The following is a 245,569-nucleotide window of genomic DNA, read 5'->3' as shown; positions in this document are numbered from 1 at the left end:
TTTAAAAAGTAGGAGATTCAGGAGTTATCGTTATGGGTAAGATAAAAACTATAAAGTTCATAAGGAACGTATTGATGTGTCAAATGAGGACAAATGAAAGGTGTGTTTGCAGAGTTTTCTTGTATATTTGTATCCATTTGGTGACAAACTTTCTCTGAGGAAATCTATCATTTGGAATTCTGAAGTGAAAGTGTTTTATTTTACATACGTTGTAATATAAAAGTCAAGTGTCACATTTATTCTTCACTGGTGCTGAAACATTTAATTAATTTAGTCAATCAAACTAAATAATTTCTTTCAAAATATTGGAAAATTGTGGAGAATACCTATTACACATCCTTGTATATTCTTATTATCAATATTATTTCATCTAACTAACAACCCAAAACTTTCCTACAATTGTTTATCATGTAAAAATGAAACAACCAAAGGATATTTAGAGAAACTAAAACCTGTCTTAGGCATTTTTTCTCAAAAATATTAAAAACATTAAATAATTGTCAAAGCAGCAGCTGACTACTTTCCAGTTTACCCACTAAACAACAAACTAACTTATTGCCAATTATCTATAAAGCTGGGATTCATTTCGACTGTTGTGCACTAACATGTACTGCCAGTAGGGGGCGCTCTTTGGCTCTGATTGGTTGGACGAGGACCACGATGTGCTGATCTGGAGCAGGAGGGAAACTCTAGAACAGTTTTGTTCAGGTGGCAAAAATCAGACGAGACAAACCAAATCATTTTTCCCGACCTGGTCAGGTGGTCACCAGAGAGGGTCTGGATCCACACGACAAAAGGTCAGAGGTCATCTGCTCGGCAAATTTCTGTTTCTTCAAAAAACGTGCCAATCCTATTTTCTATTAAATTTTGTTTGATTTCAAGTTCATTTACAAAAAAGACATGTTAGTGAATGATTTACTCTTGAGAGGTTGAGAATATTCATGTTTAGTTTTTTAGGGTTTAAATGTTAAACTTTCTCTTTTCTCTGAGCTCTCTACACTTTCTCCATCATCAGATCTAATATCACTCATAAGCAGCCCGGCGGAGGAAGCGTGTTTCCAAGCGTACGTTGGCTCTTGCACGGCTGCGACGCACAACGCAGTCCTGCTGCAGGATATTTAAAAAACAAAGCTCATTTTGTTATGCATGGCTTTCAGGCCACTTATTGTGGTTTCACCCCACTTGCTACTGCACACAACAATACAGATGGTGCACTTACAGAGCACTTTCACCGGGCTAATTCTGCAGCACAGATATCAATATGGACCTTCAGCAGGAGAAACTCATTATACAGTGAGTCCTCTCTGTGTGTGTGTGTGTGTGTGTGTGCACGATACCTCTTTTCTTTGAAATCTCTCTGCGCTAACATGAAATCCATTACTAAACATTGTGCTGTGTGCAGCGGTCAGGTATTCTGATGGAGGGTCTGCACTCTTATGATCCATCGCTGAGAGTTGCAGCAGGAGGAGGCCGTCGGATAATACATCAAGAAAGACAAAAAAACACACACACACACACACACACACACACACACACACACACACACACACACACACACACACACACACACACACACACACACACATTTTTAAATCCTGTACTACAGACTCACAAGGGAGTCTAAGATGTGGTCTGTTGCTTTTATTTTCTTAACTCATTGTAGACTCTGATTCTTCTTTGATTACACAGGTGGTTTAGAAATGTACAAATACTAAAACCTGATTAATAAGAATATAATCTGTCTCGTATGAGGCATAATCCATGAACCCTTTATTTTTAATTTGAACTCTGTATCAACAACTTGAAGCCATTTTACTTTTCATCCAGTTCATATCAACTTGTCAACCATGTTTCAGACAGTGTATTTATATTCACATTCACGTGTTGTTGAAAGCATTGGGCGTGTATCCTGCTCTTAGACCTTAGAATTTGTAAATTTTACATTAAAAAAAACCTTTGCACACAAATGAATATCTCTAACAAAACATATTTATGTAGATTGATTGAGGCTGGTGAGGTGGAGGTCACAGCTCTCTGCACCAAACTCAGGAAACTTCATCAATTTGTTGCCACAAAGCTGGAAACAAACTTTTGTTGACAACATCATTATATATCGTGGTATTAAAGTATTAGAGTTGATAATTCAGGTCATTTTTCAAAAGGCTGATAAACATTTGATGGTTCCAGGTTCTCAAACGTGAGAATTTGCAGCTTTTCCTTGTCTTTATGGTAAATTGAATTGATAAAATATTTAAATGAGAAGTAGAATTTAATTTAATTTAACATAGTCTGTATCATTATGGGGCTAATGTTTATTCTTCTTTTTCTTTTTTATGGTTTTGCCTTCATCATTATCCTGTAACTGTCTCTTGTGGCCATATTTGCAATTGCAGCTGTTCTGCAAAAGTTTGTTTCATAGGTCCAGATGTTAAGATTTCCCTTGACTGGGAGAAGTGACCACAGATTAGCCAGATTGACCTGCTTGGGGTTCTTGTTTTCTGTTGAGATAACAAGTAAAACAACAGTAAAACAAGTTGAATCTGTTACAATAAAGGTGCAGACATGTGTGGTTTTACTCCCAGTGAGACAAGGACATTCAACACAGCAGATTAAAACCATCAAAACCAGCAATCTGCATCAGCACCAACATTTCATGTGTTCTTTCAAGCAACAAACAAATAAACCAACAACCAGACACTGCAGGTGAAAGCGTAGCCTCCGTTGGTGGAGGTAATAAAATGTGTTTAAACTATGTCTAATTAAAATACATACTAGTTGTGTAAATATAAAACTTAAAGAGGGAAAATCTGAAGTAACATAGGGTCTCTTCATAATTTGCTAAATGGTTCAATTCAGGAGTCGAATCACCTTAATATTTAAATATACAAGTAAAAATACAAAGGTGAACACAAGCTAAAAATCTGTCTGTGAGGAGAGTTTTCCTCACTCAGATTTTGAGAGGGAGCTGTGCTTCAGAGATAAATACAAAATGTGACAGGACATGAGGATTTAATAAAAATCCGGTGGCTTGAAGTTCCCAGACTGGATTCAAACTGGGGACGTTGAGCCTCTCGAACCCTTTGACGACCTCACTGGTCCCGTGCAGATGTTTAGCTCAGGTCTCCTCTCAGGGCCTCACTGCTGTAGACGAGGCTGAGGGCTACGTTTATTGTAAACCAGCAGGAAGTGGATGTAATCCAGTGCAGTGTTCTCTCATGGCAAAATCCAATGTGTGTGTGTGTGTGTGTGTGTGTGTGTGTGTGTGTGTGTGTGTGTGTGTGTGTGTGTGTGTGTGTGTGTGTTTGTGTGATCTTGTTTGTGTGCTGCGCAGGGCGGGCTTCAGGCCGGACTGTAGAGGGGTGAAGTGCCTCCGATCCTTGGGAGTGGAACGCATTTCCTTTTGTTGCCCTCCAATTTTTGACTGGCCTGCCCCAGCACATGAGCATGATGGGGCTGTTTCTATTATCCAGCTTCCCAGACCCCACCTCGGCCCCCTCCTCCCATTCCTACAGTGTTCTGCCTGTTCCCAAAGCGATTGGCATTCCTGGGGGCCACCAGTGAAGCAGCTTTAGAGGGGAGGCCTGCTGGCTCCTGGGTGGCCTCTTGTGCAGGGGCTCCGAGGGGAGGAGACAATGTCTTATTAATTGACTGGGCGTCTTGGGCAGAGTGCAGGAATTTGCGGCCGGGGGGGGGGAGCCGGAGAAGTGGGGATGAGGGATGAGCTGAGAGGGATGAAGGGGCGGAACGAGAGGGGCAGATTCACCGTCCACCGATGGAGATTCATGGACCTCTGTCTCAGATTTATTCCTGTTTGATTTACAGGAGGGTGAGAAGCTCCTGTTCAGATCCGACCGACAGCCGGTGTCTCTCAGGAGTTATTTACTCATTCCACAGTGTTGAAGAATCCAGCTCATCAATGCATTAAGAAGGTGTTTCTAAAAGTCTTCTACTGCACATCATCAAGTTTGAGTGTTTATGGGTCAGAAGATTGTTGATTTACATTGAGAGATTTAAGTACAATTTTAAAAAGGGAAAAATGCAAAAACTGGTGACATCAGAAACTTAGTTAAAAGTAAGACATCTAGAAAACTGCATTTGAACATCGCAGCCGTAAAAACATGAAGACCTGGTTGAATATTCAGTTATTGTGAATAGAGCCGCACCAATGTGGATTTTCGTGATATGATAGCGATATTTAGGAGTTAAAATATGTCTGATACGATATATGGGCCGATACATGAATAAAGAAAAATTGGCAGTGATTCTCTAAGATGTTTTTATCAAAGCACTATGATATAGGAATGTTATTGAGGCTTGATATTTAACAATTCAACCACAAACCTAAATAACTGAACGAAAAGAAAACACAAATACAACTAAATATAGAGAACTTGAATCAAGAGAACAAAACTTATTATTTTACGTAAAATATAAACATAAATGCATAGTTGTTTATGTGAAATAAAAGTTTTCATATCCGTGCATATCAGTAAACGTCTGTACCAATATGTCTGTGAAGAGTTGATAAATCGGTCGAGCTCCAGTTGTGAACATATTGGAAACATCGTTTAATGACGGGTTGGAAAAAGTTGATAGAGAATAAGTTTATGAAACTGCCGGACATGGAAGAGGTCAGAGGATTTTAGAAACCAGGATTTCGCAATGGAAAAACAAAAAGGAGAAACTGGTTGATTTTCCAAAGTTCAACCCCATTACACTTCTTTTGACAGTGTCTCTTAAATCCACCTGCAGCATCTTGCTTCAAAATAAAACAGAGAAACTAGATCTGATCTTGTTGCTTCAGTTTTCTGTGGAAGAGCTCGTATGAAAGTCGACAGGTTGGAAGATGTCCCACATCCCGGTGGGCAGGCAGCCGTCCCTCCACTGCAGTCTCCTGGTTTTGTACGAGTTTGATGGAGTGGGACAGGAAAGACAGGGGAGGGTGGGACGGGTGTACCATCTCCCCATGTGGTCCCCCCCCCCCCAGGTGTCCTCACCCTAATCCTGTTACATGTGTCCCCCATTAGCACTAATGGGGCGGCCATTGTCCCCCTGTTGTGTGCTGCTGTGCCCTCGGCCCAGTCACCTTGAGTCAGTAAACTCAGCCCTGTCATGTTTGGACTGCTTCCCACACACAGGGGTCTCCATGACGATGGTGGACACCCACCCCCCTGACTCCCACCTCCTCCCACACACTGACACGGAGCTGGGGCGGATGGGACGCCTCCGCAGGACGCTCCCATAATTCATAATTTACATCAGTGTGTCTGTAGTGATCGATTTCTGTTTGTTGCTTCTCTACTCTGGAGCCAGGTCTGGCAAAGAGAAGCCGAACCAGTGAACATTTAAACAAACTTATGATTTATTTATTTGTCTTCTATGACTTTCTTTTCTTTTTTAGACTTTTATTTTGTGCGTTTTATAATTAATTATGTTTGTTTCATACATATTGTCGATTCTTTTCCGACAGTAAAACACTTTTTTACTCCTTCTTTTAAAAAAACATGCTTTATAATCAATGTTTTGTTGCTATAATGAGTTTTAAACTTGTTTTGTATTTATTACAGACTTACAGTGGAAACAAGTTATCTGTCCATTCACGACTGTATCACTGATTTAAAGGATGATTTACTAAAATCACAAAAACAACTCAAATTTTCTAACCCAGAATAAATCAGGCAGGTTTTTTTTTTTATATCCAATCCAAAACTGTATGCTGCTTGTGTTTTTTTGACATAATAAAATCTTGGAAAACTTGAGAATTGCAGTTTTTATGTATATTTTCCATGTTTTTTATTTTTTTTAATATATTTTGATTAAAAAAATAGTTGCATGGCTTTATTAACACAAACACAAGGTAAATGGGTAAATGTGGTGAAAACAGATTCTTTATGTTTTGCCGTTTAATTCATGTTAAGGTCAAACCACTTTATTAATTCACACCACTAATGGAAATCACTCTTCACATTATCATTCCTGTGAAAACCACATATCTCCAACACATCAAATTACATGATAGAAACCGTTCAAATCAAGTTTTCATCTTTATGAATATACATGTTCCAATAATTCAAATTGGGCTTTGAATGTTCTATAGTATGTAATGAGGAGGGAGGTGTTCTCCTCTTATACTTCATCCTAAAAGTTGATCTATTTCAGGAGCATCAAATCTGCAGATGCACGGATGCTGAACTGTGCAGGTTTTTATTTGTGGAGCTGGGAGTTGACTTCTGAGATCACAGCTTTGTTTTCTCTGTAAAGTTCAGTTGTATAACAAATCAGTTAAAAATAAATCTGAACCATCTGCATCTCACTTCTCATCTACTTCCAAATCTTCTGCTCCTGTTTTCTGGATCCTCTGAATATAAATGACATGCACCTGCAAAAAAACCTCCTCGCACAGTATCTTTTAAAAGCTAAATGTATCCCTGCAGACCGAGTGGGAGAGCGAGTGAGAGCTGAGAAAAGAACAGGGAGCATGCATTAGGCAATCTTGTTTGGAGCATGTTCAGGTGACCCGGCCCCTGCGCTGCATCCATCATACAGAGACTGATTGAGCTGACCCTCAGGCCGGCCCCACCGACCCCGGGGCTTCCTGTTCTTTGTCAGCCCCTCACAATACCGCCGGTATCACACAGACGGGGAGAGTCTGAGAACCGACCAGGGGAGTCCACCCAGGCCGGTGGGGTGATGCTGAGGTGGAGGGGGTTGCATAAGGGGGTAGAGAGGGTCCACGGGGGGAGAGAGCTGAGGACCCCCTTTTCAATTTCACCCAGTCTTTCCAAATGAAGAAAAGGCAGAGAGTGGTGTCCTCTGTCACCCTGCCACACAGGGACCTTTAAAAAGCAGCCTCAGTGGTTTCTCAAGTGAGGTGTCTTCTCGAGAGACAAAAAAGGAGGAGAAGAATGAGTGGGAGAAGAATTTAATTGTGGTTCTGTGTGAGGAGCAGCCAGTGGGAGGACGGCCACTCTAACGTTTGTAAAGGACAGAGCCCGTTTGCTTGTTCCTCCTCTGTGTGGCTCTTTGGCCCCGTGAAATCTGAGGTGGGCTCACGCAGAGAAGGAACATCACGGAGCGTTCTCAGGTAACTGATGAACACACGGGGAACACAGATGCTTTAAATCAATAAAAGTACTTGCATAGTAAAGTAAAAATACTCTGTGACAGGTAAAAGTCCTGCGTTTAAAATCAAAATCCAATTAAAGTGTGAGTTATCAGGAGAGTGTACCGAAATATCAAGAGGTAAAGTTTGCTGAAAAAGTTGTTCTTGTCCAATCAAGGTGTCCGGCTTCCTCTAAACAACTCCAAGTTAAATCAGAGGGTAGAGAAAAAAAATACAAAATATATGTACACGAACAAGTTTTAGACATCTGAAATGCTTTTTGTATTTGTGCTCTAATGCTGTGTGAACTTCAAAATACTTCTTATTGTTTGCTTTAAATATTTATTTTTTAACTTCTAAAGCACATTGTAACTGTATTTTGAAAGGTGCTATACAAATAAAGTTTATTGTATTTAATTATATATATATATGCCTCTGCGTATTTTTTTGTAGGAGCCAAAAAGGTTGATTATTAAGGACGTGTTTGAAGATGTATAAAAAACACCACACTACACAAATAATAGAGGTTTTGTTTATTCAAGTGGTCGTTTTTTCAGTAAGTTTGGTTTTAATAAGATATTTGATGCTATGAAAACGGACTGAAACTTCATGATTGACAGCTGAGACGGACTGACAGTTGGTCGAGTGCATGTCCGGGCAGGATATTCGGGCTTCATTTTCTGGATAGTGGGAGGAAGGGGAGACGTGTCGGCCATCTTTATATACAGTCTGTAGTTGAATTCAGATTTTAGTTTGAGTGCGGAGGCCCGAGAAAGGGAACTTTAACAAAGCATTCGGTTTTATATTCTCATAATAAGGTTTTTATGTGTTAAAAACTTAATTTCAAAAGCACATTTCCCTTATGAAATGTATAGCGGAGTAAAAAGTATAAAGTAAAGTAGAAGTAAAGCGTCTGTTAATGTATGCACAGAGTAAATGTACCTGGTGACTTACTACAAAATACAGCCACGTTGAATTATCTCTCACGTAAACCTTCAATCTCCCTCACAACACCTTTGTCTCTTTCCCTCTGATTTATATGCTCCCGCTTAGGCATTCATATGCATGTGTGTGTGTGTGTGTCTGTGTGTGTGTGTGTGTGTGTGTGTGTGTGTGTGTGTGTGTGTGTGTCTGTGTGTGTGTGTGTGTGTGTGTGTGTCTGAGGTCTCGCTCCATGAGGATACACACAGCTTTGTCTGAAGTGCTCGCTGGTTACCATGACAATACTTCTTTTGCGGGGTTCGGAACAATCACCTACCTGTATTGCCTCTCTGTGGAAGTGATATTAATAAGATTTGTCCTTGGGCACTAACATACACGACTGTGTGAAGGACTTAATCCATTGTGTTAATTGGTCCTGGTTTTCTACAGCTGCATTCAGCACACGGACTAAGTAAATGCGTTTTCCCTCCGCACACGTCGCGCTCCTCCAGCACAATGTGCGCGGAGTCCTTGCGACATTGTGTTTTTTGTGAATAAAAATCAATAATTCTGCTGTGACCGACCCTCTCATGAGCCCAACAAAGTGCTGAATAAACCAAGTCCTGTTTTATTCATTTCCATTGAGAAACAGGGAGGTGATAAAAATGTCTTAATGGTCACCACCTCAATATAGAAACAAACTGCCACAATGAGAGAGGTGCGGTGCTGAAAGAATCGTTTAAAATGCAAACGCCTTTTCATCAAATGTCTCAAAAACGTTCTAATGCCGACGACTCGACCTCTGTACACGAGGTCCTGAGAAGTTTTACCTCAGCCTATAATAGATTGGCATGGCTAGCGGCATCGCTAGCGCCACCATATGGTCGGTCGTGGAGATTTTGCGATTTTGGCTAATAACTCACATCATCAAATTAGTTTTATTTTAATTGCATTCGTCACCAAACTTGATACAATGTTTGTTTATATAGTTCCAGTTATATTATATTATACCTACATAGCTACAAACAAGAGGGCCGCTAGGAGAAGGCACACCATCGCCACAGCGAACATCCTTTCGGCCATCTTATAAAAAGTGAAAAAGAAAATCATGGATCTGCCTATTTATCTGGATATGCTCCAAATTGCATAAAAAAACAGACAGACACTGATATAAACTGATATAAAATATAAACTCCTTGTTGGAGGTACTGAACTGTTTTAACTTTTCACTGCAAAGTTTTATTACGACCAAACTACAAACTTTACATCTGCCCAGAGAGCCAATGAACATCTCTTTAAAATGTCATGGGACTTCACCTCTAGGGGCAAAAATAAATATTGTATTGACTGTTTTCATGTTAAAGTATAAGACGTAATATTCAGTGCACAGGTGCTTTATCTGCTCCACATAATAAGAATATGCTGATGATGGCGGCTCTGCCTCCACGTTCCTCCGTCAGCTGGGTCCTCGTCCCACAGCAGCTCTCGCTCAGGACGCTGATCCTCTCTCCCTGCTCGCTCTGCAGGCCCGTGGCTCAACACACTGAGGCTCCACTTCTCCTCACTCATTTGCAATGCTAATGCAGGGGAGACAGCTGTCCTGTTGCAGTGACCATGATCAATCCAAAGCCGAGGGGGGGGGACGGGGGGCTGGGGGGTGGAGGAGTAAAGGAGGGAAGTCGAGGAGGAGGAAAAAAAGAGAGAGAGAGAGAGAGAAGGAGAAATAAAACTGCAGGGTAAATAGGTCAGCCTATTATCTCCTGGCCTTGCATGGGTGCCAGCGCTCGAGACCATGAATTTCAATGAAAGTCCCTTTCACCCGGGGGGAGAGAGAGGGGAGAGGACGAGATATGGAAAGATGCCTGCAGAAACAAACAAGAGCAGAAAATTAAAAGTGGAATGAGGGGGAAAGCAAACAAGGTTTGTTTTCAGCTGCCTTATTGAAAGTACTCTTTACAAAGGAGTGGAGGGCCTCATGAAAAGTGGGGTGCGTCATCCTCAGCGTGTACAGTGTGTGTGCGAGGGCTCTTCATTTAGGATGTAGATGTCTCTCTCCGCTTGAGATCTCATATATCTGATTACTCAGGCTGGTTTCCTGTGTCCTGGAGAGCAAACATTGCTTATAACAAATCAATACGACAACAATACACATCACATATATGAATTCAATAGTGCACAGAAGTATTCTCCCCCTGGAAGTACTTCATGTGCTCTGGTTTCCAAAAGCCATTGATGTAAATATAGGATTTCCTGCTTGTGATCTCATTGATGCTCCTGTTAAAGCTCAGAGGACAGATCTTTATTCTATAGTTGTATTGTTTTCATCATCTACACATTCTGTACTTTTATAATTTTTGCTTTGTTTAGGTGTAGTTTTATTTATTGTCACTTTTCTGCCATCACGCACATTTCAAAGGCAAATGTCTTTCTTTTTACTTGACCACATTTAATCAGCAGTTATAGTAACAGTTAGAGATGTAATGATAAAAACTGGTTGACTGTGTCTCAGGAGAGAGAGCGAGTTGTCCACTGTTCAGAAGGTCGGAGGTTTGATCCCCGAATCCTCCGACTCATGTGCCAAAGTACCCATTGGCAAAACCTTACCTTCCCCCTGATGACTGTTCAGTAATAGTGTGGCACATAGAAGTGCTGTGTGAATGTGCCTTGTTGTGTAAAGCACTATAATTGGTCATTCAAACTGGAAAAGTGCAACATGAATATTATATTTGATCCTATTTTCCTGCCCAGGGACCACAAATGCCAAATATACTCTGTCTCAATAGTCCAGTAAATCCATACCAGAGCCTCAAAAATTCAGTATTGGGTAGTTTCAGTGTTGATGCCGAACGATCAAATAAAGTTACTTTGCAAAAAACATATCTTTAAATATACCATGAGCATATTAAAATTTGTAAGATTACACATGAAACTATAACAGTGTACGAGCTTTTGTTATTAATTGTACTTGTTCGTAATACAATAAAAAACTCTCACTAACAATAATGTCATTCAATTCAAACAGTTTATTCTGTTTAACTAAATGAATAAATGGATTAATGTTGAATAATTTCTAAACAAAAAAAGAAACAATAAAAAATAAATAAGATTAAACATCAAACACATCAAAATGTTTCTCTCAAGGTATTGAATCATTGTCACTTTATCAATCAGATGATTTATTGACAGGGTTATTCTGCAAAATAAGCTCATTTGCTTCTGATAAGTAGATTTGAAGTTTTGAATGTATGACCTTTACTTTTAATTGAGTATTTGTTATTATTCCCAATCTAAAAGACCGGAGTGCTTCCTCTACAGTTACAGAAAAGAAACAGGTCATAACATTTAAATGACAGATTCATTAGCGGGACAGATGCTGCTACACTGGAGGTGTGAGGCAAAATAATCAGACGGCTCTCTGTAATTTGTAAACCGCACGGTGACAATGGAGGTCAGTGAAGACACAAGAAGCCATTACTCTCCCTCCACTGGCTTCACTTTCTCCGCTAATAATGTTTGCCCAAGATGGATTGAGGGAAATGAGCTGGAAAACCCAAAGCGTGTGTGTGTGTGTGTGTGTGTGTGTGTGTGTGTGTGTGTGTGTGTGTGTGTGTGTGTGGGGGGGGGGGGGGGGAGAGGGGAATCAATTGATTCCTGTTGTTAAGGAGCACCGACATTGTTTCATCTTAAGATGTCATCTCTATCTCTATCTCCTTCTCCCTTTCTCACCCTCCCACCCACCCACCCACACACACACACACACACACACACACACACACACACACACACACACACACACACACACACACACACACACACACACACACACACACACACACAAGCCTGTTGATGTCAGAGGCAGCAGCAGCAGCAGTAATCCCCGTGCTAGGCCGCCCAGATCATTATAGACTCTGATCTGCAGTCCCTGAAAGAGGGAATTAGCTGGGAACACAATCCCAGCGACCTCTGCGACACGGGGACAAAGCCTCAGCTGCCGGGGGTCCACATCCCTAAACCAGCCCATATGGCTCAGACAAAACTGTTACAATGGCCGCCACAATGGAAACACGGTGGGAGGGTCCGCGGGCCGGCCTGTGTGTGTGTGTGTGAGTGTCCCCCCGCAAGATCTGACAGTTTGACTGTGTTTGTACACTAATGTGTTGGTGTGTGGGGCAGCATGGGGCGAAGGGCTGCTCCTCAGACGGGTTCGGAAAACAACAGAATAAATCATCACATCACTTCAATTATAAGAAGCTTTCTTCTTCTTTTACGCTTTTTCAAACTAACTCACAAACATTTTCTTCATTATCAACATGAAAGTTGCTGAGATGAGGTGGATTTGTCCACGTTAGGTTTCTCACACGACTTCTACAGTATCGCTTCTACCGGATCTGTGTGTGTGTGTGTGTGTGTGTGTGTGTGTGTGTGTGTGTGTGTGTGTGTGTGTGTGCATGTGGGCTCCTCCTATACACCCCATTTCCTATATGTGAGTCTTACCTTTGGCCTTTCCCTGTGAGCTGATGGGTTTCCTAAGAGCCCCCCTGGTGTGTTCATGCTGAGCAGCTCTTTGTGTTTTCTGGCAACTGGAAGAAACCCTCTGCTTTTAGGATACACACCTGCGCCGCCCCCCCCCCCCCCCCCCCCTGCGTCTGTCTCTCGCTCACTCACACACAGACACACACACACTTTCTCAGGCGCTCCATACATCCATGTACGTCTCATTTGATGTGTAAATCTCAATGAAAGGTGCATCCAAACATGCAAATCTATGCTCAAGATGATTGTAAATGGCAAGTTGTGTTAGAACCAGCACCTCCGCTCAGTGCGAGTCCTTCACTTAACTGTGTGTCTTTGTCCAGATCCCCGAAACTTACATTTAATACATCCTGCATAAATGATGTGTGTGTGTCCTCCTCAGGACAATAACACACATTAATTGCTTCGTAAAAAATGACAAAGCTGTCGAGCAGCGTCAGGAAAAAATGATTTTGTCCACGAGGAACAAAGAGAGAAGGTGGATGGTGGCGCCAAAGAAAAGAAGATTGACATTTGTTTCATGTTTAAATGTTTTTGTCATCATATTCCCTAAGCCTTACCACTTCAGTTCCATTGTTACCATGACAACAAAGGCCCAATATGTGAGAATCCCATCTGTCAAACATTTGGAAAAACTTTCTCTTCACGAGGGCCGATGTTTGGCTTATTTGACATCGGATTTCAATTCAGAAATATTGTTATGTTATAATCACGTGGTATGATGGAAAACATAACTCCATCCATCCATCCATCCACACTAGGGTCTCCAATCAACTCCCCCGGCTGAACAAGGGTTTGAACCAGCAACCTTCTTGCTGTGAGGTGGGATGTTGCATCAGGTGGTTTGACCCTGGTGTGTCTGCCTGCAGGTCTTTGCAGCTCTCTTTCTTCCCAGTAAACGTCTGTGAAACACTAATCTATTTTTATACTGTGCAGATTGTTGCGTCGACACAAACAGAAAAATGTGTTGCAGGGTTTTCTGTGTGAGAACTTGTGTTTCCAGTGCTGCACTTTCGGGACTAAGCGGATTTCTCGTGGTTTTTAGGTAGTAAAGTGTTTTGCCACAATATTTTTCTTTCAGTTTGTTTTTGCCCAGTTGGGAAATCTGTTGAATATTCAGATTGGTTTTTTTTCTCTTTTACCTTTTTCTATTTCCTGGCGTATCAGTGAAGCATGAAGGATAATGGGCTCTTTCAGCGCCTCGTTGATAGACAGTAGTTGTATTAGCCGTCAAAATGATGAGCCTTGCTTTCTTTTTGGACGCTTTGTGCGCTCCCACAAAGAGAACAGCAATGACATCTGTCGTCATTATTTCCCACTTCGGTTAAACTATTGCAGAATTTTGAGGGTGAACTCATCTCACACTCACCTGAACTCGATTGTCTCGTCCCGGCTCTCTCACAACCAGGTCCAGGGACGAGGAAGGTCACGAATCATGGTGCGTGATGCCGTATCCTGATTTCTGCTGACAATGAATGCGATTCACCGACAGAAAGGGGCCAAGTGCTCGGTGCTGCTGCTACGTTTATGAGGCTTCTGTTTTCAGCCGTCAGCCCCGAGTCACTGTGCTTCTCTAGTGCTCCTCGCTGAAGTGAAGTGGGTTAGAGAGCAGACCACTTTTTGCTCGCATGACACCCTTCATCAGATATTTAAAACACTGGGGACGATCACACTAAGATTCACTGAGCTGCCTTTCAAGGTGACAACATGAAACGTCCAGCCTCCACAGGACTTTGTGTCCTTTTTTTTGTTTTATTAATGTTTGGCATGATCCTCGTCCAGTCGATACCGTGGAGGCCCACAGCAGAGGAGCATTTTCTCTCCGGGGGCCATATTCTCTCTTTCTCTTTTCCTCTGCACTCTCTCCTCTCCACTCTTCACCCTCTTCAATTAGGGGAGCTCCAGCTGTGCACCAGTCAGGATCAGAGGCTCCCTCTATTAGCCAAATCCATTTGTGTGGCGATTGAATCACTCCCCAATCTTCTGTTTCGATCCCCCCCCCACCCCCTGGCCCCCACGACCGAATACACAAATGCATCCATCCATGCAACCACGCTCTCAGGAGTGCCCATACACTCTCTCTCACACACACACACACACGCACACACGCACACACGCACACACACACACACACACACAAGACTTCCTGACAGCTCCACACTCTGCACATGGTGAAATAGTAAAGAAAAACTGTATATCTACACAAACAGTAGGCAACTCACTGATTGAAACTACATATATTTATTTAATTTATAAAATTAAAAAAATTACGCTTTATTTTACGGGTCCATACTTACTACAATATAAAAACCTAAAGTATTCACTGTGGTTCTAATTAGAGGGGAAAAGAGACTAACTTGAAACAACTGCTCCATATAACAAAATATTCATTTATTTCTTAAAAACTTTATTATCACTAGGTTTCATTTGTGTGTTTACCTACAGGTGCATCTTAAATCCAAGATAAACTGGACTAAAATAATATCTAAATGAATCACTTGGAATTAAAGGAAGAGAGTAAATAGGGCACCAGTTCCCTCCAGATTGATTCTTCCAATCAAGGTAACTATAACTTGTAAAATTACACATTACCATTTCTATACGGCAATAAGGAGAATAAACCAGTATTTCACGTAATAGTTCACAGGATGTAGTTTATATTGAAGTTGTAATAAAAACCTCACCAGCAGAGAATTTAGCCCTTTAGGTCTTTTTCTCCTTTGTATCTCTCTAAACTGTAATAAAAACAAAGTTATTCTTCGCCTGAATATTCTTCGTTGAATTTTCCCATTTATTCCAGAAGGTGGCACAATTGTGTAAGAACTGGTCAGAGGGCAGCCATTCATCCTGGTGCCATTGATGCAACACAAGAGCCTGTCACTGAGGTCCAGTTACGTGGAGAGTCATAGAAAAAACCCTATCTCCATCTGCTTTGTTCCCCCGCACGCTAAGAGACGTCTTGACCCTTCGCCCTGCAGACAGTGTTAACAAGTTGCCGAAATGTCACGGCCCTTTTAAAAAAAAAAGAAAATGTTTTATCTTTTTTTTGTGCGAAAATAAAAAGGCCATGAAAAAAAAAATATATATTGTTGGGTGAAAAGAAAGCCTCAGATGAAGAGTAGGTGACCTTTTCCACATAGTCATATAATTCAAACTCACCAAGGGCGAGTCTTTTGTAAGTCCTCTCCTTAATCAAGTGTACTCTCCTGTCTTCTGCCTGCTCTTGCCCTCTTTTTCCTCTATTTTCATCCCCACATTCTGCCTCCATCACACACACACACACACACACACACACACACACACACACACACACACACACACACACACACACACACACTGGTTTTTCTCTTTCTCTTCGTCCTTGGCACTCTTGAGTGACAGCCGTCTGGTCCTGGTCACATCAGTCCCCTCGGGAAAAAAAAAGAAAAGGGAGTAAAAAAAGAAAACCCTCCGAGTGGCAGTTTGCTGAATGTCGGAGATGATGCCATCATTTTTTTTAGCAGCAGGGTTGAAGGACCAGGGGCGATGACAGCAAACAAACCCAGTGTCACGTTCCATTGTGGATCTTTAGTTTCAATGCTCAGTTTAACGTCGGCTCTGAACTCCAGGGATTTTAAATTAATTTTAATTTCCGTCACACTTTGAGTGAAATGGCTTCAGCTGGTTCTGTGTTATAATATCCACGACCTCCACAGAGGAGGTTACAATTTGGGTCCATCTTTTGTCCGTCAGTGTTATTTTTCATGAACCTTTCAAATGAACCGTTTTACTGCAACTTGGTGGAAAGTTAGGATAAAGGAAAAGCAATTAGATATTGGTGCGGACCCGAATTGATGCGCATATCTGAGGGGTTTTAAAAGTAATTTCTTTTATTTGTTTTAATTCTCCATTAAGTCCTACACGCACAAGGTCTAAAACTCGATAGCACCAGAATCGTGAATGGACGGATCGTGATAGTTAAATACACAAAAGTCCGTATTCTCTTGTGTGGCCGTCAGCTAATGATTTCAGACCAGTTCTCATAGAAATACGAAGCTGTTTTAATTAAACTGCAGAGCGATGGGAGCATGTCTACGCGCTGCTGCATGACACTACATTAACAGCCACTTTTTCCATCTCACTTCATTAAAGTGTGAGTGTACACTCAGTGTCCACTTTGTCAGCTAACTCCAGTGCAGTCTAAATTAGATGATATAATGCCATGCCTGTGATGTTCAGTTTCCCTGCTGTGGAAGTGTTGGTTTAATCACTGTATATGTTTTAGCAGCGAGGTTATAGTGAGTGATACTGTTGTCAGGACCACAGTATATATATATATGTCGACTGATTTTCACCTTAGATGTAATTAATCTAATGGTTTTCGACTTAAAACCTGAACAAGATTGCAGATATTCCACGATTGAACACTAACCTTAACAAAGAGCAACGACCTTTGACCTTTAGATTTTTCTATTTTCAGTGTCTCCTCCCTCTCAACATGACAGTGCTGCTTGTGTTTTAAAAGCTGGAGCAGGGAACAGGGTGTGTTTCAGTGTTTGCAGCAGAAAACGGCAAAACAATTATTAAATTAGATAATATAATATAATGAGGTGTTAATTAAATCAATGTATATCCTTCAGCACAGGGGTGATAGTGAGGGATGGTGTTGGACTGGAGGATATTCAGATGTGTTAACAATGTTTTGCCTCCTCTTATGAATATGGAGGACAAAGAGTTTCCTTGAACTTTGACCTTCATTATAAACATATAACAGAATTTTCACTTTTGTTGCAATGTCACAGAAAAATTAACATTTAGAGTTTGATGATCAACTGTGAACAAGATCAAGGACAAGAATAAGTTGATCAAAAATAGATTTATATTTCTTTTACTTATATTTCACACATGCACAATTCCTTCCCTGGTGCTTATAGTATTTTTATATTTAATTTTGTTTCCTACTTTATATATTTATATATATATATTTTATATTAATATAAAACCACAGAAAAGTCCTTGTATGTGTAAACCTATTTGGCAATAAACCCTGATTCTGAAGATGTGCTGCTACACTTTGGTTTACATTTCATTTGGTGGCATGTAAATTCCCGTGGGCCATTGAGAGCTATTGATAATAACTATAAACTGTATAATCCCTAATCACATCTTGATGGTGAGCAAAAGGAATCCACAATACATCCTGAATCAACTGATGCATTCGATTTTACATTTAAATTCAAAAATATAAATTTTACTTGGAAAACTTTCTAAATCTTCCTATTTTTAAACCTTCAAAAACTACTCTGGAGGTTTTGTGTGCAGCGTTGGCAGATGTACGCACATGAATTCTTGTTGCACGTCCAACACAGAGGTTTCAGGTGCACCTCTGCAGGTCGGTGTTTTCCCTGCAGGATGTTTTCCCTCTTCTCAGAAGACACTGGAAAGAAGCATGCGAAGGTTGAGGCATTAAACATATTCATAGCGGAGCCCCCTTCCTGATCCTCCTCTCGGCTCATGTATTTTTCCTGCCCGATTGTCGCACCACTTCTCCTTCTTAAGTTCAAGCCTGAGAGATGCCTCTGGTGCTCTTGATGACACGAGTTTAAGAAATATAGCTGTGGCTAAAAGGCTTGGCAAGGTGCTCTGCATGGGCATCCGAGTGTGTTTGTTTGAGGGGGTGCACTTGACCTCCTCCCTCTCAAGGAGTGATGGAGGAGACAGTGGAGAGCTTCTCAAGGCTGTCAGTCAAACTTTTTCTCCTCTCGCGGTGCTGCTGCTCCTGCACAGCTCGACCCTGCTGCTCCTGCACACCTCGGCCCGCTGCTCCTGCACACCTCGACCCCGCTGCTCCTGCACACCTCGACCCCGCTGCTCCTGCACAGCTCGACCCCGCTGCTCCTGCACAGCTCGAACCCGCTGCTCCTGCACAGCTCGACCCCGCTGCTCCTGCACAGCTCGGCCCCTCTGCTCCTGCACAGCTCGACCCCGCTGCTCCTGCACAGCTCGACCCCGCTGCTCCTGCACACCTCGACCCCGCTGCTCCTGCACAGCTCGACCCCGCTGCTCCTGCACAGCTCGACCCCTCTGCTCCTGCACAGCTCGGCCCCGCTGCTCCTGCACAGCTCGGCCCCTCTGCTCCTGCACAGCTCGACCCCGCTGCTCCTGCACAGCTCGGCCCCTCTGCTCCTGCACAGCTCGGCCCCGCTGCTCCTGCACAGCTCGACCCCGCTGCTGCTGCACAGCTCGACCCCGCTGCTCCTGCACAGCTCGACCCCTCTGCTCCTGCACAGCTCGACCCCTCTGCTCCTGCACAGCTCGACCCCTCTGCTCCTGCACAGCTCGGCCCCGCTGCTCCTGCACAGCTCGGCCCCTCTGCTCCTGCACAGCTCGACCCCGCTGCTCCTGCACAGCTCGACCCCGCTGCTCCTGCACAGCTTAGACCGCTGCTCCACACCTCCACAACAGTATGGACGAGGTTTGATTTTGCACCTTTGTTTCGGTGCAGAGCTGCGTTTCTGGATTTCGGTGCTTAAACATGATCATTCTCTGAGGTTTTACCTCTTTACTTTTGCCTCACAACAGTTTATTGTTGCTGCAAAGAGTACATCACAAAAACAAGTCTATACATAATCACTGATAATTTATATCATAGGGAACAGGACACAACATATTTTGATTCATGCATATTTTCTGTTATATAAGTTATCTCATCATTTGAACTATTCATAATTCTTTGCAATAATCTTTTAGATATACAGTTTATGTTTGGTTCATGCTGATGAATGATGCAAAGTAAACGAAAATAAATAAATTGTTACGATTATGAAAAATAATATTCATCATCGTGAACATAGAAGGAAAAATAAGCTGCCTTTGATTGGTCCAGTTTGCATTTGCATTTTTTTGAAAGAGACCTTCTATAACCATTTATCATGGATATTCTTGTTTTGTGAGGAATTATGGGAAATCACTACAGCCACAAAGACAGTTGTCAGGGGAAGGCTGTGTGATATCCTTGACCTTTGACCTTTCTGCAAATTCATTCAAAGATGATTTCTAGGTTTTTAAAAGATTCTTTGTATGTAAACAGACGTAGATGCAACACATGTAACCCAAGAAAAGAAAAATAAGATTTTTCTTATGAAGAGAATGAACAAATGCTTATTTCCTTCTTTACATTGGAAATATCTCATTATAGCTCTTATTTATTTATCCACTAAAAACCTGGACAAAATTCCAAATAAATCCATGGTCCCATTGTCCAACTCTAACAAAGACCAACTATCTCCAAACCATCTCAGAACTTTGAATTGCACTTTTAACTCGGTTTTATTTCCACCGTCTCTCGTCTCTCTCTCTCTCCCTCAAGACGATGCCGCTGATTGTGATTTGTATTTTCAAAGCTAGGGCTGGAAAAGCGTGTGGGTGTTCAGAAGGTTTAGGTGTTGGCAGCAGAAAAAAGACAATACAATTAAATGATTAATGCGCAGCGGGGCCCCTGACAATTAAAACCATTATAGAAATTAGAATGGCATTATGTCACAGTGGAAAGCTGATGACACCCGTGCCGTCTTTTCTTAAAAAGCAATTTTCATAATTCCAATAATTGAAATTACAGCATATTCATTCATTTACTGGGTGAGGAGGGCCAAGAGCGGCGACTAATGAAACGCAATCATTAGCATCCAAACAAAGTAATTGGGGAGTCTTTTATCCTTGGAGATAGGTGATAAGGCACAATCACCCCCGTCACCCCCCTCCATCAAAATGCAAAAGCAAGTAATTAAAGCACAGACAAAGATGAGACCAGCGCCGCTGCTGTGCTGTACACCTCTGAAAACAGCACTGATTGCCTTGATTGGAGACCTTACTGTACCCTCTGATTCTGTCTATGGATACTCCGACATTCTCGGGGAATAGACGGGGTTGGGGAGCAGATGGATGAGTTTGTTTTGGAGGTGGCTTAGAAAGATCTGGAAATGTGCGGAATTCTCCAAGGTTTCCGTAAAGCCCGGAACATGACAACCAGATCCACATTTAGCTCAGGTAGATATTAGCCCCTTGAGCGTAATTAAGTTAATGGAAAATGGCGCGGACGTGTGTGACAATTAAGAACCTGCTGTGGAGGACGGAGCGGCAAGAAAAGGGAGGACGTGCGGAGGTGGAGAGGTGAGCCGGAGACGGAGAGAGAGGTTGAAGTGAGAGGAAGATGGGCCCATGAAGAGTCTTGAGAGCAACAAAAAAAAAAAGAGCTCCTTCTCACTCATCTCTCTAGTGGGGACACCATTCTCTCTTCCTTTTCTTAGGCTGCCTCCTCTGTGGCGTTCGGGGTGCATCTTCCCAGTGTGTCAGCCCCTCCGCCCCCCCCCTGCCCTCCATCCTCCTCAAGATCGCCATCTTTGGAGAGCGTCATTAAGCCCTCCTGGAGGGGAGTCAAGAATATAATGCAAGAGGGGCCACCTTCTAAAAAAGGGCCCCGTGGAACCTTTTCTCCTCGTGCTGTCCCCTCATTAACACCCTCCTCTGCTCTGCACCCGCTCCAGACTTCACTCTCACCCCTTCCTCTGCCTCATGCGCAGCGTTCGGCAGCTTGTGCGTCTGCGCTCTCCGAGGGGCCTGGAGCCCATTTCTCGCTGGTGGTGCAGCGAGTTGACATGGCCACCCCCCCCCCCCCCCCCCCCCCCCCCCCTACTTCCCCCTTCGCCTCATACCTCCACCTCCTCAGAGATGGACTGATGAGAGGATAACAAAAGGACTTGGAGGGGAAGAAACTTCTCTTCTTATAGCCTTAGCCCTGAAGCCCACCATTCCATTTTGCCGCCTGTGAGAGCTGTTCATCTCAAAAGATCAACACATTTCTCTCCTGCAGGCACCCACACCATTTCTCTCTCCCATTTTCTCCCCCTGCCCTCTTTCTATACGCCTCTCTCTTTCTTACTCCTTGGCAAATGGGAAAACTGTCCTTGGTTGGATTCTGTTTTTCAAAGGAATCAATTCTCCTTTGTACACACTTGATCTGACCCTGTGACAGGCATTAAGTGTGTCTTCTGTCTGATACAGAGGGCTCGTGTTCTGTGTGCTGATGGACACAACCCATTATCACACACAAGTGCAAACGCACACGCTCACACACACTCGTTCACATCTGCTCCATGCATGCAGACACGCAGCATGCACATGCACACATCGCGTGGACTCACGGGCATACTGCAAATTTGTGTACATAAATACACACAATCTCACGCACACACACACACACACGCCCAGGTGATATGGCGTGCGAGCAGATGATGCGGAGAATAATGGCGAGGGCTGTGATTGAGGTTTAGGACCATCAGATATGTGCTGCTGAGAACAAACTAATGGCTTTGACAAGAGCAGTGAGAGGGTTGAAGAGGTCATCGGAGAGAGAAGTGGTCGAAAGTGAAGATACCTGAATCAAGACGAGAGAGAGAGAGAGAGAGAGAGACTGGTGATTAGACATTAAACACCAGACACACACCAGCTCAAAGATAAAAATGTGTGGGTCTCTCGAGGGCAGAAACCACAGCTACACGCACACGCCTTGTGTCGGACTGGAGTCAGACTGGAGTTGTTAAACTGATGGTATCAAGAAAGGTCTCATAACATGAAAATGACGTTGAATCTGTTATCTTCTCCATGTTCAGTGCGGTGCAGGTGAAGTACTGCACCGGTGGAAACAGTCAACATATTCATTTTGATTCTTTTATGGGTTTTAACAAACAAAAAAACCCACTTTAACAGCATCACAGGCTGTGCTGTAAACAGAGAAAGTGAAAAATCCAAAAGTTTAATGGAACATGAAAAACACGAGTCCAAAATCACAGTGTTGTTGTGATTAAATAGAAAAATGTTCTCTCCCTTTATGAGCAATTCCACCACAGTTCCTGTTCTGTTCAGTTTTTTTTTTTTGCAATGTGTTGAAGTGGCTGTTGAAGTGAAATGTGTGGAATACATTTGGACAAACCCATCCAAAGAAATTACAGTATAAGAAGAAATCAATTTAAAATAACTGACTTGGGTTTAAATGTTAAAATGGTGAATGGTATTACACAGTTTTCCTGTTCTAACTTCTTTGTCTTTGCAGTTTAACACGACTTAATCACAGCGTTGAGATGCACCAATAAAAACTTGCAATAAACTTTTTGGGCTATTTGGGGGAAAACGGTAAATCAGCTTTTAAGCTCGTGAGGCGAAACCGTAGACTGTAAAAAAAGATGGACGACATGACGGCTCCTTGAAAGCGAAGCCAAAGTGTCTAGATTGCCACCTGGTGGCTGGCTGCAGAACAGGTCATAAATTCTGCCTCCTGCATATATAGACCGAAGTAAAAGTACATGTTAAATACATTTTTCTCAGTTTAAGTAGTTCTTATCACACTGATGTTTGTTCACGTGATAACTTCTCTGCTAATGTTGGTTTTAATATATTATTTTATTGTTGAATAGGGTGAAGCTTCATGATTGGCAACTGAGACTGACTCATGATTGGTCGAGCCCGTGTATTGACGGGAACTGCTCTCTCGGCTCAGTCCCTCGATCTCAACGACGCAGACTCTGGCTCTAAATGTGCAAAACACATTTGTATTCGGGATATTTTGGCTTCATTTCTGGATAATGGGAGGAATTGGAGACGTGTTGTCCATTTTCATTAACCGTCTAAGTTGCTCATTCAGTCATCCAAGCTTTTGATAACAAAATGTATGTTTTGTACTCCAGTCTGAATATTCACTCGTCCCCTTTGTTCCATTTGCTTTTCTGTTTTAAAGGACGTAGAAAAAACAAACCTTCGGCCTGTTTTCTCATATTTATCTTTTGGTTTTAGTCCTTTAGCTGTGAGCAGAGATCAATGAACTGGGTCTGTCTGGAGTTTTGTTCTGAGAAGGTGGTGTACAGTTTATTTTTTTTAGCTTAATCGCTACAAACGGCTGCTTTCTGTCATAGAAAGAAACTTTATAAAAGTGCCGAGAGTGAAGTAAAAGTAAAGTTACAAGTGGACGGATGAACAAAGAGCTGAAACTCACTATAAATCTGAGGGAAGCTGCAGATTCAGGTTGTTATTCTCTGGAGGTTCATCCCTGCGACTGACCCCTTTCACATTGTAGATCACTTTGCAATAGAAATCCTGTGAATATTTAAGCATTATCGCTGCTGCTAGACTTGAGTAGATGCAACAAAAGAAGCTTTAATGCGGTGTGGTTCAGTGGAGTGTAATTTAAAATCTTCCTACCACTCAAGCACGGGTCATATTAGCATGATAAAGTTGGCTTTGTCAGTCGGGTCAATTGGAGAACGCCACGCCACAGTTACATCTGGTGTTTACACAAAGTACCACAACATCTGGATGTGTATCAACACCCAGTGACACAAGTGGGGGGATGACCAACGTCGTTATTAATTTTAATAATTTGTATTTATCAAAGCAGCTGAAGGAGAGAAATACAGGAAGTGGTTCATTAACTCAGATAAACAGGCTATAATTCTGTGAAAAGTTAAATTACACCAAATAATCTGCCAAACCAGGAGCATTTATCTTTGCTATTCCCCATTAATGACTAAATCACATGTATATTTAAATGCACGTTTAGTGGCACTGCATTTGTTCATGTGTCCAGGATGTGATCTAACAAGCAGGGGGCGGATCCAGGGTCATGGCCTGGGGGGGCACTGGCCCCGACTGAATTCTGATTGGCTGAAAAAGTGCCCCTGTCCTGTCAGTAGCCTTTTTTTTCATAGAAACTAGCCAAGTATTAACAATAATAACAATAATTATTCCAATTTTCATATTCTACGTTATTTTTTAAGTACACAATGTGCTAGTACAAAGACATTTCTTAAAATATATTCACTGACATGTGGTTTTTGCTCATATCTATAGAGCTGAGAGGAAACAAGGAATGATTTGAATGTGCATGTGCTGAATCAGGAACTGAGCATTGATGTTGGACGTATAATTGGCCCCTTTGTGTAAATTGTGGCCCCTTAATGGCCCCGATGAAGAAAATCCTAATTGTTAAATTATTATGGAATGTATCCGTAACATATTCACTAACATATGCAATTAGTTTTCTGCCACAATCTCTTCTTTTGCAACATGATGTCCACTTGTAAACGGCTGCAGCAGAATCAAGCTTCTCGTGGTTGTGTTTCCACCGGCAGCTTCAATTTAGGGACAAGGTCGTGTTCTGGTTACATACAGAAACTGACTGAGACATAATATGTGTATTAACATAACAGTGAAACCACAGTCTTTCCCCTGACCTTAACCAAAGTGCTGTGTCTGAATGCATTGACCAGACTCTGGAGTCCTGCACTTTATATGACTGTGTTTCTGTTGAAAAAGCCTCTGAATATAATCCAGCCAGTGATTATGTTTGCCACTTGAACATAAGTAGGAAAACAGTTTAATATTCTTTTTAGTATAACAACTTCCAATTTGTCGACTACTTGCAATTCCGCTGTAGAAACACACTGATAGACATATACATATGCACAATGTGTTTGGTTTTGTTTACATTTCTCTTCATTTAAGTTTATCTATCTATCTATCTATCTATCTATCTATCTGTCTATCCATCTATCTATCTATCTATCTATCTATCTATCTATCCATCTATCTATCTATCTATCTATTTATCCATCTATCTATCTATCTATCTATCTATCTATCTATCTATCTATCTATCTATCTATCTATCTATCTATCTATCTATCTATCTATCTATCTATCTTGTCTATGTTTAAGCATGAAGGATTTTGTATCTTCATCTTTTGCTCTGTTGTTCAAAGTCAAATCTGCAGAGAGTATTTCATCACATATCAAAAGTACATTTGTCTAAATGTCAGAAGTTTTATTTGGAGGATTAAAATTAACCACGAGACGAATGAGACTGAACTCCTGTCTGCTCTGATTTCGTTCCTCGGAGAAGAATACAGATCTCCATCCCTTGTTCCCGTCCTCATTCTCCGCTCTACCTGTCTCCCTCAATGTGCTCTAATTGTCTGTGATTTCTCCTCTTGTTGGAGCGTCTCACAGCTGATACAAAAACCCACTGAGCCTTGAAAAGGCAAAAAATGAGGAAAGAGGCCTAAGGAAAAAAAGAAAAAAAAAACACAGAGCGGGAAGACGGGAGAATGCGTTTGATTAGCGCACAAGTTTGCTGTTCGTGGCGACCTTGTCTGAGAGCCACGGAGCCATTGTGTTCCTGGTGCATGTGTGAATGTTAGAGCGAACAGAGGGGCTAAAAAAAGACCCACATGGGAAACATGCACACTGACATTTCTTAATCAAATATGGCAATCAGGGGGCCAACCAACAGCATACCATTTGCAATCCCTTTTAATTCATAATCAAAAGCCGAGCAAATGAGGGAGAAATTGAGAAAGACTTGGGGGGGTTGGGGGGTGGGGGGAGAGGGAGAGGGAGAGGGAGAGGGAGAGGGAAAGAGAGGGAGAGCGAGGGAGAGCGAGGGAGAGAGAAATGCAGGTCATTACATCTCTTTTTACCGGCCCCGACGAGAGCAATGTAGAATTAATCAGAGGCCATTACGCTGTATTTACTTACCGCTGCGGGGGCTCGGATCTCTCGCTTCCGCTTCCTCTGGATACAAACCCTGATATGATCCCGCTCTGCCCCGACCATGGACCAGAAGATGGAGCGGGGGGGCATAATGAGAGTGATCCTGTGTGTGTGTGTGTGTGTGTGTGCACGTGAGCCTGTGTCTGTACTCCTGGATATTATGTTGCATCAGGTGGGTGTTGTTATATGCACCGAGGGCCCGGGTGCTGCAGAGAGGAGAGGAGCTGGAGAGATGCTCTTAAATCAGAGTGTTTAATCCCCCGTGGGGTCAGTCTGCGGCCTCTGATGTTGACTCACAACTCAGACTATCACACATCCCCTCCCCCCCCCCCCCCCCCCCCCCCCCCCCCTCTCTCCCCCTTTCCCTCTCTCTCTCTCCTAATGCACTGCTACCATTACTCAACCGCGTCCTGCCGCTGCCAAAATCTACACCATAATGGGGCCTGGGTCTCCAAAGGTATCGTGGCACAGAGTTAGTGCCATTAAAAACTTTCTAAAGAGCTGTTTTTAAAAAAGTTGTAACTAATGTGATTTTTATTGTTATTAATGGTTTATAGTTCAGTAATGAGCCAAGGATAAGTTTTCAGTCACAGGTTTTTGAATTATCCCTCCTGGTGAACATTACACAGATGTTTTTTTATAATCTACTTATGCAACTTAGATAAAAAGACATAAATAGGAGCATCAAAATAAAAATTAAGGCATTTAGTTAAAACACTGATTATGCAGAATTGCATTAAATTGTTTTAAATTGCCACCTATTATTATAATGCTGTGTGTGGTCCGGGTATTACTCATGTTGTGAGGACAAAAAGAAGGTCGACATAACGTAAATCACTTTTCAAGTTCAAGGTCAACAGAAATATGGTTTTAAAAAACCACATTTCCTACCTTTTTTAATAATTCCACAAATAACTGAGACTGATAATGAGTGAGTTCATAATCCATTGATAAAGGATCATTCCACTGCAATAATCTATGAAATATGTCATTAGAAATATTTGAAATTTACTTGCGAAAGGCTCTGGATTTGCAATAAATGATAGTAAGTCTCATAACATGATTTATTTTAACCCTTTAATAAAGTTTACTAATATTTATAACTGCAAACTTAAAACCTTAACCATGTACCCAAGTCTGTGGCTGTAATTATAAACGTGATTATGAGACTTAGCTTCCAATGTCTTTGAAAGATAGCTACCAACAAGGTTCAGTGGTTTTGTGAATTTATAATAAACCATCGGGTCTGAAATTATTCAAACGTAAACAAATGATAAACATGTAACCCTTTAATCTTTGGACTAAAACCCACCAAGTCTGCAGTCTTAAATTCTAATCACATGATTCTTCCTCTACAATGAGCTGTCACATCTGCAGTTACAGATGTTCATATTTCATTCATACACGGCTCTTTAAATAATATTAATAAACAGTTTGTGGTGCGGATGCTCCGCTGCAGGTTTGAGGAGAGTAAGAGATCAAACAGGTTATAGGAGGAGGGTCTTTTTCAATGAAGTAGCTAAAATAGAAAAAAACAAGTTAGAGGAAGATGTGTCCCAACCTGGCAACCACAAAGTTTTAATGTCCTTAAATGCGTCATTCATGACCTATAAAGAATGAATGAATGACTTATAAACCATTAATAAAGCCATCAGCTATAACTGATAAAGCTTTTATGATTGTGTGTTTTTATTGGAAAGCGATATAGATTTGTTTTCCCCATGGTATTTAACAAACCACACCTTGAAAAAATATGCGCACGCAGGGATTTCTAGGTATTTTTGCCACGTGACCTCCTGAAACTGCAACTTCAGGGTCAGCGTTGAGTGACCACTGAGGTCAATTCTGCGAGCGGGACGGAGAACTTCAAAGCCCCCGACGCTGGCTGACCACGCCATTACAGCACAAACCTCTTTAAACAACTGATAGTGAGACAAAGGAGGCTGCGGCATACTTTCTGTGGCCGATATGAGCAAACAGTTAATGACGTTTACTCAAGATTGCCGGGGCTCACCACTAAAGGAGTCTGTCGTGGAAAGAGAAAGAGCCGGCGGAGAAAAGAGAAACAAGGGACCGAACAAAAGGAAGGCAATTCAACACTTTAGTCATTTAGTCTACATTGTTGTTTGCCTGTTTGTTGGGTGTGTCAGAGGAGTGGAGGAATGCTGTGTTTAGAAGTGAATAATTGGCCCAGGCCTTGAATGACACATACAGGCACAAATGTAGCTGCACACAAAGACGCGTTTCATGAATAAAAGATAATTCACGCAGAATGAAAAACCCTCACAGAGTATATCACTCATCAGGGTATTCAATAAGTTGAAAACGAACATCACGCAGTGGATGATGTTCATTGTATTTGGTGAATTTTTGTTGTAGGATATGGACAAAAACAGGAAAAAAGACTCACAAGGCCACGTGAAAGAAACAAGTTCGTTTTATTTCTATTTTGTTTAGTGTTGCACTTTAAGTTCCTGAACATAATCAAATCCTTTCAGCTTCCTGGCAGATTTCACCGAAATCAGACAAAAGAGAAAAAAACATCAACTAAAACATATTTATCTGCTCCTATGTCTCTGGTTGTGATGGAAGAAGCATCCAACTTTATATCTAAGTAAAAATACCAACACCACAATGTTAAAGTTACTCATTAAAACCCATTTGAAAAACCATACTATATATCTGTGTATCTGTGTATATCTCAAACTCAAGTTGAATTGAAAGCCAGTGAAAAGAAGTGCATCTTAAGCAATATTTAAAGGTTTTTAGGGTCTGAGTGGTTCTGATATGAAAATACATTATGTACAAGTATAAAGTGGAAGTATTAAGTATAAAGTTGATTCAAACTAAAAATCACAAATGGACTGAAACCTCCAAAAATCTTTTTTTGGCCACTTGGAGGCAGTGGAAACAGGCAGAAAACACATTAGTGCTCGTGTTGTGCATTTTCACATCCAGCAGATACGGAGCAACGTTGGCTTTCACTTGAGTTTTGTTTTCCTGGTGTTCAAATCCAATATTCAGCTTCCTCTAGCCTCTTCTGCAGAGGTGGATGTAGGATTTTTTCTACCTCAGGGGCCATAAAGGGGGCAAAACTTACACAGAGGGGCCCCTTGTGTGTCCAACATCCATGGACAATTCTTAATTCAGTAAAGTGCACATTTTAAGTCATTCCTTGTTTATAGTTTACTCTGTAGCTTTGAGGAAAGTCACACATTATTGAATATATTGAAATATGTGAAAATTGTTCCTTGTTTAAGCACATTTTGTTCTTAAAAAAACCCAAATATATTTATATTTATCGTTAGGCTAGGACAAGTGACAGGGGCACTTCAGGGACCAATCAGATTTTAGCTTGGGCGAGTGCCCCCGATGGACCCACCCCTGGATACAGCCCTGCCTAACTGGAGGCAAATATCTGACTCCTCAAGATATCTGTCATCGGGTGGTTGAGTTTATCGGAGTCTTTCTGACCCACAGAGTCAGACGAGGATTCTCTGTGGGTTTCTCAAGAGAAACTCCTTCCACAAACACTTTGTAGATTAGAGGCATTTAGAGACATTGTTAATATAAAGTTTTTTTTTACTGCAAATCTAAAATTTAAACTTTTCTGATAACACACACGTCTCCTTAGTCTTAGGATGGTCTCAAGTGACGCTCACAAAGTTTCAGAGAAAAAAATATATTTTCTCTGCTTTCACCGTTACACAACTAAATTTGATTCTGTAATAAACCACTTCCACATTTCGGTGTCATATTGGAAAAGGTAGAAAATGCCATTCTGTCAAATGTACTTACAAACACACAGTAAATGTATCATGAAAAACCTCCTCACACAGTGCGTGCACGTGTATATCTTATGGGTGTGTCTCTGTAAGTGAACCGAAGCTCCCACACCTTCAAACACTAAAGTTTCCTCTGACTCCCTTTCGCCTGACAAACACAGAGCCAGACAGACGTCTCCGGTTCACAGATAGCGCCGCAGCCGCTCTGCAGCAGCCACCCCGACAACTGCAGCTGATTCCTCCCCACAGCGTGTAATTTTCTCATTTAGCTCACAAGCGTTCGGCCTGACACCAATTAGCATGGGGCCCTGACCTCACACGTCTGTACCGGGAGGCATGGCGGGCGAACGACTCACCACGTGGCGCACCTCAATCAGCCGCTTGCACCCTCGCTTCTATTTTGCAGCCATCAAATCATCACCGTATACATAATTCATACCGCTGAGATTTGGAGGTTTATTATAACCCCTCTCTAACTCTGAGAGTATGATTATATGTCAGCTTCAACTTTATAAAAATAGGAGGATGGGCTCTTTCTGCATATCATCTCTGTCGAGAGCCCTTGTTTTACTTAGTCTCGGTGACTGCTCCATGTTGTGGTGTTGAGAGAAAGTCCGACTTCATGCATGTAACATATACATCAACGATCAATAGTTACGATCGAGTTAAAGCAAATGTTAAGACTCTTTCTCTATCTGCTGTGCAAATGTGCAGAATTCCATTTTGCTTGTTCATGTTATGCAATACCAAATCTCACCATAGGAGGGTGGGGTCATACCAAAGTGCTGGCGCTGTCACCCATGGCCTCTGGATATGTCTGAGGCATGAATGTCAATGAGGAGGGAGTGATGGGCTGTGGGGGGGTCATCTCATCTAAATGTAATGGTGAGATTAGATGAAACTTTGATGACTGCTGGGAAACTGGAGGCAGATTCAGTGTCTTCTTACTCAGGTGCATGATGCAGGTGCGTGAATCAGGGAGGAATGACAACAGGATGGAAAATGAACTATAAAAACCCTTAAAGATGATTGTTTTCTTATCGTGAAACTGTCTGTGACCCACTGTAGTGACAGATATTAGCATCAATCATAAGCTCGACACTCTGATGAACTTTGGTTGTTTCTTCATTAACCCTCTCGAGCTCGTCTCCTTGTGGAAATTCACATTTAGTGGACTCACATTATATCTGATTAGTTTCCTGAAGCATTTATTTTGATCTAATTTGATGATGTTTGCACTCGTGTCTACAGGCTCGTGATGCATACGCGCTTACATATGGATATGTATGCATGCGCATGCACGTGCGTGTCTGTATCAGAGTCCATTTGCATGCGTGCGTCTGTGTGTATGTGTGTGCAAGTGTAAGTGTGCAGCATGCACATGTCTCTCCTCCTTGATGTCGTCTGTGCTCCCCACCAGGCAGCTCTTGGCCCCCTCCTTTCATTGCTAAGAAACCATCCATTCTGTGTGAGTAATCAGAGCTGTGCCTCCAGGAGCCCAGCCAAGCCTCTCATCCTTGGGCTGCTCAAGAGCTGCTTTAATTAACCATCATACCACAGATGGGATCGATTTTTACCCCCCACCCCCACCCCCTCTTTCTCGTGCTTTCTCTATGCCTCCCTCTCTCCCTGCCTCTCCCTTCTATCTCTGCTGCTTCTTTCCTGCACCCTTCTCTCCCATACACAAGCCCCATAATTGCACTGGAACAGTGCCAGCCGCCAGTCGGGCCCCAGACTGCAGGCCTCTCCTCTCCCTCTGTTCTCCTCCTCAGCCCCTGGCCTCACCTGCTCAATACCTTATTAGTGTCAGGATCTGGAGAGAGCCATTGCGGATTAACTAAAGAGATGTGAGATTGATTTCTGCCCCTGCAGATAAAATTGAAGTTTCCTTTTTGTGTGCGCGCACAAGTGTGTGTGTATGTGTGTGTGTGTGTGTGTGTGGACAGAGGCTGAGAAAGACCAAGAAAAGGAGGAAATATGTTGCAAAAAAACCCAGAGTATGATTTTTCCTCTTCGCCCTGACAGGAACATACTGTATGCATGAGCACATGCATGATGTTTGTGTTTGCACATTTCTCTTCTCTAGTATGTATGAGGGTTTTTGAAACGAGGGTTTGCTAATTTGCTATTGGAAGACCCACTTGAGCCTCTGCCTCTCTCACAACAAATTAATCCCCCCTCTTGCTTCACCTTCATTGGTTTTCATGTGGCGCTATGGCGGCACTAGACAGACTCATGTCCCTCTGTGCTGCACTGTATTCTAGAGAGAGCTCCCCCATCCATCCACGCACGCACACACACACACACCCTCCTCCACCTCTGAAAGTCTGATCTCAGATTCTAATCTGCCACAGTAATAGCCAGCAGAAATGACCTGTTGTGGGAAATTTGTTCACGAAAATAGCGCCCTATTGATTATTCATGGCACAGCGGCGGCTATATGTGTGTCAACGAGGGTCTCCGAGGCGGCCAGTTGGCCGAGAGATTAACATCCATTTCAGAGATAGGTGAATTTGTGGTGGAGGAGAAGTGGAGGGGGTGGGAGTGGGTGGATTGTGTGTTTGGGGAGTTGCAGGAGGCAGCGGCTGGAGCAGGGTGGAGGGTTGTCTCCTCAGGATTGTGCTGTAATCACAGGCCTCCGTCTGCATGGCACATCTCAAGAGTGGTGTCAGCTGGGCTCTCTTCTGTTTGCTGATAGCAGGGGGTCAGGCCTCTCTCACAAAGAGGTGCGTTTGATCCTCAGGTATGGGACACAGGGGGAGAGAGGTGACACTACTGAATACTAACAGGGCGAGCTGCACGGCTGCTTATCTTTCATCTGCCGTGTGTGTGTGTGTGTGTGTGTGTGTGTGTGTGTGTGTGTGTGTGTGTGTGTGAGGTGCACATGTTTGACATCCTAATGGTTTTCGTGTTTTGTAGGCAAACAGTTAACTTAATGGTTTTAAAGCTTGAAAATGTTGAGTGCATTTATGTGATTCAAGGCCTGAAAAAGTGGAGGAACTGAAAGAAGTTCTACTTTTCTAAAACCAATAATAATTGATACTGATAATATTTTTAATACTAAGTCTAATAATCATGCAGCAAATGAAACAGAGTCCGTTTCTAAACTTTTCAAACAAACCCGTCCTGTTCTCGTTGTTGTGAGGGCAGGTGCATTGCCTTTGTGCGTTACAGCTGCTTGTATTGTGGTGTTTGTGCGTCTGTATAGCAGCCGTCGTGGCGGCGGTTGTGTAGCAGTTCATGGGTCCCAGGGCCCAGCTGCCAGAGTGAGGCAGAAGAGTCAGACATCATTGTGGTGTGATTTCCTCCTCTCCTTGCAGATGGAGTGTTTTTGTCAGAGCGAGGGCCACTGTGATTGCCTCTTCGCCACCGGTGTCAGCCCAGGATAATACTGCAGCCGTCCCCCCAGGAACAAAACAGGATCAGCGCAATCCATTTTCTTTTTCTCTGCCAAAATGGAATAATTTCAAAGAGACAATCCCTGGTAGCCTCCAAAGCCCAGGGAAAAAATCAAAAGGCAACCATTATGGCAAGAATTGGGAGAGAGGTGTTCCACCTTTCCCCCCTGGCTCTGCCAAATACTATGGCCAGCTCTAACTAACAAGCACGGCCACAGATAGACAATGAAAGTGGATTGAGCGAGCAAAGCTAGCAATCTCACAAAACAGAACACTAAAGCGACACATGAAAGATGCATGCACACAGACTGCAGATGAAGGAGGGAGAGGGGGCGTAGTCCCCGTGTATGGCCCCTCGCATTAGCCGCTGCGCTCAGATCTTTACATTCAAAATATGAGTCCATACATCGGCAGCGATCCGAGCTCTATGGCAACCTGCCCTTTACAATCCTGATGGCACTTCAGCAAAGTGTGGTGGCTGAGAGAGGGCGGGAGCTGGGAGGCTTTCCCTCAGAAAGAGCTGAGAGCACCTTATTGGGAAAAGGGGCTAAGAGTGCTGTTGTGATGCCTGACTCCATATTCTTGGGTCATAGATATTCACAAACTTCACCTCCCTTTTTCCATTCTCTCGCACATCGGTTGGGGAGAACGGCGCGTTCCGCAGCCCGCCACGTGCAAACCAACACGGCGAGCGGCGGCGACGACGATGTGATGGCGCTCGAGCTCGGATTGATCTGTGATAAAGACTCTTCTTCAGGTGCTTTCCCCTGCACGTTTAAGGTGCGACGGAAAAGTGGCTCATCCACACTCACCTGCAGGTTTTTTCTTCCCCTCCCTTTGTACCTTCGAGTGAAATAACTCTTCACATCGTTCTCAAGAACTTGGCAGGAGACATCCCATGACGTTTGAAACTCTGCTATGCACGGGTGCTTGAAGGACAGTGTCGGAGTAGTTCTCTATTATTGTACAGTGTGAATGAATGAAGAGTGATTGAGTGCAGTACTCCACGCCACCTATATAAAGCAGAAGTATTGCAATGTGAGGGCCAGGGAAAGAGGGAGAGGGTGAGAGAGAGGGTGAGAGAGCTCTAGAGGCCTAAATGAGGTGAAGGGAAGTGGAAGTGTCCAGTAGGGGGTCTGCTGCTGTGGGAAGAGAGAGACGGGAGTGGGGGGGGGGGGGGGGGGGGGGGCTCGCTCTGAGCAGCGCCTGGGCCAATGCACGAGGGTTTGGGGCTAAGTGTCTCATCAGCATCCAGCTCAGGTGCTGCCGGGGCCCACGCACTAACTATGCCCTGACTTGATTGTAATTGCCTGAATTCAACTCCCGCTGCTGCCTCCTGGCAATATCACAGGCACATTTAACTCCGGAGAGCCTGGGGGCCGTGCAGCAGGGCCACAGAGAGCAGCTGACTGCCTCTTACTGAAGCCTGTGGGCTGCAGGGGGATCCTCTCTTGTGCTTTGTGGGGGAGGGTCACAGGTGCATGCGACCCCCCCCCGACCCCCCCACCCCCCCAACCCCTTCTTCTTCTTCTCCTCCTCTGCGGTGCTTGTGAACATGAAACAAGTGCGACTGCATGGATGTGCCCCGACAGTGATGGCATGAGCACGACAGAGGTATTCGCTGTTTCGATGTCACCTTTTGGGGGGGAAATTTGCCCTCTTAGTTCCGTCGGAGGGAAAATTTGACCTCGTACAAACTCATCCACGGTTTGAAAATTGAACTTCTCTTAAAAACGTAAAACCATAAATGATTCAACATAATCTTTAAAATCTCCAAACAATCAGAGTAAAATAAAAAACCAGACCACCACAACCTCTCCTGTGTTTATCATGTCCAATTCAAAGCCGGAGGAGTACGTGCACTTGATTGCTTCATATTGCCACCTACAGTACTTTTATTTTACACACAGTCGTGAAAACCATTATCATGCCGCGGTTATGCTAATGTTTCGGGTGCGGAAAATTGCTCGTATCTGCTTTTTCATAAAAAGAAAAGCAAAAAAAAATCCTCCTTATGCCAGAAATAATTGAATGAAAAACACGAGACCACCGTGGACAACTTCGCTGTGAGTGCATTTGCAAATCTGTGGTTATAGCTGCCCACGTCTGAGTCCCTCTATTTGTGACATGTGTGCCTGACAAGGGCATGAATGAAGCACGTCCCTTTCACGCCAACAAAAGCCCTGATTCAAAAAAACAATACGTAAAAAATTACAAGCAGGAATAAGAGGTAACTACGTAATCTGGTGTTTCCCGTTCGACCGGCGTGGCAAACTGCAGCAGGGTTAACTTAAGAAAGTTAGCCTGTGGTGCTCCTCATCCTGTGATAATAGGACTGTCTGTAATGAAGAACAGGCTTGTTGCCAACAGGTGGTCTCTTTAAAAGACCAGAGCCACAGCACTCAGGATGAGGGGGGTGGGGGGGGGACTGCCATGGCAAAATGTGTCAGAATCTAATGTTCTGCAGAGTGAAAAGCCTGTTTTCTGTCTTTTGTTCCCGGCTAGAGATTCAGCCTTGTTCCTCATTGTTCGGGGCACAAACGAGCAACAGTCTTTTTTGACACGGAGCCACAGATGAATAAAGACTGGAGCTGACTAGTCACAGGAAAGAGCTTTCTTTTTGGAGGGCCTGGAGCCCATTAAGAGTTTGAGATATGAATGGATATGAATCCTCTCCTTCGACCCCAGCGAAACGGGAAAAAATACAACCGGACCCATAGAAGACAAGGAACACCTCTGTGTCTTTTTACCGAGGTTCCCAAGGATATTACAAGAAATCAGGCTGAGGGAGGAGTGATTGACAGGCAGGAATTACATAGAGTCAATGAGGAAGTGGCTCTTTGTTAATTTGAAAGGCTTCACTCTGCCCACCCAACCTTGGAGCGACTCACCACTGACACTGATGTTGACATGTTGACTTTCTATTCTTGACATGAGGCTCTGGGAAAAGAAATCGGGTCGTTGCGGCGATTTACAAACCGCGTCACCTCGACGCAAACTTTACATTATGGTTAAATTCAGCGTAAGCGGCTGCACACATCGTGTAACAAAGCCGACAGGAAGAAGACGATGAGACGTTTAGCGAGCCACTTCACGCAGACGCTGCGGTTTCGGCGCGCTCGGCTCGTTGGACAGATGATGGGTGGATCCCGGCAAACGCAGGCCGCGAAATACGACCTTTTGTTCGGCGCCGTAATCCATTTGTTACACTCAGAGCAATTTGTCCTCATTAACCCTCATAAGGGGACTGTGTCTGAGACAAAAGCTCCCGGGGAACAATGAGAGCACCCCACCACCCACCCCACCCACCCACATCCACATGGCCGCAGCTCAAGTGCTCCCCTTCCCAGCGCATTGTGGCCCCTCGTCGCCCAGAAGGTTCCAGTCTGTGAGCAAGAGACGGACAGAGCCGGACAAGTGGGGTACACCTGAAAGAGGGAGTGAAAAAAAAAAATCCCCATTTCTGCGTTAAGAAAGAAATATCTTCCCAAAAAAAAAAACCGAAAAACACAATGCAGCGTCTTCTATTGTGTCCAGGTCACTCCATCAATCAACTCTGAAATAAATCCTGACATGACGTACAAAGAGCAACTGCAGAGAAAAGGGAAGGGGAGTTACAGTAATTTCGGGACGTGAGAAAGTTTCCATTCGCCGCACCTGTTGCAAAATTTACTTTAAAATGTCTGATTGTATTTTATTCTGTGAGATGGAGCACAAAATTAGTTAAGTGGTAAAAAGTACCTTCAACTTTCCATGGTACTGTGGAGTCAGTGCTTTTATTTTCCTGAGACGGGTCAAGGTACCTGCATCAAAAAATACTTTTTTAATTGTGGCCAATCCTTTAAAAAGAACTTCATGCTTTTTTTTATATATAACAATGAGGAAAATATAAACTTTGTTAAACTTTCTTCAAGTACTACATTTAATGACCTGTTTGAAGTGCTTGTACTTCAGTATTCCCTTTCGATGCTCCAACTTCTACTTGTCTAGATTTGCACTTCATGTATTCTGACAGCTGCAGTTACTTTTAATTTAAGTTTATTTCCATAGGTACGAGTACATAACATGAGAAACTGTACCACAGCCTAAGGATTTGCGATAAAGGTTCATGGAAGGTCTCAAGGACGTCACAGAACACAAAGTCAACACAATAGAACTATACCATCTGTTAATGGTATCAAACCAGGACGCCACTCAACAACTTTCACAACCTGTGATCGCTCTACACAACTGTACACTTTTTTCTATGTATCTCGCAGTGTTGTAACTGAAATGCGGTGAGAAGTAGACCAAAAAATAGAAAAGTACTTTGAACTGCCTTTGTGTTACTTCTTACAAAAGCAGCCACACCGACTCACAAGATGAAAATAACAACAGCAATTGTCATTATGAAGTAAATGTTGATTAATGGCTGCACAAAAATACAGACTCGGATTTATAAAACAGGGAAGTGCATCTTCCACCAAAACAGAGAGAGTAGAGAACTTTAGTTTTACTATTATAGAAACATGGCCGTGCAACATGGTGCATGATGTGGAAATAAAGGGCTCGTTCTACAGTGAGGTTCACATCATGCTGTGTTTCAGCTTTAACTTAAATATCAGTTTTAATAATCTTATATCATTATAACCCTCAGGGGGCATTCGTTTGCAGGTCAGGTAGTTTTGCTTTTTGCTGATAGTTTTATTTGAGTACATTTCTAAAAGCAGCATTTCTCGTAATGAAGTATTTTTAAATTCTTGTATTGGTCATTTAACTTTAAGTGAAGGATCTTTTACTCTCACCATTACAGAAATAAAAAGAAAAACTCTTTTAAATAACCCTTCACTGCAGAATGTGGCAAACGCTTCAGCCACTTGCTCAGTGAAACCTCTATATACACCGAGGTCTTCAATAAACATGTCAGTGTCAGACGCCGCAGCAGCGCATCATTTAACGCTGGTTTGTTGGGTCTCCAATGTGTTTTCCAAACAGCGTCTCAGTAATCAGGTCATTTGTTTTAATGACAGCCATTAGAGGTGATCATCACCACACAGCGGTCAGGCAGATAAATCAGACCCTCTCGCTCAGATTCATCTAAGTGACACACGCACACAGACAGACGCACACGTGCACGCGTTCCCACGATTAGACATTAAAGAAGTAAACAAAAATACTTCATTTTCTGTATCAATTGAATCTTTGTCCTGTTCCCATGGAGATAACTTCACCCCCTTTTATTTTTGAAATGCCAGAATATTTTAGGTCTAGAGGAGTTTTCTCCTCTTTGGCTCAGAGAGACGGATATAAACATCTGGGCACTGGAACACAAGTGTATATATAAACATAATGTTGTCTTGAACAGGTGTCTACAGCTATAAACAAGTTTCCCATGTTGATAATCTAACTAGCAGGCTGGCAGTAGTTTTACAACTCAGCAGATACCAGAACTAATCAGTTTTCAGTCTGACAGAGTAGAACAATATTCACTGTGACCTGCTTAAAAACCAAAACCCATTAAATCTGAATTTAAGAGAATTTTATGCTTTTTGAGGACTTGCAGGCACAATGTTTAACCCTGACTTTCTGCCAAACTTTAATATTTAGACTCTTTAAAAATCATTCGCTTTGGATTCCACATTCCTAAATTCTTTATGCACCAGCGGGCTCGTCATATTATCACTTCTTTGTCCAGACAGTTTGACAAACCTGCCAAACTGCAGCAGCTCTTTCCCTCCGACTCTTCAGTCAAGGGCACATTTTCACATTTGTACAAAATTCTGTTGGACAAGTAAAGTTAAAAATACACTGGTTACAGTTCCTCACATCCAAAAGTTATGACCTGATATTAAACTGAATATATTAGTGGATTGAACTGTAGGTCAAATATTTGAACTTTGGGAACTTTCTACTCTCCTGTGATCGTATCGGCCACATGATCAATAATCAATGATGAAAATCATAAGTTTCTAACAATAAAAGAATCACCGGTTGCAAGCACATGAAACATTTAACAGTTAAGTCATGAGTCCAAGTTTTCGTAAAAAGAAAAACACATTTATTTACAAAGAAATTACTTAACTTGACTAAATATTATTTCAAGGATTTAGTAAAAGAAGCATCACGGTAAGAGCGACAGCGCTGACGAGTCGATGAGGGACAGAAAATAAAATACAGGAAATATGTATAAATGCATTAACAAATTAATTGTGTTCGGAGCATCGATCTGTGTTCACTACAGCGGACACTCTGTTCCATATCCAGGGCCAAACTCATTCACCCTTTTCAGCAGCGCTGCTTTCACTGCATTGATCTTCTCATCCAGCTCCGACAGACTGCAGGCCTAAAGGACAAGGTGAGGAGCAAAATGATCAAACCACCCAAACAGTTTAACCTTCACTCACAATGTGAAATGAAAGGAAACAAAGCCGCTGCTAACCTGAGCAGGCGACGTCTTTGGTCGCTTGTGCAGGTGACTCTACAAAATAAAAGCACACAAGGTCACATTAGATATTTTAAATTAGTACAATTTCTAAGCCACCCAGAGCTTTGATAAACATACCAAGGTACCTGCTTGGTTCCTTTTTACTTCAACTCAAGGACAGAAAGAGAATGTACAGAAGAGACACAATGTTAAGATGTTTATAAATACCAAACAATCTCACATATGGAGAACGCGGCAGGAGATTGAACCGGTCGTATTCATAACAGGAAAATGTTGAGAACATTCAGGTGAGCGGTGGTGGCGAAGGAGAGGTAAAAAATCAGCAGTGACACTTTTGACCCTTATTACCAAAAGCTCTAGCAGCTCGTTGTCTTTCCGAGTTGACGTCTCTACGTGTTTGGCTCCTTTTTTTTTTATAGAGAGAGATATTTGTCTTATTTTTGTTTTTACAGTTTTGCATCTGTTGCAGGTTAGAAACGGCGTCAACACGCCCACTTGCACGGGGAGAATTCTCCAGACATTCAGTATATGTCTAAAAGCAGCTATTATAAAATACAAATAAGTGAAGAGCAACAGACACTGACTAAAGATTATGAGACAAATATAATTTATAGTCATGACGGTTATTTCTAAATTGTATTATACGTTTATTATATATTTTTGATAATAACTAGAGACAGGAAAGACAGGAAGAGAGAAAAGAGGGGAAACATCTGACAATGTCTTTGATCAGAGTTCAAAAGAAGACCTCATGTTTACGAGTGTAAGACCCTCGCGGAACTGTTTATCTTTAAGTTGCTGCGTAATCTGTTAACTCACCTGCTTCGCTGTTCAGTGTTAAAATTATGTTTGTGAAATCCTCGGCCAACTGCGTACAGCAAACACCAAACTACAGTATTTTCAGATATTGCAGAAGAAAAAAAAAAAAGGAAGACGAAAAAGTGGTGCTCCGAATATAAAAGACCCCATCAGTTTATTCAAAGACACTCGACATCTTTTGCTCGGCTCACACAAACATGCAGTGAGTCAAGAGCAGACGGAAAGCAGCATACTCACAGAAGCAGCATGCTGTGCTGAGAAATACCAGTGTGAAGAGACATGCAGTATCTCAAGCACACTTACTCAGATAACTAAACACACACTGGACAGACTCCTTCAAGATGGGAAATTAGAGTCTGTGTGACTCCAGCTCCAGTCTGTCGGGTTGAATATGAAGTCCAATAAATTACTGCCGCGTTTTTTCGAGTCTGTGCGTCTCTCAAAAAGCACGGCGGAGTGAAAAGTCCTCATTTCTGGAGTCAGCTGTCTGCGCTGACCTAAATGTTAAAAGTAAATGTAACCAAACGCGTTGCATGTTTGATTCACATCAACTGAAGTGTCGCTGAAGGGGGGAGACGTGTTGAAGTATCAGGACACATCAGGAGGGAAACTCTATTGGCATCACGCACAAACTCCTCTCACTCAGTATATTTCATTTTCATCAGTTCTCCTACAGCACACCGGTGTTCTACACACTGATTTAGGCAACATAGCCATTAAATAAAGTAACTGCTGTGAAATGGACCAACTTAAAATACTCTTTGAGAACTTCTAACCACGAAAGTGACTCTTTCTCTAAGAGACTGTGTTTAGCTGAGCAACAATTATTCTTTTTAACTTTTTCTTGATTGAAGCAAATCCAAATGTCCAGAATACATGATGCTGTACCTCTACAAACCTGTGATTGCTGCTTCGGAACCTGGTGAATTCAAACTCTTGCATGTTTCCCCTTTTCAAATTTAATATCTTTCCTTTATCCGTCCTGCTTAATTTCTCATTGTCTGGCCTAATATTATGAGTGAAGGAATAGTTACTATATATAATACTTGATTTCAGCCTTTTTCGTGTGTCTGTTTCAAAGCCAGAGGACTCACTGTGGACTGAAAGTACTCGGGTGAGAGTCCTTCCAACTCCAGGATCCGATCCTCCAGCTTCTTCAGTCTGTGGTAGACACTCAGTGGAACCGGCCCCGCTGGGGAATGAAACACTTGTTCAACAGCCGGACTACTGATTGTTTTACAAGACAAAGTCAACAGATGTAGGGACGAGGGGGCTGTGAGTAAAGAGTTTCATTGAGTGTAAGATTTAAATCGGTCTGGATCATGGACTAGTTCATATTTGACCGTGTCACACTTTTTACATCAGGTCAAAAATAATGAATAGCATATTTCTAAATACTGACTGATTATCTTCATTATCTCAGATGAGTTATACTTAGAAATGTCTTCATAGTTACAGTTCCTCTGCCTTGTAATGTTAAAGTAATACGATGTACAATTTAGGACGTGTTCTAATCAACATTAGAGACAGAGTGAGACGCACTGACTGAAGTATTTGTAAAACTCTTGTGTCTTTGTCCTTCTCTGACCTGTCGGCAGTTTGAGGTGATTCTCGATGTTGTGAAGTCGTTCCTCTATTGCTGCATTTCCACAGTTTCTCACCATCGGCCCCCTCTGCTGCTCCCCCACCTCGCCTTGGCCTCCCCCACCACGAGTCTGGGGCCCATACGTGTTTACCACCCGTATAACTACCAGTCGAGGGATACAACACATAAACACAAACTGTAGCTCAATATTAACCACAGACTAGATGATAAAAACAGTCTTTGGTCATGTACAGTGCATGTAGAAACACCAAGAGTCAAACTAAACCCTTGACAATTATTACTTTGATTATATTATTTAATAATAATAATTAGCAGTTGTTTTTTAGGATTTCTGGCAGCATGGTCACAGTGAGAGAGTACAGTGGCATTTTAATTATCTGCAGTAATTAGACAAAAAGATAAACATCACATCAGTAATTATAAAAATGTATTGGTAAGGAACCTTTAAAGATGTTTGGACCTGTGACTTTTTCTAAATAACTGTGTAATTGTTTTAAATGATGGCTGCAGTTCAGAGATGTCACACTGACATTAGCAGCAAACAGGGTTTTTTTTCTTACCTTTCACATGACTTTTGAAACCTGGATAAGGAGTGAACACTGCATCTGTTCTGGCACAACTGTTTTCTGCCGGGAGAAAATGAAAAAGAATATCATGTAAAAATGTTAATAAAATAAAGAAAATAGATATTTAAAAACGATATATACCCACTCGGATTTGATCAAAATTAGTGTGTCCTGGTTTCTAGAGCTGGTGTCTTACACAGGCTTTGAATTAAAAAAGATAAAGCCCTTCTGTCTGATGTTTTTCTCGTCGAAGCTGGTTGTGTTTTGAGGCCGAGTGTGTTACCTACTTCAGCCCCACTCTTCGAGCAGTTCAGCCTGACCTCTCGCCTGTGGAAATCAGCTCTCTCCCAAACATTGGCAATCTGTGTGCAGGCTCCCTCTCCACCCTGCCCCCAACCTCTCTCCCATTCTCACCCTGATTGCAGTCGATCACGTTGCAAAACTCGCGCACATTGTTTTCATTGATCTCCATCTGCTTGCGTTCCATAAATGCAGATATTCTTCGCTGAATCTGCGGTGACAAAGGAGAGACAACACAGATAAGACGATACGATGGATTGATGAGGCTATTGATGGGTGTCAAGAAGGCGATGGGTTGTTTTTTTTCCTCCTTAATGATAACCTTCTGCAACACACACTCATTTAAATTACATGGAATGAGAAATGTAGTAGGAAATGATTCCAGGTAGCCCCAAAAAAAAGTTGAATTGCTTGCCATCATCACATGATGGAATATGAATACTGTTTGCTTGGCTACCAAAATAAATGCACAACAGAATGGGGCCTCTTGTCCTTCATCCACATGCAATCTCAGAGTAATGAGCATCCACTTCATAATTCATCAAGGACCTGGCCCTCTCTCAAAGCCCTCCAGCAATGTGGTCTGTTCTAACCGACCACAGCACTAAAGAACCCCTTATTTTCTGCCCAACTCATCTTATCAGGTCTCCATCAAGCATTTGCTTCACCGCGGCGCAGCGCGTGCACATCCGCGGCAGCAATTACTTAAGATTATTCATTTGCTTGAAATGGAGTAAAGAGGGCTCTAAAATTGTCACAGCTGAGAGATCTGCTGACTGATCTGAGACCAACCTCTGACTTCCCGGCTCTGATCTGCACCATGACGTCATCGGCCTCCGTATCGCTTTCCTCCGCGGCCTCCGAGCTGAGAGGATGGCGCTCCGACGGCGCAGTCGTCCACTCTTTGTGTGAAAATGATGTGACTGTATCATCTGGAGTGTTGTCTCTTGTAGATGATCGATCACTTTCAGCATCCACAAGTGTCTTTAAGCTTTCTGAAACGGCCTAAATACACACAACACTTGTTGTTGCATCTTGGCAAATAATATGTTTTATATAAACATCTGATTCTCAGTAACAACAATAAAAAGATAGGAAAATATTAAGCTTGTGTCAACTCAATTTACTTATTTTTACCCTCATTACAATACAATCGTGCCATGTAACCAATATTAAACTGTATATTTAAGTTGCTGTGTGGCCACATTACCTGTAGTTTATTGATATGCTCCTGCAAACAGCTGTAAACCTCAGCAGCTGAAGATGGAGGATTCACTGTATTGGTGTTGACTTCTATTCTCAAAGCTCCATCACCTAAGTTGAGCTTGAGGGCAAAAACACAAATGAAAGTTAAAGTGTCACTGCCCTGCACAGTGTACAGCACATATAGTTTCTGACATGAAATAGCATGGTCTCAGCCTATTGCAAAAATTTGTCAAGTAAATGTAATTTACTCATGGGAAGACCTGGAAGTTAATTAGCAACTATTTCTATATTCAGCTAATCTTTTACTCAGTTTACAAGAAATAAAGCAGGAATCATTATCAGCCTCTGTAAAGTGTAGTAGCAGTTTTTTCTGCTTATCTTTGTTTTATATAAATTGAATATGTTTTAATTGTGGGCCGTTGGTCGGATAATATAAACGATATGAAGTAATTTGACATCTTAATAGGGCCGTGTGAACAGTTTTAAAATATTTTTAAAACAAAACAATTCATCAAGAAATACTATTTTCTTCAGGCACTAAAACAGTGGAAACATTCCACTAAAATGAGACAAATTCTAATGTATTTTTGTAAGTGCACCCAAATTCAAACACTGTATAAATGCAGTGTTAATAGTGCTTATGCTTGAGAAGTGATTTATTCCTGCAAGACAAACGACAGGAATAAAACGATCACATATGAGTGAACAACAAGACTAAAGGGTCCTACAATGTGAAAGTGAATAGTAATGTGTAAATGTTTAACTACTGGTAATAAAATAAACAATAACTCAAATTAAATGAGGCTCTGTGAACTGGTGATGAACATCTGACATTTTACAAACAAAATAATCTTTAATATGAAGCCTCATGTGTGAAAAAAAAGTTGTGCAATGCAACTATAATATTGATCCTAATACTATAAAATGTAATTGTATTTGTATTAAATGCAGTTCATATACACGACAAAGGTACAAATACATTAAAACAACGTAGAGCTGCAGTGTAAACAGTGTAAATACTGCTGAAGTGATGTATTATTGCTTTAAGATAAAAAAGCAGGAATGAGGAGACTTTGAATGTGAGATGATTTAAACTCAGGGTGTGAACATGTGTAAATAAACAGTGCAGAGTAAACAGCAGCTCCACGAAGCAGCAGCTGCTGTGGAGCAGTCACATGAAGATAGTTTGTGTTTAAACTAGTAGAAGCTCAAGTTGTTTATCTGCATTTTAACAGCTGAAGCTCCGCAGGTGAGTTTGAGCATCGACGAGTCAACGGAGGAGCTAACGTGCCCGGTGCTAAAAACATTAGCATGTCGCTAGCTAACGGACCGAGGGGAGAACCGCCGCTCGGGGCTTCGCGGTTTCAAACGGCGTCAACCACCTCGTTCCCGAAGTGTGCGAGCAGCTTGAGCAGGACCCGGAGACAGTCCGAGCAGCTGGACGCGTCTCTGGACTCGTGAAAGAGCAGCAGGAGCAGGAGGAGCAGGAGGAGGACGGAGGTTTCTGCTCCGCTTCATTGTTTCCGCCATTACTGCGCACAGTACACAATACTGTCCGCTCATTGGTCAGGGCCAGGCAGCTGTGTGCGCGCAGTACATGAAGAGGCCGGGTGCGCGCACGCAGGAACACAGCGTGTAAGTGTAGCAGCGTCGAATAGAATAAAATATAATAGAATAAAATAGAGAAGAGAAGAGAAGAGTAGAGTAGAGTAGAGTAGAGAAGAATAGAATAAAATAGAGAAGAGAAGAGAAGAGAAGAGTAGAGTAGAGTAGAGTAGAGTAGAGTAGAGTAGAGTAGAGAAGAATGGAATGGAATGGAATGGAATGGAATGGAATGGAATAGAATGAAATGAAATAGAATAGAACAGAATAGAATAGAATAACATAGAATCGAATAGAGTAGAGTAGAGTAGAGTAGAGTAGAGTAGAGCAGAGTATAGTATAGTATAGTATAGTATAGTATAATAGAGAAGAATAGAATAGAATAGAGAAGAATAGAGTAGAGTAAAATAGAAAAGAATAAAATAAAGTAGAGTAGAGAAGACTGGAATGGAATATAATGTAATGAAATAGAATAGAACAGAATAGAATAGAATAGAATAACATCGAGTAGAGTAGAGTAGAGTAGAGTAGAGTAGAGTAGAGTAGAAAAGAATAAAATAAAGTAGAGTAGAGAAGACTGAAATGAAATGAAATGAAATGAAATGAAATAGAATAGAATAGAGTAGAGTAGAGTAGAGTAGAGTAGAGTAGAGTAGAATAATAAATAATAGATTAGAATAGAAAATGGAATAGAGTAGAGTAGAATAGAATAGAATAGAATAAAATACGGAATAGAATAGAATAGAATAGAGCTCTGGTGGAAAATGACACAAATGCCACACTGTTAAAATACTTGTGTCTGTTACAAGAACTGAATTTAAAATGTCAGCAGCCTCTCCTACGTATGTAATAACAAAATGCTAATTACTCGTAAGCAGAAAAAGAAACCTTGTAATTGTATAATTTGCACATAATCTTTTGCATTTTCATTATTGATTAATACATCAGAATTAAAATCAATTACAAAGTGTAAATAAACAATGGAAAACAGTGTCTCTCACAACTTTGAAAGACAAAAGTGAGCAGAAGAAGCAGCAAACTCTCATTTCAGAAGAAGGATAAGATGATGTTTTTCAGTTTTTCACAAAGTTAGCTTAAAATGAATTTATTAATCGCTGACTGATAAAAAAATGTGATATTTTTCTGCAGAATGACTCAACATTTCAGCTTAAACAGCAACACCTTATTGTTGCAGATGGTTGAAACACAGACACTATTTTATATAAGACTGTAACCTTTGATTATTCTTATGATTAAAATAACTGATTGTTTGGTTTGTAAAAAAAAATGAATATCAAATGCCACAATTACCCAGGGTTACAAATTTGACCTTCATAATTATCCAACCAGAAGTATAAACTTCAAAAATATATAATTTGAATTGTACATGGAAAAAAAAAACTCCAATTATTACCAAAATAGCGTGTTACCAAAATAATGTGATCTAATAATTTCATTTCTACTACTATATATTCTGTTTCCTCTATGATAAAGCATCATGTTTTAGCTGAGTAATAAAGGTTCAGTGTTTTACTTTGAAATGGGCTGGAGTAGAAAGAAGCAGGATATTTATTTAACTTGCTCTGTTTCTGTTTCAATATCTTCATTATATTTATTCATTACAAATAGGTAGTATTTATGCATCTAGTAAGTCCCCACTATTAAGCACTGACATATAAAATGTAACAAATGGTTGATAACACAGTATAATATACATAACAATAAGTTGCCTGTTTATTAAGTACATCCTCAGACTAATAGTCCTCCAATGGCACCACCTTAAAGGTTGGAAATTTCAGTTTTACATTTATTAATAACAAATTCATAATAAATTCTCAGAACTGATGTTTAACCAATAATTTACCTTAATTTACTGAAGACAACTTCTCTGACCACCTTTGGTCATCAAACGTCAGATATATAAACTTCTTATCTTACTTTTATTTCACATTTTCTTTTTTATGTATTGTTTATTTAATTTTAATTTTAAAATCTGGATTGCATCAGATTTTGTTTATATGTTTTGTCCATATTTTCACATTTCATTCCCTTGATTCAAGTTTGTGTAATGGTAATGTTGATAAAGAAGAAGCTCAAGACTAAAACACATCTTCAGACCTGGCTACCTGGACACTGGACTGACTCCAGTGTGAGATTTGCGTCTGTATTTAACTGTACATTCTATCTCTTACTTGTCCGACAGGAGAAAGAACGGTCACTCAATTATAAGAACGCTGTCCCTCAGACCACGGCGCACTGTGCAGCCGGGCATCGGGATGGGAACCATGGCCACAATGGCGTATTTTTCTGTGTTGAGTGACTGTGGGAAAATCTCCCTCCTCTATTCAGACATTTTCCCCTTCTTTTCATATAATGAGGCGAGAGACTGATGAAGGCAACAACAGAAAAGAACAATTACAGGCAATGAGAAAGCTCAACCACTCAGAACTCAATAATACTCCGTAGAAGGGTTAATCATTTTAGGAAGGGGTCTGAAGACAAGCCTTTTTACTTCAATTCAACTCTGGGGTGATATTTTTCCCCCTGAAACAGGAAGGGAACTGTAACACTTGACATGGTTTGACATTGCTGAGCCATTACTGAATGTTCCCACACAGCAAGGAGCTCAGAAATTAAAAGAAATATTTAATTTACTGCAGAGCCAAGAACAGAGATTATAATTTTTTCCTTTATAACGTCCAAGACTTAAGATTTAAGGAGCTTAGATGATGATGTTTTACATTTACTTGTCCTAGAAGAAGCAAATACATCATTTACTTAAGCAGTACTCTATAAATATGCAACTACAATCAGTCAAGTGCCACATTCATTTTATTTTTGTTAAATAAAAGTCAATTGGCAACTAAATGTTCTCCAAATAACAAAAGCAGAAATATTAATATATACAGAATGGGAACCATCAGTATTGTATCATCATAGCATCATTATATATATCTCTGTATAGCAGCACATCATATTTTACAATATACTGATTTGTTTTGTATGTAAAGTACCTCGTAAGACAATGATAGTATTGAAGGGAGTATTTGTATCTCAAAATGATACTGAACTAAAGTATTTGAGAGGATGACAAGTTAACAACAATTGTAAAAGCAAGGTCTTCAGCATTTCATGTATTTATTTGCCAACAACTGTAATATCTCATGTAAACGGTGTTGACAGTTGAATTGTATTATTAATAACACTGAAACTTTGCTGTGATCATATCATATTGAATATAATTAAACATATGAACAAACCATTACAATGTATATAGACATTCACTGTTCATGAACTCATGAACAGGTGTTGAGATCTGTGTTCATTATGGACCTTAGAAATAGTTATTTTCATAGTTTATTCAATGAATATGATTATTTAATTATCTTTCCTTTAATGACAAACTGTTTCATGTTGCTTTGTAAATAATTGAATATGTGTTTATGTAAACTATTATTACTTCACAGAAGGAATTGGAGTTGATAACAAATACATTAATAAACATTCAAAATGTCTTTATATCTACATACAATTACATTTATATTGCGTTATACATCATTTATTTAGTGTTTATACACTTCTGATGAAGGGGTGTTTGAGTAAAGTGTCACCAGTATCTCACCTTTTAAACATTTTGTTTGTATAGAAAATATATTCAAAATACAAACAAAAGACAAAAACACTGAAAGAGAATAAAGAGAAATTGAGAAACGCTACAGAACTCGTGTATGATCTCTCAGAATGACGTGGTTTATTAACTGTTAATACACAGGACCCTTTGTCCTCTCCAAGTAACTTTATGGAAAATTGTCTACTTTGGTGCACAAGAGTGTGTTCTTGGCAGAGAGAAGCAGTTTGTGTTGTACAGGAACCACAGTGGTGGAGGAGGAGGAGGAGGAGGAGGGGGAGGAGGGTAGTGAGTGAAGAGGGATTTGCCCTTGCCTCAGTCACATCAGCCACCTGCAGGAAAAGTAAAAGGTCTGCTTTTGAGCCCCGTCTGCTCCGCTGCAGATGATGTTGACAGAGCATGAGACAGAGTGAAGCCAGACGGGAGGGTCAGGAGAAAGAGCGAGCACAATGTGGAGAGGCAAGTGGATTGCAGTGGGAAGGTTTTGTCTCGTTTTACTGAGAGGGGAATAATTAAATGTACTCCTTTCCAGTGGGCTTAGGACTGAGCTCCTCACAGCAGCTGAACATGTCGGACATGTTGCCTGGAACCAACTGATGTTTTTAACGGCCAGTTTGTATTTAAAAAAAAAAAAAAGGATTACTTGAAGCAGGAAAACATCGCAGTGGAAAGAAATGTTAAATTTAGGATAATGAAATAACCAGGCATCTAATGACCAAAGGCCCAAATATATTATAATCTTTGAGATTCATGTCTGTGCCAAATTTCAGTTAATCAATATCATGAATTGTGGTCATAAAAACATGGTTTTAGATGAATTGCCTGCATGGGAACTACATGGACGTCTGTTCAACATGTCCCGGTCCAAAGATAGTTCACTGGATAATCACCAAAGTCATAAGGATTCATCCTCTGGGCACCATGAACATTTTTATACCACATTTAATACAAATCCATCCAATAGTAACAGAGATATTTCACTGAACTCCCTGGTTAGTAACAGTAGTGAATTAGAATGGCCCCTCAGTGGAGCACGTACCTCTGCCAAAGCCCAATGGCTCCTTCAATTCAAACAAGATGCACCAAATTACACACACTCATAGATATCAGTTCCCAGTTATTATTGTTCCCTCGGAAATCTATGAAAATGTCCACACACAAAAAAAATAAACCTGAATCGCAACATGAAAGTAATTGATGAAAAGATTCCTGGATCCAACCCTTTGTCCGGATTCATTCAAAAAGGACAGGATAGTTGTAGAAATATTTCAGTTTGATTAAAAGGGGTAAAAGTGGTTTTGAAAGCCACAACTGACCAAAACCAGACACACAACTGTCCTCAGGGTTTTTCACAGCTGAGTTAATGTGATGGGGAAAACACCACATCGGTGCAGCCTCCACTGAAAGTTAGCCACGAGGGTAGAAAGGCAGGTTATTGCTTTAAACCACTTCTGACGCTGAAGAGCATTAATGATATGGACAAAGCGCTAAGGATCCTCGTAAAGTTATTAGCTGGCTTTTATCACTGCACACTGCTGTTCCTGCCACATTTCCAATCAGCGAGAGGAAGATGCACGGCCACCGGCACTCGAGCTTCTGCATGTGCTGTCGCTTAATCAGCTTTACACAGGTTTCCTTGCATGTACGAGGCGATTCAAGAGGTCTCTTACCTGACCTGTGCTCTGATAGTTTTCCATTAAATGTATTTTCCTCACTGTAAAGCCTTTATTTTTCTACAGTTAACTCATATCTGACAAGGCCGGGTAATACAACTGGAAAATAATTATCAAAACGCTGGTTATATAGCACCAGTTGTGTAAGAAGGACTCAGACGTCATATTAACAAGATCCATAATGCAAATGAATAACAGGGTTCTTGATCTTAATGATGGTGATGGTCACATTTTTCCTCTGAATGCATCAGGGTCCATTTCTTCTTTAAACTGCGGTCGAAGGATCGTCCTTGATGTTGGAAACGGCAGTTGAGAAAACTAGAAATACCGAATTTTAAAAATACTCCATCATAGGTTCAACTAATGCAGATTTCCTCTTTTAAATGTTATCAATAGGTTATTATTGTACAGGAATTTGGTGCAAACTTTTCTAATTTATGTCCTGTAAATACATCTTTTGTTAATTTTAACCTAATTCAAATGTCCGTACTCTTTATTTTCACACCTATAATCATTCAAATGAACGGACTCTTTGAGAAAAAGTCAAAGAAAACTCAATCAACTTATTAAAATAGTTTTACCTTTTCGATTTCTCATAATGACCTTAAGTTGAATATGCTTTTTAACTTAAAAAGTAAAAAAATTAGCATTTAATTGGTCAAACGTTCCCCAGCCAGTCTCTTAGTACCTAGTAGGTTCATGTTATTTTCACGTGTATGTGGCTGGAGTTGCTGCTATGAACCTCTAAAGGCTTTTCTAGTGTCTTTCAGTTCAGTGTTTGGGTTTTACTGCGCGAAGCTTCACTCCCACGGCTCTCATCAGCTTCGTTTCAAGAGGGAGCAGGAACCTGTCTTCAGAAATGAACCCACTTCTCAGCACTGTGTGACAGGCGAAGTTAGCTGTTTAACACAGGGGAGCTCTCTGCAGCTAAAGAGCCAGTTATTTCCCTCAGGAGATAATGGAAACCAAAAGAAGAGCAAACAGAAGGTTGATTACTGAAATGTGTCCCTAAATAGCTGTAATGCTTCGTAGCTGCTTACAAGCAACTGTTAGCTAACGAGTTCACCAACGTAAAAGATGATATTATCTAAGTGTTTAGTTTAGCACTTTTTTCACCGCCCCCCAAAAGGCCCAAAAAAACACTAGCATAGTTTGAATAAATCGCAATCTTCCAAAAAACTTCATGAAAATTTGAACTCTTCCTCGTGTCATTAACCCACGACAAGTACTGGGAACTTAATGCTAGCTACAACTCTGAGTAAAAAAGTACAATGTTCTCCTCAGTAATGTAGTGGAGTAGACAGCAGAAATACAATTAAAACGTGTAATCAAACATTACTATATTAAGAGTACTTTGTCCCACCAGTGGATAGCACTGAGTCCTTCAGCAAAGACAGACCAGGTCATTGGAGTCTCGTTCATGCTCCTGCGTCGTCCTCGCTGCGTCTCAGAGAGAAACCGGTGGAGCCCAAATGGCCGAAGTGAAGTGCAGTGAGAGAGAGTCCTCCAATCAGCGAGCAGTCTTTCCCCGAGAGGCTGAATGTTGATGGTTCCCTTGTTATCACATCCTCAGTCAGAACTATGGAGACGCGTCTGAAACGTGGGCCGTCTGCCAGCATCAGCTGAGACGTGAAGCATGTGACGAGCAAATGATGGATAATGGTATGGAGAAGGATAACCCCCCCGTTACACTGTTATGTAATTTTTTTTCTGACAAAATACAGAGTCAACAGCATTTCCACACAAAAAAGACATACACATAAATATATACTATCTTATATACATTTCATTATTTTGTATTCAACAGATTGCTTTTAAAAAGAAATTAGTCAGATTTAGCTTAACCCCCCAATTTACCATCTGTAAGCAGCTTTTAAACAGACAAAATTTAAACAATTGTAATTTCTCCCTTTAAAGCATATTCATATAAATACAAACTGTGTTATATCATAATGCCTTTCTACATCTCGGCACACAGTTAGCAGCTTGCAGGAGTTTTAGCTGTTAACAACTATTAACACTCAAAGAAACCATATATCAGCTTACAACGTTAATATAATGTGTTTTAAACTATTAATCAGACTTCTAATCGCCCCCCCCCCCCCCCCCCCCCCCCCCCCCCCCCCCCCCCCCCCCCCCCCCCCCCCCCCCCCCCCCCCCCTGTTCAAGTATAGTGTGGGATAAAAGTCCAACATCTGTTTCTGAAGGAAGTAAAATAGAACAGTTCAAACATGAGAAACAATCTACTTCCTCCCCTCAGGTAGTTTGAGATAAATCTTAATGTCTGAATAATATTGTTTGATTTCTATTTTAAGGATGTTTTTGTTAGGAATTTTAGTATATTTAGCTTTTCCCCTCAGCCTACAGCTATTTTTTCTTATACGTCAGTTTCTTAATGTGTCTCTCGGTGGCCGTATATGAATCATCTTGATATGTTGTTACCCCCCCTTCTCCCACCTCCTCATGACACCATCCCTGCCCCCACCTTCATCTGACTGCACCTGTCACCGGGGGGCCTCTGCCTACATTCAGCATCAATTTACATAACCTCATTTAGCAGTTCACAAATCAGAGCCAATTAAGAGCTGCTAAACAGGAGCCAAGGGTTCTAATTTAGCTTCCCTTTCACGGTGGGAAAATGGTTCGTTCAGGCCTACAAATAAAGATTCAGGTCTTGGCTTTGATTGTTGATTGTGATGGAAAATGTACAGATGATTAGAACAGACCCCCCCCCCCCCCTCACACACACACACACTACACACACCACACACACCACACACACACACACACACACACAACCCGACCCCCACCCCTACCCCTGTATTGATTTCCTGCCAAAACACAGCAGGCACGGTCCTGCACTGGAAATCCACTGGAGGAGGTGACGCAAAGAGTTTGTAATAGTGATATATATGTGCAGTTTATTAAAGTATATAAGTATTAAGTGTTTATTAAAATCATAAGTGGTTTCTACAGGGATGATGAAGTATGAAGTACATGTTTAATTTTTTTTTATTTACTTCTGTGCTATTTATTGTTTATTATCTACAAAAAGGACATATTATCCTTCAACAACATTGATTTTTAAAACTGAGAGTGATTAAGTCAATATAACAAATTATTTAGAATAAAAACACTGCAAGTTTTTCGGTCCTCTGTTGACACGACACAATATCCTTCAAGTCAATAGCCACACAGTCGTTTGAAGGATTTGCCGCAGACTTAAATGCTTTTATTTACATTCGCGTGGCAGCGTGACAGTAGGAAAACCAATTCAGAGAGCCGTGAATAGCCGAGTCAAGAGCTGAAAATTATTTTCAATCTGCATTCAATTTGGCAAAGATGGGGCTCGTAGAATAAAGAGGCTGATTCAAATTTCCACTTGTTCCCCCACTAAACTTGGTGGTGCGGCGCTGTGAACGCGTGCTTTTAGTGGGCATTTTTGGGCTGGGAGCGTGTTTAATTAATCAACAAATCAGCGCTCTTCTCGACGCCGCTCCAGACGCATATGTTTGCACTTCAGGCCGCAGGACCAGGAGGAGGCTCTGCATGAGATGCATCCAGCCGCCTACAAGATTTTGTCTGCCGCTGCTGCAAAATGTGATTGCATAACATCAGTCATTAGCGGGCAGATAAGAGCGGCAGTGGCAAGTAGAGGCGTGGAGTTGGCAAGGTTTCGAGGATACACACTGAAAGACCCAGACACATGCGTTCACTGTATAAAAGCTCGGGGGGTCAAGTCACACCAGGAAAATGAAAATGTTTATGAGGTATGATTCAGTGAAGTGGCCCTGTCCAGCTCTGGTCCAGCTCGTTTTTAGTCGTTTCACTTGAGGATAATTTTATTACGAGTGTGCAGAGCAGGTCTGTGTGGGGGTTGGGATTCAGCAGAATGATGCTTGAGAATGCTATAGCAACCAACAAGAGGTTGTGGGCCTTTGGTAAAAGCGACTCTGAGTAAAAGGAGATAGGATCGCATACTGATCATGATGGTAAAACATGACATTTTAACACAACACTTGGTTAAACAACAGCCGCCGGGCTTTTTTCTAACCAAGTAGGCAGCAACACAAATGAGTTGTTATTGTAAATGTTTCACAGTTTCTAGCTGGTGAAATCCTGCACGCTGTTAATAATCATGATAATAGTATAAATATAGAAATATACAGCATACAATGTACATATCCATCCCCATCTGCATATTTGTACAGTACCTATTCATTTCATTGCTCTACTTTATTACTTCGTTACACAACTTGCAAGCGTTTACAACAGAGATAACCAGTTTATTTTGTGTTCATACTCTCATGGTGCATTTATACTTCTATTGTGTTGTTTATCCGTGTTTCCAATCTCCTACTTTCCTTTCACATGCGACTGGGCTGTACAGCCAGAGAGAGAGACCAGGAGCAGTTGTGTAACCGTCACATTGAAGCTCTGTCAGACAATAAGATATAGATAAGATAGATAAGATAGTAATATAGATGTAGTGATGTTATTAATAATACAGCACCAGCTAATAATATTCAGTAAGAGAATCAATACCACGTAAATGAATGTACACATTTTCAATATGCAGGAATTATCACTATAATGTGATAATGGTGATTTATATAATAGGCTCTAGCATTTAACTGTCATGTCAGTTGTATGTATAACTTTGAGCTCATTTTAACTACATGTAGTGTTGGGTAAAGCTAAAAATACTTTTATCTACAACAATAATCCAATATGCTGTAATTTGATATATTTGTGTCTCTTAATCTGTAAAGTAACTAGTTTCTATATCTGTCAAATAAATGTGGTGGAATAAAAATATATAGGTTTATCTTCCCAACTAATTACTTTCCAGTAATGATCCTAATATTTCCGGACATGCTTTTAATAATAAAACCTATTCGTAAATGAAAAGATGTACATTAGAATAATAAAAAATAAAAAACATAAATATCATAATTTGTATATCCTAGTTTAAAAGTGACCAGGTGTTGATGGTATTCACTTCAGCAGATAAACAGTCCCAGACCAGTTTACCTCAAACTTCTTCTCTAAAGTCTAAAGCCTGAGATTCAATTCTAAAAAAGGGAGCTGGAGTTCAGCCAGTATCTTGTCCATATTCCTTAAAAAGGGCAAAAGGGGGGGAGACAAATGTTGTCGCTGTGTAGCCTGGACGAATTACTTTTAATGAACATGTAATTAATGGAAATAGACTGAACGGTCTCAGAGCAAACAATGATTCTAATTGATTAGCATTTCCCTTTTTTAGGGAGGAAGGAGGGGGACGAGCCCTGATTCTCTTTGTCCGGCGTCTCTATTGATTACCTGCTATATGTGTATCGCTCCGCATGTGTTTTCCTTCATTAAGAGATAACGGGTTCCTGATTACGCCCGTCCCTGGGTTTAATGTTGCTTAATGTCTACTTTGTCCCTGTGTCATGTCCCGGGGCAGCGGGGACAATGAGAGAGTGGGTGGGCTGTGGTGGGCCTGCAGCAGGGAGATGCTGCTCGGGCTCTTGCTGCTGCAGGGGGGATCAGTGCAGAGGTTAGAAAAGCAGGAGCTTGTGGAGCTGACTGAGGCGCAGCGTGTGGCCCCCGAGTCCGATTCACTCTCACTTCACACGCCACTGTCTTTCTGCTAAACTGCCATTTTACTATCAATAAACGATTCACCCGACGGAGAGGTGTCACAGGTCGATCCCTCCTGCAGCAGAAAGGCTGTGCAACCGACTCAGTGGACCACACACACCAAGTCTGCTCTTTGAATTCACTCAGCTTCGTTTAACTGGGCAATAGTCCGTCCTGTGTGTGCAACTCAATGGCCAATGTGCAATTCATTTCACAGGATATATATATTCTGTTTATACTGTATATACTATTTCTATTCCATTTATGTTTTAGATTTTCCTTATGTTTATATTTCATTTTTACTTATTATACTTTACTGATGTCTATTATTTCACTTTCCTCTTCCCGGCTGTAACAGCTGATTTCCCTGTTGTGGGACTAATAAAGGATTATCTTACTTTATTATACTGTATCGTATTGTATCTTATTTTATCTGATGGTACCATATCGCATCTAATGTATCTTAAATTATATTATCTTAGCGTATCTTCTTGTATCTTATTGTATCTTCTTGTATCTTATCTTATCATATGAATATTGTATTGTATTGTATCTTATCCGTTGGTATTGTATCTTTTCATATTCCAACGCATCGCACTGCATCTATTGTATCGTATCTAAAATGATCTTATCGTATCTTATGGTATTGCATCATATCCTATCTGATGGTAACGTGTCATATTGCAACGTATCGTGGTGCATATATATCGTATCGTATGTAATTGTATCTTATTTTATCATCTGCATATCACATCGTCTCATATCTACACCTGACACCCGTCCATTGAGCTGCCTGTCAACCTGACATCCTGAGAGGCTGCAGTGTGCCAGCTGCTGAACATAAATAAATGTGCCTCCATGGCATATACACACATACACACACATACACACATACACACCCACACACACACACACACACACACACACACACACACACACACACACACACACACATACACACACACATATACACATACACACATATAGCAGCTCTTGGGGGGATTATAAGGACACAAGCCCATTATTCTGTCGATTTCCGTTTATTTAGCCTGTAAATTGACCAAGTAAGAAATCACATAGGCTTCTGTCCTACTGAGCAATTCAGCGGACCCGGAATAACATACAGTGACAATTGGCCTAAGAAGAGAACTGCAGCGTTGTGAGGAGAATTGCATGTTAGCTAATTGTTAATTTAAGCGGCTGCGCAGTGGCTAATTATGTCGGCACAGCCAAAACCATTTGCATGATGGACCAGCCACCTGCCTGCAGGCGCTGCCAGGGCAAACTATAAATTACTGAACAGCAGTGGGGCAATTTTTGACTGTCGCCCCCTTTGTGTCACATGAATTCCTCGTAATGACATATTTCATTAGGGGGGCAAATATCACCCCTCCTCCTGTTTTGCCGAACAAACATGTAGGTCTCAACAGGTCCTAAATACACAAGACCTATTTACATCCACCTCCAGCCTGTATTTGTATTAACCTGTAGTTATGTGCATCTTTGGTGTGAGTTAAATGGACGAGCTGCGCCTTTTCTCAGCTCACATGCACGGGCTCTGCTCGGGTTAAAATAGACCAGGCCCTTTCTTTAAAGTGATTGCAGCCTGAACTCATTAAGCTGTCAAATGTCTGGGCTTGGGATCTTGATTGCTTATTGTGTAGCAACATTCAAGGAATTTTTTTTTTTTTACGCCTGCAAAGAGACGTACCCGCACTATTCAGTCACACAGAAGAATGGACTGACTGGAGGCCTGGTTTGAATATAGGATGGTTTCCTCAAGTTGTCCCACTTTACTACAAGATGTGAAAAGTTTTATTATTTCAGCATCGACATAAAAAGACAAGTTACATATATATTATATTATATATATATATATATATATGTTTATAGGACAACAAAATATTGTAAGGCTTTGAAAGGGTCTTACCCCACAAGATCTCTGTAGTGTCCTTATATTCTCTTAATCGTGTGTGATGTAGGTTTTCAAGTCATTTACTGAAGTTAAAATATCAATACCTTGTCCTGCATTAAAAATGTTGCTAAGACAAAACATATAAAAGCGTCAGCTACAAAATTCAGAAAGAATTGAAGTAAAAGTGTTAAAAATGCCTAATTAACCCATAAGGTATATAATAGGATGTGATGTATTATAACTTTGAGATCATTTTAACTTATTCATATAGTGTTGGGTAGCCTATACTTTTATCTGTAAAAAATACAATGTGTTTTAAGATGATATATTTGACGGTAATATCTTAATTTGTAAAGTATCAAGTGACTTTCTGTCAAATAAATGAGTAAATATGTAAATGTAATAGAGTAACTATAGACTTCCCATCACTGTTACTAATATTTTACAACATACTTTTAATGATTAACATAACTTATAGAATAAAATAAAAACCCAATTTAATATAAATATATATTATAAATACCCTGGTGATTATGTCATGCAGATCTATTTAACTTCACTCCAGGTCTCGTCATTTGAAAGAGAGACAGCCCCGGACATTAAAAGGAGCAGTTGTTGGTGCAGGTCTGTGGAGGCAGCAGCAGGACCCGGGTCAGTGTGGAGGGTTCAGTGTTAACGGGGTTAGTGATGGCTCGTTGCTTCCTAAAGGACTCCTGCTGCCACTGTACACACACATGACAAGTCCGCTTTACACCGGCCTCCCTTAATTGGCATGTTTAACTGGAGCTCTCTCTCTCTCTCTCTCCCTCTCTCTCTCCCCCTCACACACACACACACACACATGCACACACAAATCCCTATCCCTCCTAGGACTTTATAGGTTAAACCATGCAGCCCAACAAGCTCAACCTAATTCTGATCCACATTTTAAACTTAAACCTGTAACTCTCATCCTAATTCCAATCATAAGCTTAATCTTTTTAAATAAATCCAAATACTTTCATCAAATTATCTTCAATTCCCCCTTTCTCCTGCAAACACACGAGGACCTGAATGAAAACAGTGTGAGCTTGAGTTGAGTTGAGCACAGTCAGGAAAGGTACTTCATTATTTGACAGGACGAGAGCCCATTAGCAGCTGACTGAGATGGTTTGAGTACGACTGCCAACACCACAGAGCTCACAGAGCAGAGCACAGTACTTAACCACAAATCTTTGTCCGGCCATCTTCAAATCAAAAGATTTCTGTTTGAGTGTCACTATTTATTGATGCTAGTTAGCAGAAATAAAGTTGAGATTACAACTGAGTAGTAGATAAGTGGTGGTGTTTTTTTTATATCGGTTCCCAGAAAGCGTTTATTGGTTGTATCCTCGAAATAGCTTCAAACAAAACAGTGTCTGTTCCACCTGTTAAAAAAAACTCACTATTCATAAATAGCTATAATATGATAAACTAACCACAGATACTAAACTAACCACAGCTACTAAACTAACCACTGATACTAAACTAAACACAGCTACTAACGCAACAACAGCTACTTAACTAACCACAGCTACTAAACTAACCACAGCAACTAAACTAACCACAGCAACTAAACTAACCACTGATACTAAACTAACCACAGCAACTAACTAACCACAGATACTAAACTAACCACAGCAACTAACTAACCACTGATACTAAACTAACCACAGCAACTAACTAACCACAGATACTAAACTAACCACATCAACTAGACTGACCACAGCTACTAAACTAACCACAGCTACTGAACTAAACCCAGCTAGTAAAGCCTTCCCCGCTCTTGAGCAGTCAGATCTCATGTTAATGACCTGGTCACATATTCTGTTCCACTCAGGTTTAGGTCCCAGCTGAAGCTATAGATGATGTAACCTCTCTGTCAGTTTGACTTTAAGCTCTATGCAGATGATGCACTTCTTTAAAACACATGATCTTCAACCACCGAACTCATGACAACAAATCACTTTCACAATTCAGATGGAAGAGAAATTATTAGAAAACAAACCTGTGCTACTCTCAAATGAAAAATATTTCATTTTGTTCAGGTTTGGGGTTTACTTTAAAAAACTTAGGAGGAGATACATTTGTTAAAAATCTAAGTTTACGTTCTCCAGAAACTTTCAAACTACCTTTAACAAGAGATTTTAACTGTTAATAGCAAATGTTCTCCTGACCATTAGTTTTTGGTTGTGTTGTATATTTCCCATAATTTGTCCTCTTTTCAAATTTTGTTCCACATGCAGAAGATGAATAGTGAAAAGATATTTGACAAAGATCTGAATCTTTTACATTTTTGTAAAAGACCAAATCTTTACAGACTTATTGTATATATAATAATTTTCCTGCACATTGTTAAACAATACTCATTTAATTCACATTTCACGACTTTATCAGGTGAAAGAAATGCTATTTGCTTATTCATCTTCTATGACTTAATTCTTTTTAAATATAGTTTTTTCTATTTCTGTTTGGTTTTGAAGTTCCTGCAGTTTTTCCTGCAACCACTGATTCATGTTGAGTCTCCACAGTCTCTCTCCTACCATGTGTCCTTGAGCAAGATTTTTAAAATCCTGCTGCCCAGTGTTAATCAACCAATGACTTGTCAAAATGTCAAATATCCATTTCTTCTTTTCTGGCTTTAAGTCGTTGAGTCTTGAATTGAGAAATCTTGTGATTCATGCTTTCTTTCCCCCTCTTCAGCAGCTTCATTAAAATGAAAATGAATGGCATCCAGCCCCAGAGAAGTTTTCTTCCCAAGAAACAAAGCCAAAGACGGGAGATGTATAAAATGTGATTTGTTCATCAGAGGGGGGAGAGAGAAAGACTCCACTCAGCCAGCTCTGAATGCTGCATTTCATGCCTGCAACAATTATGCTGAAAGGTCAAGTATTACAGCATCTTGTGCCTCGCTTTGCATGCAAAATATTTCAGTGCACAAATGACCCTCGTTTGTGCTCTTTGCACAATGGATTGAAGAAGCAGATAAACGTCGGACAATTAAAGATTTTTTTGCTGCTAGCTGACAATAACATTTACCAAAGGGGGGTGATTGCAGTTGCTGTGTAATTGTGCTGTTTGTAATGCACGTGAATGCTGAGGCCTGCTGCGATGCAATGTTGAGTGAGAGGGGCTGTGTTTTAAAAGAAGACACGTTTTCATTCCAGCTCTAAATGTGGTTATTAGGGTTTCATATGTGAAAAGTAGCTCTGTCAAGTCTCTGGTTATAATGTGATGGAAATTGTTGGATTTGTCTTGTTTAAATATGTGATGTGTAGACAACACATGTTGTTGTTAATAATGAAAAAATAATTTGTTGATCTATTTCAGCACCGTGGACAGCACCAGGTTCTTCCTTTTACATCTCTAACAGGAAAAAAGCTTAAAAGCTCATTCTTAAAATGATAAGAAACCAATTCTGTAATTCACTACTATCAAATTATTTTTTCATTTGTTTTTTTCCTTAGATTTATAACTTCAAATTATAGCAAGCAAATCATATTAAAACATGACATACACATCCTCATATATTCATGATTAGGAATATGCCAGGAATCAAATTTCTACATTGATTAATAAGTACAACAGGGACGCTTTTTTAAATTGTGCCATTGTTACCACCCTAACCTGTATGGTGTACTTTGGTTTAATCATTTGAAGTATTATTTAATATGTTAATGATTATATTCCCTTTCTCACATCTCTCGTCTGTGTCTTAAAAGCACAAGAAAGGCTGCAAACATTTCAAACGATTGAAGTTTTTCCATCCTGAGGAGCCGTGATTTACCTCCTGCTCTCTACATATTTATTCTCAATTTTAGAAATGTTCAGTGGAATAAAAAGGGACAATTATTTTTAATTTTCAATGAGGAAAACTACTTTAAAAGTGAAACGTAAATAAAAATTAAATATTTAGAGATTGTTATTGTTAAATTGTCGAAGTCACCATGAGGATTTAAATCAGCTCTTGTTCTCCCTCCAGAATTTATTGCAGCCTGAACTTTTCCAGACGCAGCCATATTTAATTCCCTCTTTAGACACTGACCTCATTCCACGGACACTAACAACAAACACAGATATGGATGCTGCATATTATCCACGAAAGTGAAACTGGGGCTAAAGCGACGAGTAAAATTCACATGCAGCTCGTCGCTAACTCAAATATGATTACCTGGAGATTAGGGACTAATTGCTTGGGCTTCGGGGAGAGCAGCCCAGCATAAAGCCAGGAGGACTTGTGGAGCTGCACTGTGGCTTCCTACAAAAGGGAGCGATGAGAGCACACACGCTTCCAACAAGTCATTCTCAACAGCTACAAGCTGCACACAAAGACCACACACGGCGCCAAAGACATGGTAATGTAATCCCAAACTTCTCACTTCTGTGCGCAACAAAACAGGCGCAGCGAAACACCTAATAGAAGATGGTGTGTGATGCTGGGGAGATTCCTCCTGAAAAGAGCCCGGAGGAGTTTGTGGGATTTGCTCGGTGGCAAAGACACGTGAGTCCAGGAGAAACTCACAGGTCCTTCAAATTATTTTTTTTTTAAAGCTGCGTGTTTTAAAATATAAATGAACGTTTCACCAGTCAAGAAAAAACCCATCCTCTCAGTGGAGCACACACTGAGTTGGTGGCTGAGTCCGAGCCACCAAACCAATCCTCTGAGGGGCTTTGAGAGGTTTCTTCGATGGAGGAGCACACGTTTGAAGTTTGAATCAACCCCCCCCCCCATAAAATAAAAGGGATAAATAACCATTTTAACGCAGTAGTAGGTCAAATATAATTTCCCCAACCTAACATGCCAGGAAACAGAGAGAGGAGGAGCAATAAACCCCCTCGAGATCAGAACCAGGGAGCACATAGAAGACAGGATGTATAAAACACGAGTCAGGTGCAAACTGCTCCTGGAGCATTAATGCAGCTTATTATTGTTTATTGATAAAAAAAAGAAACACCAACATCTATTTTTTCATATTCTAACACAAAACTAATTCTTTTTTATTTGTAACATAAACCTGAATTGTTTTTTTATTTGTAACATACACCTGGTTATTATTATCATTTGTATTAGGCCTATTTGTAGCAAACACAAATTGGACCATTGTTAAGTTTATTATTATTATTATTATTATTATTATTATTATTATTATTATTATTATGCTATTTAACACGTCACTAGGAGATATAGGTCAACCGATACGTTTGCTTTCTCGCTTTGGGTCTAAATCAAAGCTCGTCGTGTTTCTCTGTAACTCTGTTAGGCCTCGACTTCACAGTACAAAGAAGTTGCCTATACGAGGTCAGGTGCCTGAGATAATAAGGTAAGTTATGTATTTAAATATATTTATATTATGCATGTGATTTGGTGCTATACAAATAAAAATTGAAAATTGAAGAATAAAATCAAACGATGTCCCCAAACAAGTTAAGTTGGTGAGGTTTGTTAGAAAGTGAGTTTAGTGGCCAATGAATGAAATGTAAATGTTTTAAACTGCAAGAAAAAAACGTTTCAATAAAATAAAAAAATCCTCTAATGTACATTTTTTTTAATTCAGACAATTTGGACTGTGTCTTATTTGACACCCGTCGCTAAGCAACCACATAATTTACCATTTAAGACACATATATCTTTATTAGTTGGCTGGAGAATAATCCACAAATAATAATCGTAGTATTAGGCCTATTTTATTTTGAAGAGCAAATGCTGACAGAATGAATAACTTGGATAAAAAATAAATATGCCTTCATTCTTGCAGACGACAGTTTATAGGTTAACTTTACAAAAGGTGTTTGTCATGGACGCAAACAGGCTCCGCCGCCTCCTTACAATCCCCTGATAGATTATTGATAAAGCGGCTGATAGCAGAGCGGTTATTTGAGCAGAATACTTCAGGGGTTTCCATCGATAAGCTGCAGCGCTTTGAGCTGCGAGTGTGTTTGATGTGGGAGCTGAGCGACCTCACCTTTTTCTGACTCACACACACCGAACACACAAACACCAGGGACTCGAACACACACAGAGAAGAGAAAAGAGAAAAAGGCTGAGTTTACTCTGCAGGGCTCATGTGTGAGCTGCACGATAACACCGAGGTGTGTGCGAGGAGAAACCTGGAAAATAGGCCCTCCACTCTTTAACCGTCGAGGTAGAATTAGAGTCGAATTAGTGTCGATGTAATATTTTTGTTTTGTCACTTTGCAAAACCTGGACTGGTTTAGCAAAAAACCGAAAACCTGCATCTGCATTTTAAAAGTTATTTATCGCAATGAACCCAATAATTAGTAGAGAAAACTACCTTCATAAAAAAAAGAGGAGAAATATGAATCGATTAAACGAAATAATACAAAATAAAAGGATGTTTGTATTCATAAATAATTTTCTGATGTCTCCAAAGACCCATTTCTAGGTCTGTGCGTACAAATAGGTTCCACAAGAAAAAGCTTATAGCTGTCGTGTTTCCATAATTTATTAATAGGACTGTTCTGTAGTAAGTCAAATATCTATATAAGTTACAAAGAAATAAAACGTACAAATACCAATGAAACGACAACAAACCGTCAATAGCGTCAAAAACTTTGTACAACAGAGAGCTAAAATCCAAACCTCTTACAGAAATATACAAGCTAGATCTACGGCTTACATTAAATTCTATCTTAAATCATCAAGTGTTTGTTTGTTTGTTTGTTTGTGAGGGGGGGGGAATCGAACAGCACCCAGTTTTCTGCAGTTTCCCCTCCGCCTCCCTGTCCAGCTTCACTTCTCCTCTTTCTGCGGCTTTTACGCGATTCTTCTCTTGTTCTCAATATAATTTACATAAATAAATCCCAAGACTTTCAACATCCCGCAGTTTCAGGACGAGTGTTTTTCTTCCATGTGAGTCTCGCGTCTTTTTTCTTTTTTTCTGTTTTTCCAAAAGGTGGAAATGCAAGAGGAGCTTCTTTTTCAAATACGCGCACATTTACACGGTGCAACTCGAAGTCCTGGCCAGGTGTGAGCTCTGAGCGGCCGCCTCTTGTCACCACGTCCTGCCGTACAACAGGGCGGAACACTGCAGGGCCGAGCCGTACTCTGAGCCCGGGGAGTTGAGGTGCGACAGGCCGGGCACTTGGCCCTGCAGCGACGGGGGACTGGAGGAGTGCGGGGCCAGGTCCGGAGAGTGGCCCGTGCTTCCCACCTGCCCGCCCTGGTGCTGCCCGAGGCCGGACGTGTTGTTGGACATGATCATGACGTTGCCCCCTTGCTGGTGGTGAGTCTGTGCGGAGGACGTGGGCGTGTGGCCGGTGCCTTGGCACGGCTTCCCGTCCTTCACCAGCACCGGCACGGCCACCCTCCGCGGGGACTGCTGCTGCTGCTGCTGCTGCTGGCAGGAGCCCCCGTCCTGCTGCATCTGCTGCTGGGACACCTTGTCTTTGGCCTGCCTCTTCATCTTGTAGCGGTGGTTCTGGAACCAGATTTTCACCTGGGTCGGGGTGAGGTGGATCATGCTCGCCAGGTGCTCCCTCTCCGGCGCCGACAGGTATTTCTGCTGCTTGAAGCGCCGCTCCAGCTCGTACACCTGCGCCTGGGAGAACAGCACTCGCCTCTTTCTCCGCGGGGTGCTGGACAGAGAGCCCATGCCTTTGCCCACGTCCGCCAGGGAGCTGAGGCTGCCCATGCTGCCCATGTTCATGCCCGACGACGAACCCATGAAGCGAGAAACTATAAGAAAAGAACATAAATACAATGAATTCTACAAGCCGGTTTTTATAAGGAACACACCAGAGAAATTTGGTTTTGAAGGACACAATTATAGGGTTTTAATTTCCTAAAGCTCAGTCAGAAATGAATAATTATAAAGTGCAACACAAAAACATTGTGCATTTTGACAAACAAGCTGAGCAGAAGAAAGACAGATGATCAGAGGCAGGTGCCCTCATCCATTAATGTCAAACACACAATGCGCGTCAAAGTCCAGATTCATAAATACACAACTGACAAATTCTATTAAATAACAAGTGCGGCTAAAGTTCACCACTGACGGCACAGTGTTGTTGGTTTAATGCGATGAAAGAGTCGGCACAGGTTAATAAATTATCTTAAATAAACGCCCAACGCTTAAAGGGACATTTTATCAGCCACGCTCTTGTAGTGAGACTTTTTTTCATTAACAGATGTTGCCCTCCATGAATTAAATAAACTATTATTAAGCTTTATTTTGGGATAAATTTAATAACAACAAAATAAGGAAATCTAGACTAGAGCGACATGGAGAGTCTTTTCCTTTGCGCGTAAATACGCACGGTTGACAGAAACGATGCACCGTGCGCCAAATTCACCCAAGCGTGCACCCGAGACCACTCAAAGCCGGAGTCAAAGCACAGGTGCGGGATACTCACTGGTGGAGAAGCGCGGGTCCGGGTTGGCTCCGTACCAGCCGGTGGCCGTGGCGCTGCCCCTCATGCCGTCCTGGTACGACGGCAGGTCGCCCATGTTGCCCAGGTTGCCGTTACAGTAGCCCCCCATGGCCGAGTGTGACAGCTGAGAGACACCTGCCGCAGTCATGTGGTAAGCCGCAGACACAGTCCCATTGTGGCCCATGTGGTGCTGCTGCATCGCCGCCTGGGAAACCTGCGGCTGCCGGTAAGAAGTGAGAGGTGCCCCCAAGTTGTTATTCTCCATGCTTAATTTCTTATAGCTCTCCTCGAGGGGACTCAAGATATCGGAAACAGAAAAAGGAGTCGTATGCTTAGGGCTCATCGACATTGTTCTGGGGCTGGAGAGGGAGAAATTAGAAGGCAAGGCAATCGCTCCTTCTCTTTTTTTTCCTCTCTTCTTTTAGCCAAAGCCCCTCTGGTTCCTGTTGTCTCAGCGTCGATCCTGGTAGATGAACACGTAGGAGAGCGCCTCAAGTCCGCCTTAATTGGATTGAGTGGGAGCTCGGTGCTGGCTTTGGTTTGTTTTAGCTGGGTGCCAGGTTTAAGGCTACCATCAGAGGCGGGGCATCGGCAACAATACCAAACAGCCCTAGCCTCCTTCCTCCGTGCGTAATTTCACTTCCAAGACATGTGCTCCCCTTCGCACTGTAACCACGACATGAGCGCCGCGGTGCGCGCTCAGAGATGCTCGGCTGCAGGCGGGCGGTGGTGGTGCGCGCGCTCCGGCTCCCGCTCCCGCTCCAGCTGCCACATCTGGAGTTGGCGACTTGTTGCTGGTCGCTGATGAACGCGCGGCCGCACCTCGAGCTTCGCAGTGACCACAATGCACTTTATTAACTGTAGTGATGTTTACGAGGGCCTCTTGATGAAAGGAGGCCTGTATGGACTTGAGAGTTGGAGAACCACTCCTCGGGTGAACTACTGACTTTTAATGGCCATGAGAGGCCTCCAGTGATTGCAGGATTGTTTGTGTTATGCCTTATCGTACTCAGACATGCAAAAGTGCACTTGCGGGGCGGGAAATTGACTGATACTGATAAGTAATAAATACACATCCGCGTGTTAAGTAGCTGCGTAAATGATTAACAACCCCCCCCCTCCCCCCATCGTTTTTTCTTCTTTTGATATCATTACCTTAATTCACACACACACACACACACCCACACACACGTACACACACACAACAAGTCAACAAAACAACGGAGTCTTGAGGAGGAGAGGCTCTCGTGCGAAGGTTAAAGGTGTTGAAGCACGAGCAGCATCTTACCTTGATGCCATAATAGTTCCACTGCATCACGTGTCAGCTCTAGAAATGTACTTAGAGGCATGAGAAAAGAAATAGTGTAAATATTGCGTAGCTGGACAGGAAAATGTCACTTTTACGCACAGCTTTTAGGAGGCTATTTCTACGTATTTTTTAATTAACAGACAATAAATTAAATCTATTATTTTAGGGCAAACAAAAGTGTTTAAATTAATTTATATTATTATTATTATTATTATTATTATTATTATTATTATAGTTTTTGCTGTAGGATATTTTAAATGCAGTCTATATTTTATTATTATAAGTGCAAACAGCTTGTTTTAATGATCAGTATTTACATATTAGTCCATATTTCTAATATTTCAAGATAAAGCAAAACATTTTGTTCATCCAGTTTGTTGCTCTCCAGTTACAAAATGATTGAGAGTAAGCAGCACAGAATTAAAATTGATGTAACGTCTAACTTACACAATCTGCGGCTGTCAGGATCAAACCGGAGCTGAAAACCTGATGTAAAGCTGCAGTAAACATGTGAAATAAAGCAGGTGTCTGTTGGTAAAGGGTCAGTGCTGCAGCAGCAGCAGCAGCTCCTGCAGCAGGAGTCTGTGGCTGCAGGTTGTGTCGTTAAAGAAACACAGCGTCTTCTGGTGGCAGATCCGGTTTGTTGTAACACTGTGATCCGTGTTATTCTCTGTTGAGTATTAAACTGGGCTCAGAGTTTTATTTCTAACATAAATAATGTTTAGAAGCAGTTTTAATGTTTGTTTTTATTCAGATTGGCTGCGACCTCAGCAACAAGCTGTCAAAGTGAGGGTGTGTGTGTGTGTGTGTGTGTGTGTGTGTGTGTGTGTGTGTGTGTGTGTGTGTGTGTGTGTGTGTATTGGGGGGTTAGGTTAAGCTTAGGGATAAGTTTGGATAGCCTATTCTTTCCTAAATGAATTGAAGTTAATGCAAAGTCCTGCAGAAACCTGGGTGTGTGTATTCCAGGAAGAAATCTCTTTACACAATATGGGGACTTGTCTTCCTTATGGGGACAAAGAGCATGTTCTTATAATGTAAATAATTACATTTTAAGGCAAATACGTATTTTAAGTTTAGTTTTAGGTTTAGTTTAGCTTTAGGTTAAGGTTAGCTTTAGGACTAGGTTAGGTTAAAGTTAGGGCATAGTTAGGGTTAGGCATGTAGCTAGGTTTGAGGTCAGAGTAAGTATCCAGGAAATCAATGTAAGTCAATGTAATGTCCTCTGAAGTCATGGAGACACGGCTGTGTGTGTGTGTGTGTGTGTGTGTGTGTGTGTGTGTGTGTGTGTGTGTGTGTGTGTGTGTGTGTGTGTGTGTGTGTGTGTGTGTGTGTGTGTGTGTTCCAGGTCTTACTCATGCTGTGGGGACTTAAACCAGTTTACACAATATGGGGACTTGTCTTCCTTATGGGGACAATAAGCAAGTCCCATAATGTAAAATAATACAATTTTAAGGTTAAGACATGTCTTAAGTTTAGGTTTAGGTTAAGGTTAGCTTTAGGTCAGGTTAAGGTATAGGTTAAAGTCTGGGCAGGGTTAGGGTTAGGCAAGTAGTAACTATGGTTGAAGTGAAAATAAGTCTCCAGGTAATCTATGTAAAACAATGTAATGTCCTCTGGAGTCATGGAGATGAGTGTGTGTGTGCGTGTGCGTGTGCGTGTGAGTGTGAGTGTTTTACAGGCTGTCAGCAGGATAACCTGATGCGCGCTGCATGTTTCCAGACGCACGGTTCCAATTTAAAGATGCGCGCACACATCACAACAATCCATTTGCTCCAATTGCCTCACAATTATCTCTAATGAAGCCACGTTATCACATAGCCCGAAGGTTTTATGTTACAGCTAAAGTGAACTGTCTTGGATCGCAGCCGAGGCGCGCGCGCGTCACTCGCAGCCAATTAACATTACAGCATGTTTTCCGCGAGGTAGACCTTGCTCCTGCCTCCGTTAATTACGGAATTTCGCAAGACATTCTTAATCATCTCAATCAGAACCTTTCCCCTGTTCTGGCACACGGCAATTATGGCCAATTAGTGGTAATTAGTCCAAATGTTCGGGCTAATTCATCCGAATAATGAGGACGCGGTGAAGTGGAGGGTATGGGGCTATCGAGCCTTTTGTTATCCAGGCTGCAGGTTGTTGTTTATGAACTGATTGGTGCATGATATACTCCAGAGAATAAAAGGAAGCAGTGCAACGAGGGGAAGTGATTCTTTCCTATTAAAAAAACAACACTTTCTTTACATCAATATAAACATTTCACATCTGCATGAATTGAGATCAGTTGTTAATTGTCTCATTTCGCTCTGACAGAGTCTGAGTCTCCTGAGGATTTTTATAACTCTTTCTGACTTCTCCTCCTTTTTCCTTCCAGCTCCTCAGGAAATGAGCTGCAGGAGGAACAACAGCAGCTGAGGAGGAGGTGTGAAAAAGAAAGAGGAGAACATTGGTTTGATTCACCATCACACGCACGAAGTCAGGTGTAGATAATGTTTTTTCTTTCCCACTGGACTTCGAGCAAAGTGACTCTGAAACGTAACTTTTGAGCAAAACACTGGTGTATGACGTCACTCTAAACGTCACTGCCTCCCTAAGCCCAATCAGCAGCTGCAAAGCGACACACTTGCAAGGACTTAGAGAATAAAAGCAAAGCCCGCCCCCTGGTGGATGTACTGCACGTCACCATCCGCAGAAAACACTCAGGGTTTGGTCATTTGCAAAGTTATACTGGGTCTTATTCCGCCATCTAGTGGACACGTGGATCACAACCGGCTTAAAATGAAGGAGTTGTTGGTATTTGCTGAAGATGGAAAAGTTGTCGCTCCAACTCAGTGGAATAAAGGTTCATGTTGGTCTGTAAATGAGAGAAAATGTAGATGTCAGGGAGCAAAAATCCAAGAAAAACAACTCATGCATCAGTTTAAAATGTGCAATTCTGTCAGATAAGTATTCAAAACATTATTATACAACAGCTGAAGGTTGTAAGAAAACATGTTTTACAGTTTATAGATGGAGGAACGTATATAAAAGAACTAACTATGTTCTTCTGTTTCCATATAAAGAGATTTTATTGTGCGTTTTTCATCAAAAGTCTAAATGCATAGATCAAAAGTATAGAGTAACATTTAAAATATGATGAAGGATTCTCTGTTCCCAAGTTAAATCTAGTCTCAAAACTATGAGCATGATTTTGTGACATCACAGTGGAACCTCCACTGCACATATTACAGCTGATACTGTACAGTTGTAATCTTTCTGAATGACTTTAGTTAAGAATCGTACATGTCTACATTATTAATAATGTGTAAGGCATAAAGGACATCTCTATAAGCTGTTTTTTGAGATATTACCTGTTGAGGAGTTTTGGACCATCCTCACACATTACTGTATGTGTCACTATATATTATGTATATTGTATTTTACACTATATCTGTTCAAGAGAATAGTGTCTGTCTAATTCCACAGATACTCCCTTCTATCTCTAAGCAGTACCCAAGGTCAGGTTATAGATGAAGGACCAAACTACAGTGTCTACGTTGACGGACGTTCATATCTAACTCAGATGCTCCAGACAGAGAGGCACCAAACTTCAACTCTCACAAACTCCAACTCTTTTGTGTATTTCACCAGGGTCAAGACGTAAGGACACAATGTGATTTAGGAATTCATACTTAAGGCTTAACTGTCCAATAGGATGCAAACACCTACATGTAACATAGAGAGTGACAGCAGTTCTAGCCTTTCATGGATGTGCTGTTGGAATGGGTGACACAGGGTGAGGGAGATATACTGGGAGGCTGTGGGAGACATCTTCAGACTTGGGGGAGACAGTTGCTCATGTTACTGTGTTAGCGTTTGTATATTTATCCACCTTCTGGTCTCCTTGATGCATCAAGTCTACATTAAACTCTGCTGCTGCCTGAGTTCTCCTTTCACCAGCTTCCAGAAAACTTCCATAACATTACATCTGTTACATTTTTAAATACTTAAACATCACCAGAAATGAAAAAAGCCCTAATGTGGATTGTAGGACTATGTTTCCTTTTAAAGAAATCACAACCAGACAAGTTGAAAGAGAAATGAACACATTCAGCTGCATTATTTTTGTGTCATCTATTCCAAGAGTTTCACACAGACTCATGCAAATCACTCGGCTACACTACTTATTTAATGATCAGTGTTGGTTTAATATAATGTTTTGTCTCTTTACACTTCGCATTTTATTCATCCACAACAATACATGTTTCTTTATCGTAAAACAAAGTCTTAGTTACCCTAGTTCATACACAAGCAATGAAAAGACAAGTCACATATGTCCAAACATGCACGAACACAGTCTTACCTGAGTATTTATCTAAATCTTGTCTAACATATAAATATTAGTTTTATTCACTATATGTAGAAGGTCTATTTTTGATTTCCCGCTATGTTTTGCTTTTGAAAGATGGCAAATATATTTAAATTAAAACTTTTGTCATTCTTCTTTTAACATATTTACTTTACACACAGAACAATAACTTATATTTTCTATGTGGGGTAGAGATGTAGAAATGAACCCAGAGGTAAAGAGTAGATAAACAGTTGGATGTTTGTAGACTAAACAAAGTTTCAGACGATCACTGGACCAAAACGACCCACAACAAAATCTGTCCAATGAAAAGTTTTCAATATGGGGAGACTAAAGTGTTTGAAATGTTTTTTTACAAAAATATGAATTTGAAAAGTATAGAATCAGTGTTTTTAAGTCCGGAGGCCATTAAAACCAAATACACATTAAATGTTCTTTGCATCATCTCGACAATACTTCTCCTGTGGCCTTATTTACGTCGACCTTATAACTTTGCTGAGAGAGGCCCTGTGGGGCAGAGCAGTGAGTAAAACTATAGGATGGGCAGGCTAATACAAACCCATCCTTTTCAGTCAATTCTTCGGACCAACTTAAAAAACCAATGGCAACCTCTAAAAGCCTGTCTTTGTCACCCTTAAACCCCAAGATGCTCTAAAACACCATTGTGCAGTTAAACCTCATAAATTTGTCGCAGGGACTGATTAAACATCACGGGAATTGAAACACTAAAGATTTTGTCTAGGTCCCTTTTGGATGGGGGACAATGGTCCATTCACACGGAGACACACAGACAAAAAGAGTGTTTAAGGGAAGATGCAGCGAGCTGAGGGGTTCGGCCAGTCCCCTCCATATGTGATACAAGGTGGCCCCAGCGAGGGGGACAAAGGGCCAGGTGACAGGGACGATGGGCTGCAGGGTCACAGGACGAGCAAACAACATTATAGGGGGCGTGAAAGCAGAAGACCCCCCTCGTCACCGATGAAATACTGACATGATTTTAAACACTGAAGCATATTCTTCATTATAAAACATTCAAACCAGACTGGGGAGGCTTGGACGAGGCGACGCTGCCACATGGAAATGGATCGAGTGTATGTGAGGATATCTAACAATGTGAAAATCTGCACTATTGGAGTTTTCCCACACACTTTGTGTCGATGTAAGTTACTGTTAAGGGTTGTTTTGAACAGGCCTGGGTGCACTGTAAATAAAAACATGAGAAAAAACATTATATAAGCTCCTCTGTGATCGTCCTGTTCTGCTTATCATAGCATCTTCCTCCTCTACTCCCCCTGTTCTTGTATCTAATAAAATATTAAAGATCAGTCAGTCACCTGCCTTTAATTCAGCCTGTTGCACCTTTAAAACTCCTTATTTCTCCTTCCTCTCAGAACATGAACGAAGCTCCAGTCGCTGCATTTGTCCCACTTGCCTCAGAATAACAAAAGTTCACAGTATAAAAGGGGAAAGCAGCCCATGGGCCCAGACGACTACATGGAGCTATAGTGAGGGATGTTTACTGGCCACCTATTCTTATGCTTAAGCAAATCCAGTCTCTTTAGGAGAAATGTTTGCTCAGCTTTTGGCTGAATAATTAGTTTCCTTTACCATTAGAAAGGCCCCTGAGCCCCTGTCATGACCTGCTACATCTTTTAGATTTGACAAATTCTATATATTTTAGACTAAAATGTATGATTTTAAAACAACTGAACAGATTTTAAGCCCAAATGGAGCACGTTCAAGAGCTTCAACACTATTTCTAAAAGGAAAAACAACTAAAAACAGCTGAATTAATCAAATAAAATGAGTATTTCTGCATTAATTTGCTTTGATTCAGGAAATATATGAAGATTTGGGGGATAAACTTGAAAGAAGAAAACACATTACACTAAAATACAAAATATGTGAGAGTTTTATTAATAATTTTTGTTCACAAATAGAAACAGTTCAAACAAGTGAAAGAAACTTTCAAACAACAAATAACATAAAATTTCCTTCAAACATTCAGGCTATAATAATAATAATACCTCTTCTATCAGCGCCTAATGAACACTACTGTACATTATCTGCCATCAAGTTATTCATACAAATATTGTGTTTAAACGGCTTCAAAAAACATACAAGTACATTATCCCGGCGGATAATTCAAAATCCAGGCCACACCGATGAGGCCCCACGTAGAGAAAATAGATATGCAAAAATAAAATGTGCAAAAATACGTTTGGTTCTAAAAATCTAAATGTTTAAGTTGCTCGAAAATCTGCTGAACATTCAGAAAACATTTGATGCGATTCTAAATGAGTTTGTGCATGAATAATTAAAAAAACAAAAAGATGAGGCCTTCATTTGAAAGAGTTAAAGTGAACAGAGTCGCTCCAAAAGTCTCTCCAGGCGAATCTGGAGGCCGCCGCGGTGGGAAAGTGCTGGTACCTGGGAGGAAGAGCGAGCGGGGAGGGGTGCTGCAGAGCCGGGTAGGCCAAGGGGAAGGAATGGGGCAAACACCCGGGTTTCTCCGTGTCCAGTAAGCAGGTGTGGAAAGGTTTCCCGTCCCGCACCAGGATCGGGACGACGAGCCTGCGCAGCACCGGGGGATGCTGCGCCATCTCCGCGTCGTGGAGGAGCTCCGCGCGGCCTCTCTTCATCTTGTAGCGGTGGTTCTGGAACCAGATCTTCACCTGGGTCGGGGTCAGGCTGAGGAGCCGGGCCAGCTGCTCCCTCTCCGGGCCGGACAGGTAGCGCTGCTGGCGGAAGCGCCTCTCCAGCTCCAGGGTCTGGCCCTTGGAGAACAGGACCCGCCGCTTCTTGCTCTTCTTGCTCTTGTCGGGCTCCGAGTCCAGGGACGAGTCGTCCGGCTTGGTGGAGTCCGGGGAGGCCTCGAGGCTGCCTTCATCCGAGGCTGCAGGAATAAACACCGGTTAGTCCACATATAGGAATAACGTGATAATAAACATAGAGCATTACACATTACATTTTCCATCTGTCTACATCCATTCATGTATTTGTCCATCTAAATATATACAGGTTAGTCCACACTTCTATACATAGAAATAATATCATAATACATAGAGCTTATAGTCATTGAATTTTCTATATCGACAACCATACATCCATTTATCCACCTCTATCTATCCATCCATCTACACATCTATCTATATCTCTTTGTCCTATCTATCCATCTTTCTACCCATCCATCTATCTATTGATCTCTTTCCATCCATCCATCTTTATCCATCCATCCATCCATCCATCCATCCATCCATCCATTCTTCTATGTATCCAAAGTATTTTCTGAGGAAGGCCCACAATTTTCTAACATCCATTCTCCTAATAAACGTTATTAGAAAGGTCAAAATAAAGCGTATTAATACTTAACATTAAACACTGGACATGGTGGATTAGTAAAACCCAGCATCATCACCAAAATGGCTTGAAACGTGCACTTACATATGCAGGGGCTCCGGTCGCAGTCCATCCAGGAGGAGTAGGGCGAGCTGGAGGAGCAGGAGGAGTAGCCGGGCACCGTCTCCAGCTCGGGCAGATCCAGGATGCTCCTGACGGAGAAGCTGAACTTGGTCGGTGCAGCCATGTCGCGTCCTCGTGCCAGTGCAGACTCAGTCCAGGGGTTGTGAGTTTGTTTTTTTAGGAAATAAACAAGCACTCAGAGTAAGCCTGTCCAGGGAGGATGCTCTCTCTCTCTCTCTCTCTCTCTCTCTCTCTCTCTCTCTCCTCTCCACTTTACGCACTGTCCAAACACCAGTGTGTGTTTGTGTGTGTGTGTGTGCGCACTGGGCTCAGTGTTTACACAAACAGTTCTCCATAAGCTGCAAACACAAGCCTGCGCGCTTATAAAGCCTCCTCCTCCGCTGGGTACCTGAAAGGCTGGAGTGCTGTCACCCAATGACGGTAGGTGTGGAGGCTGCGAGCGGAACAGAAAAGAAAAAAAACTCCTCTCAACAATGAGCGAAGGAAACACTCGTCATCATTACAGATTCGCCCCGTATCGTCAAACTGGGGAAACAGATAATGGTGATTGTTGGAGCTGAATCACGTCTTGGGTGGCAACTGACAACAGAGGCCGTCCCATCATCAGCCCCCCCCCCCCCCCCCCCAACCCCATCCTCCTCTCCTCCCTCACTGCCTCCCTCCTCTCATCCAGAACAACGTGTCCAGCATTTGCATACAAAGTGAGCAATTAGCCTGAGAGTTGGTTTAACTAATACGTCCATTAGAGGCGTATTAATTACAGGCGTGAGAAATGTGCACTTTTATGGAAGGTGATGGATTCTCGAGCATGTGGCTTCTTGTTTTCAGAAAAAATCGTCCTTTTTCTACACTTTTTTCTGGATGATTTAAGATGATAATACTCTCAGGATTTTTGTAAATGCTAAACTTGATATTTAGTTTGAATATTTTTGTTTGTTTGACCCAGTATAACTACTCCTGGCACAGAAAAACACAGTTGGATTAATGTAAAGTATGTCCTCATAAGAGAATTTACAATTATTGAAAGTGCAATAATGAACAATAACGAAAAAACACTTAAAATGTCCTTACACCTGCAACTATACTTTATAGCTTTGTTTTATAAAATAGTATTTACTGATTAACACCAGTTAACATATGTGTCATGAAGGTGTATTTCTTGCCAGTGAATGACACTGAATTATTGTCCTGTTACAGGATTTGTTGTCATTATATCTGATAAGAATCGAATTAAAATCAGTTTCCACTTTCCAGTGTCTTTTTGTTATAGCTTAAAGTTTCAATGTCCTCAATAATGTTTTGCACGTGCAGAATTTGACCCTGAAGCTTTTTGCTGATGACAGGAAACATTTTTGTTTACAACTACACTTTATGGTGTTTTATCAAATATTTATAAATGGTCTAAAATGGAACTAAATACCTGGTTTAAAGTATAATATTGCTAAAGTAAATTAATTGTACAATAAAGACTTTTTATGTCCAACTTGAAGTTCCAAACAAGTTTCTGACAAATTGAAGCGATGACTGATCTTTGCTGACTGGATTTTATTCAGTGATAATCAAGATGAATTATCGATAATTAATCTTACTTTACGCACAGAACTTAAAGGAAGCGCTGTGGCTCAGAAATGCGCAACTTACTGCGCATTTTAACGCCATTTAATAGTGAAACAAATGGATTCCTTCGTGGAGAACACAGCGGATCTTCCTCCACTCATTCTGACGCCTACAGGCTGATTTCTTGGCTCCATCCAGACACATAAAACGCATTAAATGCAAAGCGTGAATCCAGCCTTATGTGGGGGGCTGCTGCTGTTTTTAACTCGTATTTGATATTGATATTAGGCCCTTATCCACTTCAAGCGCGGTGCATGAGGCCGGGGACGGAGAGTGGTGGTGGAACATGCCTCCCCAGTCGTCCTGGGTGGTCGGACGAGAGGGAACACAAATACATGCCAACCAGAGGAGGGGAACAAAAGGGGAAAATGTAGCCCCGCGTCCGAGACCCGTTGGAAGCATTTGTTCCAGTCAAGATTTTGCATTTGTTCAGTCCCGCAATAATGCCTGATTGACGCCCAGGCACAATGTCCTTTAACTTTGCAGGATAAATCCGAGCTTGTTCCGTGTTGTCATGGTTTTGAATGGAGCTGAATGGGATCTGGGACACTATCTACTGCTCTGCGTCTCCGGCCGCCAAGTCCATAGTCCGGGGCAATATTACACGTGTGATTCAGGACGTATTAAATTCCTTTTAAATTCCTCTTTAGATTTTCGGAGCTCAGCAAAAGTCAGTGACCCAGATTTATCCTAAACGAGCCTTTAACGCTTGTTTTTTCCCCCCATTTAAAAACCTTTACGCAAATTACGCACACGTTTCCTCTGAAAACAAACAATACCCAGCAACTTTTATGATGATAATGTGTTATCACCAAACCCTGTGAGAACCATGCCCTCCTTCAGGCTCCTTTTCTGTGTACACATCGGCCTCCAGTGGTTGACAAACACCAGCGGATTACAGTAGCGCAGGTTTGCTGAGTGGATAGTTTACAGAGGGCACTCGATTGGAGAGCAAAAACACGCACAGGCAAAGAGAAGTCATGTCCAAAGAGCGGGAATTTTCTCTGTCCACAATGACCCAGCAGCCCCTTAATCTATTTAACACCCACAGGCTTCAGCCGGAGAGGGTCCTCTGCAGCCCCAAGAGCTCTCCACTGCCAAATATTTACTCTGTTGTTCAGCTCTCCATCTCCAATCCCTCCTCAGACAGACCCGGACTCCTCTCGCTCGCTTCTGGAATCAGCTGCTTAAACAGACAGTTTGAACATTTTTCACCCGAGCAACGAGAGGAAGTCCAAATAAAGCTTTGCAGACATGAGTTAAAAAACGAGTTTCCTTCTTAACTAAAAAATGTGTTTTGGTTATTGTCCCCCTGCAGAATGATGTGCAGTTTGACACCAGGGGACCGTTTTCACATTCATCTGCTGAAGAGACAGTTTTCTTTGTTCTCACCTTAAATCAGTGCTTTGTTCATATCAGTAAACATGTTTGACATTTGGAAGCCGAACAGGAAATGCTACAACAAACCTAAAATGGAAAAACCTAAACCTCCATTGCACCTCCACTGAAAAATCTACTTTTTTTAGGAGACAACTTTTGAGATGAAAATATTTTTGCTCATTCAAATGTTGTTATTTCTTCACTGAGCATTAATGGAGTATAAATGATTTTGAGACTTTTTTTAACAAGTACAACAGAGTATTTGTTTATGTCTTTATATGTCTGACATCTCTAATAGAGACAATGAATGCACCACGAGGCCCCTTCGTACATTTCTGTATTGTTGTGTCCATATAGTAAATTCAAGTCTCAGGTCAGTATCTGGATGTTTCCTGGGCCCATCGGTTCAAATGAAAGGTGACTGCAAATAAAAGAACAATGTCCTCTGATTCGATCTTCCCTCAAAAGAGTTGGATTTAAAAATTGAACAGCACTTGGCTATTTCTTTCAAGTCTCAGGCCAAAGTTGAGATAACAAAGAAGTCGGCTGATTAACAGGCAACTTTTGATGATGAATGCAAGAAGCTGTATATGTTAAATTGGTGGAGTGTCCCTTTAACTGCTCATATCAAAGTAAATATTCATTTAACACAACATCCAGCATGTTACCACTGTGCCATCTGCTGACATCCTCACGTGCCCTCCAGCCCTGAACTGGTACTTTACATTAAGACCAGTGCAGAGATTAAACCCCTGAGATGTTTATCTGATTCCAGTCTGATTGTCCGTCACCTTTACAGCCACAATGAGGCCTCTGTTACTCCACAGCACAGCGTGATGGCTTTAGTGTAGCATCACGCTCCAGCAGCTGCACCTGCCGCCGCCGCCGCCGTCCTCGCTCCTCTCCCCCTGTCCTGTAAATACCATTAGCATTTTGGAGAGGGGCAGCAGGGGATAATTACTTGGCCGCCACATCACTCTCTGTAGTAAACTGGGGTCTTGTGAGGCGGCTTGACCAAGCAGCAGCTGTGTGTTTGCTGCTCAGTGTGTGTGTGTGTGTGTGTGTGTGTGTGTGTGTGTGTGTGTGTGTGTGTGTGTGTGTGTGTGTGCGTGTCCACAAGTCAGGTTTGTTTGTCTGATGCTTTAAGACACAAAGCCAGTGTGTACCAATGGGATTTTCACAAGTGAAGATACAAAACACAGGAAAGAGAGAACGATCCTGGAACATCAACATGAGCATTACGACAATCAAGTGTGTTTATTGAAATAGAAATCAAGAGAAACCACGTGTAGAACGACTTGTCACACACAAGGAGACGCCACTTAACACCATTGGTTTTAAAGAGAAGCTTAACACATTAAATCCTTTTAGTTTTTAAAGAAGCCAAAAGCACAATTGTACTTCTTGATTGGCATTTTCCATTGAGCTTTCAATTCATGTCACACTTTGATTTTATATTTTAAAATGTCATGATTTCAGAAAACACAAAATTATAAATGTTTTTGCCTTGAAAAATCAAGTATTATCAAATGTATGTAAAAGTAATAAATGTACTTAGAACTTGCAATATTACTTTTAATCTCTGTGCTTGTGGTGTGATTGATTATTTATCTAGATTACCAGCAGTGGTCAGTCATTGATTCATTCATATTAATGGTTGTAAAAATTAAAACTTGATTTCTATTCCCTCTAGGGGACACAGATTATAAAACACGCAAACGTAAACAGGAGTCTCTCAGAAAAAAATCAAACATCAAATATCACTTACTTTTCAGCTGAGTTGTTTCCACAGCTGCCATCAGCCCAGTCTATCTCTGTATGTGAGAGCAGCTCTGTGTGGAAGCAACAAAACTATATTTAACATTTTAACATGATCAGAACTGCTAATCTTTAATTATATTTATTATTCATACACTTGTATATTGTTCAAAATAGACGAGTAGCTCCTTTATTAATTATATCAAGACCAATTCAAGAAAAAAGTACAATAGTGGTCTTTTTCAAACAAGATTTAATTTACAAGTATTTAACTTGTGATAACAATATAGTCACTGAACTCATTGTTGTCTCGTGTCGGTTCCAGTTAAAGCTTTGAACTAAGAAACTGTGAGTCCACTGACATGCATGAGAACATAGACACTAAGGATCAGAATATAAGTGAGATGGAAATATGAAATAAATAAATAAAACAGAATCAGGCTGAATTAAACTCACATTCTAAACAGTTTGTGTTTCCATCTTTTTCAGTCATGTTCCAGATTTTGTTTTCATGAAAAAACCTGTGGAAACAAAGGGAAAGTGATTTTCAGTCACAGTGTAAAGAAACTAACTGTTTGATAAAAGAAGTAAAGGACGTTACTCTAATCTGTTACAAAGTTCTTTCTGAAAATAAAAACTTTTTACTTCTGTGCACTATCAACATTTGAAGCCTCTGAACCTGTTGCTGCTGCTGGAGACATGTTTGATACGTGGTCGCCCTCTAGAGGACACACATTGAAACTGACAGACACAGTCCTGCTTCAACCTTTAAATTCAAACCACACACTGTGGATGAAGTTCACCTCAGTCTTTATCTGCCAGGTGGAAAACACCAGAGGCTTGTTCCTCAGACGTGGTTCTTCTGTTGCTCTTCACTCTCAGCTGCCTGATGTGAAACTAAGGGATGATCAGTAGTGGGAGGATGAAACCAGCTGCTGCTCCTTCATGATGTGGGGATGTAGTTAGAGCTCCCTGTCTAACTGAGGGGTGCTGAGTCCCCTGCACACCTTTACCTCCAGCCACATTCAGACCTGCACATGAACAGACAAAGGATCAGTCACTGAGGTTGCAAACAACTGGAGCCTACACGTATTTTCAAATATTGGATCAATCAATTATTAAAAGCCAGACCTTTCATTTGGATTGATGCATTTAAAAGTGCCTTACAAGTAAAAGCCAATATAATTGACAAGCAAAGCTCCATACGCTGATTTTTCAAACACTAGAAGAAGGATGAATAAAAGCATGAGGAACACACACATAAAAATAAACTAAAATATAATCAAAAAAGCATTCACATAACTACAAACATAACTTTTAGATGTTCTCTCCTACAATCAGAGAGACGTGTCATCAGTCCTGAGCACAGACACACAACCAGAGGCTTTAACAACCATCAGCCTGTTGACAGGTGACCTGGTCCCTCACAGAGTCCTGGTCCCTGCATCATGGAGTCAGGCTGAGACACAATGAATCCACAGAACGACTCTGGCAGGTTCAGGATGCTTGGAAACAACTTTCATGTCAAGGACCAAGGGCAAAGGACGGTGACACCAAATGTTGATTAGTACCTGAAACTTTAACACAGTATTGTATGAACTAAAAACACAAGGAGGCGCTTAAAATGAAAAACGTGTAACATTCAAAACAGAAAAAAACTAGAACCTCACCAGGCATTTATATCTATTCATAACATGGAGCAGTTAATGAAAGACAGAACATATAAATACATGATATATAGTACTAGATAAAACCTATTTACCACATGAATGCTAGGTGCTGTGGGGAGCTATCACAATATGAAATACCAATTTATCTGTTTGCTAAATGTCCATTAGATGGCGCCACTGTACTTGGAATAAGCAGGTTGTGTGGTTGTGTGTTGGCAGAGGCAGTGACCCTCTGGAGACACTGAGACCAACATGGACACACAGAGAGGGACACTCCAGTGTTGTTGTCACACCAGGGAACAACTTGAGAAGGTTCTTCCTCAGTGTCCAGTTCTCTGGTGCTCAACAGCGCCCCCTGCAGTGTCACTAACTCATGCAACTTGTCATTGAATTGTGTAAAAAGCAGCAGAATCAGCTTCCACGTCAGGAGGCGTCACCAAGCTGCACGTGGACTGGATTCAGGAGGCCTCGGTGAACATTCATTGTCATCATATGAAATATTCCTTATCAATTAAGCAGATACAATATATTTAAACATAATTCAACAGCAGGATATAAAGAAAGTTATTCTAGTTTCTAACATTCCCACGTTGTATTCGTTTCCTCATCAGACATCAGGCTCATAATCAAACAACATCAGTTGTGTGTCGCTGCTCCACACGGACACACGCACGTGACTCCGCTCGGCCTGTTTGTTTATGAGGACACTGAACACTGGGTTCACTCGGTAATCTAATAACACTGTGTAAAACACTGGTGAAGCCGGGCCTGACTAATTACAGGAATGTCTCTGGATCTTAATGCATGAGGAAATTTAATATAAGTCCAGCTCAGGTATGACTCAACCGTTCCTCGGCTCTATATGGCGCATGTAACGCGGCGGTGTGGTCTGCATCAACACCCCATTTGCACGTTTCTGCACAAAGGAGACGCTGCGTAAAAGCGCAGAAAGGTTGAACTCTGCGGGTTTTTCTCCTCCGCTGTCCTCGGTGCGGGACAAAGAAAGGTCCAAATTAGGGCGGAATGAAATATTTAATACTAATGGGTGCCAGGTGCCAGACGCACAGATGTCAAAGTGATGTATGCGTAAAAGTGTCGTAAATATTGTTCATTTTTGTCGCACTCGGCTGAACTCCAGGCCAGGCCTCTGAAACACGACTACACACGTCTTTAACCCGCGCTCGTCCTCATTAAGGCCGCGCTAAAGTTACCTCGCCTCTCAACCCGGGCGAAGTGCTAACCTGCGCACAGACTTTAATGGTGTCGCTCAGGACGCAGAGGTTGGAGTCGCCAGGTTAAAGAGATGTCACCCTCCAGCTCCGTGCAGTCTTATCTGAATATCACACACACACTCCCTTTCTTTCTTTCTTTCTTTCTTTCTTTCTTTCACACACACACACAGACACACACACACACACACACACACTCCCTTTCACACAGACACAGACACACAGACACACAGACACAGACACACACACACACACACACACACTCCCTTTCACACACACACACACACACACACACACACACACACACACACACACACACACACACACACACACACACACACACACACACACACACACACACACACACACACACACACACACACACACACACACACACACACACAGGGGACAGTTAGTGGTGGCTTGGATTTCACCGCTCTGCTGCTTCCTCTTTTTACAGTAACCGGATCAGTCAGTGCGTCTCTGGCTGAGCTCAGTGTCCCGACTGGAGATGTGTCTGAAGTTTAGCAATGACTTTTGGAAATGATAGTTAACTAAAACAACCAATACAATACAATAAATAAATAATAATAATAAAAATAACAACAACAACAGTAATAATTATGTTTTTGTCTCGAAAACATTTCAGTTTATCATATTATTTGTCTATAAACTATTGGTGAATCAATATCCCATGAATTCCGCTACTGATAATGAACTTTATGCAGAAGTACTTCGATCTTGTAGTAATACTTCTGCAGTGTAGAAATACGCTGTTAGCAGTATGAGTAGTAAAAGACCTACATTAAATATTAGAAAGTAAAAATAAGAAAGTATAAGTATAAATAAAACACAAAAGGTTGTTCGTTGTGTTGAGTGGCCCATTTCAGAATAAAGTACATTCTAAAGTAAAGTAGTAATGTTAAAGTACAGGCCTCTAACTATTAATGCATTTATCATATAATAATGACTCAGTATATTGATGTTGTTTCGGGAACTGCTCTGTAGTTTCTAAATCCCTGGGATCAATAAAGTCTTATTTTGATCTATAATAAAACATTGTCATTTATTTGTCATTATTTATATCAATAACCAGAGTTATCAGATAAATGTAGTTGAGGAAAAAGTCAAATATTTTTTATGACTAACAAGCAAAAAAAGGAAAAACCCAAGAAAGTCTAAATACTCAAAATGTACTCTACTTGAGTAAATGTACTTAGTTACTTTCCAACACTGCTTTTAAGTTTTAAGATGATGGATTTGAAATGTTATCGACTTGATGTTGTAAGTGATTCTATGTTGAGTGATTTAGTTTATTTCTTTGTGCCTCAGCTTTTCAACCGAACGTCCTGCGGCCCTGTGAAGATTTATCTCTTAGATCAGATTAGAATCTCTAGAATAAACATCTGTGACGCCACAATTAATTAAATTATAAGTCTTATTGGATTGTTGTTCTATTGGAAAAGGTGGAATTCACTCCCATTACCAGCATCAACGTTATTATATATAGTTTTACTATAAATACTAAATATTTAATCAATTTCAGGTTTAAGGTTTCATGTTCGTACGATATTTTACAAGTGGAATTATTCTGATTTCCAAACAGAAATGTGAAAACGATGTAGAATCAATATTCACTATATTGACGACCTCTCACATTTCGAGGCCATTTTAATATGTAGTAAATAGAAAGACAATCCAGATGTTTACAGACATACAGATGTTCCCTGGTATTATTAACTGTAGAAATAAGAAGATAAACTCTTAATAACTAAATATGTAATTGATTTACATATGATTTTGGTTCGTTTCACAGGAGGTGGTGCAGCCAAACGTCGTGTTTAAATCCCACTGCGGATGAAACTGATCTCCATCATGATCTGAGGGACCTGGGTGACGTCTGACAGGAAAAATATTGAACAAAAATAAAATTCAGACTCTTCTTTCGATCAGAATTAATCGAAATCCTGCTGCACTCGTCGTTCTGTTTGTTTACCACGACGTGTGGCCTTTTCTTTTTTTTCCCCATTGTGACAAACTGTAGAGTTAAAAAAAGATCCTCGTGTCTCCACTTGTTGAACAAGTGCTTATTAAAATCTAAAGGTGGTTAAGTGACTTTGCTGGAGCAGATAGTTGAGGTGGGAGTGTCTGGGTCATCGCAGTTTACTGACGTCTCTGAGCCGACAGGTAAACAAACTCAGGTGGATCACGCGCGCTTTTCCTGGCACAGCCTCGTCCCCTGCGCAAATCTCTGCGGTGCGTCGGAGAAATGCAGGACTGGAGCCGCTGCGTGATTTATTGTGGAGGGGGTTTGTCACTCTGACAAGACCAGACAGTTTTCTGCACAACGCCTGAACACCATGTCTTCATTTTCCAAAAGTGAAATCCTTCACAGTGGAGGAGGACGGTGCTGATGTGTGGGTGAACTCTGTGACCTGGGAAAACAGGGCTGTGCTGCAGGGACACAAATTAAATCAAGATTAAAACGTTCATTTCACTCGATACAGATAATTATCAACATCAATGTTATTTATTTTAAGTTTAAAGACAGATTTTTTTGCTCCATGGTTGTGATTTTAAACAAAACATTTCACAAATCTGAGGTTGACTGATTATGTGTTTTACCTCCTCACTGTGCTGCTGAATGCATTAACAATACATATCATATTATTTTACATTTATACAACCTTCGTTATATTGCTAATGATGAAAATTACATCGTGAAAGTCACAGTCTTCTGTCAAACACTAACATCTAAAGGCCTGCTGCACATTTTGTACATTGTATATCACAAGAATTTGACAACTGTAAAAGTACACCACCTTGATCCCAATCTTTACATTGCATATTTGATATTCATATTATCTATTTCTACTTTTAGTGGATACAATATTTATGTTATTATTCACATGTTTATTTACAGTTTCCCCTTTCGCTGCTACTGTACCTTGGTGTATGGATTCTGAATTTCCTCCACGGAGGATCAATAAAAGCACAACTTATCTCATCAAAGCAGAATAAAACATGTTCTTCTCTCATTTTACTTTTCTTTTAGATTTGAATGAAGCACGATTTGCATAGTTTGATTTTTTTGGTGACTTTTTTAAAGGTCTCTCGGTTTGACCATGACCTTAATGGAACAAAGACAGAAAACATTACCACAGTAAAATACATTTGGCTCACACGCTCTCCTCCCTCCATGTTGAGTCATTATTAAATCTCTAACCGTGAAAACAAATATACAAAAGCTGTGATTTAGGTACACGTGCAAACTAACTTCCAGAGCGCAGAGATTCATGATGATTCATGATATTCAGCTTCACCCTTCAGGTTGTGTTTGCTGCTCTGAAGATTAGAGGAACAGATCTGCAAACAACAGCAAACAAACAAGAATTAATGGGAAATATGAAACGAAATATTACGATTCCATTGTACCAGATCAGTGGATTAATCGCACAAACATTTAATCCCATAATATCATGTTACATTACCTTCCAACCAAACAATAGTAACTTCTTGACTTGAATTATCTGAACACGTTTATAAAATATAATGGAGTTTTATGAAGAGGAAGAATATGACACTGTGGCTCTGCAAAAACTGCCGGACACGAGTGAGTAAATATGATTTTTTGCTAAACGTCTCTCATGCATTAAATCATCGAGGCACATATTTCGTGTCACGGAACCGCAGCTTTGCATTTTCTTCTGCACGAAATCCGTAAAAGCGTCAGACGCACAGAAGAGCAGAGTGTGTTGGAAACGGTCGAATCCAGTCATGCATGTGGCAAGAAAGTATTTCCTGCAGGATGTGACTGGATAACCTACATTACAGACAACAATGTAACGTTCACTGACTTTTTTGTTCATGCACCTGCAGCTATGAATAATGCAGAGCGATATTGGGGAAGTGTGGAGGCCCTCCGCCGCAGACCGTGTGCACGAGCCTGTGCTCCGCCACCCGCCGCTGTGCGGGACGAGGACACGTGTGAGTCAACCTGCTGCTGTCGGAGCTCTCGAGTCCATCGTTACACAATTTGTCAGACAAGTGATGCGTTTCCTTCACAGACGGTCTGAGCTGTTCAATTCGACATGGACGGGCTCGGGCTCGGGCTGGTGCGCGGTGCTGGCGTGTGACAGCCGTGGCTCCAGTCATGCGTGGTGGAGGCCTGTTAGCACCGGCGTGGCGTGCACGGACAGACGGAGGGAAAATAAATACATTGGAGGGGGAAAAAAATTATATTTCTGGTGGTTATTTGTTAAAGTTTGCTCACAGCACATGAAACAATCCACTGGTCCAGAGCTACATGACGAGATAATGACAAACACATGAGGATTATCTACTTCTCCCCTCAACAGGCCCATTTGATTAAAAAAATATTAATATTATTGCAATTATTAATATCTATCACTATGATACCTTTGACACACAGCCTGATATAATTACAATTATTATAGTACTTTTATTAAGATAATCACCGAGGGGGATCTAATCTAATAACTTTGTGATGTGACAATGCATCCGCCATGGGTTCAATTATTTTGCATCAATTTATTGTTCAATTTAATGCCGATGAATTCCAGTTGTGTGATATCATTTATCAAATAAACACATGGAATACAATTATTATTTTTCATTGTGCCCCCCCACCCCCACCCACACACACACACACACATGTGGCTGCAGTGTCCGGCTGGACATCTACTAATGGGGATGAGTGTGTGCTCAGTGAGAGATGGAGCAGTGGGATGGGACCTCTGCTCCCTCGCTGCTGACCTTCTGTTGTTTCAGCCACCAGAGGCTCCTCAGTGGAAACCAGTTCAGCACGTTTCCCCCACGGTAAACATCATCCCTGAACGCATTAGTGGCCGGGGAGTTGGGGCAGGGTGGGCAGGTGGGGGGGGCCCGAGCAGCCATACGGTGGTTTTTTAAAAACGAGTCCACTAATGTCCCCGAGTCCTGAGGAAAAATAACGCGTCATGCAACCAAACATATCTGTAGGAAAGCGTTAATTCACGCCTCTTTAAAAACAGAGTTGTATTTTTACGCACGGGGAGATCTGTGCAGTTGCAGAGATTTAAGGCCTGAAAATGTGGGAAACGATTAAAGCATAGTAACAGTGAGTTTACTCTAAAGCCCACAGAGCTGAGCTGAGCTGAGCGCGCTGGAACAAACAGCGAGACACACCGTGTGTACACTTTGGCCCCTCACGGCAGCCTCGGTGTTTAATGTCAGCCGTGGTTTCCAACCATATTCCAAACTGCACGGCTGCGTGGCTGCGCTGTTTGATGTTTACATGCACGTTGATCCCTCCAGGTCGTTGGGAGATGCAGGTCAGTCACGCGCTGTGGCCTTTTTTTTTTGTTGAAAAAAAGAACAGAAAATATGACACGAGAAAACCCAAAGCATGTGTCAAACCAGGGGAGAGAGAGAGAGTGAAGGCGCAAAGTTATGGTGTGTGTTTGTTTCTCGTGTCGGGAAGCAACAAATCTTTCTTATTGGCCTGCAAATGGGGGGTTTCTGCGCAGCCGGTCCATGTGTGCAGGGGCAGTAAAGTGAGAAATAATCCCCCTTTTTTAAGATATTCCTCTGCAAGCTATGAGCCTCGTGTGTAATTATGTAAAGGTTGGAACCTAAAGGGCAATTAATTTATCATACGTGAGCTCCAGAAACGTTCATATCATAAACGCTTGCTGTGCGTAATTTGGCACAGAAGGAGTAAACGTTTGGCCTGATGTCCGGCGCAATGGCTTAATGCAAATCAAATTATTTTGCTGTCTGAAAAGGAAAAAGATAAAACAGAAGTATTAAAAACACTTGAGAGAGTAATGTTCGTTTCACCCTGGTCAAAAATAAATTTAATATTTAAATTGAGACACGAGTTAAATCTGGCGGTTTAACTCTGTCATTTATTTTTAAACCAGGCAGAATCTTTTTTAAAAGTTAAACATGTTTGTGTTGTCTTCGCCTCATTTTCAGCCAAACATCACCCGGCGCTGGATGGATTTGTTTTTGGCGTGTTTGGCTGGTGATGGAAAAGTAAAAAATAAAAATACACGGGCGACAGACACTTAAGAGCGTCAAAATAATCCAATGCACGGAGGCACACTTTCTCAACATCACCCAGCCGGTTACATTATTTAACACCAATCAGTCACTCTCCTTCCATTTCCTTAATGGTGCCATTTAAAAGAAGTTGGGATGAAGGGCAGTGGAGCGTAAAGCCACCCGAAGTTAGCTTTTCCACCTTTTTGCTTTCATAGCAGAGGTTGGCTCTTCTATTGTTTTGAAAGGATTCGTCTTTGTAACTTACACACGAATGTTAATATAATTAATGGCAGCTAAACGTGTGGTTAAAATGTGCATAACTGTGCGATTTTATGGAAATATTACTATTTTCCAGTTGGCGTTTTCTCTGCGATGGTCCCTGGAGGTTTTTTTTTTTGCGCATTTCTTTATTTAGACTCACATCCAAGTTGAAAAGATCCAGATCTAATCCAAAATCTTGATATTGCTTTTTTATACTCACCGCGTGTCTCAATAACAAACGCATTCATGGTGGTATATCCCCAGCTTTGCTCTGTGATGGGACAGAGCAGGGCGAGGAGGAGGACTTGGGGAGGTGGGGTTGGGGGGGGGGAGGACGGCGGGGGTGTCTCCGTGAACTTGTCATGTCAAACTTCTGGACCAATGGCGACTCAGCTCCGAGCAATCCCGAGCGTCCATCGGCGAGCGGAGCCAATCGGCGGGGAGAGAAGAGTTGGAAGTCCAGCCTCCCGATTTCCACAGATTGAAATGTAAGCCTGTCTCCAGCGCCGTCAGGAAACAGACCGAGAATTTTGTCCCTCTTGTTCCTTATCGCACGAGAACATTTTCTTGGACGCGGCTCTGGACGGTGGACACGCTGGACGCGGAGCAGGATCCACGCAGGAGGCACAATCCGGACACCGTGTTCTTCATTTGCGGTTTTAACACTATGGGTGAGTTCAGTGTTGGATCGGGGTTCTTTTTTCTTTTTCTTTTTTCCTGCTCAGGGATGCAGCGAATTGTCCAACGTCCTGTAGGCAAGGTGGGGGAACATGGCGAGGTGTTGTCTGTCTGAGGTGCTTTGAAGGGACAGTTTAGGTGTTGATCCACAGGGGAGGAACCAGCAGACCGAAACGGTACATGTGCCAGTTACGCACAGGCTTTAGCATCGACTACAGGACGTCCGCGTGAAATTCAGCGTGTGTATCTTTCAGCGATTAGTTGACAAACCAACATTAAGCTGCACTCAACTCACAGAGATAGAGGTTTGTTTAGCTGTGAAGAGATTTCTGGTGAATTCACTTAAAATCCAAACATATGCACCTTTGCGCAATGATGGGTTCAACTGGATTTGGGATCTATTTTTGGTTAGACATTAGTCTTATGAATGGCAAAAAAAAAAAAAACATTGCATGAGCGTTTCACACCTTATTTATTTGACTCTATATAATTACATTAATTGGAAAAAGACCCAATGAATGAGTGGTTATTGAATCTGTGCTGGGCCTTGGGTCAGTGACTCACTCTCTCATTCTCATGCTCTTGTGTGTGTTTGATTTTGACACCAGAGCCAGCCTTCGGCGAGGTGAACCAACTCGGCGGTGTTTTCGTCAACGGCAGGCCGCTCCCCAACGCCATACGGCTCCGGATAGTGGAGCTGGCCCAGCTCGGGATTCGACCCTGTGACATTAGCCGGCAGCTGCGCGTCTCCCACGGCTGTGTCAGCAAGATCCTGGCCCGCTACAACGAGACGGGCTCCATCCTCCCGGGGGCCATCGGAGGCAGCAAGCCGCGGGTCACCACACCCACCGTGGTCAAGCACATACGGACATACAAGCAGAGGGACCCGGGGATTTTTGCCTGGGAGATCCGGGACAGGCTACTCGCCGACGGGGTTTGCGACAAGTTCAACCTCCCCTCCGTCAGCTCCATCAGTCGGATCCTGCGGAACAAGATCGGGAATCTGTCCCAGCAGAGTCAGTACGAGTCCGGCAAGCAGGGGCCTCATCCCCCGCCACAACCAACGTTACCCTACAACCACTTATACTCATACCCGACTTCCAAAGTGCCCACTCCCCCTGGCATGCCCACCCTCCCCGGACACATGGCCATGCACAGGATATGGCCCTCGTCGCACTCTGTGACAGATATTCTGGGGATACGGTCTATTACAGAGCAACAAAGTAAGCATGGCTGCATGGAGGGCGGTTACTTCTGATTGTTGCACTGCATTTTATCCAACTTTGGGTTTTTACGCACGACAGTGTCCACGCGTGTGTGAGAGGGGGTTTTCATTTCTACTCTAATTGTTTAATAGCACCAAACAAAAAAAAAAAGCTCGAGCTCTCAGGCCTCTGTGGAGATCTGACCTGCAGCTACACGTCACTTTCTCGTGCCCCTTCCGTGTGCTATCACTGCGCATTGTTTTTTTCTGCCTTGCGCCACGTCGTGTCTGTACAAACTAACCCTCCAACCCAAACTAAAACCACCTGAAAAGACGCGTAAATTGTCCCCACAAGTGACGTGCTGCTCGTACGTCCTCCCATATCACACAGGCCTGCTGATAGTGGTTTGAGGGGGGAGGCAGGTCAGTGCAGAAACAGATGGTCCAGCTTGCAGTAATGATTAAAAGGCGGATGTGGAATATTGGAGGGAGATGGAGTTGGATGAAGTGTGCGGAGTGTTCGCCATGACTCGGGTCTGTGCGCGCGCCTTAAGATACATATTGCGGCTGCAGCCTGCGTGTTTGTGTTTGTCGTGTATGTGTCACATGCAGGTAGAGGCCCTGATAACTTTGGCTCGCGTCTCCACAAAGACCACGACTGTTTTGGAAACAGTGAAACAGGACCCGGCATAAATCAGTGTTAATGGCCGGCTCGGTGTTGTGAAAGGCATTTGTTTCTCTGGGAGCTCGTTTTGCAGAGGCACGAGGGGAAGTGCTGTCAGTCCCCGCTGTCAGGGTCCAGCAGGGCGGCCGCGCACAAACACGCCCCGGCTCCTCTGCGCTCCAAGCCCGCTGCGAATAGCTCGCTGCTCGGCGAACTGCACGAGACTACACGTGAGGGAGATATGGAGGAGAGTCGACGAGGGGAGGACTGTGTTTTTTAGAAAGTGTAGCTTTATAAACAATTCATGCATTTCCAAATTATTAGCAGATGTTTGTGGCAGGTTTTTGAATGCAGGGTTAAGGGCTTTTGGAGTCGACTTAAAACGCCAAAGATTATTTGCACCAGAGTGAAGATTATTGCTATATATATGGAAATTCTTAGAGAAAATTAAGACAATATTTTCATGGTTAATGTTATAAATTATTAGTGATTTTACGCATCTTAATTGTCGTGCATGGGCCACACACACCATCTAGGCTACATAGAGTAAACTGTTTTGGATTAATTCAACACAATGCATCAGAGATACACTTGACAATAACTGCAGTATTACATACAAATATTTAACATTTTAAATAAATGCTCATTATTTGTAGCCTTGTTGGACTTGGTTTCCCAGTGCAGACGCTGAGGATCACGTGAGGTATTAAATCTATTACGCACAAAAAAAGACGGTGAAAGAAAATATGATTCGTCCCGGATGAGGAAACGTTTTGTTGTCCCACTTCCACCAGTGACGTTTTTACTTTTATCAATCTACAACTGGGCCTTGATCTGATGCACAGGACGAACCAAAACAAATAGCTTCATTCAGTCTCAATACATTTTCTTTAAGGAAACAAATGGCACCTTGTTACACCTTCTTTACAATAGTTCTCAGTCCTAATCCAACAAAAAGGTGATCAATTTAATTGATTATTTGTTTTAGAAATTAGTGAAAATATCTTAATTTTATATGAAAAAGATATTATCCAACTTTCAGGCGATTACACAAAAAAACAATCCAAACCTAATCTCAAAACCAGATTATTTAAAGTCTGTATTTTCCATTTTTGTTCCAACTAATCTGGAACAGGACAAGGTTATAAAAATAGGAGCTTTGACGCATTTGAAATCCCACTGACACATGAGCTCTGACTCGGTGAACTGACAACTGACTGCCTCAGTGCTGAATGTCTCCGGGTTTATTGTGTCTCATGCAGCTTAATCTGGGCCTGATGTTTGTGTGCGAGGCAGAGACTCTTGGTTTTTTTTTTTTTACTTTCCCCTTCCACCCTTCATCTGTACAGAAAACCCTCCTCTTCTCTTCTCTTCTGCCCCTGCCCCCCCCCCCCCCAGTTAGTGACAGTCCATCCTTTCCCTAAGCCAAACTAGAAGAATGGGCCGCAATAAACAGGACTCATTTCCCAGCAGCCACCTCTCCACTAGTCAATGGCGTGGATAAACCCGCATTTACACGCAAAACACACGCAGGTAAACACGGAGAAACGAACTCCTCTCCTCTTTTGTACAACAAAGTAAAAAACCCTCCTGGTGGTGAGGCCATTCATCTAATCCCAATCTTTTTAAATAATATTATTCAGATTATTATGTGGCCCTGAAGTTCCCCCCCTCTCACAGTATTAACGCGCTGCTTCTGGTTTCTTTTATACCTTATTATTTTATTTTTATTCTGGCTTCATAAGGTGCAGCCACTTCCTGTCGGTCCTGCTGCATGGTCACTGCTTTTTATGAATCCTCACAGTGTAAATTATAAAATGATAATTAGTGGCTGAAAGAGGTTTGGATTGCCTACACTTATTCTATTGGTTTCTTTCTGCAGCTCGTTGGGCTCTTGGAAATTAACTGTGACTGTAACTACACCAAGAAACTGAAAACTTACACTTAGTCTGCTTTCATTTTCCTGTTAAATTATTCTAATAAGCAATTTTAAATATTTAGGGTTCAAAGTTTGAGCCAAGATACTGAACTTTTTTATTTTTATAAAATAAAATAAAAAACGCAGTGGCCTGTGTAGTAATATTTTTTGTTTAAAACAAGTGTGGTGCAGGCATTCAAACTTTGGACATAATAAAAAAAATTGTTCAAAATAAATCTGAAATCTAGAATAATAAAAGCATCAATGACAAATTCTCACATTTGCGTTAATTTGAAACAACGTACATTTCACAATATTTAAAGTTGAGGACTCTCCCTATATTTCTTATAAAAATAATATATTTAATAATAATTTATAACTTTTGGGTCTGTGGTCTAAACGTCCCCTCAGAGGCTTTTATTTTTTATTGCGCAGATTTTTTCCCTCTTACTTTTAAAGGACGTGCGATTCTCGCCAGATAAAAAAAACGAGAGATTGATATTTGGCCTCTTCGTCTCGGGCTCAGTTTTCACGCTGGGACCAGGAACCTTTTCAAAGTGACACCGGACACAGCGACTTCCCTCAAGGTCTCGAACCAACAGCTCAAGTGAACCATTAAAGTCTTTAAATGACAGAGAATGGTGAAGACGGAGGATCAGCTTCTCCTGTTAAATGGATCTGATCCCTTTGTGACACAGTGAGAGACGAGACACGCGTTAAAACGTCAGACTGAAAGTTTCCAAATCTTTCATTTGCTTCCTCGTTTTAAAGCAAACTTAAGTACATCAGATTTTAAAATGTCAAAGTTTAAAACACTTTTCTCAAGTTTAATTTTTGAATCATTTTCTCTCAAGGTGACTGTGAACGTTGAGTTCATTCGAAGCATTAAACGCTTTAGTGACGAGGCCTCAGTCTCTTCTTCAGAGACTGCGGTCACAGCAGGAGGCCTATGGGCGCCCTGCAGAGGGGGTGGGGGGGGGGCACCCGTGGGACCCTCGGGTTGGTTTTTAATTCTGGAAGATGAAGAGGAAGATGAAGAGGAAGAGTATTATAAAAACTACATGTAGGTTTAGATCATGTCCACGCGGCAGCTCGGAGGTGGATCCGTTCATGTTCGTCAGGAAAACTGACTTTTAAAAAATTGAAACAATTATATAATCAATATTTCATGTCTTTTAAGATTCGCTCTCGCCATTATTGAGATGATATTTAGGTTTTTCAGTTATTTATTTGGAATATATGAAGTTTCGATAATATTTGGATGAAGGTGCTTTTTTAAAAATTATTATTCAAGTCTGATATTAAAGATATTAAAATATCACCATTAACATCTTGTGACCAAATAGACCTAAATCATAAAAATATATAAATTATAAAATGTGTGAGGTTATTTTAAATAAAATACACACATACATGTTGGCTTTTTGTGAGATTACATATTTTTTAGATGGATTTTCTATACACATCTTTGCAGATATTCCGTCAGATGATGAGTGGTGGACAGAATAATAGGGACACCTGAACAAACTGCGATAAACACACAACCATCTGTAAACCTTCTCCATGTTGTTGACTTTGTGTCAGACAGGTGTTGATTCATCTCTGGTCCCTTGTGAGGCCGTGATGTTCATGTAGCAGCAGATCGTTTCCTTAGTGTGTATATGTAGAACTTTTGTGTGTATGCAGTGGGTGTGTGTATTTATGCTGTGTGTGTCTTTGTGTGTGTGTGTGTGTGTGTGTACTGCTGAATGTGTTACACGCTGTGATGAACCGAAATGATTTGAACTGAAAAAAAAACCCTGAAACGCAGCTAAAAGCCTGTAGAGCGTTTTATCAAACACGCCGTAGACGTGAAGACACACAAACACCCCCCCCCCCCAGACACCCACAGTCACCCGACACACACCCACAGACATGTGCACACACACACAGAGAACCAGTCTCCTCTCCACAGTCGTGCATCACAATCACCACAAATGTCAGCTTAGAGGATAATTTTTCACGTCTCCTTTTTTCTGTGCGTCCGTCCATGAGAACGAGTCGGAGGAACAGAAAAGATCAGAATAGTCGAAAAATAATTCCCAGTAGTCGCAGACCACCCAGGAACAGAACATTTCGGCCTCCCTGTTGAAATGCTTTGGTGAATTCCCCAAGTTAAGTCCTGTCGCTGTGCCAGAGAAGCAAAGCCCATTCATGCTTCGAACTCCACGCTCGCCTCGTTCTCTATCATATTTCCCCTCTTCCTGCCCTTTCACTCTCAATCTCTCATGACATCTGTTTTGTGGCGCACCCCCCCCCCCCCCCAAACCGCCCTGTCTCCCATCGTCTGGCGTGGTATATCAACGTCCAGCTTTAGGTAGAAAACAACGTCCCGCTTCCAGACGGGGGGAAATCGTGCATGTATGGTTTTTTTATGCATGTTTAATGTGTTCCAGGGGCATGAGGGCGAATAATTGATCATCCATACTTTCATCAAAATTGGTAAAAGTGGTTTTTTTATGTGGTGGCTGTGAAGCTAGAATTTAAGCCTGTGCTGTTTATCATTCAGCCGTCACTTGTCCTTTCACTTTCTTTGCAGCTCGCCTCAGCTTTTTTCCATTACATCTCAGCTGCTAGTGTTTGTGCGCGCGTGTGTGTGTGTGTGTGCGCGTCTACCTGGGCTGGAGTCACTAAATAACTCAAACCTGGAGTCTCAGTAGAAACTGGCTGTTGAGTGGCAAATTATTTCCTGTTTTGACGTTTTCTGAGGGAAACCAAGTGATGAAAATGACTAACTGCGATTTCTACCTCAAACCAGGAGGCCAGAGAACAAGTGAACAGTTGACCTTTCACACCTTTAACACAGATCCACACCTTCTTATCGTCTCTCCTTTCTCACCCTCTTTTCTACCCAGACGCCGAGTGGATCGCCCACAGCGAACAGCTATGTCACAGCGCCCAGCATCCCTCCCTACCACCCTCCCACCCGAGTGTCACCCTGCACGGGGTGCAGCGCCACCACGTCGGCCTGTGTGACCGGAGCCACATGGCAGCCGGCCAGTGGCAGTGCGCTATCTCCCCACAGCTGTGACATCGCCACACCTCTGGCCTTCAAGAGCACGACAGCCAGCCGTGACGCCATCCCACCCGGTCACCACCTCGGCGCTGTGAAGTCGGCTGACTGATGGGGGGGGGGAGAGGGAGAAAGGGGGGAGGGGGTGGTGTGTGAGATATGGCGAGGACAGTGAAGACATCAAGTCTGTCTAGTGTGGCTACATTTCAATCTCACTGCCTCCCTTTGTACGAGGGCCTCGGGGGCCCAGGACCCATATTTGCGCCGCCCTCCTCCTCCTCCTCCTCCTCCTCCACCTCCTGATCCTCGTCCCTGCTTCACACAGTCAGACCAAAGACAGAGGGAATACACATTCTGTCCATTTTACAGTGTGTGAAAGAACTTGCAGGGCAGGTGTAGTGAAGGACTGATGTATGACTGCTTCTCCTCCATCCATCAACACAACTCCTCTCAGATTCTTTACTGCGTTCTTCTGCTGCGAATGTCTTTGGGCCAAAGGGGGTAATGTATAACTTCAAGAAAAAGCAAATCAAAGAAGAGGGGGGGGGGGGGGAAACTTTGCATTAGCGTTTTCAGGGTGCTTATTATTTGCTTGTTTTGTTTTTGTATGCTTTTTGTTGTTGTTGTTCATGTTTTTGATAAAAAAATAACTGTCCTATGGTGCATTGTTTTCCCACTTCTCAAAAAAAAAAAAAAACGTGGCCTAAGTTCCAGAGAGAAGTTTATTTATTAGAAAAAAGGTACGTTGAATGAAGAATGGGAATCTCCACGCATGTTTAGACAAATTGGCCTCGGTCTGATGTTGGAGTCGAGAGAGTTAACGATTGAAAAATGTTGCACAATGAAATTGAATGTATCTTATTAAATTGTTTGGCTGTTATTGGTGACATTTTTGCCAGTTGATGTTTTGGGGGAGAAATCCTGAGCATGTTTCATTCCAAGTATATTATTCATCTTCACTCTTCACTCTTCCTCAGCAGCGTAGTGAGGCCAGATTAAGGATATGGCAGCCGACCGGCCTGTTTTACACGAGCAGGAAACTGCTTTTCATGAAGAAAAAAAAAAAGGCATGCTCATACTAGGCCTGTATTTTCTATTACCAGGTTTCACGGCTCACTAGGAAAGCTCATCAGAAATGCTTGACACACGCACACGCACACACACACACACAGTGTCTCCACATACTGCAATTCTGTCAAAATCCTTTGGACACTGAAACAACACGGACCAGGTACATGTCCTCTCAAGCCCTTTCTGTATGCCTACTCTTAGACAATAATATTCTATTAGACAAGTGAGAAGTAATGAATAGTTTCAGTTAATATAATTAAATTCCATTTAATTATTTGGCAGACGGTTACTGGAGGACAAAACTAAAGCTTCAGCAGAAGAGTTTGAATGAAGAACTAAATGTATTCAATAAGTCTGTGAGATCTGGTAAAGAATTGCAGCAAAAATAGGGGCTTAAATTAAATGAAAATATATAATATATAAAAAAAATTCTGATGAGGGTTAAGTGTTTGAAATAAATCTAAAATGCTGTAGTATTAACAAAAGAGAGATGTTTCCTAATCTCACTTTTCATTGTTTTAAATGTGAATGTGCCTTCACTAAACATCTCATGAGGAAGTGATAACTTTTTTAAATCCCGGATGTCCTTTTTAAATAATTGCAAATGTCTTCTGCCATGCGCTATAATTTTAATAATTTCAACCAGTTTTTTTTTTTTTTTTTTAAATGGGAGCAAATTTTGCGTTTTGATTGAAGGTGTGTGCGAGACGCTGTAATTCAGAACAGGACGGTTCGCTGTGCGGAGGACTCCCAGACTCCCGGGGCGAGGTGGAGCCCGTGTGCACTCAGAGGCCCGACACTCATTGTCCTGTAAGTCTCCAAGGTCATCAGACATGTGACCCCGACGCGAACCTTCAGCAGCCACGAGAAAAAAAAAAGTAGCCAAACAGGCGTCGTCAGGGTTCAACTCAACGTGTTCATTACAAGAGAAGAAAAAAAAAAAGTAAAGCGCGCACAAATGACACGTTTGTGAAATGATGCAAAAATACTTTCAGGGAAGTTTAGCGTAATAGATTAGGAGTTGCCTGCAGTGATCGGAGGTTTAAACACACCGTGGTCCAGCGGGGACGTAAAGCTGCTCACCTGCTCTTTAACACAGCCTTTACCTGCTCGCTGAGAGCCGAGGTTTCCATTCCTCCTGTTGTTACAACATAAACAGTCCCTCCGTGTGACAGTGTCAACAGTCCTCCCCATGCGAGGGCTGATTTGACTTGGAAAGCAATGTTCCCCGCATCCAGTGGTCACGGACCGTTGCTCAGGGATCGTAGTGTTTCTTTGACCGTACGTGAACCACATCACAGGGACGTGATGATTGTACATTTGCTGTACCAGCACGGCCCCCCCTCAACCATCCTCAATCCATCACACACTGCAAATGATAGTTAACTCTCCGAGTGGCATGGAGAAGTCGTAACTTGCTCCGGTTTTTTGTTTTGTTACCTCAGCCTACAAACAACAACTTTTCCTTTCAACTACGCTACATGAACCGAGCGCAGCCTTGTTAGCCTCCTCTGACTCACAACTAAATTAAAATGTGGTCGTCTTAATTGACGCCAGTATTGAAAAAATAGGAACAGTGTGTTTTTTCGAGACAGGAGGAACAGTTTCTCAAAAGTCTAATAACCCTTGTTGTTGTAGTAGTCTAATGTTGGTCAGCTTTGTGGGAGCGAGGTCTAAAAAGGCTGCGCTTTAAAAATAGGGGCAGACACGTGTTTATAATTAATGATGTTGAGTCTGACTTCAGTGTCATATGGTTATCTTTACTTTCCCACATGCAATCAGAAACAAGACAGCCATTTGCAGAGTAACACAGTGCAGAGTAGGTAACGCCGGCTGAACACAGCACTTCGTGTGTGTTTCTGCTCAGCGCACGTTTTTTAAAAGAAGCTGACAACAGCCAGAATGTTTTCTTAATGCCTTAAAACAGCAGCGTCGTGCAGACAGGTGAGTAAAACCTCTCGGAGAGGGAGAGAAAGAAAAAAAAAAAAAAAAAACCAGCTGTGGTTGGAAAATCAGAACATGTCTGGTTCTGTGTCTTTGGTGTGTACACATGTGGCTCAATCACACCAACCTGAATTACTGGAAACCTGGATATTTTAATACAAATATTAATCACGACCCATGTGTGCACTGGGAAAGACAGGTACAGCCTTGTAGTCCTGTCAAAGTGGAACCACTGGATTGAAACGTCAAGGGGGGGGAGATGATGAGGAACATACATGGGAAGGGTGTCGGGGAAAATGAGGAGAAGGGGACTTTGCTGCTGAAGATTTATGATCCGGGCGCCGTGCGCAGGGAATCCAGGTGAAGGGTGGCTCTGCTGTTTCGCTACCAGCAACACGCGAGACACGTTACAAGCTGTCAGATGTGAAACAAACATACATGTTCACGTCTCCATTACAGAAAGGACAGGTTCAACGCTTACAATTCCATCAGTCTGCGGGCCCGCAGTTGTTAAGTCTATCACCTCAGGCTCCAAGGGCCAAAAAAACAAAAACCAGGAGCCGTTCCATCCTGGCAGAGGAACTCCCACAATAATGACTACTGTCAAATGCCAACGTGGCTCAGGATATGCTGCTACAAGATGAGGTTAAGATGAGTCTCTTCGGGAGCAGCCACCAGCCCTGAGGCTGTGCAACAGGTGTGTGTTTGCATGTGTGTGTATGTTTGTGCATATTTGTGTAAGAGATAGACTGGCAGTGGGAGAGAATGTGTGCGGTAACCTCCACTCCGCCCCCCAGCCCCCAAACCCAGGTCCTGCAGCCACATTTGAATTTCTTAAGCTTGTTGTTTTAACTTGCACTTAAGCTATGCTCCGGCACCGACTCCGCACCACCGCCAGAGAAAAGACTGACACTTGGTTGGCTGAGACGACGTCTACGGGCTGACAGGCCCTCAAACAACAAAGGGCTCTGATGGAGGGGAAGACGAGGAGGAGGAGGAGGAGGAGGAGGAGGAAGAGGATACACTTATATCGATGGAAAGGCTTCCACAGAAGACAAAACATGCAACAACACAAGGTGACTGTTACAGGACAGAGAATTACCCAACACACAACGAGGAACCAAAGTGAGGAGTCTGATTTCAATTTTTTTTTTATTATTATTTGTTACCAATACATGCAAATAACTGAACAAATTCTATTCTAAATTGAGATAGTAAAAAAAAAAGAAAAAGATATTTGTCCAATTTATAGATGATACATTAAAATATCAGTCATGCAATAAAAGTAGCTCAGCAACAGGCCTGAACATACACACATACAGTTTTCTATACCCATAAATCCTTATTAACGGCACTACTGTGGATATTTGGTTTGTTTGAAATACGCAGTGAGGCTCAGTACAATGGCTGTGATCACAGTACACGTGTTCGATCTTGTATGTTTGATGTACATGACGAAGTGTATATACAGAACGTGTATATGTATGTGTGCATAATGAACTGTTGCTGAACTGTTGCTCCTTCATGAGCAGATGACTCGGGTATACGAGGCTCAGCGGAAGTTCCAGTTTGGTCAAATAACTTGTGCAGCTATATAATGATGATATATAATCAAGTCCTCTATAGTGGGACCAGTTGTTTTTTTGGACGCTAGATTAAAAAATAAACTTTTATTTTTCTATTTTCACAGATTTCCCTAAAAATAATCAGTGAATTCTCATGAAATAAATCAGACAAACTTCGTGGACTAATATCTATGAGTGTTTTGCAATCTGGTGCAGCTTGATAGAATTTAATGGGACTGTTGGGTGCTGGCGGAATGTTTTTAACAGCTAAACCCTGGAAAGCCTGATTTGAAATATCGAGCATTTCTTGTCGTATTCGTGACTAAATAAGCAACAATGAACATTTATTATTATGCTTTTAAACTCACAAAGACACAGGCTGCTTCATCAGGACGATGAGGATGTGGTTTGAGCTGATTCGAGGAAGAGAACTGGCAACATCAGCATACAACTCCTCAACTGTCATCAGATTTTGAATCAAATATTGCTTCACTGTGATTGGCTCAGAGAGGCATGTGACATACACTCAAAACCAGTGAGAGGAAATAGAGGAAAAACTAAATATATCAAAAATATTGTGCTCATTGTTGAACATCTTTAGAAGCGAAGTGAAAAAAATGGTTTTCAGGGCCTTAAACCCCCGATTGACTCAGTGTTGAAAAACACTGGAACTGGTTTTACATTGAAATGTGTTTTTCAGGCAGTTTTGAAATATTGCAGCTGTTTTGAATTAATGTCTGATAAAAACGACTTGGATAGAGATGTGGGGTTCTCCTTCGAAAGCTGCTTTCTAGCACTAACTGGAATGTAGATTTTGGTCTTTTTAATAACAGTGTATCGTTGAACAAAGATGAACTCATTTGGTCTCATGTTACTGGAGTCAGGTAACCGTATTGGGATTGAGGCACAACCCATAAAGGCACTCCGGTGGTTTGTTCTTCCCTTTTTGTTTTTGTTACCAGTTCTTGTGAAGCCAACCGGACACGTATTCATAGACCAGCAGCATCACTGCTCCACCTGTGAAACAACACAAGACAGTGACTAAAAACACATGTCGAGGTGAATAAACCACACAATGTTTCCAGTTAAACAACCGACTACTTTGTTACTGAGAAATGAAAATAGGAAATACATCTGAGAGGGAAGTAGGAGGAAGAATAATTTAGCTTTGTTTCCAATCTCAAAACAACTAATAAGGTCAAGTTCAAACTTTTTTTTTATCTTCAATATAATGAGCTGTTTCGTTACCTGGTCCAAGCCTCATTATCTTGGGCACCAGCCCCTTGTACAGAGCCAAGTATCTATAAAACAAAAATAGAACAGTTATATTCCAGATCATGAACATGTAAAGATTCCAGGATGAATATAGGATATGCTGATCCATGTATTATGGAGCAGTGGAACATTACAAAGTACATCTGCTCCAGTACTGTACTTATATAGAGCTCTGGGGTACTTGTTATTGACTTTGAGTATTTTTGCCTGGAGGCAGCTATGTCGTAGGATTAATAATCCCACCTTCACCAACTGAAACATTAAATCAATACATTAAAGCATCAATCGTTATATTCCAACACATTAATGTACAATATTCTGAATAATGAGCACTTTTATTTTTAGAACTGTCGGTTGTTTATTAGGCTTTTACTCTTCTCCTTTTACCTTCAAATTCCAAATGCATGACTTGTACTTCTACTCTGTCGTATTGCTACAGAAGTGAAAAAAAGAATGACTGCATCTTCCACACATTCCTTTCATATAAAGTGTGCTCGTGTCCTTGCATGTGAATGTGTGTTTACGCTGTGTAAGAGTGTGGAGGGGACTTCTTGCCTGGCTGCTCGTCTGTCTGCTGGCCGGCCTCTCTGTCACCCAGTCAGGTACGTAGCTTAAGTCTAAGGGCCAGCACTGGCGAGTACCTGCCCCTTAATGCATTCAAGGTGATCAGTGGCTGCCTGCCTCCGCCTCGTGCTCCCTGTCCTGCTCCCTGCCCCCGCCACTGATGGCGTTAATAAGGCTCGACCCACTTCCTCCCTGGCCCTCTGTCTGATTAGATTGACCTGTGGAGCGCCGCGCGGCTCGTTAGGGTCTGCTTAACGACGTCTCCCATAGGGACCACTAATTAGCAGGGACTGTGTTGTGTTAGAGCAGGGGACTGGATGTGGCGGCGGGGGCACCCTCCACGCACCCCTGCGACGACAGCGTTTCAGTGCTGTTGCTGCAGCAGCCCCCAAGGCTCCTGCGTCCACTAACTACAAACATCTCGCTGGCCCTTGTCTCGTGGTGCTGCATGGGGGGAAAGTGGAAAAGCCTAGGGCAATTGCTAACATAACATAGATCTTTCCTTGAAGCTTCCATTTAGAGCTGTCATTCTCCGAGGCTTGAAAATATGTTAACATTTACTGTACAACTGACAGACTGCAGAAATGTATGATCACACGTGGGGAACAAAGCCCGGAATCTAACGTCACTTTTTGCTTTTCCATTCATCGGATCACAGCTGTGCATCGAGTTATTCATTCAGTTCCTCTGTAGGAAACTCAAACCCTACGATGAAGCCCTGTTAACCCGCTGGTGCATTTGTCTTCTCTGACAGCCAGCTTGAAAGATAACCAACTATCAATTGCTAACAAAACAGACAAAGTGGCTCATTAATTCTTGGATGCAGCAGTGACAGCATTTTAAATTTCATCTTGAGGATTGTCCACTTATCAGCCCCCCCCCTGATTGTTCGTACCCCTCCTCCCGGGACACAAGGGCCATGGTCTGGAAGCAGGTGCGATACTTGATCTCCCCTGGCACAGGCTGCGGGCCTTGGATGCGGCTCTTGGCTACGTCGAAGGGGATGTTCACACAGGAGGAGATGGTCCCAGACACGAGGCCGATGGCGAACTTCCTCATGAACTCAAGGGTCGGGTCCTGGAGAAGAGGAGGTGATACAGGATTAAAACAAAGTGGTATATGTGCATTCAAGTTACTGTAAACGTTCCCAGAGTGGGCGCCAGGTGTTGCACTTGGTGGCACAAAACATAAATGGAGAGAAAGTAAAGCAGCCTCGTGGAGCTGACAAAATTAATGCTGATACATTATATGCATATGTATGTGAGCGAAAGTGAGGAGAGCATGGGCTTGTGCATATGATTGCAAAGCTGGCATGAAAGCCCTGATCATTTTATGGTAGCGGGGGGCAGATTAGTGTTTCCTGAGTGTGGCGCAGGGCTCTGATTGGCTGAGCAGAAGCACATGTTCTCCGGGGAGCCAAGACAGAGGATTTATAAACAGGGTTCATGCAGGCAGACTGGGGAGGCATATGGGGACAATTTGGGTAATTGGGCTGTGACTCGGCACAGGGGTATTACTGTACCAAAGAAGCCCAGACTCAGAGAGCTCTGACAGCTAATTGGCCAGGATATTTTTACAAATGACAGCAGCCTCTCTAGTCCAGGCCTTTCTCAAGCGGCTGGACACCCTGAGAGCCGAGGTAAATCAACAGCTAATCCCACTTCTTCTGTTTTTCTCGAGTGGGGAAGGGGGCAACGTACCCGCAGCTTAAGTACACCCATCAACCCACTTCCTAAGAGCCTTGAGCAAACATCTCCTCACGCATTCACTTGTGAATGATGGCAGTGTGCTATCTGCCTCCTTTGTACTATTCAAATGGCGATACGAGAGGAGCCCGAGCTCGGCCGGATAAATTTGACTACCGACGTGTTTGATTTACAAACTCATTGCTTATGTTGCTCCCAAAAAGGGCTTTGGAGAAATGCCACTATCAGCTCCGCCTGCGAGCTGCCCGGGGCCCACAATATTTATCCTCTGCTGCCTCAACAATGGCCGCTCACAAACAGGATCATTCCATCGATGTACATACCGATGGCTCATTCCCAAAAGCGACAGCCACAATCTGAGACGAGAGCTATTTGAGTCATCTAGCCACGTAATTATCTTTCACAGAGGATGACCACTTGGTCCGCTGTACATCATGCGTCACTGGAAAAATGTTGAAAATATAGCAGAGCCTGGGCTCCCGCTGTAACCCTCTCTTGAAAATAGTGCCGTTGTCTGCTTCCCATTAGTTCATTGGAGTTAATCTAATGCTCCAGTTTGTACATGTGGAACTGGCGTATGGTAACGTTTCCATTAAACAAAATTAACTTTTGTTTGGGCCATCAGGCCCTGCCGGATGTGTAACCCGAGACTTTGAGGATGTTATGAGGAGCAAATAGACGAGGTATTAGCGAGCTGATCTTAGAAGCTCCGCTCTGATTTTTGCTTCCTCCTTGCCCTGGCAGTCAGGCGAACTAATCACACTGTCAAACACTTGTTATTCCCCACTGGCAAGGTGGCTGGGACACGTGTGTATCATGTAGCCTGAGGTTAGCTAACTAGGTGTAGTCAGGGTTATAAATTACAAAGCAAAGCTAGAGCGTGCGTCTGTCACTTGGCTCGCAGTTTGCATTTGTGGGCAATAAGCAAAACAGAGCTGTGGGTCAGAGTGTGATCATAGATTTTGATTGGCGTGTTACCGGGCTGGTTGGAATAGCATCCTTGACATTGAAGTAGAAGCCAAAGTAGATCATGTTGAAAACTCCATGGCGTCCGAGTGTTGATGTTAATCCTTTATTCAGACCCTTCAGTCCAAAGCCGTCCGACTTAATGATGCGTCTGGCTTGAGCAAATGAGGAGGGTTGCTATATTTGAGAGAGAGAATTCAGAAGGAATACATGTCAAAAAGGCTGACGCAGAAACCACTGGGCCTCTGGAGAAATGTGCACATGACCAACACTTTAAAAAGTCAAAGCAGTATTTTATTTCTATCAACCTCTTTGAACGAATCTCGGTTGGCCTGGAGACTGACTTTCACCACTTCGAACGGATTGACGACAACAGCCTCAGTCAAGCCTGCGCCAAGCCCGGCTACAGACAGCGCCTGTGGAGAAGATGGACATGATTTAGGACTGAGAATGTGGAGATAATATTTGGGCAGAGAGAAAAGCACAATAGATGATGAGGACGGCTGCCAATACGTCCAGGCTGCGAGAGCTCAGCTGAGTTGTAGTTTTGTTTTTGGAAACTTGTTCCTCAAGTCTCTTTGTTGCGTCTGAACTGGACATTTCTGTCAGGGCTGTCATTGTTGTCATTTGACATTTGTCTGAAGACGCAGATGGCAGCTGTGTTTGTTATCATTTGCAAAAAATGTCCGATGACAGACAAGAGATTGAACAAAAGAAAGAAAGAAAGACGGAAGAATGTGAGAAAACAAGTGAGGCATTTAAGAGTCATCATTACAAAGGAGGACAATTAACATATCTTAATTATAAAACATTAACTTTCTAATAATCAAAGCACTTTAATTAATCCAATGTTTAAAAAAAATAGGACAAGATGGATAACATGTAATAAAAACACCAGCAATAAATAAATCTGTATCCCTGACAAGTAATTAACAGTGGATGTTGCAACACTACATGTATTTCCATTGGGCTGCGCACGTGTGTGTGTGTGTGTGTGTGTGTGTGTGTGTGTGTGCGCGCGCTCAGAGAGAAGCGTAATGGGAACATGTCAAGAACGTGTCTATAGCTCATTACTCTTCCTGCCTCTTTATCCTGCTGTCAGAGCCCCGGGACCCATCCTCTCAGACAGGCCTGGCGATGTTTACACAGCCAGCGAGCCACGTTTTAATTCCTTATTTGTGTTATTACTGTGTGTGTCCTCATTAATCAGAGTGAAGGCATTCAGCTGCACCATGCGAATAGGAGAGAGAGCGAGAGGGAGGGAGAGAGAGAGAGGGAGAGGGAGAGGGAGAGAGACAGACATTCAGAACCGATCCTAATCCACTTGCACTAATGACCAGATGAGAGGGAAATGGAGCTACTTGAAGATAGTGAGAAGGAGGCGGAAGAGGAGGAAGAAGAGGAAGAAGGGAAAATGATGGATGGGACAGGTAAACATTTCTCCACCAATGCTGTGAAAACAAGCCGCAGATATGCGCCGTGCTGGGACAGCCCCAACGCTTAGTTACAGGTATGTCATCCATCACGGCTGACACTTGGCTGCCAACTGAAAAGGTGGTGTGTGATGACCGCACCTCAGCAACGCAAATCTGTCCACCTTAAAACTCTGAGTCAGTGTAACAGAAAGCAGGTTAGTCAATAAGGATGGAAGCACTTGTATGTTCACGGCCTGTGGTGTAACCAGTCTCCAGAACTAACAACCGCCAATCAAACATAGAGTAGAGAGCGTTTGTTAGGACTGAGCATGATTTTGCTGACTGGATCTGGAACTAAACAATGTACTGTGTAGGTTTAACACAAGAATACAATCCTTATTGTTAGGACTCACAAATACATCTTTATTACCTCGGCCAAGGAGGTTAAGTTTTCATCTAGGTTTGATATTTTGTAGAATTACGCAAAAACTACAGGTCCAAGAATTATTTTTTCCACTTTCTTTAACATTGTGTGATAAGCTGTTCAGGGGGACAGATTTTTATGAGTGTGTGAAATGATTGGTGCAGCTTGATAGAATTCAAGGGGACTCTTGGGCCTTGGCGGAGGTCAGCGCTCTACAGTGTTTCATTATATAGTTTATGAATCGGCCACATTTCTGATCGAGGGGTGTCATAATGTCTGATCAATGTCCTGAACGATAAACAATATTGTCAGGAGAATAATGCAAAAACTACTGAGAGGATTTCTATGAAACTTGGTGGAAGGATAGAAAAGAGCCTTTAACCTTTGGTGTGGATCCGGACAACCGATAGTTTTTTTCCTCTTTCTTAAACATTGACATTTTTTACCAATTTCCCAAAGAATAATGAATTGATCTTGATGAAACAAGCAGCTGATATCTATGAGTGAGTGTAATTTGGTGCAGCTTGATTGAATTTAGGAGACCGTTGGGTAGAGGTATGCGTTCTGCACAAGTGCCATTCTATTTTAAAACCTGCAAATTCCCCTCAACTGTTATTAATTTAAGTTGGACTTTTATTAAACCATCTGTGATTCACGTCAGCAGTGATGCTGTCACATGCGCTTAACACTTAACAAAATAGTTATTCTTATCCGAGCCTCCTTTACTTAATCCCCATTTGAGAAATACTCATTTGAACATTTCTAAAGTGAGATGGCCGCTGGCTCAGGTAGTTCAGTTGTCAATTTTCTATTTATTACAATATTACAGTCCCAAAAAAAAGCCTCACTGAGTGTAACAAAAATGTAAGATGAATAATAAATTCTCCAAATGTACTGTTGCATTAACTGTTTTTGTACATGAAGCAGCAGTGAAAACTACATTGACAGGAACGTTTACATTTACATTAATTCATTTGGCTGGTTAAATTATTCTTGGCATTTGTCTTTGTCTCGTCTGCACATGGCAGGAGAGCTGAAATGTTGATTTTTTAAAAACATTTTTCCGGGCTCAGAAAGAGTATGTGTGTGTGTGTGTGTGTGTGTGTGTGTGTGTGTGTGTGTGTGTGTGTGTGTGTGTGTGTGTGTGTGTGTGTGTGTGTGTGTAGGAGTGCATGTTTGTTTTACAGGTGAAAATGTATTCAAATGTTTCTGTGTCTACAACTTACCACACCAGGAGACAGAGGGGTCAAGTTCAGCAACTTCTTGTATTGTTCAAAAGTGAAAAACTGCGGAGGAAATGAATAATGAATGAATAATCCCAGCACACATACACACCGACATATACACAAGAACACAAACTATTAAAAGCAGCCACGTCCGACACACATGAACTTCGCTGAGCATCTTATCAATTCGACAAACACCTGAAAAGTGAAGCAGAAAGAAACACATCTGCTGATTTCTCTATCTGAGCAAAGACCAAAACACCAACAGAGGTGTTTTAATCGAGGCTTTAATTTGCTTTAATTCTTTGCTCCAGACATTTCTCACCATCAGCCAGCTTTGTTCACCGTGCGAGTGATTACCCCGTCTTCTCAGTGTGAGCGCCTATTAGTTCACACACCCTCGTTTCCAGCATCTCATTACCGAGAAGCTCCATATACCAGGCATCAGGCCTCCTCTGTGCCCAACCTCCCCACATCGCACCATTGCATGTACTGGTGATGTGAATGGAGATATGCACACAAAAGATTTGAGCTCGGGCTTGCTGCAAACAGTTGTATGTCAATATTTGGGACAGCCGACAGAGCAAATACGAGCGAGTGGGTTTAATCTGCATCTATGTACCTTAGAGTCTGAGCGTCACAGCCCAAGAAGTTTTGCAGCTCTGTATAAAAACAACAAGCATGTGCTTTATCTCACCTTGACTGCTCTCTTTGGTGTCTCGGCCACAATTGGAGGCAGGATTCCCTTGTAGAAGCCAAATATCCTGCAGAGAGAAAAGGAAAGTTGCTTATCTGTTTGTTGACTGCATCTGATATGTTAACCAAACGGGATGTTATCAAGAACTAAAACAATTTGTCAGTTAATTTGGTTTAAAAAAGTACTTATTGACTTGATTAACAGAAAATGTATCAGGAAAAATGGTGGAAAAAAAACTTGACTGCGTTGAGCAGATAACAAACTGGAACATCTGTATAGTGTTGGCATATAAATAAAGTAATGCTTAACTTATTTCACACAATTTATTACACAACAGAAGCAAGTTAAAAATTCGGAATGCCGAAAGCCGCCTGGAACATCCTGGAAAAACAATCTAACTATCTCTCGTAAGTCATACAATGGAAAATGTTCACCACAAATGATAAGTAACTACAATCATTTCTAGTTAAGAGTATTCTGGGAATTGAGAAGTGCACTTTCATAACGCTGGAGCATTTACACGAAGATTACAGTCGATGCAGTAGCCAAGATATTCCTGATTGTAATTCCTAGAATATGTCAAGTTCCAAAAAGATGGAGCCAGGATGCACCAACTCAACCACTTCTGTCCTGATGCTGACGTGGGTTTTGGGTATTTGGCTGAAAAAGTGATCTGATACCAGTGTTGAATAGTAATAATAAGCTGGACAGTATGTCTCACTGTGAGATCATTCTTTTACATCAGGACAACATCAGGCTGGATTTAAACATTGCTTTCCTAACTCTGTAATACAAAAAGTATTGCTCATAACTTAAATGGAAATGAAGATTCTTCAAAAATTAGAATTCAAGCAAATATGAAGTAAGTCCAAACAGCTGACCCTCTGTTTCAGCTCCATCCAAAATGTATGGGTCTACTGGTAATGTGATGCACGTAGAGATGTAAACATAGAATCTCACAGGATTTAACTACATAGATCAGACCCATTCTCACTGATACCCTATAGAGTGATTTGAGTCAGTATCAGCATCCAATTTGTCCGTCTCTCACATTTCCCACAATGCAACTAACATCATCTCCTCTGGAGGCACGTCATCAGTTTGTCTTTTAAAAAGACACAACAGGTGAAGTTGCCCTTCTAGGAGCACACATTTTCATACTGGTATAACGTGGGATTCTTAAAGATGTAAGGTCACAGCCTCACTTCAGTCTTTACTGTATAAAACAATCTAAACCGAGTACACATGGAAACCAGAACGATACCAAGCTCATAAAATGGAAACAGAAAGTATATTAATGCTGTTTGGCAGCGCAATGACCAAGAAACATTTTCAAACCACAAACCTTGGTAAACATCCTCATCAGGAAGCGACTTAAAAGTTCATTTCATCATTTGATGAGTTGGACGGTAGCTGTGTAATTTCAGTCAATTTGTTAGTTTGCCTTTGCTTCATGATACGTCCATCAGTGATTTACATCCTACTTGATGCAGGAAAAATGAAATCAAGCATTGAGTTAGGTATGTGAAAATGTATTCATATATTAACACAATGTTTATTTAGTTAGATATCGCTTTTATGGAGTATATTTACAAAATAAGTGGACAGTTTGGGTAGATTTATAAAAAAAAACACTTATTTAATCGAACACACATGTCTTAAAGATATTCCTTTTGTGTTTAGAATCTTTCACAGTCAGACCTTATACATTACCTATCACATAAACTGTATAATTGATCTAAAAACATCACATATTAACCTACAACATGAAAGATTTTAGAGTTTTTACTCATAAGGGCAAAGCATGTATGATGTAAGAGCCGTTGAGAGCAGTCAGACCTGGTAGTAGTATGTTTTCTGTTTTGCAAAGGCGGCATTAAGCGTGTTTCGTATACATTCAGAAGTGCATACATGTGCATTTCCCTCATTCTTCAATTTAGTGAAAACATGGGTTGAACAGTTCATGGCTTGAACTTGTGTAGTTGACACTAACAAAGAAAATTATACAAGTACTATGCTGTCACTAAATACGAACCTACATTACTTTGCTGACACACTATACGGAGTAGTTATACCACATTGTGCAACAGGGATATAAATCATAATATGTGAAGCGACTGTTTGAGACAAGTTCAGACCGAACAACATGACCAGAAGTGACGGACCCGGAATCCCAAACAACCACATCCTTGTTTATTTACTGGCGGGACATTTTTCCATGAGAAAATATTGAGTTCATGGAAAATGCAAATTATCCAAGTTCCAGAGAAAAAGAGGTGTTTTATTATGTTTTTCTTTATTTTGAAGCCAAAGGAACAAATATCTCAGAAACAGAGCTTACAGTTAAATAACTTTTAGTTATGGATTTGAGTTAGTCACTTTATCTTTTTCTGATTATACCTGAATAACTAATTCATTTAAGAGAACTCCAGAAATACCTGTCAAAACCTACCTACAGACGGCAGACTCATGTGCTTTATGCTGGTAGCTGCTACCAACAGATTTGGCTGCAACATAGTCCTCCAGAAGAATGATGGATACAGACTAACACACTGCTGGGTTCAGATGATGCATTTTATTGCTGTTGAATGTGCAACTATTTCCTTAAATGTAAATGAGAACAAAATCTGAACATCCCTGCACACATGACAACCAGACTCTATACGGGCTCTCGTCTGTTCTCTGATGGTAGAACAAGATACCAGATGCTATCAGAGCAGGGGTGTTCATCTTGATCTTCAAGACTCATCTCCTCTGAGAACACCTCGTCTCCTAACACCCCCAACATGCCTCAATGGCTAATCTTTGAACAGATTTAGCTGTTAGTACTGCACCGTCTCCTACAGTAGTGGCAAGCATCTGTCAAATTAGTCAATGCAATGCAGAATGTGAAGTCATCAAACCAAAAAGTCCAAAGCAAAGAGGAAGACAAGCATAACGTATCTGCAAACACACACAGAACCAAAACAGACACTTCTTCACTGCCAACAATCAGCCAAAATAAGGCAACTCTTCAACTAAGTTGCTTGCAGGTGACAGAGAGAAAGAGCATTTCAGTGAGAGCATATTGATATTATACACAGTTCGGTGTGGAGAGGACAATGTGGCGCGACCGACTGCATCCTGTGAACAGTGGCTGTAGCTCTGTTGTGGCAACATCGTCTACAAGTCAACAGAGATGATGTTAGTTGATTGTGTCCAAGTGTAAATATTTTCACTGCTGGCTTCTTACTTTTCTACTGAATACAACCTGAGAAGGACAGGCCATTACATGCAGAAGACCACAGCAGCTAGGTCGCCGTCCAAAAACTGCAGTGAACCACAACTAATTATCAAAACACTTGTCAAGTGACAGAGCTTTCCAACAGCAATGACTGTCTGCTAATCAACCGACTACTTATACTACTTCTTATTATATTAATATTTGATTTTACAAGATCGTATCATCGTATACTATTAAAAATAATTGTCTGTACCAGAATAAATGAACTCGTTCAGACATTACTGAGACACACAGCAAACACACAAAAAACAGGTAATGTTGTCACATCAACAGGCCACTGACATATCAGGAAGATACAACTACGCTTCAGCCTGTGTTTGGACAGAATATTGCTGCCTGAAAATGGAGAAGAAAGATTTCAAAGAGGAAGCTTGAGCTCAGAGGAAATCTAATCTGGTTCTGATCATTTTCTTCTGTATGGAGCTTTTCAAAATCAGTTAAAACAACACATTAATAACCATCATTGGGCCATTTCCCGTAAAAAGTGAAAGTGTTAATCAATAAAAACAAATGAGATCAAACAATTCTTAACTACATGAATTCTGATCAGTTAGGAATGGGTTATAAACAACAAGAACTATTTATAGACTGTGTGGAATACAATGTAGAAGAAGCTACTTCCCCTTAATTCTACTTCATGTTTGCAAACAGGAAGGTGTGAACAGGGCCAAAACAGTGAGGCCATCATTTCATTGCAAACAATCAGCCAAAGAAGAGCAACTCTTTGACTATGTTGCCTGCAGGTGACAGAAAGAAAGAAAGTATAAAGTGTGTTTTGATATTATACAAAGGTCGAATGAGGCGTGACCGACTGTATCCTGTGAACAGCGGCACCAGCTCTGTTGTGGCAACATCAACCACAAGTCAACAGAGATGATCTTGGATGATTGAGTCCGAGGGTAAATATTTCCGTTGCTGGCTTTCTCAGTATAACCTGAGAAGGACGAGCCCTTACAGCCGAACAGAAGCCAGAGAGGCTGAGATCCCCCCCCCAAAAAACTGCAGTGAACCACAACTTATTACCAAAGTACTTGTTGCCAACTCGTACAAGTACAGAGTCCAAACATTTTGTCAACACCTCAAGTTACATGAGTGGTAAAAAGAGAGCGAGGGAAAAATCGATTCCTCCGCTCGTTTGTGTAAACAAGTCATTTTAGTCCGACGGAAGGCCCATCCCTCTGCTCTCTGTGTCCATGCAAATAGTGGCCGTGGATTTCCCGGGTGTGGTCAAGCTGGGGGGGCCACCAGGTGATAAAGGAGGGGGGAGAAATTTGTTACAGAACAAATATGGCTTCTAGTGAGTGGCAATCATTTGAATTCTAATTTGATTCCCAATGTAAAATACACACTAAGTCCCTTTATGGCTTTACTAAGCAAATGTCCTCCTGACCAGGGGGAGGAGCGTTTGTGTGTTTGTATGCACTTGTGTATGAGATTTGTCTTTCATTTTCATAAACCTTTCCTTTTTTAACAGCCTCCCATCCATTGTGGAGAGGAGGAGTAGCACTGACACAACCACACAAACATTTGATTAAATAAACTGGCCAATAATATCACACCGACAAGCTCTGACTTCTTAACTGGAGAAATGTGTAAAAGCTTAAAGTAACTTTTGCATTTAAATGAAAGTAGTAAAATGATAAGAGATCAGTGTTAATTTTCACAGCTCTGTCATGAGAAATATGAGCCGCCCCCAGGAACTTTTCAACATGTAAACAACCGGCATGCTTCACCTACAAATATTTCCACTTTCCCAGAGTCGACTGTAACCTTCGCACTGAGAGGGACAACGAGGCAGAATCACCAGTCGCCAGGATCCACTGGATAAAATACAGGACAATACTGGACAAATAACAAGTGTCTCTACTTTACAGGGCTGGGTTTAAAAAAAAAGGAATTTCCTGATTCAAATCTTCTTCAATTGAGTGGTCCAATATCAATTCATAAAATCCTGAGATGGATCGTTTAATATATTCCTTTTCCAGTGTAAAGCAGTCTCCTGTGGACGTGTGAAGCTCGAACCCGGTTAGCCTCGCGTTGTCAGATCTCGTTGAGCGGGGAAGCTTGGCCACGCGAGAGACATAAAACATGGTGGGCGCTGCTCCACTGAAGGCGCCGCCAGGCCTCGGGGGCAGATGTCTGGTTGTATTTCAGATTTAAAAACTATGACGACAATGAGGAGCTGGACAAAAGCAAAGCCATGTGTAACAAAAACAATTGACTAAAACTATTACAGACCAACTAAACCATTATAGAATCCTCTTATTCATCCCCTGCACTATATTCTCTTGTAATGCTTTTACTGTACTTTATATACAGTACACATACACATATTTTTATCACAGTAATCATAGGGGGATAACTACACTGCTGACCACGTTTTGTTCTAACCGCTGTTTTTAATCTGCTTAGTATTTATTATTTATTCTGCCAAACATGTGGACTTTTTAATATGTTTCCCATGTTTAACATACATGCACACAGCACCTTCACCACCAGTAGACATATGCAACACCCATCTTGTTCTGTTTATCTGTCGTATGCCATGTTTATAGGTTGCATGTTTTGTTGCTCTAATTTTTGCACCTGTGAGAATCCCACATTTCATTCAGGCGTATACTCTGTATGAGGATGTATGACTATAAAAGTAAACTTAAACTATTGTATTGTGGGTAACAGCATACATATATATACAGTACATATATGTGTGTGTGTAACATGTAAATATAGTATTTGTATCACTGAGCCTCAGTCCTGCTATATTATATACCTACAGCTGATCAGATCACCTATATTTATTAATTAGTGTATTTTGTTAAATTTGGTTTAATCTATAAGATGAAACATGAGAATTGAAATATTTCAAAAATGTCTCCGTTGACCCTAAAAGTGTAAAGTGTAACTGTGCAGCCTCAGGTTCACACCTGGAGGATGTAAGAATTGAACTCAAACAAACATGCTTAACTTTTTTAGATTTTCTTTTCACGTTAAGAATGACTCGGGACGTGACATTTTGGGATACATTATATTGTTTGGTGTGCGTTGTACAAGAGGATTGATACCACTCTCATGTCTGTGCAGTGGATATAAAGCATCCAACACCTGAATGAACACACTGGAAATTAGTGGGAAAAAACCCTGGCTCAGTCCAAAAAATAACAAAAATCCCCCTCCCATCACCCCTGGAGCTCACTAATTAACACGCTGGGGCTTGGACCAAAAACTGATACGTACAACGACATATAACTCTGGGCATAAAAGTAAATAAACAACCTTCCAAAAATATCAAACTACCCCTTTAAGCTGCCAGCTGCTTCACACAAACCATGCCTCTTTCTCCACAGAAAAACATATGTAATCTGGTGGACACGCTTATCTGTACTTCTTCACACTTCTGTGGATGTATATATTTTTTGCATGGGTGGTCCCAGCTGGAGTCAGCCCCCCCCCCCCCCAACACCCCACCAACCCTGCACTGTTAGTTCCAGGGCGTTACTCATTGATCTACCGTACGGAGTCTCCGCTGCAACGCATGGACCCTTCTAATAATTCTGTGACCATGCTTTGGGTCCCGACCCAGTCTCTGGATACCACACTGGTAAAGAATGCTTGAGAATAGAGTCTTTTTGTTTGCCTCCAGACGGAAACACTTAACACATGCTCATTCTGCTGCACCCACATGCAAGGGGGAAAAAAAAGGAGTGTGGCCTGTGAGGCAACACGCAACCTCATGTTGGTGAATGTAGTTCACACTGTCACACACTTATGAGCACAGCTACAGGATTTCATGCCAGATTTTCCAGATTTATTAACCACCTAATGTTAAAATTTTTGAAAGAAATTTCTGGGCTAAAACTGTATAAAATGTATCTTGCTTCGATATTAAAAGTAAAGTCTAAAGGTCATTGTGTCCCGGTTATAAAGTGACAAATGGATGGAGTCATACACATGCACATTTCCATGTCTTTCTTCAGTTTAATCACTGGGCTCGAACAGAGGGCTCAGGTTTCCTCCCTCATCGCCTCAGACGGAGTGAGGCCTGGTGTTAGCTCAGTCCTACCACGAGCTGAAGGGAAATGTTTATTTTTAATAATAATTCTACAACAGCGGGGCCTAACACTATTTGTATAAATTATAACTAAGTGGTTTGGCCTGGGGGTAAAACTCAATGTGCTACTGGGGAGTGATTACAGCCTCAAAAAAATATACTGTTAGTGATAATTGGTTGACGCAAAGTGAATCTTCCGTCTGTCCGCCGACACACACACACACACACACACACACACACACACACACACACACACACACACACACACACACACACACACACACACACACACACACACACACACACACACACACACACACACACACACACACACACACACACACACACACACACACACACACAGAGAGAGAGAGATAGATCTGTTGCATGAACTTACAGTCAAATAGCCCCAATAGCTGATGGTGTTGATGCTGTGTAGTTTGGCCACCATTTCCTTTAGTCAGAGACTTCTCTGGAAATTCATGCAAACCTACTCCCTAAGGACACACCCAAAAAGCATGCAGGCATTCAATTTCCCACCGAGGGTGTGGGGTGAAAAGGGCACAGCTACTGTAGCAGGATGTCTGTTGAACTACAGCCAACAGAGGATTTCCAACTGTCACGGGCTGGCCTCTCACCGTGCGCTTGCTCACACCTCGCAGCAGATCAACTTTATATCCGCTGTAAAGCTGTCGACTCGCCGTAAACAGAGCGAGTGGCAACCACTTTCTCCTACGCCTGCACTGTCTCACAGACCTGTCACAAGGCAGGCAGAGGTGGAGGGAGCGTGGCTGGATCACTGTCTTTAGTTGGTTGTGATGTTTAACATAAGGCAATAACTGCTCTGCTCTCATCCAATGTGAGGTACAATGAGTTATAAGGTACTTTCAGTAGCTTGTTGCAGGATATTTCTGTAGATAGACACACCGGCCGTCTTAAAACAACCGAACACCTTCAGATTTCCCCTCACAATACCACCATATCATTGAGTTATCGAATAGAGCGGCATGTTTAGTGTAAATGTCATGTTGACTACACACCATTACCCCTCATGTACTGTCATTCTAACTGCGACAATACCATTTTTCAGAAGCTAATCTTTGAAAGAAAGCATAAAATACCTTTCTCTGCAATGTAAAGACATTTTAACATCATGTGCCCTCATTGTGTTGGAAACAGTTGACCAACTATGGACTGGCCCCTCCAATTACCTTGTGTATTTAAACCTTTTCTTTATATGGCTTAAATGTTTTTAATAGAACTAATTGCTTTTATGTTTGTAAGCAGAATTTTCCCATTGAGGTACAACTAAGGTTTTTTTAATGGAAATAGAATAAGTGGAAATTAGTTGAAGTTACAGATAAATAAGCCTTTGGCCATCTGAGTAAGGAAAGAGACACAAGAAACATGACAGATGTCACTGGTGATGTGAAGAAACTGTATGTTGTGGATGACCTACCTTTCATTACGGAAGATTGTGCGGAAGCAATCGCTCAGGTTCTTGTAGCTGTTGGGGTCACTGGTTCCCGTCTGGATCTGGAATCTGCAATCACAAAATGATCATCAAACATTCATTACGATAAATATTTGTGTAAATTACATCCTGACATCAGCGAGTCATACCAAGATGGTATATACAGTGCCGACACAATAATTCTTTAATTAAAATGTAAACATAAAGTTTTCATATTCGTGCATAAATGGCAAACAAACACTGATAAACACTGCGTATTTTCTTTGAAATGCTCATATTGGCTGATTTTAAATAGGCCAAGTAATAAATCGGTCGGACTCGGATAAATCTGATCTTTATCATAAATGAGCTCACGAGTCTCGTTATTTCTCTCCTTTTCGCTTTCATCTCCATTTTCGCCTCCTTTGCTAAGATGAGAGGCTCCTACTCCCAGGTCCCCCCCCCAAGCACAGGGGAGAACTCAAACATTTATTTAACCCAACCGATCCAATTAGCCACTCAACTCCCCAGGACCAGGCCTTTTGTGGCGAGCTCTTCAGCTACTAACATGCTAGTAAGCCAATTGTAACAGCTCTTCGGTTACGTGTAAATTTTTAATATGAAGGAGCCAGTCGAAGGACTTTCTGGTGCAGCAAACTTGCTGGTACCTCCCTAATAACAGTGGCTAGGCTGTGTGTAAATCTTTCACACGAGAGTGAATATAAATGGTGCCTATTAGAGATAAAGAGCTTCGGGTGTTGGTACACAAAGGGTATCAGAAGAGATTTAATAGACATGGATCCAAAACTCTATAAACAACACATAATACTAAATGGTCTGGTACGATTATTGATTGACTACAGACTTGATATTTGTTTGAGTGACCAAGGAAACAACAAAAACAATGATTTAATTGTAAGAAATGCTAACTTGAAGAATTTATAAATATTGTACAAAGAGGACATATGGGTAGAAATAGAGAACAGAATGAGGAGAGTAGGAGGTAATGGGACAAGAGAAAGATTCCCTCCTCATATGGCTTCAACTGCCAGGTCACAAGGTCAGCAGTAAGTCGTCCACACGGGTGCCTGATGGGGCCATAAAGAGCCCCCGGGCTCCAGTGCAGGGGGAGTTTAGTGGGGTGAGCGGCCTTTCATAACAGATTAACATCTTAGAGGGGTGTCCCTCAAATCCTATTTGGTGGATTCCCAAATAGCTTGTAACCCATTCCTGAAAACCAGTTAAAACAGCATAATAAATAGATGTCTGACACCATATTAAAGAGAAGAAGAAAAGAAGGACTCCAGGTATGAGGGGATGGTGGATAAAGGGTACAGAGGGGACCTGGAAGATTTAAGACTGCAGGGACTTGTAAACAAATTCAAATCTCGCTTAATTAAAGGCATATGATGCTGGGGTCAAGGATGGTAGAGACCCTGTCCCCAGTCTCCTTGCTCTGCTTGCCCCGACCCGAACCAGTCCTGAGAGAGTTGGGTTGCCAGGACTGTGGTCCGGTTCCAGCCCCCTGACTCCACTTGTGACCCCAAGGTCACCTCATTTCCTCATGGCCCTCTCCTACCCTGCCATAAAAGCCAGGGACCAAACAGCAAGGCCCAGGGAGTGGGAGATAATAGGGAAGACGAGAAGAACTTGTGGCAGCAGGGGAACCGTCAAGCCCCTGGCTAGGAAGTAGCTAATGTTGCTTTTCACAGCAACTAAGAGTGGAAAATGAGACTCAAAGCAGTGCTGCTTAAATGTCTGTTTAGTAGCAACAGACAAAAAGTTCTATAAGGCCTCGGTAAAAAAACATATATAAAAAAAAATGAAAATGCCTGCATGGCTCCAGCAGATTCACTCGGCCTTGGAGTCAGTCATGCGGATCATAAACTCTGCAGACCGTAGACTCAAGGACAACCCTGGGGATTCTTTAAAACACACCGTTTGGACCATCTCATTCAATCATCAGCCAAAGACAGTATACTCAGAGGTGATGATACCTGAGAGTTCATCAAGAGTCCCCCTTCTTTCCCCTTCCCTACATCCTAACCCCGGGTTTATGCTTTACAGGCCCCTGAGCTGCCAAGGTGAGGGTGAAGGCGAGGGCAGGTTGGCGCTTCTGTGAGCAAGACAAGCACTCTGGGGTAAATAATGCTGAAGACCTCGTCCACCTGACCCCCACTGCCCATAAAAGTACAAACTCTAGGCATCCACAGAGTAGTCAAAAAGGTAAATGAGGGCGGTGGAGCTGGCTCGAGCACCTTTTTTTTGTATTTTTATAGACAGGAGCACAGTGGTCGAGGGCCTTGCAAGGCCGTGTCCGCTGCCAGACCCCGGTGATAATGGGCTCGAACTGGGGACCAACAGGACAGGCTGTCACCTCAGAGAAGACGAGATGTTGAAGTAAGGCTCATTAATGTTGGTGTTAAAAAATGCCTTTGGGAAGGGGTACAGGAGTTATGAGGTTGATCAAAAGGCAGAGGTTTGATGGGCTTACTTTTAAAGGGGTAGGGCAAGCTTTTTAGGGGATCTCTTAAAATATGCCCGATTAAATGAGGGGTATTCCCTCAGTGGCACTCAAAGTGTGGCTAGTTTGATGACTTGCTCAGTGTAAATTTAGGGCGTAGTATGGGCTGACATGAAATCATGTTTATAGCTGTTCACACAGATTGACATATAAATAAACACCCTACGTGTACATAACAGATATCTACAACCGATAGTTATCTTTTGCTGTATTTTACATTGTAGTATTTCAATCTGGGCAATTATCTCCAAGTACGGAGAGAATGATTTATGTGTGTTTCTGCCTATTTGGATTGGTTGCTACGAGGGCCCTGATCTACACAGGCCTTCCCTCATGGAAAGTGTTTTGACGAAAGACGGAGAGGCACAAAATAAGATAGAAGGAGTGGAACTGAATCAACAGGGGGGTGGGATGAATTTCTCATGTTAGATCTGGAGTGCATAAGACAATCCAGAAGGCAACATAAAGGGAAAATCTATTTTTTACAGCTAGACAGTTAATTTTAATGAGCAGGATCATAAAGATGGTAAAAGTCCATTGCATTGGTACACAAGGTTAAGAGCACTTTCCCGAACTAAATGGTCCAACATGGCAAATGCGGCCAATTGTGACTTTAGTCGTCCAACTGTGCTTCAGGGTCAAAGCATCAAAAGTAAAAGGGGCTGATGACTGCTTGTTTTGATCACTCATTGTTTGTCGACAACAGTGCTGACTGACTCTAACTGAGGAAAAATGAGCTTGATGAATAAAAAGAGCACAAGACAATAAAAGTGTGACAGTTTGATGTCAAACCACTTGTAGTGTAGCACTGAAACATGACTATTTATTTGGGATACAATCCAATCTTTGATAACTAGCTCTCGTTATTTCATGGTGGGTACTTATTGTAAGTTGTTTTGGACAAACGTGTCTGCCAAGGCCAATAAAAGACAGAGCTTTGGAGAGCAGAGTAGAAAAATAAAGTCAAGTAGAAGAAGATTCAAGATGCGAGTTAAAGGGGGGTAGGTGATAAACCTTTGACGCTTTTGACACGGCAGCCAGCCAAAACTTGATCTAGCCCAGGCCTGGTTGGGTTTCACCGGCACCGCAAGCTGACTGGACCTGCAAAAGCCAAGGTTAGAGAGCATGGCTTTGGTGCAAATAGGGGAGGAAAAGCTACTCTGACTGTTTAAAGACCTACGCCATCCTCCTGTCACTAAGCCAGACTTCTTTCTCACACTGATAAAACTGACTCCCCTGATTCCCTACAGTGATGTTGGAACCAGTTTTCTGGTCCAGATGTCTGCTCATATACTCTGACCTCTGTGACCCGAGATCAGGCTGCATTACCGTGGAAGAGCAGGAAAAGAGCTGCATAAAACAGCACGAGGACAGGCTGGGCAGGTCCAGGCCCAGAGCGAGACTCAGATGTTTTGAGCATTACATACTTCTGGTTGACTGATAGATCACTCTATATGTTAAAGTGGACTGTGGCAAATTTAGAAAGCCACTAAGCTTAAGTGGAGCAGATAGGTGGAAAAAATGAGCAGTCTTACGGACATTTCCAGAAAGTGGTTGCAAAGCAGAAAGGATTTCTTGGGTGTTTAAACTGGGGTCTCTTAACCCCTGCCAAGTGCTGTTAACTGAAATTATGGTACTAATGTTAGAGCTGTAGTTTTAATTATAGTATGATAAAACAGTAAAAAAAAAAGATGTTTTACAGCAGATACACCAAATACTCCAAAAGTTGTTTCTGCAGACCTAAGAGTATTCCTCAAGAACAAATTAAAACAGGAGCTAAACTTGACTGATTCACAATTTCAAAATAGGAGAAATATGCAAATCCATGGCTGGATAAAGTAGAGAAAAACAGAGGACATAACAGATGATGGCATTGCATATAAACTTGGTCGGGCTTAACCGGTTATAGACTGGTTCAGGGCAACGACAGTAACAGCCACTTTGATGTGAGGAAATGCAGCAGGATTTTGGAGACTCCCCTGACAGCAGGTAACCACTGGTTATAACACAGTGCGCCCCAGACGGAAGACAACTGCCCTGAATGCTTCCAGAAAGAAAGCTGAGAGTCACTATTTCTACTTTGCACTGTCTGGTCTCGGCTACACACAGAACTCTATTGTAGAAAAATAAATAACATTTTACACAGGTCGTTTTGTATTACTTTTTCATTTAAACTCCTTTTTGTTTTCTTAATTCTATCCAAACATTTGCAATTTGATAAGTTATTGGTTGTGGGGACACCTCTTTAGACTGAAACCAAATGAGTAAAGTTTCATTAAGGCAGGCGGATGGGTTGGATGTGAAGATGAAAAGCACATGTGGATAGAGGTATCTAAGGGCAAATAGCTACCACTACTGTTATCTGTTACAGTTGTCTTCTTTTTCTATTTAGCTTTCCTTTCATCATTTACCCGACAGATGCATCTTCTTCAGATACATGCTACACGGTTCTCAACTGGGATTATTGAGGAAGAACTAAGGATGAGGACTTAAGGCCAGTCCAGACTATAACCTCTTTAACTGGATGCAAACCAGATCCTGTAGTTATCTTTAAGTGCAGTACTCTCACATGAGGGACTTTAATTATTATAGATACAGTCAGTGATGCAGTCCTTTGAAAGTAGTGACCATGCAGAGGAGACAAGATTGAGGGACTAGGGAGGAAGTTTAAGGCCTGCTGCAGGATTCTTGCACTGTATTTTTTTGCAGCAAACCATTGCAATTACATACATAATCTAGCACACAGCTCTCAAAGTTCGAATTATTATGGTTTGCGGTTGAGAGGACTGCCACGAAGGATCTTGTTGACGGGTGGCTTGTTGATCTGTGGCACCCCAGAGCCAATTGCTTTATCTTTCACCTTCTTCAACATATTTTTTCAAGACAAGAACAATGAAACAAACATGCTGCGTAATGGCAACATGCAGCTATTGTGGACATTTTAACAATGAGACATCAGATGTGGCTTCTCCTCTATTTATCAACTTCAAGATCTTATAGTTTTGTTCTCAGCACACAAAGACGAGACAGCTTCACTTGTGAGTACACTGTGTCCAACTTAATTGTTGTGGGGACTTTGTACCCAACACACAAACAGTTTGGTGCAGGGACCATGCTGAGACCTTAAGTGTCTGTTCAACATTTTAAGTACAAATGACCAAAACTACATCAACAAAGCACAAGGTGAAAAATCACATGGTTAAGGACTTTTTAATGAGCATAGAGTTGCCGTGCCACTTCTGCATCTAATGCTGCATGGCCATCTGCTACTCCACTGCTGGTGCCACAGTGACATTTTCAAAATACTCAAAGGGACTTTGCAAGTAAGTGCAATGTTTGAAAGAGGTTGGAAATTAGGTGATGGAAGTGGGATAAAGGATGTCCTGCATGTGTGGGTTTTGAGGGTAAGAGAGAAAAAAGATGGGGCAGCAGGGGGGGAACACTGTGGTTTCAGCACAGTCAGGGTCTAGTGAAATCAAAGCACACAATGCCTCAACTCTGTAATTAGTGTACTGGAATGTGAACCCCTTCACTGATAATGATTACAGGTGCTCGAGTACGACACAAACATACACACTGAAATGCACATCTGCTCTTTATGTGTATCTATAACTGAATTCAATTTACTTGTGACTGCAAAGTTACATCCTCAACATCTGTGAGTAACTGCAGCAACATCTGTCACAACATTAAAAGTAAATGGTCAGTGTTTTGAACTTTATCTTATTTGCATTTTGTTTTTGTTAGTTGTCAATTAATTAAATTGTATATTATATATACTACTATACAACTGAGACCACCAGGATTCCCTGTTTTTGGGTCACAAATTTTACATCATGCCATAAAATAGTGTGTGAGTGTATTCCATTTTTTATTGTGATAATTAAGAATACAGAGCAGGAACATTTATTATGTGATTTATTATGTTTTATTGGATATAAAATGGGCAGATGAAAGGGGCAGTTCGGGAAGATGTCCAAGCTGTGATTTATTTTTACTTCTAACAATTTTAAAATGTTTATTTCTTTCTCTGTTATTTTATGCTTTGCTTTCTCCTTTGATTGAAGTTTATTTTATGTTGAGTATATAAATTAATATCTAAACAGCAAAAAGTACAAATCTGAACGATACACAAGGATTTGAAGGATCCCACATGTCATTCATGGACAGCATCAAATCTGCAATATCTATACCTGGCAAATGCAGTACGATTAGGTTTAGGGAAGGATTGTATAACATGATTGGTAAAGTTATGTATGTTTAACGTGTTGGTTAGACAACTAAAACGCATGTTCAAGTTTAGGAAAAGATCCAGTTAGAGGTAATAAAAGTGCGAAAGTTAATTTCAGGTTCACAAAGTGATGTGGACTCTCACCAACATGAACGCTTAAAGTACCGACCAGCCTGAACCACCACAATGGGTCACACAACTTACGCTTGTGCACTGAAGCGATGCACAGAATAAGCCTGGGTTGTCGTCTTTGCAATGCGGCATGTGTTTGAGTTTACACTGCGAGTAAAGTCCTGCCCTCCAGTCTCTCAGCGCCGGGGGGACTAAGGGCCGGCTTGACGACCGCTGACCTGCCTGCTCCTTTACAAGAAAAGATCAGCTATCAGGCTGCTGCTGCTTTGAGCCCTGCTGTTTGAGGGTTGTGTCAGGGATTCCTCCATAAGTGCAATGGGGTTCACCAAGCAGTTGGGGGCAAACAGAGTTGGAGGCGGGAGGGAGGAGGGGTGAAGCCTTTGGGCCATCCTCTCCGCTGTCGCACGTTCCCAAAAAGACTGGACGTCATCTGTCAAAGCTCTCATCAAAGATCACTTTCGAGCCCCCCAAGAGGGGTACACTTTCATGCGTGCTGTGACCAAATGGAGGTAGTGTTGCCATAGATATTGCCGTGAGCAAGGGCCAGCACCAGGTTTTTCCAATCAGGCTTGAAAAGGCTCCTGGCAGGCTCTGTGGTTTGCAATGGCTCTGACAGGCATGTCATACAACACAATTTACCGAATTGCATAATTCAATACAAATCTACGAAAACACATGTTCAACAGGGATTTAGAAGAAAACATTAAATAATCGCCGACAAACTACAAATTCAGAAGTAATGATAGAAGTTTAAACAATGCATTCCTCATGAATGTTGATGACGTAGTTATATAATAAGGTTTGTATTAACACAAGTTGTGGCTGATGCAACAACGGGCTAACTAAAATGGTTGCTGAAAAACTCAAACCACATTTGACAGAATGTGAAACAAGTTAATGGTCAGTGGGAGGAGTAAGAAATCTGCATGACATGTGGTTATCTGAGCGAGAGCTTGAAAGACAGAAACGGCGAGGAAGAAAGTGTGGGTGGAGGAGAGAGGTGGAGGAGGAGTGGCTCATTTCAAGTGTTGTTGTAGAAAATACATCTTTGGGCTCATTATAGCAAACACTCCGGATCATGCGCGCGCTGCGGAAACTGCAGGAAGCTCACGATGACAGCAGAGGTTGCTAAGGCAGACGCAGACACGAGAAAGGCGTGGTTTCGCTCCATGGGCGGAAAGGGAAGGGGGTGATGGGAAATTTCTTTCTGATGAGCACGAGTATGTTTGCGCATGCATGGGTGTAGGGCGGAGCTTCGTGTAACAGGATCTCGACATGAAGGGAAACGCGGGCTCAGTGCAAGTCTCTAATGAGAGGGAGAACCTGATCAGAGTCAGATGGGGTGCCCCGAGCGCACAGCCCCCTGCAGAAAGTGCCGCCCGACACCCTTTGTTACCTCCAAGTGAGCTGAGACCAGCCCATGAACCATGTAACTAGGTGGTTTCCAGGTTAATGAAAAGCTGTAACTCCGGTCCCACTGTCTCTCTCTGCTAAACTGACGACTGCCCCCCCATCCCCACACCACACCCTCCATCTTCAACCCGACATTCCTGCCACTAACCATGAAGAGGGGGCGGGGGGGGACGTCATGGTCAGCGGCAATTAACTGTTTACTTTGTGCGAAGTATGCTACATTTACATTTTGGGCTGATTATTATCCAGAGTGACTCACAATGAGATAAATGTTGCAGTTTCTGGATCGACGTATTAAAAGCATGAAAAAACATAAAACTGAACGGTCACAGTTGCACAATTGAAGTTGTATGTGTGATAAATAGTTCATGAAAATAAATAAATGTCAATAATCTTCTCTCAGCATACCTCACTTTATTCCCTTAATCTCAGTTATGACCTGTAATGGGTCTCACACTGGTCTGCACCCCACTGTGTGTGCATCATCAAGGAAACCTAACTTTAAATAGGACAAACAGTTTGTAATAATGTCTCCATCGTCCAGGTGGTAGAAAAGCTTTTGGGGCAAACACTACAATTATTCAGTTTAGGTTTATTTCAAACATTTCTAAAAGCTATAATAAAATTTGAGGATAAATAAAGCGCCAAATAGATAATCAGCAACAGAAGTAGAGCTAAGTAATTCAGTAATCAACATAGATTAACAATTCATTTTCCAATTATTGATAAATCCATTTGTCAAAGACACTAAACTAAACCTCTAACCGCTTGGCACGAAACTACATGCAATGCACCCATGTGCTTATCTCAAAATTACCGATATAAACGTAGGTCTACAGACATTCACTCCTTCACAACGATGAAAGAGGCTGTAAGTCAGTCTGATGGAAGGTGGGCTCTGCAGGAGTCCCTCACATGAAAGATAGATGTAGTTGTTAGAAATGGTGAGTAACGGGGGTCATGGCTCGACTGGTCAGCGAGCACGCCACGGGGAGTAGAAATGAAACAACAAAGGCAAGAATATACGCCGTGAATTATCTGACACAACTTTCACCTTTAGGTCCTACATGTAGTGTCCAGTGTGGTCGAGTCACAAAAGTGTTTTTTTACCAATGTTCTGAGCTAATAATGGCTACAACAGACCTTCCTTTCACCCAAATTTTGTGCTGCTGATCATGTTTATGTCCTCATCAGAATCTGAATATTTAGATTCCTGGAGGAAATTGTTTTTTTTTTTTACACTTGCTCCAAACAAGAATAGGAGAGACCATTGAATTTTATAAATAGAAATACGAAACATATAAAGTATTTAAAAAATAGGTATAAATATGGGCACTTTGTGTGTTATACAACAATATATAAAATACAACAGCTAAGCGGTTATTGCATATAAGTTGTAATGCATATTGTATTACATTATATAGTATTATATATACATTTTGAGGGAGCAGTTGTGAAGAGTGGTGACGCTCTTTTCAAATCGCAGTCCTAACGTATTACATTCACAGGGACTGGAGGTCACTGTGACCTTGACATTTGACCTCCAGACACCAAAATCTAATTAGTTAATTCACTAAGTGAACGATTGTGCCAAATTTAAGACATTCCCTCAATCTGATCTTAAGATATCATGTTCAAGAAGAACAGACCTTTACTCTGTGAGGCCACCATGACCTTTGACCTCTGGCTACTGACTCCAAGTGAATGTTTGTGCCAAATGTGAAAGGATTCCTTGATGCTGTTCCAAAGATATACAAGGCGAAAAAAATTGCTTTGTGAGGTCACTGTGACCTTTGACCATCAAAATCTCACCAGATCATTATTGAGTCTATCTGAATACAAATTTGAGGAAATTCCCTCAAGGCATTCTTGAGATATCACGTGGACAGACGGACAGACAACCCAAAAACATCATACCTCCGGCCACTGGCTGTCGCCGGAGAGGAGGCATAAAAAGCTGGCATTTTTTTAATTGATAGTTGTAGTATATTCATAGTATTTATCTTCTGGTGGAGTATTGAGGCGTGTGGCTAATCCTTAAACTGCAGTTCCCACCCCCCATTCTCCACAGAGACAGACAAAACCTAATTTGGAAAATAGGTAACATCAGCTCCCAGGCAGGTAGACATTTTGTCAAGTTTACTTTCCAATTAAATAAAAAAGAAAGACAGAAAAGGGAGAGAGAGAGAGAAAGAGAGAGAAAGAAAGAAAAAAATCCCTTTGATTCTAACTTGGTGGAAAAAAGTAAATTTACTCCAGTTGCTGTGCAATTTGGACCAGTGGACATTAAAGCAGGAGCCGGTGCCTAATAAGAGCCATGCCATTGAGAGGGAGAGAGAGAGGGAGAGAGAGGGAGAGAGAGAGAGAGAGGGAGAAAGAGAGAGAGGGAGCGAGACGCAGTGGAAGTGTGGCTGTGTCTGACTCTTGGCTCCAAGGTTTCTGCTAATAGATTTCAGCTCCCTCAGTGTCCCAATTAGCTGGTATGTTTGCTTGGTTTATGAATTCGTGTGGATATTAAGTGTGTGAACAAGTGTGTGAACATACATGTACAGTGTGTATGCATATCTGTGCATATCCTGCACGTCTTTTATTCAGTGTACATAAAAACCTCCGATAGTTTCTCTCAACATTATCTAAATTTCAATTATAATCAGCAGAGACGCTATTCTCTTTTTGCATTTGGTTAAAAAAAAAAGTTTTTTCTAAGTCAAGACCAAACAAGATCCCTTCACGCTGACCCGTCCTCGGCAACAGACCGTCCATCAACACAAACACATGGCAACGCGAGCAGAAAACAAACAGATAAAGCTGTCCAGTTTTAGAGCAGCTTTTATCACTTTTTAAGGAAGAGCATTACAAAGAAAATAGTGGGTGCACTTTTAACCCTGACCCTGTGTGAGGACGGACAGGCAGAGCTCAAGACTTACCTGTAATAAACCCCCATAGCTGCTACACGTGACCATAAATCACGCTGTGTGCCTTCAAAGTATCAGATATCGACTAATACAACACTGCTCACCCCTTGGCTTTTATCCCCGCCTTTCCTTCTGTGTTCTGGTGGTGGTAATGCCTTCAAAGTGCAACCATCTCACTTTTTTTAAAAGGCACACTGGGCAATTTATTTACCAAGAAACTGCTGCCATAAATGACAGAGAAAGCAGTACAATTTACTGACAAGTAGTGAATGGGGCAGGGGGGCTCAGAACGAAGCCAGAGGTCTTGGCTGGGCCTGTGAAAGACTATAAAGCTTTAGTAGAAGCCCACGACCTGTTTATGGCTGGCTGAGACACTGTGGTGTGAGGCTCTTGATCACTCTGCAGCTCGGGACTGCTGCCGCCGCTCTTGCATAACAGGAGATGCTAACGGAAAACAAGGCATTAAACACAGCGAGTGCATTAAGTGGCATCTGATATGGTCCGCTGCGAGTCCACGTCCCGCTCGGAAACAGCCGACTGCTCGTCAAAAAAAAAAAAAAGGGAAAATTGTCTGATCCTTTTTTCTTAAATTAAGTAATAAGGTAAAAAATGTTCAGTCACTTGAAAACATAAAACATCTAAGGTTAACATTTTGTGGGGGATGAATGGGTAAATGATGCATTTCATTTTCCAGAAAATGGCTAAGGCCCCTTGGCACCGGTGCACGTTTGAGTGGAGAATGAGTGCAGTGCTTGCCAGGCTTGCTTGAGATGGGAAAAATAGACCTGGTATGTGCGGAACTTCACTGCACAGACCCACATGCCCACCGCGAGGATTCATAGCAGATGTGAACCAAAATGGCTCTCGTAAGTAGCTTAAACCTTAGGTACACGAGTTTCACAATAGATGACGAAACGTGTGTGTTTTCTGGTAGAATGTGCGGCTTACCTCGTCTTCACCACATCGAGGGGATGCATCAGGCAGATCTCTACCAAACCTAAGAATAAAAAGAGACAGGATTAGTTTCTTCAACAGCCACAGATATAAAAGGTGTATGTTGGTTGTGTTCAATCACGTCTATCAATTTGTAATCCCGCATGTTAACACTTTTCTAGTCTTAATAGAAAAGCTTTATTTACACAGAATACTTGCATTGAGGGGTAATGACATAGATATGCACCCTCCTCAATAAGCGGCTACAGGGGCTACGGCAACTGGGACTGGCTGCTTGAGTTTTGTCAAGCAGTCCTGGTGTTAACTACCTTTCAGGGCAATCCGATCACAACTGGTCAGCACTATGTACCCTAATACGTCCTCAGATCCAATCACTTAGACATTAGAAAGTAGGCTGGGACGCATGTGGCCATATTCTTTTTCGCTTTGTGAACACAAGTGCATCCTGGGCCCCATTGAAGGGCCTCCTACTCAGCTGACATCCTCTGACCCGCTGCAGCTTCACAATGAATCAAACTGATTTTTACGCTTTTCAGTGTCCGTAAGTGGATTTGTCTGTGGACACTGCCACAATATCAACATTGACCACCAAATAATGTTAGTTTTTTTAATTCGAATGGGTAAAGTCTTTCCTCCTATGAGAGCTGCATGGAGCTCATTGATTCATTCAGCGCCTCCTGACTCTGATCACTCTCATTCTCTCCCTCTTGTCGACAAAGACACACACAAGCATCGGACACATCTGTACACTCAGCCTGGGTAAAAACAACAATTTACTCTTTGCGAACAAAAATGAATTACATGTTTATTTGCATACAGAGCAAGGAAATGATGTTCGATCACAAGTGGTCACAGGAGACATACTCAGGATGGATTTTAATGCCAGGTGTGAAAAGACGAACGTTGTCCACTTGTGATCAGATTTCTCAGGAACTACGTTTATGCCAGGTTAAAACAGGGCCTTTAACTCCTTGTCACTGTTGCACACTACTTGCATCTAAATCTGTGTATGTTTGTCCATGCATTCATTTTAAAGCAGCTTTTAAAAGCTAAATGTCTGTTTAAATACACTTGCTGTTCTTCTTGAAAACCTTATCTTCAGCCTGATTATCCCTCAGCTTAAAATAAATGTCAGTGATTCTTGGTGTTTTGAGTCTTGTGTCGTTCCAATGAGAAAATGGTCTGAATGAGTGATCCAATGAGACTTGTTTCAAAAGCTTCTTGTGAGGGACTATAACTGCCGACATGTCAGCAGGAGCCACCGACCTTATCATACATGTAAACCCAGTACATGAGCAACGTGCCAGCGGCTGAAGAATCAATGCAGCCGGGTGATCAGTGAGGGACTCGGAGGTTTTCAAACACACGCTAACTATGTGCATCTGTGTTGAAAAGCCACTGCTCTGGCACGGAGGCCTTCTCACTCAATCAGGATCTTTACTTGAATACACAATTCTCACTGCATCCCTTTACTGGTGCTCCGAGGGCTTCCCTTGCAGATTCCACCGTGTGTGTACACAGCTGCTGTGCTATATGGGCTCTTTCTAATTTGCTCAATTAAACATATTGTCTATAAAAGAGTGTGTCTTCTGGGGTTTTTCCAGGGAAGTAATTATCAAGTGAAATACCGCAGAAAAATTACTTTGTCTACAGTTGTATCTTGATGTATGAATGGGAGAAACCAAAAAAACAAGTGAACCAAGCTACCAGCAGGCAAGAGTCTAAGTAGATTCCATCTGTTCCGGCTCAGTTGACCTGACTGTGGTTGTTAATGATACTGCGCTGAAAAGGTAAATACAAGCCTTGAAATGGACATATCATTTTCAGGCCGTTGCTATTAGTAGGAGAGCAGTCGAGATGAGTAGCATCAAACCTTTCAGCAGGTAATCAGATTACGTGATGAAACCAAACCCGCCTTTCTGCTTGATCAACCTGTGTAAACACAGAAGATGCTGGGAAGGGACCGAACATGCTGCGACAGGTGATCGAGGGGAAAGAGAGGTTTGGAGAATGCCATTTAAACGGCATACTTCAACACTTAATGAGAAAGGCAAACGCATTGAAAAAAGACGAGACAAAAAAAATAAAAGAAATCTTCCAAAATTCTCCTGCAAACTTGTGTGCGATACAAATTTAAGCTGGGTTCACATTATCGCAGAGAAACATGTCCTGCAGGATTCCTCTATGAGGACTTACTGGCAAACTCATTGGCCCATAAGTTTGATTTTATAATCTCTGCTGATCTGTTTTGCTTCGACTTCAAGGCAGAATCATTTTTTTCATAGACCCACAGGCTTCAATATGGATGATGTTAGATCACTGTACAGACTCAAACAGCATCTTCATAAGTGAATCTGAAGGCTGATATTTCACCCTGTGAGCATTTTTCAGTCACGTATTTGTATGGTTATGTTTAGCAACAGATTCACATGCACAGTAATGGAGCGGGTTTTGTCTTTACTTTTTACTCATGGAACTATACTTTCTTTGTTTGGGTAAAGCATGTGTCCCTCATAGTTGTAGACTGGAAAGGAACAAAACAGGCTAGAGTCTGGACAACAATCTAGAATATATTATTACAGATACACAGAGAGGTGGGACAGGAAACAGCAGCACAGAACACACAGGGTTTCTGCAGGATTCAAGACTTTAAGATCAAACTGACACATGTATGTCAAGTATGACAGATATAGAGAAATATCAAATTATTTACACCTGAATACAAGGTGAAATAGCCTAGTAGAGAATAACCCTTGAAATACTGTGTTATCTTGCAGGGAGAGACAGTTGGTATTCATCGTCTTTCCCACAGCCAGCGTGTTAATATCTGTATCTTTGCAAATTAACTACAACACACAGACATTACAAGCTATGCACAACTCTAAAACTTTGATGAATCTGGATGAAAGTAGCATTTAATGAACGTTAACATAATAAAGACATGTCTTGTATCCAAGGTAACATATTTTACATACTTGAAACTATTTAAGGCCTAAAATTCTAATTATCCATTCATTTAAACAACACAGATTTTGATTATCCTGGTAAAAATCATGCACTTGGAGAGGTTATTGTTAATAACCAAGAAGAAAGCACTTGAGCGGGTTACCAAGTGACCAGAGCATGTTTGCACATCTGGACTTAAAATGATTCACTAGAGATTTTGGGCCTCATCGTAAACCTCAGATTACAGGAACTCCTAAAGGAGATACGTCTCCAGACGCCTAGAAAGGTAACATTAGTTAACACACATCACTAATTAGGAGACTTGCCCCCACTTTGAAATTCTGATACAGTGATTAGTTCGGCATGTTTAAGTGTGTTCAGTTCTCAGGCTGTCAGTGTTTCAGTAGTGAAGTGCCTGTGGACCAGTCTGTTTAGATATGAGGATAACGTCAGTTATCAATGCGTGTTGTGTTGTACAGCTGGCAGTTGTAGAAGGATTAAGTGATGACAAGTACAAATGCAAAACTCGGTTGTGTTTGTTTGAGCATCTGTCAAACGCCCTTGCAGATGACACACCTTAAGAACAGCTGATGGCAGATGAGATGACAGGCTAGAGGAGTTAGAAGGAAAAAACTCAACAGGAGGAAGTCTATGACCATAGTACTGAACTGGCCTTTGTACGACGTGCTGTCTGGTAGGGCGAGTTATGCATGTAAAACATTGCTCATACTAGGTAAGGTTTGTCTTTGTCTAATGACAATCAGTTGGTTGTATATAGTTAGTGTGTCACAAAAAAAACAAAGTTAAGTCACTTGCTACTGGTTGTTGATTATGATATCCTTGAATGCCCTTTGGCAGCTCTCAGTCAAAAGCATTCTCTGTGCTGAATATGCAAAACAGCAACAAGGATTTATTTTTCCAAGTGAAAGTGAGAGTCAAGAGAGAACAATGTGGTTCTGTGCCTCGTCACTCAAATTACACAAAAACAGCCTCTGCAGATGAGGGCGTTGTATTCATCCAACAGATGACAGATCCACAAAAGACCAACCTGTCAATGTAATGCATTTTGATCTAATGAGGCAATGCTTGGTGGAGCAACTAATTAGTGATATTTTAGGAAGGGGATTGTTTTCACCTGCAGGTGCACAGGAACAATTTGCTGTTACATAGAGTATCATTGTTCCTTATTTAGATTCAGCTTTGATTGGTGACGCATCATGGAACAGTCATACGTCAAAGCCTTAAGACACCAAAAATAGGTAATTTCCACAACCTGGCAGAGGCAGCCTCCCTCTGCACTGTGCCTCAGCGCTTCATGCTCTTCTACTCCAGCTGTCAGCACGTACTACTGTTTAATCGTAGAGCACAGCAGTAGTGAACCCACACGCTCTCAGCACTTCACACCCCTCCATAGCCTCCGATGCACTGAGCATGGAGAGGGTAGACTGGGAAATAGGCCGATCTGAGAGCTCATGTTTATCCACCTTCAACACAGGAACACTCAATGGGAGAACTGCCGAAGCAATTTTGGTAACAACCAAGATGGCTGCTGCTGATGTGGAGAATTCTGATGAAGTTGGAATTTAGACGGTAATAAATGCACGGAATGTCTTTTTTTTTTACTCCCTAACGTTATCAGCCCCCAAAATCCATATCGGTCAGGCTCTAAATAAACACACATTGGAAAATCTAAAATATACACAGGAATTTCTGAGCCAGTCACACCCATGTGTATTGGTCTGGCATTACCAGACTACAGTGAGGGCAAAGTGAGGGGATGGTGCTACAGAGTTACGTAGTTCTGACTCCAACTTCTCCTGGTAACTGGCTATTTTCCACAAATATATTCTGGGCAAGAATCAGTGTATGGACCAACTGTGCAGTGGAAACAAATGAGCTGCAAGGTTACGGTGAGACATTGTTCTGATTTTCTACTTCCATCATGCACTGAGCACCTTTTCCCTTCTTTCTGTCTCTCTGCCCCCGCATTGACTTCTGTCTGTCTCTCAACAACATTTATTATCATTAAATGAACTGTTGGTGAGCCATTAATAACATCTTTATATCCATAATTATCACCCTTATTGTTTTCATTCAAACAACTGTTGCTCCTCTCTCTAAATAACTCGGGGCCACGAGATATGAATCTGTTCTTTACTAACAAGACCTGGCGAAGTGAAGAAGCCTCTTGGATGAGAGATGAAACGTTTCACTTAATCACATGATGTAGCCTCTTTAATGAGCTTCAGTTTGACACACACTGTCTGCACTGACTCCAAGGATACACTGTTGTGGAAACGTTTGCAATTACTAATCAATAAAAACATATGGACTTATTTTTGTGCGCCATGATCCACAGAACAGGACTATGTGGATTTGGCACACTGGTGACAGGTTGCGCCTGGCGCATCTGGAAACAGGGAGAGATTGAGATGTACTGGTTAGCAGCAGTGATTGACTTAACTGACCAGAAATTGTTTTATTCTTTCCATATCCTTCCCTTTAAGGAGAGTGCGGATCGCTCAACAGTGTTGTGTCACTTTGGTGAGAGCTGACTGCACGAGAGAGAGAGAGAGAGAGAGAGAGAGAGAGAGAGAGAGAGAGAGAGAGAGACCCTCAAGTAAACACACACAGAGCGATGCAGACAGTCTGTGGTACTGTGAGCAAATTGCTCCTACGTGTCAGGTTGGTTATGTTCGGCTCCAGCAGCTGACAAAGGTTTATCATTCCCTCTGATGAGGATCTATATCTTTCATAAAGATACTCATCAGAGTAGGCACAAGGATTTTGTCGGTCTCTGACCCTTGTCCTCCTCAGAGACCCTCGAACGGAGCTCCACGGGATCCTCCAAGATCCATGTTTCAAAGGAATTCGTTTGTCAGTGGGGAGAGATTTTATACTGGTTGATCTCTTATCTCCACCTTAACCTGCTCCGGAGCAGGTTTGCCTGAACTAAACCTAAAGTGACTCCGATAACCGCAAACCATTCTTCGTAGTCCAGGCGTCTGGGGTGATTATGTGTCAACAGTGCAGAGGTGTCTCTGGGCCGAACCAGACAAGTAGCCTCACTGGTAGCTCCACTAATGCCACCACCATATTGGCAAGACATTCCATGTCGTTTGACGACTTGCCCTCCAAAGAAAGAAGACCATACATCATGCAGATGAGATGATTATCTGAGTTGGTTTTGGCTCGGGAATGCACACAGTTTGCTCCCACGCAAAAAAGTGAGAAAGAAAAACAATAGTGCGCCAGGGAGCGATTGCTCAACGGGTGCAGGTGTCATCCATCATACTGAGACACACTGAATGACTGTAATTCCAAGCAGCCACAGGGAGAAGGTCACTGCCACAGGAAGTGAGACTCCCCAAGTTAAATGGACGAATATATGAGAGACATACCGGCCGCTAATTTCACACGCTTACTTGACCCTGTAAATGCTACAGTCTCTGATGGTAGCGTACTAGCTAGTTTATTAAATATGTTAATAATGGTTTCTTAATTATTCTCATTAAATTATGAAGAATTTTGATTTATGATATTTAATTGTAATTAATTTGAATTTGTTTCATATTTTTAAACAATGCGATTCAGAAATGAATTAACATATCGCTAAATGTTTTGGGAAAATTACCAAAGAACATTTCTCGGTTCACTGAGAGCCAAAGTAGAAAATTATAGTTTGTCCTGAGGTTTCGAGGCGTGATGTGAGGAATACGAGTGTCATGATGACAGAGCTTCACCTCACAGGCCCACTCTGGTCTTAACAAGAGCTCTTGACTGAACCTGCAGGTGATATTGCATACCTTCGTGTCCTCCATTAATACTTTTCAAAACACATCGGATCTGGAATGCTAAACAAACCCTGCGAGCTGCTGCTCCCCTGCAATTTGTCATCTGCAGTAACAAAGCCAAAGTGATATCCATCAGCAACCGGGCCAGACGCTCCGATTCAGAAACGCTGATTAATTTCGAGGTTGTTTTAATGCTCCAGCAGAGATAGAGGTGAAAGAATGAATAAAGTCGATTGTGATAAATTGAGCAATAAATAAAAGATGTGCACGTAGAGATTGCGAACTCCAGGGAGATATAAACAATAAACAAGAGATAGAACTAAACTGGCCCTGAGTTGAACTCCACCAAGCGCAAACAAAACTACACCTGAAGAAAACTGGTCTTATAATCAATATTATTTGTCATAAAGTATATTAAATAAAGTGAAAATAAATGCTGGATCCAGCCCTTAATCCCAATCTGCACCAAAACTCAATTTGCTCTTCCCAGGCCCCATCCCTCCACCAAGTTGGGTAGAAATCTTTTTAGTAGTTTCTGCATAATCCTGCTAACAAATAAACTAAACAAACAAACTGACTAGATTGGCTTAGTAGAGCAAATACCTCTGTGCACTGGAACCAACTGAGATGCAAGGTCCAACAGCTCCCTTGTCAAAACACATTAAAATCTGCTCGATCCAAATTTGTATTTGGATATGCACACAATTGCCCACAGTCCTCCTTAATGTGCCGGAATTCTTTCATCAAGATCCACCAATTATTCCTTTGGGAATTCAGGAAAATGCGAAAAAAACATCCTATGACACAATTTTAAACAAAGTGAGAGAATCATCTCGGCCCAAGTCGCTTCCTTCCACCCAGTCCTGCTGAAATCTGTTTAAGGGTTTGTGTGTAATCTTACCAACAAATACACTAAGAGACAAACATACACGGAGGAAAACATAACCTACTTGATATAATTCCTTTTAACTGGAGCGTATTTTTACCTCCAGACTTGTTAAACCCGTTTCTCCTCAGACATTATATCAGAACGTGTTGATGTTAGCCGTGTTTGTCTTTCAGAACCTACAATTAACATTTGTCTGACTACATTTTTCTGGCACATTAATGTGTTACTTTATTAAAATAGAAACCTACTGCGACAGGTGATCATAAATTCACACCGAATTCGTTAGAAAACACTTGCGGTTGGCATAAACAAGGAAAATCTAGGAAGTGGATGATATAAATGTAACAGAAAGGTAGCGGAATAACATGAGGTCAGCTGGTTTGGGTCAGACCAATAAACCATAGTTACAACCAAGTGAGGCACACTATGGTATTGAAATACTGCCTTGGAGCCAAACCTGTTTTTAAAGCAAACAGCCGGTGAAACAATTCCAAACTGATCACATTAAAATTGAAACGGAGTATAAACCATTTTGATACAGTAATGGCACAAGCAATCTATCATAAGCACATGTGTAATCACCTCGTAGGGAGAAGGGGTTTGTGGTGAAAGAATTACCTGTAATTCTTCTAATAAAAAAAGTAATGTCATTAATGTGGAAGGAGACAACCATTACTAAAAGTGATTTATGCTCTTAATCCAGCTCTGTTCTTCTGTCAGCAGTGGTTAAAACTATTCTCAGCAAATTAGTAGTGGAAAAAAATAAATAACCAAAACCAGCAGGAAAAGCAGAAAAAAAAAAGAAGGTATTACCTCCATCTCCTAAACCAAACACAAGTACAGAGGAACTGATTATGTAGGAATCTACATATTTATAAGACCTTATGGCTCAAAACATCTGGAAGCAGACACAGAGAGAGAGAGAGGGAGTGAGTGAGAGAGCGCCATTAATCACATATATCACCAATCAGGCTTCCTGTCCTGGGACGCGCAGAAGCATCCCAGCTAACTCCCCAAACAGTCCCTAATTCTGCACTTGAGAAAGCTCAAAGGGTGCCTAGAAAAACAAGCGGGGTCATCTCCAATGACAGCAGGGGATTTCTTAACTGAGGGCCCCACGATGATAGGTGCAAGTATCATGGCACTCTGTGGTTTCCTGTGTCAGCAACAAGGTGCTGCTGCTTTGCCGGCTACCATCTCTTCTAAGGGTGGATCTCAGCAGTAAAGTTGAAGTTGTTTAATTTCATATAAAGCTGTCTAAAATGTTTCATTTTCAATATTGCACAGTCATATAGGTGGGTGTTACAATTCTGAGACTGAACCAGTGATACGACCTAAACAACCACAATCTTCTATCTAACTACAGGACTAGAGAACCGAGACACAGCAATCTGTTGCCCCCGCTGCAGGTACGGCTTCTTTGGACTCTCATCACTTCACTAACGTAACAGAGCACATTTTCATTTCACATTCAAATAAACAATAACATGTAAATCATGAATTTTATATCTATAAGTTAGCGTTGTAATGATTTTTTTAGTTGGCCGATAAAAAGGGTTAGGGGCCAACGCAAGCCTTTCACAGACATATAGGAATCAGCGTTAATGTTTGCCAATATTTAAAACTTATTTTAAAAAATGAACAATGTAGAAAAGATGTGCATTCATGTTTACATTTAGTTTTTTATAATTAAGTGTAGGAATCTGCTGGATATTGGATATGTTTTACTCCCCAATATCGGGATCATCCATAACTAATCCAGTTGGGCTGTACTTGACATATTTCAAACTTTACATTTTGTACATATTACACATTGCACCAACTTGCACTTGTCATGTGACTATTTTGGTCTCATCATGCCTGTGGTCAAAGTTCGGCTAGTTTAAGTAGCTCAACATGTAAACAACCCTTAGATGGATTTTGGAGAATCGTCACACCCCTGGTCATAAGTCTAAATCTCTTTCCAGGAAATTCCACTACAGTGTAGACAGTTTGCAACAGGGACAATTTTCCATTTTTGCCTCATAAAACCCTCCAGTCAGGATTATTTTAACCGTTCTCCAAGGTAAACTGAAGGAGTTTCTAATAATTGGGACATGTATCCTGCAGAGCCTCAGCACATCCTGTTAACAGATCCGGGGGGTGTCAATGCATGACTTGCAATGAAAAGATGTAGAGAAGAAACAGGCTACCCACACAATTACTTTACCTGACACTTTCGCAATCTCTCATAACAGTCGGCCAACACCCAGAATCAAACATGTCAATGGTTTCTTCATTGTTTTCTTTTTACAATTTAACAAAATCTAAATTAATCACGCCACATACTGTGCCAAAATATCTTGTTTATGATTGATGTATTGATTTTTCAGTTGAGCTGCTGTCGCCAGTTGAGATTTATCGTTGGAAGTCATGCGTCATGGCGCAATTTTCGCCACTGGCAATACACGGAGACAGCTCGGGTATGTCCCTGTCTGTCAAACTTCAGATGAACTCTGATATTGATGGAAGTTAAATGTGTGTGTGTGTGTGTGTGTACTGTTGACTGGGTCAGGGTCTGTGCGGCCTGTGCTGGATAATGATAAGTTAGTGACAGACTGACAGGCAGACCGTGCCGATAGTGCAGCGCTGTCAGTGTCGGAGCGTCCCTCGTCCATTACTGTCACTGTTTTCTTGACACCTGTGGTCACATTTTTTTCACCCTTTACATGCCATTAGATGCAAATAGCTGCAACAGCAGCGCGGAAGCGAGTGACAGGAGGGGAAGAAAAGGGGACAAAATGAATGCAAAACCGGGTCTAACTGATGTTTGAGAGGAAGTGCTCCGTGTCATCGCAGCACAACTTCTCTAACGAGGTTTTTTTCTTTAAACAAATCGTCTCCAACTCCTGCAGGACACCTGTCACCGGACTAAATAAACCTTGTAACCCCACAACAATGGTCGGAGAGGCTGAAATGTAGTCCGACAAAAAACAGCACAATATGCAGAGGTTGCAATATCAGTGGTTCCCAGACTTCGGGTCACAAGATACTTTACATAATTGCAACAGAATAATCTGCTCAAAAATCAAAGACGTGCTCAACATGATGAGAGGTCTACCACGTAACACGATAATGTTTTTTCATAAGTTCAAACATTTTCTGGAAGGCAGTCACAGACTTTCATTTTTAGAAATAAAAGGTAAGAAGTTTCCCAAAGAAAAAATTGGTCAGAAACCAAAATTTTTCTTTTGTCACATTATTATTTATCTTTATACATTCAAATATTTACTCACGTGACTAAAATCTATGAATTCTTTAAGGATACGAGTAGCTATTGTCCAGCCCAGAGGCCCAGACACATCTGTAAATCTACGAACAGACCGATAACCAATGCAGAAAAGACGTGCATTTATGTTTTATAGATTCTTAATTCAATTTCGATATTTATTGTTAAACTGCACAATACCAAACCTCAATTACATTTCTATGTCTTTAGGGTTTGAAAACATCCTATTAGGAATCCCTTCCATTTATAAGTACCTCAGCCAATATTGTGATATGGGAAATGTTTTACACCCTAATACCAGTATCTGCACCAGCCCCCCCGCACATCCACATCAATCAGGTTCTAGTAATAACATTTAAAATGTACGAAAGTGTACAAGGGCTCCAAGACAGACATAAGTTACTCTTTGTTAAATTAAGCACCTGGACAAGACAGATGTTTTGCACACAGACATGACAGTGAAGAACTACTGTAATTTTATCACATCCCAGATCCACACTCGAAGAATGTTAGCAATTTTTGCTCTGCAGCCACATACTCAAGTTATTTTCCAACTGCCTCTACAAGCCCGTCGGGACATTTGCTAAATTAGCAGCTGAAAAACATTTAATTCTTAAATTCAAATAAAAATATGGAAAAAACCCAAGACTGGCATATTATGGTTTTAACCTGACACCACTGCAGTGCCTAATTATTTCACCTGCCGCAGTCTCTTTGTGTACTTTCCCCAGAACTCACCTGTCTGCGCCATTTCATAAATCATCTCATCACTCATGTCATCACCTCCACCCTTGCCTACAGGTCAAATGCAGCCTGAAAGTCACAAAGTGCTGCTGACATCACCTACACTCAATTTAAAAGAGATGACGGGCGAAAAATACTGTACCGAAAAAAACATAAAGAGCTCGTCCACACAACAAACTCTTATCTGCTCTCATCGATTTTGCAATAAGTGACTAAACAGCTCCCAGTTCTAGAGAAACAAAATGTTTGTTTAACTTCGTGTTACAATGAATGCAAACTGAAAATATGCAGTTGGGAAATGTTATCCATGTCCTCAGAAGAGTCAGAACTTGTGTGAGCGGTGTGAACAAATCATTTTGTAATTTTAAGCCCAGGCTGTTCATTTCAACATTCTGGTTCAACTAATTCTGGCTGGTTTTCAACACATGTGTTGTCACTATAGTCAAGAGAGTTAGTTGTGTGTAAAAGTGGTTCCAGAGATAAAATTCATTAATTTATCCTTATAGACTATGTCATGTGACCTGAATAGAATAAATTAGAGTGAAAATTTGACCCTGGCCCATCGAAACATAAGAGCCCCTCAAGAATGGGCAACATGTAGAACACATGTGGCACATCTGCACGAAGAGCTACACACAAAGATGAACAAAACCTTATTTCTAAGAAACAGAGCTTTAATAATTTAAACTGGTGATAATAACCTTGACTTGTATAAGAAAAGCTGGGGCAGTTCTATGTTTACAGAGCACCCCGTCCATATTCACAACCTTGTGAGGGGTCAAAACGTTTTATATTGATATTAATAGTGTGAATATGGTGAAATAACCACTTAAATCTGTTAAAACATACACATCTGGCTGGAACAGGGTGGTAAAATACTTGCTGCTCATCCCTGTGAGATTATGTCTGATAGAAAAGTGGAAACCTCTTGATGTATGGCTCCCATTTGAGCTGCTGAAAGGGTAAATGTAACATAGCTAAATGAATTACCACTGCGAAAAGTTCAGCGCTTTGAAACAATCAAAACTAACAAGCCTCTATGTTGTATGGTACTTTTTTGAGCTTATGCAGAGCACAAGGAACGGCTCATTTTGGTGAAGTCTTTATACGATGCTGCTGAGTGACGTTAAGCAGAATAGTGAATGGGTAGTAAGTGGACTTTCCACAGTAGACACCACAATCATTAAAGTCACCACCACGCCACCACATCACTATAACATAATCACAACGATTGTCACACCCACCGAGCCTATAACATCCAGTCCTACAGACAATTCACCTTGTGTGAACAGAGATTAGCCTCATCCCATCCCCAGCCCCCAGAGGGGAGAGCTGTGTCAGTACTGTCACCTAGTGGACGGTGCGGAGAGGGGAGATTGATTAACACACAGGGAGGTGAGACGCTGAGAAAGATGGATAAGACGTGAGGGAACAAAACATGGCTCAGTGTCTGAGAAAGGAAAGCAGCTGCAGGAGAATATTTCATTTAATGTAACAAGAAAAATACACATAGGAAATTAACCTCTTCATGGATGCCATTAACAATGCTGTCATCTACTAATTCCTCCATCTGTCTGCATATGGAACAAATATCTCAAGAACCGTTTGTGTGCATAAAGTGACAATGTCAATCACGACTAGAGCCCATTCATGAAAACGGAAACAACTGATTCTCCAGCTTGGGATTCTGCGTATTGATTCCGTGTTCCATTAAACCTCGGAGCTCGGAATTACCGACTCCCGAGTCAGAAGTTACAGCTGGAATGCCCCCTCAAGTTTGAATTTCGACTCGGAAGGTCGGAGGAACCTCACCAACCCGGACTTTGAAATCCTTGATGGCTGCTCCGTGTATCAACAGTAGTGAAAGCTGTAGTTTTGACACATAAAATGTGTCGTACACATAGTACTTTCCAATTACTGTCTGTGGATGGATGCTAGTATGCGTAAAATCCTGCATAATACCTTATTATGAACTGGTTTTGCTAACAATGGCTAGCTGGCTAACGTAAACATTGTTCCTGAGCAACTGGAACACCATCAACATGAGTTATTCAGGTGTGATGTCATTTCGAGGGGCCGAGCTCTGAGGTGTAATGGAATGAAGGCATGAGTCAAGCTTCACCAAACTTTGAATAAACAGATGAGCAGTTCTTTGTGCAGCAGCGGTGGGGCAGCATCAGGGTCCTGCAGGTCACTTTTACAGTTTCACAAAGAAAGCTGCAACCAGCATCACCACAGGCCAAGAAAACAGCCCTTTCCAAACAAGCATGTTTAAAACAGGCACTCTACTAGTTTTATTAAAAAGGGACGGCGCTGACCACTCAACCAAAACAAGCATAACTTTCTCCGGAAGCTCACCTGAGTCCATAAAAGCTGATAATAGAGCCAATAATTGGGAAGGAACAGCAATAATGGAGTTTTAGTGTGGCAGTAAATTCTTTAATTAGTTGTTAACACCCTCTCTGTCTATGTGGACAGGCTGAAGCTCCCCCCCGTTGCTCGCTGCTGTCTGGAACAGGCTGGATGGACTAGAGGCAGACGGCCACTGACTAGACCATCACCTTTGCTTTTAAGAGACTGTTGAGCACCTGTATCATCAAGCTGCTGAAAGGCATCTAAAATTAAAAAATGCCGCCTTGAGCTCGAGATCTAGCTTGATGTTAAAAATACAGTCCAGGTAGAGATCTACACTGGGCCCAGGCATCGTGCCACCTGGAAGAAAAAACTCTTGTTGGCTGACATTTCGGGATGCCTCATGGTAGGGACGTTCTCCAAACACACAATCTTTGCGGGTTGAGAAAAAGGCTGCAAGGTAGATAAATGCAAATGATGCAGGGACTGAAAAACCAGCGGACATTCCTGAGGAGTGATATGATCTTTCGGTCCACAAACTATCCATGGTAGGAGTGATACAGTAGAGGAGAGAGTGAATAAGCCGACAGGGTGGTCTGTCCCTTTCTGTACTAGGCTTGCTGATGGACGTGAAGTGGGGAGAAAGGAGAAGAGCAGCAAGGCAGCAGCAGTAGCAGCAGGGGCAGGACCTGCGACGGCTGCAGCAAAAGGGAAGTACCCGCATGGTTCACTCTCGTCTTAAGCCGGGACAGTTTAAAAGCAGGAAGCCATTACCAAAGTGTAAATGCAGTCAGCCATCACTGCTCAAACACAGACCAAATATGCCCCAGCACATGAAAAAGTAGGGTGTGGGAGGAAGTTTGTCCTATTCAAACACAAAAAGCCTTTTTGTCCCCTTCAAAGAAAGACTCCGGGACAAGTGAAGCGCCGACACAAGACTAGCAGCTTCACACATATTGTTTGCAAGCTCGCCGTGTCTTTTTCCAAACATTGTATAACACAGCTCCAGATGCACGCCGGTGGTTTGGGTCTGATGAGAGACAGTGATTATGTTACATACGGCAGTGGTCTGATGCAATAATGATGCAATCAGCAGCACAGCTTTGTGTTATGTCTATGATTTATCAACATTATTTGAAATGGAGTAATTAATTGTCGCAGGCGGGCGGGCAGGCAGGCTTAATGGCTTACTGTGTGACGGGGCATATCTGACGGCTTTTGTTTTGGCAGATGGCCCTGTGCCATGTCGCGCACCGAGCACAGGGAAAACCATACTCTGCCTTAATCACAATACGGGCTCTACCCACGGCCTATCGGTGCTTTCTAAAGTCATACACAAACAGACGATAGATCTGCAGATAGGAGGAACAGATTCAGAGAGGCCTGGAGAGAGAGAAACTGGTTCTTCATGTGCGGCTCCGTGGAATAAACTGCAGGAAAAAAAATAGCCAAACTAGAGAAATCCAAAATAAAGAGCAAACATGGCATTACTGCTGAAATCTGAGACGGTTAAGTCAAGATGTGTACACATGATCACACGTCGCTCAATCTGGAAATGAGAGGCAATGCTCTCTGGTTGTTGTCTTTCAAGAGACAATCCCGGGAGCTGCTCCACTGGCACTGAAAGACAGAGCGACTTTCTGAACTGACTCAGTGTCCGAGGTGATGCTGAGAAAAGGTCAAGCAAACATTCTTTGAGTCCATAAGTCTCCGATTCAGAGTCAACGGAGCAAATCTGTGTTTTGTCTTGTGATGGCACGAGATTATAGGCCTGGTTCTTTGGTTTCTGGCTTCGTGAGAGATTTGTTGCAGGTAGCCGATGGAAGCAGAGATCAGAGAGATACAGATGTTCTCAGCTGCACTTGGAAAGAATTTGCAGCAACCTTACATTTATTCTAAAAGGAGCACTGGATACTGCTCAGAAATAAAACAAGACACTGTGGGCAACAAATATGAAGGCGGAAAAAAAAAATTCTGTGTTTGATTCTGAGCTTCACAGAGTTTCTTTCACATGTGTGGAAGCGAAATTGTTAATGAAATTCAGCAACACGCAAGAGAAATAACTCCATCATCCTGTAATTGAAGGGGTCAAGATCTCCTCATTGGACAAACTCCAACTGAACCGTGCATGGATGTGCTGGTTGCTTTTATCCTGCGATTTGTCAGAAAAGCTGAAATAACCCCAAACTGTCAGCGGAGAATAATAAATGAGAGCCAGTTTTGAGAAAAGGGGGAGGAAAGACTATTAAAAATCAAAAGGAGGTGTTTGTTTGAGGAGTTTCAAGAGGTCATATACATCATTTGATTAGTAAAATGGAATAAATGATTAAACTTAAACTGTAACCGTTTATGGAGGAATTCTGGGGTTTTAGGCCATTTAATTTTATTTCAAAATAGTACATTATTCAAAGAATGACCTTTAACATGTTGGTGAAATCTTGATTTATAAATTTCAGGGATCACATGGAAACAGAGTATTTTCTTGAGGGTTTGGATATGTAAAGGTTCATAAAAGTAGCAGATGACACCTTGGCTCAGACTCCCTTCGATGTGTGGGGGCTCCAGTGTAGGACAGAATCGGGTCCTGGGACAGATCCTAACATGTCCTAAAAGAATCTGTCAGTTTGCTTATGTTTAGCCATCACTGAGGCCAGTTTGGCGACAGTAGTTGCGTGGCCTGTGTACATTTGAAGCAAGAGCGAGGCGCTGCGGTGCGAGAGCAGCAAATGCGTTTTTGGGCAGCGGCTTTGCTATGACAGATGCAGACGATGAACTCTTGACACCAGTTCGACCGGTTTATGTTCAACATGTGTGTGTCCGTTACCGTCTCTGGTTTCCAGAGGGCTGCCCTGGCTGGTTTACTGTGAGTGTAGGTATGTGTGGGTCTGTGTGTGTGTGTGTGTGTGTCTGTGTTTGTCTGTGCGGAGGCCAGGCAGAGATGAGAGGAGCAGCAGGATCTGCAGCTATCTGGGAGGTTGAGCGTAATGACACACCGGGGACAGATTAGGTTCCTGTCCATCAGGGTTCCATCAGGAAGACTCTGATTTACAGCCACGCTGACCAGCCAGCCTGCCCTCCACCCAAAGCAAACACACACAGAAAACACCACGGCCTCTGTGCGGTGGCAGCTGGTGGGCTCGCACATATGTTGCATTTGGCTGCCTCGTTCACCGGGCCAGGTTTGGATTTTTACATCACTGCAGAGGTGATCACTGGAGTGATTTGAAGCAAAACGACAAACTTGGAAGTACAATTTAGTCAGTTTTAATGTTTAAATCTTTATGCACGCATGTGTGTAAATGTCTGTCTAGAATATATAAACGCTAGGCATGCTACTCACATTCGTCCCCAGAACAGTGAAAGCAGGGAGATGGACAGATCCTTTAAACAAGATGTCACCCCCGAACACAACAATGATTAATCACACGCTGCAAATTATAAGCACCTGTATGAATGAACAGCAAAGCTAAAGCCCTCTCCCACTGTCTGACTACATGCTTTCACTCTCAGACAGCCACCTCCACGGCCCCCACCGGCCGTGTCTCTTTTCACTGACCCTCTGCCCCCCCCGTCACTCCTCACTCTGCCCCCCCAAGTACCAAGAGGAAGTCTTCCTGAAAAGAAATAACTCACTGCGTACACAAAAGACCACTTTGACCTAAACTCTCCATGAAATTATAGATTTGATTTTTCATCCAGAGCTGACCTACAGGAGCTGTTACATACAAACCAAATATGTGATTCTTGAATGTGGTATGATTTTATATAAAAAATTTGGAAATTAACAACATCAGGTAAATATATATTTTTTGTTGATAAATCTACAATATGTTCATTAAGAAAAAGGCCAAATCTGAAAAAAAATAACTTGATAAAATAATTGGACATTAGGTTTTCATCCTATACATGTCAGGGACTAAATTAAGTTCTTGTTTTATTCATCTTCCTGCAAACTGCATCTACTTCAAGCAGACGGTGGCCCTGAATTCATTATGCTAACAAGCCAGCCCCGCTGATAGGCACACAGGCTGATGTGAGGAAATGTGAGTTTGATTAATGTGGGCAAAATTGAGCTGTGCAGACTGCTCCCCAGCCCCAGTTAAAGGAGTCGCCTGCCATCAGGCTCAAAAGGCTGCAAGCTGCAGAGCAGGCTCTCAGCCCCGCACCGCTCCCCAACACTTCACAGCAAATCTGCTGCAGACCTTCCTTCTCCTGCCACACTAAACAAATGTGGCCCCTCTGCCTGGACCTGAATAACTCTAGCTGGCACACAGGGCTCTAAATGAAAACCATATTACAGATAGCTTACACAATGAGGGAGATGTGCTTTGTGTTGTGTGTTTACGTATATCAAATAGACCTGGGCTGGCTTGTCTCTGTTTTCGATCTTCCAGTGTTCTTAAAGTAGCCAGAACACAGGAGGCAGGCAACAACAACAAGGAAAACGAAGCAGACTGTATAGAGAGCTCGTCCCAGGAGACGCACCATCTCACGGAGCCCAGCAAGGCTGGATCCAAAAAGGAGCAACCCAGGAAATCTCTCACCCTGAGAGAAATTAGGGGAACATGCCCCACCGCGCATCTACGGTGGAGACGTAGAGGGGGAGAAAGGAGGGGAAGAGAAGGAGGAAGAGGAAAAGCAAAGCTGAGCCCCCAGGTACCTGCCTGTACAGTCGCCTCTCTCCAAATGTTTACTTTGGACCAGACTGGCGGCCAACTGGTTGCAATTGACCCTCTACCAGGACGAGTTAGAGGGTGAACATGAGACTTTTCCTTCTGGGAAAAAGATGGAGGGAAGCCACACACATACACAGACCTTAAAGCACACACGCACACAGATGAAAAGCCAACACAAAAAATCCACAATCTAACAACACACAAGGAAAGCCTCCATACTTAAAGAAGAACCTGCTTTTCTCAGCTGAAAGCATCAGAGTAATAAAAAAAAAAAGGGATGACAAAAGATTCAAAAGGAAAGTGGAAAAAGTCAACAACAGATGCGGCAAACTACACAACTCCACCTGCCACAGGTGTTAGAGCTCAGTCCTGCTGACTTTCTCTCTGGTGGAAAACAGGGTGGCTGGCACACAGGACTGAGAAAAGTCAGACACTGTCAGCACCAAAAAAAAAAGGCCCTTTCCTACAGACTTAGAGCCGTCATCTGCCATCCCACATGTTAACGGCTGGTCATCCACTCCACAGCAGGGAGAGGCTATAGGCTGTGATGGAGGAGGGCTGCAGAGAGGAGGCCCTGTGGCCACATAGACTAAATAAAACCTCTTAATCCTCATAAACTGCTCCATATGAGTATTACATCCTCCTGTTGCTTCTATAATAGGATCCGTGTTCTGCTGAGTCCCGCTCCAATGCAAACCCTCAATTTCCCCCGCAAATATCGATGACAGAACGCGCTTATGATGAAAAATGTCCCGGGAAATGTAAATGAGGGGGGGCTGGCTATGAAATGATTGCTGTGTGTCCTTCCTGGCAAAGCATGTTGCCAGACAAGGATCCAAACTATGTGAAACAAACCCTTCAGGGATTCGTTGCGCCACAAGAAGAAGAAGAAGAAAAAAAAAAAGTTGACATGCCACCCACTTGCTAAACGTGATCACACAGGCCTGCGGAGTTGATATGATTCATCAATTAAAATCACATTTAAAACAAACATGTCCATGTCAACATTTCCCTTGTCAGCCGGCCTATTCATACTTAGCACGCAAGCCCTCTCAGCGCACACCTGAGCAGTGTAAGCATGCATCGGCCCAGGCAGGAAACAAGGGGGGGAGGGGGGGAGGGGGCAGGTTGGCATTTCACTCCCGGCCAGTCATTTGTCACAATTGTCACAGAATGCACAAACACAAATTACTGAATTATAACTGCGGATGTGTGTGTCCTGCCTTGGCTAAATCAAGGCAGCGCTGGGAGCTGTCATAACAGAGGGGCTGGTGTCTGGGCCACCATGAGGGCGGAGGAGGGCGGCCCCGGTTTTGCTGTTAAAGTCGTTAGGTGTTTATCAGGGTAAACACAACATGAATGCATGAGGGGCTGATATGGAAGAGGGAGGAAAAATAAAAACAAAGTGAATAAGACAAATAGTGAATCTGGGAGTAAAACATATGACAAGGTGCTACCGTTAGTGTTTGTAATAACACCAATACATCATTGTCACTTTCACTGTGATATATTGCAGGGATTGCTGTAAACATTATGGAGGTAAACACAAGCGTCTGACTCACACTAACCTTCCAGTTTCCTCTCATTCATGCTGGTTTGCAGTTCAACGTTTTATTGAAAAGGATAAAAAAAAATATTACCAGGAGAACCAAACTGAATACGACTGAAAGAAGTAATTGAATTATTATTTATGAAATAAAAATCGTATGAATTGACTTTTGAAAACTGAAAAATCGCTCAAGCAAAATTTTCAAAATACGCATTAGCTTCTGCAAAGAGGATTTGCTAATTTTGCATTGTGAATATTTTTTTAGTTTTAGATAGTTGGTCAGACAAAAAACGTTTGAGTTTTGCTGATATCAATAATTGCTTAAATAATTTGAGTATGACATGTAGCACTAATATCTCAACATAATGATAACATCTTTGTGAACACGATATTTTACACTGAGAATTTGTTTTCCTTTTTTTAAGTCAATGAGAAGAAAATCTAACTGTACGGATAAATTAATATTTTGGGGTTAAGAACTGTTGGTTGAACAAAACTGAGCTGTGGGAACTTTTAAAAGCCATTTACAGCACTTGACATTTCACAGACAAATTATATTAGTTCGTAATGGGACAAAATGTTTCAGCCATCTGTATCTATCACGCTCAAAGTAAATCTCCAGTGTTAGTGAAAGCAGTGGTGGTATGTGTTGTACAGGGGAGTGTATGTGTCGAGGTGAACCACACAGGTAAGGTGGGCCAGACACAGGAAACGTATTAACATGGACCAGTGTTTACTCTCCTAACCACAGCGCTGCCCGCAGGGACGCGGAGAAAAAGCTCCAGCCAAAGCCTCCACCCACCCACCCACACACACACCCACACCCACACACACACACACACCCACGTTACTTCTGGGGACATTACTTAGACGTGCATTCATTTCCCTGCAACTTGCCTGAACCCTAACCTCAACCACTGACCCAAAAATATGCCCTTTCCTAGTTGTGGACACGACTTCTGTCCCCTGTTGGACAAGCCGTCCCCAATTAACCAGTATTTAGTCTAAAATGTATCCCCAAAGGTAGCCTGACAGAAACACACACACATAAACAAACACATAAATTCAGATAACCTATACAGGACAGTTAGAGAAACACATATAGTTTATATACATATTTAGTGAAAACAGACACACACAGTACCTGCACACATTGCAGCAGATTAATACAGACATATTAAGTCAAACACAGACAAATTCAGACATAAATCAAAATATACACAAACATACAAACAGTAAATTAATGCATGCTTACACACATTCGCATGCAGACACAAACACTCACACACACACACACAGTGACAAAGGCATTGGTGTCTCCACCTGTCCACATAGACATTCACACACTATCCATTAACACCTACATAAAACACCTACAGGCACCGCTATTCTCTTAGAGGTCAGCGCCCAGCTCCTCAATTTCATGGCCCATGTATGACGGCAGTAAAGGTGAATGTGATGACAGAAGGGCAGCTGGCTGACTATCACTCACTAATACACACATGCACAAAGGAAGATGGGGGGTGGAGGGGTAGAGGCAAGACACCCCTGTGCATCTCAGTTAAATCTGTGAGCATCTGTGTTTACTGAAAACACAAGTACCTTTACAGTCTGGAGGTCACCTAAGCTGCTTTCAGACATGCACTGAACTCCGCAGATCCTCCGTATTATCTCCGGAGGACGTGCATATGTGAATGCAAATGTCTGAGAGAGAGAGACTCAGACTTTCTCCGCCTGGCCTCCAAGTATAAAGTCCATAGAAAGTCAGGAGAATGTGAGAACACACCCTTAGAAGACGCAGATGAAGATGGCTAGAGAGTTTGTGGTGATAAGAGCTGACGACGGTGTCAGGTGCTGTAAACATGATCACGTGATCTCCGCAGCAGAGTTACTACGTCACTTCCTGCCTCTGTCTGCTGCACACGGCTGCTCCACCTCTCGCCTGAATAATGCAGAGGACTTATTGCTGTTGCGAACGTGTCTGTGCAGAGAACCTCCCGCTGCGTTGTGCTTGTGTGAAAGGTGAACTCTGAGTAAACTCCAAACCCAATTCTCTGTACTTTACCCGCAGGTCATGTCTGAAAACGACTCGAGACTCTGCAGAGAAAAAACAAAACCTCAACCTCAACATGCAGGATTCGAATTTAAAGCGGAGAATTAACACCTTTCCATGCACATCCATTAATATCTCATTCCCTAAGTGGCAATCTCCTTCTGCTTTTCACTTTTACTCCCATTTTACCCAGCCCAGTCTCTCAAAGGTATTAGAGTTGTTCTCTTCGGCCGTCTGACTTTTCTCTGAGCTCTCTTTCCCCCCCCTCTCACTCAGGAACTATGTCTCTTCCATGGCTGGGAGGTTGTAATTTGTTACAGGCGGCTGGGCAGGCAGAGAGGTCTCCCTCTTATCTGGACGGGGGATCACCAGGAAAATCATATCAGAGGGAAGGAGTGTTTAAATATAGCCGTAATTGCCGCAATCATTTCTTGCTGTCTCTTTGACCCCCCCCCACCTCCTGCTTTTGGGGGCTCCACCTTCCATTCCCTTGGCTGTTCCTCCACCGCTCCAATAGCCCGGCCCCCCCACCCGCCTCCAATTCCCTGACGTTTTTCTCCCTGGCTGTTCAGAACGACCTCCCTCTTTCTCCAGCGTTTCCTCCTCTAGTATCCAGTTAATCCTGGCTCATGGTGTGGGCTCAGGGGCTGACAGTTGCATGACAAGGAATGTTTCCCTTTGTAAGAGCCTACTTCCTCCTTGCGCAGTTTTAGCCTAATTGAAATGTTTCCTATTGAGCTCAATCAAGGGGGCAATTACCTAATTATTCGCTTATGCCTAACTCGACCCGGTACGAGTAAGGCGGAGAGCTGCAGAGAGAGATGGAAAGAGGAGAGAGAGGAGGAGGAATGGAGCAGGAATATTGAAATAAAGGCAGTAAAAAAAGATGGAGAAAAAGTGACGAGAAATAAAGGAATTAATTATTAGCAGCGTTCGTCTGTCACTTAAAGGAACAGTTTTTTTTTACTGTATAACGTGCAGAGAATAGTTTGATCTGAAGTGGTGTTGAAAAAGGTTGAAATATATACACTGGACGAAATGCCTTAAGTTGCCAAGAGGTAAAATCTGAAAATGTTCAATTTGTTTTAAGTGACATTTAGTTATCTCTGCCATGGAGGTTTCATTTCCCCCCCGTCCTAGAGGAGCCAGGGATCTAACTACGGACCTTGTGGTTAGTGGACGACCAGATCTACGTCCTAACCCATGCACAGCCACCCAAAAACAGCTTTTCACGAAAGACGGGACATAGGCCAATAAGAACTTTTTCACTTTCTTTAACATTACATTAGGATGTGTTTTTTGGACATTTTCAATTTCCTAAGGAAATAAGGATTTTGATGAAGAAAATCAGGCGTATTAAGGGTGCTGATATGAAGTGTGTGTAATTATTTGGTATGAAATCCACATTTAGTGGTTTTAAATATTTCCGAGGGGGCTTTTACAGCTTAAAACTCGTAACTACCACCAATCTTTTGCTAAGAAAATGTGGATTAAGTCAGGAATTAACAATGTATATGTATCTTCAATATGTATCTTGGCAGAAGTATATGTGCTAAAAGGAATCACCTCCCTCACTTAAAGATATGGCCACTTCTTTCACACAAATTCTGGGAAATTGCTTTGCAACCAAGTTAAACTAGTATTTGTGATAAGTGAAAAATGACATTCCAAGATTCAAAACAAAACAAGGTCAAGATGCCCTTTTTTGCAGCACACAGAGGAAAAGAGGTGGTTCTCTGAGAAAGCGTTTGGTTTTATGGGCTCATAAGGAAAAGTATTATCAAAGAGAGAAACGAGGGGGACAGGGGGGAGACGAGAGGGAGACATTAAAGGAGCTGGAATGTTTTGTCCCCGCTCAGCTGGCCTCCAACACATTTAATAATGAGACAGGTAATAAAACACACTGGCACACGCAGCTCCATACACATACACAGGACGTGTTTTCGCACTCGTACGTTCTCTTAAAGGCCTTCATGGCATTAAAACAGATTGCCTATGTCATGTTCTGAACCATAATAAACAAAATTTTATAGCTCATTTGAAAAAGGAGTATGTTAAAAAGCAATCAGTACATCGTTAGACATATCCATCTTGTGCAAAGTAAAGCTTTACTTCTGAATAATTTATCTCAGCGCGGTGAATAATGTCCCTCAGCCCCACGATGGATGGTGTAAATAACACTACCTGTGTGAGGGAGGCTGTGTACGCTCTGATTTGAATTCTGTCCTTCTTCTCTCTCATCTCTGTGAGACCGCCCCTTTCCGCTGCTTCAACAAGTGTTGGCTGGACGACTCTTAAATCAATCATTTAAATATATGGATAAATCAGCGAGCCGTCTGGGTTTAAGCACACATGCCGTAGCTTAATTCACCCGAGCAAACGAGCACAGCAGCCATATTTCAGCCAACATGTGCACCACTGTTGTCTAAACAAGCGCTGCGAGGCAGGCCGCAGAGGAGGGTCCTGGCTGGAGGTCATGGAAAGCAGTTATAATGCACGCACACAAACACACACACACACACACACACACACACACACACACACACAAATACACACACCCAGGCCACGAGGGGAGTGAAGGGCCTGGCTTGAGGTCATGGAAATCAGTTATAATACAGCCTTTCACCAGGGAAAATGAGAGGAGCAGGGGATCACAGAGAGGAGTTGCTTTCCTGTGACACATGTGAGCATGTGTACACACTCAGACACACATGTACACACACGCTCTGTGGCCTCAGAAACACACGAAAATGGGCAGTCAAATATATGATGGCCATATATGCTCAGACACACACACACCCCGTCACAGTGACCTCTACGGTCCACAGGGAGGACAAAAAATGAAAGCCCACTCTCTCACAGGCTGGGTGGGCTGGTCAGCTGGACTTCGAGGGGCAGTGCACCTGGAAATTCTGCTAAAACGCTTTACATACACACGCAGACACAAAGACTTTTAAATCACTTATTTAAAAAACAACAACTATTTCACAAATTTTCAATCAATAGTCCAACTTCCTCTGAGTATTGGAAGATAAACCAAAACCTGAAAAACTAGGATGACAATAAAGTGAAACTATTAGGCAGCGTGAGTTGAGTAAAGGCAGAAGAGGAGGAAAAAGAAAGCAAGAAAAAGAGAGCGCGGCTCGTCCAGGTGGTCTTTACCCCCGAAGCCTGCACGGGCACTACACTGACGTGAGGGGCAAAACCTGAAACCCATGCAAATGTGATCACCAGAGCCGGCCTTGATTGGAACGGCCGCATATGATTAAGTGTAATTGCAAGAGAACTATTTCCAAATGCCTCAGTGGTTTTGAAAAAGTAGGAAGGAAGGATTTAAAACCAATTCTGAGCCTTTTTTCGGAGAAATTAAAGATTAAAAAGGAGGTGTGTGTGTGTGTGTGCGCGCGCGCGCGCTTGTGAGAAAAACTGAGTTTTGAAAGGCAGTGAAACAGTCAGCAAGAAATAAAAATGCGATTTACTCATTTGAAATCGGGCTGGTTTTTACACGCACACATTGAGCGGGGAGGCTTTGCTGGCAGATAAAGTAGGCTGAGGTTCAGGGGCAGAGCCGTCACACTCGGATGATTGATGGCTCAGTCTGAACGCTTAAGTCAACAGAGCATGAGCACGTCTCAGCAGCCCAGGCTGGGCCCTCCACTCAGCACCTATTTAAGGGGTCAGGTGCCTAAGAACACGCTCACTGTGCAACTGCTCCCATTATCTTATCAAAGCCTACACGCCGAGAAGTAAATAAAACGGGGGAAACAACACTCAGCTTTCAAAACAATAACATAAATTCTGCATTTGAGCTCTTGAACAGACATTAAGTAATTACATGCATCTACACATCTTATAATTTATCTTGAAGATAAAGTTAAGGATTAAAGATTAGGTTCACATTTCCTCAAATCTGTCTCGAAACTCACATGGCCAGATATGATACTGTGCCTTTAAAACACAGCTGCTCTGATTGTCCCTCTTGTTCACACTGGGTGCAAATAAATTCCTTCTTAAAGCAATTTCGACGTTAATGAGGTGAGACAAAATTCTTCAATCTATTTCGGTGCAAAAATGAATTCCATATTTCTGCCAAAGCCAATATGGGCCTCTAGCGGTCGGAGTGTTGACAAATCAAGTGGGTATTTTTCCAAAGTTACAGAGTGAAAGTGTGAAACTGCAGCACAACTCAGCAAGGGAATTATTTCAATGTTCACGTGGGCAAGAGTATTGTTGTTAGAAAGACTGGAAATTTAAAATTAAAAAAAGATAAACCATAACTTCCTTTAACTAGCCTGATGATAAAATTCTCTTACATCTTACGCTAAATATATATATTTTTTAAAACATGTCAAAAATAAAAAATTGGTCTTAGAGAATAAATTCATCTCTTGAATTGTCAAGCTATTCTTTTCACTCGTAAATAAAATGTAAGACACATAGATCTCACACAGTTGTAATGTGCCAATCATGTCCAAGTAGAGCTGTCTTAGAAATGAAGCTGTTTCCCAGAGAACAAGTCTTCAAACTTTTTTAATATTTACATAATGCATTGACATTGAGCTCACAGTAATTAAAAGCAGAAGAAAACAGCACACCCTAAAACACTTGATTAAGGACGATTAAGTTGCTATTAATATCACTGAATTTAAAAAGGCCCTGAAATTTTTTTTTGTCAATCAGCTTTTTACAATGATGAACGATAAGGTCCTGCATGAGGTCGGTTTTGAGAGATTTTAAGCATTTGTTTTTTTTTCTCTTTTCACTGGTTTTAGGTCAGTGGGGCTTGGAAAAAAAACCCAGAGTATATTGGATAAGTGTGTTAAAAAAACTTTGAGTGTGTGTTAGAATGTGATGCATGTTCCTGTGTGTGTATAACCCTTCATTGTGTGAGGAAGGATTTGGAGGGTTCTGGGTCACTTGCTCCAGGGGGGCAGGTGTCCACCCTGCTGATCTGTGGGCTGTTCCACTTCAACACCTTGTCACCTAACCCCCCCAGCCCCTTCCTAAAACTACCCCCCCCCCCACTACCTTCTACTTCATCATGTCAAAAAAGAATCCAGGTAAGGCGAGAAATCTCTTCCTCTTTGGTTTTGATTTTTAAAGTGCTTCAACTCCCATGTGACACTGGATGTAATTAGAAAGGTGGATTTTCTCATCTACATCTGGGAGAGATGAATGTGTTTACAGTTCAACAGGAAGACTTCCCTTGTTTGAACGAAACCCTAGGTCTTGTTTTCATAGTTTTGCATATCTTTTCTATATTTCATGATAAAACTTAATTCACAGAGCGCATCAGGGTACGTAGCAGGATTATAATTCAGTTTGGACAATATAGTTAAATAGGAATTTGTTTACAACCTGTCTGGATGTCTTGTGTACGTACTAATGGACTCCTTTGTAAAGTCTGTTAGATGATGCTGTGACCCTACACATAAAGTTATAGAGTAAAACTTTGTACAACAACTAATAGGAATGTTACCAGGATTGAAGCAGTGCTTCTGTTGCAAAATAAACCACCAGGCTGAACTTTAATACACCAAATACCTCAACAGCAAAAGTTATTGATTCATTGTGGAGATGATGGACAACAAATAGCTCTGGAAAGTCACCGATAAATGGCCTTTGAGTTGTATTCTGATCTTTGCCCCTTGAGTTTCCACATCAGACCTCCAGAAATCAAACACAGATGCACTACAAACACACTCCCATACATGCGACTCCTCGGTGGGGTTCGCTGCAGATTGGCGACATCGCTGGGGCGGCACTGAGAGTGTGTTTAAACAAAGTAAAATTCAATTGTGGAGATGAAGCTTGAGTTTGAAATTTGGTCCATGTGCTGCACAAACACATGTTTAAAATGGAGTAGATATGTACATATACAACGGAGTGGAAATGGCTGTTTAGTACTGTTGTAACCCCCCAGAAAGGAAGAAAAGAGCGGCGAGAGCGAAAAGAAGCAGAAATAGAGTCGGGAAGTGAAGAGAAAGAGACAAATCCAGACAGAAATAGTCCTGTGGTCTGACTCATTTTCATCAGTGTGTTTGTCTTCCACTCCAAATGAATGGCAGATGCTACAAGGTGGGCTACTAACAACATCAAGGCTGCTACAACAAACAGACACACACACACACACACAGTCCAGATTTATCCCTGTGATACGGCACTGCTGTAATCTCCATTTGATTAGGAGCAGGCTGAGTCACAGTGAAGCGAGTGGCGAGGAGATAAGCTCTGAGGGGCGGAAGGACAGAGGAACTGAGACAGCTCTGACAGGCTGTTGCTCTTGGCTGGAGCGGAGCCCAATAAATCACCTGGATTTCAGGCTCTGTCATGGTTCCACCCAGCCCTGTATGTATGCACGAGTGTGTGTGTGTGTGTGTGTGTGTGTGTGTGTGTGTGTACATGCATGTCCAGGCCTATTTGCAGATGTCTCCCAAATAGGCGTACAGCTGTGACAGGACCTACACACCCATGTACATACGACCATACTGTATGTGTGCGTATGTGTGTTCATGTTGGAAAGTGTCTAAGTGGTGTGTCGTTGTGTGCCTTTCTTCCTGTGGGGCCTGCAGCTGTGACAGGACCTACATCACAACACAAACATAAGGAAAACAGCTCAGGACACAATCACTGGATCACACAAGATCAGATTCAGTGACTCAGCAGGGGCCTGGGGAGCACTAACGAAACAATCACGCGTAGACAAAACACACGGTTAGAGTGCGTGTGCACGCACACACACACACACACACACACACACACACACACTCAAAACAAACAGGAACAGCATTTAACCTTCACTCTGTAGGGGGATTCTCATCTCTGATTTCCCCAATTTCCCCCCGTTGATTTGCTCCCGGTTGGAGCCAGATGAGGACGAGGATGGCACAACAAAGGGCAGCGCTCTTGATCTTCCTGGTCATCAGTGTCCACCTCGTCATCCCGGGCGACCCAACCCCCATCAACCTCACTCACTGCCACCCCTCACCCCCACGGGCCGGGTGCCTCCCAGCTGCAGCCCTGCTCATCCTGATTGCGCCTGATTTGGGTTAAGTGATTATTACCCTGCTGCGGTTTGGGTAGAGACTCTCCCACAGGCTGGAAACAGGGAAGGAGGGAGCCCTCTCCGTCTCACTCACACTCACACACACACACACACACACACACACAGTTTAGGTGTGCATTCATGAGACGAGCTGAAAGAGAGACTGCCTAAAGGGAAAAGATGACTGACTACATCCAATTGAAGAGCAAATATAGTGGAAACCATGATGAAGATATGGCATTTATATGACACTGTTCTTCGTTTTATGTATTAAGTAACTTTACTCGTCTTCTCCCGATCAGGCCAAACATTTAATGTTCTCGCCTGACAGGATTTTTCATCTCTCTAGTGAAATGTGAGCCAGTTACGTTTGCGTACACCATGATTTATTCACTATTCCAGACTATTTTCATCGAATTTTATTGAATTTAGTTTTGTCACATCAGCCAAGTATGAAAACTATTTTGCGATATTTCAACTTTCTGGTGTTTCCACCCGTTATTTTTTTTTTTTTGAATTAGCAAATAAAAAAATGAAAGCAGGTGGAAGAAAACAAAATTGAAAGGAATTAAGATACGTCAGAAAAACCGAAGAGTAGTAAATATATAATAAATATATCACAGAAACGTTTGTCTCATCAAACTATAGGAAAGCAAATACACGTGCACAACAAAGCCTCCATATAGCATCGTAACGGGGACGTCAAAGGAGAAGCGTGCAGGGAAGGAAAAAGCGAAAATGTTCCAAACTTATTTACGAGCAGGAGTTAAACTGTCTCTCACTCTGTAATTCTCAGAGCTTTTTACTGCAGGCTGGGGGTGAACAAAGTGCACGTTCTGTTATTCTACCGTCCGTCTCCTCTTACATCCACCCATCAGATTTAGGGCTGAGGTTTCAGGGCCTCCGCTGCAAAGACTCGGGCCTTCGCTGCATTAGGAACACCCTGAAAATCGGGCAGCTTTCAGGATGGGTTATGGGTTGCTATTCATATTCTAGTCCTTTCTGATTTGCTATTTCTGGATGGACGGTGCAGTTTCCATGGCCAATTTATGTCTGCACTTAAGCTAGAATGCACATTTTCTGACAGATCTTTGGTTCAAAAGTCTCAAACTTCGGTTTGTGACGTGTGCAATAATGAAAAAAGAAATGCAACTTTTGGTTTATTGTGCACTCAGAAGGTGACCTGGCTTTTCGTAGACAGAAACTCATGTTAAAGTACTCAACTGGTTTACAGGGAATATATGAACACCATGAAAACTTGATCTGAAATGTTTTTGATATTTCCCTTTTCCATTAGTTTTCTAGGCCTGAAACAAAGCCAACCATACAACTCATACTCCAACGTTAATATCTCATCAGACTGAGCCAATGGGACAGTAGGTTTTATTAAACATTTGACGACAGCAATAAGAAGCGTATCCGTTCATCTGTGGTTATTTGAGGATATTATGCCACGCCACTTGCAGAATCCCAAATCATTTCCCTATCTCTTCCTTTAAATCGAAAGCAGCATATTCTTGTTAATTTAACGGCCCTATCAGATGTTCCCATCATTATGAATTCAAGGTGTCTTTGGTTCACTTTGACGATAATGAGAAAACAGCTGTCGTCCAGCTTTGCCTCCTCGAACGGAGTCTATTTTAGGCCGCACAGCTCCCAGCTAAGACACTCAGCCCAGCAGCACATGAAAAGAGAAACAGCAATTCAAAATGAATACACACAGAACCTCCACACGGCCGAGAGCCAAAAAACACACCATAATCTAAAACATACCAATTTAATCACGGTGGGAAAGATTCAGCAAGGCATGCACACCTGCTGGACGGAGCATTTCCACACGGGAGGGATATTTCACAAGTCCGACAAAATGAATTCTAATCATGCGGCCGGGGTGGACAGAATGCAAAGCAACTGTCAAAGCCCAAAATAGTTTAATCTATGGAAATTTATATGAATTACCAGGATGATCTTAAACACAGATGAGTGGCATAACAGATGGTGTTATTTCAGCACAGATCTCCAGAAGTAGTAACTAAATACAGAATGTAAGGCTTCATGCTACCATGTTACACTCTCCATGCGACCACATCACACTGGAACATGCAACAGAACACTTTCGTTCGGGATTTTCTGGATGTTACATTTTGGTACTATAATCAAAGATTCCACATAAACTAATATATATTTTTACACTACAATGTCTGACTGTGATGACGTCAAAAAGCAAGAAGAAAAAACAGTGCCATAATTAAAATTTGGGACATTTATAGTCTTGCAGTTGTGGGATATGAAAGGATTATTTTAGTAAAAATGATCATTACTATTACCAATAATATTGTAACGATTAGAAACAAACCTAGAAATGCAGTTGCATCTTTCATTTGCAAAACAACCAAAATAAATATTTTCATCCATTTAAGACAAAGAAAATCTTCATATTTAAAAAGGAAGCTGCAACCAGGGACATTTTTTGGTTTAAAAATACACAATTAACCAATTTAAAAAATAGTTACCAAATAAATTTGTGCAATTAATTGATGAATCAACAACTGCAATTTTCAGTATCAACTGGCTGTGAAACTAAAATAAATACATTTTCATTAAATTATTAAGAAATGTAGAATTTTAATTCAGATTCTCCGTCTTTTTAAAACTTTTTCAATTTATTTTTTTGTTATTTCAAAATTATGCACAAAGCACCAAGACATTTTCCATGTTTGCCACAGTCCAGTGTTTTCTTTCCACTCTTTAAATGTGCAGAGGCCAAACGCAAAGTTCTGCTATGTTTCAATACGTTGCCGTTAAGCCTTCAGCAAATCAACAGTGATCACCTAAATATTAGTAATGCAGCTACGCCAAAAGACCCAGGATGCGTAAGACATCTGTGTTTGCTCCATCTTCAGGAGCTGAAATACACGCATGCACATTAAAAACTATGAGATCACCACATTATTTAATAACTCATCCAAAGTCACTTTCCAGATGAACGATTCTAAGGCACTTGTGCTGACAAAGCAGCAAACCCTGACATTAGTAGGACGAACTGATAAGAGATGCCCATGAGTGTAAGGGAGCAACACATCTGACGACAGCACTAATGAGTGAGATGGAGATGATGATTCTCAGCCTTGTGGAGCATTGAGCACATATCCTGAGGCTTATTTACACACACCGAAAAACATGGTGTGAAGTTTTTTGGAGGAGCAAATTGGCCTGCTTTTAATTATGTAGAAAAAAAGCAGTTGGGCATCGAGGCTGGAATGCAGGGTGTGAATAGATTCTTCGGCAGCAACTAATTTCAGATGTTCACCACGCATGAGCTATTTTAAAAGTTGAAAATGGTGCACCAAAGTGGAAAACATAACACTGAACATGACGGGTTTTTAGAGCTGAACAAAGACAAAAGCAGTTTGACGCTGGTCGCGTGGCACACTGCTATAAATACACAAACCGTACAGCTACTGTGCTCAGTCAAACACATTTTGAGAGAATGGTGTGTGTGTGTGTGTGTGTGTGTGTGTGTGTGTGTGTGTGTGTGTGTGTGACTATTACATGACTTGTATTTAATTTTCATGAGTTAGCATCCCCCCGACATCATGACAGGTTAATAAATACACCACAAAAGTTATGTTTATCACGATGTTTAGGTTGGGAACGAGAAGTGGACATTGCTAATTTGTGTTTCTCCAGACACAGCCCACGTCTCTGAGCGTAGACCTGTGACAGCATGGAATTACGCTGAATTCATACCAGTGCATCGTGACTATACAGTAGTGTATTCTCGAGCAGAGCAAACTACGAGACTGGGCAACATCGGACAACATTGCACACTGTTGTCCAAACAAGGCCATAGGAGAGAGAAAACATCAACTGAGACGGGGGGGGCGGGGGGGGGGCTCAGACCACCAGGGTTACCACCCCTCCTCAATATTTACTTAAACTTTCATGGTTTGGCTCGGGTCCTACAGGGCCATCTTTCACCCCACGATTTCCCCCTCCTTCACACCCAAAAACAGCATGCAGCGAAAAAAGGGTTTCCTGTAGCGGCCGTCTGACGAGTGTGTACATCCTGAACACGCTCGCACATGCAAGCACTAACAAGACGTTTGGTAAAAGCCCCATAGGTCAGTCTGACCTCTGGGCAAGGTCAGTCAAAGGGGAATGTTTACATGAAGATGTGTGAACTGCTTTTCCGTCCCATTTTAATGGTTTGACTAATATGGCCTCCGAGACTGTAGATGTTCCGGATATATATTTTTATACAAGATCCAAATAATGTAACTTCCACAAATTTAAAAAGCTTGTTACTGTGGAGAGTGTGTGTCTGCATTTCAGTCAAATTATACCATCTAAAAAACACATTTCAATCAGGTTTTTAAAAAAGACAAAACCTCATAGGTCATCTGTATGTATACAAAATAAAGTTGGACACAGGGCTTCAGGACGGGCAGGGAGATGGACAGCCCCCCCCCCCACCCGTCTGGCTGGGTGAGGAATGCTGTGGGTTTCCCTCTCCCAGGGGAGCTGAGACCAGGACGGCGGGTTGTTGCTCTACAATCTCATGGGAGTCCTCTCACTGTCTATCAAAGCATTGAGACAACTGGACTCACTGACAAATATTCAGTTAATGACATCACACATGTTTTCTTGTGGTGTGTGTGTGTGTTTCTGCTTGTGCACATCTTTGCCCTCCCACCCACCCACACCCACACACACACACACACACACAGACACCTCCAACACTGACTTCCCACAGAGGTCTTGTGCTTTGACAGGGAAGGTGAAGGGGGTGGGGAGGGGGGGCATTTTCTTTCTGGCTGTGGAAAAATGGAGGCAGGTTTTATGACCCATGTTCCCTGTCCTCCTGTAAAAATCACACCAGCCATTTTCCAGCTTTGCAGCATCATCGGCAGCGCAGCCAATGAAAACAATGGAGCGTGTGGAGAAGAAACAAGGCAAACAAAGAGAGAAAGGCCTCTCGGACGGAAATACCTGCAGGTTTACTTTATACACATACATCATCCTTTCCCTTCCCATCAGACACCGAGGTACGTGCAGCCCTCACCTATTCACACACACACGTAGACAACTTTAAGACTCGCCGCCTCAGAGAGGTTCTCATGGGTTTTCAGTGGCAATCCAACCTGGCAATCTTCCAAAGTGCTGTGCAGGCACTTTGTTTTGCTGAGGGGGGTCTTTTGGGTCTGGCCCAACAAAGATGCATCACTGCATGGACCCACCACGTGTGGGTGGGTAACTGGGCACAGTTCTGTAATTCCATATTACCAAAGGAAAGCTGCCAGGCTACTCTTGCCTTCGCAGTAATTGTGATTGTCATACTCTCTATTGAATTATGCGATGAGAGGGGGAATGCAATTCTCCACTAAGCCTTGAAGATGAGAGAGCAGGAAACGGCAAAGTGGCTGTCCTGTGAGGTCCTGTCTGTAGAGGTCGGATGAAGACATGCATTGTGTGTATGATTCATATGCCACATTGTATTAGTGTACAACAAGGGCTGAGAGGAGGCAGATTGGCTTGGAACACTAGAGGAGAGGGACAAGGCATTTGTATCCTCCTCTGCTTGTAATACATGGTAACAAGGGTGATTTGCACAGCTAAATCAAAACCAAGTGATGGTGACATTGAAGTCTAATGCATCTCAAGATGATGAAGATCTTCTGTGTGTTTCGCATCGAACCCCACTGCAATCCATTTGCTTCTCAGGAGACTCAGTCACTCGAGGTAACATGAAGAGCTGGTTAACCTGTGAGAGCGTGCTTGAACCCTAATGCGCTGCAGATGTAGCCATCTTAGAAGTCACACGTTTTATTGAAAGCTTGCTGCACGGCTGCTTCGCTGACTATTCCTTAAAGGAAAAGTTTGGAGAAGGAGAATTGTATCCATATCTGGAGGACGTAAGGAATGATGTTGCAGCCACTTTGATCAAGACACACGTTTTGCGTTACTACAACATGTTCGGTTATTTGAGAACATTTAAGAAAGAACAGGCTGCAACCGGCGCTCGGGCGATACTCATGCAGGATAGGTGCAAGATGGATGCATGATAGGGGACTTGTGTGAAGGCTTCCAATGAACATGGCTGCCAGACAGCCGCATTACTCATGCAGTTAGAGGGTCTATTATAAAATTGGCTGTGTATTACAGAGAGCTAATGTGGGCTCCTGGCAGTCCAGTGCAGTGCCTGCGGTGAGGCTATCTAACACAGTCAGTGGGATTTATCTGCTGTTGTGATCAGACCCACAGCAGACCTGCCTAAACACAGCTTATCTCCCCACTGCTTCCCAGGTCACATCCAGCCCAGAGAAGAGAAAGAGAAAGCTCAAGATGTGCGAACAAGTTCCAATCAGATGCTACAACCTGAAATCACACGAGAAAGCAGGATCCAGACCTGACAGGCACCTCTGATTCTTCATCAAACCTTCCCCCCATTTGGAGGCTCCTCCTCATCCCCTTCCCTCGCTCCGAACACACCCCCCCTCCTCCACCTCCTCCTCGGCTCCATTGCTTCAGGAGATCCTATCATTTCTCCCGCAGACTAGATTTCTTGGGTGACTTCAAAGCTTGTTCACTAAGTGTTTAGAAGAATGCAATGGAAACAGGAAAATAATGTTCTGATTTCTGTAAACTTTATAACATCTGCTTTTGCTTAGCCCTGGTGCAGTGTGAAGCAGGGGCTCCATACTGTGTACAGTTTGGGACATTTTTTTCCCACAGTATAAACGGTGTCTTGCACACTGTGCAAGATCGGAAGGGTAAGAAAGAAAAAGTGTCTCCAGCCTAAAGAGTATAATTTGTAATGGTAACAGAAAAATTACATTAATGACACTTTAGTGCCAGAAATAGTCTTGTTTCTTTAAATGGAGGCAATTTTCAGCCACGTCACAGACCATTTGAAGAGCAGGTGAGGATGAATCCCACAAGAAAGGTAATAGTTTAACCCTCTAAGACCTAATTTCCATCTCTGTTTGTGTAACCTTCATCTTCTGAGAATTCAGAGGATGCAGTGAGTACATTTCCACTGAGAGGGAAAGGAACCAGGCGAGGCTTTGCTGGTGTCCCAAAAGGCCTGTGAGTAATGTTGCTGGCACCGTACAAGCATACACACAGACTAACGCTACCTCCTTGTGTATACACAAGATGACAAGCCGTTTTTAGGGCCAGGCCAGATAACTCCATCACAATCTCCTCATGCTAACAGGGCAGCATGACAAGAGCGCCGTGTATACACACACATACACACACACATATAGCATCCGACTGGCAGCCTCGGGGCTCCTGTCTCCTTTCCCCTAACTCAATCATGCTCAGGTTTCACTCTCGCCCATCCGAGGCTAACTCGCTTCCTCTCTCTATCCCCTAACACAACCCCCCCCCATCCTTAAAATCCTCTACCCACATCCCACCCATACAGTATCGCTTCATGGTCCCATATAAATGCATGTAGAGACAAAGACAAGGCAAATATACGAACGACAAGTAAAATATTTAATTTCCCAAAACTGAAATTATTAGAGATGCAAACACCTCAAATGATGGAAATATTTAGATTTCATTTGTATTCTAAATATTCTAGGGCAAGAGTGTAGCTTGTGTTGCTTTTAATGATTCTTATTGTTTGTCCAGACAGAAAAGAACGAGACATTAGAGTCATTGTTGGCAAGTTTCGGTCCTCGACCAGCGAGGTCACACATGTAGCTTCAGAGCGAAACACGGTTACAGGAATATTTATCCCTAAATCATCCCGACACTGCTGAAGAAAAATAACCACTGGCAATGCACCTTGCACTTCTCCATTTCATTGTTTGCTTGTATGGTTTCCATATTCCAGTGAAAGGGCCAAAATATCAAAAACATTAAGTCACAATGAACTACAGTATTTCCAGTGAAACGCTCAAGCCAAGTTTGCAGGAAAATGTTTCAGCCATAAGAAATGTCACATTGTGGTGTCAGTCTCTCAAAAGTAAAGAGCAAGAACATCTTTCCCTCGATGCCTAAAATTATCGCTAACATTTAACAATATAAAAAGCCAAAACCTAACATAGGAAGAGGAGATGACATGTTCTCCCCTGACAGCAGCCTCAATAAACCACAACGATTTGCAGGCAGAAGAGATGTCTTGTTTCTCAAACAAGCCAAAAAAGCAGATTCATGATTTGACATGTTTTGGCATCCTTGCACACAGAAGCCTCCCTCACAATGAAGAGCACGTAAAAAAAATGTGTTTATCCAAATGAAATGATCTCCAATTTTTTACAAATTATGCCGATCAAACACGATAAAGAAACATTTTCTAAAAATAAATGATAAGATCTAAATAAGATCAGTTATTTTGTAAAATGCCATGAAACATTTTTCAAATAAGATTTAAATAGTGAACTTGCGGCTACCTGGAAAACACAAAATGTACCATTAAAATCTGAAGAATTACTATGGTTTGGAATAACGTTAACACACTTATATCTGTATAATTTGTGGTACACAAGGAGCCCAGTAATTAGCACCAAAGTCTGACCTGCCAGGGACCTTTCTGTGGGAAATTTACACATTGTCCCCATGTTCACATTGGTTTTCTCTGGGTTCTAATGTTTTCTCCCCTGGATGTTGTCTTCTGGGTTTACCAGGTGAACCAATGCGAGAGAGGTTGTCAGGCTCTGACTCAACAGACACTGACCTGTAAATCTGATAGATGGATGTGCTTGAATATGCACAAACACGGATATACTGTTTTCAAAAGGACATCATGCAATGATTGAGGGAAAAGTGGTGCATGAGAAATTTTCAGTAATTCTTTGCTTACTCATTGGAGGTACAAGTTGGGGGAGCAAATCCTTGTCAAGCCTGTGTGAGGTTGAACATGTGCTGGGTCCACCCTGTTCGACCCCGCTCTGTTCACTGTTATCTTGGACTTCACACATTCAGTTGGAGAAACTGTGACAATGCTATTTTGTTTACGGCATTGTTGTACTACACATGTTTAAGGGTTAATTGCTTGCAGACCCAGTGTTGGGTTTGTTTCCAGGATGAAGGACTTGACGACTGTGACGAGGTGAGGGTGTTCGACACCTGACAAGTTCAGAGGGTCGAGTATGTTGTGTTGTCGGACTGTAACAAGCCAGGCATTGAGCAAGTCTGAACTAAATAATCATGTTGATATTAGATGACGTCCAATATGGGATATGTAATTGAGATTTGGCTGTAAAGGCAGAATTATCATCTCATATCTCTAATATCATCTTCCCTCATCCTCTCTCGTCATTTCACACATACATTGTCCTCCCAATAAAGGGAAACAGGCCCAAAACCTTTTTTTTATTATTATTACCTGTGATTTATTAAATCTGACCTTGAAATTGGTTCTCATCATTTAGCATGATTCTGAGGTAAAAACCATAGATCCTAACCGTCCTGAAGAATTCTATATCTTACTGCTTCCCTCGAGTGAGAGTTATATTACCTGAAGCCCTTCATCTGAATGTAGCTATTCAAAATTAAAGACACAAGAGAAGAGTGAACATGTCATGGTCACATGCAATGACACTTTAATGGCCATCTTGACCCTGGTCCCGATTTGCTGGGTAAACATTAATTTCATGGCCAGTTGGGACCAGTAGGTTGTGTCTGCTCTAATTTGCCTGGAGGGAAAAAGGTGACATCTTCCCTCACCAGTGACCAGCTCTGCATCTGTCAGCCACAGTCCCTCTCCTCAAACCTCTTCATCCAGGTACACTCATTTGTTTCCTTCCCTCGACGCCCACTGCCGTGATGAATGGGCCCAAGCTCCATTCAATTATGCCCAAAGTGCGAAGACGCAGCAACAATGGAAACTGGCCTCAGCGGCACGGTGCAGACCCTCGGCATTCTTCGCAACAATTTAGTCTAATTAGCATCAACTCCTGCCCCATCCATCATACTCCTCAAGAAACATAAACAAACTGTCAGCTCTAGCGTAACAAACAGATCGCCCAGCTACTTAGCACAAATTATTCTTACATGAAACACAGCTTCTCAGGCAACCTCCCCCCCCTTCAGGCCATCTGGGGGAATGGAGAGCTATTAAAATTGAAGACATATGTTTCAGTCAAGTTCAACTCTCCAGAGTGCCACGGTGGACACAGTGACAGTTTCCTCTGCCTGCTCGGCACGACGGACGGGGGTGTGGTGAACAGGATCGCTGTGTGCGAGGGTGTGTATATTATCTGTATTTTCAAGCTTTTCATAAATATGCATGTCTGCATAAGCAGTTCATGTGTCTGTATATAGACATACAATATTTAAATTAAAGAACAATATCATGTTTTTGCAATGCAACAGTCAGACCCAGGAAGATGGACGTCATTACACAAGTTAATCACCATATTACAGATTATCAAATTAAAAGTAATCTGTTAAAACAATAAGCAAATACTTCTAAATTGACTAAATTGTCAATATAAAGACACTAAATGAAGATCTGCAACAATCAGTCAATTAATCAGTGACTCGATCAAAACAAAACCCATAAGAAACCTTTCTGATAACCAAAACTTTCGACCATTTTTAAAGAAATAATCCAAATATCTGATTGTTCCAATCCCAATATTTCTGCTGTTTATTCTCATTTTTCTATCGGAGTAAATAGAAATATCTTCTGAGCTGTTGGTTGAGGACATCACTGTGAGCAACTGTAATGATTCTATTTAAAATAGAATAGAAATCCTAACCGTGTCATTGCATGGAGTAAAACAAAATCAAGGAGATATTATAAACTAAATAAAAAGAATACCAAAATTCAACAAATAAAAACAAATATAGAATATTTAGAAAATATTGAAAACAGTGAGGCAGCTAATTGTTATAAATGCATGTTATTAGTCTAAGAATAAAAAGTGCCAGGTGCATACATATTATATATATACACACTTAAGTTGCTGTCTGATGTTAACATGTAAATATATTCATGTAAACCAGTTGGAAAAAGAGCCAAGTGCTTCTTCTGTGTATCTGACTGTATTAAATACAACTGTAGTTCATCCCTAATACACTTGAGTAATTACTTTCATGCCTGAACTAATAAATCAAGTCACAGTCACGTGAAGAATAATGTTCATATTTCCAGCTTTGACATAGTGAAGGATGCTTTAAAAATGAATGTCAATGAGTTGTTTTTTCAGTTTCCCTTTAAAACACCAGTTCCTGAATCAGCCAGACCGATCATTACCGAGGAGCAACAGTAATAATGAGCATGTAAGCTGCTTGGCGTTCTTTGTCGGCCCAGACTACACAAAGAGAAGTTAAAACTATCAACACTTAAACACTTTTTGATCACATATCGGGCTTTTTTTTTTGTCTGATTATGTTTTGAGAGCGTGTCCGACCCACCCAGGAAATGCGGTGAGCAAATTTAAAAACTTTGTCTCCGTCTAAAAAAAAAGTCCCATTCAAGATCTGCTGTGGTTGCATTAAAGTACAATAAACACATTCCTCTCTCTCTCACTTATCTTAGTGCTTATAATCAGTTATGAGGCCTCTGTGATAAACAAGTGTAAATAAATTAGCGCTAATGAATTCAGAATAAAAAAAATTGAAAACAGGGCATTAAAAAAAGCCACAGAACTGCTGATTGGTGTGAATTGGACTTAGTTGTATTAGTGACCATGTGCTGAATTGGAGCTCCACCAACTCCCCCCCCCCACGCCAGAAAAAAAAACCTCCCACTCTACATGGACCATGCTTCATTTGTCAATTTTCCATTTCCTTCTTGATGTTCTGCAGAGTGTGAAATGCTTCACTAATTATCTAGGAAGTTTGGCAGGAGAGGCTTGTTGTTTTTAGAGAGCTGATGGCAAGCCTCACTCATCCCAGCAGAGGAGGAACTGTGCAAACTCACAATGACAAATAAAGCAGACCCTCCCCTCCCCACCACACACACACACACACACACACACACACGCTCGCTCTCACACACACTCACTCACCTCCCGTCTCAGCTACGAAACGCTCAACAAAATAACAAAAAAATCCAGCTCAACGAAACGTCAGCGCTGGCACTGGTTTTTCCTCCCTCCTTATATGTACTTATTCCTCATTAAAGCGCACCACAGTGTGGGGGGAAAGTCTCAAACCAAAACCATGGGAGTGGAGCGAGGCTTTGACAGGCAGATTGCAGAGGAGCTGGATCCCTGAGCCAAGGTGAGAGTGGAGGGTTATTCTAATCAAGCTAATTCCCTGCAAACCACAAAATGATGTCATCCAGTGTTTGCTCATTAGAGATTCTTGTCAGGAGGCCAATACTAATTCGTGTTCAGTGGTGAATGCAAATATGAACCCTCTCTCTCTCTCTCTCTCCCTCTCTCTTTTCTCTCGCTCTCCCTGCATCCCTTTTTCACAGGACACATTCACAAAGATTTACACGATAAAAAAAGTATGGAGGAGGAAAGGGGTTTGAGCTCAACTAGAATGACTAATAAATGGATCACATTTGTCGTTTAGGCAGCTCACGGTGCCTCGGATGAAATGTTGTTTGATTCACCTAGAAGCAGAAACACCCATTTCTCCCCTCGCTTTTCCCACAAAGCTCAATTTTTCATGTGGGGTTTTTATGCGGCGCTTTACGCCCCGTTTCTCCCCTGATGGGTATCACTCACAAGCCGTTAAGCTTCTGAACTGCTCTCTGGCCCGGACTGTCAGTGTGACTCAGCCCCGCAGACAGACTCTCAGATCGAATGCACAACTGGAGGAGGAGGAGGAGGAGGAGGAGAGGCGGACAAAGCCAGAGCTGTCTTCTGTCGCCGCTCCCAAATCTTTCCTCTGCTCGTCTTCTGTACAAACTCCTCTTCACGAGTGTGGCAGACAGTGCAGCGATGGGCATATACACTACATCATGCACTTACACCCTTTATGTCCAGCTCCCATGCTTCTTTATGCTCCAACAACCTAACAATTCCAACCATGACTTTTCACTGCGCATGGATATTTCATATAATTTGTAAAAAATTAAGGTTTTGAGCAATTTAACAATTTAAACAACTTGTTTTGACTCAATTGACAAACAAACAAATAAAATTCAACAACACATTAAAAAAAAAAAGTTTAAAAATAAATTGTAATTCACATTTTGAGACTAAGTAGCTGGAACAAGTGTGTTTATCAAAAATATCTGTTGATAAATTGTATGCCGATCAACTAATTAATATATTAACAAATGATTTTAGCTCTAAAAATCACATGTCTCCTCCAAATTTTAAGATATTTGTTATGTCCTTTGTTATCACAACTACAGTCTACCATCAGCTACACTAAACAATTAAAATGAAAAATATATTTTCTTACTGTATGAAATTTCCATGAGATAAATACTTAAACTACCATAATTTAAAACAGCTCTATTAAAAATGATTATTATAATACTGATTTTAAAAATGATTATTATAAAAATATTTTTAAAATAATCATTTAAAAATGATTATTATAAAATTCAGTCAAAGTTAGTTATCTCCCAAAATAAAATCATGCCAAAGAGAAAAGTGGAAAGTCAGATACACTTTAGAATCCACCTTTTCTTTTCATACATACCTCAGTATGCATCAGTTAAACATATTTAGCTGAATCAGCAGTATTGTGTGGGTTGTGCATGTTTACGGGTTTAGACAAACATTTGCAAATTACCTAAAAATTTCTGCAGGAAAATAACAGTTGGAGGCTCAACCACCGACAAACTCCCTCCGCTGTGATCTCCTGCAGCACAGCTTACAGTGTGATGCAGCTGACTGAAGGATTTCATGCACACGAGCACGCCTGGCTTAGTACAGTAAATCACTCCCTCTACTGACCATGGCGAGAAAGCTGCTGCGTTTTCAGGTGCTGTTCATCTGGCAGAAGTTTCAGAGGCCTGCCTCCAGAGAAAGAAAACAAACCCTGATCCGCTTCCCCACGAACGGCTCCCTGCGAGCCAGCCAGCGGCCTCCAGGAGGCTGTCCAGCCGCTCCGGCCCCTTGGCCCAGGATGTTTGGGTTAGAAAATGACTTTGCTACTCCCTCAGCCCCTTTCTCTAATTGCCCCAGAGGTAATTACCTTGTCTCCTTTTCACTTAAGAAAAACCAAGAGCCATAGTGTTATTGTATCAAATAGAAAGTAAAGTTTGCTAAAATTAGCCGTGTAATATTTTTTTAATAATTATTACAGTTAGAATAATAAATGTATTAAAGCAGAAGCTGTAATTGATGTATATATCAATGAACTATTAAAATAAAGTATGCAATAACTGATCAGCTTACATTCTGTTTGCTCAGCAGCATACAGAATGACTGAAGAACTAATCCTACAGAAAATATTTTACTAACAAAACATTTCCTCAAGTAATCACAATAAAAACATCTGCGAAACCGCAGCGGCCTGTGTATGATCACTCAAGACGTTTCCTTTATGGAAAAAAAAAAAGCCATACCATCAAGTAAATTCTGAATATGATGGGGGGCCATAATCGCAGAGGCCTGAGCGTGTCTTTCTGCCTTCCTCCGGCCGGGGACTGATAGATTGGTGCAGAGTGCAGATTCTCCCCTGGGTGCGATATATCAGGCTGCAACGGTCCAAGTACCATTATGAAACACACTCCAGGGTACAGCAATTCAGAGAAGACCAGAACACCAATGGAGCTCTCAAAAGATTTCTTCTTGTGCGGTATAGGCAAGGATGGAGGAAAAATATTTGACTGATAATTCTCCTCTACCCATGCGCAAACACGGAAAACACAGATACAGGTCGGGAAACGAAACCACCAAGTTAGAATACAAATAAGAAAAAAAATTATGTTTCACCTGCTGTAATACTCAAGAGACTTGTGCCACGTCTTGAAACGAGACACACGCTTGCTAACGTTATTGTTGGATTCGTGTCCTCCTTTTGAAGACGTCAGCGTCTCGCTATAGAAACAGCTGTGGGTTCGTCCGAAAAACGGTCCCCAGGGGATTCTTATCGAGAAAGCATCTGTCAGAGCCTCTGATTACAGAGCTGCCCAGCTGAGCGCTCACACTGTCAGACCGCTGATAACTTAACCTTCCTCCGTAGCATTTCTCGGCCACCGCTCTCCCCCTGGACCTGCTTCAAACGCTGCAGAGCTGCCGGGCCAGCGCCTTGTGTGGTCTCCTAAACGCATCTCAGTGTGACCTCTTGTTTTAAAACTCGCTCCGGCCATAGAAAATAGGACCCAGGTCGTATCTGAGTCATGATTTGGATCTCGGTGTGGGGTGAAACAATGTGGATCTCGCTGTGCTGAATGAAAACTTGGAGGCCTTTCAGAACAAATGTAGACAACGACGTCTGTGCCGCTAATGTTAACAGTTCCACTGATACCTGTGGCAAACTAAACACAGATGTGAAGGGATTATCTCATATTTTGAGGGCTGAATGTCGCGCTTAAGTGAAATCGTTTGTGCGTACATGTGAAGGGATCAGCGGAGTTATCCATCTTCGGATTCCCTTAAAATCCATTAACTTCATCATACTGTACTGCTTAAAGTGCCGCTGGGAGCAGAACAAACTCTTAACTCAATACATTACTGAGGAGGATTAACACAATGCAATACGGCTCTCTTCTGCCCTCTAGCCCCTCTGTCTGATTCATAATATTCATGAAATATTTTAATCAAATTCCGCTCTCAAGGCAGAACATTTTTATCCTCATTAAATAGCTGTGCAGCAAATTAATGTCAAAATTCAAAAAGGCTGGATTTTATTCTCCTCGTATATTTTCCTTTCTCTGTCTTCATCAGAAATCAAAACCAGATAGATTCAAAATAAACAGCAGAGGCAGCAGATTCATCCTTAAGGCTAGAGCGTTAGCAATAGATGAACATTACAACACACTGCTCTTTGTTGCTCTGATTTAAAACAAGCAACACACAGAGAACTGGTGCAATTCCTCAAAATCCCATGTTTCTGCTTTGATTTCACTGCAGGACTTTGATTTCAAAATGATAGTGAAATGGTAAACAAATTCCTGACGTGACCTTTCCTTCAGTTTTGTTTCTCATTATCAAAGTTTTTCCCTCCGTCCTCCGCCAGCGTCCCTCTCTTCGGCATGTCATCCTCCAACCGCTCAGGATCAGAAATAATACAAAGTGTCTATAAATTCAAGCTTCCCTAATTAAAGCCTTACCCCAGGACACGCTCGAAGATGGCCACCAGGCACAGGAATATATCCTCCGAAACTACACAAATTGGCCCATGCGCACAACAAATTGCATTATGATTACTGCACTGGCCCAAATGCTGTTCATCTTGATAAAGTTAACCCAAAGCGGGTTAGGCCCGTCTTCCCGAGTGCGGAGCTAAAAAAGGGGAGAAAGAATTACAGTTTCTGGCTGGGGCTCACTGTAAAAACCTGTGTTGTAAATTTCCAGCTCATCCAGAGAATCACAGGGCAGACGCAGACAATGCACACATCCATACACACACAAGTACATATACACGGAAACAGCCATGTAATTCAGGGCTTTTAGTTTGTCCGGTTTTGTTTTTGTTTTTTTGACAGTACTTATTATGTTTATTTATATTTCAGCGCTTACAGCAGGAGCGCGGAGGGGTTTGTAATTACTGTATCTGGACTCGCGAATCGTGTATCGAGTTCAGTTGAAATAACATGAGGTTTGCTTTGGCCCCGACTTCCTCTGCGAAGATTTCCTCAAACAAAACAAAAGCTATTAAACAAGAGATCAAAAAGCGGTGAGCCTGAAAAATCTGCATTAGGAGCCCAAGCAGCGGTTTCTCTGCACCACAGTGCAACAGACCCATGTGTCTGACCTGATACCGACAGCGGCTATGAGCTGCAGGGCAGGATGTTAAATGCCCAATTCAAGGCCTTTCAACACACGTCAGTGCTCATGAGGAACAAGGTGGTAGAGGATAAACAGAGTGCACGTGGAACAGACGCAGACATTTTTGAAAGCGTTAATTTTGAGTGTTTTTAGCAAGTCAAATTCACTATTATTTCGACAACACTGAATGCAGCTACGTCCAATCAAACAGCAACACACTGAGACAGGAAGTCAACAGGAATAACAAACAGCAGCTCTCCATAGGAAGAGTTTGTTCCTACTTTGAGTTAATTAGTAGGTTTGAGACAGAGAGCCGCACGAAGAAAAAAGCAAAAATCTGAAAACACAATCCAAACAAATTAGAACACACATAGATGCATGTTTAAATATGAGTCTTGCACAAACACACTCAATTAAATCCAAAACAAACAAACAAACACGCACTTGACCATTTGTGGCAAAGCTCAGCCCACACAGCTATTTCCCTCGCATGAATACGTAAACCAGATGCATAAACAAATACACACAATTCTCACAACTGTAAACTTTCCTTTTCTTACTGGGTCACTCTTTCTCTGCCCCTTGACTACTTAAGTCTAAATGGTCAATTAAGCAGAGCTTGTTTAGCTGATCTCCGTCCCAGTTTTATTATTGTTGCCATGTGCTGTAGTTATTATGTATGCCTCCACTTTTTACTTTATACCCGAGTGATCCCAACGTGCACTTCACATTCCCATGTTAAGCATGTGCACTGTGCTAAATATAGCCCTTCGCCCACATAATAATGACCTGTACTACGGAAATGCTGTGACGAAAGGTGTAGAAGGCCTTTGTTTGCTTTATGAAATCATGCAACGATGCGATGAAATACTTTACACCACAAATCGAGAATCAGCTGCAGCGAGCTGTCCTGGTTTTAATAACTCGTACCTCTGAATAGGAGGCAATGGTCCAGGGAAAGCCTCCCATGTCGAGCAATGATAATTACAGTTCTGAATCCACTCTTACCATGAACACTGAAATAATAATTATTATTTTGTATAATGCTATAATAATAGTTCCCCTGCGTGAACATGAGAGCAACACAAGGCTGCTACGAAAAAAAACGTGAGCTCTTGACTAAGACAGTTGTAAATTAATGATATACCCACTAAAGATGAATATGCTAATGGCTCATTATATCACTGCTCATACTGAAAATGTCTGGTTATATTCATCAAGTTGGAATTCACACATGATTTTCTATTAAGTGATCATTGGGAATTTGAACGGCTAAAAGTTTGTAACCTCATCATCAGGCTATATGTTTAAAGCTACCGTTTGCTGTGTGGAAAAACTAATATTTAACTATTACACTAAACTGTCTGAAAACAGCTGAATCAGAAGTCCCTGCAGTGCAGCCTCTCTTGGCCGACTGCTCAGACTGGGCCGTGCGCGTCCATGCGAGCTCCAGCGAGCACAATCCGGTAATTGCGCTCTACGTCTCAGCTGGACTCGCTTCAGTCTCCCTCCCCAAAACGCTTGGCCTGCTCCAGTCTCCCAAACCTCTGCCAGTGAACCGTTTTCATAAATCATGTCATTAAGATAACGTCGGGAGCGCGGCTGTGGCTCATGCATCACGCCACTTCACAGGATCCTCAGTAAACTGGGACAGTTTTCAGCTGTGTCCAGACCATAGACCGTCACTGGTCCAGACTGTCAGTGAAGCAGATGTGTGATTCAACTCAAAGATGAACGTCTGAAATGTATCACGAGCCTGCGAGAGGCCGAACCTGTACAACCCACTGGAACTCAAACTTGTCTTCAGGGATTACATAAACTAAAATCTGAATTTAATGGATAAATCTAAATAGTAGGGCAGTGCGGTTTTCTGAAATAGTTCAGTATTTTTCAATAAACAAAAATACATTTAGATTTTTCATGTAGATCTCAGAGAAATGTGGATTTTAAAGGTGATTTAAGAGGCAGTCATTAGAGTCACTGCTTGTTTGACTTTGGATGAGTGAGTGTCTTCGTCGTCAAACGCTGACTGAAGCACAGGAAGTCGACCACACAGCATCACCAGCCCCCGAAGTCTTTTAAAGCAGGTAAAAAAGAGGTTATTCATGTCTGCTCCAGTAACAAAGATTCCTCTGTGGTTGTAATAATGTCTCTATGCTGAACATTAGAACAACAACTCGTGGTATTATTTGCCGCGGGAGATATGTAGTCCATGGTTTTGCTTGGATATTTTTACAACATTCAAAAACAGCATAATTGTTTATTACAGTGACTCCAAGCCAACAGTCCTACTGCAATAAAATATAATTTAATTTTCGGCTATATGAGAGAAATAATTCAGGCCTCCTTTAAAATATATTGGCCACAGAAATTGTGCAAAAGCATTCATTATTTTATCATCACCATTTTATCTATTCTGGGATGCCAGACATTTGTAACTCATTAATTAAACTTCTATTAGACTTAATGCCTGTTCGCATTCAACTAATTTCTTATGACACTGCGATCATTCACATTAATTGTGGTTGAAGGAGATGATAAATCTTTTCTGTTTATTTAAGGAATGCATGGTGTGTTGTACTTTTCCATCTTAATGAGGGCTTACTTTAATTATACACCCTGCAGCGTACTATTTATTCATAAAATTTACTCCGATTATTGTGTGACATCACTCCAATCATGACACTGATAATCGATAATTCAGGAGGTGTTACTTCTTACATAACTCTCTAACCTTTACACGTTTGTCAAAAGTGGTCGATCCTGTCCTCGTTCAGAGACGCACACGTGTAAAGAGAAGCTCTGAGAACAAAAAAAAGACAGATGTGTCCTGTTAAGTAGCCGTCCGTCAGCACTATCATGGCTCATTTTAACCAAGCCATCCAAGACCCTGTGTGCACGGACGTGTGTCTGTCAAGGATGGAACAGAAAACGTAAATGGGCGCTATTTAATGCGAGCCAAAGAACATATTAAATATGAGGGACGTGAGCCTCTGCACGCCCTCCTACACTGAGACAGAAAAAAAAAAAAAAAAAAGAAAAGAAGAGGCAGAGCTGATTTAGAGGAACAGGCCAAGAAGCAACTCCATCCAGAATCAACATTACTTCAAACATGAGGTCATCTAAACATCTGTCTACAACATGTCCGCCGGGAGTTCAATCAAAGCTCCGCTCAAACGTGTACAATTGTTTCTGGAAATAAATATTAGGCCTAATTCGGCTGTGATTGGTGCAGCCACTCGGGAATCGCAGAAGGAAAAAATAAAACCAATGGGACACACACACACACACACACACACACACACACACACACACACACACACACACACACACACACACACACACACACACACACACACACACACACACACACACACACACACACACACACACACACACACTTTGTGTGACTTTATTTATTTGATTCTTTTCTTCCTCTCCTTCATTTAGACTAAGTGGCTTTATTTGTTCTTTCCCGACTGATTTCGGCCTCACTGTTTAAAACCAATTACACGTGAGCGGGGCTCTGACAGTCTAGAGGCAGAGCTGCAGTAATCATACGTGGGGGGGGTCTGTCTCATGTCGTTACAGTCCATTTGCTGGAGACGGATCGATTTACTCATGGAGGTTGTTTTTTTACAAATGCATCTACCAAGAAAATAACAAAAGACTTAGAGAAAACATTACAGCGGCGGACCTGCAACTTGATAGATTTTCTTTTGCCGTTTCTAAATTTGCTTCACTGTGTACTCGATCATGATGACATTATTATTTTAATGTCTATTTTACTCCTACTTCCCTTTTCCCCGATGAGAGAACACAGCTTGTATTACAGCACACAGGCTTCTCTGCACAGCACCAATGCATCACTATTGTCTCCATGTTTACAAAAGTTACTGCTGAAATATAACCACTAAAAAGTTGTAACGTCCCTTTACCATGAGAGGTAATATAGTGTGCAGCTACTCCCCTCTTGTGGACAAAATGGGAACGGTGGTTAAAATGAAGATAATTTCTCATGCTACATAAATCTCTCCAGAAAAATTAAATAAGTAGAATATTGATGTTCACAAATGTGTGGAATCAAAACTCATTTTAAATTAAATTACCAGAAATTATTGACAAAATACAGAAGCAGAACCAAAATATTGTATATTATCTATCAGATAAAAGTGTTTCCTAAACTATAGGGCTGCAAGTATGATTAATTACATTAGCGAATTGCTAATATCTGCAGATTAAACATTAATCTGCTATATTAATCATTTACTTGCTAAAAATTACCCATCACAACTTCATGGAGCCAGAATATTATGTCTTCAAATTACTTGTTTTGTTTGACCAAAATATTTAGTTTACAGTGAAATATGACAAAGAAAATTAATCTTCAAATTTTTGGCATGGTTTTACCATTTTGCTCTGACATAATTACACAATTAATCAATAATCAAAATAGATTATTTACTGATTGAGAAAACAATCATTTCAGCTTTCCTAAAATTAAGCAGGGTGTAATGGCGACCTCTCATTGCAGGTGAAACAAATCTAGAAGTTACAAATCTCAGCTTCCAAACTTTCATATCCTTTTAATACATTCATAAGATCCAAAGGGGTAAACTATCAAATATCTGACAAAAAGGCAATATCAATTTTCTCTCTCATCCCATTCTACATGAAGCAAACACCCCAGATCCAACCTGCCGCCTCAAAACTTCTTTCAGAATTAAAATAACGAAAGACCAAGCCGACCGGCTGACTTTGCATTTCAGCTCTTAGGAAACGTGTCGTCTAATATCACTAAATCAACATACAGGCACTCGACACACTTCACAGGTTTATCGCAGGGAGATAAAATGAAAAACACTTTACAGGGAATTGGAGCTCAGTTACAGCACTGACCTCTCAGAAAGGTGCCAACTTGCACCTCTGAATGTCAAACGGAGCTCAAATGACTTTACAGAGCAGAAAACGCAGCTTTAATGCATGACCGGGGCACACATAAATCCAAACCTGTCTCTCTCCGTCCTCAAGAAAAGTGCATTGAGAAGAAGAAAGAAAGCTCAGGAGGGACGTTAGAGGTGAAGAGAAACACTGGGTTCATTCTGCTTTGCTATAAAACCTGTGTCCCCTGATCGCCCCCTGGTGAGGACAGATGAGAACCTCTGGACGGAGACTCGGGACAGCAGGTTGTCAGACCCACAGGGCCTGTGATGTGTCAACAAACAGGAACAACCAGTAACCCCAGAGTACACACAACACCTCAACTGTCATAAGAACATAATGTAAAACAAGGACAAAACTATTTGCATGTTATGTCTAATAAAACTTTCTTGGTTCTCAAAATTAAAAACAAAAACCAGATTCTAAAATGATACGTTTGTTAGTAACACAATTGCTTGCAACTGTTAAATTGAACAACATTTCCCAGAATTACCTAGTTCCTGTTTTTCTCTGTTAGGATCTGCTGCTTTTCTGCATTTTTATATAACAGTAGAAATTTAGTTTGAGGTTTTGTTTTAACATTAAAACCTTTATCTCAAACAATTAATCAGAAGTATAATCAACAGATATATCAATCAAAACTACAAAACATGTCCATCACAATAGGGTGTACTGTTAAAGCAGCATAATTAAAAGGTTTTGTTGCGCAACAAGTGAAATCCAAAGTCTGATCTCCAGCCCTTTTATTTATCTAATATTATCTATAATTGTTGTGTTCAGCTGCACAACAGCGACTTTTAACTTCTTCTTAAATAAACCAGCTGGTGAGCAAAGCATTGGAGGGTAAATGAGGTAAGTGCCGGTATTGGACTTTTGAACTAAATGGCAAACAATTGGCAGAAACACATATTGGATACTGTACAAGCTGCTAAAAGAAACTTTTGACACAGCATGATGTGTTGGAGCAGTTGATGCCCTTGAGGTCAACAACATGAGAAAGCACTGAGAGGATAGTTCGTATCTAAGATCACACAAAATCTCTACTGAAGCTGTGTCATGGATTTTATTTAGATGATAGTTTCAGAGTGACGCAATCATTGGAATAAAAGACCTCTGCCAACCTCTTATCAGTAACCACGCTTTAAACTCTGAACCGCAGGCTGCAACTCATAAAAAAAGGAAGCTTCAGAGAACAGAAAACCAAGACACATGTGGCAGGTACCAGCACCAGATGGAGGGAAGTGAACACAGCATTTGCCACAAACTGAATTGGGAAGGTGAATACATTGTCTAATCCCAATGAAACAATGCACATGCCTCCACTTCACTCTGTTGAACTTTATAAACTTTTTAAAAGTGGGATTTATTGCAGGACTGTTGTATTAAGCTCTGCAGTAGTTTAAGCCAAGTGTTCCTTATAAACTGACAACTGAGTGTACTAATGTCCAGGCACTGCAACAAACACCAGCGTTTCCTAAATAACTGCGGCCACTGCTTCCGGATCAGGGCCGACACACAATACAGACCCGGTCTCCTTGTTCCGTGCTCTGTTACCCTGCAGCAGGTCCTTCCTCCTCGCTCCCCCGCTGACCTGCGCTCACTTTACAGGTTCATTTTAAACACCAACACTAATCAGAAGGTCACAAACAGTACTTGAAGTTTACTGTGTTTGTTTGAGTCACTCCAGAGTTTATGAGACGTATTAAAACCCATTGGAAAGAAAAGTCATGAGGGGAAACACTGGACACTTCAACTAATCAGTTGTATTTCACAAAAAGTGTCCATAATGTTCCCTCCTCTAAACCTAACCCTTTCCCGAATCTCTCCTGCCTCTACTAACATGACTCCCATATGTCTACATGACATAAATAAGACATTATTACAGTGTAAGAGCAAATTATAAAGATAGTGTAACCACCAGCTGCTGTCTCTGTCTTCGGCCTCAGCTCAAACTGAGGAAAAGGAGCCGTTACTCTGGTGAAGCTGATAACACCACAGAAGGGTTTTTACACTAGATCTAAATATATGTGCACTGTACAAGTGTTTAACTTTAACTTCCTCATTTAACTGTGTCACTGAGCAACTGCTGACAACTAACATCCATGACTTACTACCACCACTCGTGTTTCTGTCCCTTTCACAATGAGGTCGCTCTCTGTGTCTGAGCCTCCTTTACAGAATGAAAACCTTTTGAGTATAAAACTTTTCACAGGTTTAAACAACACAAATGTTTGACAGAATCCTAAACACCCAAACCAAATGAAAACTGGGACTAGCTTGTATAAAACCTCTTCCCTATTGGACAGGTTCTGGTAACATTTAGCTAGCTCGTTGTTTGTCTACTAACACTAAATACATATGTTTGTCTAAATGGTTGGTTTCTCTACCTGAAGGTTTGTTAGCAGGTCAACAAAGTGAATTATGTATAAATCAGTTAAACTAACAGGTGACATTGTGTTTTCTCATTAACCTGAAAAACAACTTTGGACGTTTCTGTGTTTTGTAAAAACTCGTTAGCAGAAGAATCTTCAAAGCACAAACTCACCAGACGTCAGCTAACATGACCTGTGAAGTTGGTTTAAAGTGAATTAAAACCTAATGAAGTTAAACATGGAGGAGTTTCCTCAGGTTCACTTCGGCCTCCATTACCGTCTGAAGGTAGCGCGCGCCACTTCTTCTTCACGCACTGACCGCGGCGCTGCTCAGCTGCTGTGCGCTCAGTGCTGCCACCAGCGGCCGATAGCTGCGTTACAACAATAATGACGTGAACATTTCCATTGATGCGGAAGAGCCTCATAGTAAAGGAAAGTTAAACAGTGCATAAACCCAAGGATTAAGAAATAAAAACTGAAATAAGACTTAAAAAAAATATGGTGATTGTTTTTTGACTATTTCAGAGGGGGAAAGAGAATATTGTCAGAAGGATATTGTAATCTATTACTGGGTTAATAACAGCTGTTTCAGAGTATAGAACAAGATGGTGAATATCCCTTGAATATCACGTTTCAAGGTCTTCTGCACAATTTAAGTTACTATCAGATGTTAGCAGGTGTTCGAGACATAACTTCAGTTGTGCACTTTGGCATCATCAAGTGTTTTTGGCCTTGTTAATCAACGATACAGGCCGAACTTGAGGGTACGCTGAGGCTAGCAGCAGCGTATGACATCATTTGAATGCCACATCTACGCAACTGTCTGAGTATTGTTGCTGACTGTGTGCGTCTTTTTACCATTTTAACTTCATCCAGCACGATAAAGCATCATGTCACAAAGCGAGAGTCGTCTTAAGCTGGTTTCATGAACATGATAGTGAGTTCATTGTACTTCATTGGCCTCCTGAGTCACCAGAAACCACAAGAACACCTTCAGAATGTGGTAGAGCAACACATTTGCAACATGAGCCGAAGCCAACAAATCTGTAGAGATTGTGTCCATGTCAAGATGGAGCAGAGGTTCAGAGGAATGTTTCCAAAATCTCGTGGAACTCATGCCAAGAAGACCTGAGGCTGTACTTCCAGCCAACGGAGGCTCTGCCCAGTTTGAGTCTGGTCTTCAGATAATTAAATATAACTGATAGACTGATGGACAGACAGATAGACAGACAGAGACAGACAGCAATGGTGGGATGTAACAAAGTACATTAACTTAGTTACTGGACTTAAGCACATATCTCATATATCTGTACTTTACTTTAATTTGTTTTCAGGTAACGTTCACCTTGACTCCTCTACATATATCACCAAATATCTGTAGTTACTACTCCACTACATCTTTTCAATGCATTGTGATACACATTGTTTTTTATAGTTTTAGAAGTTGTCAGTAATGAGAGGGGAACTGGTCCACTGATCCAAACAGAGCAGGCAGGTGACACAGGCCCCTGCAGAGACTGAGCCATAATGATGGAGTACACAGATGCATTAGGGCAGCCATTCTCAAACTTAAGAATGCCGTGGCCCAATTTGAAAACTGAAAAATGTGTGCGGCCCACCCACACCTTTAATCACAACTACATGATCCACACACAGGACTAGAATCATACATATTATTAATTTGATAGCAAAAATAATTGTGTATGAACGCAGGCATATGCAGTGCAAATCCAATAACATCCACATTTAAGCGTAACAATTTACAAAGCAACCAATGTAAAAAAACATGAAGTGCAAATAGTGTATTGTTAAAAATATATTCTTACTGTTTGTATAACAGAGCACAACAAGAATATCCGGGAGAAGAAAAACACATTTGAGGCGCAACCAAATATACTTAAGGCTCTCTCAACGTATTTTTAAAAGATGCTCGAGGCTTGGATAAATATTGTCCATGTTTAGTTTCTAAGTGGCGGCGGCGCACTTTACATGGTCCCAGGGTCTCGTTAGCTAGCATCTCAGCGCACAGCACACACACACACACACACACACACACACACACACACACACACACACACACACACACACACACACACACACACACACACACACACACACACACACACACACACACACACACACACACACACACACACACACACACACACACACACACACACACACGGGGGTTGTCCTCTGGGCCAGCGACAGGTCCTCACTTGAGTCCTCTTTTTAGTTTTGAATGATTCAGTTGGACTTCCTGATTCCCCTTCGTCATCAGCAGCTTTCCTCTGCTCCATCTTGCTCGACCCAGCTCACAACAAAGTTCTCCCTCACCTGTGATTCACCTGCTAATGATGCGTTCAGGTGTTAATGTGACAGTCACCTGCTATATAGGTCAGATAAAATAAGAACAACGTGGAATTTAAATCTCTTGTCTTTGTTTCATTACCTGTGATGATTACTTTTTTTTAAATCAATCATTGGTGGTTTGGTGGTAATCAACGCTTACTTACAAATCTGAAACTTTTTTATCTATTTATTTTCTGATGACCTCTCACGGCCCACCTGCAGTGGCTTCACGGCCCACCAGGGGGCCGCGGCCCACACTTTGGGAATGACTGCATTAGGGAATAGGCAGTACTCTGCAGGTACTTTTACTTCAAATACCTTGAAGTTGATTTAAAACCAAGTACTCACTTACTTTATCAAGTAGAAAAGTTAATGTGTTGCTTTTAAAATGTTTGAGTATGAAAGAGAGAGAGAGAGAGAGAGAGAGAGAGAGAGAGAGAGAGAGAGAGAGATAATAAGATAGATAGATAGATAGATAGATAGATAGATAGATAGATAGAGGGAGGGAGGGATAGATAGATAGATAGATAGATAGATAGAAGCCAGAAAAGTATAAATGTTTCCTCTCTTTTCTTTTCCACAGCTTCTTTCTTTCTTTCTTTCTTTCACTTTTCTTTTCTTTCCTCAGTTATTTCCTGTTCCAGGGGATAGATCACGTGGGAGTGGGAGAAGAACTTTGGCAACACTTTGTTCACACGCGTGCTGATCTGCGCGTGCGCGATAACGACAAGTAACACTGTGTTCCGTGTCTTCCGGGAAGCGTCTCGCGGGGACGTCGCCACGTTACGTCGTCCCCGTGTGAGATGGACGAAACGTTCGGCTGCATGAACCGATGGTGAAACTGTTGCGTAACAACCACGAACACTTTTGTCCGGAGTTGTTAAAGCGACTGTCGCGACTCACCCGCGGATCCGCCGGCGACGATCTGATGCGACGCCTCCCGGAGGAGACTCCTCTTCTTCTTCTCCTCCTCCATCTCCCTGCTGCTCCGCTTCCTGCCCAACAAAACATGCGACCCAGCCGCGGCGGGCTCGTTACCAGCTGCCTCACGTAACCACACACAGGCACAAGAAACTACAAACAGTGTGTGTCTGAGCTCCGGAGGACACCCGGCCTCACCGGTGCTGTGCTGCTCCGCTGGCCGCTCCCTGCCCGTCTCTGGTCCCGCGGACTTCAGTGGCTCCGGTCGGCAGCTGCACGCTGGACGGAGCTCGGCAGCGGTGTGAGAGGCTGAAGCTAAATGCTAAAGCTAACGTCTGGAATCAATCAGCTGCACAGTTCAGCCTCATGTCGCCTCACTGACACGAGAGATATTCAAAACACGAGGATCAACACTCACAATGTGCACACACACTCTCACACATGTGTAAATAAAGTGTCACTGTCCACACACACTGGGTCAAGTACTTTGTTTAACTTCACTAAACTATCGATTACTTCAGTCTACATACATTTACTCAAGTACTGTACTTGACTATATCAAATTTATGTAACTACTACATTTCTTATATATATATATATATACTGTATATAAAGATTTTATGTTGCCATGGCTACAGATAAAACTGCTCAGCAATATATAAAGTAGTTCAAGTTAACTCCACCTTGATCAGCAGTGATATTAAAATGCTGCTCAGTAATAATATTTCCATAATATAATACATCTAATATAAATCTCAATGGCTCTAATCCGCCTCATGTTTTCTTTTACTTTAACTTCATTTAACTGATACTTTGAATATACTGAATATATATTGAGACTTGCGATAATACTTGAATATCTATATCTATTGTTTTATTGTTTTTATTTCATTGTATTTATTTCATTGCTGCTCAGTATAATTTCGTTCCCTCGTGTATCTCATGTTTTGAAATGACAATAAATCTTCTTGAATCTTGAATCATGAATTTAAAAACTTAAAAAATAAAACTTAGGGAGCTTGAATCCGATGAATCAGCTGCTTCTTATTTCTAACAGATTATTTGAGATTTAAACTCTTACAGGTGATTTGAACTGTAGAATCATAAAGTTTGATTAATTCACTGTTTTAATTAATCCAGTGATTATTTTGACTAACCTGCTGCACCCCCCCTCTCAGCCAAGGTCAGCTTGTATTGTCTCCAGCCTCTTGGATAAGCGCTGTAGATAATAGATGAATGTCTAGACCAGTCATTCCCAAAGTGTGGGCCGCGGCCCCCTGGTGGGCCGTGAAGCCACTGCAGGTGGGCCGTGAGAGGTCATCAGAAAATAAATAGATACAAAAGTTTCAGATTTGTAAGTAAGCGTTGATTACCACCAAACATTTATGATTGATTTTTAAAAAAAAGTAATCATCACAGGTAATGAAACAAAGAACGCATCCTTAGCGGGGGCATCACAGGTGAGGGAGAACTTTGTTGTGAGCTGGGTCGAGCAAGATGGAGCAGAGGAAAGCTGCTGATGACGAAGGGGAATCAGAAAGTCAAACTGAATGATTCAAAACTAAAAAGAGGACTCAAGTGAGGACCTGTCGCTGGCCCAGAGGACAACCCCCAAGCCTGTGTGTGTGTGTGTGTGTGTGTGTGTGCTGAGATGCTAGCTAACGAGACCCTGGGACCATGTAAAGTGCGCCGCCGCCACTTAGAAACTAAACATGGACAATATTTATCCAAGCCTCGAGCATCTTTTAAAAATACGTTGAGAGAGCCTTAAGTATATTTGGTTGCGCCTCAAATGTATTTTTCTTCTCCCGGATATTCTTGTTGTGCTCTGTTATACAAACAGTAAGAATATATTTTTAACAATACACTATTTGCACTTCATGTTTTTTTTACATTGGTTGCTTTGCAAATTGTTACGCTTAAATGTGGATGTTATTGGATTTGCACTGCATATGCCTGCGTTCATACACAATTATTTTTGCTATAAAATTAATAATATGTATGATTCTAGTCCTGTGTGTGGATCATATAGTTGTGATTAAAGGTGTGGGTGGGCCGCACACATTTTTCAGTTTTCAAATTGGGCCACGGCATTCTTAAGTTTGGGAATGGCTGGTCTAGACTATAAACACCAGGAAATAAAAGATAACAAACGGCCATGATGCTCATAAGCCGTCACATCAGAGGAGCTGCTGAGAGGGAGATTGTTTTATTGTCCGACCAACAGTCACAGAGACATCAGGTTCACTGTCGTTACAGAGAGACAAACACACCACAACCAGCAAATGTCAAATAAATGACTTAATATTATTCAAACTGTTAATGATTCATCTTCTGTCAGCGAATCGATGAATAGTTTTAGCTTTAGATTCGAGGCTGTTGTTTGTTCCTCGGAGCTGAAATCCATAAACCAGCATCACAGGTTCTTGTAAAAGGAGAAAACTACAAACTTTTTACAGCCTCGGGTTTGAGTCTAAAAAGACAACTTCTCTGTCTAAATAATTCAAAGTCACAAGGAGCCACATCAAATATTGACAGACAGCTGATATTTGACACCACACGTGTGGAACTCTGAACAAAATGGTACAAACAGCCTCGGAGACATAAAATATGAGACCTGAAGTACGAGGCCTCTTACATAAACGGACCACTCCCCCTCTCCTGACTCTGACCCCGGCTTACGTAACGGGAAGCTGCAGTTCAACTGTTTATGAAACAGCTCAGTCACTGAGTCACTTCGAAGTGAAGTAACTCACGAGGTCTTAGAGAGAGACGCTCATTTCAGATTTCCTAATTTCTTAACAGGCAACGTGTCGTGTTGTGTTGAGAAAGTGTTTGACCCTTTAAGTTCTACAGCTTTTATTCTAAATCACACTTTCACGTATAACATCACTAACCTGTCACATAAAAGCAGCTTTCAGGTGTTGGCAGTGAACGGCAGTGAATAGAAATATAGAACTCTATTCTTTTTAATTAAGAGCACAATCAGATGGTTACTTTATTTACGCTGAATAATAACAAAATACATTTTAATTGAAATTTTAAGCGTTGATTCATAAATAAGTCAAAAACTGACTGTAGCTGGTCCGATGTGAAGCTTTACTACAGCGTCTTTAGTCAAGTACTGCACTCCAATACAGTTTTGAGGTACTTTTTGTTTCTACACAACACTACATTTAGAGTTTCTATGTTACAGATGAAGATTTTACACAAAATCAGCCTCTAAAAAATGACTTTTATAGAATAAAATCTGTCTAACACTATATAAAGTAGCTCAAATCTGCTCCACCCGACCGGCTCCAACAGAAAAGTGTTGCTTATGTGTAAATACATGACTCATAATAATGCAGCCACGTGATATTTGTTTATTTATGGGATTGTGTCTCGTCACCTTCACGTGTCACAGAGTAAATGTTCTGATACGGATCTGAAAACGTCCTCCACTGCAGCTTCTCTGTGTTTTTTTGATGCCACTAAATAAAAAATGTTTCATCTCATGACTGTTGGACAAGGGAAAGTTAAGATATTACAAGTTTCAAGTTGTGCTGTCACTTTTTTAAAACAATTAAAAATTTTATTTTTTAGAAAATGAAACACAACAATCAAAAACCTCATGAATGAAAGTGAGGAAGAACGTGTGTCTTTATATAATCTGAACACACGTCCCTCTGTACACACACACACTATTCAAGGTAAATATCATTTTCAAATTAAACCTCTGTTATGTTAACACCCAGTCAGTTACTCTAAGGTTTTAATGGGAGGGTAGCAGAGTTCCCATCCATACCACAACACTGTAATATGTTACTCTCAATTCAATCTGATTAAAGCTGTTATAAAGCATGTGGTCCGGGGCCCAGCGGCACCGTGGAAAAGCAACATGAGTTACTCTCCCTCCTGATGAGAAGCGAAGGCGCAGAGGAGCCGAGCAGCGAACGTCACACTGAACATTTCATATTCTGTGTGAGAGCAGCTTCGGGACGACAGGAGCTTCAGACGTGCTGTAAAGAAAAGTGGGATTTACAGCACATATTTGGCAGGAAAATGCCATTAGCACCCTGACCTCGCTGAGTAAGAGAAACAGAGCAGCTTCCACCCCTGCAACCTCAACCCCAGTAAAACACGTGGACTGGGCAGACTGAGCAGCACCAGCACTCACTGTAAGTGTTTAATTTATGGAGATGCTGAATGAGAGAAGACGTTTCTCCAGCGACACAGGGTGTAGTAGGCACAGTGCTCATTTTCTTCTCTGACTGAAATATTAATTGTGTTGCTGTTGGATAAACCTGGTGTTTCCTGAACGTGTTTTTGTTAAGGGGGGGGGGGCAGAGAAAGTTTTTGCTCCAGCTGTGACGGATTCAAGAACAGACGTTATTCTGTGACCTGAACAGTTTTAAGCAGCCGACTGTGAAAAGTGTGGCAACATGTCTGAGGAACAGAAACAGAACCGCAACATCCTCTTGGTTTTCTGCAGAACTACACCTGCAATATGTTCAATACTGTAAATACAGATTGTTCAGTAGAAGTAGAAATACCACATTGTACTATTACTTCATTATAAGAATTAGTATTGCTTTAAAACTCAAATTTAAAGTATTACCAGCAACATGGAGATTGAGGATTGATGCAGTGTGTGATATGTGTGTGAGTGACAGCTTGAATATTAACATACTAAACACAAATATAAAATATAATCTTATTATTGAGTTAATGGTTACAAATATCAATTATCAATAATAAATGTCCACAATTAGCCTGTTGAGTTTTTAGTTCTTTATTTTTTATAGAATACTTTTCATATTTAATAGACCCAGTGGACACGGCTCATTATACTTAATATACTGATTATTTGAAGTTCAATTTTGCATTTATTCAAACATGTTTTTAGAATGTTAAAGCAGAATTGTCATGTTGTATCTGTTAAAAGGTGAATTTACTTGTTTTTCTGTGTGGTTTACACAGAAAGGCCCCTTGGACAAACCAGGATCTGAACCGAGAACCTTCTGGCTTTGAGTCGACAGTGATAACCTGCATGGTAAATAACTAATCATATTGTATATGCAGATCTGTTTGTAAAAACTCTGAATCTGAAAAGAAACTACAACTTTTAGATAAATGTGATGGAGTCGAAGGTACAATATCTTCCTCTTGAATGTATTGAAGCAGACGTATAAAGTAACATAAAACAGATGTGTTTTACTTAAGTTCAAGTTCTTTAACTTTAAACTTAAGTATTTTAGTTGAGGTATTTGTTTTCCACCAGTGAAAGATATGAAAAGAGATTATAAAGAAATGATGGAAGTCCAATGTATTTATTTTATTATAACCACTCACACATGCACACGTACAGTCGACATAAAGACAACATCTCTCGAACCGTTTGACTCACTTTACAACAGACGCAGTGACAGACACATTCTGCTCTTAAATTATTCTGCTACATCAACACAAACGTGACAGAAAAATCATTTCCTTTGAAACAAAAGCAAAAAAAAGAAAATGTTGGAAATAAAATAAATAAGTAATGAGCATGACAGTGGTTTGATCCAAAACAGTTCAAGTCATTCAAATATTTTGGTTTGTTCTTTTTAAAAACCTAACCCCCCCCCCTTTTTTATCATATGATATCTGAATATGAAAATCACTGCTGAAATATCACAGATTCATTAGACTGACAGTAAATGAAAAAAAACCTTCCCATTTCCTTATTGAGTACCAGTTATATTTTAAAATTCACTTTCACATTAAAAAATATCAAAGGATTATCAAAGGTTACGAAGCAGCCCCCCCCCCCCCCCCACGTCTCAAAAGGAAAATCCATTTGTACTTGGGTAGAAATGGATTTATACACAAGATTTATTGTATTAAATTTCAACTTGATTTTACATTTTCTATGATGGTAAATTCATCATCTTTGGTTGAATCTGAATACGACCCAGATCCTGGGAACCTGTGAGAGACATTTATTTCTATTCTCTGATATTTTAAGGCCTGAAGAAGTCGTAGATCGAATAAAACAAGTGTGTGAAAAGTCACGGTGAATAATGACAGTGACACACAACACTGAATTTCAGCCAAACCAGGCTGAGTGACAACTGACAACCTGTAACAACGTCCATTTCCACGACACAGAGCTGAAACCCTGTTGTTGTAGAAATAAAAAGTCTAAAATATCTCAATCTAAATCTTCATGAGAAACACTTTTAGAAAAATAATCTCCTACTGCTTGTTCTGTACCTACAACCCAACGCACTCCAGAAGGACTGAAGCCTCTGGCGCCTCCCTGTGCTCAGTGAGTCTTGTTACTTGCAGGATTCACAGTAGCGTGGGGCCCTTGGTGGTGTAGTTCATGGCGGGGAAGTGCCTGCTGTCCACGTCCCAGTGGCCGAGCGGCTGGTGCGCGGCAGACGGGAGGTTCGGGTTCCAGTGGTTGATGTAGCTGGCCATGAGCAGAGTCAGCTCCAGAATCTGAGTCAGGACACATCAGAGCGACAGTAATGACTTTAACATCAAGGTGCGATGGAGTTTCATTCGATTCGGGGGAACCGGGAGACGAGTATCGTGTAAAAACCTGAGAAACCCCAATGATCTACAATCAGGAATTGAATTACTCTCATTAGTTTCACCTTCTGCAGTAACGTGACTCTGTGTTAAAGCTCCGTGTGGATCTGCTCATAAAATAAGATAAACAACCAGTTTTCTCCATTCTGGTCAGTCAGGGCGGATTTTTTACTCTTGTCTAGTTTCTTCATAAAACGTCAACATCTCAAACTCCCACATTCCTGCTCCCCTCAGCTGCAGATGCTGCAGATCAGAGGTTCTCAGCTTCTTGTTATTACAAACCCCTGCAGCCCGGTCAGATGAAGTCAGGTCCTCCAGTGCATCATCACTTGGAACAGGAGGTTATTGGGTATAAACAGGAGAACAGGAGGTTATTGGGTATAAACTTGTCTCTGCAGCGGAGTCTTACCTTCGGTTTAACCATCCCAAAGAGCAGCTTCTCCACACTCTTCTTGCCGACCCCCGGCTCCCTCTGCTGGCTGACGACCACCATGAAATCGTCCCGGCAGCCCCCGAAGGTGATCACACACTGGTACGAGTAAGTGACCAGCGTGTGCTGCGACATGAAACACATGGCCAGGGTAAGAAAAAGTGGAAATGGAAACAAACAAGGAGCACGTTCAGATTTTATTGAATGGAGCTTGAATTCATCCAGGAAATTATTTTGGTTTCTGCTTTTTTAAAGTTCAAATTGAGTGTGAAGACGTGTGACATAACTTCCAGCGACATATTGTGATTTTTCACTTTCTCTTTTTCTTCCTCTGACTTTTCTGGGAGCAGATGAGCGACGCCGATGCCAGACCAAGAATGAAATGGGTCAACATGGGGCTGCTGGAAATTACAGAGCTCACTTTAACATTGTTTACACTTTGGAACTTCTATCTGTCAGAGTCGGGAACGTCACATCTGAGGCCGGCGGTTTGATTTTCTTGTGGATTTCTGGTGTTTGAAACGCCACAGAATCAAAATCCTTCCAGACCAGCGGGTCAACAAAACCCACTTCAGAGCTGCGGCTCTTTCAGCCGAGCGCTGCAGCCGCAAAACTGCTGAAATAAATCTTTTAGAACCCTTAAAATAAAACAAATGTAAATATAAAAAGGCAAGATCTTCGAAATTCTACAATGCTCTCGACCTGCAGTTGAACGACTCCCACGACCAGTCAAGCTACAGGACATAGGGTCACAACCTCGCCCTCTGAGTTGTGGGGTTAAATAATGAAAGTGGGCTCCGATTCCTGGCTCATCCAGTCGTGCCGAGGTGTCCTTGAGCAAGGCACTGGACCCTAAATACCCCCTGATGGCTGTGTGGTATGTGATAGAAAAACCTCAGTGTATAGAAGAGTGTGAATGAGACTTTGAGTCAGTTGACTGAAAACACCCAATTTAGATACAGTCCATTTACCAAGTAAAGCGTTTTGCGAGGTGACCTTTGACCTTTGACCTTTGACCACCAAAATTGCATCATTACATTATTGGACGGACACACTCTTCTTTCCTCGTATGTCATGTGACAACATGTGACCACATGTGACATGTTGGTGTGGATGAGGTGTTTGCTGTGCACAGTCTCATGCTCACCATTGTGTAGTCCAGCACACACAGTCCATCCTCATTGACTGCCAGCCACACCTGGCTCTGCTCCACAGGAGAGGGGGGGACAGGCTGTGGACAGACCAAACAAAGGCTCGTGTTACACGTGTCGCAGCAGCAGACACACAAAGTCCTGGTGGTTCCACTCTGAGCTCACGAGAAGCAGAACAGTGGACGTTTAGGTTCAAGACAAATGAAAAGTGTTTTTTCTAATCCAGAGCAAATCCTTGTGAGTCTGAATCCACACCAGCAGCATATTGTTTTCACCGCTATCTGTGTGTGTGTGTGTCTGTGTGTGTGTGTGTGTGTGTGTGTGTGTGTGTGTGTGGACAAAATAACTCAACAATGCATGGCCGTTTTTTCACCATCACCGTATTAAATGGGAGAGAATCTGTAGATCATACCAGGACGAGAACTTTTAGAGCTAATCGGTCAAAAGTCGAGGTCCGAAAAACAGACTTTCTAATATATCTCCGCAAATAGTTGGATGAAGAGAAACAATCTAAAGTTTACATTGATCAGAACATCATATTAGATATCATATGATAAGTGATGTCACGGATGGTTCAAAATGCATTTTTCCAGTTATCTATCTGTACATCGACCCTCCAATGCACAAATTTTCATTAGGTTTGTAAAAGTCACATATTCACAAACGACAATGAGCGAAGTCGACTGTATTCACTTTACCTTGGCACTGAAGAGTTTGGCTCCGAACAGGGGCCACTTCCGGGCCACAGTCAGGTAAATCCTCACACACTCGGATGCACTGCACCCACGTAGCAGAGACCACTTAGTGGCCAGACGCTCAGTCAGGTCTCTGTGAGGAGGAAAGAGACATTTATCCACCACATGGAATCTGAATCTGCTCCGTCTCCGTCTGACGTACATGCAGATGGATCCATCTCATACATCCAGGTATAACGTGTGTGTGAGGGCAGGAAGTTGTGTCATGTGTTTTACCTGAGCTGCTCTGAGCTGCAGTCCTGTTTGTAGCGTTTGGGGTAGAAGCGCTCTAAGGCCTGCAGGAGGATCAGCTGAGATTTAGACTGAGGAGAGCTGGAGGGAGAGGAGGCAGCGGGGCGCTCCAGGTCACCATGTTCCACCTGGAATCAGAGGAAACGAAGGAGCAGAGGGGGTGAGGAACAGAAAGGTGGTTTTAAAAACACTGTGGACAAGGTTTTTATAGATCAAAACAAGACCTACATCTGTATCTGTGTTTACAGACCTGAGCCATGAGGGCAGCCACCTCCAGAGCCAGCTCTTTGTTCACAGGGAAGTGGCCTTGTTGAACTTCGTCGTTCACCTGATACGCCAGCAGGAGGCGCTCTCGCTCCGTCTCTCCTTTCACCTGAGCTCTGAAACACAGCCTGCACATGAAGAAGAAAAGAAAATGAGAAGCTGGAATTTCAAACACTTCATTTCGAGGATTGAAGGAATCTGATCACAGCCCTGAACACAGATTACATCGCCAGCTTTTACTGTGTGGCCTGTGTTCTGCGCTAAAACAGATGTTTATAACCACATAATAAAAGATGCCAAGATAGTGTGTGTGAGTTGGGACCCGTTTCCACCTTTAAAAGCCCAGATCTGACGATAGAAATCCTACCTGCTCTTGTAGGTTAGTCGAACAATCCGAGTCCCCTCGTTTTTCCCAGGGTGCAGCTCCTTCAGGGCCTGTTCCCACTTGGAAATGACATCACAGATCTGACAGAAGGAATAAAAGTCAGTCTCAGGTCGGACGTATGAAATCATCAGGTGGATAAACACAAAGACACTGATCTGCCCGGGAACGACTGATGTGCTGTGTGAGCCTCAGTGTCTCCGATGGGCTGGAGGAGTTTCACTGACCATAATTAGAACGAAGTGGAAGCACAACTTTATTATTGAGTGGAATTTAATAATAGTTTATGTTGGAATATGGCTTCATCTGAAAATCAGAAAGTCACAGCGGGGTTTGGACGGCCTCAATTTGTCTAAACAGTCCCTAACTACTTCCTACTGATCCTCTTTGGATTATTAGGTAACATGAGACTAATGATTTTGGCTGGAGGATCCACAGAAAAGCCCCAGTGGAGTGTGGAGGTTCCTTTCTCCACTCCTGCTCAGCGACCCTCAGTGGTACCTTGGCAGACGGCTGCAGGCAGTGCTCCAGGTCTTTGCCAGAAGGATCATCCGTGAAGAGGGCGAACCCCGACAGCTGCGGCTTCCTCATGACGATCCTCTGGTTCAGTGTGTTGAGGAACTCTTCAACTGTGGTGGAGCCGTCAAATCCCACCACCTGCAGAACACCGAGAACAAGAGGACACACGTGATGAAGAGGAGATGTATTTTATTTGATCTATTTATTTGATTTGGACAGAGCAGGTTAATAAACATCAGTATAAAAAACACTACTAGTTTATGAATCCACAAACTGTTTCTTCCTTATTTCATTATAGGCTGAATGGTGCAGAACCATTGACTATATATAAAAATGGATGTAGGCTCCAGGTTTAGTGGAGATAATGCAGAAGTGTCTGAAACCCGTATTCTATAGAATGACCAGCAGAGGGCAACTCCAGTGGTGGAGAAAAGAGGTCGATTTCTATAGAAGTCTGAGAAAATGATTCTACTTCGAACATTCAACCATGAGGGTAATATCCTCCAGGTACGGTAACTTCTGGTTTAAAGAAGAACCAAGATGGTGCTGGACATAACTCGACTCGAGTGAAGCGTCCATTCAAAGAGAATCTGCATCTTACTCAATGTGAGTGAGTTAAAAGTCAGTGCTACGACGAGCTTTTCAACTTCTACAACTTGTTGAATAGTTTTTTAAATAAGCTGATGTATCACTCATCACCATGAGAGCGGTGAAATAATGTCTCCTGGTGTTATTAACCACTATGTCGTGTTTAGCAGCATCTGATTCGCCCTCAGACTTTGGATGTTTAGTCCACAACAAGACGAGACGGGATGAGGGTGACGATGTGTCCGAATCCGTCCAAGTGAGACAGTAACAAGCAGGACACGTCTGCAGCTGCGAGCTACCTGATAGGTGTTGTTGGTGAAGTGCACTGGGATGCTGAACGGCAGTGAATGGTGGTAGGGGTTCCTCAGCAGGATGGAGACGATCTCCATACGTGAAGGTTTGGCCTCCCGCTCTCCGTTCTGCAGGGTTCGCTCCACGGACCTCTGGCAGTACACTGCGTACTTCCCCACCTCGCTCCTGTGTGGAGAAAACAGATGTCGGCAGGGGTATGAATAAGGGAGTATAAATGTAAACTGTTAAAGGGTTCAGTGAGTTTGTTAGTTCACCTTGGGTCAGCGTTGCGTTGTAGGTACTGTCTCAGGTACCAGAGGAAATGTTGTTGGGGGAGGAACAGAGCCACACACAGAGACAACAGCTGCCAGCACTGCAGGAGGAGGAGGAGGAGGAGGAGCAGGAGGAGGAGGAGGAGGTAAAAGGAGAAACACTTAAAATCACAGGATAACTGAGGCTCTACTCAGACCTGGTATCAACCTCCGTCCTGAGAGGTCCGATCCCGAGTGGACAGTGATAAGTTCTTCTCTTCACACCTGTTCACCTCCTGAATGTGTCTCATGTGACCACTTGTGATCAGAAAGTGCGTTCACATCTGTACTTAGCGCTGATGGATGTTAATACCATGCCTGAACTGGCTTTTTCATTATAATCGCAGAAACTCAATCCTTCACATTAACCAACCTGGATTTTGTAATCTCATTTGTCAAATAATTAAAGGCCCATATAAAAATAACTATATAAATGTTCCCTTCATCTGTATCTCTAACATCTTCAGCGTGCACCAGTCTGACCTGCGTGAGGGAGTAGTTGTGTGGCGTGCGGCCGTTGGTCTGCTTGATGAGCTGACAGAACATTTCGTTCTGCAGCTCCGGGTGGGTCAGGCACACTTGCAGAGTGTTCTGGGCCAGCGACGTGTGGTAGTCCACAGACGGAGACTCAACCAGCACGTTGATGAAGAGCTGACAGGACTGCAGAGGAAGGAAAAAGAAAGTTATTATTGTATTATTTAGTTTTTCAGTGTGATAACTGTACTTCACTGAGCTACCAGCAGGTGGAGGCAAACCAACACCAGGAAGAGGAAGCTGAACAATGTCAGTGAATTAAAAACACACTGAGTGATGATGATATTCAGAACAAACAGAAAGTATCATGGAGTTCAGTGAGTCCTCCAGTGTGAAGAAAGAAATGTGAACTTCATTGTTTTGTTTTCATTCACTGTGACGCTTGAAAACAAAGAACTAATTTAACAGTTCGTCTCTGTCAGATTCTCCAATAACTCAGAGACGCATGTCACCTCTATTCATGCTTTTTCTTTCATGTGTTCGGGTCTGTTTTTCACGGCCGGCTCCTCAAACTGAGAGCCGATCCATTCACCCTTCAATCCTACAGGCCTACTGTAGCCGAGCGGGCTGTGAAGCGTGAGTCGGGCAGCGTGGGGGCTTCTGGGTGGGCGCACCAGTGGCCACAGACTAGAAAAAGAAAAGGATCTGCCGTCTTTCTACAAGCTCTGATCCCGTTTCTCCGCCCCCATCCTGCAGCTTCCATATCCATGGCTGTCACCCTCTGAAGGCCCTGACCTCCCATGTCTCCTCTTCAAAGAGGGGTCCTTTCACACAGGCTGTAAACCAGGAGAAAGGTTAGCCTCAATCAGAGCAGATAATCAAGGCCATTATCTCTCTTCCACACTTTTAATGAGCCGGGGCCCCCGTCCTTGAGCTTTTGATCTGGTTTAGAGGAGGAGGGAGAAGAAGAAGAAGAAGAAGAAAAAGAAGAAGAAGAAAAAGAAGAAGAAGAAGAAGAAGAGGGCCACGGAGCGCATCCACGAGTGGAGGCGGATAAAGGAGGGGGGTTGTGGGGGTGGTGGCTGTGGTCGGGACAAACTGGAGGAGGCGGGATGACGTTTTGCACAGCCCCTCGCAGTGAGAGTGAGAGAGGGATTTAGTAATGAGGATGAAAGCAAGAGGAGAGTTGAAAGTAAGTGGGATGGAACAAAAGAGAGTGAGAGAGGGAAACGAGGCTGAGCGGTGGAGTGGCTGACCTTGAAAAGCTTGAGAGCTTCTGTCTGCAGAGCTTCAGAGGGCAGGGTGGTGAGAGGCGAGCGCAGACCCTCCTTACAAAAGCTCAAGGCCTCGCTCCTCCACAAGAAAGATTCTGGGAAAAGGAGGACACACATACACACACACACACATTTAAACCCACACAAACACATGCGCACACAGACAAACATAAAGATTGAGTTTCAAAGGTCTAATGACTCAACAGCTGACAGAAGTTCACACACAGCAGTGGTGCAGCCGTAAACAGTGTCTGCAGAGTGGATTAACACTGTCAAACTCTGTGGATCCAATAACACAGAGCAAGCTACCGAGGAGATTCATATCCACTCATAAAGGTTCATCCATCTTGTCTCAGTGTGTTAAAAATATAAGTGTTCAAACTCAGATCAAATGTTCATCAGCTTCATGTTGATCTTCTACACGTATCGATGAATTGTTATTTTCAACGTCTGCTTCGGGCAGTTTAAAAAATAGGACACGTGTGAATTGCTCTGGATTTTAATAAAATAAAATAATCATATTAACAAACAGAAGCTTTCTGCAGCCTGGACAACATCCGTTTGACTGGTTCTTCTAATTTACTAAATAAGGAGAGAAGGATGTTTTCAGACAGAAAAAGTTTCCCGTCCACATTTGAAGGACGCAGCTGGAGATTGTCCGAGTCAGACGGACATGACGTATAAATACAGGAATCACATGTTTTTGTTTACAGCACATCTACACTTATCGTTAAAGTTTACGTGTCTGTGGCAGGTTAGAAACATCACCAACACTAAGATGCTGATGATGTAACTGTTTTGAGCCCAGATGGAGACCTTTGTTTCCACTGATCTCCTGTCAGCTCAAAACCAAATTGCCCAAATATTACTAACAAATCAGTGATGACGTACTGATGCTAGAATACTGGTGAATCATGTTAACTGTAGAATAACGGTTTCTCACCTGGGTCTCCCTCTGCATCGAGGAGTTTACCAATCAGCTGCTCGTACTCCGTGCCCACCTTGAAGTTTGCACTGCTGCCGGCAGCTACAGTCAAGTGATACAACCACGTGTCCTGCGTAGAGTAAAACATTCACGTTAACGTACAGACCTGAAAAGAACAACGAGGCATTTATTAAAGATTAAAGTTTTCTGCTCCTGTACCTTCTCCTGCTTGGTGCCGATCAGCAGATACGTGGGACTCTGCTCTCTGGGCTGGACCACTAAGGTGCAGTGGGAGGAGAGGAAACCCCGGCTACCTGCTTCATAATCCTCGTCTGAATCACAGGAGCGATCCACCTCCTGCACCGACGCCTCGCGCATCTGCAGCTGACCCAGAGGCAACTGAAACGGGAAAGACAAAGTCTGTAAATATCAATTTGAGTAAACCAACCGCTACAGAGCATGTACGTACAAATCCTTTTTTTAAATAAGTCTCGATAACAACTATACAAATTAAAGACGTGTTTTGCGAACCTTGTCCTCCTGGTTGCGATAGTAGTAGAAGAATTTTCCAACCAGAGAACACCACACCAGCTTCGAGTGCCCGTGTTTGACCTGAAACAGACAGAACAGCAGACACACGAATGAGAAAAGCTTTCCAAGACTATCTGGCTATTTTTCAAGACAGTAGTAATATGAGATGTTTTTTCTTCTTCTTCTTCTTCTTCTCTTGTGCGTGTGCGCTCGTTGAAACTCCGACCAGAAAGTTTTTTTTTATTTAAACAGCTCGACAGATGTTAGTCAGGGAATTTCTGATTTCTGCATCTGACCAGCAGATGTCCCAGGAGTGTAGAGGGCGGGCGCCGTGCGTGTGCAAATCATTTAAAAAGCCATTTCGGTGACTTCAGCAACAGTTTAAAAATCCAAACTGGAGCTGTTCTCCTTCCAAAGAACAGAAACAAGTGATTCCTGTCGAATGAAAACAGTCCGACCACGCACCTCGGATTCCTCTGCTGCTTTCAGCTCCACGTCGTTAATCAGGAACTGCAGATGATAATTACACATCACTTTCTAATAGGGATTTCTTTTAGAGTTTTTGTAAATTAAAACAAACAGAGTGGGACGCCTTCACCATGAAACCAGCTGTGTATCTGTCTAATGGGGTCACTGGGGTTAACTGTGCCGAGAGGAACAACAGCCTCTGTCCGAACCGAGCTCGCGTCATAACCAGCAGATCAAAGATGACTCGCAGGAAGAGGATTGTGGGGGGGGGGTCGGCGAGAGGACGCAGGCTCCATCTTCTCTGCTTAAGGCCGTCAGTCATCTGTCAGAGACCCATCACACACACCTGTCAACTGTTTAAGTGTCTTAACTTCACCGACAGACAAAGAGACAGAGCTCGGTGGAATTCCAGCAGCTCGGCTCTTATCGCCGTGTCCCAATGCGAAAATGGTTTTAAAGAATCTGCCTCAAGAGCGCTCTGTCAACCCCACCCTTCCCCCCCACCGCAGTGACAGGCACTTCCATGTCTGTCTGAAAGAGGACGATAGGCCTGAAAATGAGCTATTTCTGGCATCTTCTTCAGGGAGAGAGCGTGGCTGACCTGAACCCCAGGGGGTAAACATGGACCTAAGACATTTTAAATTGATCGGGTTTAATTTTTACTGTATAAGTCTCTCACTATTTTTTTTCGTGGCCATTAAACTGAACAATCTTTCAACAAACAACCAATTTTAAGATGTCAACTTGTATTATTAATTTATCTTATATTAACGTATCATTATAGACCCAATCAATTACCAGTAAAACAATCACCCGATTACTCAATAGTGAAACTGTTTGTTGCAGTACTACTACTACTACTACTAATAATAATAATAATAAAAATAATAATAATAATAAAATCATTAACATTTAATATTACAAAGAAATACTTTAATAAGTTAGAATATGAAGATATAGCCAGTAGCTTAAATTAGTTCGTGTTAGAATAAAGACTAGAAACTAGGGACAGAAACCTGCCTGGTTCTATTCAAAGGAAACAACATCTACCTCTAAAGTTCCCCAATTAACATCTAGTTTATTTAAATTTGCACAAAAACAAAGTATTAAAAACTGCTCCTGTCTCTACCTGCACATTTAGCTGAATAGACACAACTGTTGTTCTGATTCAAGTCGGTAATGAAGCAAATAAGTTAATTTACAGAAATGTCAAACTATCCCATAGAGATTTGAAGAAGTTTAAATGTCACATTCTGGGTCCTGACCTTTGTGAGCCAACCTCTCGAGGTGGGCTTGGTCGTGGTCTCCACGGTAACTGGGCTGCTGGCCTGGACCTTGAGTATGTTCTGCAGGACCCTGATCCACTCCTCCAGGATGTTGGGTGAGTCCGCGGTCAGATAGAAGGTCTTCTTCTCCGTAATCAACTGATGAGACGAAAAGGCAGAATTATGGGAAAAATACTAAGCCAGGCTGACTGAGATAGCATCATGATGTCAGAGGAGATCAGAATCAGCTTCCAGAGAGCCAGGAAAACATTCCAGTCCAATGCTACACCTGATGTCATCTTAAGCTGCTCCTCTGGTATGCAGCAGTAAAGCTCTGCAGTGATACAGCGCTGTAATAAGTCTGCTGGTGCATGTGCACTCACAGCTGTCTTTGACCAGTTTCTATAATACCACACTCTTTTTCAAATTGTAGATCTGTAAATATTGAACTACCATTTCAATTCTTTGCAGAGCTTGTAGGATAAATTGAGAACAAGATACAGTTTAATTTCCACTTACTTGAAATGTCTGTGCACCTTCTCCACGGACTATACTGCAGAATGAGTTGAGTTCGATCTGACCCTGAGGTTTCCTGATCACGTCACTCTGAAAACACATTGACGCACAAAAAAGGTTTAATTTCTGTCCAAAATCTCAACAGAAAGTACAACCGCAGTGAAGAGAGGCGCATTAAGGTGCATGGTGGGTAGCTGGTGACCAGGCGTTAACGTGGTTCTAGTGATGATACTTGATTTGACCCACAGGCCGAGTGGAGGAAATATTCCTGCAATGTTTTCTGTGCAGACAGTAAAACCTTAGAAGGAGGCAGGCAGGCCGGCTCACAGCAGAAACACTCACAGGAGATTTGTAGTAGAGGATCTCCCCATTCCTGAGGATGAACCAGCGACGCTTCCAGGCTTTCACCTGACTGCCCATCTTCAGCAGGTAGCCAGACTTCTCCAGCATCTCCTACAGACACACAAGGCACAGACACATTTTACCAGGGCGGCTTCAGCTCAAACTAAATGTAGCAAAACATTTATTCTAATGTAAAGTGTGATGCGTTGAACAACTACGGTCTTGCAACTACAGCAGCTGAGGAGGCCATTCTCAGAGGAAGGTGACAGGAGTTTAAATATATGCTTTTTGAATTCAGGTAAGAACCCATTCAATTGAATGTAGGTGCAGATCAGGATCAGGGGGCAGATCCAGGAATTTCACTTTCTTTAACATTGTGAGATATGACGTTATTCAACATTTTCACGGGGGATAATTAATGGATCTTGATAAAAAAAAAAGGGGGACTGATATTTACGAGTGTGTGTAATTTGGTGCAGCACAACGGAAAACTGAAAAAGCATCATATGCCATAGCATTAAAGCACCTATGAGTAATATATATATATATATATCTATATGTTACTCATAGAAACAAGTAAATCTATATGTAATATTCAACATAAAAACTGTTGTTTGACCATCTCCAGTGTTTCATCTTAGATTTTCCCGGCGATGTGCTTCGTCAGTACTCACAGGCCCGGTGCTTTCACAGGAGTAGGACGAGGTCCGCTGGACTTTGTGTTCTGGTTCTGAGTAATCACTGTCCAGGGAGTAGGCATCAGGGGGAATGGCGTAGTCGCTCTCTGAGCTTATGGAGGACATGGACACGCCTTCGTGAAGAGAAGATTATTATATTACAAAAAGGAAAAAGTGCTGGATGAGGCTGAGGGGGAAGAAAAAGCACAGGAAATAAATTATACACATCTTGATTGAGAGCCAGCACGCAACAGGCGGTAGAAGACAGAAGGCTCGTAAATTGAAAATCCAGCCTCTTACACAACGGTGTGTGATGTTCAATGCATTCCAGCAGTTACTGTATGTGAGTTTCAGAGTTGAATATCTGCAGTCACTGAAGGTTACCGTGTGTACTTCACATTCCCTTGAACTGCATCATCTACTTTTTCTCCAATTAATCATTTCCAGTGTGTCCTGGTACTTCCCATGCTCACAGTGCAGCATCTGGTAACTGCATACTGTTGTGCTGAGTAGAAAGAAAGTAGTACTTGTGCTGAATTTCTCTGTGTCTGTGTGATACATTTGGGGGCAGAATGGTTTACTTGCTAATTATTATCACGAGTCTATGTTCTGCTGTCAGACTAGACTGCAGTTTTGTTGAGTGAAAGTGTTCAAAAATAGTTTTTATTGAATTCCTAGATCTAAAACTTCTCTTGTCGACAAGCACTGACAAAAGACAAGTTCTTGGAAGGTTGGCGTTTTAGAGGCACGCGTTTTTTATAACGCTGACTGCATTGAATCTGCGATCGTCACCTCTCTTGACGGCACGTGGGCTGCCGGGGACGCTGCCCTTCCTCTCTGGGCTCAGAATGGACGTCCGTAAACTGGCCAGAGAGCTGCTGTCGTCCTCTGACCCGGAGTCGTCATCCGGTAGAGGTACACTGCTGATCTGAGTGGCTTTCTGGAACATGCAAGTGAAGGAGCATGGTAAAACACAAACTGATAGGTCTGACAAGCACAGATCTGGTCTCACAATCAACCCTCAGTAAGAAAGAACATTTCACTCACCCCTTTCAGTGTGGTGTAGACTGGAACATTAATATTCTTATAGATCAACTGGGTGAACGGACCTGCCGCTGGATACTGGGGTAAGTTGGACCCTGCAACATAAACAGGAAAACAGTTATTCAAAATTAAGAGCATTGCACAGCTTACTGCTTAAAGCGATGTAAGTATCGCTAAACAGCGGCCACTGTGGCCACAAGTGGTATTTACTGTAAAATGCTAAACGCTACGTTGTGCAACAGTGACACAGGAAGAGGCTGAATTTGCCATTCCTGAAATGTAAAGTTCACTTATATCAGTTAAGTAATCCGCTGGTTATAACCAGTATATAAAGTGACATGACAGCTCCCCTGGTGGAAGGCTGCAGTATAGGTTATAAACCCCACCTTCTCCATGTTAGTGGACGGAACATGGACCAAATAAAGAGTCAAAGTAAACGCCAAGTACATTCTTCCAAACAGGGTTTCTGTCATTTGAGGTAGTTCTTATGTCTCTGGTGTTTGTTCAGATGTTATTTTTTTCTGGTCAGTTTGGTTTTAATTTGTTATTTCATGGTTTAAAAACTGGGTGAAATGTCACGTTTGACGTATCCAGGATAATCTAGGTTTCTTTTTTGCTCAGTGAAAGAAGGTGCAGACGCGTCATCCATCTTTATTTACAGTCTATCGTCACACAGATCAGGCTGCAGCTGCATGTGGAACTGAACAAAGGTGCATTTTATTACATGCGTATTTGAAACAGCACAAAAGCTTTTGAAGTAACTGATGGTGGAAAAAAAAAATCAAAGTACAACTCGTCTGTGGTATTTACAGTTTGTGCTTTGAGCCCGACGCACCTCGAGGCCCAAACATGAGAGGAAGCTGTTTAAGCTGAACAAGCTATAACTTCATCCACATCAGCCTTTTGGCAGCCGGCTCCGTGTACCTGGCAGAACCTGGAAATTCAATCGTCAGGGAGCTGTCAACCCTCGCTGTCTGCAGCCTGACAAAATGGATGATGTCGGGACCGAGAGCGCGGCGGTAATTACACCCAGACCTCATCCTTTCATTGTGGCTGATTAAAAAGCAGCGTCTGAAACCTCCGCCCTCCCATTTTCTTCTTCAGCTCTGCAAATAGCTCACATCTGCACAGGTGTGTGGGGCCTCGAGCCAGAGGAAGTGACATCAAAAGGCAGGAATGACAGATCCACGCCGACCACACTCGCCCCCCCACAGCAGCTTAAGCATCAGCTGAATGACATGTTGCTTCACAGCACTGACTCATCTCCCACACTGCAAGCTACACCACCCAGGCTTTGACACACACACACACACACACACACACACACACACACACACACACACACACACACACACACACACACACACACACACACACACACACACACACACACACACACACACACACACACACACACACAGATGGAGGAGCACACACTCAGCAAAGACCGCTTTTTACTGTCTTCCTCACTCCACTGCAGAGAACAGAACCAGGTTTTGAAAGCTTCTCTGGAGTCACAGAAGTTAGAAAGTGTAGTGGTTGCATGGTTTCTTGTTTCTGGCTGCAGGGGACTCACCTCGTCCGGGGCCCCTGGCTCCAGGACTGGCCTCTGAAACTCTCATTCCTGACTTCGCCACAGCATAGATACGACTCTCCTGCAGCAGAACAGTCAGACATTGCCTGTTTTTAGTCTTTGTGCTCTGCTAGGCTAACCAGCTGCTATTAACTGTAAGATCAGCAACAATTGTATCATGTAAACCTCAGAAAGAAAGCAAATACAATTCACTTCCAAAATGTCAAACTACTCATTTAATCTCTTGTGGTTTCTTAGCTTTGAGCAGTGACTCAAACAAAAACACAATGAATCGGAATTAACTGCTAAATACAGTAAAAATGCAGAAGTTGAATTGATAAGTCTGATCTCTCGTACCCATGAAGGGAAGCGATGTAAAGGAGGTGTTGGCGGCTTGAGAATTTCCAGCTCCTCTGCAAGCCCCACGAAGGAGACTCCATCCCGGCAAGACTCCTCTGATCCCGACCCCTCCACCACCCCGTCCATGCTCTCAGGAAGCCCGTCGTCTATGTCCGTTTCTTCCACCACCTGAGAGAAGGGCGAGGTGCTGGCGCCGCTGCTCTTCAGAGTGGAGGAGGTGGAGGACGGGGTCATGATGTCGATGCTGACGTTGAGGTGGTGGAGTCTGTCCAGGCTGGGCTGCGGCTGGCTGTAGTGCTTCTTCACCAGCTGGATGCTGTCTCTGGGGGTGAGCGGAGTTCGTACTTTGGGTAACGTCATGCTGGTGCCTGACAGGTGGACCAGAGGCTGGGGAGGATTGGGGAAGGGGTTATTGGTGGATGGGGAGCGCGACAGAAGTGGGCTTTTGGGTGTTATACCGAGGGACGACTCCAGGGAGCTCGGTCCGTGGGCCATCTCGTAAGCGGAGGATGAAGACGAAGAGGACGAGGACGAGTGAAGACACTGAGAGCGGAACTTGCTGTTGAGCTCGTCAGAGGAGTTGTCTCTGTCTGAGCATCCAGACGGACCCTCAGAGGACACTGGGAGCTCTGGTCTATTGATGGAAACAGGGCTGCTGGGCCCCTCCCTGCCCCGACCCTGAGAGAGAGCATCATGGGCCGCAAGGTCCCCGAGACAAATCCCTGCACTGAGCTGCTCGAGAGGCCGTTTCACATCTGGAGGAGAGTAAAGAAAACAAAGAAAACATTATGTTAAATAAACATCTAACTGAAAATCCCTGTTGAACAATCATAGATAAATGGCTAAATATACCATATAACTACTTTTGTCTTTTGTATTAGTCACCGTTATTATAATAGAATCAAAAATCAAAACTAAATTCCCCGCCCTCACCACAAATGAACAGAACAAGATTTGGAAAATACTGTTTAGACGCATAATCAGACTCAAGTTCCTTCAATCATTACTGGTTCTGCTCCCGTCATGTTATCAGACCAGTTTGAGTTATTGCTACAAAAGCTTCTTGTCATCGACCCCAGGATAAAATAAACTGAAGGCACCGCACCTGTTGGCGACATCTTGATATTAGAAGCGGGCCCACGAGGACCCGTCTGTCTCCAGCTGTCCTCCAGGGCCGGTGGTGTGCCAGGGCAGCTGGGAGGAAACAGAGGGCTGCTGGGCACCAGGTGGGTGTCAGTTATAGGGGAGGTGGCCGGAGATCCTGAGGACGCAGGTTTCTCTAAGAGAGCTGGAGGAGAAACACAACACCAGTAATCTATCAGTAGTTAATCTGATTAATTCTGTACTTGTTTACACGACCTTTCATTGTACTACTGGTAACTAAATGCTCTTATTGAGCTGGTGACAGTAAGACACATTGAATACCAGTGTTTTCTCTATTACAAGCAAAAGATATAAGACATACAATTCCCTCATACGAGGACACATGAGTCCATCCTTTAAAGGAGATATAAGAAGCTTCTTTTAACCTTTTCTTTCCTCTAGTATGTATAAAGGCTTTTTATGTATGAAAAAGTTCTGCAAAGTCAGCGGTAAAGGAAAACTCCTGAAACTCCTCGTCAGTACTTCCAGGATCATGTGACATTATTATTCCCGTATGCCAACATTTCCTACATGCACCAGAAGTGATTGACCAATCACAAAAGAGTTGGCCAGAGCAGACTGGGCTTTATGGGTAGGGGGGGGGGGTCTTACAGAGACAGGAGCTAAATCCATGTGTTTCAGAAAGAGGCTAAAAAGAGGAGCTGCAGCAAAGGGCAGCATGAGGAAAGTTTCCTGAACATTAGAGCACGTAAACCTTTTCAAGTAATAACACAAATCGAACTTATGGACCTGAATATGAACAGAATCTGTCTCCTCCGGCAGCAGCAGTACTCACATTGAAGTTTGACCTGCAGCAACATTATCTGCTCTGTCTGCTTCAAGTTGGACATTTTCAGCTGCTGGTTCTCCTGCTCCATCTGCAACGAGGTCAATATATTTGATATAACACAAGCCAGAGTACGTGGAATCATCTGTATACACTAGATATTCTGAAAAAGTTAAGGAGCAAAGGAGAAGTTTATTTTGTGCCCTGATCTTAAAACTGCTTGATTTCAAAAGATGCACAGGTTGTCATCTATAAATATGCTTTTTTAAAATTCTCCAAAACATTACAAATAAAGTGTAAGCTGTATATAACACACTTTTAATCATAAGCATCCCTTGTTGCCACAGTGAGTCTCTGGCTTTCCCCAGAGGCTCAGGGTGTATCTGTACATGTGTGAGTTTACCTCTCGGAGCTTGAAGGTGACCCAGTCCTTAATCTTTGCAGCCTTTTCCTCAATCACCTTTGCCTCCTGGGCCCTGACTATGATCTGCAGTCAGAGAAACCATCACTTCAACCTACATTTCATGAACATAGATGGACATTTCTGCTCTTTATCAGATGGCTCCATCCATACCTGTTTTTCCAGCTGCATCTCTAATCTCTTTATCGCAGCATCTTTCTGCTGAACCTGACTGGTCAGCTCTTGGTACTTTCTGTACAGCGAATTCTCTGATTCGCTGGTTTGTATGTTCGCAGACTTCAGCTTTTCCTCCATGACATGTATCTGAAATGAATAATTAGAGGAGTGAATGCACACGCGCGGCCAAAAAGGCAGCTCCGATTTGCACGGTTCATTAAATGTTGATGGGCGGCAGACGAAGCCAAGAAGAAAACTTGGAGGATACTTTTTACCAGCTGCAACAAGAACATAAAAGCTGTCTACGCCTTTAGGTATTTTTCTCTTGAACAAAGGGCAGGATTAAATTACCACCTACAGTAAACACCTGAAACAACCAGTGATGACAGCAAATCTGAGATTAAACAGTGAGAGACAGAGTGAATGTGATATGTATGAGGTTTCCCATCTCTCCTTTTGCTGAGTCACAAACTGAATAATTAGAGGTTAGGACCCAAACAAAACACAAATCTGACTTATTATATGATGTAATGCATCACAAAACAGCTACGTCAGTGTTGAGCACAAAGTTTATTCCTAAAGTTTTAAGAAAACCAAATTAACTCAAGATTAATATCATGTCTTTTTCTCAAGTTTTCCACCACAAATCATAGTTTTCACATCAGATCGACGGATCAAGCACAAACTGTGAGATGCAGCTGAAAGCTCCAGAAAAACCCAGAAAGTGGACTTTGAGTTTTGAGTTGAGTTTGTTAAATGTGCAGGAGTGTTTTCAATAACGTTTGAATCACAATGTATTGATAATAAAATTGTAGTAACCAAAGTAATTGACGATATCTGACTTAACAAGGCCAAGAACTGAACCATATTATCTAAATCAATTTATCTAAAAATGGACTTGAAATGTAATAATCCTTTACTGTAAATGATGTGTGAATATGTTCACAGTAGATATGTTGAACCAGGATATTGGTCTGTGGGGTTTATAATGGACAGTTGGGTTTGGAACTCACACATGAGTTTCCTAACCTCAGACTTTGTTTACATCTGTATAATTGTCTGAGTGACACAGATCCCTGATCCTGTTACAAATTATGATTATAACTGTGATAATAACCCCAAGTTTTAACAGTCTAATCGTCATTTTAATTGGTGTATATATTTATCTAAGGGTTGTTGTATAGGGACAAGTATATTCTATTAACAAATGCCACATATCATGAGATGACATATATATTAAATAGAATAAAAGTCCCAAAACAGTAAGTAAAAGTAACATTCTAGCAGTTTGTGTTGAGGAGGATGAGAACTGCTCCTCTACCTGTTTCTCAGCGCTCTCAGCTCGCTGGTCGGACTCCAGCACCCTCTGCTCCAGCTCCAGCATCTGTGACAGACACACAACAGGTTACCATGGTTTTAAACAGGGTTCAGTCGGTCTCTGTATGGGATGCCGGGGTTAGGGGGTGGGGGGGGGTCGCCACGGGAAAGTCCTGAGCTCTAAATAACTCCTAAAAGCTGGAGGTGGACCCCCGCTGCACCACAATAGTTACTTTAATACACTCACACCTCAAAACTACAGGTTGTGGCAAGACATGTCCTGTAACCTGCTAGGAAAGGACCCATTAGACAGACAGACCACCAAGCCAGGAGCCACACACACACTTAGATACACTTAGTCCTTAACAATCACTATTGCTGTAGGGGAGACATTTAAAAACCTAATGTACTGGGAAGTTTTAAAAGTGGTGTCGTTGGGAAAGCAGCTCTAATCAAGAAAAAAGCCTCGATAAAAGTTGTTGAGAAAGAAAAATGAAATTCAGAGAGAAAGTTCTTCTGTATAATCAGCGAGGCCCTCGGAGGAGGCTGCTCAAACAGCAGTGTGACAGAAGAATGCTCGTGTGTGTGTGCACAAGCTTGCGTCACCTTTTGTGCAAGCATGCATGCTCATGCTTCCAAAGGCAAACACTGCCCATCCTGCAAGTATCTCCTCTCCCTCATGAACGCACAGAAAATACCCCCAAACTGTTTCAGGATGCCCTTTCCTCCGAGTTCAGTGACCCAGCTGAAAGCAGAGCAAATATACTAATGGATCCAATCTGCTTGGGAGATGAATTTGAATTCCAGCCGTCATCTTTGTTCCTTTGTCTTCCCCTCGGCCCGTCTCGTCACCACCATAAAGGTCCCCCTCGTTCCCAGAATCCACCACTCACAATATTTGAATACTTCCTCGCAGCCAGATTAACACCCACTAAATCCAGAGCACATCTGCAGGGGGAGGCATGGGGCGGAGGCTGATGGTTAGCGGTTGGATGACTCCTCACCTCGAGGTCAAGAGCTTCTGTTGTGAGTCAAAGGTTTTACCGGGTTTGAGCCGGAGAAGAGCAAACAGCATTTGTTCTCCACGCAAGAAAGAAGAAGAAGGGGAACGGGCCGGCGAGCACTTTAGGTGAGTTTAAAGCTCCTCAGAGGTCACAGAGTTGAACAGATGTGAAAGAAGCGGTCATCAGAAGAAGCCATCAAGCTGCCACAAGCCAATCAGAGGCCAAGTTAGAGGTCAGGAGGTGGAGGAGGGGGTCTCTTCATTTCTAAAGTGTGAGCTCACCAACGCTGTGAGTGAAAAACAGCAGCCTGAAAAGAGTGTCTGTACAATGAGTGAGGCCTAAAGTCATAAATTAAAGGGTTAATTCACCCAAAAATGAAAATTCACTCGTTATCCTTCGCCTGTGGATCACAGCCGACATTTAGGTTAAAAACATGGTGTAAATGACGCTGTTTCTAGTCGATTATGAATGTCGGGGCTTACGGACACTTGGATGACACCACAGGAGCAGTTTTTATACTTATTTATACACATGTCTTTATCTTTATATTAGAAAGAGGCTGACTGAGATTTGAACCTATAGATCAAATGTACTGGTGACTTTTTGTTTTAATTTCATGTTCTTTTCTTCTTATTTTTAAATCATTCAGCCTCTGAAAATCTCATGGTCATTGTTTAATCCTATTTGTACACATAAGTCACAGATGGTATCATTTTAAAGAGTAGAGCAAGTGAAAGAGGAGAAATCCAAACCTGGTGTCACTGAGTTCTCCACCTGCCTCCAGACTTTAATCATTAACACCTGAATGTGATGGTTAGTAATGACTCCAGTTCAATCATTAAATGTTAGAACCACTGGTCTAAAGAGGAGAGTAAGAACAGATGAATGAAAGAGAAAATGAAAGAGTGAAATCAGGGCATGTATACACACACATGGAGTGTAATCCCTATAACTCCATGATTATCTATTAAATGGTTTTTAATCATTAGAGAAAGGAGGTGGACATTTTCAAGAAGTCTCTTTCATGGAAAAGCCAAAAGGCCTGAATGCATCAAACACAGACTTCAGCACTTGAGCCATTAAAAAGAAGCTGATCCAGACAAATCCCATCACGAAAATAAATATTTAGAAGCAGAAATGTGAACTCGCTGATCTCTGCAGTTTCTCCTCCCTGACTGAAACTGACTCACTGGCCTGAGTCAAATTACTGTGTTTTGCTCCTCGGGCCACGTGAGGCTCATGGAAGAGATTAATCTAATTTGTCCAATATTAGATTAGCTGAGTAATGAAAAGGAAACCTTGAAGTGGGAATACCTTCCAATTTAAAAATTCCTCTGAATATGTTTTTTTCTTCTTCTAGAATCTGGGAAAGTAAATTAAACATCTAGACCAAAAGATTCTGGATTTAATTCCACACAAAGCTCTGAATCCCAACTGTCTCGACGAGGATTTTGACATCAAACCATTCTCATCTCTGGGAAACTCTTCTCTGGGAACTTGTTGTTTACTGGATTCGGGGCGTTTTTTATCTGTTGTAGATACTGTCTGATATTAGTTGAGTAGCTGTTACTGTAAATACATTATTATCTTGTCTGTCTGGATCATGGAATCTTGTGCAGTGTTAGTTTATTCTGCTTTTAAGCTTTTTATATATCCCTAAATTATCGTTTTTAGCCATGATGGCACTATGGCAGCATTCTGCTCCAAGTCCACCACTTTCAGTCAAGACAGAAATATCTCAACGACTAATGGACAATGACATTTTGTACAAGTCTTTCATGGTCCCCAGAGGATGAATCCTGCTAAATACAGTGACCCCAAGACTTTGCTTCTGTTGCCGACTACAGGTCAAACTTTTGACGCCATTTTGACCCGGCCTGTGCAATCAAAATAGCAATGAATAACTAATTACACTCAAACATACTTCAGTATGATAAGAACAACCCAAAATGACAGAAACCCTCTTTGAGAAAAAAATATTTGGTTTGGTCCATGTCCCGTCTGGTAACATGGAGGGGACGGTGTTCATGACTTATACTGCAGCTTCACTTTTGGGGAGCGGTCATGTTTCTCTTAATATGCAGTTTATGGTCTCGACTAATCTCTCCAAGTCAATCAAATCCAACCAGAAAACTCAAACTTCAATTTGTAACGTCAACAGATGGAAACCTTCAGCCCTTCAAAACTGCAAAGTTGCGTCTCATCTCTGCCAAAACCAAACCAGTCACTTTTCTTTTCTGTACGTTTCGGTTTTTATGAGAAGCCGACAACTGACAGCTGCTGTTACACTTTCCCAATCCACAGTAAAAACACAAACTAATTCTTAAATGGAGTAATCGTCCTGTTTCACTCCACACAAGGCAAACAGGGCATCTCCTACTCTCTCTCTCTCTCTCTCTCTCTCTCTCTCTCCCTCTCTTCTCTCCTTCACTCGCAGCCTCTGGAGATAAACGCCATGTCACAGGCAACCACATCAGCTTCTTGCTCCTTCATGTTTTTCCATACCAAAGTGGGTCAATGCGTAAAACACTCCTAACTTGGCAAGAGAGGGGATGAAGAGTGTGAAGCAGTCTTTCCAAACAGCAATAACATGACGGAATGGTAGTCACTCAGCAGCACCAAACCCCCCCCCCCCCCAACCCACACACACACACACACACACCAAAAAGACCTCAGAAAAACACACTCAGCAGGAGCAGCAGCAGCAGCAGCACGGGCCTCCACTTAAACCCGGCTCGGCTCAGCGCTCGGTGTGTTTGCGTCGGAGTGTGTGAACGTGTGTGTGAGAGACGGAGGGAAAGAGAAAGTGACAGACCGATCAGACCATTAAGAGAAATGCTTCTCCTATTCTTGGCATCGTGGCCAAAAAGAACATTTAACCATAAATATTATGTATGATCTGTAATAATGTGTCATTTTTTCCTAAAACCAGGAGTTAACAGTGTGTGCACATAGCGTGTGTTTGGGTAAATGTGAGTAGCACCTTTTAATAAGGCAGAACTGCTGCATTAGAAGTTAAGGGACAATCATAAACGTGGCATTACCCAAGGTTTTTCTTACTGGATACTTCTAAATCCACACTGAGGGTGAAAACATTTAAAAACAGCTCACAGGTATAAACATTGGAGGCGGCGTTAGTATGGCGCCGTGGTTTTCAGTAAACATTACACCTACAGGAGAGAACAGGGAAGGTGGTGGGGACTATTTTTTAGCAGCGGATTGATATATATTTCATGCACTAGTAGCATCATTTATCACCAGAATGGTTTCTGTGGGTCTGATCCAAAACAAACAGAATTCCACTGGTTCATTAGCCTGATAATTAGACACGTTTCATTTCCTTCAGTCAGAATGACATCATGTGAATCATTTTCAAATAATCCATCAATAGCGAGTGATGTATCCATCCTATATGCGCATAAGCTACGCTTTGCATTCACCGCTGATTGATGAGAACCAATCAGGAAGTGAATGCATTGTCTCTAAACGTCTCCGTTTCTCAAGTCAAGACTAAAATGTAGCCCCAGACTTTTCAAATTAAGATGGGGCCATTTTAGAGAAGTGTGAACACCAGGTACAAGCAGTGATGAGTTTTAAAACTAAAACCAAGTAGTGCAGATGTTGCCACTTTGTGAAAAATCTCTTTGGCTGGTGTTGATCCTCCTCCAAGCTTTTTAAAGTGGAACCATTTTTCATTAACTTTCTCTCACTTCATCAGTTATAAATCTTCGGAAATGTGTGTGTGTGTGTGTGTGTGTGTGTGTGTGTGTGTGTGTGTGTGTGTGTGTGTGTGTGTGTGTGTGTGTGTGTGTGTGTGTGTGCGCGCTTCACAGACTCTCTCCAAGGAGCAGGGGGTCTGACAGAACCTGACAGAAGACACAGCAGGGAGTCGTCCAGCTCTTATCAGCCTCTGGGTTATGTTTGTACTGTAAACATCCTGCTGACGGACTGAATGAACCACTCGCCTGTTCCAGAATCAGGAGACGACACAGAACGTGAACTGCCGTGACACTTCAAACAAGAGCAGCAACAGCCACTTGTGAAGCTACAGCGAAAAGCAACTGAAACTCGTAGAATAGTCCAGTTTTTCTGCTACTGAACTCGATCCTCCGTCCTCTAATCCAAACATTTCCACTCCTTCACCAACAAATCTTCAGAACTGGACCGAGTTTCCCGATGACAGTTGATTCCTTTCCAAAGTGTCTGGTAGTCGGGCTTTGCAACAGCCACGGCTTTACAAGCGTTTGGCCGGCTGCTTGCGGTTATTCCCCCGACGTGAGGGGAAGCACCAGAAGTGATGAGTTAAACCTTAAATATTCATTTTGGCTGAAATGACCACCAACCTCCGATGACACAGAGTGACTGGGCCGAATGTTTACCAAACACGCAGAGTAATCTCAAGTGTCCTTACGCACACACACAAACACACAGTCATCCACACGTGCATTTCTAACCAATTCACTTTAATTGTTTCCTGCTGCAGAAAACACTTCGACACGCTGCCAGGGAAAGGAGAGGATGAGGATGGGTCAGTGACATCTGCCCGTGAGTCAGAGTGTCAGGCGGCATGTAGTGTTTTTATAGATGAAAGCTGCACGACAAGTTTAAGTCTAAATTTCATGGTGGTATACGATGTACAAGTATCCATGAAGCAAATAAAAACTTTAAATAAAACCACCGTACTACTGCCCTGTCCATAGCATCCAATGCAGCTCAAGGTGCTTTACATGAACATGTAGTTAAAACAGAACATAATAAGAAAGAAAAGATGTTCAAACTATAGAATTTTCACAAATAAAAAGGGTTAAATCAACGTTAAGATGAAAAGAAAAAACAGGGTTGAATTCATTAAAAGACCATAATGTTTTGAGCAGTTGAAAATGTCGACAGATGATGCATTTCTAATATGTAGAAACTGAAAATCAGTTCTTATCAATACATTCAAGCTGACTTTTATTACATTTGATTTCTTTCACTTTGCAGTTGGTTAAATCCAAAGTGAATTCCAAATGGATTACACTAAAGTTTCAATAAATGTTTGTATGTTGTGTTCAAATTATGAATGAAACATGACAGCTCTGATATGGAGTTCCCTCAAAAATCAAATCTACGGCGTGAACATTTCTTTCTGCTAATTCATTGTAGACAGATGTGAAGCTGTGGGACTCAGTGTTGATGGAAAATGCCAATGATTGAATGAGTGATTTCAATGAATGAGCGATTTCAGACACAACCTCTACGTGCAAACTGGGTTCACTAACTTTCCCATGATGCTTTTCTCTCTTACCTTCTCCGCCAGCAGCTCTCGGATCTTCCCCGCCTGAAGCCGGAACCTCAGCAGCTGCATCTCCAGAGCGATGCAGCGCTTCTGCCAGTCCACGCTGGCCGCTCCAATGGCTCCGGACCCGCCGCTGCCCAGCACGTCGGCCATGGCGACGATTCAGAGCTCTGCCTCTGGACTCAGACCGGACTGAACCACAGGAAAAAAAAAAACAAGCCAACTCAGAACTCCACGCCTGCAGTGTAATATATCATCTTCAATGTAAAGAGGATAAGGCGGCAAATGACATTGACGCTAATGGTGCAGCTTCTGTTTTCATTTATAGGACAAGTGATTTAACCTCCTCTCTGACCGCACTTCCCATGATTCATTGAGGAAATGTGAGTAAAGCAAACACTAATGATGAGTTCACGGTAACTAACGAATTCTTCCTCTCACTTTCGCACTTTGCTCTGTGACGCATTAACCACAGAGAAGCACGTTGCATGAACACAGATTGATCACACACACACACACACACACTTTTTTATACACAAACACGCGTCTCGGACAGAACGCTGCAGCCTGAAACTTTATTTCCTTTTAGTTCTCGGGCTCTCTCTCTCTCTCTCTCTCTCTCCCTCTCTCTCTCTCTCTTGCATGCCCACACACACTGAACAAAAACTCAGCAGGCAGGCTCTGTGTCAGTGGGGGAGTTGGGTTCATGCGTGCCGGCTCCCAGGCCTGCCAGTTACAAAGCAGGTCAGTGCTCTGCTTTTTAGCCAAATTACCTACTAACCCAATCCCCACCCCCCCGCACCACCACCCCCGTCCACAACTCCCTAGCCATGCAATCCCTTCTTAATTACAAGGCAGGAGTGAAACGGGATCCCGCGCGGCACAATGGTGTCTTTCTGCATGACAGTCCCATCACAGCTAGAAAGGGGGGGGGGGGGGGGGGGGGGGGGGGGTCAGCTCGCCTCGGCAAAGAAAGGAGGAAAGAATGTGTGAGAATGAATGGGCTGAGCGCTGAATGTGGGAAACTGGGGCGCTGAAGTTATTTTTACCTGAGGAGGATCGACTCGTGGCTATTTTTCTCGGAGAGGACCCTCATTCACAAAGGTTAAGGCCTGACTGTGTGGTTTCAAACTCCTGATTATCAAGAGATAAAAGTGTAAAGAATCCCCCATAACAATCAGATTCAGGATCACAACTTGAGAGCTAAGGGACGATGCTGAGATTCGGGATGAAAAGTTGCGTATTAGTGACTAAAAAACGAAAGCGAATGAGGTTCAAGGAAGCTAGAAAGGCAAAGCATTCAAACAGAAAGACAGACAGACTCAAAGTGCAGCCAGACGCCGTCAGCAGAACTGCAGACGTTCAAAGTCCAGCAACTATAACTGCACCATGGCGCTCCCTGCAATTAGCATGCTCATAAATACAGGCCTAGCAAACAAATTACAGAAGTCGAGCATGCGGAGGTTTTGCCAGCCGACCGCTGTACCCAGGCCGGACAAGTCAAGGTCCAAACTCTGACGACCGCTTCTCTCTCTGGGGCAGACGGGAGCGAATGAGGGTCACAATTAAAGCCGGACGCTGGCGTGGGGAAGAGGGGAAAATCCGCCGGTTTGAGTGAGGCCGGCTGGGCCGCACTGGGGCAAGCCAGGACAGAGGAAGCCAGGCCCGCCTCCAGGAGCTGAAACAGCTGGATGTAAACAAGCCATTTGCTGGTGAAACACTCTCAGCACTGCCATGCTAATCTCTCCCCGGAACGATTCCTTTAGCGCTCCCTGCTTGTTGGACACAGGGGGGTTGTTACCGCTCATGCCAACCGGTGCCAGGAACTGAATAATCAACAAGTGTAAAGTTAAACTTTCTACTGAGCAGGACGAGGAGTGAGGGCAATCAAAGGTGAGAGAAATCTCCTCTCAGCTCACTGCGTCCAAGTGGGCGAGAATAAAATGTGCCCCAAAAAACCATCCTGTCAAGAATGAGGCTATGTGTGTGTGTGTGTGTGTGTGTGTGTGTGTGTGTGTGTGTGTGTGGAGCTTTTCTTGCAGTTTACAGGGTGTGTGTAACCCTCCATCATGGGATGTTTTATAGAAACACAGAAGCCATTTTCCACTGGATCACTGTTCTATATGATCTGATAAACACTGTTCTCCTCTGCTGTATCTTGTTTGTGTGGCCAATGTTGAAAACATCCAGGTGGGAAGGGAGGGAGGAAAAAAGAAGTCAAGACACAAATACAAGCGGATCTGTGGGGCATGGTGGCTGCATGTTTGGTAACACTCGGGCCACCCACAGCTAGACAGGGGGGGGGGGGCAGGGGGGGTGTGCATGTGAGAGCTGAAGCCCGTAATGGTGACTCCTCTCCTGGCTGCGAGGCACGAAGGTCCTGGGAGCTTCCAATCTCACTGCAGGCGCTTTCACGCAGCCGCGGCCAGAGCAAACTCTGGGGAAGACCACAGGATGGAAACACCACCGCAGAGATCCCAGCAGCCGTCGCCCACAACTGCTCTCCACCGACACGGATCCTGCATTATTCCTCACACTGAGTGAGATTTGATATCCAGGCGTGTGGAGATATCACGGATCGTAACAAAGTTGCTTTGGACGACTCTCGCTCAGTTAGAAGGATCGGGGGCGTGTGCTGCTCTGGGGAGGACGCAAGGGCGCACGTGTGCACGTCTCAAGTCAGCCCTTCCATTGACTTGCACTCCCTTAATCACCACATATTCAAACACCAGCCGTAACTCTTCGGCGCTTGCTTACAAGAGCACAGACCGACAGATGGATATACACACAGACATAGATTGGAAACAGACTCGTGCACACACACACACACACACGTACTGACACACTGCTGAGCATGCAGCTGTGGTGATGTAAGTGATTAGGTGGTTCAGTGATATCATCCCGACCAGACATTTCAAATCCCCACTGTTGTTGTCTCTGCTGAAGGTCCAACTTGGCTTACCCCACTTTTGGCACCAAACCCCCCCCCCCCCCCCCCCCAAAATAAAAGCCTCTCCCGTCAGACAGCACAGGAGCGTGTGTGTAAATCTGGGTCAGTCGCTGCAGATTCGTGTCAGCGTGGCAGATCTCCGCACGTACGAAAAGGAGGCGAAGACAAATTATCCGAGAGCACGAGGAGTCAAGTGTGGCTGCGTTAAATGTTGCTTTATCTGCTCCCAGCGTGTTTAACAAACGGAGACCTCTGCTGACTCCCATCCGGCCATCAGGCCTCACACTTTTGGTTAAATGAGTGCCTCGCTATTTTTGGTGCCACTTTACAACCACAGCTGGGATCTATTCCTATACATAAAGAAGTGCAGCTTCACATTTCTTAACCTTTGACCTCAGGAAACAGAGGTTTGTGTCAATCGGTGCCAAAGGAGAATGTTTTAAAACTCCATAAATAAACAGCATTTGTCCCGGGTTATCTTACAATAATTCACTCAAAGGGTCATTTCAACCAGGAAGTTACTCAGATCAGACTTTAAAAACACTGTAGAGGCCAAAGCAAATCTTCAGCCTGCATTCTGACATCATGAATACATCTCATCTTAATCCCCACCCTCCTGCTTTATCTTCCATCTTGTCTTACTCCTCCCGCCTCACCTCTCCTCCTCCAAACACTTCTCTCACTCACTTTCCATCCTCCCTCTCCTCCTGCAGCACCTTTCCCACCCTCCTCCCTCGTCCCCTCCTACCCTCCTTCTCTCTCCCCCCCCTACATCCTCTCTTCCTCCTCCTCCTCCTCCTCCTCTTTCAGCCTCAGCCGGCAAGCAAACCTGCAGCTCTGTCCCAGTGCAGGTTAATGACAGGCCTCAGCAAACTGACCACCCTCATTATCAGTCGCAGCCTTAAACACAGGCCCTGACATTCCTCTGTGCTGAGGTGTAAACATCTACCTCTGCAGCTCTCCTGTCCTGCACACACACACACACACACACACACACACACACACACACACACACACACACACACACACACACACACACACACACACACACACACACACACACACACACTTACAGGCTCTTGCAGCACTGCAGGGCATGCAGAGATAACGTGTGTAGGGGGGATAAATTGCACATGTTACACCTCTAAACATGCAGTGCATTCAGTGTGAGGGATAACGGGTATCTTCTGTTCAGGCCTTAGCTTGGGGACGTGTTATTTAAGATATTTAGCTGCTGCTGAAGGTGTCAGATTGATGAGCAGCATCATGGTTTCTCCAGGTAGGATGAGAAGATTGTGCAGATGTGGCACAAACATAAAGAAAATTTTGATTATATAGATTTAATATAGCTTTAACATGAGTGTTAGAAATACTCCAAGCAGTGGCCTGGAATTTGTCCAAAAAAGGCCACAAGCAACAGGTGTGCCAGACGCGCACTGCTCGGTAGAATAGCAGCAATCGTAAAAAAAAAACGTGGGTCAGCAAAAAAAACAGGCATCAACCAGGCATCAGACATTTCTCAGAATAAACCTCCAGACTCCAGCTGCGGAGCTTCTGACCACAAACTAAAACCTCCAGCGTGTCGGTTTACAAAGAATCATTTGGTAATAAAACCCCGTGCGTAAAAGCGCACAGGCGGACAGATAAGGTTTCCCCAGTGAAAGCTGCTTTACCTTGTGACTGTGTTGTGTTGTGTTGTGTGTCCCCCCCCCCCTTCAGTCGGGTCTCTCCGCTCACGGACACCTTCCCCGGTAACGCGTCGCACTTCTGCTCATAACTTCCTCTTCCCTCCGTCGACTCGGTTCCTCCGCGCTCTCACCGCTCATTCATTTCGTTCTCAGCGCTTTTCTCGCGTCTTGCGTCGCTGCCACCGCTCGTGTCACCGCCGCCTCGGCCGCGGTCCTTCTCTGGCTCCGGAGCGCAGCCTTGAGTGGGACTCCTCACTCACAGCTCCATTCAACAGACTCATCCCATATTCCTTTAAAGGGCCCAATGCGGGATCAGGTTTCTGCAGGAGTCAGGCCCCCTTCATGTGCAGGAGCTGCTCAGGATATTGCATTAAGGCTGGCTCGGGGTTTCCCTCCAGGATGTAAACACAGTCTGCTGAGGGGGTTCTTTGAGCTGCAGGACAAAGCTCTGTTGCTCCTAGAGTTTTAACACAGAAACAGTTATTTTACTTTGGTTATTAAACAGGAGATGAAACACAAACTTCTTTTAAACCGAGGATTTAAAGTCTCATTAATTCCATTTGAATCAATTTGGGCAATTTGACCGAATAATGAGGCAACACGACAAAGACTCAGAAACAGTTAATCCTGAGAGGGACACAACTGAAAACTCATTAATATCTATGATAAAATGGAAAAAAGTGTAATCTCTCATTTTAAAGTTTAGACGAGAAAGTGCATTCTTGGTTTATGATGTAGGTTCCAGATGTCGATGTCACAGTAGTTGACATCGACATCTATAGTAATGAAGTGCATGGTTGGACGACCCCTGGGTAATAATGTATGTATACACTGATGCAGGATAATATGTTTATTTGTGATTTCTTTTAATGTAACTTTATGTAGAAAAGTATAAACTTCAAGACACAACCACAGTATTACAGCTAATAGGATAATAGCTAATAAAGCTGAGTGTCTACCGTACTAAGTGAAGCAAATTCTGTTCTTTCATTGCTCTGCAGGTAGATACATTTACTAAAATTGATTAACATGCAGGGTTTTGGGTCCTCTGGAGTCTGGAGTCTGGAGTCTGGGGGCATTTGCCTGCTTTCCTGACTGATGATGTCACAAAACCACCTTGTACAAACACGTCTTAAACTCAGATTTACAGCAGACACAGAGAATCTTTCCTCCTTCGACAGATGTGAAAACTGATTTCTAGTATCCAATTCGAAACAAATGAAGTTCAAATATCCAAGTGAAATAAGACGTCAAACACATTTTGGAGTTGCAGTCATTTGAAGCAGTCTGTATAACTTTGATGACAAATCGCTCCTTTAAAGACCACCATGATGGAGCTGGTTGAGTCCAACATTTGGGGTTTTTAAGCAGCCTAATTACTGTTTGTTTGTTTATTGGCAGGACGAGCAGGCCGGCCTTTACTGGAACCAAAAGTTGTTAAACCACCGTGTGGAGCTTTGCAACTGTAATGAATCATTATCTGGGTAGTAAAAGAATTGTGAGAGGATAATTTGCAAAAGGTTTTGAGACCACACCAACAAGAAAATACTAAGCGTGCTCATGTCTCAGATCATTCTTGGAACCTCACAAGTGTTCACTCCCATGTCAGAACCACCTCAGAGTCAAGCAGCTTTAATCAGTGCTATAGTTTAGGAACAAATTGGGCCTAATCAGAGCAGCCGACTTGTGGCCCTGGTGGGAAGATCGGTTTCGTCTCTGTAGTCTTCGCACGTCTCCATCTGGAGCACTTTACAATGTGCGTCTGAGCCATTGGGATGTTGCATATTCCACCAAAAACACTCCTCTTGCTAAACAGCAGAGTTTCAAGTGTCCGAGGAGGATACAAACATTTCAAATCTAATTATAAAATGGCCTGAAACTGAACCATGGCAGGATTTTTAGTTTGCGTGCTAATGTCCCAAGCATGCAGTGGTGTGACACACCCTGCTGCCTCCGCTGGCTGGAGGAGTCCCAATGCACAAATACAGAGTGCATGCATGAAGACGTCAGACACAGACAGACCGAGGACGCACACACAAGTAATCGCAGTTACTTCTCAGCTGCTTGTCTGTGAAAGAAGTGGATCAGGATGCTGTGCAACAATGAAGCAAGAGCACATATCCACATAAAAGCAATTTAGCAACTCAAACACAAATGTTCAACGTGATTCATGAGACGTTTATGGATGTTTTTACGGTTCATCCTGAGAGGAACATGAATGTTTACAGTTTACAGTTTATCCAGTAGTTGTTGATTCATGTGACGACACAAGTTAGAAGTCAGGGAAATACAAAAGTCACTAGGATTAATCTAAAGTCCCTGTTTTTATAGCATCAAAACAAAAAAACAAAACCAAACTTATTGGAAAAACATCAGTGTGATAAGAAGTACCTGAAATGACCGAAACCATCTTTGAGACAAATCCATTTCACGTTAACTTTGACTTTTTTGTTTGTTTCCTCCACTAACATGGAGGAGGCGTGGTTTATGACCTATACTGCAGCCAGTTATCAGGGGACGGTTTATGTATTTTGAGATTATAAACCGTCTTTGGTCTGAGCTAAAGTTTAAATCCATCAGAGTTGTTGAGGTATTTCAGTCGGGACCAAAGCGACTGATGTTGTCATCCAGCGTCCTGCAGAAACGTTTACGCCATCTCTTCTGACCCACATCGGAATCAAACATATCACTAATGGCTCTTATTACAATCTGCTCAGACAACATGTGAAGGGACACATAATTTAAACTTGATGATTGTTGATTCAAGATATTTACTGGCTTTATTCCCTTGTTGACTTTCCCGTGGAAAAGATTTACGTGTTGTTTTCCATTCACAGCACTGATACGGCTCTGGATTCCTTCTCAGAACTATCAGCTGTACCAAACGACCCTAATGGGTGTGGACTTTACAGTAACACTGCAACAATGTTGAGAAATACACTCTGCTTTGTGTGTTTTCCCCCCTGATACGATGAACCGCACCTTTTCTGAGGAAAATGTTTCCCCACTCCATCCTGGAGGAGGTCAGTCTGCAGCGGGGGGGAGTGTGCAGGAGGGATGTCGGTGCTGTGGCTGTCCTGGCTGAGGGCTGTGCCTTGTGTGGCACAATAAGTCAGTGCCTCAGTGCTCTCAGTCAAAACAACTGGTGTCAGGCCTACATGGTTTACATGCCGACTCTCTGGCAAGGCTTCCAGTGCCGCGAGAGGGGGGGGGGGGGTTGCAGGACAGTAGAGAAAGGAGCTTAAGGCCAGTTTCACCAAGTGTTTGCAGATGAATGTGGGTTGTTGCAGCTATTTAACCCCCAGAGCCGTGTGCTGACCCAGACGGTGAGTGGGTCACTGAGCAGAGCATGGGAGACCCCAAGTGACCTATTGTATATAGCAAGAGCTGAGAGGAAGAGGAGGAGGACTGTGAATTCCACAGAATGTATGGAAAGATAGATGACGTGTCCCCACTTCCTCCTCCTCGGAAAGGAAGCCAGAATATCCCAGATGCGAACACTGCCATCTTGCTTCTGATGATGTCATTCAATCGGGGGATGGAGCCCATGGTAGCGAGGTCCTGCCCATACATGCACTCGACCAATCAGCCTCAGCTGTCACTCAAGAACACCAGAGCAAACATCAGTGGGATAGGAACTAACTCAAATGACAGAAATCATCATCAAGATGTATTTCACGTGTAATTGGACTATTTAGTTTGGGTCCATGTCCCATCGACTAACATGGAGGAGGTAGGGTTTATGCAGTCGGCCACCAGGGGGAGATCAAGACACTTTGGCTTCACTACAGGGGATCGTGCCTCCAGCTGAATCCGACAGAAAGTGTCCAAGGCTCATTACAGCAAGTTGAGAAAATGAACGAAAAGAAAAGATGGTTTGAAGATAGAAATATTTGTCATGTGGCCAAAGCTGATGTTGTTTATTTCTCTCTCTTTCCCTGTTTTCTATTAGAAAACCCAAACTCCAACAAACATGGTGACTTTAATTTAATTCAAGTCCACCTTCTGCCTAAATAATCATTAGTTCTGCAAATCTACAGGTGGAGTCAGCACCTAAATGCACCATTAACTCCTGATTGAGAAGCTTTTATTAAAACACTACATCACCCAGATGTTTTTCAGAGTAAATTCACGACAAGTCTTCAAAGATTTACGTCTTCATGGGAACAAATGAGCTCGAGGCACAGAGCCACAGATGGGCTGGAAAAGCCGTTAAGTACTTTGGTTTTGGTCTTTTAATAGGATATGTTGACAGAAATAAACATAAATGGGAAACTTTATCCTTTAATTGCTTAACTTTACTGTTTGCTGTAAATTACGTTGTTTCGTTTTTTTTACACCCAATACGAATGTTTAAAGACTTCTTGCTTTCTAGGACACTGCATGTGATTACGTTTGGGGAAAATTGTGGTTGTGGTGAATTAAAAGTCTTGCATGTTCGTCCCAAACCGTCCCAGCTTCACAATCCGCCTCGCTACATGAAGGACTTTTGATTTCCTGCACTGAACTTTGATCAGAAAAATCCTGATGTGCACATTGGTCCTCACAGACAGACTTCGTGGGGAAACTGGGCTGAATCGAAGCCAAGGATTTAAATATAAAACTCTCTGCTACGTGTCAGCAGAGGTTAGTTCTTCTCTTGTTTACTTGCTCATTCGTTGCATGTGAAATGAGGAAATGATGCCTCAAAACCCACATCTGATCCATATCCTGTGGTTTCCTGTTGTATCTCAGGTGATAAACTGGAACAGGTACAATCAGTTTCAGAAAAGGTCCTCCTGGTTGACGGATGTGAGACCGAGCCGGAGGACACACGGACACAGATTTGTCAGGATTGTTCCATGAGCCACAACAAACCGAGCAAGAAATCTGCTTCCAGTTTTCATGCACTTCTCATCCAAATGGAACAGACTGCAGGAAATACTCCAGCGAGAATCGTTCGTTCCACACATGCATTTAAAAGCCATAATTTCAGCAAGTTGAATATCCTCTCTTTTATCATGACTTTGTTTGATGTTTTTTAAGTTCTGCTCTTGTTTTGATCTGTTCACTCTATTTTCTTGTATTTCTGCATATGTTCACCAGTGTACTTGAGCTGTAATTGGGCCTCGAACATTAAAGAAACGCTCCCACGACATGAAACATGACTGAATTCACATGTCAGAGGTTGGTCGACCTACTATCGACCCATCTCCTGCAAAGACACGGACACAGGTTTAGAAACTTCACTGCAGCTGTTGTTGGACCATTTGTCTTGTCCATCACAGCAGCACTGACGCAGAGTGTCTCCCCCTTGTTTCTCCCATGTTGACTAGTTATTTAACTACTGGGGATTTTGTTAGGCTAACAAATAGGTCTCCTTTTCCTCCTCTGATGTCCTTTGAGCATTTTATTGCAGTTTGGCCAGCCGTGCTGGAACCACAGAGGGAGTGGAGCATGATGGAAACTCCATATAAAAAGAAAATAAACCAAACTCACTTCTACAGCAACATTGTGAGGGAGAGGACAGCGGCGCGGATAAGAGATGTACAGGATAACACGTTTGACACTGGAGGGGGGGGGGGGGGGTCATGAACATACATTATTAGTTTTTATTGCGGAAAAAAAATGCTCACCGTTTCGTTGCTCCTCTGTGATAGCGAGAGCTCCTCTCTCTCCTCTCCATTTCTGTTCAGCGCTTCCTCTCGCTCCGTGTGTGGTCTGCTTAATGAGCTGCAGTGTGGCTTCAAGTTTACAAAGGCCAGTGTTGCAGGTAGAGGTCGTTTGTCTTCTGGCCACTGCTGTGAAAAGAAATGGTAGAAATCAGTTTTTACACTCTAAAAATCTGTGTGTCCAAACTGACCCACTTCGGGTGACCATGCAATTACTGGGTGAACTTCACTGAGCAGCCACAGGCACTAAACCACCAGAGGCACCAGTCTTGACCCAGTGTTTGAACCAGGTTAAGTTGCAGGTTAAGTTGTTGTATTGTTCAACGACATTGGAAGTCAAAGGTTTGAATAGTTGCACTGAACCACCACACAAGAGGGTGGGATGAAAAGTCTGCCTAGTGTTTGGTTCCTGTTGAAAGTATTTTTCCACCAGCATCGTTGGGGTCAGAGTGTAGGTTGGGTCTTAATTAGATGTGACTGGTTAGGTTTAGTTAGAGTTGAGTTGAGATTAAGTCAAGAGGAAACACATATCAACAGGGGACCAGGCTTTGACACAACACCAGCAGTCATAGAGAGCTGGGAGACGGGATATTGACAGACTCTCCTGGAGATCGAGGTTCAAAACCAGTGTAAATGGTAAGTATTTATATACATTTATATAGTACTTTTCTATTCTTGATGACCCAACAGTTCATCTATGGGATCAAGCCGTCGACCTTCTGGTTAAAGGATGACCGCTCTACCCACTGAGGCACAGCCGCCCCCGTCTAGTTTCTCATCTCTGCACAGCTGGAACAATGGATGTGATGTGGCTCCTCTCAAATGTGGAGGATTAAGTAATATGGAGTATAGATATGATAAACTATGTCACAAGTAAAGTTTCCACTCAGATTGAGCACATGTTTAACTCATTTCCAGGAAATAAACAAAAGAAAATCCCCTTCTGTTACATTCAAGTCAACTCACTTTAAGTTATAGAGCCGATTTGAAATCAAAAGGAGTTACTTAGAGGTGTAACTTGAGCTTGTTGTGTTTCTCAGTTTGAATAAGTCACTCAACAGTAAAATAAAACAAAAATAACAAAAACACAAGGTTAAAAAACCAATTGGTTCTCTAACACCAGCCACACGTGTCATGTGTCAGGGCTGTATTGACCTAAATTGGGTCAATTTCTAACCCAGTGATTTTCTTATTTTCTGAGACTTAATACTTGGCACGTGTAACAGATTTTTGAGCAGGGGTTTGGACTGGTATCGTGCAAACTGTCAACATCCCAGTCACTGAGGAGCGACTGGAAAATGTGTCCAGTGAGCGATACATCGAGCTGTGAGTCTAGTGACAGCAGCCGTGGAGGCAGACGGTGCGAGCGTGGTCACACACTGATCCTTAAATCACAGGTCCAGGGAGTGATGACTGTTTAGCCACCTCACAATAACACTCATTTCATAAAGCTGCACGTGGGCCTGCATGCATGTGTGTGTACCTTTTAAAAACACACAAGTGTACTGCGTCTACAATAATGTGCACGTGAAAACGCGCTCGTCTCTGTGCACGGTGAAGCCCTGTAAAGATCTAAATTACAATGCACGAATCCCACGGTCGTGCTTTGCGAGCCATTTAGCATATAGGTAAACCCAGTCAGTGTGTTTACAATGGTTCTGGATTGCAAAATCACAGCCAGTCCACAAACCACCAGACCACTACTGTTGAATATAGTTCTTCACCCTGACTGGAGACGTGAACGAGCCACGTTTGCTTCCTGCGGTCACAGATTCACAGCTACAGTCTGAAAAGGATTTCACTCTGACAAGCCTCCTGTGTCTCATCTGATACTTTTAAAGCTCTGTAGGATTACACAGGTCCGATTCCCGTTAAGAAAACATACATACACACCAGAGGGAGTTCAGAGTGTCGCTGAAGGACAGAGGCTGAAGAAGGGATTCAACTTTCTAACCGTGCAGCTATGGGGGTGGTCTCATTGGGAGGAAATGGAGGGATATATGCTTATTTGCTTTCTGATGCAGTTAGATGAGAAGATTGATATCACTGTCATGACCGTACAGTGCTGCAGTAGCTGGAGACGAGAGCTGGTAGTCTAGCATGAAGAATGGAAACATTAGGCCGGCGCCGTGTGCAGGGAACAAAATTGGTTTACCGACAATTCTAAAGTTTATTTATGAATGTATTTCAGGTTTAATTTGGAAAAACAACAAGAAAAACAACTCTATTTCATTGTTACTCTTCTTACACTTTGGGCTGTAGCTTCATACGTATGGTAAAGACCCATTAGTAGAGTCTATGTTTTTAGTCCACTCGTCAAACTATTCCTGTAAGACTGAGTGAATGAGCCCAAATGAGCCCAGCGACACTAACTGGCTGCAGCTTCTTCTGTCGAGTACAGACGTGACGGTTGGATCAATCTACAACTCATCAAAAAGTCAACAAGCACGTTTCCAAACTCTGGAACCTCCTTTAATGTTTAGATCCATTAACAGGAGGTGAGGTCCCTCTGCTTGGAGACCTGTTGACCCATAAGAAGCCAGACTGTCTGTGTATGTACAAAATAATTAACCAGTGCATGGACGGATTTTCACCAAACTCGGTTGGGCTATTACCTGGGAGGGAACCTCCAGTTGATTATCTTTTGAAGCTGATCGGTCAAATGTCAAGGTCATGGTCGAGAAAATATTGTCTTAAGAACAGTTTCCAGGGTATCTACGCAACGGACAGTGCTAAAGAGACAATGTAAATTTATGTCATGCATAGTTCAAAACGAAATATTCCAGGCATCTCTGCATCCTATAGGATGACATACATACAGTGACTAAATCTTATATCGTGACATCACTATGGAGTCAGAAAACGACATGCAGAGATTCATTAGCTGTTGCAACCAATAACTTTAAAGACACAATCTACAGCTTTAATCAATCATTCATCATCATATGGTATAAATGACATTACGATGATGTTGCTAGGAAATGGCATATTAAAGTATAAAAAGTTAGCATTGTCTGATATAGCCTATTTACAGTATGTGTGCAGGGTAAGCAAGGCCCCTCCGATGCTTCACATTCTCACTGTCTGTACTCGGGGAGGAAGAAGAGCTGGAGCTCCTCACTGATGTTTGCAGGCTGTCAAAACAGAGTGAGTGGAAATCGTCCGCTTTCACCCATCGGCAGGATCTCAATCCATCATGGTGAATCCCACAGACAAAACAGTCATCGCCAAGGACAGACAAGATCTGCGCACACACAATGCACTCACTGTTCACACGGGCAAATCTCGAATCAAGTGACAACGAGTGTGAGGAGTCAGAGAGTGATGGGCCGAGAGATAGAACTGCTGGATAATGTGCAGAATAAATGTTTAGCAGGAGAAAACCCCCACAGTGAAACAGGGTGGAGGTAGAAGAAGCAGGGTGTTTTTGCAAACAGGAGGATGAGGCAATGTCACATGATCTTCTGAAACCATACGGTCGGAGCTGTGAAAGCTGGAGGACAATGGAGAGTATGAGAGCATGAAATGGAGAAAACCCAGCATTGTAAACTGTGACTCTACAGCCTGAAGGCTTCGCTCCTCCGGGGAGGTTTTGGCCGCGGTCCTGCCCTGTGACAGGCCACAGTGTCAGCGGCTGCACAGCCAGAGTGTTTTTTACATGCAGAGATGATAAGATCCAGCTCTGATAACAGCTTTGGCACAAGCAGAGAGGATGTGTGCCATCAAATCAGAGAAAAGTGGAAACAAGAATTCACAGCTAAATGTCTGTCGTCAGTGCTGCTGTTTCAACTTCAAACTTAGAAATATCCTTCACAAAAGTAAATGTACTTGTGGCAGCTATAAATACTCATTCATTCTCAGTACTGCTGATATAAAGTTACCATCAGCAAACTCAAGGGCTGATTTTGCAGAAAAATGGGACTGGGCCTCCTCCAGAAGGTCACAAGATGATTAATGGAACAGAAAAGGAAACGTTCTTGTCATTTCTATTGTTTTTGGTAATCTCAACATTTCAGAAACCACTTATTAGAGTCAATTAACATATTGCAGCTTCATTGTTTCATCAGTGCAGGAAACCAAAGTGTAAAATTACAGTTTTCTGCTTTACAAGGATGTGTCAGACTTTTTCTTGGTCATGTGCAGTTAGTTCCTCCTCTTTGTTGTCTCTCTGTTTCCAGGCTTTATGCTAAGCTAAAGAGCCGGTTACTGTAGCGTCATCTTTTCTTCCTTTGTTAAAGAATATTTTCGTGCCATTTTTTCCTGTAATTGATAGTTGAAAGTCTAGAGAGAGACAGGAAACAACAGCCGAGAGACGAAGAGGAGAAATAAAGGTAAACAATGTGTAGTTCACATTTCAAAAGGTAACATTGTTTGTATGTCTACAGCTAAATTGAGGTAAAAGGTGCAATAGTTCAACTCAAATGTAGTGAAGTAAAAAGTAGCATAAAATAAGGATGTGTTGTTTTCCCCTGTCCCACTTCCTCTTGTTGTTCTTCTGAGGAAAACTGAGTGAACGTGTGAATGCATCTGCTGTTGGTGTTGACTGAGAGGTGAGTTCAGGGAGAAGGTGTGAGGCCCACACAGACCTTCATACAAATCGTGCTTCCACCGCCTCGCTGCTGTATGTTCCACCTGTGAAGAGTGTGATGTCGTTTTACCCCCAGAGAAGGAGAAGAAGAAGAAGCGGAGGAGTGTGAATACCTAAGACAAGAGGGATTAGCACCAAACACATCCTTGTTTTTTCAAGAGGTAACAAAGCACCACACACGCACTGGCACTCGCAGGCCTCTGATTCGCTCAGAAAACATTCAGCAGAAGACTTCAGAGAAGTAATGAGAGCATCGTCTCTGCCCCAGATGCTGCAGCTGCAGGCTGCTCATCGTCACTCGCTTGTTTGACGTGCTGACGGAGCAGAAAACAGCACAAAGTGACCTCCCGAGGGGAAACTGGAAGCCATATGCCCCAAACCAGACGTTTATGAAGCCATAAATCCCCTGGTCAGTGAGCGTTGAGAGGTGTTTGTTATCTGGCAGCCACTTTCTGCAGAAGGGGAGCGGACACACTGAGGATGTCTTTGTGTAAACACATACCACACTGGCTTTGTTGTGAAAGAGACCCCTCAGAGGTCCGTCACAGGCCTTCGAGGGACAAGGAGCAGGATAGAGCCATGACAGCCTTGTAAACCTATACCCAGCGCGCACACACACACACACGCACACACACGCACACACACACACACACACACACACACACACACACACACACACACACACACACACAACACACACTCACACACACAGAGGTCCCTATACATACAGTAAACCAGCCTTAGAAAAGAATGGTGTTGAAGGTAAGAATACACCTGGGCCTTTATACAATGGCTCAAAAGGAAACCATTTTTGTTGCAGAATCACTGCCTCGCGTGGGCTGATCTATAAGATATAAAATATATTAGGGATAAAAATTAACTAAGGAGGTATTTCATCTTAAACAGACTAAAAGTTTGACCTGATGATGCCACAAGATGAAAACCTATAGATTAGGATTCAGTGTCGCTCTGGGAACCTTGAGTGTTTGTACAAAACAATGTCAGAACCCAACAAGAAGATGTTGAGATAGTACACTCGATGAGAGAAAACTTGAAAATCGTGGCTCTAGATATAAGTCAGGGGATCACTGAAGGGTTTACAATGAATCTTGTAGATGAAACTGACCGAGTGACATTGCATACTTAAAGACATAACAAAAAAAAAGTGCCTTTAAAATACGATTCAACGATATTCAGCAGCTGGAATTTGGTCTCAAATTCGTGCTCATGAGCAACAACAAGATGTGACGTCTCTTCTGACCACACTCCAGTTAACAGCTCTGTGAAAGTGCCAAAAGTGCGATGCCCAGAAAATGCAATCCATAACTGTACAAGTCAAATAAAAGTGGAGGGTTTACGCTGTAAAAAGCCATGAGCTTTCCTGACAGTCTTGCGTCGTCTTCAATCAGGGAAAAGGATCACGTAAATATAAGATATAAGAATTAGGGCAGGTGAGAGGAGCCAGAATGACACAAACACACTTTTTCACTGATTCCCTGCAGACTTTCTGTTCCTGGAAAGATCAGATGTCGGCCTCTTTCATCTCAGTGAGTGGGGGAGCTGATGTCATCCCCATGTCGTCAATGACTCTGACAGAGAGGTACGACGAGGGAATCGGAGCAGAGACAGTGGAGGAGAGGGAGAAGGTGACAGAGGAAGACAAACGAGGAACTATAGGGAGAACAAACTGGACAGGACCGGGTGGGAGAAGGGTGAGAAGATGTGTAGAAGAGAGGAGAGAGAGGGAATGAACAGTTTTTACGGAGAGAGGAAAAACAGAGGGCGTAGGTTAGAGGGGGGGGGGGGCGCAGAGTGATGGTTTTAACAGACTCAGGCAGTTGAGCCAAAGAGAGGAGAGGAAAAACAGCTCAAGTCAAGAGCGTAACCGTAGTTTGGTTTGTCTGCTTGTGTGGCGTTGTTCGTCTGATGTCAACAACTTCACAAAGCTGACTGTGAAAGAAGTGAAGAAAGTAAAGAAAGAGAGGAGGAGATTAAAGTGACGGGGGGAGGGAAGGAAAGGAGGGAAGGAAAGTGTGAAAGGCCAAGAGAGAGGGAAAGAAGAAGAAGAAGAAGAAGGAGACAAATGTTTTTATCAGCTGCACAATTTCAAAGTCCAGCCATAAATTCAGTGATGCTGCCCTCTGCTGGAGAGTTGAAGTGTTGCCATCTATGTCATCTCAGTTTTCATTCTCACCACAAGGGGCCGCCACAACTGCAGCCTCTCAGATACCACATGGAAAATTCAACTGTTCTGAAGGTTGTGGCCTCAATGATTTTCTCCTGTTTTCTATTTCATGTTCAAATCAAGTTTCTATTTTCAGCTCCTTTGCTGCCACACACACACAACCACACAAACACACACATGCACGTCTCTCTGTAGTTGTGAGGACATAATGCATTCCCTAGCCCCTTACCCTAAACTTAACCATCACAACTAAATGCCTAACCCTTATCCTAACCCTAATCCTAACCCTAAAACCAAGTCTTAACCCTCAACAGCCCATTGAATTTGTGAGGACGTCAAAATGTCCTCACAATGATGGTATTGAACCAAAATTGGCCCTCATAACTATAGATAGACATGCGTGCGCACACACACACACACACCATAGTATTAGTATAGTATTGAGTGTAAGTTAAATAAATTAAATATCCATGTTTATGCAGTCTAAAGATCAGCTGTGATATTTTTAAGAGTTGTGAGTTTGAATCTGATGGTCGACTGGGCCCTTCCTAAATGGCGTTGGCATGTTCTGAATGTCCTGTAGGTCTGAGTCTGTCTCTCAGCCCTGTGATACACCGGCGACCTGTCCAGGATGTGTCCCGCCTCTCCCCCAATGTCGCCTGGGATTTGCTCCAGCGCCCCGTGACCCTCAAAGGATAGTATAGATAATGTATAGGATTCATTTTTACCACAGCCAGGGAGGTTTACGTTTTCATGGCTGTTTGTTTGTCGGCAGGATTACGAAAAACTAAAGGACTCATGAAAACTCAGGAAGAACCGATTAACTTTTGGAAAAAGATTTGATTAATTGCGAGACAGGACATTTGCTTTGGTAATACTTATACTACAATAAAAACCTACAGGACGTGAAGATAAAACTTTAGGTTTCACATTTAGGCCCAAACACCTCCCATCATTCTCTGCTTCTGCTCTACTCACATATCTTCCTCCAGAGCCACAAACGTTGTGACACGAACGTTTTCTCAGGCAGAAAAAAAACACACATTGGTTTCCTCTTTAATAAACACATGGCCGACAGAAGACCTCACGTAGGTGTCGCCTTTATAGTTTCCGATCCATTCAGATTATATTGTGTTTTTGTGGCGAACACAATACCGACAAACAAATGTTCAACAAATGTTGTTTACCATGCGCTTTGTGTCGAAACACATCAAACTATTAAAACTTGAATTCCAACCTTTATTCTTTGTTATTTCCCTGAGAGATTCATGTTAAATCAATTACAAATTGAAACGCAGCTTTGCCTTGGTCTGTGTTACTTCACATAACAGTGTTGTTGCGTTATTCGGTTTGATGTTATTTCCGTCCTCCCAGCAGACCCACTAAATGAAGTGCGACTAATCAATGTCACTATTGTCGGCCGAGGACTCGACGTACCTCACATGTTTGAAAAATATGATATAATTACATTTTCTTTCTCTCTGTTTTTCTTAAACGTCAATTGGTAACAGTCTGCATCATGTTCTTCACATGCTGGGTCTCTGCGGTCGTGTTTTTCCACAGTTTGTGTGAGAAAATGAGAAAAGATGAACGGCTCAGGACGTGTCATCATCTGATGCGGATGTTTTTTTAACGCTCCCAGAGAGAAATGTGTCATACAGCTGTCGAACACAACAGTTGTGTTAATGAACAAATGTTGTGTTCAAGGGTATTTGGTGGCTTGGCTGTACACATATATAACAATAGAGTAAATAACACCAGACTCTGGAAACAACAGCTCCCTTCTGCTGCACCCCCCCCCCCCCTTCCCCCCCCTCCACTTCTCAGAGAACGCTTGTGGTTTCTTTTTCAGAACTATCACCACAGTCGCAGCAGCAGATGCTGCCATAACTACAACACACTCGCACTGACACAGTCAATTTGTCCTTTGTCCAGTTCTCATCAGTTTTGTCTTTAATCTACCCCCCCCCCCCCCCACCCCCCCTCAAAAAAAAAAAGAAAAGCTTCCAACCCCCTCCCAGCCAAAGCCTCCTTCTCCACATCTGAAATGCAGCGGGGTGGCAAGGAGACAAGTACTTGTGTAAGACAGTTAGAGTGGATACGTGTCTGGGAAGTGGGGGAAGTTCGGCAGTTACACGTGACGGAGAGCGTCCTTCAAGTACAAGGCCGAGGAAGGAGGGGCAAGAGGTCGCGACCTCGCTATCGGCTTCTTGGTGGGGGTGAGCAACCCGAAAAAAAGAAAGGGACAAGACAATTGAGCACTCTCTCTCTCTCTCTCTGTCCCTGCGCTCAGGCCCAGCAGCCACCTCCTGCTCCGCACCCCCAGCAACGCCACATCCCATCGACTAACGGACACTTTGATCAAAGGGGAATTCCAGCTCTCTGTCCCTCGCTGTTCCTATCTCGTCGTACTCAGTCAACTGGAGCGAAGGATGGAGGTCATACTGCTTATTCAGTTCCTGGTATACTGATTAGAACACAATGGAGCCCCCTGCTGTGTCAGTTATGTGTGTTTGTGTTAAAGCATCCTCTGCTCCCCTATACACAGACAGACACACACTCACATGCACACACACACACACACACACACACACACACACACACACACACACACACACACACACACACACACACAGCACACATCCTGAGCCAGCTCACCCTGTGACCGTGACCCTATAGCAGGTGGTGTGAGGGCCACAATTGCTTGGGTGTGGCCGGAATCTGTTCTTGACCAGCTGTGGAGACGCCGGCCAACGGCAAGGGTCGCCTAAAGAAATGCTACTGAGCAGGAACTGGGAGAGGGACTGGTGCCCTGCCTGGTCATGGGACAGCAGGGGGAGGGGGGGCATACAGGTCAAGACACATGGGAAAGACTAAGTCAGGGAGTCAGAGGGGGATCAGAGAGGCTGGGAAACAGGGCAGAAGAGTGCAAAGTCCAAGCTGAGGCAGGAAAAAGGAGACGATGTCAAAGGGGAGATGAGCTGATGAATAGACAAATATAAAAGAGAGAGTCAAAGGGAAATGGACTGAAATGTGTCAGTAGGTAATAAATGAAACAAAAGAGGCTGACGTGCATGGGTGGGACCTCAATACACCGCGGCTCCATCCCCCCGATCTCTACAACACAAACTGCCTCCCAACATATTCATAATATGTGTGACGGTGTCTCTTCGTCACATCCAAAGCCCCAGTTTGTATAACACTGGTGACATTACTCAGAATATTTCCTCACACATGACAAAAGTTCACCACAGGCACAAAAACATTGTGGAAACTGTTCTTTCCGAATAAAGCTCCTCATGACTGGAAAACTGATTCTGAAATGTGAAATCTGTGGAGATCCCCTGGACAGAGGACACTGGTGGGTGATGATGTCTGGGTTCACTGAAGCTGTGACTGTGTCACTATGTGCACTGCTCCGAAAAGTTTTCATGCTCAGTTATTATGTTTGCGGCACCTTATATCAGCCCCATCTGCTGCAAGTTCAACTGTAAAAGCAGGACTTTGTCCATGTCACACATGTATAGAATATCTACAGCTCCTTCATTGTTACACATACTGCAGTGTCATCATCATCATACATGCTCTTCATGTTTCTCTGACTTCCTCTCTGGGATTGGTGCCGTCTGAAGTGTGTCTGTGCAGCTTTCGTGCCGCGTTAGCCGCAGATTTTCCGCACCAAGCGAGACGAATACCAGACCAGAGGGGGCTGAGCAGGGACGGCTGCTCACTGTTCACAATGCTTTACTGATATAATACGTTTTGAAGTATATTTCAAGTTGATTTTCATCAACTAGGTGCTGTCGTTAGCATGGTTCATGTTCTCTGTGGCTTCCTCGCACTGTCCAGACATTCATCTTAGGTTGATTTAAGTGTGAATATAAGTGTTTGTCCCTGTATGTTGGCCCTGTGATACGCTGGTGACCCGTCCTGGGCGAACCTGCCTCTCGGCCCATGTCAGCTGGGATCGACTCCCATCCCTCAAAGGATGTGAGGTACAGAAAATGGATGGATGGAAAGTAAATAAAGTAAATAAGTTAGTCATTATGTATATTTGTTTTCATATAGAAGATATACACCTCAGTGCATGTTAGAATACGACTCATCAGATGTGAGAAGTGCAGGAGCAGCAGAGGTGAGGCTGGGGGGGGGGGGGGGGGATTGTGTTACGTAGGGCTGGCCCACCACACAGGGCAGCCAGTGTCTCCCTCCTGCCAGGGCCCGAGTTTCCTCCGACCACCTGATTCAGCACCCCACATCTGCCCTGAATTAACACGCTAACGGACGTGCCCAAACCCCCGGAGCCAGCCAACGAGGGGCCGAGGCAAACAGATCCCCATGACACACAGACTAATGCAGCCAGACGGATGGCCCACAGGAACGCCTCACATGTTCCACAGAGGGAATGCAAAACATCCTGCGCTCGGCAGCACCTCGGCGGACACTGCACATCTGGGCGGCAGATGTGGCGTCAGCAGGGAAAAAAGGGCGAGCGGCTGCAGCACGGTTCGGCATGGGTGCTCGGATGCTTGTGTGCAGAGCGACCGTGTGTATCCATATTTACACAGAGCACACATTCGTTTTCATACAGAGGCCGTGCACATGTGTGTGTATGTGTGTAGGTAAATGGGCCATGGCAGAGGCAGCAGTTTTGCGGGTGGAAGGAGAGAAGATCAGAGGTGTAACTTTGCAGCAGCGGAGACAATCAGCCATTCAGAGCTGGGCCCTGTTTGGAAAGGCGTGGAGGCTCGACAGCGCTGACGGAAGAGGAGTTGTTTCAGGTCAGTGGAAGACAAACATACAGACGAATGCAGATGTTCTGTCCACTGCTCTGAGTGAAAGTGATGGAAGAACGAGGGGATGAGGAATGAACAGAAACACCAAATAAAAAAAAAGACCTTCTACCCTGCGTCCTCGCGTCTTAAAAGCAAGTTTTAAAATATACATGAAATAATACCTGACAGATCTTCGAGAGGGGAAGTGGAAACCTGGAGAACACAGAGGGCGTCTCACCTCTCAGTGCTCAGGGACTTGTTTTGTAATATTTACGAGGGCATTATTTCCAGTATCATGAGAGCAGAGCAGCGACTCTGGAATCCCTGCAGAGAACAAAAGGTCATGACATGACATGACTCACCCCATGACTCAAGATCACTGTCATTAGCACCATTAAGAACTGAGTTGTTGTTGGTTGAAGGTATCAATTGTCATTATTAAGTAGGTGACCGGGTCAGATTACATCATGTCTTCTTGTTTGTCCTCTCTACATCAGGTGATGCATTCTCTACGCGTCATCGTCTTCCTGCCACGAGAACCTGAATAAACATTCTCTATAGTGTGGATTGTTTGAGGTCATTTGTGAAGCTGTTGTTCCTTCAGACAGTGAATGATGGACATTATCAACGCTGTAGCTGTACATTCAGTCATCAGGATGAGTTGCCTCATTTACAAGAAAAGTGGATTCTATGAATATAATGAGATGCTTCACCATTTGGATATGGACTAACTGGAAATCACAGATAAAGACAGATAAAGTTCTTAGATAATTTCCCCTTTGCTGAAAACAACAAGGTGAGTATTAAAATACTTTTGTATACTTTTGTGACACATTAAATACCTTTAACGACAGGTAGGCTTGTGACAGTAGGTTGTCCTGCAGAAAGATGCTTAAAAATATTCTTATAATATATTAATGAAATGACTTTATTTACACATTATGTAAACATTATTTTTGTAAATATTGGTGTTATTGCTGTATTTTGCAGGGAATCTTTGTAAAAAATGTGATATAATAAAAGACTTCAAAGGAATATTATTCCCACTGTCACGACTGTGAAGCAGGTATCAAACTATAGTATCGTAGAAGTAATAGTATTTAAAATACATGTTTTTCCCATAACAAGGTATTTGTCTTTGCTATATTGTACTTATATCCCTATATAATGTTTCCTAATCTGAAAACCCAACATAAATAGAGGTGGATAAAATCAACACATGACGGGATCTTGACAAAGAATAAATGTCACTGAAATCATATAAAGAAATAAAGAGAGAATCCTTTAAGACGTGTTACAAAGGTCACGTGACGCCGGTCAGCGAATGAGCCTCTCGGCTGTAAATAGCACTCGTCAGGAGCAGAGCTGTACTATTTATGTTCACTAGGTGGCACTTGTGCTCTGTGTCTGACCACAGACTGTTTTCAGAGGAGGAGGTTAAACCTGCTGCTCTGTGAGGAATCTGATTTCTGTCTGAGACTCATGACCTCTGCTAACACACACACACACACACACACACACACACACACACACACACACACACCCCCACACACACACACACACAGAAACAAACAGCAACGATGTTTCCTCTACGGTCAAAGAATAATCAAAGTATAAATATTATAGTCTCAAGCTTTTTCACAAACAGACAAGAGGACCACATGCACAGCACAAGCCACACACACACTGTACAGAAAACACATGAAACCACCTCTTCAAGCATCCACACGTGCACATACATGCACTCAGTAACACACGCTTTATGTACTTTCCTATGCATTTACAGCATCAGAGTGTATTTCTGAATGAACGCCATCAGATGAGCTCAGGATTATTTCCTGCCACACCTGTGGCTCTCCTGAATCACTGGAAACGGTTTGAGCTGGAACCGGTGCCTGAACGCCGCCTAGCTACGTGAACTTTCCAGGCATTGTTGTTGTTGTTGTCCTCAGATCACATTAGGCTACTGTTTCCCTTCCTCTCTACAGTGTGTTTCCCCACAGGGACACCCAGGGCAGTGTTTAAGAGGCCCCGAGGGACACGGAGATGAGAGCAGGGTAAACACTCCGAGGGAAGGCAGTAAAAAAGACAAGAGGCTGGAAGCTGCGGTCACAAAGTGAGTCAACTTGCTGCAGAAAAGGTTCCACGAACAGACGGAGACTCAGTTTAGTGCCTGAAATCTGTCACATAATATTGATAAAAGATGGAAATTTAAACATCTATTCTTTCCTACGATATTTAGAGAGGGTAATTTGGGTCTTATGTGTATTATTTTAAAGTCAAGGGCACAGAAAAAGGTGACACATCGTAATTTGATGAATAAAATGGACAATTTGTCGATCACTTGTACAATTTGACTTTGTTTTTACACTTAAATAAACAGGTTGACATCTTTGACTAAAATGATTTGCTTTCTTTCTTTGAGTTGGATGAGACAAGATCCTGGTTCCAGATTATAGATTCAACTAACAGGATTTAACTTGTGACTCTTAAAGGTGATAACAGGCAGATATTATTATAGCAAACTAGTTATCAAACAGTTGCTAATGTAAACATGGCGAAGTCAAACAACAATGAATAACATTATCGTTCATTTGGTGTCTTGTTTCCTGCCACTTGAAGAATTAACATTTACATCCAAACTAATGGGTTTTAGTTTTAAAAATAACTTTTCATATACAGGGAGGTAAGAGCCACTCAGTAGTAAGCCCATAGTAAAACTAGGATTTCAAAGTAAAACACAGCCAGCTGGTTTTATAAGGTTCCCGTAAATGCTACAAAAGAAGCGACAGAGATGCATTTTAAAAACAAAACGTCCAATCTTTCTGCTGGCCTTCCTTTCTTTGCTGTTTATGAGCCTTGTTTTTTCTTTTTTGTTGAAAACAGTTGCCTCCTGTGATTGAAAACACGGCTAGAGAAGTGAGAATAAAGCAAAACAGTGAAGTCTAAACAACACTAAAATGGCCAGGATAGATGAGGTGAGTGACTAGGAGCTGCACTTTTATATATAACGCAACCATTTGTCCAGTATTATTGTAAAAAAAATACTGATTACAACCAGTTACAACCTTTAACAGTTGCATATTGACAAAAAGAAAACACGCATGTTCAACTATTTCCTCAAGAGGTCCAGAAAGCTGTCCAGATTGAAATGGAAAGATATAAACAACAAAGTCAAAGAATGTTGACGTGACAGTTAAACACAGAAAATGTCCAAACATCATTGTGCCCTGGAGGTATAATGAGAATTGTACAGCATGAGTCAGAGCAGGGAGGGAAAAATAAACACGTTGATGAAGACACTTTCGCAGCTAATTTTCATTTACTGACACAAACTGCATCACGCTAACTGGATGAAGAACCCCCTGCGGCGTGCGTTGGGTGTGTTCTTCGCAGCTAACGTGTTTATATCTGTGTGTGTTATCCCTCAAAGTGTGGTAAACACCTCTGTGGGCAGGTCTAATCTCTCCTCTCCCTCTTTTCTCTTCTCCTCCGCTCCCGCTTGAATGAAAGAGTGAGTGGGCTCAGGTTGTAATTACAGTAATGAATGATTTTGCTCTACCTTTCCGGTCGTGTAACATGTTTCCCCCCCCTCCCCACACTTTTTTTCTTAAAGCCCCTTTCACCCCTCCCCTCGTTCCGCTGGATGTGGGCTAGCTGCTCAGGCCTCTTTGTTTTTGGTAAGGAGATCCCCTGTTTATGTGGAGGTGGCGGTCCCTGGGTGTTCTGCTTTAACCACATTTACTTTGATGGTGCTCCTCCTACTCCTACCTCCAGTGTGTGTGAGCGTGTGCACGTTGTTCTCATAAGAGCATCGGCCCCCGAAGAGACAAACATGAAACTGTCCTCATGTGTGCACAAACACATGTGGTTTCTGTGAATGTTCATAAGTTTGTATCTTGTAATGTTATTGCAGTGTGTGAGTGGTTTCGGTGGCTTTGGGAACAGCTTTTCCACTTTTGATTCCATTTAAGGAACTTGCTCTGATCAAATATTAGCAGCTTTCACATCAATGTTTTCTTTTTAGGCAAAAAAAAAAATCCCCCACACGATGTAAAGCATTACAATTCAATATTTAACATTACAGTGGATCTAATGTGGTGGTCGCTTGTAAAGAGAAAACAACATTTCTACAACGTTTTAACATCTTTCAGCTCATTGTTTTGGTTTTTGCTGTTTTGTTCACTCTAACTACTCACTATCAACTTTTGTCTTCAGCCACAGCAGGCAGCTACTTTCTGTACTACAGCTCTAAAACCCCACTGTTCAATACCAAAGAGCACAGTAATTAACTTACATTAATTACATGGTCAGAAATTACAGGCCCCGGTGACCTTGACCTTTGATCTTTGGCTAATAAAATCAAGTGATTTAATCCTTGACTCCAACTGAATGTTTGTGCCAATGTGAAAGGATTCCTTGATGCTGTTCCAGAGATATCAGCAGCACGAGATAAGAAAATTTGCTTT

General features: G+C 42.3%; 6 protein-coding genes and 1 long non-coding RNA gene across 10 annotated transcripts; 2 read left to right on the top strand and 5 right to left on the bottom strand.

Moving 5' to 3' along the window:
- Window positions 1–39,339: 39,339 nt before the first annotated feature.
- On the bottom strand, window positions 39,340–45,752 carry mbip (MAP3K12 binding inhibitory protein 1; the record flags this gene model as incomplete). Its single annotated transcript, XM_034576881.1, has 9 exons — window positions 39,340–39,639; window positions 39,736–39,774; window positions 41,655–41,752; window positions 42,149–42,307; window positions 42,727–42,792; window positions 43,147–43,243; window positions 43,825–44,037; window positions 44,243–44,356; window positions 45,621–45,752. Coding segments are annotated over 9 exons (1,026 nt in total), but the record flags the coding sequence as incomplete, so codon positions are not given.
- A 19,393-nt stretch (window positions 45,753–65,145) lies between these two features.
- On the bottom strand, window positions 65,146–67,890 carry nkx2.1 (NK2 homeobox 1). The gene is made up of 2 exons (XM_034576998.1): window positions 67,073–67,890; window positions 65,146–66,395 (listed from the first exon to the last, which is right to left on the bottom strand). The coding sequence occupies exons 1-2, from the start codon at window positions 67,437–67,439 to the stop codon at window positions 65,713–65,715; spliced, it is 1,050 nt and encodes a 349-aa protein (XP_034432889.1). The 5' UTR covers window positions 67,440–67,890; the 3' UTR covers window positions 65,146–65,712.
- A 6,774-nt stretch (window positions 67,891–74,664) lies between these two features.
- On the bottom strand, window positions 74,665–76,628 carry nkx2.9 (NK2 transcription factor related, locus 9 (Drosophila)). The gene is made up of 2 exons (XM_034576123.1): window positions 76,189–76,628; window positions 74,665–75,640 (listed from the first exon to the last, which is right to left on the bottom strand). The coding sequence occupies exons 1-2, from the start codon at window positions 76,328–76,330 to the stop codon at window positions 75,087–75,089; spliced, it is 696 nt and encodes a 231-aa protein (XP_034432014.1). The 5' UTR covers window positions 76,331–76,628; the 3' UTR covers window positions 74,665–75,086.
- Window positions 76,629–90,690: 14,062 nt separating this feature from the next.
- On the top strand, window positions 90,691–97,812 carry pax9 (paired box 9). The gene is given in 5 exon segments (XM_034576052.1): window positions 90,691–90,861; window positions 91,477–92,091; window positions 94,135–94,270; window positions 97,545–97,773; window positions 97,775–97,812. Coding segments are annotated over 5 exon segments (1,014 nt in total). The 5' UTR covers window positions 90,691–90,857; the 3' UTR covers window positions 97,805–97,812.
- A 2,970-nt stretch (window positions 97,813–100,782) lies between these two features.
- Window positions 100,783–102,377, top strand: LOC117755887. Its single transcript, XR_004612691.1, has 2 exons — window positions 100,783–101,418; window positions 101,586–102,377. It is a non-coding gene; the product is annotated as an uncharacterized LOC117755887 (long non-coding RNA).
- Window positions 101,877–188,586, bottom strand: slc25a21 (solute carrier family 25 member 21). 3 transcript variants are annotated; one of them, XR_004612690.1, is made up of 12 exons: window positions 188,424–188,583; window positions 188,208–188,299; window positions 131,507–131,555; window positions 119,350–119,433; window positions 110,560–110,626; window positions 109,863–109,922; window positions 107,106–107,213; window positions 106,810–106,974; window positions 105,021–105,202; window positions 103,535–103,587; window positions 102,880–103,303; window positions 101,877–102,843 (listed from the first exon to the last, which is right to left on the bottom strand). XR_004612690.1 is itself a non-coding variant. In XM_034576050.1 (11 exons), exons 2-11 carry the CDS (start codon window positions 188,278–188,280, stop codon window positions 103,242–103,244), a joined length of 903 nt encoding a protein of 300 aa, XP_034431941.1. In that variant the 5' UTR covers window positions 188,281–188,299; window positions 188,424–188,586; the 3' UTR covers window positions 101,877–103,241. The 3 variants fall into 3 exon arrangements, 2 of the variants coding, with proteins under 2 accessions (XP_034431941.1, XP_034431942.1); XM_034576050.1 differs by having other exon boundaries at window positions 101,877–103,303; window positions 188,424–188,586; XM_034576051.1 differs by lacking the exons at window positions 188,208–188,299; window positions 188,424–188,583 and adding an exon at window positions 185,126–185,213 and having other exon boundaries at window positions 101,877–103,303.
- A 5,733-nt stretch (window positions 188,587–194,319) lies between these two features.
- plekhh1 (pleckstrin homology domain containing, family H (with MyTH4 domain) member 1) lies at window positions 194,320–224,179 on the bottom strand. 2 transcript variants are annotated; one of them, XM_034576047.1, is made up of 30 exons: window positions 223,887–224,179; window positions 219,273–219,455; window positions 212,986–213,048; window positions 211,662–211,811; window positions 211,491–211,574; window positions 211,097–211,178; window positions 210,263–210,445; window positions 209,155–209,912; window positions 208,801–208,879; window positions 207,228–207,319; window positions 206,973–207,120; window positions 206,178–206,314; window positions 205,504–205,614; window positions 205,165–205,251; window positions 204,646–204,804; window positions 202,913–202,993; window positions 202,601–202,780; window positions 202,400–202,511; window positions 201,439–201,551; window positions 200,192–200,368; window positions 199,673–199,770; window positions 199,406–199,583; window positions 198,501–198,656; window positions 197,985–198,082; window positions 197,604–197,745; window positions 197,339–197,481; window positions 197,066–197,195; window positions 196,364–196,447; window positions 195,196–195,342; window positions 194,320–194,693 (listed from the first exon to the last, which is right to left on the bottom strand). In XM_034576047.1, the coding sequence occupies exons 2-30, from the start codon at window positions 219,414–219,416 to the stop codon at window positions 194,541–194,543; spliced, it is 4,269 nt and encodes a 1,422-aa protein (XP_034431938.1). In that variant the 5' UTR covers window positions 219,417–219,455; window positions 223,887–224,179; the 3' UTR covers window positions 194,320–194,540. The 2 variants fall into 2 exon arrangements, with proteins under 2 accessions (XP_034431938.1, XP_034431940.1); XM_034576049.1 differs by lacking the exon at window positions 194,320–194,693 and adding an exon at window positions 194,729–195,140 and having other exon boundaries at window positions 195,187–195,342.
- Between the last annotated feature and the right edge of the window lie 21,390 nt (window positions 224,180–245,569).

Source organism: Hippoglossus hippoglossus, chromosome 22, assembly GCF_009819705.1.
Source record: "Hippoglossus hippoglossus isolate fHipHip1 chromosome 22, fHipHip1.pri, whole genome shotgun sequence".
Classification (NCBI taxonomy): Eukaryota; Metazoa; Chordata; class Actinopteri; order Pleuronectiformes; family Pleuronectidae; genus Hippoglossus; species Hippoglossus hippoglossus.
This window is presented reverse-complemented; position numbering and strand designations above follow the sequence as displayed.

What these genes read in the sequence shown, in the direction of transcription:
- nkx2.1 (XM_034576998.1), bottom strand. Translation starts at nt 67,439, where the DNA reads ATGTCGATGAGCCCTAAGCATACGACTCCTTTTTCTGTTTCCGATATC. An exon ending in GGACCCGCGCTTCTCCACCA is followed by an intron (nt 66,396 to 67,072) that starts GTGAGTATCCCG and finishes CTTTTCTTATAG; the next exon opens with TTTCTCGCTTCATGGGTTCG.
- nkx2.9 (XM_034576123.1), bottom strand. Translation starts at nt 76,330, where the DNA reads ATGGCTGCACCGACCAAGTTCAGCTTCTCCGTCAGGAGCATCCTGGAT. An exon ending in CGACCGGAGCCCCTGCATAT is followed by an intron (nt 75,641 to 76,188) that starts GTAAGTGCACGT and finishes TTATTCCTGCAG; the next exon opens with CCTCGGATGAAGGCAGCCTC.
- slc25a21 (XM_034576050.1), bottom strand. Translation starts at nt 188,280, where the DNA reads ATGGAGGAGGAGAAGAAGAAGAGGAGTCTCCTCCGGGAGGCGTCGCAT. An exon ending in CTCGATGTGGTGAAGACGAG is followed by an intron (nt 119,434 to 131,506) that starts GTAAGCCGCACA and finishes TTGTGATTGCAG; the next exon opens with ATTCCAGATCCAGACGGGAA. An exon ending in GATAATGAGGCTTGGACCAG is followed by an intron (nt 103,304 to 103,534) that starts GTAACGAAACAG and finishes GTTGTTTCACAG; the next exon opens with GTGGAGCAGTGATGCTGCTG.
- plekhh1 (XM_034576047.1), bottom strand. Translation starts at nt 219,416, where the DNA reads ATGGCCGACGTGCTGGGCAGCGGCGGGTCCGGAGCCATTGGAGCGGCC. An exon ending in TCGGCACCAAGCAGGAGAAG is followed by an intron (nt 202,512 to 202,600) that starts GTACAGGAGCAG and finishes TACTCTACGCAG; the next exon opens with GACACGTGGTTGTATCACTT. An exon ending in ACAACTACTCCCTCACGCAG is followed by an intron (nt 199,771 to 200,191) that starts GTCAGACTGGTG and finishes CTCCTCCTGCAG; the next exon opens with TGCTGGCAGCTGTTGTCTCT.